This window comes from Phaenicophaeus curvirostris, chromosome 4, assembly GCF_032191515.1.
Source record: "Phaenicophaeus curvirostris isolate KB17595 chromosome 4, BPBGC_Pcur_1.0, whole genome shotgun sequence".
Taxonomy (NCBI): Eukaryota; Metazoa; Chordata; class Aves; order Cuculiformes; family Cuculidae; genus Phaenicophaeus; species Phaenicophaeus curvirostris.
In genome coordinates, this window is record NC_091395.1 from 48,386,124 (window position 1) to 48,637,065 (window position 250,942).

The 250,942-nt window shown below is 38.2% G+C and overlaps 1 protein-coding gene across 4 annotated transcripts; it reads left to right on the forward strand.

Moving 5' to 3' along the window:
• The first annotated feature begins 8,803 nt into the window (after positions 1-8,803).
• On the forward strand, positions 8,804-228,774 carry DLC1 (DLC1 Rho GTPase activating protein). 4 transcript variants are annotated; one of them, XM_069856003.1, is made up of 18 exons: positions 8,804-9,369; positions 24,778-25,945; positions 61,251-61,400; positions 63,625-63,765; positions 102,860-102,893; positions 204,455-204,526; positions 207,412-207,493; positions 214,559-214,622; positions 217,412-218,838; positions 219,954-220,130; positions 222,066-222,225; positions 222,466-222,664; positions 224,753-224,966; positions 225,348-225,462; positions 226,373-226,597; positions 227,296-227,513; positions 227,691-227,864; positions 228,391-228,774. In XM_069856003.1, the coding sequence occupies exons 2-18, from the start codon at positions 24,890-24,892 to the stop codon at positions 228,509-228,511; spliced, it is 4,629 nt and encodes a 1,542-aa protein (XP_069712104.1). In that variant the 5' UTR covers positions 8,804-9,369; positions 24,778-24,889; the 3' UTR covers positions 228,512-228,774. The 4 variants fall into 4 exon arrangements, with proteins under 4 accessions (XP_069712104.1, XP_069712105.1, XP_069712106.1 ...); XM_069856004.1 differs by having other exon boundaries at positions 8,804-9,226; XM_069856005.1 differs by lacking the exons at positions 8,804-9,369; positions 24,778-25,945; positions 61,251-61,400; positions 63,625-63,765; positions 102,860-102,893 and adding an exon at positions 131,697-131,987.
• Positions 228,775-250,942: the final 22,168 nt, after the last annotated feature.

The window sequence follows — 250,942 nt, forward strand, 5'->3', positions numbered from 1 at the left end:
TTGTTGTTTGAACCTATTGGCTAGTCACTGCCAGTTTAGGAATACTAGGCCTGAATGAGATTGAAATCTACTGAGAGTGAATATACTGTAAAAGCTTAAATAATTTTAGGCATCATGAATCTAAGTGTAAGAGACAATGCCATAAGTAATCAGATTTTATCATCTCTTCTGTTCATGGAGCAACTTGCTGTTTGTGTGAAATAGTGAACGAGCTAAATTCTATGCAGAAATTATTAATTTAGCTCTTAATCATCAATATGATTTTCCTCAACAGTTACATATCAGATATTTCACTTCATCTCATGGAGCTATTACTTGCATTTTATTTTCCTTATGGATTCTGGGTGCAAATTAATGTTGAAACCACCATATCTTCCAGTTTTAATTTAAATGTTGAGGAGAGGTTGAGTTTTGTTATTCTTTGTTGTTTGGGGTTTTTTTTAAGTTTTCCAAGAAATATATAGCTCAATATAAAGTGAGATGCATGCATTTTGGTTGTACTGGTATGTAAAGTATGGCTGTGATCTCCCAACCCACTTAGTATTCATGCTGCAGATATGTCTTTGTTCATAAGAAAAGTGATCATACGCCCTGATCCATGAAAAAAGCCTACATTAAGTGATTGCACTGTCCCCACAGAGTTTTATTCCATTCCTGGATGGAAGCCACGTTTGAAAAATCTGCTGCAATTACCATCTGGCAACTAGAATGACTGGAATAAAAACATTTTCACATTTGCATCACTGCTTTCTGTACTTTTGGCTTAATCCAGGCACACTTGTGTTTTGAAATTGCTCTTTGCTGTCTTTATACCAGCTTATCTCAAACTGTACTGTAGGGAGGTACTGAAGTCTAGAGAACAAACAGGCTTTGGTGTCTGTTGTTCTGAGGTTTCAGTATTAGATTGGTATGATCTCAACAATAAGTATGGTACTAACAGGAATTTTATACACAGCTGGGAACCTCTGATCTATAAATAAAAGCAATTCTTGGAACCAAACCTGTGCTGATTTATACAATGGTTGATTTGTGTTTTATCTTTTTGGAAAATGTACAGAGTAATTTTTGGAATACTGCAAACACATTCATAAAATCAAATGTGAAAATGGTCTATGGGGAATTAAATGGCATTTCTAAGACTATTGTATGTGTCATCTGGAATTTCTATATTTATAGGTTTGCCAGAGTTTCATGTTAAAGCAAACTCTAAAATTCTCATTCAAATTCTTCTTCTGTCTATCTTTATGTAAGTTTTTACTTACATAAGTAAGTAAGTTAAAATGTCATTCTCCTCATCTCTGTGTCCCTCAGTCTGTCAAGTGGCTTAGAGGAACTGTAGTCTAGAAAGTCAAAAGATGGTTGTCAATGGATCGTTATAAGCAGGAGACTTGACATATATAATCTAAACAATTTTTTGACACTTTTTGGTTTTAATTTTCTGATTTTAAGCTCTGATACAACATCAATAATGAAATATAACAAGTAGTTTGTCATAGTGTCTCGCTAATAATGATCAACAAGATCTTTGTTTTGTTGTCAAATTTGTATTTAGTTATCATGTAAATGTTCTGTAAGGGTTTACAGATTACTTCTCTCATAAGTAGGCAAGTAGTAACTGGATAATCAAAAAATGGCCTTAGTAAAATATATTACAATTACAGTCTTGGTACTCAGTGTCTGATATTTCATTCAGAGTCACATAGCTGGAAACAGCTAGAAAAATGTTCAATATTTTCAGCAATTATTCATTGACAATTATGGGATTAAGAGATGAAATTGTGCATAAAAGTGATAATCCATCAATTCTTTCTGGAAATATCCATGTGGTTGCAATAGGCATATAATGCATGTGGAAAACTTTGCCTAAGGTATGGTTAACATCATCATCAGACCATACTACAAATGGTAGGAGCATAAGAATTTTATGCCTTTATACTGAGTAAGAAAAACAGGTGCTTTTACTTTTGTGTGCATAATCCATTCTTTTGCAAGCGATCTTCAGGTTGATGAAGAGTTCAATTTTCTTATTCATTCTCTTCAGACATACTCATGGTAGTAATTTTGCTAATGTACATTTTTGTCTCTAGGAAATGAATAGCACTGTTGAAATACACCTGACTGAACTGGATTTAACCTAATGATGCATAAGCCATTCAACTGAGCATTTCCTGTATTTGTTAAATTCTTCTGGTACTCCAGTAATTTTTAATTCCTAGAAAGAAGTCCAGTGGCATAGTTTCTTACTGCAAACACTCCCAGAAATTATGCAGAGGATTCTGTGTTTCTCCATTCAGCCATTGCACACCTACATGTTATTACAGTGACAGTTACAAGCTTCTGGATGTTATTGAATGCTCTTATGCATCCAACAACAGAAAGTTGGTTTAGGAAGTGGATCACCTCCCTGTCATCCATGTGTATAGCTTCTAGGAGGATCAGTTCCATGATCTTCCCAGGCACAGAGGTGAGGCTGAAAGGTTGGTAGTTCCCAGGGTCATCCTTTCTACCCATTTTAAAAATGGGTACGATGTTGCCTTCCTTCCAGTCACCAGGGACTGCCCCTCCTTGCCCTAATAATTAAAAATATAATTAACAGTAAATATAAACACAGTGGCACAACAAAAACAACAAAACAGTAGAGGAAAAAAGAAAATGGCCTCTGGTTGTACCAGGGGAGTTTTAGAGTGTTTATTAGGAGAAATTTCTTCACTGAAAGGTTTGCCAAGCACTGAAACAGGCTGCCCAGGCAGTGATCCCCGGAGGGATTTAAAAGACCTGTAAGTGTGGCACTCAGGGACACGGTTGTGTTGGCATGGGGCATGGTGGAGTTGGCAGTGTTAGGTGTATGGTTGGTCTCAATAATTTTAAAGGTCTTTTCCAACTTAAATTGTTCTATGGCTCTACGTCTAATAAGGTCCCACGTATGGTATGCAGAACAAACACGTCCACTGAGAGACTGTGTTGTTCCATAGATCTGAAAGCAATTAGGAAGGATGAATCTAAATAGCTTTCTGGAACAAATGGATCAGATCCTCAACTGCTGTAAGCTGAAGTATCTCCCTTGAGTTTAGTGCAGTTATTTTGATCCTTTCACAAGAACAGTAACAGGAACAAAACGTGACTTTTCAAGAAAATGTATTTCAGTGTCCTTCCAAGAACATTCATATAAATGAGGTTTAAGCAGAACTTTGTCTTCACTGAGAACTGAAGACCGTTGAAGAATCTGACTATATATTATCTACTCCTATCCAATATTTAATGGCTCTATCCTTAATATTTACCATACATAATCATGTACCCTGCTTTATCAGTGTCTGTCAGCTCTATGGAAATAAAATGTGCCACCATGTGATAATTTTTAACTCATCTTGTAATCACAACAGCCTTTTACAGTACTTTAAAACAGAGGGCAGTTACTTAAACCTTCATGCTTTACTTTTGCTTGAAATTGGTGTTCTTTAAACAAATTTCGTCTTCAGAGGCCTTGGTTTAAATATTAATAATTGCTTGAAAGACATCCTTAGAATAGAAGATACAGAGCCTTCACAACAGGGAATGTAAGATATAGTTCAGCAATACACAGCTTTCTGAGTTTCTTGCCAAGTTATGACAGATACACTGACTGATTACCAAAAGGTAGAAGCAGGGCCAAAATCTTCATAGCATGTTCCAGTGAGACTGGAACTACTTATTCTTCAATTAACTCTTGAAACTGAAGTTTAACATCATTCTGTAACAGTATCAACCAAATAGCTTTCCTGTGTCTTGCTGAACTGTCACTGACTGTGACAGTATTTATTTTCATAGGGACAGGAGCAATTGTGCTCTTGCAGGTTTTGTCATTAGTTTGCCAATACAAGAAAAGGTATGTTCATCAGCCAGCACATCCTCTAACAGTTACCCTTGAGAGCTAATTTGGGGAAAGTCTCATCACCCTTGAGACTTCGAATTGCACACTCGTTGTTTCTGAAATGCATCCCGCTACTAAAAAAGAGTAGACTGAAAGGATTTCATATGAAAATTAATGGAGAAAGATTTTTAAAATACAGACTCCAAAATTCCTAGCAATATTTGAAGCTTGTAAAAGAGTGAGATTTGTTTGGAACAATGGCTAACAATACATGTCAGGGAACACGTAAGCAACCCTGACAAATACACTTTAAATAGCCTGATATATTTAAATCAAAATCCTTCTTTTAATCATTCAAACCTGAATTTGGATGATCAAAAAATCCTGAACAGCAAATTGAGCAAGCAGTGCTAAAAATAGGTTATTTGCATAAAGATTATAATCTACCCATTTTGGAAGTAATTTCATTCATTTGATTGATGTTATTCCTCATTTGGCATATTATTTTGGTGCTTGTGCCTGCTTCAGAAGTGGATTTGGATTTCTCCTGTGGAAAAATGAGGATCTTTGAACAAAAATACCAAAATGGCACCAACTTTATTCTTTCCACTTGACGATTTATATATTATCATTTCTAACTTGTCCCTGAGAATAGGAAGATATAGAAGCATGTGCAAGATTAAAGGCATTTGTACAACAATCTAAATATTTCTGTCTAAATATTGAGGTTTATGTTCTTTGACAATTAGTATTCAATATTCCAAATTGCAGGTATGTACAAGTGAACAATTTATTTTAAATAGATTTTATCACATACCTTTTTAAAAAAATGATACATTATCTCTTATAGTGATGCACACAGATATTGTTGCTTCACCTAGTGAGCTTAAGTCCTGAGGAGTGTCTGTCTGAAGGCCGATGAGGATGTTTCTCAAATATTTCAAATTATATTCTGTTCATAATGCAAAGAGTTTTGCATATAAATGTAGTCTTATCATATACAAATGAGTGTCATTTTGCTGAAATAACCATTTGTAAATTCATTAGAACTGGGATATTGTAAAGAGGTTTTTTCAAAATTCCTCATAGAATGCATTTACAGTGTAGTGCAGTATGTGCTGGGACCTAGCAAGGATACAGGAGACATGGTTATGTCCCTCAACAGAACAAATATATGAAATCTAGGTTTCTCTCATACCTGATTACTTCCCCCAGCCTCTGTTATGATAGCCTATGTACGCCTGATGAAAGCTTCTGTTTCCCTTTCTTTTCCTTGCTCCCTCTTGCATTTTACCCACAATGATTTCATCAAATACAAAACTTATTAATGAAATGTCTTGGCATAAGCAAAATTATACCTTTGATAGAATATGAAATGGAAAAGTATGAAATACTTCATAACATCAGATAAGTCTAATGTGAAGCAAAAGCAAATATTGAAACTTTGAAAATAATTAAAAAATAAAGAAGTCTGCCTCTGTCTTGCTGTATTTTCAGTAGTTTCCTATTCTATTAAAACAAAATAGATTTTTTTTTCTTATATTTCAGTCACTGGGGAAAATATCTGAGGTTTAACTCTACTCTTCAGGAAAAAAGAGGAAGATGTCAGCAAAAGCTTTCTTTTTTTTTATGAAGCAGTGGCAACTTCTATTGCTCAAGACAAATGAAAGTAAGACACCAGGTGGTCTTCATTTCTTTTTTTCTCTTTTTCAATTAAGGAGTCTGAATTTTGCGTGTAATAAGCCATGGCCATATTGTGCATTAATGATTTTTGACAAACCACTGCATGATTCAGAGAAACTGATTTATGCAGGGAGTTGGCTGAGCAAGAACTGAGTTATGGAAGAGACCTACCACCATGTGTCATTTTAAGTCTAGAAAAAACACTCACATCTTCAGACAAATAAAGACTGGCTGAAAATGTCCATTTCTGGACTACACTAATATCTGTGTACAGCTGAAACCAAAATTGTTTGAATATTCTGATTTTTCTTATTTTTTGAATTGTTTTGGCAGTTCATTTAAATAGCATATTATTAGTTTCTCTTTCCATAGTAAGTCACAGAGTGTACTTAACTTCTACTAGTATGACAAAATATATTTTATATTTGTGGATGAATAACATTATATATATGATTCTTTTCTACATTGTTCTCTCTTTATAATTATTTTAGAAAAAAATTGTCGTTATAGTAATAGAATATTACTATGATTTTTCTAACAGAACCTAAACAGAAACAAGAGCAGTCTGAATTTATATGGCCTAGCTTTGAGCTATACTTTTCTGAGCTACAGAGGTACCAACAAAGACAACCATCTTTGTGATTGACTGAAGCTCAGAAATAGCAAGAAGCTACATTCTGATGTCTTCATATCGCTAGTCTGACTACAATTGAAGTGCATTTTGTCACCGTATACAAAGTGCAGCAGTAGTATTAACTTGTCTTACTAGTAAATTGTCTTGTTTCTCATTACTCCTCCATTTCTCTAATTTTTTTTTTGTTCTATTTATTGTCCAAGACCCAACATAATTATTAAGATTTTCAGACTTAGATGTTCTGATTCTGTGAGTTCTTTCTTTTCTTTTTTTCACCATAAAATATTGCTACATGGGTTTTTTTTGTTGCTGTTACCATTATAAAGTTTTTCTAAAACAGCTTAGAACATGGATTCAAAGTCTGATTTTCTCCTCATTTCTGAAGATGTGATAGCAGGGAAAGATATTTAGAAGACAGTCTGTCCCCAATTTTCTGAGGCAGATAGGAAATAGACATTGTTTATTATGTCCTTTTTTAATTTTTTTTTAATCTCAAAATTGTTCAATTTATTCAACTGCATAATTGCAAATAGAATGTGCCCCTTCACCCCTTGTAATTTATTCACTGAATTCCAAACTGGAAATCTTTCAGGAAGATAGTATAAATCACAAATTACAGTAAAGTTATGCACTCAGATCTCAGGCTAGCCAAATACAGTTAAAAATAATTTTGAAAAGTTATTTACCTCTGGGGCTGCATTTCTGACTCGTCAGAGTTTACCACCACATATGCCATTTCCTGTCATGGGCTTCAAAGACCTCTGGCTTTGAAGATGCAGACGCTAGGCGGATAAGTCATTCCACATAACGTTGTCTACCTCCACTATCCATTTACATGAAAGCTACTGGGAAAAATTTCAAACCCACTTCCATTCAGGCCTGCATAATTTTGCAACTAACTTTTAAAGTTAATGCTGTAATTTTAAGGGTGAAAAATGCATAGATAAAATTACATGTATGACAAAGATCACATTCAGCAAATTTAGCTGACTTTAGCACAAAGTTCCACATGCTGAGAAACTAAAGCTTGACAAATTAGCTCCAGATATGACCATATTAGTGGGAGATGGAGACAGCCCTAGAGGGCTGGCTTTTCTTTGACTAAAAAATGCCTTTGAGAAGACTCACTTGAGCTAATGAAGGCATTATATAAACAGTTAAAAGGCAGTTGCTGGAGTCTGGTAGAAAGCTCATGTATCAGTAATTATTAAAGTTTCCTGTCTCCTTTTAGAACAAGTATCTTGTCCCAGTTTTGGCAGGCCTACAGCATGGACACTCTCTGGTCATTAAATAACCAGGCACTATTTTGCGTAGTATAGCATATGCAGTGTCTTAACTCTGCATCTCTATAGCTCCCTCTGAAGGCTGGAGATTCTAATTAATATCCTGATCAGTTCCAGTAAAAACATTTACTCAGGGCAATAATAAATAAAGAGGGTTTACAGTGGCTGAAGGGTTCATTAGAACATAAATGATGTATGGCTGACCCATCTGGGAAGAGGATTAAACTTAGCAACACTTCTTTCTTTCTCTCTTTCTTTTTTTCTTTCTTTCTTTCTTTCTTAGAGAAAAAAAGGGTTGGCTTCACCCTGTTGTTTGGAAATCATACACTGCCATTGAAATTATGATTCACATTGAATTAAATGAAATAAAAATTCGGTAATTTATTTCACCTAAAAATTATACCAGTGATGAAAGATTTTTACCTGTGTTTATTAGTAGAATTTGTTACGTGAATAGTTAATATTTATTATTAATAGATAGAATAATTAAAGCAATACTAGTCGTTTCCATTAGCTTACCCCTAAACTTCTACAGAGCTGTCTGTCTGGTTTTAATCAAAACCAAATGGTAATCCAAGTTCTCAGGCTGGAACAGCTAAGAGGAAGTCATTCAGAGGAGGCAGAAGAAAGCAGAAAAGATAAACAGATGATATTTGCTAAATCTGTATAGAGCAAAGGATGTAGATGCTGTGGGTTACTCTGGAGATGTGATTCAGGCACCCTGTCAAACTGGAATGAAGTAGTTACAAGTGTTTTATGTCAGCAAAATACTAATATGATCAAGATGGAGTCTGTCCTTTTGCTTTTGCAGAGCTGGATTTGTGTGGCTCCGGGGGATTCACGGAAGAGGTAAAGCAGCATATAACATTGCCTGCAATACGACTGTTTAAACTATAGCATTCATTTGCTCAGACCCAGCTTAATCTCTTGGGTAGGAATACAGTTTTAGCATATGCGTGTAAATGATATCTGTCTAACTGTGTAACTGCATGTATTTGCTAATAAGAATAGCACTAGACCCTTTGTCAATGTGATGCATTAGCTGAGTTTAGACCATCTTGTTCTCTTCCTGTTTCTTACTACCTGGTGCTAAAGACCAAACATTTCAGCGATGTTCTCCTGTTGTTTGTGCGAAGACAACAGTTATTCAGAACAGGAGAGATGTAGAAAATATTTTTTCAACCAAATAAAAAGCCAACCAAGAGGGAGGAGTTTGAAAATAGTTTAACATTATGTAACTGTAGCACAGATCTTCCCATGTGACAGAAAGAGCCCAGCAGCATATTGAGCTGAATGTCTTGAAATGCTCGATCTTGTCATTTTTTTTTCATTCCCCCACCTCTGTGCGCTGTCTCCCTTTCCCTCTCCCTGGCGCAGGCAGGCTCGCTGCCTCTCTCTCCCTCTCCCTCTCTCTCAAAGGCAGGAAATACTTTTCAGGCAATCTGGGCCTGGTTGTTGAGGCCCCTCTCACAAAACATCAGTCTGAATTTAGTAGACAGAAGTCACTGGGAAAAGCTTGACAGGCTCGTGCTTAGCAAAGGCTCCCTCCAGCTGCAGAGGGTGTTTTTGTTAGAATCATACACAGAGCAAAACTGCTTAGAATAGAGCAATGATCTCAGTAGCGAAATCTGAACTTTTGTGCTAGCAGCAGCTAACTGGGACTGGGCTCTTTTGTTTGTTTGTTTGCTTCTCCGTTGTGGATTATTTTTTTTTTCTCTTTTACTGACCAAAGATTTTAGGGAAGTCATGTCTGAATTCCAGATTCTCTTCATCTAGGTAAGCCTGTCTCGGAATCTTTCTATACTTTAAACTATCAGAAAAAATAATAAAAAGAGAAAGAAAAGAAAGATCAGTAAAGAAAGAAGCAGTATCCAGCACTGAAGCTTTCTGCACTCAGGATCTCAGCGTTAAAACTGGAGGTAAAAAAAAAAAAAATTGATAATCATTAAAAATGTATGTTTAGTTGTTGACTGTGGCAATTCTGTTTATCAGAATGTGCTAGATATAAAATTTAAAGAAATCTTCTTGTGTATTTTTCTTTATCTTTTACAAATAGATTTGATGTGCTGAACTATGTTTATTTGCATTCATATATAAATAGAGTTGCGTGGTCTTGCATGCATATATTTTAATGGACATTAAATAGGAAAGCTAGACATGTGAATGATTTCTTTCTTCACCTCATTTGCCAACAGGGAGGGCATTTAGGGCTATATTTTTTCCCTCTCCCCCCCCTTCCCTTCCCTCCTCTCCAGCAGTAATGATGATGAGGAGTGCTTTAGGTAGACATATCTGTTATACCCCTGCTGAGCTTGGTGTCTAGCCGTTTCTCAGTCCTATATGAAATTTATGGTAGAGATGGCAATAGTCTTAAATGTCTACACTCTACATATGAATTCGAAGGTTTATTTCTTGGCATTATTTAAATTAGGTTATTTTTAGTAAAATTAGGTTATTTTTAGTAACTTGTGAGTGGATACACATTTTGGGCGTGCTGTGCTAAAATTTATAAGACTGATTATAATTTTCAGTGAAGATATATGAATTTACTCTGTCTTTTCCTTAACCTAGTAAACATTTAATTATTAAAATAACAAGAATCGGCTGCTAAGGAGTTTAGGGAGAAATTCGGGATGTCATCTTTAACTGATGTGTAAATGGAGCTGCTGCTATTTTACATAAAGGCATGATTTAGTTATTAATTATGGATATCAGAAGCATTTTTCATGGTGATCTACATAAATCCCTTTGTCTTCCTGAAAATATAAAAGAAAAGTTGTTACTTATATGTAATATGATTCTTTCCTTCTTATGAGCACCTTTAAGACTCCATATAGTTATTGCCCAGATTCATAACTAAACAGGAGAAAACTGTTCATGTATTTCAAGAATTTTTTAACTGTTTTTACTGAATATTTTTTCAAAATGATTGGTGCGTAATGAAATGACTATGTGGCCTGAAAGGACATGAAGGACCAGTAAATATTTCAGAATGGGATCAAATATCTCTTCTGCAACAGGCTGAGAATTGTATACTTTACTGCCATTTGGGTGGAAGAAAGTTGTTTATGGTGGTCAGAATTGGCTTTGGGTTGTGAAGGGCATGGGTCTGAAGGGGAGACAAAACAGCTGGTAGGCAGCAAGGTGCCCCTGGGTATATACTGGGGCGAATTTTAAAGTCACAGTCACTCATTTGCCTATGGACAGCCTTCTGCAGTTTGGTGCCCTGAGCTGGAAAAGCTGTAGTAGGTAGGTGGTGGGGCTGAGAAGTTGAGAGGAATCTGAACGGCTGAGTCTCTGCGTCACTTCCATGAAATTTGTGCTGGAACTTTGATGTCTCAAGGGATTTAGTGTTAGTGGCTTTTACTGCACTGTGTTCCCATACTTGCTTCTGCAAGTATGCATGTGCATAATTAGTATTAGCAAGCCTCTAATTAAATAAAAGAGAAAATACTACAAAATAAAAATAATTATTCCATATCAAGGAGTGCCTTCTTCTGCAGCAGTCTTCTGGATTTTAAAAGATATAATGACCTCATCTAACCTCAACTGCAGGTGACAAAAATACTTGACCACTATGACAGTGGATCTATAGGGTAGACAACAGAATAGAATTTAGAAACTATTTTCCCATTTAATACTGAAGTTTCTCTTAGACCATAGAAAATGTTACAAAGATATCAGCCCTCATTTCTGATTTAGAAGTTTTAATTAAGAGCCGCGATGACAAGTCATTCTTGTTATTCAAATCCTGGTTCTACTTAGTCTAAATTCTCTGTTATCCTGTTTTTCTTGTTTAAGATATAGTTGTTCAAGGAAAAAGTATTCATAGAAAGCTTATTGCGTAAAAAAAAAACCTATTTTATAAATACATAGCAATAATAAACATGGAAAATTAGAAACATACAATCTAGCACTGAGTATCTAAAGTTCTGGACCTTGCTCTTTTCCTTCAGAAATGTTAATGTTCTTAATTTGAAACAAGAAAATAGCCAAAATAGTTATATCAGGTGACTTCTTTGAACAGTTAAACACATGAATTCATGTCTGACACCTTGAGGAAAATTAATGCAACTGGTTAAATTCATTTCATAGTAATTATTCAAATAGCTTTCCTTGACCATAAATTTATGCCTTTGTAAAATTATTTTCTTTTGGACTGTGTACCTGTTGAGCTCTATGTTAAATTCCATACTCCTAGCACTTGAAAAAATAAGTTTGAATACTTGGGCTTAATCCATTAAGAACTTTGCAACAGAAAGCAAAATGTAATTCCTCCCAAAAGAAAAGGAAAAGTGAGGATATAGAGAGCAGCCCTGCAGAGAAGGATTTAGGGGTGCAGGTTAATGAGAAGCTCGACATGAGCCAGCAATGTGCGCTCACAGCCCAGAAGCCAACCATGCCTGGGCTGCATCAAAAGAAGCATAGCCAGCAGGTCGAGGGAAGTGATTCTGCACCTCTGTTCCTTTCTTGTGAGACCTCATCTGGAGTATTGTGTCCAGTTCTGGAATCCTCAACATAAGAACTATTGGAACGGATCCAGAGGAGGGCTGCAAATATGATCAGGGGGCTGGAGCACCTGCTGTAGGAGGACAGGATGAGGGAGTTGGACTTGTTCAGCCTGGAGAAGGCTCCATGGTGATCTTATAGTAACCTTCCTGTACTTGAAGGGGCTACAAGAAAGCTGGGGAGGGACTGTTTACATAGGCTTGTAGTGATAGGACTAGGGGCAAGGGATATAAACTGGAGAGGGGCAGTTTTAGACTAGACATTAGGAAGAATTTCTTCACTATGAGAGTGGTGAGGCACTGGCACAGATTGCCCAGGGAAGTTGTGGCTGCCCCATCCCTGGAGGTGTTCAAGGCCAGGCTGGATGGGGCCTTGGGCAGCCTCATCTAGTGGGAGGTGTCCCTGCCCATGGCAGGGGGAGTGGTACTAGATGATCTTTAGGGTCCCTTCTAACCCAAACTATTCTATGATTCTGTGATTCTATGATTCTATGATATCAGGTTGGGTAGGCAGGTTTTTAACAAGCTAGATATAGTCATTCTATTTAAAAGAATTATAGTAATTCTTTTAAAATGCTGAGCTTAAAAACATTTTTTAAATTTTACCTTAGATGGTGAAACCACCTAAAGATGTGGAAAGATGTCCATTTTGGCTTTTTCATTAGTCTCAAAAGTTGAAATGTTAAGCTGAATTTGATATAATATTTTTCTATTGTTATTAACATGATTTTTATTGCTGAATTGTTTATGTTGAAATTAGAAATATTTCTTGTTTTATCTTTGGTATATTGTACATCAGTTACTGAATACAAATACAGTGGTTTGCCTTAGGCTGCATGTATCTATGTGAAAACCAAAGTCATACAATTTACTGTTTTATTTCTAGCCTTAATTTTCCTCTAGGTTATTCTTTTTCTTACTCTGATTCATGATATTCCCTTTTTTTTTTTCCATTTTGTTATACCTTGTGTCAAAATCCAGTAGATTTAGATTAAATGCCATTGAACTTTAGAAAGTTTGTAAACTACTTCCAGTTCACTAGTGGTTGAATCACTCTTTGTTTCACTTTGAACACAGTGGTGTTCAAGGTAGATGTCATATCCTATCAGCAGGAGTTTTGTGCATTCTGTTGCACTACACCTCAGTCATGACAAACACTCTTCAATGCTAGCATAAATATATGTTCTAACTTGAACACCACTGTACTTGTGTAAAGTTTGCCTCGTGGTCCAAAATTTAAGTTTGCTAAAAGAGGAGTCAGTGGTGAAATATGAAAAGAAAATATCATAAGACTGAGAAGTATGAAAAATCTACTTGCAAAGTGCCGTTCTGTTAAAGGAGATAAGAGAAATGGAAGAGACAAGATGAATCAGTAAAAAATTTGCCTAGTCAAAGCAGTTTGGGTTACATTATTACAGTTGTATAACTGCAGCTTATTAAAGAGCATCCAACAGCCTTTATTTTGTATTATTAGCATCTTTGCTAAGACCATCACAAAATATGAAGCTCCTTTCTTCTCATCATGAGTTTTCTCCTGCAAGACACAGACATGTAATAGGCAAGGAAGACTTGCTTTGGATTCTTTGGTTCAGTCTGGAGCATTTAACTCTCCACATCTGAGTGTTCCTGAGAGGTTCAGCACAGTGGAAGTTGTGCTCTTAGATTCATTACACACTTATTTTGTCCACAGCCGAAGGGCAGATAACACTTTTCAGTTTGTTTGAATCATTTTTCTTAGGATAATGCTGTTTTATCAGAGAGAGGTAGCAGCTGTCAGTAATAATATTATAAAATAACAAGGTTTTGATGAAAGGATGGTTTCAAAGGGTTGCACCCTCCACAGCAGAAGACGCTTTTGGAGTATTCTGTGTGCAGAGACAGATCTACATTTTAGTTCCACTAAATACCTATGTGCAAGAGGCGTCAATGCCTTCCTGGCAACTTCCAAGCCTTGAGTCACTGTCAGCTTATTTGGATGTATAGCTAAAGATTTTAAAAAGCTTTTGCATGCCGTGTAGCAGGTATAAGAAATAAACCCAAAATAGTTTTCTAGAAGAGGGAAGATAGTTGCATGATCTCAGGAATCATCTGCTTTCTTTTTTCCTGTAGTCTTTTATTCAGAAACAGTAATTTCCAGGGTTTAGTCTGCTTTTCCAGGCAGGCTACAGATGCTGAATGAGAGAGTTTCTTCATAAAATCAGGAGATCAGCTGATGAGTTTGGAATTGAGGTGTCTCTGGAAAATACTGTGGAGAAGGTCTATTGGCCGTGACTATAGCAGCCATGTTCACATTATGACTATTATAGAGGCAGAGAGAAAGAGGATAAAGAGGTAAGATACCAACACACTGTATACAAGTCCATTGAAAGATGAGCTTCCTGAATTCTGAAGTAAGAATATTGTACTGTAAAACAGTCAATTGCAAGGTTTTGTTCTGATGCAAACCTTTTTTCCTTCCTATTTCACCAGTCTGGGAAGTAAACTAAATTTTTACCCTCCCTTCCATGGGAGGATGTGAAGCTAATTGGGTGCATTTCTAAAAATCTGTTTCATTCTAAAAATATTTGTTTAGTTTGCTTTCATTACTTTTTTACATCAAAATAGGATTCCAGCTGACACTATTATTAGTTCATTGCCACCAAAAGTCACAGCCATCTCAATAGTCATTCTCTCTGGACTGTGGCTGATAAAGTATTTGTCTTTATTGATGGGACAAAATAATCTTCAGTTCTTTATATAGAAAGTATATGCATAATAATGTCAAAAATACTTTTTAGTCCTGTCTACAACAGAAATGAAATCATGCGCTCTGCTATTCAGTAAGTGGACTAGTTACCAAACGTCATTGGCCATAGTGCCTCAGATTTCATAGCTCATGAATATAACAAGCACTAACAACTTTTCTTTACATGGAAGCACTATATTAGAAACTTAAGTCTAAAAGGCATCAATACAATCTGGTTAATTTACACTGTTTTCAAAAGGACCTCACGTAGCTAGAAAAGTTTTACTAGAGTTGACTAGAAAGGGGAGAAAAAAAAAAGAAGAGAGATTTGAGCAAAACCTATCCTAATTTAGGACTAAAAATAATATGCACAGTTATCTGGGTTGCCATGCCATATAGGATGGCCTTTTATCATTTCATGTCTTCTTTTCAAGTAAGACCAGTAGAATCGCAGATCATAACTTCTAGATGTCAGGGCTTTGATTTTCTTCTAAAAGATCTATGCTAGAAATACTTTTTGGCTTAAAACCTCTTCTCTTTCTAAAGGGCAATTATAAATTTGATGGTTGTTCTCTTAAATGATGCTGTGGTGAAGGTGATGGATTGTCATAACAGCTAATAATAATTTAGTGCTTATTGATTAATAATTATAATATTAATCATTACAAGAATTTAATGCTGATCATTAGTATTTTTAAATGCCATTAACAAAATTACAGTACAGTAGTATAATTATACTTCATATATTTGAAAAATAATATTTTCTGATTTTTTGACTATTCATCAATGCTAAATAATACAAAGTACAAGAAGTAGGGTAATTTAATTGACTTTTAAATTAGTTTCTCTTTGGTAATTAAATCAGACGTAAATAATATAGATCTTAAGTAAGCATGGATAATTGTGGATCATTCTGGATCATGTCATTTCCCTCTCTCATCCTTGAGGAAGAAGCTCAGCTGATCTGAGGCTCAGCACTGCAAATGGACCAAACACGCATATAGCCAAGCTAAGAACCACTGTAATCACATCAGATGCAAGTACAAGCCCTTCTTTGTATGATGATGGGCGCTGGTAATGCAGCTACTTTTTGAGGAATAGAAAGCAGAGCAACTCCATGCTGGTTTTATGATTTTCTAGCAATAAAATCATGCATATTGACTAAGTTTGGGCTCATATCTTAGGAACCAGTAATATTTTCAGAAAACAACTGAGAATGTTTCTCAGTGAACCACTTGCCAACTTAACTTTTACATAATAGTTTGGAGCATCTACTGTATTGAAATCTTATAATACTGCTGGATAGTATAATTTTTGTAACATGTTAAATGCCTTTTAAAGAAAGGGTGTTAACAACCTTAACAGTATTAGTCATTTTCACTGACAGTAAACTATAATGAGCATATCTAACATGGCAGAATCTATAAAGGAGAAAAGGAAATAGCTTGCTAGAAGGATAATGAAATTGACCCCTACAGAAAAGAGGAAATGCATATTAAATTACAAGAATGAATTCAGGTACTCGGCTCACTTAACTTTCTGCGTGGCTTTACTTCTATCAGAAATCACCATCTTTTTGCAGTGTATAATTTATATTTACTATACATTACAGTATAGTATTTCTTTATATGTATAACCAAAAAAAAAGTTCTTATTTCTGTTTTAATATTTCTGCTTTCTATTTCTACTTTTATTCTCTGTAAATTCCTGTAGTATGAGGCACAATGAATAAATGTTCTCAATTGTTGATTTTTAAATGGCTGTAAATCCTCTCTTTCCCAGACAGGAAATCTTAGCCTGTATCATTGCTCCTCAGATAGAGACTATACAGTGCTTTTAATTCACTTTATTGGGTTTACTATGCCTTTTCCTGATACATCTCTCTTTCTGAGATGAAATGACTATAACTATATGTAGATTCAGTTTATAGCAAAATGAGAACGTAGAAAACATCATTATGAAACTGTATGTCTAGTCTTTCTTTTGCCTACTGTGCTACATAGCTTCTAATTTTTACTTAGTGTGAAATGCAATTCCAGATTACCGGCCACAGTGATTCTTAGTTTTAGGTTTTTTCCTGATTGTTAGCAGATACCATAAAGGCTTTTATTACACACTTAGAGTTAGAATTCTTTTCTTACAACTGCATACCATCGTATTGATTGACAGGGAATTTCATATGCAATTTTATCTCCTAGCCGTCCACTGCATTTTGGTCACTCTGTATCATCAAAAAATGTTATTTCACAGAATCACATAATCACAGAATCACTAGGTTGGAAAAGACGCAAAGGATCATCGAGTCCAACCGCTCCTCATAAGATTTGTTCTCCAGCCCCTTCACCAGCTTTGTTGCTCTTCTCTGGACACACTCCAGGGCCTCAACATCCTTCTTTTAGCAAGGGGCCCAGAACTGAACACAGTATTTGAGGCGCAGTCTCACCATTGCCGAGTACAGAGGGAGAATAACCTCCCAGGACCTGCTTTTCTCCTTCTGAATAATCTAAAAAGCACAGGTTCTAATATCTGTCTTTTCAAATTTTTTAATAATCACCCTCTTAATTGAAAAAAAAAATCATATATTCTCACTTTTGGCTTTCTGTTTCTTTTTATTTTCAAAAAAAAGAAAGAAGTAATTAGATTTGCAGCCGATTTGCTGCGTATGGACATCAGACTGGGAAGTGTATCTTTAACGACCAAGTGATCTTGATTTGACTTGATTTTATTTTAAAAGCAGCTTTTGATGCATCTCCCTATTGCTTGCAGCACCCCAAAGCTGAGCACGCAGAGTAATTCCTTTAGCCTTCTCATTGTGTCAAGATACCACCTACAAGGCTTAGTAAGGATTTGTGGTAAAAAAATCCATCATCCACTTTGCCATGATCAGAGCAAATATTGGAAAAAGAGTCTCTTTTTCACACTAGAAAGGCTGTAGTTCCTCCATCTGCTTCAAGTCCTGGCCGGGACCCCTTCTGGTTCTGTGCATCTCCCTCCTCAAGTAAAACCCAACTCTGACTCCAAAGGCATTTGCTATTGACTTGGAAGAACATGGCTTTTCCAGCTTGATCAGATTTCACCTCCTCTGCCTTGCAGGCATCATAATTGTCCCTTTTTTTTTCCCACAAATAGAGTAACTTTGGGTACCTTTCAGAGTTGCAAGTTCAGTAATTTCTCATTTGAGTATTGTTATTCAGTTATACCACTTGGTTCCTGATCAGTTTGTTTTCTTGTCCTGAAACTTCTATTAATTGACATTTCAATATGAGCCAGTTCCATAGACTTATCTGAGGGTTGTTATCTGTTGCAATTTTTTTGTTCAATCTACCACTGGCTAGCAATTAATAGTGCATTGAAACAGTCTATTTTTAAAATCCAAAAAGTAGGGAAGTAGGGTTTGTGCCAGTAGGAACTCTTGTATGTTGCACTTAGTTCTTATTTCTGTAATAAATACTGATACCTGAGCCACTCTGTTCAATGGAGTGCATCTTTCTGGTGTGTATTGAAGACACAATGCAATATCTTTCCAATATTATTGTTTGAGAGTGTTTCACAAGGGTTTTTTTGGGTTTTTTTTTTAATATTAGCTATTATTTTAAAGCATCTCACTAGAAAGTAAGGACCAAGAATAATTCCAGAAAGCACTTTTTGTTATGGTTTGTGTTAGAATGTCACACTCTCATGTTGCATAGAAATGTTTAATTTAAAAAAAAACCCACATTATTTTCTGTAAAATAAAATGGTCATATTTGTACGTAGCTGTTATTCATTCTCTTTCTTTTAGAAAACTTTTAGGACTGGCACTTGTTGTATTACAGTATTACCAAACACTTAGCCTATGGCTTTTAGTAATCCTAAATAATATAATGTATCATTCAGTTCTTATCCACCTAAGACTGTATTATAAATATATTCAGAATCTCTCCCTATCTGTCTGGCTTTATATAACTAGAGTATTAAGTCTCTGAAAAATATCCATTTGGATAGCTATAGCCAAGTCAAAATGTTAGCAAAATTTGTATTAATTATCTCACATGTGACAGCAGCTTCTTTTAAGAGGCGACCTATGATCCTAAATGCTATTTATCCAACTTGGCTGCTAGTATTACTTTCTCTGAATAAAAATCCATCAACAAACAAAGTGCAAGGAAAGAGAGGGGATAGGATTTTTATAGCTTTTGTCTTGAAAGAAATGAAGCAGAAGAGAAAAAATTAGATGAGCATGTCTAGTAATCTGTGCTGTCTCTATAGTTATGTGGATTACATTGATCTCAGTCCTGTAGAAATAATTTTTAAAGCAGAACCAATGTCCTTGTATCAATCAGTTTTAATATACCTGTTTACCTTAGCATAGACAGGACTTCCTTTGCTTTTTTTTAAAAACAGCATTATCAGATGTGTAATACATACTTTCACAGAAGCCCTAAGTCTTTGGTTGTAGCCAACGGCACTTGAGCTATGGATATCAGTAAAGTATTAATTAATTGGCACCGTTCACTGTTACACAAAGACTTTACTTCTATTTCTGTCCACTAATTCATGATTGCAAACAGACAGGAAGAGATCATCTCAAAGGATAGGACAACTACCATGTGAAAAGACTCTATTGAGCTATGTCTGGTTTTATCTGTACAAAAACCAGCAAAAGCTATATTACTGGCCTGTGTTCACATTTGTAAATGTATCACATGTACACATATGCAACCTTACCATTAAAATATATATGGAAGATTGCCAGTGATTTTTTACTTGATTTAAAAGTACAGTGCCTTTTCTGATTTTTAGAATGAAGTTGTATGCATTTTCAAATTAGTTATTTGTTCAAAGAGTTCATATTATATTCATGATTATCTTTTATATATAAGAGAAATTAGGGAAATTCCATCTGATAATCTATATTGATACCCTACAACAAATAATCCTTATATTTCTGATCTAGGACATCAGGGTTTATCATGGTCTTTACCTATGCACTATAAAGGCTGTTTATATAGAAACTGCAGACTAGGTGAACTCCACTTAAGTGAAATCCAAAGAGCTGTATATATACAGGAAATAAGAGAAGGAAGGACTGTAAATTCGAAAACAGGAGATATTTTAAAATAACTAGTTGAGTGAAGACCTACAGGCTTATGCTTTATCTCAAATTTTTATTTGTAAACAACATTCTGTCTCAGTGCTTTGTATGGAGTTACTGAAAGAGCCGAATGTAAGCCAGACCAGGAAGATGTGATATGAGTTTATAGGAAACAGACACAGTTCACTCAGAATTCCTTAAACAGAGCTCGCTGACTGGGGTCACAGACCAATGAAGATAAAATAATGATAACAAAATAAATATTTCTGCTTGGTCTCCACTGCTTACATATGCCTGCTATGTAAAAAATGTAATGAATTGAGTCTTTCATCTCTGTGTAAACTCATAAGGTAACACTTTGCCTTAGTTTTTTATATAAAAGATTTACATCCCATGAAAAGCATTAGCAAAAACTGAATTCTGTTGGCAGGACAGTAGGGGCTGTACTGCCTGGGGCACCTTTCTGAAATTCTCCTGCCACTTATACTTAAGTGAACTCTCCCATGTTCTTTGCAACATTCTCCCTTTGAAAGCTTTTCTATTTATTGTAACATGGATGTCATGTGTGGTGCAATGAATGGTCACTGTGGTGGATCTGGTGGGGGCAGCAGGGATGTCACACCTGGGTCAGTGGCTGTCCTCACCTTGGCCAGCCAGGAATGCCACTAAGCTGTCCTCCTGCATGACAGTGTCTTATTTATGACTGCTTTTGCCATAGCCCTTTCTTCCTAATGATGTAGGGTTCATTGCCTCATCTCATGTGGTGGCTGCTGCTGCTGAATTGTTCTAGGTTTCAATCCTTGCCATTTTCTTACACTCTGGGAAAACCAAAATGAGCTCCACTCCTGTGTCCTGGAAGGATGAGGGAGGAGATGGAGTGCCAGAGAGCTCTTAGTTGTGTGTCTCTGTCTCTTGTAACTGGGAGGTTTTTGTGTCATGTCATGTGTCCTAGAAGTGGAGCTGGGTCTCTGACAGGACTGTGTAGTTACAGGTGCAGACATTCGAGTAAATCTCCTTCCTTCCCTTTCCATTCTCACTCTAGCTCCAACTCCTAGGTCTTCCTGCTACAGCCTGTGCAGCCTTCTCAGGATTTCAGTCATAGGTATCACAGCTGCTTTGTTTAAAGATATTTCTCGTAGGATGCCACATTTCCTTCAAGAGGGAAGAAAGAGAAGGTAAAATGTGTTTTGAAAACTGTGCAGCACAGCCAAATCTAAATGGAATTTCATGAGATAAAGGAAGGATCTTCTCTGTCTGATTTTCAAAAGCCTGCTGGAAATAATTTAATTTGAGCTTCTCATAAAAAAATTACAGGAATCCTCCTTGAAGGAAAATGTTAGACAATCGAATTATAAGAGAGTGTACCAGTTCATCTTATACATCACTTTACTCTGTGTTTTATCAGTTGCAAAGTAAATATCCATTCTGTGAGACTCGATACAAAACTTCCAAAACCCAAAAAAAGCATAAAGCTTGTCCCTTTTTTTTTCATTTCCATTATAACTTACATTACAATATCCTTTTAAAATGATGTCTTGTTTTGTAAACACAAATTTGTAAATACTGTGAATTATCACAGAGGTTGCTTGAAGGGGATTCTGTTGTAGCATCATTGCCCACTTCTCGCTTCCATTTAGTTTCGTCAGGAAATGTCTACAGAGTCGGTATTGCTTAAATTCCTTAAGTCACACCCAGAATCAAAATTTTTGGGGGGCAGAAGCCTTTGTCATTCATATTTTGTTATAGACCTTATTCTTCAAAAGTTAATCTTATTAAGCAGTACCAAACTTAATGTTATTGCAAATTAAAGCAAAATATGAATCTGAAGTATGGGAGCAGCTGAGTGGACTATACTAGCTTTGACCAGTAGACAAAAGTCTCTTTCACTCTACAAAACATTTCAACAGACTGCTAGAAGTTCATCTGCCTGTCTGTAAAAATATGGGAAAAAAACATCTATAAAGGTTTCTAGTTGTAGGATTGTAAAGATGGAAAGGTAAAAAGAGGGATGCTTCTTCCCTTGGTGAACAGTACAAATGGACTTCAGAGGGACATTTCTCAGAGGACAACATATGCTACATGTCGAGAAAAAAGTCAGCAGCAACAGCAGAAAAGCAGTGATCAAGGCAGGAACACTTTCTTTTGCAAAGTGGCAGTGCACTTCACTTTCTGGCAGAGAAACAAGCATGGTTATGAATCTCATTCAGTGGTCTGGAGTGGTGAATCCTTGAAAGTACAACTCATGCGCCTGCATGTGAGTGCAAAGGAAATAGGTTATCCTGAATACAGGGGTAGAAGAGAGAAAGAAGTTCCTTGTTTTCCTGTAACTGTCAAGAAATTATAGAAAGAAAATAATTTCTAAGCTGGATTATGTCAGGTAATGGTGACTTTGAGAAGTGGAGGGAGAGTGGAATATAAGTAAGCTTCCCAAAAACTATAGGCTTCTCCAGTGTCATGTAAAGAGGAGATTTCAGGGACTGGTCACTGAGGCTGCCTGGGCAGGTGCATATGTAAGGTAAATTTTTCACACTTGGTGCCAATGTAAGCTCATATTTTAGAGAACAATGAAAATGCCCTTGCCATGTATTTATTTGTCTTGTATTTCAAGGGAAGTATTTTGATATTTTCCTGTTTAATCATTTTTCCTGCAGTCTGAGGCAGCCAAAACTAGTGATAGCACAAGTAAAACAGAAGGTTCCTAAAGTAAAATTTATTTGGTTTTCATCCCCCATGAAATACAGCTCTCCACATCCAAAAAATGAAAAACAGTAAGGTTGTGTTCTCCCTTTTCTGCACATGTGTGACTCCATTTAGCAGCAGCAAGATTGACACACACCCATTAACTCCTTGAATGCCTGCCTTCTGCACGTTAAGAGCAACCTAAATCTTAGAAAGGTGGATACGTGTGTATGATAAGGAAGGTGGATTTTCTAGCTTTTTACACTTAATATTACAGGTGCATTTTCTTGATTTTTGTCACGGCTGTAGCAACCATGTTTAATGTTTTGTAAAGTAGATGGAGCTATTGTTCTGGTACGGGTAGACAGAGAAAAGGTACAATGGAGCTGCAGACAGGTGCAACTCACAGCAGTGCTAATGGAGGGCAGAAGAAATCATAGAGCCTCTTTTAGTAAACCTGCCGCTCTTCACAGATCAGAAAGGAACACAGTAGTGCTGGAAAACTAATTCGGTTACTTCTGAAGAGCTGTAGGGTCCATCAGGAAAAGGTGCAGCTGAAGTCAAAAGTATTGTCATTGCTATCTGCACACTGTGGTAATTTTGGACTGCAGACACTTAGAAATAGTACAAGAATAAAAATATGCAATAAAAGCAGGATAAGAATGCAAATGCACAACAAATTTATACTATAATTTGATGTTACATTTTAATTTTTAGGGTTTTTTCTCATGTTCAACCAGGAAAGAAAAGAGATCCTTAAAGTTCTATTAACTTCTTACTACCAAATTTTGCTTCTGAAAGCAGATAATTTTTTTTGGCCTGACTTTTTGTGTTATTTTCCATTTTCCTCAGCCTCCCACACACTAATGACTTGTGCATGGAATTCTCTTACCGTATGAATATATTTTCTTTTTAAGCACAGTCCCACAGAGGTGGAAAATATGAATGTGAAATGAAGCTTGAGATCCTCAAAGAAGGTTAAAGATCTAGGAGCATGTACAACTCTGTCTTGAAGGCCAGTTTGTCAAGACATAATTTACAGAGGTTCAGTTGCATAGGCATAATTCTGCATTTCTTTCCAGATTCCTTCACCTTCAGGCATGTGATTTATCAAGGCAGCTTTGTGGCCTGGTGGCCAAACAGAATTTGCCTTACTGAACTGAAATGACCCAGAACAAACTCAGTACTTAATCTTCTTTATTGATGAAATTAATAAGCAGATCCATGCTAAGTGCTGACAGTTCTTATGTAGGGAGTGAAAAGTAGAAGAGTCTACTCCTTAAGCCTCTAATATTTTACAGGCCAAAAGTTTTGGTTTGTGATTTGACAAAGAACTTATTAATTTTATTTTATAATGCATAAATTAATATGAGGTATTTCCTTTGTGTTAAATCATATATGCAATATCATAAGATTAATGCATCTCAAAAGCCATTGTCCAGAAGGCCCAGTGCAGCTGTCAGTGAAAAATACCTACCTAGATAATCAAGCAGTGATAGTGTCTCACCCAACAGTCCAGGTGAGACTGGCTGACCACACTGGCTCATAAGCTACCCTTCTGGAGACCCCCATCCTAAATAAGGATATCCTCCCTACATTAGTAAATCCCAAATATATTCATCAAGGGTTTTTTTCAAGTTTCATAATGAATTTGATGTAAGGAACAATCCAAAAGCTTAAATTAGTTTTCCCAGGTTTGGTTTGGTTTTTTATTACCCCTCAACAGCTGATTCCCCCTGCAGTTTCATGTAATACTTGTAACTGGAAGTCCTGAAGAAAGTGAAACAAAAACAATAAAATTGAGAGCCACTGAATGGGCCAAAGAAACTCATAAGACAAGTGGTTTACAGCTTTGATAAATTCAGGATAACCCTCAAGTGCTGCTCTACCTCTGAGAAACAGCCGAAATTCTGCAGTGCATGGGTATCTATGGATGAAGAATATATACAAAATAACTTTGTGTGTGAAGCAATCTTAAGACATAATGCCATTTATACCTGTGGAAATTAATATCTTACAACAGACAAAATGGAGAGGCACTTGTCAAATTTTGGCTGTGGAGCTACTCGCCTGTCCATAGGACTGTTTATACTATTTCTGTTTACTTGATATAGAGAGTAATCAGAAAAAAAAGTTATACTGAATTACAAGTGCTGCCAAGTTGCTGAAAAGTATTAAAACTTTAAACAAAAAAAGCCTTCAAAATTTGTGTCCTTGAGGTCCTGCAGTCTTATCTTGCTTTTATACATTTGTTTATACATTTGTTTAAACTGTTCCTTCCCTTTCTTACTTTTTCATTTGAAGTTGATTCAATAACCCAGTCTTTTTTTATTTCTTGCAGATGTTAAAATGATGAAACTCTCTTTCCCTCTGGAGCAGTGCACAGCAGCCATGACATCTCCTCTGGTCCTCTGTAGAACATACGTTGCAGCCTGCTGCTGAACTGTTATGACATGTCTCTAGCAATCAGAAAGAAAAGCTGGGAAGAGCATGTGACCCAGTGGATGGGATTGGCTTTGGAGTCTGCAGAGTATAATACAGCATGTCGTCATGGACTTGTAGCTGATAACTTGCAGACAAGCATGGAAAATGATGAGGTTTTAAGTGTGGACCAGAAAGAAAAATGTGCTTCATTTCCAGAGTTCTGTTATAGTGGAGAGCTGATTGGCTTCCCTGCAAAGCAGCTGGGAAATGTTTCAAAAGAGGTGGATGAAAACGATAACCATGAGGATGAGGAGCATTTTCTGGAGGCCAGCACAGAAACTCTTGTCCATGTGTCCGATGACAATGAGGACTACTCAGCACTCAGCCTGGATAGCGCTAATTGCCCCATCACTCCTGTAGGAATGAAATCAAGAGATGAAGAAAAGAATTTAAATGGAGCAGGTGTTTTAACACAGACATTACCAGTACCAGAGGATAACAAGGCAACTGAAGCATCTGGAATAACAGGCAATATAAGTAAAATAACTGGATGTGACACAATTCCTAAAGAGGAGGTGGAAGAAGACAACAACATTTGTGGCAATATTGACCAAAACATGGAGCTTTGTAATTATGAAGGGTTAAATGAAGTAATAGATACAGAGAAAGAGCATCTTTCTAATTCTCCAAATGTGAAAGAAATTATTATGCCTGCAAAACAGATGCTTCATACTGCTGTAATTGCACAACAACGCCGTAAATCTGATGCTTTTAAAGATGGGCTTGGAAAGTCTGAGTGTAATGTGATAGAGAGTGGGATTTATTCTGAATTATGCACCAGTGGTGATAGACAACTATGTTCAGCAGTGGAATCCAGCGAGTGCCTTATGCAATCTTCTTGCTCTCTCATCCCAATAGAGGGAAATGATGTGGATGAAAGTGGTTCCACAGAACTGCAAGTGGCCCCTGAAAACAAATGTCTTTCAAATATCAGTTCAGCAGAAGACATTCAGTGCTTACATATAAGGAATAATTTGACCACACAAGAATATTCAGACAGTGAAGTGAAACTGCGCAAAAGAAAGGTAGGATGCTCATAAACAGCAGAGATTTTTTTCTAGTGTTTTCCCCCAGTCTCTTATGAGGGCAATTCCATGACTAACTGATTTGAGATAGACTGTACTTTTCAGCCTTATTTCAACAGCTTGTCAGAAATATTTTCAAACAATTTTGCGGAAAATGTGTCTATACCAAAACTGACATCCAGGAGCTTTTTTTGAGGTCTGAAAATGGCTGAGCTGTGAATTTGGAAGGTGCTTTATGTTCATTTTACTTTATATAAACATTTAATATCATTTATGTATTTTGTTCAGGACTAAATGACTAAGTATCTTCTATGGGTTTAGTTTTATTTTTGTTTTTCTGCTGCTTTGAGGTATCACTAACCCTCTTAGGAAACAGATTCTGTCCAGCAGCATGGAAGCCCTATATAAAAAAAAGAAAATAGGGAAAAACATCAACAAAAAGGGAAGAAGCGTAACAAAACTTTAAAAGGGAAAAAAGAAGTGGAGACATTTTGCAGTAGCTCTTTGTTTTTCAGCTCAACCCCACAAGCATATGTTCTTACAAAAAAAACTATTGCTGAGCTTCAAACAATGTTTTGCAATTTTAAAGCAACCAGAGAGTTTCACTGCCTACACAGGGTAAAGAAAAGTATCATAATAAAACTTTAATGGTCAGATTCCATAGCAGTAAAACTCCCATTGGCTTTCATGTTCTGGCTGTGGCACTACAGAATTCGTCTTAAAGTCTGGCTTTCCCAGCTATGCTGCTTATTCTTGCTAATAACCAATTTGTAATTGTTTAGCTGTCTCCACCTTTTCTCATTTCACACCATCCATTCTTTTGTCTGGTTTCTATTAACTGAGCCAGGCTTCTTCTATCAGGTGTAGTGCCTCAGTAGCCATCTCACTAAAGCACAAAATCACATATAAAAATTACTGTATGCCAATAAAGCATCCTGAGCTGCTGACTACTGCTTCCTTGTGTAAACTCTTTGGCAGTATTAACAGTCAATGAATATAGTTAGAAACTGTAAGTTACTTTTGCAAAAGGGTTCAGAAGCCCTCAGATCCAGTTGGTAATCCATGCAATCACAGTTAACACCGATCTTGCAGTAGCTACAGCTCTGAATTACAAGTAAGAAACAGAAACCTGGCTAGTAGTACCAGAAATGTTAAACTTACAAATTTGTAGAAAATAGTTTAAGTTTAAGCAAAAAAGTTACACAAATTAACATCATATTTGAAAACTAATTGACTATTACAACTATATGCTCAACTGCTCTGCTGTAGTATCTTGGTTTTTTTACTAAACTAACTGATAATATTGATGTATATATTTCATGTTGTTAGCATGCTGTTAGATTCATTTTTATAATGTAATTTCAAAGTCTTATAATTATTACTTGAAAATACAGATAAAACTTCTTTTTATTATGTACAGATACAATCACTGTGTTTTGGCTCTGCCCACATTAGCTTTTGGTGTACCGTGCTATATTTTCAAACAAATTCAATATTACTATGTAAGTCCTTGTATTTTGTTTTGAAGTCACATATTTGTTTTAAATGTACACTCACAAGAATTATATTTGAGGATATATTTGAGATTTATATGTGTACTATTAAATATTTTAAAAGCATAATATAAAAATTCCAATGAGACTAATTGTAAGAAAAACTTAGAAAAGATGTAAACACAGAAAGGGGCAAAGCAAGGGCTGCTTCAAGGAAGGCTGAGAGTTACACAGCTGCAACAACTGCAGAGCTGTGTGCTCTTTCAAAGGGGATGGAGTCTGTAGAACTGACAGAGTGACCTCGTACCGAATTGGTTAAAGAAGTCTTTACCAACAACTCTAAAATAATTTGGCAAAAGGGAAAATATATGATCTACTGTTGCTTCCAGTATTCTTTATTGCTAAGTTCACAGGACACACCTACAGATGTGCATGCAGAATTTTATCACTTATATCTAAGCACACACTATTTTACAAAAGCTTATCTGTTCTGGTAATAATCTGTAATGAAAAATGTGCCTGTGTTTACAAACTTTCCCTGAAAGCCACTTTTAAATTTTAACAAAACATTAGAAAAATAACAGATATGAAACTGAGTCCATCCATAAAATTCAAGTAATTGCTTTGCAGTGACAGAAAGACTTAAGGGATTGTGAATGGTACATAAGATATTTTCTCTCAAGGTTGGTAGTTCAAACAGTGCAGCTAAGGCTTAAAACACACCAATGTCTGATTAATGCTTTGTGTCAATCATAGTTGCATATAAATATGTGCTCATGGATGTCAGAATACAGGAAGAAGCACCTTAAGATGAATTGCTAAAGATACTTGGGTACTCAAACCTTGAGGTGGAAACTTGGGGGATAATAGAAAGGTGCTGAAGGTCAGGTACTTCCATGACAGCTAAGATCTTAGGACCTTTAAGGAGACATCATTCTGCTCTTGCTGGTACTAAATTCTACTCAAAACCTGTTCCGTGTTAACGTATTTTAAACTGCTTTTAATTGTAGCAAAAGAGCATGATCTTACAATGTATCCTTAGATCTTTTGCCTTCAAACTGAAGTTGTGGTAAAATAGTGTGGTTCTGTTGTGCTGGCTCTGCAGGTGAATGCAGGTTGAGGGCTTAAGGGCTTAAAGTTTAGTGTCTTTGACAGGTACTAACTCCATTTCAGTAAATTGCTTTAGTCATGATGGATGTACTGGTGCTGAAAATACTTTTTACAAACTGGTCCAGCAGTTACAGCTTCTTTGCCCCTTCAAGTCAACAGGGTTCAGATGGGTGATACATAGCACCCTCTGTGCCTTTGTTTTCTCAGAAAGACTTCCTAAGGCTCAGAAACAGGAAGTGCCTGAATTTCATTGTGAGAGGTTCAGGATATTAGGTCTAATTGAAAAATCCCACAGTAATTAAGCTATCTGTTGACTGCTAATCAATTCAGTTCACCCACAGCATGAAGCTGATAGTTATTAATGATTCAGAGTAGCAAAAGCACAAATGGATTAATCAGATATAGCTACACAAACTAGTCCCTCCTGTATGCTTTCTGGGGTTGAATAAAGTTTAGCTTTTAAAACAGTCACTTGGGACTTACACATTCTGAGTTTCCAAAGATTATTCCAGTCTTTCAAATTAATGAGCAAGCTCTAATGCTTTTAACTTTGGGTATCACATGTACATTCACATGCATGTTCACATACATAATGCAATGGATCTTCTTGAGAAAAACATTATACAAAAGCGGAACAGTATTGACTATTCATTCTTAAGGGCATACCAACAAAAAGAGAAAATTTAGTTATTGTACACTGATTCTAAAATGGAAAAAAATGGCCACTACCTTGTAAAGAATCTTGCAATTTTTTGCATGTGTCCCATGTTTGCTCTAAGTTGCTCATCTCATCTGGCTTCCAGATATCCAGCAAAATCCCTGATGGGTGTTATTAAATAGGTGCCCAAAAGCACCAGAACTCATTAACTGAAATTGTTTTTCAACATAAAAAAGCTACTTCATTCAAATTCAGTATCAAGCATAGAAATGATATTGAGGTTCAACAAGGTTCAACAAGGCCAAGTGCAAGGTCCTACACCTGGGTTGGGGCAATCCCCATTTTCAGTACACAGTGGGGGATGATGTGATTGGGAGCTGCCCTGCAGAGAAGGACTTAGGGGTGCTGGTTGATAAGAAGCTCGACATGAGCCGGCAATGCGTTCTTGCAGCCCAGAAGGTCAACCGTATCCTGAGCTGCATCAAAAGAAGTGTGGCCAGCAGGTTGAGGGAGGTGATTCTTCCCCTCTGTTCCTATCTCGTGAGACCTCATCTGGAGTATTGTGTCCAGTTCTGGAATCCTCAGTGCAAGAAAGATATCGAGCTGTTGGAACAGGTCCAGAGGAGGGCTACAAGGATGATCCGAGGGCTGGAGCACCTTCCATATGAGGACAGGCTGAGAGAGTTGGGGCTGTTCAGCCTGGAGAAGGTTCCAAGGAGATCTTATAGTGACTTTCCAGTACCTGAAAGGGGCCTACAAGAAAGCTGGGGAGGGACTTCTCATAGGTAATCTTAGACTGCATTTCAGTCACATTTTTTATGCATCACTGGAAAAGGACACATGTTTCGGTACATGAATTCCTTGTCTCTACATTATGAGACCTTCATTTTTAATACTTGCAGTCCCTACAAGGCTAAAGAGTATAATAGTCATGGCTATTTGCTAATGCTCACTATTACAGGTAATACTTTAATCCAGATTTCTAGATTAAATGCTGTGTGGTTTGCAAACGATGCTTAAGGACACAACTAATATCAGCATGACAGTAGCAGCCAGTGTTAATAAGACGCTAATTATTTTAAGAAAAAGATCATTAGAAGGTTGGCAGTAAGTGTAGAAGGCTATATGGGGTGACACAGGTCTTTGTAAGAAAGACCTTCACTCACACAGAAGCTGCGAGCTTTTAAAGTGTGGTTTTGTGCTTTTTGTGCTGTTGCAAGAAGATTTGTTTTATTATTTCATCAATTATAATTATACTAATTTGAGAAAACAAACATCCATCTTTGCTAATTGAGTGTTATGCTTGTCCATGAGATGTGAAGGCTGACTCTCTTCTATTACAATTCTGTTTTACAAGGCTAAAATTATGCTTTTTATGGTGAGTTAGAAAGTTAGGTTTTTCCAGGAGCTTCTCCTTGTATCACTGTGTAAACTGACTGTACAGGAAGCTTATGTAGCCTTGCCTGCTGGCTTAGTCCTCCCAGTAAGGTACCTGGGAAAGGCAGCAGGAAATCTTCCCAAAAAATCATAACAGCCATCTATTTTATTGAAATTACTTCCATACAGTTTGTTCCCTGCCCTCTCTACTATTCACATTGCATGATCCCCTTCAACTAAGCATTCAATTATCAGTATTAGATTATTCAAAAAGTAAAATGAGCTTGTTGTGAACAGTAGTATCCTGCTTTTTAATTCTTTTTCTTATTTAATGGACATTAAAATACCAGGAGCCAAGTTTCCAGACTTGTCACATGTCTTTCTGTAGTTTCAACCTCCCCTTACCTCAAATTTGTCTTTGATGAATGGTGATAATTTAATTCTTCATTCCTTTTTTTGGTACCAATTTTTAAGTTACCATTTAAGACTCTCAATGTGTACTATTTTAATAATAGAAGGTGGTTTAGTAGCCATAGTGATCCAGTCTAAACTGGATAAATAAATAATTTATTAATATATAATGATAGGCATATTCAGGCTTGGTAATGATGCAACATGTTACATGTTACTCATTAGTGTTGCATTGTAACAGCTCAGCGTAGGAACGACAAGAATCTACCTTATTCTGAGATTCAATGTGCAAACATGTATTAGCCGTAGGAAAATGATAGCTCTAAAAGTTGATGATTTTCAATGTCAGTTATCTTTAATTGCACCTTTGAAAAAAAAGATTTATAAATGCATTAATTTCCCATAGTTTATGTTTGCCTATTTAGTTATGTTATGGAGATAATCATCTTGCAAATAATATATCCAACAACTAGGAAAAAATCTGCATTCTCAGATTATAATGATCTTTAAAAATTCTGAAAATGTAGATAAAATTAAATGTTGTTTGGATGGTGGTAGGAGATCAAGGCTTCACTGCTTCAGTGTGGTTATGGGAGACCAAGGCTTCACTGCTTAAATCTAGGCATTAAAAAAGCATCAATGTCTGGCTATCAGTGGAACTACTGTGTTCTTAGAGTATATTGAAGTGCCTTGCTGAACTTGGGCGTTATAATAATTTGTAACCTTAAAGACTACAGAAGCTAGTTCCAATAAAAGCACTATCACAGAAAAATGAGTTTCAAAATATATGATTCTCCAACTTTATTTCCTGTGCAATTGAGAGCTGCGCTTGTATCAGAACAGCTTTGTTTTCATATAGAGATGACTAATATAATCTTGGCACATTGGGAATGGTTTTTTCTCAGTTTTGTGACAATGGCAAATGAAAATATTGGAACTCTGATAATGCCTTTTTAAAGATCATCATTCAAACAGTGGAAATCTATTTCATCGTGTATGTAATTTGGATTTGGTTTTGTTCTGGTATTGCATCTCCAGTCATTTTCAAACTTAGTTTCTAAAGCTTTTAGGACAGAGCATGGATCTATTTTTCCAGACTCGTAATGTGAATATGAATACCATCAAAAATTTATGAGAGATCTTAAGTCAAAGCAGCTTTTTGAAAAGTTAGTTGCTACCCATATGTCTCAGGGATACAGTCAGTAGTATTAGTACAGTGGGCAAGTATTATTAAGATCCACATTAGCTTCACCATGAGGAATTTGCTGCATTTGCACATTGCTATCAAATGGTCATAGTTTTGAAGGCATTGGGAAGAATCTGGCAAGAGCCGCAAATAGAGAAATGAAAATACTATGATTTCTTTAAAAAAACTGAAACCTTGGCTGTCATGAACATTTGTTTCTCTTTTCTGAATTGAAACATTGCTTCCTAAATTTACCATTTAATAATGAAGATCTAGTTCCAAAATACAATAGACTAAAACAGTTGGATCGAATTTGTTTTTTAATTATGCATATTATCTATGGCAATTAGCAGAAAGTGATGGTCATAAAATACTGCTATTATTGAGGTTAGATGACTATGAATTTCCTCTGTTGGACTCACAAAAATATGTATGATAAATATTATCTCCATCTGTGTAGCTAAAGAACGCTTTCTCACAGACTTCCTTTCTCACAGACTTCCTTTGTGTTTGGACTGAAGTATGATGTATTTCAAACAAACTGAAATGTATTTAAAACAAGCTCAGAACAGGATGGGATGATTGCCAGGCCATTACAGTATAACCTTTATGCAAATTTTACTTTGACACATTTTTGTGACAGTGTTCAGCAATAAATTTTAAAGGGTGCCAGCGTTGTCTAGACTGCAAACCAAGAGACTGTTGCGCATCAAGTTATGCATTAGTTGGAGTTCAGCTACCTAAAATGGTCATGAATGTATTTGTATTTATAAACGGCTCATACTCACACATTAACGCTTCACCATAGTGATGCTACACACTTCCAGGAACCAATGTAGTGTTTTAGTTTCATGCAGTTTATACTCCAAAATTTCTAATTTTGTCCGGGTTTGCAATTATTGCTGGAAGAAAACTTCTAAAACATCGTTTTGTTTGTTTTTAAAATGAATCTTTAAAAAATTCCAGTTGCTGAGGGCTGATCATTTTCTGTTTGTAGTCTCTAAATTCTGTGTTGTGGGTCATGTTAGATGGATCAATGACCACTTCCTAAAATGACACAAGATTGTTATTCACACCACATATTTGAGGGAAGTTGTCTGGGAAGAAATGAGTGGGCATAGTACACAAAACCCAAATATAAAACTTTAGAAAATGGGAATTGGAAGAACAACTCTTGGGCAAACCCTTCTGGATTACAGGACGTCACTATTGACCACACAATTTCTGACTAGTTAAATTAAAAAATTCTGAAGGACACTTCACTTGGCACTTTCATGAGCAGAACGTTCACTTTGAATTACCAGTCAAGTGAAAACAGAGAGATCGGAGAGGCACAAAGAGGTACAACTACGATCAAAAACCAGTAAACACAGTATTAACTGCAAAATTGAGTATTAAAGCACTCCTGCCTATATTAAAGAACCTTTGAAGACACGGCTGTGACAGGGCAGCATTTTCAGAACAACCCCATACTGCAGACATGACCTGTGTTAAAAGCAAAAGCTTTTCTGTCAGCAGTGATGTGTCTGAGGAGGATGCTCAGAAGAGCAGCCCACCCTGGCCAGCTCTGGAGTTCAGGCTTTACAGAAGTGGCATTATTGAAAAAGGACATCAAGGACTATTTCATAGAACATCATAGAATGGTATGAGTTGGAAGGGACCTTAAAGATCATCTAATTCCACCCTTCCTGATGTAAACAGGGACACCTCCCACTAGACCAGGCTGCTCAAGGCCCCATCCAACCTAGACTTGAACACTTCCGGGGAGGGAGTACCCACAACTTCCCTGGGAAACATGTTCCACTGCCTCACCACGCTCATCGTGAAGAATTTACTCCCAATGTTTAATCTAAATCTTCCCCTCCCCAGTTTATATCTATTTCCCCTAGTCCTATCAGTACGTGCCTCTGTAAAAAGTCCCTCCCCAGCTTTCTTGTACTGCCCCTTGTACTTTCAGGTACTGGAAAGTCACTATATGGTCTCCTTGGAGCCTTCTCTTCTCCAGGCTGAACAAGCCCAACTCTTTCAGCCTGTCCTCATATGGGAGGTACTCCAGCCCTCTGATCATCTTTGTAGACATACTCTGGACCTGCTCCAACAGTTCTATACCCTTCTTATGTTGAGGATTCCAGAACTGGACACAATGCTACAGCTGAGCAGAATAGAGGTGCAAAATCACCTCCCTTGACCTGCTGACCATGCTTCTTTTGATTCAGCCCAGGATATGGTTGGCCTTCTGGGCTGCGAGTGTGCATTGCCAGCTCATGTTGGGCTTCTCATCAGCCAGCATCCCCAATTCCTTCTCCACAGGGCAGCTCTCAATCACATCATCCGCCATCCTATGTTGAAACCACAGAGTGCCAAAACCCAGGTGTAGGACCTTGCACTCATCCTTGTTGAACCTCATGACATTCACACAGGCACACTTCTCTAGCTTGTCCAAATCCCTCTGTACAACATCTCATCCTTCTGGTGTGGCAACTGCACCACTCAGTTTGGTGTTATCTGCAAACTTGCTGAGGGTGCACTTAATCTTGCTGTCTATATCATGATGAAGGCATTAAACAGCACTGTTCCCAGTATGGACCTCTGAGGGACACCACTTGTCGTGGATCACCAGCTGGACATCGAGACATTGACCATTATCCTCTGACTATGACCATCCAACCTGTTTCTTATCCAGTGTACCATCCACCCATCAAATCCATATCTCTCTAATTTAGAGAGAAGGATGTTGTGCGGGACCACGTTAAAGGCTTTGCAGAAGTCCAGATAGATTATATCCACTGGTTTTCCAGTGTCCACTGCTGTGGTCACCTGATCATAGAAAGCTACTAGGCTGGTCATAGAGGATTGTCCTTAGTGAAGCCGTGCTGGCTGCCACTAATCACTTCCATTGCCTCCATGTGCTTTCGCATAACTTCTAGGAGGATCTGTTCCATGATCTTCCCAGGCAGAAGTGAGGCTGACAGGTCAGTAGTTCTCACAGTCATCTTTTCTACCGTTTTTAAAAATGGGGACAATGTTACCCCTCTTCCAGTTACCAGGGACTTCTCCTGACTGCCTTGACTTTTCAAATATCAAGGAGAGTGGCTTGGCAACCACATCTGCCAATTCCTTTGGGACTCTGGGATGTATCTCATCAGGTCCCATAGACTTAGATATGTTCAGGTTCCCCAGGTGGTCACAAACCTGATCCTCTCCTACAGTGGGAGGGGCTTTACCCCCTGGTTCCCATCTTTTTGTCCTATGATCCAGGAGGGATGAGGAGAGCAGTTGTCAGTGCACAGAGTCAAAAAAGTTTTTTTAGTACCTCAGACTTCTCCTTGTCTGTTGATATGAGGTCACCATTTTCATCCATCAGTGGGGGTACACTTTCTTTAACCTTCGTTTTCTGGTTGACATACCTATAGAAGCCCTTCTTGTTAGTCTTTACTTCCCTTGCCAAGTTCAGCTCCAGCTGCGCCTTGGCCTTCCTGGCCCCATCCCTACATAATCAGGCAGCATCCCTATACTCTTCCCAAGTCCCTGCTTAAGCTGCCTGTGCAGTTCCCTCTTGCTCTTCAGTTTGACCAGCAGGTCTTGACCCAGCCACATTGGTATCATTACTTCCCTGCCTGATTTCCTGCATCTGGAGACTGAGTGCTTTTGCACTTAATGGAAAACATCCTTAAATATTTGCCAGTGATGTTCCGCTCCCTTGTCCCTGAGGACCATTTCACAGGGAGTCCGATTGACTAACTCCTTGAAGAGCTGTAAGTCTGCTTTCCTGGAATTTAGGGTCCTGGCTATACTCCTCGCCTGTCCCATATCCCTTTGGACCTTGAACTCCACCAATGCGTGATCACTCCAGCCCAGGCTACCTCTTATCTTGATGTCACTGATAAGCTCACTTGTATTGGTGATCATCAGGTCCAGTGTTGCACCCTCTTGGGTGGTGATGTCTATTAGGTGGGTGAAGAAATTATTTTCAATGCACTCCAGGACCAAGTCCCCTGGATAGCCTACAGCTTGCCGTGCTACTTTTCCAGCATATGTCAGGGTGGTTGAAGTCCCCCAGCAGGATGAGAGCTTGTGAGCATGAAGCCTCCTGTAGCTGGAGGAAGAAGGCTTCATGGGTAGGCTCTCCTTGATCCGGTGGCCTGTAGTATACACTAGCCACAAGGTTCCTTTTGCTGCCTTGGTCTTTTATTCTGACCCACAAGCTTTCAACTTGTTTGTGGCTACTCTTCAAAGACAGCTCTTCACACTCTATCCATTTCCTGATATAGAGGGCAACGCCTCCACCCCTCCTTTCCACTCTGTCCCTTCTGAACACCCTCTAGCCATCGATAAACACACTGCAGTCATGGGATTCATCCCACCAAGTCTCAGTGATGGCAACCAGATCATAGCTTTCTAGTAGCATAACTCCTTGTTTGTTGCCCAAGCTCAGTGTGTTTGTATAGAGGCACTTCAGCTGGCTGTTGGCTGCATCGCCTTCTTAGTGGAAGAGCCCTTACTTCCCTTAAGATGTCCTGCAGATGTTTCCTTTCTGGCACCTACTACCTCAGGAGCCTCTCACTCATCTGCAGGACTTCAACTGTGCTGCAGCATCCCCAGCATGCCCCAGGGCAGCAGGTGGAGGGCCCATAAAAGCACTCCATCCCTCCAACCATTCTGTGTCCTCCCAACATTTGTCATAGGTGAGCCTGATATTATTCCTTTCCCCTTCACATCTAGTTTAAAGACTTATCAACAGGCGCTGCAAGCTCCTGAGCAAAGACCCTCCTCCCACTTTGAGAAAGGTGGCTCCCGGCTGATACCTGTAATCCTGGTGCTGTGTAGGCCACCCCATTGTCAAAAAACCCAAAGTTGACACCAGCCATGGAGCCATGTATTAATAGACTAGACCTGTCTGATCCTTACAATGTCACACCCCGTAACTGGAAGGAAGGAGGAAAAAATCACCTAGGCCCCATATTTCCTCACTAGCCATCCCGAGGCTCTAAAATCTCTTTTGATCACCCTTGAACTACGTACTGCAGCTTTGTCACCTCCCCCATGCAGTAACAGCAGTAACGGGTACTAGTCTGAGAACCTTACCAGACTGGACTGTTTCCTAGCAATATCCCTCATCTGGGCTCCTGGGACGCAGCAGACTTCCCTGTAAGTAGGATCTGCTCGACAGATTGGACCCTCTATTTGGCTGTTGTAGTACAGTGGTGAGTAAGTCCAGAAGTATCTGACCAATTCCCATGCAGTACTTGAAAGCAAACAAGCAAAGAGAACTCATCCATGGTCTGAACTGCAGCAGGGTGGTAGCCATCTGCAAAGTGTTTTCCACAGGGACTTTTTTTGTTTGTGGTTGTTTGTTTTGAGGGGTTTTTTTTTGCTTCCTGGTAGTATATATGACTGAAACACCTAAAAATGTGTTGCTCATGCTTATGTCCTTTAACTGCTCTCTCTTAATGACAAGATAGGTTTGTAAATACAAGGGTGTCTATGCCACAGATAGGGTGTATTGAATATGGCTTTACAAAATGAAACAATACCATTTCTGCTGCCAAAAACTGTTTCAAGCTTCAGAGGATATGGCCTAAAATGGTTATGAATTCAGATTTAGAGGGATATGCTTCCTCCTGTGAAAAAAATCAAGGCAGCAATACAACTTTTCTCTGTATGTACTCATGAGTGCCTGTGTGACCAGGAGTAAATGTATGGCAAATGTAAACCACATTCTTTCTCTCCTTTATAACTCTGTTACAGTTGATGTCTAATGCTTTTACAATAATGAAGAACTTGGCTTATGTACACAGTGTTAATGAAAAATTAGCTCACTGTAACATGAGGATGTCCTTCAGTGATGTGCCATATTACAACAATAACGCTCATATCTTAAGTTTCACATTGGTTTTGCAGTTTCACTTTACATAAGAGAACAGCAAATGCAATATGTAAAATATATATACTAAATGGAAGTTTATTTATCCTCTCTTATAAGATGTCTCCTTCCTAAACATTTTTGCACACAGCAGATTCAATGAAACAAGGGTTTCTGTTGAGATATCCTGAATGTCTTACTCATTTGGATAGTTTAATATAAAATGTGTCACCTAATCAACCATTCAAAAAACTATAGGGAGGTGAGTCTGTACTTAAACGACATGTTTTACTCTCTTGGGTGGTATCATGAGCCTTCTTAAAAAAGGTAGTTTGTATGCGCTAGTAATCATTGACATGAGATTCATGACTGTTTAATATGAGAGAATGAAATACTCAAAAACCTTCAGTAATGCTGAAGCTCATGGCTGCATAGAATTTTAGTTTAGAAATATTTTAAAAGCTGACATCTTCACTGCATTGAAAATGAAAAAGCATAGCCACAAGCAAGAATGTGGCTATGTAAACTAAACTACTTTCCTACATCCAGAATTTCTGAAACACACAGCATTTTTCTTCTGTTAAATACCAAGGTGCGTTTATCTCACACAGATTTAGTAGTGACTGTATGTGTATGTACATCACACTTCATTGCGTCTGCTGAATTTGTTCCAGCAGCATAAACTCACCTGTTTACAAATTTTCTCTACTGCTTAACAGATGATGACAAGATGATGTGGTAGCACTGACCCGTTTAGGCTTTACATTCATGTTGGAAGTAAAACAGCCAGAGGCTGAATAAGAGAAGAAACAGGACAAAAAGTACAGGTATATTGAGAGGCCATCTTATAGGTGGGATAAAACTGGAAAACAAATAATTGAAAATTAACTGATTTTCCATGTATAGGAAATTTCATTCAGCTCTTAGCTGCACAAAGCTTTCTCACCTCAGAAAAATGACTCCCAGTTGATTACCTTGTCTGTTTTCAGACCTTCCTTAATACTACTGGTAACAGTCAAAGCTGATTTGGGGAGTTCTTCCATATCTGTACCTTGATGAATATTGTTGTGGGTAAATATTCTGCAGGACTTGTAATTTAGCACATTTCACAAAATTTTATTAAACCTTTAGAAAAGTTATATTGTAATTCTTACTGTAGGTTCTTTTTCAAAATATGTTTTAAAGTAATTGGTTGTGGTTTTGCAGATTGAAGTCTATGAATAATTATGACTGTGGGGCAATAAACATTAATCAGATTCAGAAGAAATACATACATTCCTGAATGTTGTTCTCTTGGGAATAGTAACAGAAGCTTTAGATTAGAATGCCAATTATTTTTGGTTTAAGTCATCCACACTCTTTCCCTGACAAATAAATATTCTTCATCCTCTCCATAGTATTCTACTTAGTCTGTTACAATAATGATTCTTCCTCTTCACTTTCGACTTTTCAGAAATGCTTTGATTTTTTTCCCTCACTTCATGTACTAAGCTCAGTGTGGCATAATTAAATTGTTAGCCTTTTGGAGCTTATGCATATATAAAGGAAAGATCACTCAGTGACATGAGAATATTGCTTATTTTTCTCCTTGCAAGCATCATGATTCCACAGGGTCTGATTTCAGGCTCAAGGCAGCAGCCAAGCAGACCCATGCAGTCACATGAGCAGATCAGGGAAAGAATATGAAATTGTTGGAGAAAAGAGTGAGCAACTTCCATGACTGTGATTCCACTTTAGTATGAGGAAGAGAGTTGTCTCACTCTCAAGAGCAAGTTTTATAGCAGTAATCATAGTTCCTAGTCTCCTTGCTCAGCATTCACTTCTACAGCTGTGTAAAATCTCTACTCAAATACACTTATGAGACTATCTAAAAAAACCCTAACTATTCAGTGTCTTTTTCACAGCTTCCATAGCAGGTATAGTCTGCAGTGACTTGATCTCTGATTGTGGGCTTTCTCTCTCAGTTCTTTCCATTACACTTAGTTCATAGAGGACAAGCTGTCTTACAAAGCATAATGACAATTTAAATGTCAGCACTGTTCATAATTCATGGTCATCTTAAGGTTTAAACAGAAATATTTTTTTCCTAGCTGCTGTGTTCAGAGGGAATATTTACCAGCAGCAAAATATAATTTTGGAGCTTTGATCTTTTCTTTGAAGCATCTTTCAAAGTGTAAAGAAAACTTGTCTACACTAAGAACGACTTAAGAGGATATTTCTGGAGTTAGACCAGGATTCTGAAGGTGAAAGGACACTTCTCCAGCTCTCTCAACGAGTCCCTGGGAAACTTAAAAATAAGTCTTGCTGAAAAAAAACATTTGGCACTTGTTATTTGAGAAAATTTCTTTATTCCAGGAACTGCCTCATGTAACAGAAATTTATTTACCATCTGTGTAGACTCTAAAAATTTTTCCATCTTACCAGATACACAGCTGAAATAGAAACAGATTTTCCATTCCTATGCTTTCCACCAACCTTTACTTTAAGAGAGTGCTATTGTAAAAACTTACAAAATTTTTGTGTTCTCCAAAGGGGGGTAGCTCAACTGTAGCCTGTCGAACTCTGAAGTTCTATTTGTGACCTCTAATGGTGTCATCTTACTGTTGCTAAAGCACCTCACTTGGGTGAGGGAAAGCAGGATTTCGCAGACCCAGTATTTTAAAATATATGCTTGTTTTAATTATTCTTACAATTGTTTTAATTACTGTGACAGTACTGACTTTTAGTCAAAAAATAGTCACTTGAGAAATTATTTGCTTTATCTTTCACAACAGATGTACTTCCTCAATTTCATAGCTCTGCAGCTGCAAGGAGAGAAAAGTCTTGGGGTTTTTTTTGTTTTTTTTTTTTTGAAAAAAGAAAAAAATGAAGTAACTGGTCCTTTAAATGTGAAAACACCTGTCTGTCTGTAATCCTGTGTATCACTACTGAGGATTGGTATGAATACACAGGCTGGAAACCAACACAAGTAATTCCTGGGACAGAGAAAACAGTTCAGGAAGAGACGTCAGGATATATAAACTTAACATTTTTTTGCAGTTCCTGCTTGGGGTTTTTCTTTCAGATTTTCTGTAGTTAGTTTGACTTTTGCTTTTATGCACATATAAGAATCCTCAAGAATCATGGGGGCTGATTCTTCTTTGATGCTTAAATGTATTTTGATCCCATCTACCAAAATAATACTCCTGTCAATAACAAGTTTGGTGTAAAAGGCCAGCGTCAAAAGCATTCTCTTTGAAATTGAGGAGTCTGATTTGCTTAAAGAATAAAAAATAAACTGCTATTCTTATTAATATTGCAATTTTTCCTGCCTTAGCTTATTTAACTGTCTTCATTATATTTGGTTGAAGGGCCTTATCCTTTATAAGCCTCTCTTCCTTTCATAATCTGGAGTATTTGAACTATTAAAATTGTATGACATGTGACAGTGTTTTAACTGCAAGTATTACTGAACCCTTTAATCTGGTAATTTTGATCTCTATTTTATATTGCATTCTGTCTATTTTTGGACTTTTGTATAACTTCTCTATTTGTGTATGGCAAGGTAAGTTATTTCATATTTGAGAGAAAACATGTAATTGTGAACAGAAGTGAATTTTAAGCCATTCCATTTTCTTTCTCATTGCTGCTAAATCATCTGCAATCCATGAATGAGGAAATAAAAATTATATTCTCAAAATGCAACTGTATGTGTTATTCAATAGTGAAAATTTTAATATATGAGTTGCAGTTCCCAAAGAAGCAAAAGTTTTTCTCGTTGTTTTCTGTTAGGTTTGTGCTAGTGCATTAAGGCCTATATGCGCTGTAGTATTTTTAGTTTGGGTCAGGAGCATGCTTTCGAAGCAAGTTTGCAGATTGATATGAAATAAATCATGACAAGTGACATGATGAAAGATGTGAGACAGTGAGATTCAGTGTGGATTGCCTGGTTTAATAGCTCCATAGCTGATTTGATAGATGTTAATGCAGTGTTTCACAAAGAAAAACTGGTTTTAGGATTGCAAAGAGCCAGGGAAAGTTTTTCAGATATTAGGAAGCAAAAATGGATCTCAGAGGGTAGCAGATGTATGTCTGCATAGTGCGAGTGGTATGAATTGAAAGCCTAGTTATCAAATGTAGTCACATCAATGTGAAGACGTCTAATTCTGCCCTCTGCCTTGACTAAACTGGCTGCATTATATGTAATTGTTATGACTGGACAAAGTTAACTACCAAGAAATCCTCCGAAGACAGTTTTTTAAGAGGTTCATACAGTATAGCTTCGGTTTAGTTGAATTTGATAAATATTGCCTGGTAGAAGAATAAAGCCCCTGAACAAACTATGCAGTCTCTTGATATTCTTAGAGTTTTTGTTTCAGCTGTCTGAAATATATCAGATGCAATGTAAAACCAGTGAAGAATATTTTCCCCTGTTATTGTGCTTTCTTATTCTCTCACTAATTCCCAGTAATCTTGTGGTAATGTGGTCATTCTGTTGGCCAGCTGTTCAGCTCTCCATCAATGCATCCTCCTGATGTGCGTTTCTAAGTGTTTTACAAGTCAGTGTCCCATTCCAGTTCAACATAAAACTTCTTTTAAAACAAAACAATATACCACTGGGCATATAGACAGGGAGCATAGTAATGCATAATCAATATCAGCCTGGATAAGTGATGGATGAGGAAATAACACATATTACACATTATAAGCACTAAAACACTCTTAATGTGTGTTTGAATAGAAGTAGAGAGAGGGTACGTCTTGTATACTAGGAATTTTTTATGTCTGATGCAATTAGCTTTCTTTAGCTTTTCTTAATTAATTCCTGTAGTAGAAGGGAACTTTTTGATTCTGTTTTGTAGGCCCTTGATATTAGGACTCTATAGTAAAGCCAATAATATCCCCCATGATTGTCATTAGTATTAGCTTCAGTCTTTGGAAATAACAGCTAACAAAGGAAAGATTTGCCTGTACAGAGGGAATAGAAAGTGTCTGAGCAGATTTAAACAGAAATAGCTGATTTGTTCCCTCTTAGAACACATTTTTCTCCTAAAACACCAAATGTTAAGGGAGGTGAAAATAGGGGTGTTTTTACCTCTAGTATTACCCCAGATTCTACAAGACAAAAGAGAAACACAGAAGCTAGAAGTCATTGCTCTCTCCTGGTCATCCCAAGGCAGTTTTGGGTGGGCTTTTATAAAATCAAAAAAGAAAAGATAATTTTTCTCTGCATTTTAAGCCTCCTCCTTTGTTTACTGTGAAGCCAAATGTTTGACTTGTATACAGTACTTGAATTCAGTTTGAAATGTAATTCTGTACCAACTGGGAAAAAAATATGTTGTACTTATGGTTGTGTAATAGCAAGTATGGTTTATAGTGGGTATTTTGGATTTGGGCCATCTATCTAATTTGGAAGCTCTCTCTTATTTAGCACCTACCAAGATTTACACCCAGGCCACAATTCCAGCAAGCACAGCAAATCTGAACTGTGACTTAACCCAGTAATGCACAAGGAGGCTCAGTGTTGAGAAGAATTTACAGCATCTACTTCATTACATTATTGGTCATACTCTTTGTGACCCATTACTCCATGACAAATAGCGAGATATTTCTTCTCTACCATGACCAAAGCATAAAATATTCTACCTTTCTCTGGGAGTCCCCATATTGTATGCGTATATATTATGTGGCAGTGTTTTCGATCATTTTTGGCAGTGCGTGGAACAGTTGCTTTCTGATTATATAATTTCAAATTTTCTGTAGGGAAATAAGATAAGCATTCATTTGTTCTAATGCAGTCTGTCCTGTAGGAAAAAAAAAAAATCTCCATTAGTACATTATTTGTGTTTTAAAAGGCAGCATGAAATATTCTAGAAATGAACATGGTAGAAGATTTCTGTTAAAAAGGGTATATGATATTTATCATAGTCTCCAGTAAACAGCCTACATTTTTGAGGTTTTTTTTTTTTTAAATTTAACTGAAACTTAGAAGACTGGTAAAAAAATAACATCAATGCAAGCACAAATAAATTGAAATACAAAACTAATCTTATTTATTCTCAAAGGCAGAGCTGGTCTTAGGATTTTGGAGTTTCTTGAATCCCAATCCTTCATTAAATCTCGATGGGATAAAATGCAACCAAAATAAGCGTTTTAGTGTTATGCTTTTTTTTCAATAGCAAGTAGAATCCTGTTGACTATGTAACTTTAAAAGGACTATCCCTGTTGAAATAATAGAATGTACATAAACTAGAAGAAAGACAAATAGAAAAATAATTTCGCTGTTTGCTGGAGATTTTTGTGAGCTTAAGACAATTAATTGACATTTGGTCAAAAGAAATTTTTAACTACCAGTGAAACCTGTTAATAAATAACCCTTTAATTGTGCTTTTCAATTTAAGGTTTACTATTGAATAAAATAGGAGTACATCAGGTAAGATCAGGATGTATGACCTTTTAAAACTGTTCCGATTACCTCTGCTTCTGCCAGATGTGTAAAGAGAGTTGTTCTGGCAGAACCTGGAACCTTATGCATTTCCTTGTTTTCCCTTAGTGTTATAAAAGATGCTTTCTAAGTAGCGATGAAGATATTTCTGCTGAGTTATATGTAACATCAAATTACCTTCCTCAACTGAAACGGTGAAACCGTGCGTGGATGGTTACGTAGGGAGGCAACAGCAACACAAGACTAGATGTACTGATGAGGAGGATGCAGGCAGAAAAATTACAAATCTGAAAGAGCACCCATTTATCATTTGCTGCTGTACCCTCTGTATTGATGAGTTGCACCGAATAATCCTATTCTTTGTCACTTAGTGGATTAATTGCTCTATGTGACAATTGCTCTATAATCTTTTTCTAAGCAATAAAAGGGTTTCATGATTACATGAAAATGTAGTGATAAAGGACAGAGAAAAATTTATAAAGAAGAAATGGGTCTCCAGTGTTAACATTACACTTAAATGAACTACTTCATGTGAGCCAAGACTCCTACAATTAGGCAGTCCTTGCTAAATTACACTGCAGTGGAATTTACTAACCAGAAAGATAATGCTTGTTCCTTGAAAGAAAAACTCCAAAGATTTGATAATTAGCTCTCAGAGGAGTCCATTGGTTATTATACAGCTGCTGAAAAAACAGTAGGGACCTTATTTATTGACCTAGCCATCTGATAAATCAGAAAGAGATCAGTGTCATGGAATCTTTTTGAACAGACCACCTCCTGACACTGGGAAAGATCCAGATGAGGTCAAAACCCTCAGCTTCCTGTCTCAGAGGAAAAAGAGAAAAAAAGTCTGATAGAGGTAAAGCTACACAGAGCTGCTTTGGAAATATCTGGAGATGAAGGGAGGTGGGGGAAGAATGTTAAAATAAATGTTTAAAATAAAAATCTTCTTGTTAAATGTAGCAAGACAGTATATGTGTTCAATAAATTTCAAGAAAACTTTAATTTACATTTTTCCATTTTGATTACACTGTCAGAACTGAGCCTGAAACATGAGAGCCAGTAATGAAAGATCCCCCAATAGACACAGTCAGAGCAAATATAGTCATTACCCTACTTACTAAAACATTAAACACACTTCCAAATGTTGCCACTTCAGGAATGGATCAGAGAAGCAGGGTTGAAGACAGTGAAAGTTAGACCAGTGACCAGCACTATTGCTTAGGTCAATTTCTGCTTTAGCCTTGAGAAAAACATTTATCTTGCCTATTATAATTATTATGCTTTTGTTTAAACCAAAATAAAAATTAAGTTTGCACATTTCTATCTCAGCTGGGCTGGCTCCACACTTTCCAGCTGGACTGGTTTCTTTTCCAGGTGACTCATTCCCCTTTGCAATTATGCAATAGATATGTCACTGAGAAGTATCTGCTTATACAGAAAAGAAGTTTAATGAATCATGAAGCAGTAATGCAGTAACAATAGCAAAAAGTGAAAAAAAAACCCAACACAGAATGGAGTAGAAATACTTGTATCAAAATCTGCCCTAAATGGAAGCATTTATATATTTTTTAGCCTTATTTTCCTTTTTCATAAAATAAGGTTTTGGTGATAACAAGCTGAAATGCCTCTCTTCATTTTAAACTTGATCCTTTACTTTTTAGGATAAATCTGACTAGTTCTATGCTAATCTACACTTCAGAAATGTGAATATTAGAAGAACCTCCCTGTGCAACATAGTGACTTTTCGTAATGGAATATTTCTTGAATAGGTCTTTCTTTCAAACATATATATTTTTAATCCCACACCCCATATTTAAGAGTGTTGACTTGCTTTCATATAAATACAGTTTAAGCAGTATGACCTTATAGTTGGAAATGCAACTAGAAAATTACTAAAGCCCAGCCTATTTACCCTTGTAAATGCACATTAAATCAATAAACTGAACAGTGTGTTTAGTACTGTACATTTTAGAGCATGTTATCATTGGGAATAGAAAGTCTACTGATTGTATCTTTGAAAGTTATATGAAAAAGTAGGGCAACACTGTTTCTATACCTATTATTTCTAGGTGTTTCAGTAAAATGAATAATAGCCATCATTGCCAGTTAATGAGTAAATGTGATGAGGAGCTAAAGGAATGGATACATTCTCGATTTGAACTTTATTAATATCTTCAAAACAATAGTTTGTCTTCTGTATAATGCAATAGTAACATTACTGTCTTGAAAATTTCCCTATATTCCTGTAGTAACCATACAGCTGTATGGTTATTTAACCTTCATAAATATAGAAATAACAGGATGTTTTTCTATACTGTTGAAAAACCTTTTAGTTGTATGTTTTCCTGATGTTAAAAGAAACAAACACTGTCACCACATCTTGTGCCACAAACAGTAAACTTCTTTAAATATCAGCATAACTTTTGCATGAAATATGTCTGCTGAGAGAAACAATTGCTTGAGAAGGGAGAATGAGACTTTTGGAATAGTTAAATACAGAGCAGCTGGCACAGATTAGCCTATGTCCTCATACAATCAAAATGTTTCTATTAGAGAACTTGAGATAACTAGCTTCAGAGCATTAAAGTGTACTCCAGTATCATTTTTTTCCCCATTTAATCAAGCATTATCTCACAAGATATGACTGTGTTACCCCAGTAGAATTACCAGCCCTACACTATTATATATATCTATGTATTTAATATCAGGTTATTGCACTTGATTTTTGTCTATGGTGTATGCCGAATTTCATTGGTTTTAATACAAGACACATCATGACAAAGTCAGCTCAGGGAAAGAGAGAAACATTGCATGAAAACTCTGGCTACTGATTCACAAGGGAGGCCAAGCGAATGAAATTACAGTCTCAGAAATGCACAGTGGAAATACATGCCTGGGGAAAGAACCTCACTCTGCCTACACTCAGTGCTAAGGAAAGTTATAGTGAATTTATAGTCACCATCAGCTGGCCTTCTCAAGGAAAAACAGCTCTAAGAACATTCATGGCACCTTGTAGTGAGTGATGCTGGACCAGATTGCTCAATTTGAGAGAACTAGATGACCACAGGTGAAATCTGAGGGCTTTTGAAGTAACTGAGAATTTCCTAGCAGTAAAATAAGGATTTCATCAAATCAATTTGCATCGTCTGCTAAGTATGTCATCCAGAGGAACCATACCCAGGAGAGGACTTTTTATTCTGAGAGTGTCTTTTCCTCTTGTCCAGGGCTCAGCTATCTGTTTTGAAGGCATGATTCTGACTCCATATACGCTAGGTTCCTCTGCTGCCACAGATATTTATGCTTAGGAAGATAAGTATCTCTAACAATGCAATTAAGTTCAGTAGGACTTCCCCTCAGAAAAGGCTGAGCTTTTGTGCAGTTTCTGAAGAGAGATGAACAGAGAGGTGAAAGGAACAATTATGGAGAAGAGCAACAGAAAAAGATACTGGTAAAAAGGTCTTATAGTTTCCTCAAGCTGCTGTATGGAGACTTCAGAGAGACAAAAAGCACATGCAAATGAATAAGATTACAACTAGAAGTTATTTTGTACAGGACTGTGCAAGCATCAAAATTTCGTCTAAAATTGATTTTAAAGCAAGTGTTGCAAAAATGGGAGACGTATCCGCACTGGGTACAAACTGTGCATTTTAATACCAAATGGAAGGAAGAGTAATAAGGAGGAGCAATGCTGAACCACTGAAAGCTAGTTTTCAAGACTCCTGCCAGTCTTGTATCTTTAGATGCATTTCAGTGCATCTTTAATACAGCTAACCTCACAATACATGAGACAAACGAAAACAGTATTAACTCTGTTTTAAGGATGTGAAAATGTGCTTGTACATCTTAAGAGACTGAAAAACTCAAAATGATCAGATACTTCCATACAAATATAAGTGTAAAACAAGATGTAGCATTTGAGATTTACAGATTTACATGACTACAATATTTTGCTTAAAAGAATCATAGGAAGAGTAGTATACACTAATCCAGCTAAACTGGAATATGCACATATATAGATGGGAAATGTTAATGCATACAGTCTGTGTCCTACCCTGTGGTAGCTCTTTATTATTTGTTGGTAACTGTTTACCAGCACTCACAGGACCTTGACATGTTCTTTCTTTCAATTCTACAAATAAATTTTGTATATATATCTGATCCTGACACTGTTCCTGCTCTTAGTAGCTAGATTCTACTAATCTTAATTTAATTCATCAAGCCGTATTTAGTCTCATTGATTTCAGTAACACTAATTGTGAAGAAATGGCAAGCAAATTGTTTTATTCTGTTAACTTGAAGGACCGAACTACTGAAAATGCAGCTCAAACAAAAGTTGAGGATTTGTGAAAATCAAGTCAGGTTAATTGCCAGACTTTCAAATCTAACTTCACAGTTACAGGAAAAAAATAATCATTCTTTCGTTCTGCAATTCCTTCTACCTTAATCTTATAAGGCTAATTAAGGTATCGGATTCTTGACTTAAATAACTAAGGATCCAGGACAAAAAATCCTTAACATTATTGGTAAGCCCAAGAATTGCAATAGTTTCATCACTTCCACTTTGCATCTTAGCTATTGAATGGTAATACCAAATAGGCCCACTGACCTGCTCTAACTGATAAAAAAAAACCCATAATAATATTAGTTCTTGGAGCTTATTTCTGGATTTCAAAGGCATGGCAGGAGTGCTTGTCACAATGCTCATTAACAGCAGAGAAAATATATTTACATCTTTTAATTGAATCAGTTTTAGCATTTACTATAATCTACCTAATACTTACGTAGTTGTACATTACAGTGTCTTTTGCATTATTTGAATAAGTAATTTGAATAATAATAAGTAATACTGCAATCTGTGCCTCTCACTGGCCTAGCTTGTATCTTACTCCTTCTCACTGCTTTATTCACTGATTTTCCATTCAGGATTTACTCAGCTGAGGTTTAACTCAGACGTTAACTATCAGACCACAGGAGGTATGACTCATTCAGTAGGTCCATCTTGCACACTAGACCTGGCAAGAATTTTCTTCCTCTGCCCACATTACCCATGAAAAGTCCAGTTGACTCATCTGCGGACAGTGCTGACCAGCCTCTCCTGCTCTGTCTCCATATTTCCCTGGGTCCTGCAATTGCCAGAGACTGGAAGCTCTTCCTAGGTCACCATTTTACTTTCTCCTTGGATCTGGAGACTTTAAAGCCACCTTTGATTTTAGGCTTAGTGCTATTAGCCAACTATTCTCATTGCCTAGATTATAATCTGAATGTGATTTATTCATCTGATTGTTTTAGTTTGCTTCCACTGTTTTATTATAATTTCTTTAAATATCCTCTGCATCCTTGCATTGATATTCAGTTGAACTGGAAGAGTCTTATTAGGATGCGATATTAATCAGATGTCAAAATAGAATTCTCTGGCTACTGAAATATTGACTTCCAGCAATAAATACTGATCCAGGTAGGGAAAAATATAAAATAATTAAATTCATATTATAATTAAATCATTAAAATAATTCCAAATTGTTTTGTAAGAGAGTTTAGAATGGAATTCAAGTTTGTTGAGAACTAGTTAAAATATCTGATTGAATCTCCTCTTTGAGATAACTCTTGAACTCAAACTTCGTATTTGGTAAAGGCACAGTCAGAACTAACCTTAATATCTATATCCATTTCCCCCCTTTAACATATGTATAAATTGTGTTTATATATATATGTATATCCTGCAGTGCCATGGTCATGTTTATGATATAAATATCTTGAGTGTTAGTCAAAACCGAGACTTGTAACCAACCTTACCTCCTAATTCAAATTGCCAGGCTCCTGCTTTTTGGACAAATAGGCTGACACAGACTGAACAAATTCATTCAATTAGAACAGCATGTCTTTTCAGAGAGACAGGCACTTCCTCCCTTCTGTTCCTGGGAGGCAGCAGCTGTAAAGGGAAGTTGTTATTCATCAGCTCCACAAAATGGAAAGGAGGTGTGCAGGCACATAGACATGCTATAGAGTGAGATGTGAGGCAGGAGCTCACCTGTCACCTGTGAGCAGAGCAGAGCACGACACTTTTCCTTCCCTCCAGTCATGACTGTCAGAGGTGAGCACTAATGCTGTTACCTGCTGCAGACTAGCTGAAACTCTCTGAAACAAAAAGAAAAATGCTGTGGCTATAGTCCAATCTCAGATGGCTCCAAGTCCAGCTAGTGTATTGCTAGTTAGCTTTTCCCTGGAAGTAGGGGCTCAGGTTTCAGTCAGGCTGTCATTTACTGCTTATTTACTCCTTGTTACTGTCTTGATTGACAAGATAAACACAGCCAGTGTTTTTTAGAGAAATGTGTTAAGAATTCAGGTATGATATGCAATAATCTGTCATATCAATATTTGTAATGCGTTTTATTTCCTTTACTATGTTTCCCTCACTTTGGTATATCTATACAAGATGTTTTCAGACTTTTAAGAAAGACTTCTAAGAAAGACTTCAGGATTTTTGAGCACCTCATTCATTCTGAGACTTTCACGATTCTTTCATTGTAAAAGAAAACCTTGAAGTAGAAAAATAAGCATTGGGCAAGAATAAAATCTAAGTATGTTTATTTTGTCTAATACCTGAGTACACGATATGGGATAACACATTTTTGCTGTTACTGACAGGAGAAGAGAAAATCCTCAGACACCCTGGTGTAGGCCACATCGCAGCATGCCAATGGAATGCTATTGGTGCTGATTTTTCGCTTTAGTTGAAAAAATTATGGGTGCTCTTAAAAAGGATAGACAGTACTATTCAGTTTCTAAGCTATTTGACTCTACTTTCTAAAGAGGATTAGTTACCATAGAACGCAATGTAATTACTTTGCTGGCAGGAGTGGCTCCAGGGTATGACTGGCAAACACACCTTTTATGTGTGTGGCCATATACAAAAGCAGCAACACCCATCCAATAGCAGTGCAAGTACTAAGTGGAATATAATCATAGAATCATAGAATCATAGAATCAATAGGTTGGAAAAGACCCACAGGATCATCAAGTCCAACCATTCCTATCAATCACTAAACCATGTCCCTCAACACCTCATCCACCCATCCTTTAAACACCTCCAGGGTAATAAAGAGGTAAAGAGGTAAACCATTGAGCAAAATGTTTACCTGCATTCATTAATAGTACCAACACTTTCTACCCAATCTTACTTTCCTAGAATTTCTGTAGATAACAGTTTAAATAGTTCCCTCCTAGTAACTGAAAAATTAAGGACAGCCTTTAGCAACTGATTAGAAGGGACCTCTGGAACAATCTGTTGAAGCAGGGCCAGCTCTCAGGTCAGATAAGTTGGTCAGGGCTTTATCCAGTTGGGACCTGGAAACTTCCAAGAATGGAGCCTGCACAACTTCTCTGAGTGACCTGCTTCTGGGGTGGTCTGGACTGTCTGGGGTCACTGTCCTGATCCTTTCTTTTTTCAGTGTAAGTCTTTTGACCCTCTTCTTACCCCTGTTCACCTTTACAAAAATGTTGTCCCCATCCTCTTCAGTTCCAGAGGATGAGGCCTTGCAGCAGAAGGTGTGAGTTTGTGCCAACCAGTATTCATGGGCGTACATGGAGGAGTGGAGCAGCAGGTAGCAGCAGTGCAGAAGAGTTGTGCCAACAGCTGTGGAGTGATTGCTGCCTGTCAGCCTCATAAGCTGCAAGAAAAGTTTGGCTGTGCATGAATTGTTTCTGACGATCAATCCTCTCACCTCCTTGTTGTTATCTTGCTGACTTACAGCTACTTACTGCCTGCAGGTCACAGCCAGTGGATTTCACCTCACAAAATTCTGGGAAGTGAAATGGCTTCAATTGACATTTATTTGCTCTCAGAGCAGAAAACTGTCCTGAGCATCCTGTGCTTTTCTGTTCCTACTGATGGACTTTTTACATCAGTTTCATCTGTAGAGAAGGCAGAGAGTTTTGCAAGTTCCTTGGAGTCCAGGAAGGACTCAAGGAGAAATATGAGAATGGCATGAGATGGAAAAAAACAGTCCCTGTTATTGTAGTGTGAAGGAAAGGAATGAGTCTGAACAAGAGACTAGGTGGGAACATAATACCAACTCCAAGGGAAAATAAATTGGAGACCCAAAATTGACAAAAATAAAAGTTAATGAGTTCAAGCTAAAGAAAGTTATTGATTCCACATTAGAATTAGATTTTTAGTGTCAAGAAAGGTAGCACTGGAATAAAATATTCTTTGCTTGGGGCAGATTTGGAGTTTTGTAAGGGGAGATGGAGAACTATCCATCAAATATGACAATCGTGCCATTGAGAGAGAGACAGATTACATCACATTTCAAGACCTGTCCCAGTTGTATTTTTTATGCTTCTATGACATTCTATTGTTAGCTCAATAATAGTGTAAAAAAATGTGTAATGTTTCATTTTGTGTAGTATCTAAAACAGTTACTGTTGCTGGTTTCCAATTAAAATGCTCAGTAGACTTGGGAAGCTGAACTTACTGTTGAAAAAGCAGTAAATAATTAAAAACAAGTATACAGAATATATTCAATTAAATGTTTATGGAAAATTGCTTCAGTTGTGGTGCAACTTGGGGCATACTTCTAAGGATTTAGGATGGAAATGCTAAAGGAAAATGAGTATTTAAAGTGAATGACAGAAAAGTCTAAGCAATAAACTTTTTTAGGCGAGAATGAATCCAAGGCTTCAAAAGGGTAGGTGCAGAAGACTGAGGCTTTCAGAGTAACTTTGTCTTTTGGAAGTGCACTACGTGTGTTATGTCCTTTGATGTGAATGGATAGTCAACCCTAAGGGCTAGATTACAGGCCAGTGTGTGTGTGTCTGAGCAAACACTCAATGTACTGTGCACAGATCCATCCCATTAAGCAACACTTAATAGCTAGCATAATTCCGATGTGCATAAACATATTTCAAAGGCATACATGAAATAGCTGAATATATTATAAAGAAAAGAAGAATTCCTTGTCTGAACCACAGACTTCCATGAAATTCCAGTCAACCACTTACCACATGGTTACATACTTATCTTTGATGAATTTCAGACGACAATATTCAGAAGACAGATGCTGTTAAGGGGTGTCGGAGGTAAACAAGGGGGTTTGGTAGTTTTTATTCAAACTGGGCTGTTATCAGCTCTTTAGAAGGCATTTTGTAATTGCTGAAGAATTTCAAAGAAACTGACATGACTGCATCATCTTGGCTATTTAATCCAGCAAATATTTCAGTTGTAAAATATGTTGTGTGCCATATAGAGTTATCCAGCTTCCTTTGATTCTGTAATTTCTCAAAACCCCTGATTGCTATTTATTACTGCTTGCATAGAATTCAAGGTGAAAGACGCTGTGTTCTATGAAGACTTTTCAGGCTATCTAGAATTTTCCTTCATGTGGCTGAAAAGGAATGGCTGTTCCATTGTTCAGCATTTCCACTCCCCATGTATTTGACCTCAATCCCAATTTGGGAAGCTTGATTTGCCTATGACTAGGTTTCCATATTGTTAAGCTAAGAAGCCTGATGTAAGCACCTGATTTTGAAATCCTTTTCTTGAAACAGTTTTTGCTGAGACAAGTTCTGAAAATTCAAGGGTCTTGTGTCTTAACCCAAACTTGGACTCTAACTTTGTTTCAGTCTTATTTGCTAATACAAATTTTATCCTCATTCGAGATCAAGACTTTTACCACCACCTTCTCAGTCTCTAATAACAGTTGTTATAAATATCAGTGTGCTGTGGCTGTTGATGAAAAACTATCCTTAGTTTAAACATTACTATGCAGAAGTAATTTAATAAGAAAGTAATTGTCACCAGGACAATCCAATTTTCACATGGGAAAGAATGAGTTCTTTTCCAAGGAGGGATTTAAAATCATTTCACTGAATGTAAAATAATTAGCAATGGATTTTCTCATGCTATCATGTTCTCCTACAAACTTGTGACAAGAAAAAAATATCTTTGGCATTTCATCAGCTGCATAGATTGGCAGAGCTAAAGAAGGATACATGGGTGAATTAAGGGGCAGGGGACAGCAGCTGACTGCTGTTTTCTTGACAATATGCCTCTCTTTCAGACCCTTATCAATAAAGTCACACACATGCAGAGTCCCTTAAGTTCTTTGCAGTGGTGCCCTAAAGAAAAACGTTTGAGAAGCCCCAGGCCCTACAATGTCTGTGAAATCAGCATAATCTTGTTTTTAAAAACACGGTTACCAACATAAATCCAGGCTCTTGCAAAAAAACAAGAAAAATCCATACAGCTTTTTGTCCTGCCTTTGTTTAGTCTTTCTTGGACAGCACTGGCATTTGCATGGTTGCACAGAGAATCAGACTAGGGAGCTGACCCTGCTCAGCACTACTGCTTTCCCAAGGACAGTGTTCAGCTGGATCCCCACTGGGTCACTACTGGAGTCTAGTGTTAGCACAAGGGGTGGTGAGGAGTGGCTTGGGAGAGTACACAAACAGCAACTTGTAGCAGAACTGTAGATTTTGGGAAAATTAAGTAACCACGAAGCATTGACCTGTATCAGATTATCAGATATCAGGTTATCAGATATCTATTTTTTAAAACAATGTTAAGGGGAGAACTATAAACAGAACAACATACAAAGTTCCTAAAGAACTGATTTCTGATCACACTAGAATCTTGAAGTACTAAACTGTTAATAATATCATGTAGGGTGAAAGTATATTCCTAATCATTGACTACTGTAAGGCTTAGTAGTGGATATACTTCACAGTAGTGAACATCCATTACAGTTCGCCTCAGCGTTCAAAGAAATCTTTGCAAAAAAGCAATGAGCAGTCTACACAATCCATGAAAATCCATAGCAAATCCATCGTAAAAATGCTCAACTCGTTGCTAAAGGCAAAATCAAGTGCACTCATATAGCTAGTGATCAGTCTTCAGATAGTAAAGGTGAAGAAACTATGCAGAATACTTGGATTTACAGCAGAGCATCACTCTTTCGGTAGTGTGGTGGGGGAAACTGGGAGGCAAGGAAGTAGATCTTTGAGCTTTGGGATTTTCAAATAATATTTGACCACAACATTTTCAGAACACTGTCCTTAATGGTGGAAAGAGACACTGGTCTCCCACTTCAAGATACTGTTCTTTGAGATATTTATGCCATAAATACCATTAAAGTTACAACAATTTGAGGGAGGTTTACATTAATTAGATCCTGCAGTAAAAAGGGCATTCAATTTTACAAATGTTTTTCTCTGTACGCAAGTAACTAAATCAATCATGTCAAGCAATTCACGCACAAACACAAGTAGCATTTTGAGAATCTGTTTCAGTGGTTTTTTGCAATGAGCATTCTGCAGCTGAAAGGAAGTGTTATTTTGGAGTCTAGTTTCAAATTCAGTCTTATTAGAAAAGAGTTTAAATTCTCAGCTTCCCTCATCTACTAGACATTAAATGTCTGTACAAACAAAACATGACTGCTATAAATTCTGAAAGTTTTCAACAACTTTTATCATCCATTGGTACATCTGCCTCAACAGTAAGCCTAAGAAAATCTTTAAACAATTCTCTCAAGCCACTTGCATGGCTTTAAAAATCTTCAAATAGTTCATTTTTTTTCTGATTAAATGAACCAGAAGTAACAGCAAAATGTTTAAGAGAGATGTCCAAATAGCTTTGCATAGGAAGGTGATCTACACAGAGACAGAATATTAACAATGCCAGGAAGATAGATATATTGCCAAACTTCTGTGGAGTTACTCTTCTACATTTGCAGAAAATAATTCCACTTTTTCATTTTTGGGTTTGTTTTTTTTCTGTACCACAGAAGTGTTCTGTTTGGATTAGCATTAATGTTTCCCACTCTGCTAGCCACCGCCTTATCATTTGCACCTTAGTAGTACTTATTTGTTCCTTCATTTTTCTACAGGCTTTATTGTCTGATCTGCAGTGTGCTGCACTTTAGTGCTGCTGAATAGAACAGCAAAAACAAGCCAAATTATGTTTTCCGTTTTACCCATCTTGGTAATAGGACTGTAACTGCATCTTGTTATATCACATGTAAAGCACTCCACATTACATTGCCTCACTTATTTCAACTTGCATTCTTGATTTAACTCTTAATTTAATAGGTGGGCATTTTAATCTTCTAAGGTAGTCATTTCTGTTTCTCATTTGGAAGAAACAGAGGCTGGTTTATGGACAGTGGTTTATGGGTTTTGATTCTTACATGACGCTGTGATACTTTCCTCACTGTGCAAACAAGGTAGATCTATTCTGCAGTAGAGCAGAATAACTAGTGACTCATTTAAAGTAGGACTTATGCATGTAGTTTCACACTTCTTGTGGCTTGATCCTCTGTTTCCTTTGAGAAACAGGGTTTTTTGGATCCCCTGAGATTCACCATGGTTGGTATATACCTGTCTATATCACGTACCTTTCTGTATGAGAACTTGAACTCTTCTCTCCACATCAAACCTCCCACCTCATTCTTTCCACCATCAGCTCTGAAGGTCCGTATCTTCTTTGCTGCCTCTTTACAGAGGTCTCAAAAATCTAGTCATATTTCAGGGTACAGGACAAGAAGATACTCTGATGAATGCAGACTGCCTCAGCTTTCCTCAATTCCCTTTCTTTTCTAGTGGCCTCCCCAGACACGAGAGGGATTGGAAACCGTGTTTGGCAGACAAGTCTGGTGAATCTCTCATGTAAATTGCTAACTTGAGCAAAACTGGTAAACAGAATGATAAATGTGGATTCTTTTCTCTCTAGCTAGATATCTAAATAAATTAACAGGTTCTCAGAAGCCATAAACACTGGGCTGACTTCAGTAAGTTGCAGGCTACTACAAATCGTTCCTACATTTTGTAATTTAATACATAAAAATTCTCAGGCATCTCTTGGTAGCAAGCCAAATCAGTCTTTTTATTATTATTATTATTAATCTATTTGGGTAAACTTGTAATATTTACTTCTGCATTTGAAAAGAATGCTAAATTTAAATCTATCATCAATATACAAATCCTCTTTGCTGAACAAATCAGAGTGCATACGTGCATGTGTTTGTGTGTATGCGACTTGTAAATACATAGAAATATAAGTAAACCTATAGGACTCAAAAAGAGTAATACAAAACCAAAGTAAAAGGCAGAAGCAGTTAAATATTTATGTTTTTACCAAAAAAAACCCAGATGAATGATAATTTGTATGTCTTCAGACTAAGCTTTCATGGCAAAATTTACAGTGTTAAATAACCAGATAAACCTGCTCTTTCCTAAGAGGACTTCTTATAATTTTTGTATAACAGCACATTTCTTCCATAATGCCGCTTAGCTTTGCGTAAACCATTCACTGGCAAAGAAAAGCGAATATAGGAAATTTTCTGCAACGAGTTAAGTTAACTGATCTTGAAGCACTCAGTGGACACTCTCAGAAACACAATAAAAGCCCAGCAGATTTATTAAGGTATTACTACCAAGTAAGTGGATTGTGTTGTGTTTTTTTTTAATTGGGCGGGCTTTTTTTTAATTTATTAGTTCATAATAATATTGATTAACAGATACATTATCTAAAAAGTTTGAGTTGACAGTGCAACCTGCATTCTTAAAACTCTTCATTTACTAGGGTAGCATGATAAACATTTAAGACAAGTGCTTCTATATCTCACTTGGGAGAAGTTAGAGTGTACAATGGTTTGTGGGTTTTATTATACTCTCTCATCTGCCTTAAGCTTGATTCAAAGACTGTTGCAATTGTGGGAAGAGTCCCAATAATTTCAGGAGGCTGCTCACTACTACAATCTTCAGGTATTGTGGGATAGATTGTTACTAATACTCTTTATACAGGTAGTAGCCATTAAATGGTTTCTATGTTTTCAATGGTAAACTGGAGGACAAAGTAGGTTTTACATTCACTCTTCTTCCTCCATCTTCATTGTGCTGCCTTCAGTCCAGTGTAAAACTGGAAGTGTTTGTTTTGCTTTCTATTTGTAAACAATTCTTTACTTGCAGGTTTGAAATGCATTAGATAATTCCTTCATAAATGCAGTAGAGGATGACAGCAGGTTGCATTCTCTATGTTATCACAGAATCATTGAGGTTGGAAGACATATTTTGAGATTATCTAGTCCGAGCAGAATCTAAACAGGTTGTCCAGAACCATGACAAGTTAGATTTTTAATGTCTCCATGATGGAGACTCCACAAATCCAAAATCGACTAGTGTTGTATTCTTTGACTAGTTTCTTTTATTTCAGAGTAGGTTAAAATCATCATAATATTCTGATAATATGGGTATGTCGCAACCTTAAAAAAAGAAAAGGAATTTATTAGGTAACATCAATATCTAAAAATAGATTAATCTTATAATTATATTTATTTAGTTTGTTGTATTGAATTTCCAACTCAAGACTAGCCTTTTATGTATTAAAGTTTTGGATAATATTTAGGCTTTCAGATACACAACTTAATAGTGCCCCAGCCAAAGCGAAAGTGATTATTGTGTTTTTCAATGAATTGTGAAAATATAAACTATAGTTAAAATTTTAAAACTTCTCATGACAGGGTTTATGTCAACAGCAGTCAGAACCACAAACCATTGCTAGGATTTCTGAACAGAACATCTAAATTCCATACTCGTGTTATTCCTTTCTGAAAGAGGTGTTTGCCTGCAAAGCCAGCCCATTGTGTCAAGCCTGAACAACACTTCTAGCAATACTTTACGTTTTCATTTTAGCAGAATCTTCTCCTGTATTTTCAGTCTGCTACAAACAGAGTAAGTTTATAATCTTTTGGCAGAGTACGTCAAACAATTTGGTTTGGGAAGATTTCTTTTTTTTTCTCCTTCATGTGAAATGCCTGTTATCTCTCTAGTACGAAAAAAAACCAACCCACAAAACAAACTAAAAATCCTCATCCATCTCCTTTTCTTGTGGTGTGGCAATTAACTCCTGGGGTTTAAGTCAAGTGTAAATTTTACACTTAGATTAGCCTTTCCAGTGCTATATTTCCAAGGACAACAAATAGAAATAAATACATGTAGGGTACTGTATAGGAAACTAGTTTTGGTAGCAGCACTGGCTCCTTCTTGATGAGTAAACTGGCAACCATCTCACCCACCATGGTAAACGTTGCCTCATGCCACAAAGGAGATGGTGTCCTTTGTTGGCAGACCCTTATTTGCTCCATGGGGCTCTCTCCACTCATGCAGATTAGATGAAATAACTGTTCTGACATTTGCAAACTTCAGATGACAATAGAACACAAGTTAAAATGAAGATGTTTGGAGATCATGTGGGACTTTGTGTTTTCAGCTTGAAAGAAAGTGAAACTTAATCCATTTCACTGCTTGCTGTTGTTTTGAGGTAATATTCTCTTAGGGTCATTCTAAATTCAGTTCAGGGTCATTAGGAGGTCCTGCAAATTCATCAGTTTTTCCAGCAAACCAATCCAAAATATCAGGTTGTAACAAAAAATGAAATGCACTGTTTTCCTGGCTTTGACCTATGCTATAAGTGTTGCTCATAACTTTGCTACGGACTGACAGATTTGTATTTCTGCTTTACTAAGATTTAGTTAACTAACCTTTGGTCACCTCTGTCTTCACATAAAGACTATGTAGACCATATTTTATGTGTCTATTCTGTTAATGCTGTTCTTTAATTCTGTCAGGGATAATCTAATCAATGTTTTACAATGTCTTTGAAGCAGACTATAAAGAACTCACTAACTGAATTCTAACTAAAGAAGTCATTGTGTAGCCTGAAAAAGAGTATCAAAAAGGCTGATTTGAGCATTAATGAACTAATTACATCATCTTTGTTTCTGTTTCTTGAGAAGGATTTATAAAAATATTATTTTAAATGAGTTAATGGAAATTCCTATTTTCTAACTTCCTCTTATTGAAATCCTTAGAGGAACTGGGGAGGTGGAGAGGCTGGGGTGGTGGGGAGAAAGCTGTCATAGTCCTGAATTTTGAGGCAAGCTTGTTGGCTAAATTTTGTGTTAACTTTAAATAAAGGAGAAAGAGAGGGAGAGACTCCTTGACAGCATTATTTAGCCCACCTAATTGATGAAGATCTTGCTTTGAGTCACACTTTTGAGAATCTTCTCTGTCTCTATTTGCTACAAAGAAAGTATAGGAAAATAGACCACATAAAGTTGGTATTTGAGTTTGTGATATGAGTACCCCTTACCCCTCTCTTTCCTGTCAGAGGATCTACGATATTATGTTTACTATAGTATTAACGTAACTCATGTATATCAAGAATTTCTAACCAAGACAGAAATCTCTGCCAAGAAGAATTGACAAAAAAGAATTATGTTAAAGAGTTCCACAAGGAAAAGGAGTTGTGATTATCCTCAACTGGAAAATGCTTTCTTTGAACTTCCTTCTCTCTCATTTTTAATTATACATTAACCTTCATCATTTTTATATGTACAATCAAATTAACTAACTTGGGGTGTCTCTTTGGGGGAGTATTTAGAATCATTGGTTCTTTAAATAGTACGTGCATCATTGGCTCTTTAAATAGTACGTGCATTAAGGAAAGGGTAAAGATGCAATTCTACTAAATAGCTGTAGGGTTTTTTTTAAATTAATTGCTATAATGGATGCATTTAAGTATCAGTATAAAATGTTTTCCCGGTAGTTATTCAATGCTCAGTTAATTGATCAAACAAAACAGTATTTTTCCTAAAAAAGGAGATTTTTGTGCTCATTATCCAATGTACTTTCATGCTAAATTAAGAAACAGAGTATTCTTAATTTGAACTTATTCTTTCCAAGTAATGCTGTTTCAGATTTAGCAATTGTATGTTGTTTTCCTTAGGAAATAACAGGAGATCGGGATCGATCACGACTGGATTCAATGTTGCTGTTAATTATGAAATTGGACCAGCTTGATCAGGATATTGAGAATGCTCTCAGTGCAGGATCTTCCCCATCCAGCACCCCAACATACAAAAGGAGGCATATACCTGTAAGTCAGTTTACTTAATCTTTCTTTTTACTCTAAATATAATCTTGTTTCACTAAACCTATTTTTTTCTTTCAGTCCTCACATTTATCAGCCAAAGCTCTTTATGTAAAGAATTTGTCTTATATTTTTATTTTTGTGTATGTGTGTATTTATGTATGTATTAGCATCTATTATTTCCTTTTGGCATCATTACATAAATAAGAGCTTCAGAGCTCCCAGATGAAAGAAAGCGAGAGCAACAAGATCACAAAATATCTGGCGCTCTGTCACTTACTGTAAATGCAGAGTCAGCACAGAGTCAGAATCACACCAGCCTGAAAGCATTTATAAATGAGTCATTTGGCATTAAATAGTTAGAACTGAAAGTACAAGCTACAGGTCTTCATTTTCTGCTAGTGGGAGGTTCCATGAAAGTTTTGGGCGAGGCACATGCATGAAATCCTCTGTCATTCAAATTAAGATTCTGGACAGAACTGTGCACTTTAATTATTTAAATGTCTTTTATTTCAGTGTGAGAATCCCTTGCTGAGACTAGCCTGAAGGGAGACTAGCCAGGTCACAAACATGATTGATGTAGGTTTTTCTCCTGAAAAACATTTACACGTGTAACTGAAGAACATGAAATGACTGATCCAAGGTGTTCTCAGGCAGGCTTCCTGTTAATTTTAACCACATGTGCTGCAGCTGACAAATACTGACCCAAGATCTCTAGGCTAATACGCGTGTTGTTTGGTTTTGTTAGTGGTATTTTCTTTTAAATAATGGGGCGGGGGGATGGATCCTATTAAAGACAGAGTTCATTATTGCTACATAGGCGAGTGGTCTATAGGTGAGAAAAGCTTTTCTTAAATTTCATTGGGTTTATTCAGCTTAAGATTTTATACTATGTTATTCTTAAAGGACATAACATAATCATACTTTTAATATTTATTTTTCTCCTGGATATCAAAGTTCTTACAGTATCTCCCTGAGCACTGATGGAGAGGAAAGCTGAAATACAATGCTCACATCTGTTCAGCAATAAAGGAAGTCTAGGCAGTCTGTATGAGTGTGCCTGTGTGATAATCAGAGGTGGTAACTGTTTCCACAGTGCAAAGCAGTCCTCCAGACAGACAGCTTGTATAAAATATAATACATATACCTTTTATATGCACCGATTTTCTAGGAATTGCACAGAATGCACAGATTTCTAGGAATCTGACTGAAATTCATAGTCCTGCCTAAAGTGCAGCTTTGCTTCTGATTTCCAGCACTTCAGTAAACAGCACACTTACATACTTGGCATAGAGGCACCTGTCTAACTAGCAGCTTCAGTTTGGCAGGCCAGAGACTTAACTGGAATTAATGAATCAAAGGGTTCCCGTTTATTTCCAGTTCAGGAGAAGAACACCTGAGATACACCTGCCCCATATTTCACCTATTCTAGGAACTTGGTATTAGGAAGCTGAGGCCTTGTCTGTGCATGTGTTGGCTGGGATTAATAGTTCAGGTTTTCTTCTGTGTTCTGTGTACCTTTATGCACGTAGGCATCACCTCAGCTAATAATCCTGACAGTATATTACTGATTCTCCACATAGCTATCACTTTGCCAGATATGTGTCACAATTTATCTGCAAGCGGTATAATCCCCTGCCCTCAGTCTATGCAGTAAATCAAGCATACACTATATTTTTACTTCCTCAAAAATCAAACATACTATATATCTTCTTTTTACTATCTAAAAAGGAATGTTATCAGTGTCATTAAACATAAGGCCATTTTAACCAGAAAAAGCATTTGGCTGATAAGTGTCGGCTGATTAAAAAAACTAGGGAGCTGTACCTCCAAAATGTATAAACTGATGGGTGGTGATGTCATTTCAGTCGTGTAATGGTCTACAGATGTTTGCTGACCTTGCAACACTGCCGGAGACAGAAGGTGGGAGCACACAGGAAATACTGAACATCAGCGAAAATGTCAGACTTCTGCAACCCCAATCTGATTTTTCTTACTTTGCATCCTAACATTTAGAGAAATTATAGCTTTGATGTTAGTGGTGATTTACAATTTCAGAAGAGCAGCTAGTGCAAACCACCCCATTGAAAAAAGACAGAATAAGGAAAATTACTCATACAGATAATTAAGCATGTATATTTGAGTAAGCTTATCTAAATACTTCCATTATTTAAAATAACAAGGTTTTTATTTCATATTATAAAGAGATTTGCAAAATTTTTATTTACAGGATGTTGAATCTGGTTCTGAAGGTGGAGTAGATGTTGCTTCAGTAAGTCACTCACAAACAAACTTGTCTCCCAACATCCATGCTCCTGACCTAGCATCTCCCTGTTCAGTAGCCAGCTCTGGAGCTAAACCAAAGGCTGGGGTGAGTGCAAAGATTACTTTTTCTTATCATTCATGATATCAGGTTGGAAGTGAAATTAGAATATTTTATATTATTCACTACATGGATTGTACACTATATGTGTGTGACACTGAAAAAAAAATACTAATAAAGCAGGTTGTCTCAAGGTGCTATTTAAGTGGTAAACAACCCTAGAAGTTTCACATTTAGAAACACAACATTATCAGTTGATGATATTTACATGTTATATACATAATTTACATTGTAATAAGCTGAGGTTTTATGCAAGAAAATAAATTGAAGGTAAGAACTCCTCAAGTGGTATCCTTTAGAATCTCATGGAAGATGAATCCAGAGAAAAAGACTGCTGAATCATGTAGCCTGATTTATGATGCCCAAATCCAGTCATCCTAGTCCTCTTGAGAGACTGAAATGTTGTGTACTATGAGCAGAGGTATTATCCTACTGACGGGAGAATGCCATTCTAAGGACAAATTTGGCAAGCAGTTTCAAACACTGAGGATTAGAGGGAAGCCTCTGAGCAGGCAGGCCCTTTCCTTCAAGTGCCAGTGCACACAGGTCTGAGAGCTCAGATATGGCAAGGAGACTCTTGTATCCATTCACAGGCAGATACACCCATCAGGTGCATGGTCCTTTCTTTTGCCATTGTCCATCTACTGAAAAATCCTTCTTCACAATGCTCCAGCCATCAGCATGTGCAAAAAAGCTTGGATGTCCTAGAAACTTCTGACATACTTTCTGTTCCCTCTTGTACTTACTGTTTCCACTTCCTCAGGAAGCAGAGAATTCTAGGCTCTTCTAAACTTCACCCAGGCTGAAAAGTCTTAACACAACTCTTGCTCCATCTGTTAATGAATTTAACCACTGCTGCTGACTGGGCCACCAGAAAATCTGGGTAAAATATTAAAATATAAAGTATGGTTGACATAAAAATATATCTTCATAATAACTTTTTAAAAAGTAAAATATAGGACAACTGTCACTGCAATGCAATAATAGCAAATTAACTAATGCTTTGGATTGAGGCAGTAAGAAAAGTTCTAATAAACATTTACATTTAGGGTTGTTCACTCGTATAAAAATAAATTCACTTGCAATTTATCATTGATGCATAACTATAGCAAATAGAGAACCCTGCACTCTGTCATTGCATACAGTGCAACACAAATTCTCTAATAAGTACATTTGTTATGCTGGAAGGTGCTACCCCATTCTAGCAGATCCTGAGAAGTGCACAGACCCTCTAAGGTATTAAACAACATTTTTTAATTTAGGTTTCTGTATTGGTATTTGGAAAACTCTTAACACCTGGCTTTGCAGAAGTAAGGGTCATATCCTTTGGATTTAGATATTTTTCATCAAGTCACTTTTAATAAGTATTTATTTTACTTTTGCTTTGATAAATATATCATACTGAACATAAGTGCCAATATTGCTTTATTGTACAGTTTTTAATGTATATGATTTTGGAGAGATCCTTTCTTTTTTTTATTTTGTGGGGTAAATGTAAATATTAAAAAAATCTCTGCTGATATGTTGGTTGTAAAGCTACAATCTAGAGTCACCTTTTGTAAACTTTCGTGATAAGTGAAGATAAATTTCCTCCAAACTCAACTCTTTCCTAGAGGTTGCATGCTGCAATTTACCAAACTCTGCAGTACAATTTGGGGATGGTCTCTTTTTAGTATGTTCAGACAAAGAAAATATTTTCATTTTTATCATAGTAAATTTGATAAGTACAAAATAGTGGATCATTTTTGTTCAAGTGTAGATCTCCTGCAAACTGGGAAGAACAAGATCTTAAAATTTCATAAATTCACTTATGGATAATCAAATCCATTCTTTTCAGTGTAAATGTGTGCATATAGTAAACATATATATAAGCACACTTGTGTGCATATGCACACAGAGTAATCCTTACTGAATACAGGCATGACAAGGAAGAACGTAATTGTCCCAAGAGCATTATGGAAAGGTATTTCTATAGAAAGGCTTTTCTGTGATTCTGCAGGTTGCAGCATGAAAGCCTTTGATATGCAGCTGTATGTGGTATTTTGGGCTTGTGAGAAGTGCACCGTTGAGCAATCATCATCCTAAATTTAGGAATCTGCCACCATTGTATTTCATGATGAGGGTAAAACAGCATAATGTGATCAACAGAGTGACTTAAAATGTATGTTTGACAAGGTATGTAAATTGACTGTTCTTGTGAAATAAGGATCCATGTGATGGAACAGATCTATTTCCCACATTATTTAGGATTAGATAGTAAGAAATGTTTTTGGCATCTTAATGTTACTTATATTTATGTTCATGCTTCTACAATTAGCACACCTCTATGTTTTGGGGTTTTATTTAACAGTCTCTAAACTAGACAATTATTTTTGAATATTAACGCTCCAAATACATACTCTTGGCAAGAATTAATCACATGAGAATTGAAATCAGCTTAAAAAGATATGAAATCAACAGCCTTTTGCCTCCATGGTCATGAGAAACACTGGAAAATGGGAGTGTCTGGTCTGGATTTAGAGAGCAAGGAAAGTAAATATCCTATATTTCATTGCCTTCTACAAACTAACACAACACATCTGGATACTTATAAAATAGTTCAACAAAAAGACCAGAATTTATTTATTTTAAATTTAGCTTGATTACTATAAGAACAATATGTAGCTACAGAGTTTAAAATGTATTTTACTAAGAAAAGATAAGTTGCAATAGGCTGCTTAAGTGCCCAGTTAAAAGTTAACTGCTTAAGGAAAGCTTGAATCAATTATCATTGTCCTTTTTTTCCCAAATATAAAAAAATTGGCTAAAGTTGCCAATAGCAATTAAGACTTAAAAATTGTGGCCAAATTTTTGTCCTTGAACATCTGCTCTGCAAAGCCTATTTTCTATTCAGGTGAAAAAAAACAGCCATGATTATTTTCCACTGCTTTTCTTGGCAGTCCAGCCTTAATCGCACTGTGCAGAGGTGATCAGAAATCTATTATCACCAGAATAGCTGGTATCTAGGAAAAGATTGTTTTTCAGATTAGCTGTAATGGTTCATTTAAAATGTATTCAATTTCAAGAAGAGATTTTAGGTACCAGTTATGCCTGCAAGTACAAAATTATCCAGTCTAGTTATGCACTAGAAAAGGATTCAGGTGCAGCTACCAATTTCAGTGAAGCTCTGCATGAGCTCAGGAGTCCACTTTCACAAATCTTGTTACTGGATTGGACAAAAGGTTGTATTATTTAGATTACAGTTTTGCAATCTGTTCATTTGTTTGTATTAAAATTAAGCCTTTCACACATGATTTTGATTAATATCATATTTTAAAATGGCAGCTACTTAGAAAAAGCCAGATCATTCTATGAAGAATAATCGATAGATTTGTAGATTAAGAAATGACGTTCAAGTTTCATACTGCTTTACTACGCTGTTTTTTAACTTATGAAATGAAGCTAAAATTTATGGTAAGTGCAAGGAAACCTTGATTTCAGAATTAAGTATTCATGGAGAATTATCAGGGCAGCTGTTTGAAATGTTTGTGCTTCCCATTGTATGATGTTTTATTGTAAAATGAATTAACTATGAGGTGTGCAAACACACACAGAATATTTCAATGAATTTGTGCAAATGGATTTTTCACAGAGGGTTGTGCCACTTGAAAGTTTTTGGTCTTACTGAAATATAGCTTCTTTATATTTACTTATTTATTAAAATATTCATATCAATTTTCTAACTTATGTTGATATTATGATGTTCCTTGAATTCTTAGTTTACTCATCCAGGCAAAACCGGAAATCATTCTGGGAAGCATTAAGCATCTTACTGCGCAACATTTGTTGAAAATAATGCTTATTTAAAACTTAAGAATTTTTATGAATAGAAGATGAAAAAAGACTTCAGGATCTTACAATGTTGTTAGTATCGCCTTTTATACCTACATTTTTCAAAAACAGGGTAAGACCAAAGTATATAAAAATTCACAGTGCAATATATGGTTTGACATTTTATATAGCTGCAGTATGACCCAGGAAAATACATATATTAGGCTGTCCAGTTTATGTTTTCATGCTTTGATCCCAACACAATATTGGGACTCTGAACTAAACCCCCAGCAAGTAAAATGCTAAGCATGAAGACTTAGGAGTCTTCAAGACGTTAAGTTGTACATCTACATTTCTGTTTCTTCTTACAACCCATTTGTAGCAGCTATGCTTATATACATTTTTTTTCTCATGTTTTCCTACTTTTTGTAGAGTTGCACACACTGTCTTCAACACCATATATCTGGTTATGTACAGTAACTGGTTTTTATAAATGAAAGCAAAAGTCTGTGACTTCTTCAGCAGTAACAGTATTAATTGTGCTATTTCTAATGTTAAGTACATTTTTTTCATTGTGTGCTACCATCTGCTGTCCACTCTCCTAAATGAAGGGAACTAGGCAGGTGACTTCAGGCACTTACACCCCATCAGGCAGTTGTGCCAATTAAAACATTTCATAATCTAAATACAGACCTAAAAATACTACTCATCTTGTAGAGATGAATTCCAAATATTTGTAAGATATGATAGACTAAAGGTTGACATTTTTCTGTGGGAAAGAAGTTTTAATGGAAATTATAGCAGATGGGGATACTTTTAGAAATGTTAAACAATTTCCACTTAGTCCTAAATAGAATAGATTTTACAATAGTGGAGGGAAAAAAATCAGCTCTTAATGGATTTAAGATGTTTGGAAGATTTTTAGATTAACCCCTTGAACTGTAAGTTTCAAATTAGGAATTCTGCATTTTATATTCACACATGCAATAATTTATTTGTACATTAAGTGTTGGTATTCATAAAAATCATACCCCATTTTCAGCTAGCTGCAGAATTGCTAACCCAACATATCACATCTGCATGATTACCACCATAGGGGGCACATGGGTTCAAGCGCATTAAGTCTCTAGTTCCTCTTGAGATGTTGCTTGATGCTTCAAGTGAACCCATCTAGGAGGAAAAAAACTGAACATTGCACAGCCTCTCTGGCAGAGAGTCTTTCTTTGTTTTGCAAAATCTATAGTGGTTTTCATTTTCCTCATTTTATTCAAGACTCTTGTGTCTGAAAGTAGAAAACAACAACTTCTCTGTGAGTAAAATTCACATTAAGCTGATAATCATATCTGAAGCTGCAAATATACAAGAAGTTCATTAGAAAACTGTGAGCAAGGTATTTAAAGGTACCATGGGTTACAGTCTCATGTGTTATGATTACGTCTGCCTGTAACTGGCTAGGAGGTTAAAATTCTTCAAGAACAGTTCAGACCTGTGAACACATCTTGCATCTTTTCTGCATGAGCTAAAAATGCTGAGAGAATTCTCATTTCTGGTCACTTACTGGTGGTAGGAATCTGAAAACTACAGTCCGGGCTTTCTGACATCCTTTTGCATTTGGGTCTGGGCAAGATGGTTCCAAAACCCTCAGAAAGGAGTGATGACCCATGCTTTACACTACTGTTTCTTCACTGCAAGTCAGATTTACTGGTACATGAAATCAAGCCTGTTAGGTTCTTGTACAGCAGTATCGCATTTGTTAATACTGCCATATCTATGTTTGACATATGGAAACTGAAATCTGTAACTGAAGAAATTTTACTGTATTGCTCTCAGGACCAATATCCATCTGCGTAGCTTGCATTAAATACTTATGGCTTAAGAGCACAAAATCATTTATGTTATTGTTAAATGATCATGAGCAGATGCAGAGAAAGAGAGCTTTCCAGATTTTCTAACAAAACTTATGAACATCAGCAACGAAGCTGGTGAAGGGGCTGGAGAACAGGCCTTATGAGGAATGGCTGAGAGAACTGGGGTTGTTTAGCCTGGAGAAGAGGAGGCTGAGGGGAGACCTCATTGCTCTCTACAACTACCTGAAAGGACGTTGTAGAGAGGAGGGTGATGGCCTCTTCTCCCAAGTGACAGGGGACAGGACAAGAGGGAATGGCCTCAAGCTCTGCCACGGGAGATTTAGGCTGGACATTAGGAAAAAAATTTTCACAGAAAGGGTCACTGGGCACTGGAACAAGCTACCTAGGGAGGTGGTTGAGTCACCTTGCCTGGAGGTGTTTAAGGCACGGGTGGACAAGGTGCTAGGGGGCATGGTTTAGTGTTTGATAGGAATGGTTGGACTCGATGATCCGGTGGGTCTCTTCCAACCTGGTAATTCTATGATTCTATGATTCTATGATATGATATTATAAAATTTAAAATTTCAGCCTGATTTTAGTTTGTTTCTTTAAACTTTGTTATGTGATCATTTAAATGCATTTTTTACAGGAGTAAGTCTGTTTAAATCAATAAGATTGTACATATCAGAATTGTCAAATGCATGGATACGTGGATATGGTTTTTTGTAGAATAAGGATCTTGTGTTAGAACTAAAAGGTTTAATGATCAGAATTAATTACTACTAGGACCCAAAATACTTTTTCCCAATCCCATATGCCTGGTATCTTAAAAATATATGTGCAGAAAAAACCACAAATGACCTTTCTCAAGCATCAGGAAGTTTCCCTCATGTCTAGTATGTATTCAAAGAGCTGACTCATTCTCCATTTATTACTAAGTAATGGTTATGTAGAACACAGGGCAGCCTGAGTTTGCATCCAGGTTCATGATATAACTGAGTCATATGCCCTCCAGTTCCAAACAAAAGTGTGATTCCTAGAAGCATTGCTAGTGTCCCATCTTACAAAAATTAACAGTAAGTTCTACACATCAATTATTTTTCTGGCACAATCTATCAGTAAGATAATATTGTAACTTCAGCCCTGCCAAGTACCCTGGTCTAAAAAAATGTGTCAAGCTTCTGCATAAAAATGTTGATAGGCTGAATTTCAGTGACAAAGAAGTCTGGGATACCTGAATATCATAAGAGCTTGAATGTGAAGTACAAGAGTTCAGGCTGATATTCTAAATTATTATGAAATGGGGGAGGGAAAGATATTTTTTATTTAGTTTATAGACATGTTCTTGGAAACCATACAATAATAACACATGAATTACTCAGAATGTTTCTTTTGAATTTCAGTACGTTTTCAAAACAGATTACTATGGTATCCAAAACAATATCACCCCACCAACTTATGTTACTGTGTGTGACTTACTGCAATGCATTCCATGATTTCTTAAGGAAGAGCTGATGTTCATTCTAGGTAGACATTAGTAAAAAGTTTCAGGAAGAATTATGTTATACGAATATTACTTTTTCAGCAGATGTGCCGCTGCTTTTTTAATGAAGAATGTACCTTTAGATACAAAGTTAAATTAATAACATGGCTTAAGTAGTGCAAAAACTTATAGACTCCTATTCTGAATAACTTATTTCAGTCCTTGCTATTTGAGAACTGGTATTAAAGATGATTCATGTGGTAGATTTACTGACTCAGGTTTGGGGAAAATGACTGTTTTATATAATGCATGACAAAAGGATTGTTATACATAAATAAATGAGTTTTAACTAGTTGTGAGTCTATTTTTCAGTCAATATTTAGAAATGACACATTGTGACTTTAATATCCACATGTTTTTACTGAAAAAAAGAAATGCAAGTATATATTTATAAATCACCTATTGACCAGTGTGTTGTTTTTCCTTGTGTTTATTTTGTGACGGGGAAAGGTATGCAAACTACAATTTGCTAGTTATTATCACTGAGGATAAAAAGTTAGTTTATCCATTATCCCTGGGTAAATAACATGTTTAATTATTTACACCCTTTACGATCAAATAGAGGTCTCTAATGATGTCACTCTTACTGCCAGTGATTTCTGGTTATGCACATACTGTCTCATTTGCTAGCACCTTCCAGGTGAACATTGGAAATAAATTAATTATTTCTTCTAAATGCTATTTGTAACCATTAAATTAAAGGGTTAGATTAGGTATTATGATGATGGAAACAATGGATGGACATTGTCAGTGTGAATAATTAATACAGAAATGGGAAGTCTTCTTCAGAAGAGCTGAAATTCCCTTAGCTGGAGACAAAGAGACTAAAGAACTTTCAAAATATAGCAAATAGAAAATTTTAGATGAGCTCGTGTTGACACTGTCTTGAATATTCTATTTTATCAAGTGTAGGTCAATTTAGCTGACTAGCAATGTTGAGGACAGGGATTCAACCTGCTTTATTAGATATAAGCCTGTGAAGGAAGCAAGCACCTTGTGTAAACTTCAGTGTGCTTATGCTTTAAAAAAAAAAAAAAATTTAAAGCTTTTCTAAAAATGTTGTTCTTCATAAGTAAATATTTCTCTCATTAAATCAGTAAGAGAAGACTCAGTTTCACTAACCATTCAGAAATGGTAGGTTTGATGGGTATCAATGTACCTTTTAACTTAATTCTGATATGAAGCTGGTTGATTCTGAATTTCTGAGATTTTGCAGGGCTTTGCTTTCTATGGTAATATATTCTGGATGTCAGACACTATTTGAAATGGTTCCATTTGTTCTCCAGTTTTATTGCCTGATAAGTTTAGTGCAAGTCTCCCTTCTGTGCTCTTCCATATGGACTGAATTGAATTCTTACCAAGTTTCCCGTATTTTTCTTTAGGTTTCTTAAATATGTTTAGCTGTTTGTCAGTATGAAATTTTAACTCTTTCAACACCTGCCAAGAAAAGCTTATGACATTTATGTCATTAAGTGTTTTCTTTAAAAAAAAACTTTGAAAATTTTCTCTATCAGCATGTAATCCATGTAGAGCACCTTTGTGTCAAAGAAATAGAATCCCATAATCCAACTCAGAACTGTTGTTGTTGCATGCATGAGCAAAGATGGATCAAATTTTTAAGTTGCTGTCAATTAAAAGTCCGAGTGGAAAATAGATGAAAAATGTGTAAACTCTCTCTTAAAGTAAACAGCATAAATAATTTATTTTCCCTGAAGAAAAACAAAGGTCACTAAGTCATTTTATTAACTGATTTGTTGTTGTTATTGTTTATATTGCTGTAATGCAGAGGTGTGTGTATATATATATTAACTGGGTTGCATTAGTTTTGTTATGAGCCAACATTTGCAAAAGAGATCACAGGAGGACATGATGATTGGTGTAGGTGAGGTACATAGGGAGTAATCACTCATTACTTAAAGACAAAAGACAATTTTTTTAAAGGTTATATCTGTGGAATTTATTGATATTTTAGAAGATAAAAGTAAATTGGTCTCAAAAAGTGCCTGTTCATTTTTTGAGAAGAAATTTATAACACATCAAAACAGCAGATGCCTGTTATTATAGAGTCATAGAACAGTTTTTGCTGGAAGGGAACCTGAAATGAGCAGGGATATCTTCAACTAGATCAGGTTGCTCAGAGCCCTGTCCAACCTGACCTTGAATGTTTCCAGGGATGGGACATGCACTGACTCTCTGGGCAACCTGTTCCAGCGTTTCACTACTCATTGTAAAAAATTTCTTCCTTATATAGAACCATAGAATTCTTTAGGTTGGAAACCTCTAAGATCATCAAGTCCAACTGTAAACCTGACACTGCCAAATCCACCATTAAACCATATCCCTACACAACAGATCTACAAATCTTTCAAATATCTCCAGGGGTGGTCACTCAACCACTTCCCTGAGAAGCCTGTTACAATGCTTGATAACCATTTCAATGAATAATTTTTTCCTAATACCCACTCTAAACATCCTCTGGAGCAACTGGATGCCATTTCATCGCGTCTTATTGCTTGTTACTTGAGAGAAGTGTCCAATATCCATATCGCTGCAACCTCCTTTCTCATAGTTGTAGAGCACAGAAAGGTCTCCACTCAGACTCCTTTTCTTCAGGCAGAACAGCCCCAGTTCTCTTAGCCACTCCTGGTAAGACTTGTGTTCTAGACTCTTAACCAGGTTCAGTGCCCTCCTCCTGGACACACTCCAGCAGCTCAATGTCCTTCTTGTACTGAGGGACCCATAACTGAACACAGTATTCAAGATACAACCTCACCAGTGCTGAGTACAGGGAACAATTTCTTCCCTACTCTGGTGGGTCACACCATTTCTGACACAAGCCAGGATGCCGTGGGTCTTCTTGGCCACCTGGGCACACTGCTTGCTCATATTCATCCAGCTCAACCAACACACCCATGTCCCTTTCTACTAGGCAGCTTTCCAGTTGCAAGATCTAGTCTAAATTGCTATGTAGACTAGATATAGCTATTATATTATTTAGACTAGATATATCTGTTATGTTACTTAGACTAGATATAATATGTTATCATTACAGACTTAATGTCAGTCATGATGAAATCCTATTGAAGGAGTTGCAGCTGCAGTGTGCTGAACTCTTCTTTTGGGTCTATTTTTTGCAGTATGTGCATGCACTATAAATGCCATCGTGATTGCAATGTTTTCGTACACATCCTCTAATCTACTACAGGTCTCAGGGAGAGAAAAACAGTCTAGATTAATCCAATACAACCATAGACATGTTATGAACCATAGACAGCCAGATTTGGAAGCCCTTATTTGGGCTCTTTATCTTACATCGAAGATATTTCTCTTTCTTTTTTATTGAGCTTTACCTCAGTGCAACTTGTCATAGTGACACATGCTTTCTCTGTTTAATGCCTCATAGAGTATTTCAGAGCAAGTAATAAATGCCAAACATTACTGGGAAACTCTGTTGAAATGAAGGAATTTGAAATCTGTTAAAATGGTACTGAGATGCATTACATCAGTTATTACATCTCTACATCTCACCATTTTTAGACTTCTGTGTCTTTGAAAATAAATAATTGGGAGATATGGTGGGAGATAAATTTCACCACATGCAGAAGACTAGCATAAGGATTTTTAATGATGTAAGTCCTTAAAATACTGTTGAAAATCTTCTTACTCTGTTGAAATGAGCAGAATATATTCTGTGTAAAAGCCTATAATAAACACAATGGAAACAGAAATATTCACAGATTTGTGACTGTTTCCATTCTGTTCAGTAATAACAAGATATCTCAAAAGCTTCATAACAATGGAAAGAGGGTTCCAGAAAAGATCAGTTCATGCCCTTTCTGGGCAATATGAATGAGTGGAAAGGGGGACTTGATGCAGAAAGCTAGGCTGCCGATTTTCTGTGAACTAGGGCTAAGGGGCTTTAAAGCTGTGAAAAAACTTGAACTTTTTGCTAGTAGACCGATAGGTGACAAAAGGCTGCAATTCTATTCAGTCCAACAGTGTTGCACAAGACTTTCAGCTAGAATAAACTGTTATTAGATGCTGAATTGTTGGTTAACTTGTAATTTGCCAAGGGCAACTTCAGTTTTGGTTTTGCACAGCTCCATGAAGAAATCCATTGTTGCTATTACATCTTGCTAGGAATTAGATCACTGGGAGAGAAGCAGTCAAACTAAATAGCACAGACTGAAGATTGTTTTGTGACTGAGAGCCACAAGACCCTTCCCTTATCCTTCAGCAAATCAAGAGAAGAGAGAGCTCAGGGGAGTTTGAAAATGAAGAAAATTGTCCCATATGAGGACAGGCTGAGAAAGTTGGGGTTGTTCAGCCTAGAGAAGAGAAGGCTCCACGAAGGCCTTGCAGTAGCCTTCCAGTGGCAGTCTACGGAAAAGGCGGTGCCTACAGAAAAGGTGGGGAGGGGCTTTTTCTCAGGGAGTGCAGTGATAGGATGAGGGGGAATAGTTTAAGATGAGAGGAGATTTAGATTAGATATTAGGTAGAAATTTTTTACTGTGAGGGTGGGGATGCAGTGGAACAAGTTGTCCAGAGAAGTCATGGATGCCTCATCTTTGCAGATGTTCAAGGCCAGGCTGGATGAGGCTTTGAGCAACCTAATCTAGTGGAAGGTATCCCTGCCCATGACACAGGAGTTGGAACTACATGATCTTTAAGGTCCCATTGACTCAAACCATTCTATGATTCTATAATCTCAGGACTTCATTTGTAAGGTAATGCTGGTTTAAGGGTTTCTCCTCCTTTGTATAATATTCATACAATGATCAAATTCAGGCCACTCACCTGTCCTATGAAATTGTTGTCCTGCAGGGTAGGTGAGATGCACTATGGCTGCAGGTATAGAAATCACATCTGAGATGCTTGAAAACTACCGAGAAAGCTACTGCTTTGAGCATTCACTGTGCTAACCTCCAAAGTGATTATAACTATTGGTGGCCATTTAAACTGATATTAAAATTGTACAGACAAGTCTGCAATTGTCCTATTTATTGTAAAGTATTGTTACGTACTGTAAAACTGTTTTCAACTAATCTCCTACTATTCACATCCAAAAATTTGATGTTTGATAGGACTTTGGTCTACACTGAGATTATAAGAAATGTGAATGCCTTTTGGCAGAATTGTGTATATAGAACCAGGAAGGAGCAGACTAATTTTAAAATTATGCTTTACTTGAATTTAGATGTGCTCCTGAATCTTTAAAGTGGTCTTTTTTCTGTTTCTTCTTTTTTTCCTATTTTTTCATCTTTCTCCTTTTATCATTATTTTTTTAATCCTCTTTTTCTTCTACTTTATTAGACTTTTCCATCTTCTTGATTTTTATTCTGGATTTTCTTCTTGCATTACAGTCAGGACAGCTAACACCAAATTGTACCCGCCCTGCTCCAAACTACATTTTGTCTTCCCCACAGTCCGTGGCTGTCTTTCACCAGATCAGTCCCAGCAAGATCACTGGCATGGTTGTGCAGCCACAGCTTTGCCTATGCCTGTAAGCATTTGAATTCCTTCTCCTCTTATATACAGCTGGATAACATGTCTACCTGGGACTTGAGCAAGGTAGAAGAAATATTGGCTTTTAAACCAAACATAGATATCAGGTGTTTTCCATGCCATGGGCTGAAGACCACTATCTTTTGGGAATAAGTATATCACTGATAATTATTGCTTATGCTCTCAGTCTTGTTAGCACTGAATTCAACCTCTATCAATTCATGTCTCTACTTGCAGCTGTGGTTTAATTGTGCTATCAGCTAAGCAGTTTTTAAGGGGGTTGCCATATCTAAAATAATGTTCATTTAGCTGAAGAGGGAGTATGCAACACCTCAAGAAAAAAAAACATATTAAAGAGGAAAGAAACAATGTGATGTGTAAATATTCCTTTTGATGAGAATTTCTTATCTTTTACCTAAGAAAGAATTTCAGGCTTGAGTCCAGGATAAGTAAAAGAAAACAAAATGAGGGGACAAAGATGGAATTTGAGTTAGAAAAGTAGTGACAACAGTTTAATCTCTCTTCCAGCAGATGGAGAGCACAGGAAAGTAGAAGCGTGCATATGATGAAGGTTAAAAAACCTTGCAACAGCTTCTTGAAAGGAGTGAAAGATGAAAAAAGAAAAAAATGGGGGGGGGTAAGTGATTGCAAAGTACGAGGAAACTGGAAAAAACTGTGCACTAACTTTTAAAGTGGGAATTACGAGACCTAAATTAACAGTTTGATCAAATCAGCTTGTTAGCAGCGAAGAAATACGTAGATTATCTTCTTTCATGCCTTGTATGAGATATTCTTTACTCCTGGAACATGGTTTGAAAATGTGGCATAAATAGTTTGCATTATTGGAATGGAAGAAATCCATGTCTGCCTTTTCAAGCACTTTTCCAGACACAGACATGCTGTGAGTGACATCATGGAAAACATTTTCTTCTTATCCTTTACATGCGCCTCTCTCATAAGGAATTCTCCTGCTCTTGCACTGTTTCTCCCTGTCTCTCACTCTCTGATATGTCTCACTTTGTGATTTGTTTCTCTTTTATCTTCCCTATTCTTTGGGGGGGTTGTTTGTTTGTTTGTTTGTTTGTGTTTTTTGAGTTTGGTTTGCTTTTTGGAGTTGGGTTGTTTTTATACTGGGGGGGGGCATCTTCAAAGCTAGCGTAGGACTAAGGGAAATGATTAGCTCTCTGTTTAACTGTTTAACTGTGTTGAAAGAGCTTGGTTTGGGTTTTTTTAATGCAGAAAATTTCTCTCAGTGAGACATGCCACACATTCTGATCTCTTCCCTTCAGGCAGTTACACAGTATTAAATTTGGGGCTGGAAATGGCATGCATCTGGAAATATAGAAATGAAACAGTGTTTCATTTTCTGCACTCCACTATACAATGAAGGTGTTGTAAATTGTTTATTGAATGGTATGGACTTCTAGTTCATTGAGCTTTCTATAAATAGAAACAGCCTGTTGCCACTTCTAATTTTCTTAAGATTAACTGCCATACTTTGAAACTTTCTGTGTTCTAACATAAAGATTAGCAAAGCTTTCAGTTTGTCTGTTTTTTTCCCTAAAATATAGCTGGTGCTCTGAAGTTTTGTCCTATTTATCTCCCCTTACCAAACCATGGTATTTCTTTATGGTATTTCTGTACTGTCTCTATTTGAAAAGAAAAATAAAATTCAACAAGTAAAATAGTGCTGGGGGTATTCCCAGTATTCTACAATCCAATAAATAATGAAATGGGGTTATTTCATATTAAATAATGCTGCATGAATTACATAGAGATTAATAGTTAATGTACTGCCATGCAGAATACAGAAAAACAAACAGGATACTGCTCGAGATGGAAAGCGGGGAGATCCACCAGTCTTACAAAGTCATTCTGAAGTTTTGGGCTACCACTCTGAGAAGACAACATTGTCTGTAACTGGTTTGCATTAGACTGGGAGGTTTATTCTTCCATAGTAGTTTGTTAGGTGAAGAAAAACCCACATGACAGCTAGCCATTGAGGAATTGTAGGCCATTGTGACTGAAAACTGCGATGTGAAAACAAAGTAGGGTTTCATTTCAGAGTAAGGAGAGGAGTAGAGGCAGAATTCATCTTTCAATAACCCATGACCCTCCAGAATGCTAGCACTATTTACAAAGCTGTAACTCTCAGTCTAGTATATTTTATATTGCAGTAGTATAGCCTTAAGAGTGTTCAACACAGCTCACAGGTATTGACGAGTAAATGCAAGATTAGATAAATGTGGGGTTAAATATACTATTTCTTTAAAATGTGATGAGCTTCAAAGCTCCTCAAATGACTGTCCAGGATACATCGCCTTGAAAAATCAATTTCTGCAATTGTCATGTGTATGTAGAAAAAGTGGAGCTAAGTATAGACCTTTCGGCTGAACAGTAGTATGTTTACTTTCACAAGAAACTCGCATGGTTGATATGTTGAATGAACAAAATATTCAGCAATTTAGTATCTCATTGGAGAACTAGTGGGATGAGAAACATAAGGCAGATAGCAAAAATGTTGCAAAAAGCAGTGCAGCTAGTTTTATATCTAGCTTACAAATGACTAAAACTGAGGTATGTTGGCTCATTGTGGAGCTTTGCTACAGAGTGACATAAAATTTTCCCAATTCTTCTTTTGCTGTTTTGCCAATAAAAAAAAAACCAGTTCAAAAAAGATCCAGTTTTGCTGTTGCAAATACTGAGGGATTTTTTGACATGCTTAGGGATTTCAGGGTGGTTTGAGACCTCTCTTTTCTTAAGAGAAGCAAAAAATTTTTACCTTACCTACTCCAGGTGGGGTCACAGGAGAGTGGAGTAAAGAGGGAGAGTCACCTCCCTCAACCTGCTAACCCCACTTCTTTCAATGCAGACCAGGATACGGTTGACTTTCTGGGCTGTAAGTGCACATTGTCAGTTCCCGTCCAGCTTGTCATTCACCAGTATCTCTAAGTCGTTCTCAGCAGGGCTGCTCTTGATTCTTCATTCTGTATTTTGCTTCACATTGCCCCAACCCAGGTGCATCACACTGCACTTGGCTTTGTGGAACTTCATGAGGTTCACCTCTACAGACTATCAAAGTCCCTCTGGATGGCAACCCTTCCCTCTAGCATGTCAACTGTACCACACAGCTTAGTGTCATGGACTTGTCATCTTCCTGAGGGTACACTCGATCCCACTGTCCATTTCACTGACCAACGTGTTAAATTTTTGCCTTGTACTCAAGATTCACAGCAAAATTTTCAGGAGTCTAGTTGACTTCATATTAAAAGTTCTCTTTTGTAGGCAACTTGCACATTTCAGAGTCAATTAATTTAGATTTATAAATACTTTTGAAAGTAGGCAGCTCATCTTTATTTCCTCTTTTTCTTTTCATGTTCCAAAGATATTGACATTTTTCTGAAGTAGTTTTTCCCTTCATCCATTTGAAAATGACTAACACTACTAGATTCAAAGCAGAGTTTTCTCAGTTATGGCCTGAAGTTTGTGTACATGTAGAATGCAGGTAGTTTTTCCAAACAAAGCAGTACTATAGAGAATCTCTGATAATATTTCCCTGCCTCACATGATATTTATAGATGTATCTTCTCTTTTCCTTTTTTTTTGCTTTTGTGACTCCTTTGACACACCTATTGGAAAATCTTTAGCTGACAGATGAGATTATTTGCCAAAGGAATTTTGAAGACTGAGAACATTTGAAGAAGGAGACCTCAAGTCACTGAGACAGACTCGATCTGTCTTGTAACTTTATTCAGAATTTCACAATCCTTGCTAAACTGCAAGATAAGGGCCAAAGGCAACAAACCAGCAGGAGCCAACTCAGAATGTGCCAAAGTTCATAGAACAGTTGCTTCAGGCTGGAGTTTGTTGACCCCTAATCACTTGGGGTCATCAGTGGTTCTGCTGCAGGGCCCTACAGAACGTGAGTCCGATCAAATCTCCCACTGCTGTTGTCCAGGCTACCAGGCAGAGTGAAAGATGGGACACACAAATTCCAAGGCAGCATTTTGGGGGTGTCTGCCTGTCAGTATACTGTTTTGGACTACCACCGTTGTGTAATGCATGTGTTTTCTAATTCTAAACTTCCTTAATCTCTTGCAAATGGTGTAGGTGGAGTTAACCACAGGACAGGCAGAAGATCCCTTCCAGTTAACATACCTTTTAAACTTTCAGTGCTGTGTTTTGGCATTAACTGATGTTAGTGTAAGCACGTACTTACAGTTTAAGTTTTAAATAGTTTTTTGTTAAGTCACAGTGATAATATTGCCAAGAAATGCCCTTTTCCTGTTAAATCTGTTTGACTATTAGTACCACCTTTAATGCCAGTATTGCAGTGAGTATGCTAGACTGCTGTAAAGTAGTAGTGTGAAAGGCTGCTGTAAGGAAATAAATGGCATTTCAGACCCTAATCTTGCAACAAATACAACATATAAGCATGCACTGATAAAAGCATGCCTCAGTCTTGTGATCCATGATTTGTGCAGAAAAGTAGCTACTAAGGAATATTAACTAATTTAACAATGATGCCATTCATGGTACAATAATATCTTTAATGCATATTATTATGGGCTCTATCATATATTTGACAGACCACAAGTTTCAACAAAAGGCAGCTTTATGGCAACTACAGATCTTAAGAAACATGACGAGGCATTTGAGTGTAGTCCAACCAGTACATAAAACATTTTAAAATATTTTGAAAAATCATTCATGGTCTTCAAAAGCTCCAGAACTGTCAGTGGTTTTCATAATCCTCTCATATATGCAAGAAGCAAAAGAGAGAGGAAGTGTAAGGACGTATTAGTCTCTGGAGCACCTGTGTGCTACAGGGGTTAAGTGTTTGGGAATCTTCAGAACTGTATGATCTTCTTTGAGAGGAAACTAGAAGTGAGAGAAAAGGAAAGGATAATGACAATGACAGTACGTGTTTCACTGTAAGTGAAAGGACGAAACAATTCATGAAGAAAATATTTTGGTCATTGTGATTACTTTTAGATATATCAAGAAATGGAAATAAGCATATTTTTGGAAAGAATCTGTGAGCATTACTGTAATTTTTAAAGAACAAATGTTCTAGATCAAAAGATGTTCTATATTCTGTATATGTTTAGTATTATGAGATTCTAAACGCTTCAGAAAAGTACTCATAGGGCAATATTTACAATTGCAGGTAAAGCTGGAATATGGGAAACTGGATTCCTTCACATTTTTTGTTATAAGGACCTCTCCTATATACATCAGCAAAGCTGTCTCATTGGCTGTTCCTAATTGGCTGTTCTGTAGTGCACTCTTTTGCTAGGGTATCTGAAAAAGTTTGATATCAGTTAAGAGCCCAGTGTTCCCAGACTGCTTAAAACATTATTTATATGACACAAATGATCATTTTCCTTCTACTCCCACATAGTCTGCATGAGGGTTCTTGCTTTATACTGATTACATTCCTTCTGGTGTATGGGTAATTCCTCTGCCCTGTTTGTACAAGATCTTGCACAATGAGATTGTGGTCCAAGTCTGTGGCTTTTGAGTGCTTCAGTAATACAAATAATGTTGTCACCACTTAAAAATAGGTTTGTGAATTGTAAGCATGTCTGATCCCAATGAGAATGAAAGAAAAAATACTAGCAGGCTACCAACAAGACAAATTTTTTTTCTTAAACTGCTGCCAACGTGCTGTTTAATTTCTGTAACAGTCCTACTTCAAGAAGTTTACAGTCTAAAGACTAAAGTAAGACAGGTAACACCAGGATACAGATAAAAATAATTACAGAATTATTAGTGAGTAAAACATTTTCTAAAATTTTTTTTTGTTATCTGCTCTTCAGACAGCAATGGGCTAGGGACAACATTTGAAATGTGGAAGGATGCTTGTGGGTCTTTGAGGAAATAATAGGTCAGAGAAATTAATGATTGGCTGTATTTGGGGTTGAAAACTTATTCTATATCAATAGAGAAAGACATGAATAAGACAGTGGACGAGACATCTATTCATGTTTGTCATCCATGAAAGAAGACATACAAGGAGAAAGAAACAAATCAACAAGGTCAAAATGTCTGTCAGAGTAAAGATCAGAAACAGGGAAGGAAAGATAAAGGTACTGATTTGTACCACGGCAAGTAAAATATGAAGATAAGGACCAACAATTCCCATCTGAAACTGGTGGGCCTTGACTATTTCTGCAAATAAGGTGAAGATAAACCCAGTTCCAGACAGCAAATACAATGAGTAATTTGTGGTATGAAATATGGAAATTGCATAGTAAAATCATCATTTTCGGAATACATGCAATACGTAGATATGATAGGAAAGTTTAAATGAAGAATTAAGCAGGAAGTTTAAATATAAAACTATTTTTTTGATAAAAAAATGGACTGAGGAGGTTTTCCTCTTTAAAGATTCTCTATCCCCTACCTATTAAGTAGTGTGGGGTTTATCACTAATCTGGGTAAATAAATCGTATTTTTATCTTCTTCAAAAATCATACAACGTCATCTACTAGCAGATAATATTTAAGATTTTCTGGAAAAAAAAAGACATCTTTTTGCATTTCTTGCTGTCATATGGTCTGACAGTACTGTTAGCTAATTCTACCCAAAACCCACCATCAGTATCAGCTTCCAAAATGAGAAAGAGGTTCAGTTCTTCCAACCTGTAAATCACCATCCCATGTGAATCCAGGTGGAATATGTAATCTTCTCCACAAAATGCATGGGAAATTCTTCCCTAATTCCCACTGAGTTCTCTGTGGTCATCTGAAGTTCCCACAGAAGTACTACTAGCTATTAAATGTCTCCTCATTGTTTTCACTGAGGTTCTAGTAGCTGAGCTCTTGAAAATAGTAAATATGCTATTACTATGATTTTGTTTCATGGACTGTTTACATGCATGTACAAAGTTCCCACTGTTGCAAGCATTAGTGCATGTCAGCTATGAAGTTCAGTAGTGGGAGCTCTGGTGTTTACCAAGCATTTCTGTCCACTGCTGTCTAAAACAGATCTGCTCTGACTGTCAGATTCTGGATACGCTGGATCTCATTCTCACTCAGCTGAGCAAGTATTTTCCAAAACAATGCTGTCCTTCCATTAAAAGTGGATGAGAAAAATTATACCAGTTCTGTCTGTGATTCTTCCAAGACTTGGCCCAATTAGCTCTTCATCAAAACTACTGATCCCACTGTATTAGAGAGCTGTTTCTTCACCTACAGGATTAATTCATCCAAATAAAAGAGTCTAGTGGAGCATTTCACTCTAGTATTCCTACTCTACTGCCTGTTTTATTTTGGAATAAATTTATTTTAAAAGATTTGGTCTTTTCATTTACAGGTTTTAGGTAAGTTGTGCATCACAAAATATAACACAGATTTAACTTCTACATGTAATTAATAAAATATTAAGTTACTTTGAGAAAATTATTTTCAAGCATTACAGTACTGAGTTGTATAACAGATACTTTGGTTTTCATAGGTTTTCATCATGTTAGAAGACATTTTAAGCAAAAGTTCATCATTCTTTTATACATGGCTCCTCTAACTAAACACTACACGAAAAGTAAATTTATTAGCTCCTTCTTATCTACACTTGTTACTTGGGGAGGACTGGAGAATAATTGTTTTCTGACTTCTTTCTTTAGCTGACAGCAGGACGCAGGCTTTGCTTATTGTTGGATTTGTGAGCTAGGTGACAGAAGGCTCTTTGCATTAGAAGGCTCAGTGGTTCCACATTCCCCATGAGATACGTGACACAGGCATGTCGTGATTCTTATTTAAAGGGATGCATTCTGTTGGTTCCCAGCTACCAACTCTGTCAAATTCTATTTCAACAGCAGTTTGTAAAACTGGCTGGTCAAGTAAAGCATCTAATGAAGGTGGGATTGCATTGGCCAAAGCAACATCAATTGCACTAGCATCTGACATCAGAAAAGATTGGGAAAAAAAAAGACAGACTTTAGTGACCTAAGACACAATTTAGTGCTTGCCAAATTCAAGGAAGACTTTCCATTGATTTCTTTTAAGTTTAATTACCAAAATCACTGTGGTGGAGCTGTAACAGTGTTTGGGCTTTTACATGGGGTCATGCTTTGTGCTTACTCCTCGAAACGTTCGTTTATCCACAGGTAACCCAAATTAAATAAATACTCACACGTGGAATTGCGGTTAATTTTGTCACTTCAAGAGAACTGAATAATTTTATAGTATATTACATCTTCAGTTCCTGGCATGCATTGAGGAATCAGCCCAAAGTATAATGAGTGGTCTTCCTGGACTATGTGGTCTTCCTGGACTTCAGCAAAGCCTTTGACACAGTTTCTCACAGCGTTCTGCTTGAGAAACTGTCAGCCTCTGGCCTGGACAGCCGCACACTCTCCTGGGTGGAAAACTGGTTGGATGGCCGGGCCCAGAGAGTGGTGGCAAATGGTATGAAATCCAGCTGGAGGCCAGTGACAAGTGGGGTTCCCCAGGGCTCAGTGCTGGGTCCAGCCCTGTTCAATGTCTTCATCAATGATCTGGATGAAGGCATCGAGTGCACCCTTAGCAAGTTTGCGGACGACACTAAGCTGGGTGGAAATGTCGATCTGCTGGAGGGTCGGGAGGCTCTGCAAAGGGATCTGAACAGGCTGGACCGCTGGGCAGAGTCCAATGGCATGAGGTTTAACAAGGCCAAATGCCGGGTCCTGCACTTGGGGCACAACAACCCTGTGCAGTGCTACAGACTAGGAGAAGTCTGTCTAGAAAGCTGCCTGGAGGAGAGGGACCTGGGGGTGTTGGTTGACAACCGACTGAATATGAGCCAGCAGTGTGCCCAGGTGGCCAAGAAGGCCAATGGCATCTTGGCTTGTATCAGAAACAGCGTGACCAGCAGGTCCAGGGAGGTTATCCTCCCTCTGTACTCGGCACTGGTGAGACCGCTCCTCGAATCCTGTGTTCAGTTCTGGGCCCCTCACCATAAGAAGGATGTTGAGGCTCTGGAGAGAGTCCAGAGAAGAGCAACAAAGCTGGTGAAAGGGCTGGAGAACAGGCCTTATGCGGAACGGCTGAGAGAGCTGGGGTTGTTTAGCCTGGAGAAGAGGAGGTTGAGGGGAGACCTCATTGCTCTCTACAACTACCTGAAAGGACGTTGTGGAGAGGAGGGTGCTGGCCTCTTCTCCCAAGTGACAGGGGACAGGACAAGAGGGAATGGCCTCAAGCTCCGCCAGGGGAGGTTTAGGCTAGACGTTAGGAAAAAATTCTTTACAGAAAGGGTCATTGGGCACTGGAACAGGCTGCCCAGGGAGGTGGTTGAGTCACCTTCCCTGGAGGTGTTTAAGGCACGGGTGGATGAGGTGCTGAGGGATATGGTTTAGTGTTTGATGGGAACGGTTGGACTCGATGATCCGGTGGGTCTCTTCCAACCTGGTTATTCTGTGATTCTGTGATTCTGTGATTCTGTGATTCTGTGAGTGGTTTGATAACAGTGTGTAGGTATGTGGAAGAGATACCTAAGAGTGGATGACTTTTAAGTCTTGCCAGCAAAGGCGTAAGGAGATTCATTTGCTACAGAATGCAATTAAAGTTCAACCTTGCAATAACATTCACTTTTATAGTAAAAGGGTTGATGCAGCTCATTAGAAAATGTCACCAATTTGAACTATTTTAAGGTTTTATAACAAATTAGGTTTATGTCTTTTTAACAAGGTTGGATGCATCCTTCCTGCTTGTCTTTCAAAAGGTGTGACATGGTTGCAGAGGTCTCTCTTGTTCCAATAGTTTCCATGCACAATAATTTCTTTCCTAGATTATGGGAAAATCAAGAATTGCCCCAAATCAGTTTCCCTGGAACTTTCTTGTTTATTTTTTCAGCAAAATAAGAACAAAAAATAAAACATCACACTTGATTTCATCACCTCTAGTCATCAGAACAGGATGATTACTCCTAGCTGTTCAGGTGTATTCAGAGGACAAGGGACCAGTATTTTTCTCTGAAGCATTCATTACATCTGCAGATAGGATAGAAAGCAGAAAGAACCAGCGATGTCACGGAGAATCTCTTCTCTCCTGTTTAACATCTGCTCTCTACTAAACCAGTCTTCAAGGGGACCCTCCAGACACAACTGGCAGGAATATTGATTTTTTTGTTTAATCTTTGTCATAATGTCCTAAACAAAATACATATTTTGTTTTTGTTTTTATCTGGGTTATTTAGGTTAATTTACTGAACTAATTTGCTGCCAAACACTTATGGCCTACAGTCTGAATCCTGAACATGCTAGTCTCCTGAAGACTGCTTATTTAAACTGGATGATAAATAATTGCCTACAAGGCACAGAGTTCCAACTAGCTGCTTTGTTCTGCTTTGTTTCATGCAGTTTCTGTGATATTGGATCCACACTCATAAAAGCTTAAAATATTCAGGTCAAAATTGCAACCTGTCTTATAAAAAAACTGACACAACCAAGAAATGAAAATGTAGGAGAAAAGATAACCATGTTATTGAAATTCTTTAACTCCTACAATATTTAAATACATAAAACAATTTGCAAAAGAAATAGGAATAACAGCAATTAATACATTTCAATACTTTGTACCAAGGAATTTACTGCAGTGTATTTGTTCATATGCCAGGTTTGGTCCTATGTATACACTAACAAGTTTTTGGTTTTCTCTAGAACTAGACAAATGGATGCTTCTAGTGCCAATATTTCAGGACTGCACTGGGTTACTGTGTCAGACAGGAATACTCAGGTTTCATAAGACATATACCAATCAGGAGAGCAGATGCCAGTACATATGGTATTTTGTGTGTTGTTTATCAAACTGAAAGTTTGGATTATTAGTTCTGTTCAAATGTATCTTTGAAGCCATGTGCACTTGTAAGTGCTGTCACATTCTCACAAACATAGAATGACTTTCCTTAGACCTCTTGGAAACCCATGAAAATTCCTTGTTACTACTTATGGTAACACCATCTCCTTCAGCTGCTACTATTTGTTTTCTTGATGTCCATGGAAAGTACTTCAAGAAAATCTGTCATCTATTTGTAGCATCTGTAAGGGTATGCTTTCAGCCAACATGTTTTTCCTGCTTGGATTTCGTTTGAATTTGTGCCTTTCTTTGATGCCTTCACAAGAAATTCTTACACTTAGTAGTTCTTTAAACTAAACTCAGTACACATAACAGGAACTATTTCAGCTTCCACCAAGCTCCCTGTGTTTCAGTGTCCCAATGGTCTGTTATTCTGAGGACTCCTTGAAATCTCACTGACTGTAGTTTTCACACAATTTCATCTTTTCCTCAGACGGAGTGTAGAGCTTCTCTTCCATGTCTAGACATGCTTGGCATTATCCTCTCAGCCATTCTATGATTCCATCCTGCATTTATAAGATGCATCCAGGTGCCATAAGGAACTGAGAACAAATGAGTTCTGTCCTTATTCTAAAAAATGTAAGAGACGAACTGGTTTTGAACTTGATACCCTACCTAGATTTGATGGTTTTGAACAATGCCAGACCAGCCAGTTTTCAACCCATCTGCTCTTCTGCTCATACTTTCTCAGCTTCCAAATGAGACTAATCTGGGAGACAGTGTAGGAAGTCTTATTAAAGTTAAGGCATGTTATATTCACTGCTCTCTTCTTGTCCACATAACCAGTGATTATATCTTGGAAGGCAAATCAAGGTGGTCAAGGATGATTTGCTCTTAGTAAACCGATGTTGATTGCTCTGGATTGCCTTCCTGTCACTCATGTCTTTGGATACCAAGGAGTGCTCCATGATCATTCTCTTGAGTAAGGTGAACTGACAAGCTTAGGAATCATAGCCTTTTTTCTTCTTTTGAAGATGCATGTGAGTCTTTCTCCAGCCATCAGGGACAACCATAGTTGTCATGATTTTTCACAGATGTTAGTTGGCCCTGCAGTCACATCAGCCATCTCTTTCAGCATACTTGTGTAGACTTCATTTAGCTCCGCATTCTGGAATACATACAGGTTCTCTAAATAGTCTGTAGCCTCTTGGGTCCTTATGTCTTGCTATTTCTGTTTATAAACCATGTTAAGACCTGATGTAATGAGGTAGTATTTGCCTATGAAAAGTGAATCAGAATAGTCTAGATTTTGAGTAGACTAGAAGTACAAAATGATGGAGAAATGAGCATAAAAAAGGCAGACTGAAAAATCTTGATCTAATTTATCTGCAGGTTGGCTTATTTCTTTCTCTCACTCTCTTTTATACTAAATACTGAAGGTTTTTTATCTTTCAGCTATCACCACATTAATTCTTAAATTGAAACACAGACAAAGATAAAACAGAACTTTCCTTCTATGCTTCTATCTTGACAGGCTTAACAAGGTTTTGCAGCTTGCTTTGTACACAGACTATTCCTTTTTCATGAAGTTCAACATGCAAACACTGAGTTTGGAAAGTCTGAAATACATGGGTGGTCAAGGGTACTACATTCTCCTTTCCAATGAGAAACAGGCACTGGTAGAAAGATTGGTACAGTGGTGCTGTTTTATTTGTTTGTTGGCTGTTTTATTTTCATTGAGCCATATTTCTGCTTGCTTTGCTGCCAAAACACAAGAAAGAAATCCTTTTTTGAAAGAAAGCCATCTACCCTCCCTGTGGCAACTCTGTAGTTAAAATTTATGTACAAAACTAGGAGCTAATATGTATGGTTTTCAAATTTTGTATTTATCCTACTAACATAATTCTTTTAAAAAAACCTTTTTCATATTAAATACAGCTACTTTGTCAGAAATCTACTCTGCCAGTCTGCAGACTCTCTGCTTTCAGAAAAACATCTACTTTCTCATTATGGTGAAAAGGGATTTGTGGCTTTCTAGAGTTCTTTGCATCATCATTAATGGTCAGGGATATTTTTAAATGCTTATGAAACATTGGTTCTGGAAGAACTGAACGTGAACATAAGATTCATTCAAAAGGAGTTTTGCAGAAAATATTTTGTACTTGTAATGGTCCCCCTTAACTAAAAGATGAAATATTGCAAATTTTCCTCTGGGGACTGCTATTGGCATGAAAGCCAAGAGTGTATTTGGACTTTTGTGTGCTGCTTCCCTCCGGAAAGTTTTGAAAGATTAGAAGCTGTGAACTCATTTTTGTAATCTGCCACACAAAGTTTGGGAAAATTGAAACAATTCAGAAAGAAACTGTACTGTTAGGGTATGATGAATTGCAGAAAATCACAGAATCATAGAATCCCTAGGCTGGAAAAGACCTTTGAGATCATCAAATACAACTGTACCTGTTTACTACTAAATCATATCCCTAAGCACTTCATCTACCCTCCTTTTAAATACCTCCAGGGATAGTGGTTCAGTCACCTCCCTAGGCAGCCTGTTCCAGTGCTTGATAAGCCTTTCAGTGAAGAAACCATTCTTAATGTCCAATCTGAACCTCCCCTGGTGCAGCTTGAGGCCATTCTGTCTTGTCCTATCACCAATCACTTTGGCAAAGAGACCAGCACCCACCTCTCTACAATGTCCTTTCAGGCAGTTGTACACAGTGATAAGGTCTCCCCTCAGCCTCCTCTTCTTTAGTTTCAACAACCCCAACTCCCTCGGCCGCTCTCATAAGATTTGTTCTCCAGACCCTTCACCAGCTTCAATGACGTTCTCTGGACAGGCTCCAGGACCACAATGTCTTTCTTGTACTGAGGGGACCAAAACTGAACATAGTATTCAAGGTGTGGCCTCACCAGTGCTGAGTATAGGGGCAAAATCACTTTCCCTGGTCCTACTGGCCCTGCTGTTTCTAATACAAGCCAAGAAGCTATTGGCCTTCTTGGCCACCTGGGCACACTGCTGTCTAATGTTCCATCAACTGTCAACCCACAACTCCAGGTCCTTCTCCACCAGGCAGGTTTCTAAGCCACTCTTCCCCAAGCCTGTAGCACTCTACAGGGCCTATTGTGTCCCGAGTGTAGGACTCTGCACTTGGCCTTGTCAAACCTTGTCAAACTTGTCATCCTGTTGGCCTCAGCCCATCGGTCCAGCCTGTTCAGATCCCTTTGCAGAGCCTCCCTACCCTCAAACAGATCAACACTTCGTCCTAGCTTAGTGTCATCCACAAACTTACTAAGGGTACCTTCAATCCCCTTATCCAGGTCAATGATAAAGACATTGAACAGAACTGGACCCAGGACTGAGCCCTGGGGTTCACCACTTGTGACCGGCCTCCAACAGGATTTAACTCTATTTACCAACACACTTTGGGCCCAGACATCCAGCCAGTTTTTAACGCAGCAGAGGGTGCACCTGTCCAGGCCAGTGGAAGCCAGTTTCTCAAGTAGAATACAGTGAGAAGTGGTGTGAAAGCCTTTACTGAAGTCCAAGAACAGTACATCTACAGCTTTCCCCTCATCCATTAAGTGGGTCACCTTGTCATAGAAAGCAGTCAGGTTAGTTTGGCAGGATCTGCCTTTCATAAACCTGTGCTGACTGGGCCTGATCACCCAGTTGTCTTGCATCTGCTGTGTGATAACACTCAAGATGACCTGCTCCACGATCTTCTCTGGCACAGATGTCAAACCAACAGGCCTCTAATTTCCTGGATCCTCCCTCCGGCCCTTATTGTATATGGATGTAACATCTGTCAGCCTCCAATCAAGTGGAAAAGCATCCAGCCTTCTTGGGCTCCTTTGCCCTTAAGGACTGCCTCCCATGGAACTTTATCAACCAGCCTTCTGAACAGTCCAAACTCTGCCCTCCAGAAGTCCAAGTGGCAATTCTGCTGACCCCCCTCCTTACTTCTCCTAGAACAGAGAATTCTATCATCGCGTGATTGCTTTGCCCCAGGCATCCTCCAACCATCACATCTCCCACAAGGCCTTCTCTGTTCACAAACAGCAGGTCCAGCTGCGCACACCTTCCCTTTTCGGCTCACTCACCAGTTGTGCCAGGAAGTTGTCTTCCACACACTCCAGAAACTTCCCAGACTGTTTCCTCTCTGCTGTATTATACTTCAGGCAGGCATTTGACAAGTTGAAGCCTCCCATAAGGACAAGGGCTAGCAATCACAAAACTTCTCCGAGTTGTCTGTAGAATAACTCGTCAGTCCCTTCTTCCTAGCTGGGTGGTCTATAGCAGACTCCCACCACAATATCTGCCTTGTTAGGGGCTCCACTGATTTTTACCCATAAGAACTCAACCCTGTCATTACCATCATCAAGGTCTAGGGTCTCAAAACACTAAGAGAGTGGGCTACGCCATTGCCTCTCCTTCCTCACCTATCAGGCCTGAAGTGTTTATAGTCAGCAATAGGAACACTCCAGCTATGCAAATCATCCCATCACATTTCCATGATGGAAATTATATCATAGACTTCTTGCCTTACAATTAATTCTAGTTTCTCTCGTTTATTGCCCATGCTGCATGCATTGGCGTAGATGCACTTCAGCTGGGCTATTGAACCTACTACACTCCTAAGGGAAATGGTCTCAGTTCCTAAGTTAATACTCACTGAATTTTCGAATTCATCAGTAATCTTTACATCTGAGCTGCCATTTGAAGTGCCATGCCCCACTTCCTCTGAGGTGGCAGAGCAAAGGCCCTCACCAGCACACCATTCCCCAGACACTGGAATGCCATTCCCAGGGTTTTTTCTGCCAAGTCTGGTTTTGTCCCTCTCCCGCTTCACATCTAGTTTAAAGCTCTGTTGATGAACCCATCCTTGGACAGCATGCCTGGTGCTGTGTAGGCCAACCTATGATCAAAGAACCCAAAATTTTGCTCCTCACACCAGGTTCAGAGCTAGGTATTTGTATCTTGGCTCTTCCTATTCCTCCCCTCATCATTCCCTGTAGTTGGAATGGCCAATGAGAACACTACCTATGTCCCCAATCCCTTCACCATACGTCCCAAGGCCCTGAAGTCCCTTTTAATCACCCTCAGATTTCCTATTTGGATTTTGTTACTATCTACTTGAAAAATAAGTAAAGGATAATAATCTGTTGGACTGACCAGGATTGGAAATTTTCTTTCCACATCTCTAACTGAGACCCCAGGTATTCAACAGAATTAGACTCACTTACTGCTCTCAGAATCTGCAATGCATCTGTCTGCAAGCCTAAGTGAGATTTCCATGGGAATAGTGTGGGAACACAGATGTCAATGAGATACTTCTTTGCTTAGTGCCAGCAGAAACCAAAAATAAAATTCAAAACAAAATAAATAAAGTGATCCTGTAAAAGAAAAACAATTTTATAACTTCTGAAAAGGGAAGGATCTTCAAAGGCTTGTCTTCATATTAAATGTAGCAATTAATAAAAAGTTTGGTATAAATCCTGGCTTTTAATAGTGGATTTTATTATCTTTTATGCGTATCCATATAAGTACACACAGAACTGTGTCTTTAACAAGGAAATGAACACAGCGGAGACAGGAAGATTATGAGTCAGGCAGTGCCTACTTGAGGCCTTGCTTACTGGAGTAATTGGCAAAGTTCCTACTGACTTAAGCAAAATTGTGCTCTGTATCAGTAATGGTTTTTTTTCATTAATTAGAAATATATCGTCTCTGGAAAATCATAAAGTTTAGAACTTACGTTAGATAAATGAATAGCAATTTTGAATATTTCCAGTTTTAAGTGTCCCATGGAAGCAGCTTACAAAACAAAGGTTTTTCAGACAAAGCATATCCTTCACCAGCTATGGTTACACATTGTTTGAATAGAAAAATTATTATACGTGTTAATGAAGACAAAGACTACAGTGTCATTTTTATAATGCAAAAGCTGTGTTCATATTAACACCCACTCATTCAAGCAATCAAAATCTTAGGAAAGAAGGAATAAAACATGGATATTCTTACTGGAAAATATTTTCATATCAGAATGCAAGCTACAGAAGTACATATCATGCTAGATGACTTACAGTAAAAAAACTTAGCAATTGTAAGATAAATGTGGGTCTACGTTGAAAAGTTAAGATTGATGTGTTATATCTTAATCTTGTAACATACCACACTCTCACAAAACAATCAGAATACTTTGCACAATTTTTTTTCTAAGCTCTTGAAAGCCCCCAAACATCTCATTTAATAGGAAAGCATTTATTTACATTTGAAACATGAGAAAAAATATATGTTTATAATATTTAAATGGGCTCAAAAGTTGCCCAACTAGTATTATGGTTCTAAAATCAGACCATCACTATCCCCAGAGATCTTATTCTAAGAAAAGAAATTAACTAGCCTGTCATCTTAAACATGCAGTAAGCTCATCCAAACTTTAACCTGCAGCATTTATGACTACTCCATTTACTGAGAATGGAACTGAGAGTTCCCTCCAGTTAATTGAGAAACACCTCTCCTTCATCCCAAACTTTTAAAATATGTCAGCCACATGAGCAAAACTTCACTGATATATGTTTATTTCTATTGGTTTCAGGGTTTTTATGACATCAAAATCCTAGCTTGACAGTGATTGAGAGCAGCTCTGTGGAGAAGGACTTGGAGGTGCTGATTAATGAGAAGCTCAACATGAGCTGGCAACGTGTGCTTACAGCACAGAAGGCCAGTTGCCTCCAGGCCAGCCAGTAGATCGAGGGAAGTTATTCTCCCTCTTAACTCCAGTCTGAGACCTCACCTGGAGTGCTGTGTCCAGTTCTGGAGTCCCCAGCATAAGAAGGTTATGGAACCATTGGTGTGGGTACAGAGTAGGGCCATGAAGGTGATCAGGGGTCTGGAGCATCTCCCGTACGAGAACAAGCTGAGAGAGTTGGGTTTGTTCAGCCTTGAGAAGAGAAGGTTTCAGGGAGATCTTATAGCAACCTTCCAGTACCTGAAGGGGGCATACAAGAAATCTGGGGAGGGACTTTTTACAAGGGCATGTAGAAATAGGACAGGGGAATAATGTCTTTAAACTGAAATAAGGCAGATATAGATTAGATGTTAGGAAGAAATTCTTCACAATGAGGGTGGTGAGGTACTGGAACAGGTTGACCAAGGAAGCTGTGGATGCCTCCTCCTTCGAATTTTTCAAGGCCTGGTTGGATGGGGCCCTGAGCAGCCTGATCTAGTGGGAGGCATCCTTGCCCATGGCAGAGGAGTTGGAACTGGATGATCTTTAAGGTCTCTTCCAACCCAAACCCTTCTATGACAGAGAGTACCTGGGAATAAAATGAGATTGCTGCACAGGGATGGAAGATATTTAGTATGTGTGTTGACTGTGCCAGTGTCTGTGCATGTAGGTAACATCATATGAAATGCTAGCACAGGTAGCACCAAGTTGAGCAAGGAATTGGTCTCATATCAGAGACCTGGAGTGATGCTCTTACTGATAATATTTCCAGCTAAGGAAACTATATAGCGGGTGAAATATGTATTTCTCTCATTTATTACATTTACCACAGGATTCAAGTTTTTGTCTATATAAGCAAAGAAAATTAGATACTCAGCTTGACCAGAGTTAGCTGTTAAAGTAGGAATAGTTATAATTGAGGGAGGAAGGGTGTCTAAAAAAAAAATAGGAGGGCTTTGGTTACAAGCATTTTAGCATAAAATTGCTGTGTAAATGAATATTTTGTTTATCTGAAGATGTTCTTCAATGGCTTTGGGTATTTTTTACAACTTCTGTTGTTATATTCGGATTAAAAAGTCTGCCTTGCATCATTTCCTCAGCCCCTTCAGGAGATAAAGCCCCTGTTTCTTTTCCCATGATAAAGAACTATATCATTTTTACTTGTTACACATTTTTTTTTGTCCTTTTCCTAATGGAAAAAGGGGAGTTATTTTCATATAAGCAATACCTTTCCTAGTTAAAAAAAAAATTATTTTGAAAGAAACAGTTTTGGATTATAGTTCTTTACCCAAGAGTTGTCTTTTTGTTTTACTGCCTCCATCTGTAACCCACAACCTTGAAAACTACTTGAAGTTTAACATGCTGCATATGCAGAGAGCACTCCAAAGAATTCATTTCACTTCAGCTCTCTTTCTCTTGGATGACATAGAGAAATACTGACACAATAGTGGTGGCTGGTGATTTTTAAGCTCACACTCACTACACTTGGATGTTGGAGCATGAACGTACTGAGTTTCCAAGAATATGGTCAAATAAGTGAACAAGATACAGATAGCATGTTTTAGTATTTGTTGCCCTTCTTTCTTCCTCCTCCTCCTCCCCAAGACAAAGCCATTGTCTTGTTGTGTGCTTCTACTCCTTGCCATTTGTCTTCTCCTTGCAAAAGCAAATACCATAGTTTATGTTAATCTATTTTGCTTTATGTTATAGTAAGCCAAGAAGAAATACAGAAATTATCACATCTAGGTGGCTTGGTGATAACTTGCTGAAATGCATTAATTTGGAACTTTCTCTTTCACACTCACCACTGCCACCTTCCAAATTTAGAAGCATTTTTTTCCACAAGAAAACACCCTACTGACTCTCCCAAAGCTATCACTGATTCTGTCTGGCATCCTACCAGCATAACAGTGATTATCATCACTATTATGTGATTCTTCAGCTTCCTGAGCAAAGACCTATGATGTTTTGCAGAAAGGAAAAGATTTCATCATCAAAGAGGAGATGAAGCTTTTGTAGTAATTTCTTCTTCTATGCCTGAATAAAACTCAAGATCAAGAGCTTCCCTGGTGATCTGCTTTCAGTCCTTTCCCACCTGGTCCAACAAATGTAATATTACAGTGACTGAATTCCCTTGAGACTGCGATCATTAAGATTTGTGCCGAAACATGCACACCATGTTTTAAAAATCAGCCTGCCGCTAACACTGGGAAAAGTAGCCATCTGGAGTTACCTGCAGAGATTTAAGACAGTAAATTGACACAGGACCAGAGCGTTAGTAGGTCTCTATAGTTGCTGTCCTCCCAGCAGGTGTCTATAAGTTGCTGCAGTGCTTTACACCTGATTTTCAGAACATAAAGCTGAACATGATGATGTTCTTGACCAGCATAAATACCAATCATTCATGCATAACATTCATGAAATTAAGATATGATTTTATTGCTGTTAACCTTAGTGAGATCTGAATGCAGGAGACTAGTGTTAGTGGAATTCATAACAATCTACCATTGGATTTTGCCTTCAGATTTAGGCTGGCCTCAAGGAAAGATCATTAGAATCAGGTTGCTCATTTACATATCTGATGATTTGTATCACTTACCTTTTCTCAGTTAGCTCTTGAACGTGCAGGTTCTGCATTATGATGGACTCTGGCATTTGCAGCCATGAGATGAACTTCCTGATTTTCATGTCTACACCCTTCAAAATTATTAAGTTACTTGCTTTTCTTGTTATGAAGAGCAAAGAGCTCCTTTGGATTTTTTGAGGTGGCTGGGGAAACACAGGAGTGGTACAATTATTTTCTTTTTAATTTCCCCTTTTACTCTAACAAGTACTCAAAGGTATTTGGTAATTTATAGTCATCATGTAACAATTTTACTTTCTATCATCAAATGATTGAAATATTTTTTTATTTACATGAAATATGGACTTATTAATTCTGTTATATATGAAGAGATGAGAAAAGGCTGAAATCACCTGGGATTCCTGTCAGCCATGTAGAAGCATTCCCCGGATTTAAGGATTTTAAGCAAAAACACATTTGTAGACATTACATGATGTTGAAACAAAAGGGAAACGTGAGACTTTAATTATCTTTTACTGCTACCTTACGGAGATGGGTACCCTCTGGTTCACAAGTAGTTCAGCTTTGGCAATGTTTCATGGTTTATTGATGTGTTTGCTATTGTAAAAGGTTTTATAAGGTAAACATTAGCAAAACAAATGACTTCTGAGCTTGGTAAAAGCTCCCTATGTGTAAATGAACCCTAATAGAATCTCTGGTGATTGATGAAAAGCATGAGCACTCTTGCAGCTGCTCCAGTTCGAAAGGTAGTGTGTCACATCTCAGCTTTGGTGTTAACATTCTAGCCATGTTTTCTTTAAGGACGAAGTATATCTGTTTGGTGGAACTGGAGGAAGCACAAGTTTTGTTATTACTAGAAGATGTATAAATGTTCCTTAATATTAAACTAAAATTTAACTTACCTCTCTTTCAAGTACTGTATGTCCACTGCAGTAATGAAAGAGCAGTTCAAATGGAAACACATTTTCTTACCTGTGGAACTCCTGGGAATTATCAAAACCAAGTTTGTTTTACATGTTTGGTTTTATTCCAAATTATGTCTTGTTATGCAAATAAACTGAGGTCTAACAAATGGTCATTTTAAAAAATCATAATTGTGTTTCACAAAATGTGTGATGGTTACTCTCAGGGTATTTAGAAACTTGCAGCTGCTACTCTGAAGGCTTTAGCATCCCTAAAGAGAAAGAACTTAATGCTATACAATGGCCAAATTTTACTTAATGGCCTGAACAAGCTGCAGACAACTTGTTGTCTTATCTGTCATATAAGCCAGCTGTATGTGGTCTTGACAGATTTCAGAGCATTGGGAGCTTACCCTCATCTATGGACAGTCTATAATAACACTAAACAGCACAAACCAGCTATCCTACATCTTTGTTTTGCACTTCCAGTCCAGCAAGAGTCACACTCTGCCAGCTGAACGATGAAGAGCAGAAAGTTCCCAGACCACCCCAAGCGCAGGCTTTTGGCAAGTGCCTCGTGGAAGGAGAACTGCCAGCCATCCAGCACTAACTAGAAGGAGGTCTCTTTGCATGACCTCCGTGGCATAAAGAGGCTCAAGTAAACAGAAATATCTAGCCAGAAAACAAAGTAGTGGAGAAGAGGCATACAATTGACAGGAGGAGAACATATGCCAGCAGGCATACAGATTTGTGCTTCCGCTAGAACTGAATTTATAATGTTGTCATAAAATTAGCCACAGACCTCTGAATGAGACAATAATTTCTTTTTAAAATTGAGTTAATTGGCGCAGCTTTATTGTTGGGTGGATTTTAATTGCCTTCTACTCTAATTACTCTTCTAGTAATTGCAATCTTTAGTAAAATAAAGGAACACTCAGAAGAAAGACCTTGATAAATTTCCCTTCTAAGGCTGGTCTAGCCTGAAAGTTTATGAGTTTCTCTTTCCTTATCTAGATTAAAAAAAAAATCAAAATTCTAAAATTTATGGAGAACTGAATACTTCCTTTTAAAACTTACAAGTTTAATATATAATGTTTTGTAAATAATTCTGAATGATAAAAGAACAATTCTTCAGGTTTTCTCTACATTACTGCCATGATTTCAGTTAAATACGAATACCAAAAAAATTATTAAATTTATTGCAAAGGGTTTATGCATGTTTACTCTCTTAATCTGATTTATCAACACTAAAGCTTTCATTTTAAAAAATAGGAATTTTTCAGTAGAGATACATATTCAATATTCTGTTCTAATAGGAATATAAATGAGGAAGTTCCTGGTTATGGGCTGCAGTATTTCACTACAAACGAGCTGACTGATAATGGCTTTTTTTTCCTTCTGTATAATAACTGAGTTAGTTTTACCTACTACTAATCAAAAATAATTAAAAAAAAACAATCAAATCATGCTTTCCAAATAAAATAAAATATCTGTTTAAGGACTCCAGGTGATACGGAACAAACACTATTTGAGAAATTATATAATGCTTACAAATTCTTTTCTGTCTGAGCACTGTTGATCTCAGTTTTCAGGTACAAGATTGCCCTTGTTTCCTGGAAAATAAAGTTCTCTGTCATTCAGTTTATTAGTTCTTCCTCAGTAATCGTATATCATGTTGATGTTACCTCCTTCTTTTCTTATCCAAGTCTCACTAGATTATTCTTTAGAGGATTTAAGTTTTTATATGTTTTGATCATTTGAATAGAAAGAAGAAACATTTTGATCTACATTGCTTTTTCTGGTCTTAAAATCAATGATCTTATTTAGAAACTAAAAAAACATTCATCCTTACAAATGTTATATTTTACGGAGTTTGGTCTCTTTTCTGCTCCTAATGTGACATAAAACTTCCAGGTTTTCAGAATAGGAATATGGATTTGGTCTTGAAACAAATAATTTCAGTGAAAAACGTAATTCTTACTAAAACTATTTTGCATAAAAGAAGTATCCACTGAGGTGAGAATTTAGAGCTGAAGGAATAAGAGGTAATTACAATAAAAGCACTTTCAAAAATAAGACAGATGTATAACAACTTGATCTCAGCAACAGTTACCCACTCACAATTACTATGAAGGCTGAGTTTTCTCTTTCTAGTCAAATCCCACTATGATAATGTTTGTCCTGGATTTTTTATTTCACACTGGGCAGTAGAAGGTATCTCAACAGGCAGAATTTTGGACAGATGCTTGCAAATCTGGCTGTGTCAACTCATTGTCAAGGAAATTTCCCAGCACGACTATTCAAACATATACCTGAAAAAAGATTGGAGACCTGACAGCCTTCTGTGATGAAAGGACTTTGTAAAATATCTATCATGGCTGGATGGCAGCAACGAAAATGTGATTCATGTAATGCCAAGGGCACTTCATAATCTGTAATCCAAAAAAACCACCCTAGAATTAAACATGTATTTAATGGCTGTAACACAAAGATGCTATATCTTGTTTGCAAAATTGGAATATAGACTCACTCTACTTGGTTTATCAGATACTACAAAAATAAATAGATGTCATTTGATCCTTATTGCAAAAATTGCATGTTACATGCTTCTCCACAGTAACTTTGCCAGTCTATACAAAATTTTGCCACCTGTTGTAGTCCTTTGCAGACAAGTCAGCTGTGATAGAGCTGTTCATGCTTCTGTGAGTGCAAGAAAACAAAAAGATAGTTAGTTTAATATTATGATGGCTTTGTCTACAGGTTCTAAATCAGTATTAAAAAACGGAAGCTTTGCACTAGAGTTAAGGGCAGACCGAGCTGTGTTCAGGTCAAACTGGATGTGCCCCAGCTTTTTTAGAGTGGCAGTCTTGCAGTTCAGCATATTCTCACTGCTTCTCCCAAATGGTCTTTGCAGATAATGCCTCCACCTTTCAACACCAAGCCTCCACACATGTGCGCCGACTATACCACTTCTAATCTACAGAGCTACAGTGCTAATTTTTTAGCACAGCTCAGAGATGAAATATGTACATTTTGATGGTGGAATAGGAGAAAGCCAGTTTGAGGAGCAGGCAGGGATTCTTTCTTTCCTCTTTTCGTAGTGAAGAATTGTAGATGCCCAAAATGAATGCAGGCTGTTTAAAATTATGGACTTTTTTACAGACTTACTTCTCTTTCCTGTTAAAATAGTCTTAAAATATCAGAAAAATAGATATTTTGGCATTGGTCAAACAAAAATATTCATTTGTGCAAAAAGTTTATTTTAAGTTTTGATTTAGCATCATTTTCCACCATTTTCTTTCTTGCTGGAAGACAGCTTATCCACCTGACCTCTAATGAAATACAAAGGAAGTGGTTACTTAACCCAGTATTACCAGTAATCATTTCTATCTGAGCAAGACAACTGCAACTTAAAAGAAAAATGTCCAATATTGTATTTTACATGCATTTTACAGTCATATTGGGAGACATATTTACAAAGAATATGTTGCAATACAGCAATGATGTGTACAGAAATTTTCAAGATGACATTTCAAATAGGATTTTGATATTGTCTAATTAAAAAGAAAATCCTAGTATATTTCAGCTATAATCTGATAGGCAACTCATACCACTTTACCTATCTATGTTTGCTTTTTTTTATATTTTTCCCTTTGTTGGTGCTGTGAAGAGCATATACTATTAAAAATATAGAGAGACTTTGGGGGGTATTTGTTGAAAGAGGTGTAAAAAGGGGCTTGTGCCTGCTGTTTTTAAAACACGTGGGACATGTTCATGTGGAAATTGTTTGACCAATTCTTTACTTTTGTCAGGAGAGTGAGAAATAAAGTGAAGTTACAGTGAACCCATCTGGCCAAGCAGGAAAATCCGGTTTAATTGCTCCATTGCCAGAAATGTTAAATCACTTCCTGAGAATGCAATTCATTTCAAACATGTGGAACTCATTGGAAGAAGGTCTCCAGTGAGTTTAAATCTGTACTGAAGATGAGAGCATTTCTCATAAGTAACAATCATGCTTTCCCACTGGGTAGCATGTAGCGGTATGTGTAGCTGTATTAACAGAAAACTAAATCAATAGTAGGGCTTCAAGAAACAACAGAACTTTCTTACAGAATTTTTAGCTCCTTTTCTATCTCAATTTGGCAGAACCACACTCAGTTTAGAAAACAGACATATCTGAAACTATCCTCTAAGTTGTCGTTGTACTTTGCAGATAAAGAGTAATAGTTTTTTGGAGGGTATTTTTCGTTTGGTTTGATTTTTTTTAATCAGTGGGGTGAGTTTGGTTTTTTGAAACTTGATATTTACTATATATTTTTATAACATAGGAAAATTTACAGGTTTTCTGTAAAATAAACAAATCTAAACCAATCATATTTATTTGTATTTGTAAAGAATTAATGAGTGGGACTTGCTTGTTTATATATGCTATTTTAAAGAAAACATCTTTCATAACTCTTTATCAGTTACCAGAATTTTTATCAGAATTTTTATCAGAAGTTATCAGTATGCTACAGTATCATGTTCTCAGCCTTACATTCATGTCAATTGCAGTCTTTACATTGAGAATAATATTGATACTCTTTGGAAAAAAAATATACTTCCCATTCTGTTCTAAAGAAAATATTTTACATTCATTTATTTGATGATTCTAAATGGGCTTTTTTAGAGATAATTTCTTTTATCCTTTTTCTTACTTGAGTCCATATGGATTTAAGAAAATATTTGTTCTTGGAAAATACTATACTTTTTTATTTCTCAATTAGTCAATAAGACCAAACCAGAGAAAATTAGTTCTTCTAATTTTAAAAGCACGAGAAGGAAATGGAACCAAGCTTTGCTGAAAAAGTGGGCTAAGTCTTATATCAGAGAGAAAACTGAGGCAATAAAAAGAGTTCTCTGTGTTGACATGATGCACTACAAAGTAGTGAAAAACTATGGTGATAGGTAGCCACAATGAGGCCTCTATCTTAATTATTCTAAGAATCAATGGTGGAACTCTAGAATTCAGCAGAAAAAAAAATTGGCACTTTAGTCTCATCTTCAGCCACGTAGTTTTTTTCTTCAGTCCTTCAGACCTATTTAGTAATTTCCCTGTGGAATTTTGTGGGCATGTATTCTAGGATGATTTCAAAATGTGATCATTGGGATATCCTGTTAACTCCATCTCCTCCCTTTTCTCTCAATCCTTGTTTTTTGACAGTAATTAGTTTCATAAGAGATTGTAAACTACTCAAATGGGAATTATATATTTCTCTCCAGATTGCTTAACACAGTGAGACCTTACTGCTTTCCAGACTTCTGGTCACTCACAAAATCTATGTTAAGATTTTGTAATGTTTCCTTAATATTCTTATTTTTTAATAAAGGTAATTTTTTTTTTAGGCTATGCCAGTTATTTCGGAGAAGGAAAAGGCTGGTGAGTAAATATTTGCTTATTTTCTCATTTCCTTGTATTTGTTTTGTGGGATACAGTGTTACTTAATTAAGTAACAAAAGAGGAGCTTCAACCATGGGGTTTTGAATGTGTAGGGTTACAGATCTGACAAGTCTGTGTAAAAGTTATTCATTGTGAACTGAATAGTATATTTTCTCTTTCTGAAAAGCAGTCCGGCTTTCTGTGTGATACTAATAAAGATGTTTGAAACTATCCTCCACAGTAACCAGCTGAATTGCAGCTGCCCCTTACATGTCAGTCTTCCTCTACTTACTCACTTGTTACTTAGTGTTAAAATCTATTTTTATTAATTTGATGTCTTTATTTACAAATATGGGTGTCAATGGGTTTGTCCAAGTCTGTGGAATGCAATGACTTAGTGCGAACTCTACTGCTGGTGTTTAAGAATGGCAGGAAATTTCAGTTATATCATCTGGAGTATTTTAGTTCTTCTTTTGATATTGAGGGGTTGTTTTACTATTCTGTTTGATACATTCCCTGAACACTATACATACTTTGGTGTTGGTATGTGAAATATACTAGTGACTGCCTGCTAGACACTGTCAAATGGGTGTATTGTTTTGGTAAACCCTAGGGAACACCTCTCAGCACTGTAGCTCCCTGGAATCTCTCTGGTTTCTTCATAATATATTTTAACTAGTAGTTTGCTACTGTATTTCAAATATCACTTGCAAAGTACCTCAAAAATATTCAAATGCCACCTGGCATTCTGATTTATGTCTAATTTTAGTTGGTAACATTTTCTTGATGTATCCTGGTTTGTATCACATCTTTACTTTTGGAATGGGTTGAAATAAAAAAATAATTTTTTTGAGAAAAAAGACACAGCGTTAACCAGTCCTGTAAAATCTGTTGAGTAGTTTGGTCAGGAGGTTGCTATTTTAGCTGTTGAAGTTCATAAATAATTCCCAAACTCTAACCCATATTTAATAATCATTTTCTTTATAGATGTTGCAGGTGGTATTATTTGGTATTTCTTTTTCTGAGAAAGCTTATATTTGGCTACATCCTTCAGATTATGTCCAAACATGTGAACTGATTGTAACTGGCCCTGCTATTAGCAGCTAATTTCAAATTCTTTGTCAAGCAACCATGCAGTATTTTAAGATCTGTACATCATTAGCAATTATGTACCATATAAGACTAAAAGTTATCTGAAATGAAAAGTCTTCAGGGCACAACTATGTAGTTACCCCAGCTTTATACCAGAGGAACAGAGTTGCAACAAGTATTTGTCATATCTAGAGTCTTGTGAAATCAGAAATTAAGTTCTATGTTTGCTTCTTCAGTGTCAAAACTACCTATCACATTCTTGTTGGTGATAGTATGAAATAAATTTATTTTTGACATACACTTCATAACACATACATATACATATGAATCTGTCTTTCTCTTCCTTCTTCCTGCGCAGACTTCAGTGCTATGTTTTTTTGTGGACAGCATTATACTTATTACCACAGATATTAGGTGGAACTTCTTGCCATGTGGAGTCAGTTTACTAACATTTTCATGTACATGAGCAAAAGCTAGGTTGTGAATGGAATTGTGCTTGCCTTTTAATCAGTTCTGGCTTCTGTGCCAGTATTTGCAGCAAAACAACTCACAAGATTAAGAAGTTTTTTGGGAAATATTAAGTATGCATAGGAAGATGGTGATTTAAATCAGGCATATTGACTGAAGGCACTTGGTTCTAGCGTTAGTTAGTGCTATTTTTTACAAATGTGATTGGATCTTGATTCAGAAATTCATATCTTATATTTTGCAATTTAACTAGCCTTTGTTTGATCATTGCTGCAGCTGAACAGATAAATTGCATAGCATAAGACTCATGAATGATGAACCCATAACTAAAGTGTGAAATCCTTCAAAAAAGAATACAGCATATTTTCATGTCTGCTGTAAGAGAATAAAACAAATACTAATTCTGATATTTGCTTGTAAATAGCAACAATCTAACTCCTTCTATTTTATATTACTACACAGAGACTAAAACGTCTTACAAAATATTACATAGCAAAAAGAAGTTCTTTCTTTTATGCAGACAGTGATAACACAGTAGGTAAAGTGATTGGATAGCACTGGATTAAAATTAAAATTGGATTAACAATCACTCAAATTGTCCAGCCAAACATCTTTTATTATTTTGAGAATTTGAAGTAATAATTTCTTGTAGCTCCCTCTTTCCTACTTAATCGTATTTGGTTTCATCTGGGAATGGAATGAGAAATGCAAGGAAGTAGAAAGGCTGATATTTCAATGTTTCTGGTCCAGAAATTCTATATACATCAATAAAAACCCATTCTGGCAAGGCTTATATTCTGTAGACTCCAGATATTTTGATACTTTCAAACGTTTTTCCTGTCAGCAACCAATCATTTAGAACCTTTCTACAGTGGGAAGTGCAACACAACCTGCAATTGCAGGCAGAGTCCTTTTGGCAAAAATCTATAAATGATCAGTGTATCGAGCAGAACATCAGTCACCCCTATCTGTATACACTGTTATTTCACATTATGTGAATTTAAGGCATTGCAAATTATTTTCTGTGGCATCTGCTATTTCTGAATAATGCATTTTTAAGAAGTCTCAATGCTGTTGACATTTCTGTCAATGGAGAAAAAAAGAAATCTTGAACATTTTTAATGCAGAAGTCAAGATTAAGCAACGTACATAGTCATGGAAATTGATAGCTCAAGCCAAGTGCTGACTCAGGCCTGGGATTATCAGCACCTAAATTAAGATTATTTTATGTATTGCCATGCCTTGATTTACCTTCTTGCACATTGTGATTTTTGTTCTCAAATTCTGTTCACAAACTATGAAGAAATTTGAGGGATGGAGTGTTCATCTCACCTGTCAATAACAAAGGTATCTGTATCAGAGTTAGTGGTGTTTTCTTCACTTACAGTATAAAAATAGTCAAAGTGAAGCTTTGGCATTTGGTTTACTCTTGTGAATCACACAGGAGATTTCATGAATGATACTGGTTAACCTTCCACTAACTGTAGAGTCAAGGTAGCTTCTAACATAGGTATCAATATTCAGTACGATGAATCGACTGTGAGGGTCCTAATTCAGGGCTATCTTTGGTTTCTGGAGCACTGTTCCCCAAAACAAAGGTGAAATTACTGTAAGGCAATTTTAGAAGTATTGCCTAAGTCTGTTTACAGACCTACTTCATGATATCCAAATTTACCCTCAAATATTTGTAGAGAATAGTGAACTCTTGCTAGTGACTTAGCAATATTGCTACAATAGAGCCAGCAAGAGCAATACAGTGAATATCCACATCTGGTCAGGGACTAGCACAGCTTATTTCTCTTGAGGTGATGAAAATATGTGCTCTCACATAAACAGGGCAGAAGGTTTAGTCTAGCCCTAAATAAATATTAACACCACGGGTCCATAATGTTCAGCATTGTAATAAATATTTTTTTCCTGGGCATAAAACAACTGCCATGTGGTATTTTAATGAACACACATTTAGGAGAGTTGTTGCTCTAAAAATAAAATATGGTTTAAGTCATTGAGAACTACATTTTAGTTCTTAAGTGCAAACTTGGATCAGTTAAAAAACACAGAATCATAGAATCATGGAATCATTGATTAGTTTGGGTTGGAAGGGACCTTAAAGATCATCTAGTACCAACCCCCACTGCCATGGGCAGGGACACAACCCTCTAGTTCAGGCTGTTCAAGGCCCCATCCAACCTGGCCTTGAATCATGTCTGAACATGAGCCAGCAGTGTGCCCAGGTGGCCAAGAAGGCTAATGGCATCCTGGCTTGTATCAGAAATGGCGTGACCAGCAGGTCCAGGGAGGTTATTCTCCCTCTGTACTTGTCACTGGTGAAACAGCTCCTTGAATCCTGTGTTCAGTTCTGGGCCCCTCACCATAAGAAGGATGTTGAGGCTCTGGAGCGAGTCCAGAGAAGAGCAATGAAGCTGGTGAAGGGGCTGGAGAGCAAGTCTTATGAGGAGCGGCTGAGGGAGCTGGGGTTGTTTAGCCTGGAGAAGAGGAGACTGAGGGGAGACCTTGCTGCTCTCTACAACTACCTGAAAGGAGGTTGTAGAGAGGAGGGAGCTGGCCTCTTCTCCCAGGTGACAGGGAACAGGACAAGAGGGAATGGCCTCAAGCTCTGCCAGGGGAGGTTTAGGCTGGACACCGGAAAAAATTTTTCACAGAAAGGGTCATTGGGCACTGGAACAGGCTGCCCAGGGAGGCGATTGAGTCACCTTCCCTGGAGGTATTTTAAAAATGGGTGGATGATGCGCTCAGGGACATGGTTTAGTGGCTGATAGGAATGGTTGGACTAGATAATGCTGGAGGTCTTTTCCAGCCTAGTGATTCTGTGGTTCTGTGACTTCCAGGAAGGGGGTGTCTACAACTTCCCTGGGCAACCCATTCCAGTGCCTCACCACCTTCATTGTGAAGAATTTCTTCGTAATGTCTAATCTATATCTATCTTCTTTCAATCTAAAGCCCTTATCCCCTGTCCTATTTCTACATGCCCTTGTAAAAAGTCCCTCCCCAGATTTCTTGTGTGACCCCTTCAGGTACTGGAAGACCACTATAATGTCTCTCTGAAACCTTCTCTTCTTAAGGCTGAACAAACTAAACTCTCTCAGCTTGTCCTCATACGGAAGGTGCGCCAGCCCTTTGATCACCTTCATGGCCCTACTCTATACCTATTCCAATGGTTCCATATCTTTCTTATACTGGGGACTCCAGAACTGGACACAGTACTCCAGGTGGGGTCTCACAAGAACAGAACACAGGGTCAGAATCACCTCCCTCAACCTACTGGCCATGCTTCTTTTGATGCAGCCCAGGGTATGGTTGGCTTTCTGTGCTGCAAGCATGCATTGCCAGCTCATGTTGAGCTTCTCATCAATCAGCATCCCCAAGTCCTTCTCTGCAGGGCTGCTCTCAGTCACATCATCCCCCATCCTGTAATGAAACCACAGATTGCCCCAACCCAGGTGTAGGATCTTGCACTTGGCGTTGTTGAACCTCATGAGGTTCACACAGGCCCAATTTCCCAGCTTGTCCAGGTCCCTCTGGATGATACCTCATCCTTCTGGTGTGACAACTGCTCTTTCTATAAGCAGTACCCACAGGATGCTCTGTTTTCACAAAGTCACTAAAGGTTCATCCATACAGAATTTATTTTGAATCTAGAGGGAACATGAAGAAATTAATCTGACTGGCTACAGGCTATCAGTTTCCACATAAACTGGAGAGAAATACAAGTTAATTGACACAGTTACTGGTCTTCTGGCTGCTTTGTGGCATCTCTAGCTAGAATTCTAGAATAAAGTGGGCAAAATGAATTATTAATTGTTCCTTTTTGTAGGTATAGTATCTAGGTTTAGCAGAACACTCTTCTTAGTGTCTTTGTGAGACCTTAATATGAAGTACCGGTTCCTAGCTATTTGAAGAAGGACACAAATACTGAGGTCCTATGCCTGAACAGGAAAACAGGTAGGTTTTGGAAGGTTAAAACAAATTCCATGAGGTCATTTCACAGTAATAAAGCATATCTGAAGTATCTGAGAACTAACAGAACCTCTTCTGCATTCTGAAATATTTAGCCTTCTTCATTTTTCTTGTTCTACCTGTACTATTATAGGTCGTACATGTGGACCCACTTTTTTGCTTGTTTAGAAAAATTTTTAAAATCAATATGTGCCATTATTATCTTCAAAAACATTTAATTTTGTTCATGTCTTTAATATAGTCAGTATTATCCAGTCTGGATGGATCCTGTCCAGCCTCTGTAGGCTACCTGCCCCACTGCTGTAGTATCTGCATGGAGGAGACTGTTTTCCTTACACCCAGCCTGATCCTTTCTGGTTTCATTTTATGCCTGTTGTCTCTTGTCATCCTCACATGCACAATATGAACAGCTGAGCTCTGTCTTCTTGTTGCCTTCCCATGAGGTCCTGGGAAGCTGCTGGTAGGACCCCAAAAGCCATCTCTTCAAGCTGAACAAGTTCTGTGGCCTCAGCTCACAGGCTAGGTGATCCAGACCCTGAGCAAGCTGGTGGCCCTCCCCTGGACTTGATTTTTCTTATATTTTTTCTTGTTCTTTCTTATATTGAGAGGAGCTGGAAACTAGACTCACTTTTGCAGATGTGGTCTAACAAGCGCTGAATAGAGGGGGAAAATACCTTCCCTCCATCTACAGGCAATACTTTTATTGATACATCCCAGGATGCTGCCAGGACACACTGCTGGCTCATACTCAGCCTACTGTCTGCCAAGACCCCAGGGCCTTTTCCACAGAGCCATTCTCCAGCCAATTTTTTTATCATTTATTTAAATCCCAACAGTGTTAAATTTTAACAGTGTTATATCCCAACTTGCAAACAAAAATGTCATGGGAAACAATGTTTCATGACTGAGGTCTTTGCTATTGAAACAGAAAATGCAACAGACTGCTTATGAATTTGTTACTTTCAGCAAATTCAACCTATTATTACATTATAACCAGTTATAATGTTCTCACATTTTAGAACACCACCATAGAGAGTGTAAGCTGGTACTCAGTATATTCTGTCTAGTAGCCTATATTTAATCTTTTATTGCATTGGGCACCAGATATATTCTAAAAAAGGTAGTTTCTCACCAAAAATAGCTTTTGAATGAAAGCAAATAGGAAGAAGTTGTTCTGCCTTTCCTTTTTTTGGCTATAGTAAGACTAACTGAGAATGGTGATAACCAGTTAATCAAGTTAATTTTAGCATAATTTTGTTTGGACTGAGTTCATGGTAAAGACCTGTTTGAGTCAGATGAAATACAAACTAGCTCACAGTACCTCATTGGTACTGACATGTAACCACTAGGCCATGGTTTCCAACGTAGCGATGCAACTATTGATTTAGAAATCAGGTCATGGGCTTTCTTTTTCAGTGAGCAGAATTCGGGTCAGTTTCTGAAAAGCAAGGATGTCCAGTGCCAAATTTTAAAATTAAATTTTGGCCACATTTTCAGAGGTATTTATGTACCTGAAGACGAAAAACAAGGTCTCTCTTGTAACACCCGCTAATTGTACGCTGATTCCCAGTAAAGGTTACCGCTGGGCAGTAAAATCTGCACATGAGACATAACTTTGAAGGTATGTAGTCATTTCTGAAAAATTTAATAATCTCTTCATTACTTATTTGGGTTCCTAGACAACATTCGAAACATCTGTGAGATCATATTATGTTCCTGTGTTTGAATTTGAAATTAGGACTTGGACTGCTTAGTTGCTTCAGAGTTGGAGAAGATGAACTGAAGAGCTGAATAATTTTAAATAATCTTTAATATGAAGAGCTTAAAGCAATTAAGAAAGTGTGACAAGATAACTTTTCTCTTTTCCATCTGTTAAAACAGAAGAGGAAAAAATGGTTTCAGTCTCAGATGACTAGGGACGTGGGCCTCCACCAGGCCAGCACAGGGCTTTGTTGTTTATGTATTTTAGTTACTTACATGCACATTTTAAACTCCTGTCTTATTAGAATAAAAAGCTCGTTTTCTCAAATCCTTAAGGGGTAAAAAAAAACCAAGCCTTTGATGTTTGATGAGAAGACATGCTTATTTACATTCCTCAAGGGACATTCTCAAAACTTAGGTGAGAGACACCCAAACCCACACTTTCGATTAGGTGCACCTGGAGGCAATGTGCCTTCCTGTTGTGGAACCATCCTTGACAGCACAGTGGTAGGACTGTACATAACTGCAGCACCACAGGTTGCTCAGAGTGGATTTTTTTCCTTATTAGAGTTGTTGTTTGTGCTCCAAATTCCTTCTGATATAGCAAGTGATGCTTGAGAGAGTTGCTATATCTGCTTTTAGTATGTTCAGCCTAAACAGGTAAATCTTTTATTGCCTACAAACTTAAAGATGCTAATCTTATCTGACAAAAGGTGTTTCTCACTATTTTGAAGATTTTAAATACCTTGTGATATCTAGTAGTCAAGTTTAGCCATTGTCTCAAATCTCCTCTGCAAATACTCTTGTAAAGTCAGATTGCTTTTGCACACATGAGGAAGTGGCAATCAAATCAAGTGCTTATTCTCTAACAAATGGTAGAAGCCACTGGTCTTTAAAATGCATCAGTGTACAGTCCTTTTATGCAAAGCTAGTCAGTTGCCACACGCAAATGTTTTATTACCATCTTCAATCCACCTTTGTCTTGATTTTGGCTGTTACTGGATGTCCTCTTATGACATTTTAGAAAAGAATCAGATAACTGCATGAACTTGTTACTTAGTTCATAAGTATTGCAAATAAAGAAAGAACTGAAACAAATCAAGTTTATTGATAGACACAACTGCCATGTGGCCTATAAACTATAAATCTGCAAGGAGTTATTCCTTGAGGTAGTCATTCCAGTTACTAAGCTTGTAAGAAGTTCTTTGCTAAAAACAAGTCTAAAATGATTTCTCTGAAACTGTCTCTGAGTAACAGCCTCTTCAGTTCAATTGGTAGAAATTACCATATAGCTCAATCAATGCTGCTGCTGTGCTTTGGCCTAAAAGAAGAGGATATACTTGGTAACCAGTTTCAGAATGCTAGCCAGATATATGACATCTCAGTAGCTGCCTATAGGTAGAATTAAAAGGCAAAGAGAAAGTAATCAGGAATTTCAATACATATCCAAATACAGGCTTGAAACTAGAAAATAGCAGTTGAAATACCTATTAAAAGGCAAGGATAAAATAAAATAAAATAAAATAAAATAAAATAAAATAAAATAAAATAAAATAAAATAAAATAAAATAAAATAAAATAAAGTAAACCACTGTTTCCTCCTTGCAGGTTGCCTAACTTACAGTGTTATCATGGAATCAGTGTTTGCCTATGTTGCAAGGAAGAAGAAAGAAAGATTGACACTTTTGTCAAGAATTTGTTATCTATCAATTGACTTATGTAGAGCACTGTTTACAGAATGAAGCCTATGCCTATACTAAAAAGATTTTGTTCTTGTAGTTACCATGGGAGGTTCTCAAAGCAGTGATGAAACTCCAGAATATTCAGAGAGTGTCATGGACTCTTTTTGGTGGTATAGCCCATGCTTACTCTTTGAGTGGAACAATATATTTTGTCTCAGCATAAGTGCATCTTCAGCAGGGCTCTGTTTCTCATTCATAACTGATATACCCACCCTGACAAGTCCTTAAAGTGTATATCACATTAATCAATTTTATCAAGTATGATTTCATCATTATTAAGGCATTTATGGCTGGAAAATGATTGGAAAGTTGAAACAGACTCGTGGTAATAATCTCTATTTTTCCTAAAATTTCTTTCACCCTTCTAGGGGATGATCTCTGACTTGTGCTTTTCGTAAAAATCACCCTTACAGCTTAAGTCTGACTCTAGTTTTAAAGCACGGATCCAGACTAGCATTTATAGGAAAAATTGTCTTCTAGCAGCCATTCAAATAACTGTTGCAGGATCAGACAATAATAACGGGTCAAATAGAAGGCCGTGTTACAAAAGTTAGTAGGATTTACTGCTAGCTTGGAAGCGCCACTGGCTATTTTGGTCAGGGATTTAATACCCGCCATTCCTTCCAACAGTAAAAGTTTTTTCACCTCATCTCTGCTTTTGTTTTCCAGTTCAGAGGTTGTCCATGTTTGATTGCTCTGTGTTGATAACCATTTGACATTTTGTGCAACTGCTTACCTGTTCCTGTAAGAGAATGAGAGATCAAATAAAGGTTCAAAAATTCAACACAAACAAGGGGAGACATTTCTCCACAATATCTAGAACTGACCTATGAGGCTCCTTGCCTCAGTATATTGCAGATGCAAGTTTTCCACAAGTTTACAAAAAACCTAGACAAACAAATGACAGAGAAATTGATTTGATTAACATAACACTTCCCTCAATTAAATTAATGACAGTCTTACCACTGTTTTTTCATACGATTTACCCAAATCACAACCTTCAAAACTTGCTCAAGGTGACAAATTATTATCACAATATTTCCAGTGGATAAGTCTCTGTGCAAATATTAATTTGTAATGTGTCAGAACTGGTATTTTGTAGTAAAAATGTAACAAATATTCAGCCCTACTATGTACACTGAATATATTTTTATTACATGAGTGTTTCTTATGTTTTGTAAGACAAGTGCATTTCCTCCAAATAACAGTACCAACTACCCACCATCAAATTAAGAATACTATGTAACTTGTACAGCAACAGTGGAAGTCCTCTACGACTCAGGAATATCTCTAGCAATAATTAGAGGGATTGCAAAATTTGCAGAAATCAATCAATGGTCAGAATACAATTAAGTCAAGGCAATTCTTCAGCTGAGTAAAGAGAAAAAAAAAATACGAGCATATCTCATAAGAGTATAAAAACACATAACAGAAGACCAGACTAGAAACTGTAAAGGGATTTATATACGTTACAGTTGTAACCAACAATTGGCATCATGTTGCTTTTAATGAGGAATGGGACACTGAAAAACTAGCCAAGAACGATTCCAATCTAAGAAGTTGCTACGTATATTAACTTTTGCAGTACATTTCAAAGGCATTTCCAAAGAGGCAATGTATGCCACATTAGACAAACTAAGAGGAATAAGAAACAGACATCTGTTCATAAAACAAATCTAGATAAAAATCTTCAACAAAGTAAATTGCATTTAGTTATATTAAAAGACTGAGAGATAAGAAATGAGCCACACTTTTTTTTTCCCCTCAGAGTCATCCTTATACCTTAAGTAAGCTAAGTTAACTCTACTGATCCATAAAAAGAATTCCACATCTGGAAAATCTTTGCAACATCTGTGTTGAGGTTTCATGTTTTTTGGTGCTTTGTTCACCAGTTCCCATGACTCTAGCTTAAACCTCTCTGTTATTGTCTTAAGTGCATTCCTGTTCAACTGAAGAGTTGGTGATAATTTCATTTCCTGAGATCTGATATTTAAACTTCCTTACCTGTTTTCCTTAAAGAAAACAAAACAAAACATTAAAAATAAAGCAACACACACAAAAAAAAAAGACAAAGTAAGTGCCCTTGTAGTATTCTGCAGTATGAACGATCTTTTTAATCAACTGAAGTGAGGTGGAGAATTGTAATTGTCAAAGATAACAGACAAATAAATGTGTTGTTATTGTAGACTTCCAGCTCTGTTTAGCAATCAGTGGCAAGCAGGAGACTACTAGGTGTGACACACTCGAGCACCAAACCCCTCTGTCTGCCGTGTGCCGTGCAGTAGCAACGCTGCTTAAAATCTGAATTGTATTGGCCAAACCAATACAGTGCAGGCAACCACAAGAGTTAGCTCCTATATTACCTTATGCTTTTTTTCCTATATAGTGCTACACAATTGCTTACAGGTGCTCTTTCCCTCTCCATTTAGAAATCAAGGAGATAGATTTAGAAATCCATATGAGAAAATAAACCACCACAACCAAAGTACTTTTCAGAACAGGAAATGCCGCTCTTAAAAGAGCTCTGAGCTGAATCACACAGGTTTGTTTCATTTGTAGTCAGAGGAAGGTATAGGTGAAGTGATAATCAAATTTGGAGTGCATGCATCCAGCAGCCAGTCACCAAGGAAAGAAGGGCACCTCATTCAAGAATTGAGTCATAAAGCAGCATCTGTACAAGTAAACAAGACGGTAACGGTACCTCGGCTCAAATACTGATGTGCGGCTACCTCTCTTGTTTAATTATCATCATGCTCCCTGCTATATTTTAACTCATGGCATCAGGCACTTTTCTAGATAAGACTCCTGAACATCTTGGGAGATATGGGATCACGGACTGTTTGAAAACCACACAAATTTTGGAGCACAGTTTTGTCATAGGTTTAGAATATCCTTTCTTCATATCCTCCTCCTTTATAATTTTTAAAGCATTTCAGTTTCCAGTAGTTTAAGGGATTACACAGCCTCTAGTAAGAGATGTTCTGGTAATTGTTTTAAACAATCTGATTTGCTGAATATAATTGCTTACTCCTGAACTTTTTCATTATTGGAGCAAGAAAAAGTTGTAAATCATAGTATGAATTTAGATGCACTGTAATTTAATTCATGGAGTGTTAATGGACTTGGGGTTATATCAATTAAAGATTAAGTTTCTTGAGCAAGAAAAGGCTAATTCATTTCCGTATTCACAAAAAAAAAAAAAATCCCTACATTGAATTGGTGAACAGGTGTCACCAAGCCAAAATTTACAGATGCCAAATTTTAAATCAAGGTTTATTCTTGTAAAGCATCAAGTAGATTAAGATAGGAAAACCAAAGAGCCATAACTCTGCTCTACAGTGATGTTATAGAATAGATACACCACTGTGACTAAACTGTAAGCAAATTTGTAATATCTAGTTATAGTTAGCTGATTTTGAGTCTAAACAACATCCTGGAATGAAACTTCTTTAGTCAGTAGCACCGACAAGGACTCACAACCCATGTGCACATTTCTCTGTTAGCATATGTGCCAGCCATTATCGTATACTGTTTCTTGTAAAGCATATGTCTTAGCTCAGTATGATTTTATCCCTTATCTTCCTTTCCTCTATCCTTTTAAGGCATTATTTCATTGTTCTTTTAAAGTGCTCATTCAACATGTAAGCAGGTGTGCTTGATTAATCATCTAGTATTTCATAAGGAAACACTACCTAATTGCAGAACAAAGCAGGCTATCAATGGGAATTAGATACTTTCACAGTGATTTTAGCATGTCTATGTTACATTTTTCATCTCTAGGCATTACAGCAGCCAGCTGTAGTATGTTCAGCCACCTGTATGAAATCTACCTACCTGAAATGTGGAGAGAGGGATGTGAATCCCTAGAAGTTGTAGTAATTGTTTAGCGTAAATCTCAATGTGGATTTCTGTTCAAACACATGCTGTCAATTTCTAAACATGATTTATAGCCTGGTTTACAGTTCAGGCAATAATTCCTGGTTTTCATTATGCATGAATCTGCTATGTCTGCAAAATACATATATCCTTCTTCGTGTATTCTGCGGGTCAGCTTGTGATTCACCTTTGCACAGACAGATTCAAAGTTGTAATTGCCTGAAAGAGAGCTTTGTGTTGAACATGAGTCACAGTGTTGGTTCCCCAACTGTATTTCACTGCCTTCAACGTTCAGGAATTCAAGCATTTGCTGTAAACTGGACACTGAAATGATTCACATTAAGTCTATCTATTTTTTAACTTATGTTGGTTTACTGAGTTGTCTTTCAGAAAGCTGTTCAAACAGTTGCCCCAATATCGGACACAGACAAAAAGGCTATGAAGAAAAAAGTATTTCCTGCAGCATCTTTCTGCTGCTAGTGTCGTAGGAAATAAATGCCTTAAAGAGGCTGCACTTGATGTAGACAAGCATAGAGAATTTGGCATAGCAAATGTCCTTTAATGCTAAGATGATGTAATTCTAACTGACCTAGAATTACGACTTGAAGGAGCCACATAGCCATTCAAAAGCTACTACAACAGTCTCTGATATTGAACAGCAACTATGGGCTCCCTTCAGAGATCTGAGACTGTTATAGGCTGTCCGTTTGCAGACTAAACATCCCCTACTTCTACCCTCAAACGCGTTTGCTGCGTTGGTGTAGTCATGAGGTACATATATGAGCTACATAGCCATACTAATCTGGACTCCTCTAGCACAAGACAGGTGACTTACCTGAGTTCTGCTGCCTGTCAGGACTCTCCCTCTTCTACAGTTCCCATTGCTTTAGTCCCCTAATCTGTTCCTGCTGGACTGAATTTTCTGTGGATCATTTAGCATTTCAAAAATTATGTCACCCATTCATAATGGAAGCCATGTCTTTACAGAGACTGTTGATTTATAACCATGGTCTAGTTTTCCTCTTCTTACTAAGGGCTACTGTTCCTAACAGAGATTCCCTCCATTAACATCTTTTATTTCCTTCTAGGAGTATAAAGACCATGTAATCTCTATGCAGAGAATACTCTGCTGGGAATTGTAAAATTACTGTGTGCTTACAGTAACACTAGAAACCATTTTAGAACAAGTTAGCATTTTTTGCCCAACATTAATCCAGCATGTTGCTTCTTGGACAAGGGGGAGCAGAATGGATCTAAGGTCAGCATGTGCTTGCTGCTAACGCAGTGGATTTTGGGAACATATGTAACTCCAGCTGCTCTCCTACATGCAATTCTGTGAGAGCAGCTTTTTTATTGAAATCCATGCAAAGTTCAGTTATTGGTTTCAAACTTCAGTGTCACACTTATCCAAAGTTTTTTGAGCTCCTTTTCTTGGTAGATGCTAGCAAGCAATCCAGGGGATTCCTGGAATGTGTTCATGATAAAACTTCCTTCTCCAAGTGATAGAAGAGCCAATGAGGAGAGGCTCAAGCCACACTGCCCAAGTCCCAAGTCACAGAGGGCAAAGGCAGGGACTGGGAGAGTGAAGAACTGCCAGCTGTAGCAGAGGATCAGGTATGAGACCATCTAAGGAACCTGAAGGTATGCAAGTCTCTGGGACCTGATGAGATGCATTCACGGGTGCTGAGGGAACTGGCAGATAAAGTCACTTTTCATCATATTTGAGAACTCATGGCAGTCCAGTGAAGTTCCCACTGACTGGAAAAGGGGAAACATAACTCTGATATTTAAAAATGGAAATAGGGAAGACCTAGGTAACTACAGATTGGTCAGTCTCACCTCCATGCCCAGCAAGACCATGGAGAACATCCTCCTGGAAACTCTAGAGAGGCACAGAAAATAAGGAGGTAATTGGTCACAGCCAACTTGGCTTCACTAAGGGCAAATAGTGCTTGAAGAATTCAGTGGCCTTCTACAATGGGGGTACAGCATTGGTGGATAAGGGAAGAGTAACCAACGTCATCTACCTGGATTTGTGCAAAGCATTTGACACTGTGCTGCTCAACATCCTTGTCTCTAAATAGAAGAGATACGGGTTTAATGGATGGACCACTCAACGGATAAGGAATTGTCTGGATGGTCACACTCAAAAAGTTGTGGTCAATGGCTCAATGTCCAAGTAGAGACCAGTGACAAATGGTGTTCCACAGTGGTCAGTATTGGGACCAGGGTTTTTTTAACATATTTGTCAGAGATGGACAATGGGATTGAGGGCATCCTCAGCAAGTTGGCCAATGACATCAAACTGTGTGTTGCAGTTTATGCACTGGAGGGAGGGGATGCCATCCAGAGGGACCATGACAGGCTGGAGAGTTTGACCAGTGTGAACCTCATGAAGATTCACAAGGCCAAATGCTAGGTGATGCACCTGGGTTGGGGCAATCCCAATTACAAACACAGGCTGGGCATTGATAGCGGCCATGAGGAGAAGGACTTGGGCATGCTGGTGGATGAGATGCTTATCATGAGTCAACAATGTGTGCTTGCAGCCCATAAAGCCAACTATATCCTGGGTTCCACCAGAAGTGTGACCAGCAAGCTGAGGGAAGTGATTCTCCTCCTCTACTCTGCTTGTAGGAGACACCACCTGGAGTCCTGCATCCAGCTCTGGAGTTCTCAGCACAAGAAGGACATAGATCTATTAAAGCAAGTCCAGAAGAGGCCACAAAGATGATCAGAGGGCTGGAGAACCTCCCATTTGAGGACAGGCTGAGAGAGTTGGAGCTTTTCAGCCTGAAGAAGAGAATATCCTCTTCTGAAGAGCTTCAATGTTTCTCTTTCATTTATTTTCTTATGCATAAAGTGTTAAAGAGCTTCACAGACATGAAAAAATTTCCTGGTTTTCCTTCAAATGTCAACTAAAAATACATTCATTCTGTAGTTGTGCCTTCCAAAATATGCCATTATGAGAAAAGAAGGCTGAGATGATTTAGCCCATGAAAACACATCCAATGGGTGTCTGCTGTTTCTTTTTCTTTCTTTGGCTTGCTATGTATTACAACCAATGATATCTGTGTTTAGCCTGTAAACACAGCGTATGCGAGCAGTAAGACTTAGTACAGCAGATCCCCTATCTAGCTGTGTCTGTTCTTTGTTCATATAACGACTGATGAGTAAGATTAGGTTCTTGGGAAGGACTGACATATAAGTATGTATATAGATGTACTTGTGTGAATGTTCTGCACTTTAAGTATTGTTTAAATTATGTGTGGGTTCATACATGAAACATTTAGGCCTTCAAATGTATTTTTCCTTAAATAACCTTCTCTGTTTTAATCCATGCTTTAGGCTGTATACTGGCTGTATTTTAGAGCAAATAAGGCAGATTGAGAGTGATGTATGCCCTTATAGGTGAATTAGTTTGCCAAAATTTTTACAGAGGAGGTCTGGATCCCTGGTCTTCATAAGGAATTCGTGGAATTCTCCCCATATATGGTACATAGAAAGAAAGGGAAATTACATCCTTATCTGTCAATATAAAATGGTCCATTGATGATGTTTGATTTAGCATCTTTCTTCTCCTGGTATGTTTATCATTTCATGGTCTTTAATTCCCATGTCTTGTGATATTCCATTTCTTTGTCCAGTTTAAGTTGAGAACTGAACTAAAGACTTCAGTGTTCATGACACAAGTTTGTAGAGATTCTGCTCTGGATCAAGCCTGGGAGAGATAAGCGGCTGTGATTTCAGCCACTGTTGCTCTGCAGATGTCATATCAGTCATACTAAAGAATAAACAGAACAAGGGCTGGCACAGCTCTTTTCTATCAATTCTCACTTCCTAGAGATCAGGGTACCATGAGGAAGCAGATGCTAAGTAGAAGTTGTGCAAGCATAAGAATTTGGTAAAGTTGATGAATTTGTGTAGAATAGATGTGAGGCCTACCCTTTTCCAGAAAATTTTACCATAGTGGTCTTTAGTATGGCAGAACCACTATGTTTCAGCCTTTTATTTATGAGGTCTCCAAGCTTCTGCCACTGTTCATCAGGCATAGCACCTAGTCCTGCCGAAATACCCTACATGCCAAGGGTGCCTTGAAGGCATTAATTTAAAAGGGAATTTTGAACATTTGTAAGAGATTTAGACTCATTCCTCCCACTGAATGTCAGTAATCAGAAAATTATCGATAAAAAGGTACTAGAAATGCAAACCTCGTAATTGGGTTTTCCAGAGTCGTACATTATTAATACAGTTTTTTTGAGTGTACCACTCTGGCCTGAGTTTGGGAAAGACAGTTTTTGATGAAGTAGCTTGATGGAGGCTCTTCCACCTCTCATTTCAGTGCTTTGGACGGACTGTGACAGTCGCAGGCATCTTGACATGAATTCTGATATCAGGTTAAGTATTCTATGATAGAAATATCCTAGATAAACTCTTAAGAAAACCTGCCTAGAAGAAAGACTTTCACAGCATGTAACCTCTCAGTAGAGATTTATTGAGTTTAGCATTCAGGATACTCACTAGTGTGCGTGTATATTTGACATTTCTTCCAAGCTCTCCCATTTGCCCTTCTCTGATATTCCCTTCACCTAGTCCTTTTCTAATGTATTTCTGCATGTGACACTGGACTGAAAGAAACACAGAATCCTATTGATAGCTTGTGTATCAGAAGGGCACCTTTCAGTTATAAGACTGAAGCCCTGAGGCGATGAATTTTATGTCTGAACAGCAGGTATTTATTCACAGAGAAGGGATAACAGGTTATCAAGGGGTTACAAAATGTTCTAAGCAAAGCAATCCTACTTTCAGCGTCCATCCTTTCTGGAGAAGGTATGAAATATGATACTGATACGTGCTTCCTCCAGAATTTTGATATATTAAATCTTGCTATTATAAATTTGATCTTGCTAACTTCTATCTTTAAATATATACTATGTTGAGGACTTGTACCATAGCTCATATACACATCCTTCTGTTTCACATTTACACTTTATTATTCTTGCTTGTGTACTCATTTTATCTTGCCCTCACAGAAGTCCCACAGGAAGAAGGAAAAATATGCTCAACCACAATACTCTCTTCAATGTCTGTGTTTTGAAATCTTGTACCACCTTAAACACTTCTACTCTTTTCTTGGTGTGCTCATGCTTTAAATACTTGTAGACTGTTATCATTACTCTCCCCTTGCATTATTAGCTGTCATTTGGCTAAGAAAAACATTTCTTAATCTTTCCTCCTAAATCAAACTGTCCAGCCCCTTAATCATTTATGTTGCTGTTATCTGAATTCCTTCAAAACTTGTTGACATCTTCATGGTACTGGAGAGGCTAAAACTGCATGCTGCATTCAAGAAGGGATTCATTTCTGCCAAATAGAGTATATCTGGTTGTTCTTTATGGAAATACGGAGAATGTAAATAATAGTTGGTTTTGTCTGTTATATAGGTGAGCAAAATACTTCGTATTATGATTAAAACATCAGGAGTAGTAAAGAAGAAGTGCAAGTGCCATATGTTTTCTTACCACAATTCTCTTCCTAGGCAAACATTTGAGATGTATAACTTTTCACTTTTTCTCACTGAAATACTTTATTTGTAATAAATATACCTTTAAAATATAACTTTAACCTATCAGTCTCAGATGTGAGCTTTGCCTTCTTGTTTGTTTGCTTCCTCAACTTCTTTTGGGAGTGTTTTATTCATTTCTTCCAATTACCATACTTTTAGGAGAACTTGCCAGCCAGTAGCTAGTCTCAGGACTGCAAAGTTAGGTTATGTACTGCTGAATCCTACCAGCCTCCCAAAACTGACTGTCTAAAGCTCCCAGTTCTTCCTTAATCAGCCCTCAATATGAGCCTAGTAACTTGAGCCTATGTGAAGATTTTCCACACACTGTAGTGATGCTCCAGAGGGCAGATATGCCATGTCTAAAATCAGATACTAATAGGAACATCAAAGTCCATGCAGAAGCAATTTTCGCTGATGAGCTGTGAATTAAATTAAGTGAAGGTGTGAAGAAATCCAGTTCCTAGAATAGCAACCAGAGTGTCTCATTAAAACCTCATTTAACAGTGTTGCTAAATTCATGGAGTAAATATGAAACATTAATATCTAATAATAACTTCAGCTGGAGATTTCCTTTGTAAATCTTGAAGTTATACTGTGTACATTCATTATTCACAATGGCTTTTTTATGGATAATAGAATGTATCTTTTGGTTGATAATGATGACTGCTTTAATCTTCAGGATAATTACCTTTGACACTCCTCATAAAGGTTTAACTTTCATCTATCATATGTGAATCTTACAAAGGGTGAAGTGAAACTCTAGATTTTCTGTCTCTGAAACATTAAGTATTAGAATTTGTAATCAGCACCTACTGCAAGACTTCAGTTGAAATAATGAACCCCTGAAGAAAGGCATCCTACAAAATATGATGCAACATGACATAGAGTAGCACAGGTTTTTCATTTTTATTAAAAAAAAGGTATTTTAATTGTAGCCAATATCATAAAAAAATCTGTTTGAGGCAAAGAAGACAATTGTTTAAAATTATATTTATTCCATTCCTGTATTTATTCTATTCTGTCAGAGCCTGACATAAGGAAAATTCTCACTATGTAATAACTGAATTTTAGTTGCTGAGGTATATAATTAAAACTACAGTATATTACAGATACACTTTCTCTCTCTTCCCCTTGTACCTCTCTTCCTGTTCCTACCTTTGCGTCACCAAGCTATGTATACAAAGCTCCCTCCTGGCACCAGCACACCTTTCTCATTACTTACTACATTTGGTGATGGACTGATCATTTTCCACCCTTTTGTGAGGTGAAGTACTGGGGTCAGTAAAAGCCCAGGTGAGATGGTTTCTCTTGTTCATGCAGCCTGCTGTACGACCAACAGCAGCTCAGAGCTGTGTTTGCAAAGACTTCTCAAGTTGCACATAACCCAGGTGATAAAATATCTTCTGGTCTGTTGGCCACTAACAGCCAATGCTGCTGAACTTCCACAAAATAGACACTTGTCAATGACTGCAATGAAGGGACTTTCAGAAAGATCAAAAAACAAATATGTCTACAAAAGAGAAAATTCCTATATGAAATCATAACCAAGTGTTTAAGGAAAACTTGTTAGAATTTTCCAACGTCAGGAAAACAACATATCTTTTCATTCATTTTCCTCAAAGAGCTGGATTTATAATAAACACAGAAATAAAGCACCTCAAAGAAGTTATGTCACAGACAACTCCAGGACAAACAGTTAAATCATGGCAGATACCAGAAACTGTAGGAATAAATCCCCAATCTAAATATGCAAATAAGCACTTGCACAAAAATGGAGCAAGGAGAAGTTACTATTCACAAACTGTCCAGCAGTGCCTTAATTAGTGAAATCTGCTGGGGGGCCTGTTCCAACTTATCCAGAAATTTAAATTCACTTTGGATCCTACTTCGTATGTCATTGCTTCCTATGAAAATTCCTTTTTTTTCTCCTGTTTTCTTTGCCACTGCAGCCACAAACCAGTAACGCAGGAGCAAGGGGTCCATCCTGCTTGTCTTTACCATGACAAACAAACCTCCTGTAGAGATTGTGTTTCACAGTGTTGTAATGGCAGCAGCAGTGATGAGAAGGGAGGAAGACAGCTCAGCTTCTTTACATCACTCTACAAAACATATATTACACAGGACAATACTAATGAAGGCAACTTACATGACCCCCTAAACCTCACTAAATCTTCTCTGGAATGAGCTTTTTCCATCTCAACCCACAAGCACTGAGATTTTTTTCTTTGGTGTAAAATTTCTTGCTGCTCTGATCTATCTGTTCAGAATAATCCCAGTCTGTATTCTGAATTATCTTCCTGATCAATCCCTGATTTAGATGAGTCCAGCTCACATAACACTCCCTGTGTCCCATATTCTGCTCATTGCACACAGACACCAGCCACTCACTGCTAGAAAATTTTAAACTCATGTTTTACAAGAAAATTAGTTTTATTCACAGTCAGTGTTCATGCTGGTTGTGGTAGACAAGCTCAAATACTGTTGCTTTAATGTGTTATTTATATTGTGCCATTTTATGTGAGAAATGTCTAAAGCAGAAGTCGTTTAACCCATCTTAATGTGACAGAGCAGCCAGAAACAGGAGAGAGGGAAAGAGAGAGAAGGAGAGGGAAAGAGAGAGAAGGAGGGGGGGGGAAAAATGAGAGAAGGAAAGGAATGAAAATTGCTACTTATGAAAGAAGATTTGCAGAGACAGAGTTTGAGTAGGGAGTAACAATAGGAGGTTGTTTGGGAAGTGTTTGGCTGTTTGGGGTTTTTTTAATGGGATCTGCAATTTTCCATTGTTGCAGTTTTGCTTAGAGGCACATTTGCATTTCCACTGGAAAAAAAGAAGTACCTTAGACCACATATCTTATTGTATGAAATTTTATTGGTCCTGCCCTAATCCCACTGACAGGACCACTCAAGTTGTGATGTATTACTCAGCTGACTAAAAGGTATCTCAATATGGGCCATTTTCATGTCAGGTCACTGTAAAGAGAAAAGAAACAACGCTGTTTAATTCTGTTGTGTTGATGTAGAGTATAACAGATTGCTAATGCTGAAAACTAATCCCAGTTCACAGACTATTGCCATCAACTATTCTATATGAAAGAGATATAACTGAGAGAGTTCTACAGCTCAATATAGGTATTTTGAAGTGTTTGGACACCCCTATAAATTAATACTTCTACAAACTTCTTTAAGCAGGTGCCTCACATATGGCTAAACAGAATGGAGGTTTAACACTTCCTTTCTCATTTGAATTTTAAATTATGGCACCAGTGTTCACTAAATGTCCCTTTTTTCCCTCATTAATATGCAGTATTTTGGAAAACAGTTGGCAAAACAGTAAGGCTAGATTTTCTGATAATGTAAGGATAGTTAATAACCAGTTACTTTAAAAAAAAAACAGATTAAAATGGAACAGTATATAACTGAAATTGGAAGTATATATTCTTTCGTGTAATTGAGTTGCTGCTTATTATTTTCTCTTTATGGCTGTGATTAGAAATGTTTTCTAGTTTCCTGTGTTGGATTATTTATTATTTTTGGAGCACAGAGTGATAGTGAGGCAACAGTTCAGAAACAGCCAGATGAGCTTATACTTTGAAGTGCACAGAACAACAATTAAGCTATGGAGCTATCTGCAAAGCATGGCCATAATCATACACCATGAAGTTTACTAAATATTGTTACTGTTTATTTGGCGTCATGTTTAATCTGAAACTCAAATATGTAATAGAAGACTACACTGTTTACATAAACTCGTAAGCATGTATTTATCACAAAACAAAATGCAATTAAGGTAGATATCTTGACAAGATCTTCTCAGCATTTCATCAAAAGAAGTCTTCAGTGTTTAGGCATAGAGAGCAATAACAGTCATCGTGGCCTGCCTGGACTGATGCTAGGGAAGGCGGATTTTGTGTATTTTCTTTCTGATTACTTAAACAGGCTTGTTCAAAAATACAGGTCAGGTCCATCACATAAAGGTATAAAGCCTGCACAGTTTACAAAAGCAGTGTGCACAGAAGCAATGACTTTCCCCTGGAGATTGTCCTTTGGGCTTCCCCATGCCTCTGCTAACACGAGGAAGCAGATAGTTCAGGGAAAGCAGGCAGTGACTCTTCCAGACCATGGGAGAACCTCAGGAAACTTTCTCCATCTGTCATGTGGTTTCCCATCTCTGCTCCATATTGCATCCATTTAGCTCCCAGGCTGTTCAAAAATTGACTACATAATGTTGACATGTGTCACAGGACAACTTTTTGAGAGCAAAATATGGTGAGACGCACAGTAACATAGGGTTGAGTTGTGCACTCCCGTCAGCAACACCTTTACAACAATGACCATCCAAACACCTGTTATTATCTTATGTGCAGCTGCTGCTGAGATCAGGATGCAGAGCAAATCCAGTCTGGTTTCTGGTGCAGCAATGCTCACTGGCACAAAATGCTTGCAGACCTCTGCCCATGTCAGCAGGGAGGAGTCAAGGGAGCAAAACAGAGAAGAGCAGCCAGCTGTAGGAACCAGAGGTCAGATGATGGAGAAGGATGTAGCTGTTAGGATAGGGATGGGGAAGGAACTGTACAAAGCATGATGGAGCAGTCTTTAAATGGTAGGGAGAAAAAAAAAAAAGCAGCAAATAATAACTTGTAAAGGACTTTGGAAAAGAGAAAAGGAAATGAATAGGTTGAAGAGGAGGGAATATCATGCACAAATCAACTGATAAATCCAGTCTTTGGGCTGGGAAGATTCCTAGCCTGTTCTACACTTTCATCATCCAATAACTAGTATTTATTTTTACTACCTTTTTTCTATACCTCATAGTGACACTGACACAAGAAAGAATTTTAATATTCTCTTTCAGTACCATGTAAGTAGGAGGATGAAAAAAGGTAAGAGAGTATAGCCTTCCTCACTACAGCCCCTACCCTGCTTGCCTTCTGAGTCTGGAGGTCTGGTCTTGCATAACACACTGATTTTGCTCCTAGTGCAAGAAATGAGAAAAATAATGTCCTACTGAGCATTTACTATCAATATGGAACAAAAAAACAAAACTTGTCATGGAAGGATTTTTTCATTAAAGTGTCTCTTTGGAAATAAACAGTGTTACATACCCAACCCCCTTCCTGCCTTGAAAGGAGGGAGGAAATGATGATGACAGAGAGTGACTGCCACTGCAAGGTCAAGTCCTTCCACCTGCAGTCTGCTCCAAGGTCTGCCTCCTGCAGAGGCAAGGGGAAAGCTTAGCACTGGAAAGTAGTGCATGAGATAGATAAATTGCTAGACACATATGTGCTAAATGAAACTTCTGAATATTGTTGCCTTATCTTATTGACAAATAGAGATTTTTAAAAAATGAAATTAAATAAAGATTTGCTTTGTCATATCAATAATTTTGGTGAAATTTGTCAACATTCTATTGAAACTTTTCTGTTTCAAAAAAGTATATTTTATTTGTCTGCCTTTCTGTAGGGATTTCTCTAAATCTTTACAGTCTGCTCTGAAGGATGACTGCTTCTTGTCTAAGGACTGATATGTATCGGATTTCTCAGATACTGCAGATGTTGCAATACTAGATTTCTTTTGGAAAGGAACACATGTCAAAGTCAAAATTCAAAGGGCTCCTTTCCCAGTCTGGTCTCCTAGACAGCACTTGGAGATATCTGTTGAGAGATGAAACAATGACAAAACTCTGTGACATCAAGGATTTTTTATTAGACCTAAAATTTTTATTCCAAGTCACTCTTATGATTTGTGATGCTTTTGGAGAGTTACGGCATTACTTTCTGTTTTTATAACAAGGGGAAAGATGATTACATGTATCAGATCAGGCAGGCTGCAAAGATGGTCTGAATTTCTTATACCATTTCTCACAGCCTGTGTAGAAATTACAGCAATGCTCAAACTGGCAGAACTTTTAAAAAATTATGTGTGTCTATCTGGCTATGCATATTTTGGATGTATACATTCTTCAAGGCTCAAGGGGCCGGAATCACATAGATGAGCTGGAGATAAACATGATAATTTGCACGTTTGTAAACACTTGGAAGGGAAGTTGACACATTTTCAGCAAGCCTGAAGAGAATGAGATTTGCATAGCTGTTTTCCTCCTAGGAGCTGGATGTTGCCAGAACTAAAAATGGGATCACGATTCTCTTCCATTCTAGAGTACTTGATGCATTCTGTCTGCTCTTTGCCTTAAAGAGGAAAAAGGATCTTTAAAGTTATCTTTGCAGACCGAAGTATGGGCAGAACCACTAAGGGACAGAAAACATATATCTGGCAAGCTTAGAACCTCTAGCTTGAACTGCTGTAGAGTGGTAAGTTTATAAAAAATTAGCCTCTGCTTTCTGCTCTTGGCTGGTTTAATTACAATGTGTTTAAGAATGATGAGCGGCACTTTACAAGTAAGTAGATCCAGCCTCAAGAAGAAGATTGGAGAGGCACAGCTTTGCTTATATTAACAAGACCTTTATGAAAATATTTCTGAAAAGAGAAGTGGGAGAAATCAGTGGCTGCAGTGTAGAGGCGGGCTAGGCCTGACTAAAAGGAAGGACCATCCTGGGAGCAGCAGTGGCGGGGCCGATCCTGGCTGGTGGGAGCACTGAGAGGGCAGGGTGCAACCCGGCTCCAAGCTGGCTGGGCAGGCAGGTAGGGATAAGACCCCAGTAAATATTTGCCTCTGGGATTCCACAAAGACTCTTCCCTGGTCATGCATGCTGCTCTGCACGTGTGCACTGCAGCCTCTTTCCTGAGGGTGTACTCTCACCTTTCTCCTGGAACACTGGCTACTGCATTCCTCTCTTGTCAGCAACAGACCCCTCTCCTTCAGATTCCCGTCATATTATTTTTAGTTGAATACAGTCCTTGTTCACCCCTTGAGTTTAACTTTTGAACATATGAATTTATTTGGCAGCGTTTGGGTTTTGTTTGTTTTTTTTTTCATTTCAGTCATTGAACAGCGAATACTGACTGAAATAAAATAATTTTGGAAGATAACTGAAATATTGACTGTACTATGGCTGTGATCATGATGAGTATTATCACGATATAAAACCTGTGCCTGCTGGTGGTCTTCCTTCAAGTTCCCAGATACAGGGAAGCCAAGAGATAGAGCTGCGTCATAAATTTTACCTAGCTGCTGCTTGGGCATTAGGACTTTGCTTATTTTTGCATACATTTTGTTACAGTACATGTATGCAGCTAATTGAATTGTAGGTGTAATAAATGGAAGCCTGCATCGGCCATTTCCCAGCTAAAATCATAGAATCATAGAATCACCACACTGGAAAAGACCCATCGGATCATCGAGTCCAACCATTCCTATCAAACACTAAACCATGACCCTCAGCACCTCGTCCACCCGTCCCTTAAACACCTCCAGGGAAGGTGACTCAACCACCTCCCTGGGCAGCCTGTTCCAGTGCCCAATGACCCTTTCCGTGAAAATTTTTTTCCTAATGTCCAGCCTGAACCTCCCCTGGTGGATCTTGAGGCCATTCCCTCTCATCCTGTCCCCTGTCACTTGGGAACATACTTGTTTTCAGGAGATTTTCTGGTATGTTTTCAAACAGAGCAGCAAAACATTTTGCCATTTTCTTCGCAAATATTTTCTTTGCTGGTCTATATATCTCATCATTAAAACCTTTTTTCCTTTACTGTCATTCCCAGTGCTCCTGTTTATCTCTTTTGTTTAACACCTTTCCTTATAAATTAATCTAATAAATTCATGTTGACTGCTATCAGAGATTCACCAGCTGAGGACTGTACACATGTGCTTTGCACTAGTATCATCCTCTCCCAGTCCAGACTGTATGAGTTTACCAGAGAAACAGAGAAATCCTTTCCATGCAAACAATTTGGAGGTGACTGCAGATGTGTGACTCAGGCAGATGTCTCCCTGCAAACAGCTACAACTCCAAGGGAAGGAGGAATACATCTGAGCTACATGGGCAGGTATCATTTGGACAGTAACATTTCGGCAAGCAGAACTGCATCTGGGAACGTGGGAGGAGCTTTCCTGAGTTGCAGTGTAGGGTTCTCAATGGGAGCATCAGATAATGACACAGCAGACATGGCAACTCAGCAGCTTTCCTCTGAATGCAAGGGTCTTACCCAATAGAGAACTAAGATCAGCTGCTTGTATCACAGCAAATTAGGATTTGCAATAGTCTTTTAAGCGTCTTTTAGGTAAAGTGAGCTACAGACCAAAACTGAGTGCATTGTTCCACAAGGAATGTTATTTAAATAACACAAAAACAGAGACTGAAATACATCTCTTCTCTGATGACTTCTTTAAATGTGATTTTAAAATCATGTTATAATTTCATATTCCATGGCAAATTCATTTTATGACCATAGTGAATGTCACACATTTCGAATTTCTTTCATTGATTGTATATATTTGCTTTTAAATGTTTTCCTCAACAGATGTCTCAGGCTGCATTTTATAAAATTAATGCCCTTTTATTTCCTATCTATATTTCCAGCCTATCTACACCTAATTTTTTTTTCTGTCCCTAGTCCAGCAAGAATTTTCTGACCTTTAATTAAATTCTTTACACAATCTTGCTTAGATTATCCATCAGACAAGCAGACTCCCTTAGCTCTCTTCCTCTGATTTGTTGCAGTTTATCTTAACTTCTCCTTTGCCCTTTGTTGGGTTATTCTGACATTTTCCAGCCCATTTCATTGGACTGGTCTCACTGACTGTTTTAAATATTTTGAGCTGTGTACGTTTGTAACAGAACCCACAATATCTCTTAAAGAACTTGTTTACTGCATCCATTTAAAAATGGACTAGTGTTCTGAGCTGGTCACTAAATGTAACAATGGCAAGTGCCACCTGAACAGGGTGTAGGTGTTTCAAAGTAGATAAATTACCCTCTGGTCATCATGTCAGCATTTGCATGTGCAAGCATTGTCACTTGCTCTAAAATGAAGCTTTGCCAGAATAATTAGAAAAAAAAAACCCTGCATATTTCTGAGTGTGCAATCATATTGAATTTCTCCAGAGAGTTGGCTGCTGCTTCTCCATCCAGCCTCAAAAAGTAGGAGGGGTATAATGAGGAAAGCAATTGCTATACATCCCTCGCTGCTGTTGGTTTTGTTCAAAGGACATTAGTGTTTGCAGATGATCTGTAAAGATGAAAGGCAAAGGCTTAGGTGGAAAATGGGAAGAAATTGTGATCTACATTAAGTAAATGGTTAGCCAGCTCTTCCCTCAGTTAAACTATTGCAAAATCTGTAAATTTATTTTCTTTGTCAGAATGAGATCAACCTATCAAAGAGGAAATGAGGACTAGTGAAAAAGAAGGGAACTGAGAAGGCACTGGGAAAAAGTTAAAATAAATTAAAGAAGTGAGAAGTAAATTATCTACTATAGAACAAAAAGAAAAACTGCTTTGTTCTTAGGAAGGAATTCTAAGTGAGTGAATATCCACAGGCAGAAACTTGCAGTTCTGTAGGTTGATCTGTGTGCGCCAACCTTGTGAGAAGTTAATGGATCAATTCAAATGATAACATAATACTTCTCAAGAAAATAATGGTATCTGATTTTAATGGCTTTAGTTGCTGTAAAAATTAAGGAGTCCACCTTGAATTAACATTAAGACAACTTTATTCAACCGTTGTTGCTTTCCCTGATAGCAAAGGGGATTGAATTTTTAAGCTACAGTCTCCTATCACTTCACACATTCCCATACATAATACTAGCAAGGAAAAAGAGAGTTTCAGCTACCCCTTTATTCCTTCCACAGTCCCTCAGGGAAGCCACAGGACACAATAATCAATTAAAAAGGTCAAAATGAGCAAGGTCAAATGGCTTCATTTACCATGACTATTAATCTTAGTTACATGCATAAACCTTTTACATACGAGACCTTATCTTTCGATTTAGCAAAGATGTGGAGGCCTTGCTCCCTCTCCTTTTTTCTCCTCTCCCCTTTTCCCCTTATTTTTGTTTTTACATCACTTAATTACTTCGTTGGCATAAAGTAATACATACAGAGAATTCAGAATCAGGCCCTATGGCGTGCCACAGATCGAGTGATATGGAAGAAAAATATTGTAATGGAATATAATACCAGAACTGCAGATACTTAAAATTACTTTATCTCTTTTCTATTTCTTACCTTTTTCATGTCAAAATATTAAGGATTACCTGAAATATCAGTCAAGCAGGGAAATATTATCCTAATAAATGAGCATGCAAGCATGTGCTCAGTAAGTTATTTGATTAAACAGGAAGCTAGAATCCTATAGATATCCACAAATAAAGCCCCAAATCTAAATGACTGTATCGTTAGCTCATTTGTAAACTGTTCCAGATGTAAGATTTTGGCAGCTTTCCAGTAGGCTGGCTGCAGTCTGAGCTTCCCTGCATCCGCAGTGAGATCTGCAATGCCTGACTCTTCAAGGAAAAGCTCCACAAAGCTGACGACAAATTATATAAAGTAACAACCTGCCTGCCTGAAGAGAAATTCAGTCATATCCCCAGGCAAAGAATGCTCTTTCTCCTGAGGCCAAGCTACAGCTGTTTGACTCTAGATGTGTGATCGATCTGCATTATGCATCATCCAGTGAAAGCCCCTCTGAGGAGATCATTTAGTGATCATATCAGGGACTCCACTGCTAGAGCCTTGGACGTTATCTGGAAAAACACAAGAGACAGACGACTGGCAGGTGAGAAGGACATTACTTCCCATATTTTAAGCATATTTTAAGGTTCATAGGGACCATAATCAATAATGGTAATTTGTGGTATTATTTGCATAATGTTAATGATGTCACCTCTAAGTATTTCTCCAGCCTTTTGTTTCTGTGTCCTGTTTCTTCGGTGTTATGTCTGAAGTGGGATTGTATGTGCTCCTCTAACTAGATGAAATAAACATCAGTTAAAAGAAAAGGAGCAATGAATTTCGGTCAGCTATTACACTGCAAACTCCTCAGACTGAAGTGTGCTGAACCACTTCATTTTGCTGTTAGGTCAGATCTTGTGCTTTGCTGCTGTGATGTGCTTCAGTGACTTGCGTTATGGGGTGTTTTGCAGCCAAGGAGTGTGTCAGTTGGAATATTTGGGCTGTGCGCTGAGCAATTACTGGTATTTCCTCTGGCAAGGATTCCAGCGCTGTGAGCTCCAAGTGAGTGTCAGGTATGCCAGAGCTAGGCTTCTAAGATGTAAATTACCAACCAAGTATATGGTTACAGTTCACATTTTTATTTTGACTTGCAAAGACTCAAAAATTCAAGGCAAACCTTAATAGAGGGCTGGAGAAAAAGACAATTTAACTCACTTTATTTTCCTCTTCTGTTATTTTCTGTCAGTTAGATTGAGTGCTTCTTATTCACCATGCTTGGGTTGTTTCATTTATTATTGCGGCATTTAGAGGTTCCAGGAAAGGCAGCAGAAATGCACAATGGTTGTGACATGCCAGAGGGATCATTTTGGTTTGTTTGTATACTTACAGTGGGGGTGGTTTATCCTGGTGGGGGGAGGGGAGGAGGGAGAAAAAACGTGAATAAAGATAAAATCAAGGATGAGCTGACTATATTGCTCACTAATGTAAACTGAACTTTTACATCATTTTCATGCACTTATGTTTTGGGGAAATAAGAGCAGCTAAGTGCATAACAGATATTTGTGATGTCACACTGATTCCAAAACTGATTACATTAGATAATCAGGCAGTGAGTGACCACAGCCTATAAAGAAACGTGCTTTGAATTACAGCAACTCATAAAAAAACTTGTTCTGTCCAGTGTGTTAGCAGCTAGATAAATTCTGTGCCTGTTCCCAGAGATGGCAAAGAACAGTGAGGTTCCTGGGCAGAGGACCTTAGCTTTACAACTTTTACAGTAAAGCCTCACGGTCACAGGAGATGGGGACATTACATTTACTTCAGTGCTCAGCAGTTAGTGATAAACATGATAGTGTTGTGAAAGCGCTGGACATGAACCTCTTTTCCATTGCAAACTGAACTGGGAATATAATCCATTTCATTTCTCAAAGATGTATGAGAACACTGGATTCTTCAGTAGCTTTAAGACTTCAGGGAATGGAGCAGCAGTCACAACACAGGTCCTGATGTCTGGGGCATTGCTGAAACTCCACTGGAAGGAACAGCAAGAAGAAAGAAATTCTGAGTAAAAAGGCATAGACATTACACAAATCTATAAAAGGGAAGCCAAGGCAGCTTTTATTTAATCTGTGTGTTGCGTGGTCAGCTGGACACTTGTTTACCCTGGCATTCATTTCCATTCCACCTGCTAGAGTTGTTTATGTGAATGCTTTAAAGTAAGCTTTTTAATTTATAGTTAAATTCAGATGCATCAACAGACTCCAAGTAACTCTGGCCTGTGTCCACATAAGACAGCTACAACCACCTTCTACAAAATTGTTTTCGTCTCATCGGTTCACATAGAAAACCATATAATGAATGTAATATGTACCTTCTGTATGTGACCTACATATGAAAATATGCAGGTTTTATCAGGATATGAAAAGACCTTGATAAATGTGTATATTTAACCTTGTATATGACTGTCAAATATTTAGGGGCATAGACAACTGCTAATTATATTTCTTGAGACTGTCACATTCCTAGAAACGAGGAGTGAACGTGAACCCTTTAGCCTCTTTAGCTGTGCTGATAAGGGTCGGCATGTTTTTATTCTACTTGGCAGATGGTTTGAGCTGTCAGAGTTTCTATCAATACAATGCTTAGATGATAGAGGACCCTTAAAAAAACAGTGACAGTTCCTTTTTCCAGGCTGTGCTGGTAATGTAGACTTCTCAACCTATTAGTATATTTACTACATTAGTATATTTACTATATTAGTATATTGTCAGCCAGAAAGTCAGAAAATCATTAGTCTAAACTCCCAATAAGAAATGCAATACGTAATTAGAGTAAATAACAGGGTGTATTCCTGAAAATACTTCATTAATAATAGAGATTCAGGAAGAGAAGCAGAACAGCAACAAGTTGTGTTGCTGTTCTGTTTGTTCTTCAGGATATCAGCAGTTTAAACTGCTGACTACATAAAAATGGTATACCAGGGTCATGACTCTGAACGAAGAAATCCACTTAGATCAGCAGTTTGTCTTATCAGGGCACACCTTTAAAAAAGTGAATGATATTTGCAAAAGAAAGAAGAAAATGTGAAATATGCATTCTTCATAGCATTAAATACGTAATCAAAAATTTTTTGCCTTTCAAACAACCTGCTAACCAGCAAAGAGAAATAGCAAATCATGCAATATAATCTATATAGTCATTAAGCAGGCAGTACTATCTACGTCCCGTATACATTCTGGGAAAATATTGTGGAAAATGTTTTTTCCACTAGATATGTGGTTTTAATGACACAAAAGAAAGGTTGCATTAGTCTTGGACAAAAAGTATCAAGAGCATTTAAAACACTATTAAAATTGCAGGGAACTGTAGCTAAAGATGCTTTAATTTTGATGGGGGCATAGTAAAGGGATGTAAATTAATACTGACTGCCCTCTCATATCACCTCTGCATGCCATCCTACCCCAGGCACGATGAGTAACATAGAGCAGCATCCTCACATTGCTTTTGGACCCTAACACCATAGCTGAGTTACTACCTGTGCTGTCTTGTCACGTGGCTGAATGGCCTGTGGTTCAGCCAGCTGGGGCCAAGACACTTGTATTACAGTATAGTATTACTATTGTATAAATATGGTATATATTTATAAAATACCTGTGCTGAAGATCAGTGAGTTGTAGCTCAGCAATGTCTTTTCTCCTCTGTTTTAGTAGATGTTTATCGTCATGTCTGGTGATCTTAAAATGTAGAAAATAAATCACTACACACAACAGAAGCATTTTCAAATGCTGAAACATCAAAACTGCCTGGTGGAGATGAGATACAATTTGGGGCAATGGAATGAACAGCAAAGAATGAGAGGACAGAATGAGACTCAAGCTGCCAGGTCCTCTAAATGGGCAATACGAAAGTTTTCCTATTACAGAATTCACAAGAAATAGAAACATTTCCTTGGGATTTCCCAGTTTATTCCCCTTACTGATGTCAGGCCACATCCTCAGCTGGGAATGGAAGAATGTTCTGGCTTCTTCAGCAGGCAGACCTCCTGATAGAGATGAGGATTTTACGCACAAGAGGCACAGCAGCACACACTGAGCTTCACCAGAGCATGCAAGGATCATTCTCAGCTCTGACATGTAAATATCCTCTGAACACTGTAGACAGGTATTTCCTTGCATTTCTACAGTTGTCTATATTGTCTGCAGGATAGACTGTAGATGACCCAATGTAGCATTTATCAGCAATGCATTAAGACCCATTATGTCAACCTTACAGTACTACTAAAAGACCCTGAATTTTTTAGTTTTGCCAGCATTATTTAGAAAAAATGGTGAGACACTGAGTACAACTCAGTACAATTCATGTGTTCCTCTTTTAATTTTTTTTACTTACGAAAAATCTAAATTATCTTCTGAAATACATGGTATTATAGATAAAAAAATAAACCTTCAATGTTATATTGGAGATTACATTATTATTTACCTACTTATCACTGATAATTTTTAATTATGTCATTTTTTTAATTAAAATTCACTAAAACTCCACAATACTTCATTTACCCAAGAATTAAATTATTTTTTTACCTTTTGGCCCTCTAAAAATGAAGAGTGCCTTTGAGGCCTTCATTTTTCTTGGTTTTGTTTTCTGTTAATTGCCAAAGAAATGAAAATTACATCTGTTACAAGCTACTTCTCATTCTGCCTACTTTGCTAGTGTTTGAATCATCTAGAAAGATTATATATGTCCTTGTGAGTTATTGCTAAAGATGTAGCAACAGAGAGAACAGAATACCTTATTTGCCTCAGTCTTTAATAGCAAGGAAAGTTGTTCCCTGTGGGTACATACTGAGGACCTAGAGGAGCAGAACAAAACTCCCATGATCCAAGAGGAGGTGGTTAGAGACTTGCTTGGCCAATGAGACACTCGCAAGTCTATGGGCCTGGACGGGATGCACCCAAGAATACTGAGGGAGCTGGCGGATGTGCTTGCCAGACCCCTTTCCATCGTCTTCCAGCAGTCCTGGATGACTGGGGAAGTTCCACTGGACTGGAAGCTGGCTGATGTTATACTCATCTATAAGAAGGGTCGGAGGGAGGATCCAGGAAACTACAAGTCTGTCAGTCTGACCTCAGTGCCAGGGAAAGGCATGGAGCAGGTGATCTTGAGTGCTATCATAAAGAGTTAACTCCAGCTGGAGGCCAGCTACAAGTGGGGTTCCCCAGGGCTCAGTGCTGGGTCCAGCCCTGTTCAATGTCTTTATCAATGACCTGGATGAAGGCATTAAGAGCACCCTTAGCAAGTTTGCAGATGACACTAAGCTGGGTGGAAGTGTCGATCTACTGGAGGGTAGAGAAGCTCTGCAAAGGGATCTGAACAGGCTGGACCGCTGGGCAGAGTCCAATGGCATGAGGTTTAACAAGGCCAAATGCTGGGTCCTGCACTTGGGGCACAACAACCCTGTGCAGTGCTACAGACTAGGAGAAGTCTGTCTAGAAAGCTGCCTGGAGGAGAGGGACCTGGGGGTGTTGGTTGACAGCCGACTGAACATGAGCCAGCAGTGTGCCCAGGTGGCCAAGAAGGCCAATGACATCTTGGCTTGTATCAGAAATGGCGTGACCAGCAGGTCCAGGGAGGTTATTCTCCCTCTGTACTCGGCACTGGTGAGACCGCTCCTCGAATCCTGTGTTCAGTTCTGGGCCCCTCACCACAAGAAGGATGTTGAGGCTCTGGAGAGAGTCCAGAGAAGAGCAACAAAGCTGGTGAAGGGGCTGGAGAACAAGTCTTATGAGGAGCAGCTGAGGGAACTGGGGTTGTTTAGCCTGGAGAAGAGGAGGCTGAGGGGAGACCTTATTGCTCTCTACAACTACCTGAAAGGAGGTTGTAGAGAAGAGGGAGCTGGCTTCTTCTCCCAAGTGACAGGGGACAGGACAAGAGGGAATGGCCTCAAGCTCCACCAGGAAAGGTTCAGGCTGGACATCAGAAAAAAAATTTTCATGGAAAGGGTCACTGGGCACTGGAACAGGCTGCCCAGGGAGGCGATTGAGTCACCATCCCTGGGTGTATTTAAAAGACGGGTGGATAAGGTGTTCAGTGGCATGGCTTAGTGGTTGGACTCAATGATCTTGGAGGTCTTTTTCAACCTAGTGTTTCTGTGATTCTGTGATTTTGTAACTATGGGACCGCAGAAAAAGTAATACCATCAAACAATTCTTTTCCATTTACATTCCTCTCAGAAGACTATCAGTCAGCTTTTATCAAGTTTTCATATGCTTAACAAAGGCCAGCTCAATTTTGATTCTATTCATAAAATGTTTCATTTCAGGCCCCTTTGAGTAGACCTTTTATTTTTTAATTTATGATGATTAGCTAGAATTACACCACTAGTTAAGGTTTTCTTGCTGCTGGCCACATCGATATTTACGTGACTTGTCTAGGATCACTGGGAGCATCTGCAACACACTATTTGCTCTTGCTAATAGCTAATTTGTTCTCTTTGTTCACTGGATTCATATGTGCTGTATTCTTTTATACTTTCCCCTTAACTCTGACGCCTTAAAACATGCCTTTTTATGGTTTGCAAAATCTGAGTATAGGACTTACTCATTCTTAAACAATTCCCATCTACTGCTTATATTTCCAGCCATATATGTGAAGTAAAAGAAGGAATTTTCATCCTTCAGAATTTTTAAAGCCTCAGGTTAAGGTAGTGTTTTGCATTAAATTTTACTTGTTCCTAAAATCTATACTCATGCAGAAGATAAATTACTGCTTTAAGTGTCTGCTTTGTTCTCATATTGGAGAAACAGATTTACAGTGTGTGTAGGTGAAATAAGGTTTTAGAAAACTGATACATTGCAGAGCCTGAGATCACATGATATATAGCTTCAGATATGTCACTTTTTGGCTGTATCAGCATTTTTAGAAAATAAATGACCCCTGGTCTGGAGACAACCTCCTATAAGTCTGATGTTTTATTCAGGCTATTATATAAATATTAAGAAGAGCCACTTGTAATGAGGTAGAGAATAGTAAGATATTGATTTTTGGTGTACTTGTAATTTTAATTTATCCAAAAGAAACAGGAAAACAGCAAACAGCATTTGTCTGATAACCACAGAACCTATTCATATAATAAAGCAAGTACAGTATATCCAGTGCAAAACAATAACAATTTCTTTTTGGTTGAATGTCTTAAGATCTTTATCATGTTAAATTTTCCTCCCTTTGAGAGTGCTCAAGAGCTTTATTGTCCGCGGAATTACTAAACAAGCTTATAGTATAACCGATTTTTTAAAAGAAAACAACAATTTTATTGATGTGATTTATAATTCTGCACATCTTTCAAATTCAGACTTCAAATACAATCAGAAACAATACATTTCATGCACAGCACATGGTTGTATATTTTTTGAAAATGGTTCCAGCCTTAATTTCCAGTAAGATAGATAGAGTATTATATGCCTTTTTTAGTACTGTTGTTTTTATCATGGAATGTCTGGAATTTATTTAAGGCAAAATCCTGCAGTCAAAATCCTCGTTCAAAATGGTATTTGGAATTAAATGTTTCATTAGATTCTTATTCCATGTTCTGTTTCTCAATTTCTCACTCTCCATGTGAAACTGTAGAGAAATGCCAGAAAGATCGTAGCTGCCTGTAGCATGATTATGGTGTTATTTTCAGCTGCTGAAATGTCTTGTTTCCAACACCCCTGTGCTTCTAACTTGAAGTATGATACCAATAGAGTTTGAAGCACTTGTAGGAAAAAGCAAGTGTGCATACTATGTCACCTTGGATATTTGTAATGGATATATTCATACAGCAGAATTAAATTACAGTGACGGTGGACTGAACAATCAGAAAGTTTTATTTATGACTTTCACGTTTCCCTCCACTATTGAAATTGAAAACATTTATTTCATGGAACTCTACCATCATTTCTGTAATCAGGCTACAACAATGGCACTATTTTGTCCAGCTTTACAATAAGAAGTATGCAGTATGCCAAGCATTTTATAGAAGTTGTTGCTACAATATCCTCATGATTCAAGGTACAACAGCTGGAGGGGATTATGGAAATACACCATTTTTCAGCATTCTGTTTTTCCACAATCATTACAGCCAATTCTAGGACCGCAGCAAAAAGCCAGCAACACCATGTGCTGTCCTGTGCCTGAGATTTTAGGGATGTGTATAAGAGGAATCCAGTCCTGTGACTGTTCAGCCACTAGGAATTTTTAGAAAAAACTTTGCTCTTTTCTTGGGGACTCCAAACTGATCCTTTATGAACATGGGCCAAGGAGGGAGGGAGCACACCCAAAGCAGCCCACAAAACAAGTCTGATAAGAACTAGCAATTGTATCATTCCACAAACAGAAAATCAGCACCTGAACATGGAAAACATCATTGTTACACCAGGCAGCTTTGACATGAGGGAAAGGAAAAAAACTATACACCTGGTAGCCACCTGTTATAAAACCAGCCCCATCATTTATACTTTGGAGCATGCAAGACTTGTATGTGGGTCACGTTGTCAGACAGGGATTAAAATTGAGCGAAAAAGATTAAAATTATGGTCTGCTCTCTCCAGGCCCAGTTTCACAATTTGTTGTTGTGGATATTGTTAAACTCTAGTCTTAAATGATGGATACCACAAGATGAGCATTGTGTCTCTGCTAGAAGTCTCTCCTTATGAAACACAACTGGGAGGTTTCATCTTCTCCTGCTCTTTGAACATTCGTATGCACTTCCCAAAAGTGAGGGCTCCCAGTTCCCAGACCTGGCTCTCCAGGCTATATATTCTTTCAGCACCAAGCAGATATTTTGCACATCTGAAAGACCATTATATATTTGAAACATTCCTAAAAACTGCTGAAAGTGCTGAAGTGCTTTGTGCCTGATTGTTTGGAAGGAGCCTCACTCACAAAATATTTCAACTGCTACATTTCTGCTAACATCTGGACATCTTCCTTACGTCAGAGCTGGATGATGAGATCCAGATGTTGTGACTTACTGATGTTTTCATTAACTTCTTAGCAGTTTTGTCTTTGTTTTGTTTACCAACTGAAACTTCTTAACTCCAGCTCACATATGTGAGTGTTACTGGGGAGAGCAGGGAAAAAAGCTGGAAAGGAGGAGGTCAGCTGGAGAAATGAAATTAGTGTTTGGCCTAGATCCAAAATAACTGATTTCTCTTATTACAATGTGCTGTTCCAGGATATGCAGCCTGTGGGAAGGTCAGATGATAGGAAACTTTTCACTGAGCTGCTATTTTCAGTAAAAATGAGCTATATGATCTGCTAATTATGTTCTAATTTAAAAGTAAACATGTTAAGCTATGAAGACAACAGGAAATAAGGATGTAAGATAACATTAATGGCAACCTCCTGAACTTTGTGTTTACAATCATGCCTAAACCTAATTGCCACACAGAGAATATTTATCACTCTGAGGGAATGCCACTATTACAACAGACACAGGAGGGAGCCCAGTTATATTGTAGGCTACACATTAGAAAGTAGCTGAATATTTCTTTTAAGGAAGATGTTGGCAGTAGATGGAGTACAAATTAAAAAAAAAAAAAAAACAGATCCAAGCAGCTGTATAGTATCTCTGTGGCAATAAATGTTTTATTTGTTTGCTAATTTTATATGATAGAATTCCACTTACAAGAATTTCAACCATTCCCAAAGGCTGATACCTTCAGCTTTTTCCCACCAAAAACAGAATTCCTGCTGGCTGAACAGCTTCCCTTGCAATACACATCCCACTAAGAGGCTGAAGTGGATTTTCAAAAACTAGGTAAACTTGCATTTTGCGTTTTATGTAGAAATGCAGTTAAATTTAGGGAGGGATGGTGAAAGACAGAGAAACATCAAAGCACATTGTTTGATTGATTGACACTATTATTCATTAAATGCTGCAGCACTTCAAGCACCATGTAAAAAAAAAAGAGTTCAAGTAAATCCTGTTTTGAAGAGATTATAGTCTGTGGAACAATCACTGTCAGTGGTAAGAGGGATGACATAAATTCAGAAGCTATATGAATATGGCCATTACATACACAAAACAACATAGCAGTCACTCAGATCATTGCAAGCAGAGAATGAACCACTCCACTGAACGTCCTCTTGCAGTGCCATGTTTACCAGCTTGCAGGGACCCAAGGGGGGCTAGGACTCTATGAAGGAATAGGGAAGAGAAAAAATGGACCAAATTGTCCCAGTGCAGGAAATATCTTACTGTACTAGAAGTTGCTCACGGTTATTGGTATTTCTAGACTGTGAGAAGGTCAATTATCAGTAGTTTCTTTTTGAAGTTATGAATGTATTTGTCTGAGGGTGCTCAATGTGCACATATCTGTGTTAAACTTACACAGAGGCAGCTAATAAAAGTTATAGGAGAGGAACGTTTAGGCAGTTCCTACTTCCAAGGGGTAAATCAAACATACAAAATAGAATGGACAAAATATGATATGGATAGCAGCTACCCAGTCAGTTACTTGAACAGCAGGAAAAAATGCAAGTGTAGCACAAGTGAATAGTGAGATCTAAGGAATTTTCAGTGTCATATATAAAAAAGTTGTGACCAGATGTGCATAGAGGTTGCATGGTACCATTTTGTGACTTCATGCTTCTTCTTAACTCCCTGTCTCTCATATGAAGTGACTTTAGTCGCATCTTTCATTTCCTTGGGAGGCAGTCCTAAAGGGCAAGGAGCCCAAGAGGACTGGATGCTCTTCAAGAAGGAAATCCTGGCTGTGCAAGAGCAGGCCATTCCCATGTGCCGAAAAATGAGCTGGCGGTGAATAAAACCATCTTCAGGTGCTGCCTGAAAATCTCTCATTGTGCAAAACCAGGACAAACTTGATTGTGTTCAGGCTTTATGTTGATGAATTTGTTTAGGTTTCTGTTTTAAGAATTTGCTGAATGAGCATAGTTACAATTCCAGATTTTTAATATAAAAGGCCTGACCACATTCCTCTGCACACCACATATTTTAGAAAACTAAGAACCTAATGTGACTCAAAGTATTGATAAAATCCTGACGTTCAATCTAGTAGCCAAAATTAGAGTTTTTTTCACAGTTGTATGAATGAAGAAGAGGATGTTTCTATGTGATATTTTCAATCTAGCATATATTAGTACATACAGTGCATACATACATAGATACATGTATGACTCGTGATGTTGATCAGCCTTTTGCTTTTCTATAATTAGATGCAGTGAATGGGATAATAACCATTCTGAAGCAAAAATAACACTGTCAAGAATTTTTAAGGGTTCTTTTCTAATTATTCTTCTTTACTTTTAGTTCTAATTTTGAAGTCTGTCCGAAGTACCCTGAGAGCTCTTTATTGGTGAATTGTGAGTTCATCTTTTTGCATCTCAGAGCATATGGAATAGCTGTGGTTCCATTTTTAAGACAAAACCTGCTATTATGATCAACAGCTCTAACCTACGTTCTGAATGCCACAAAATGTCACACAGTAATTTGCACATTATTTGAGAAAGCCATATATGTTATTTTAGTTTGAAGAGTTCAGATATCTACTTCCTGAATTTTCATACTCTAGTAATACCTTCTATAATTTGATTTTGAGTCCTTTTTTCACTGGAAGATAAAATTATCTGTGGCCTTTTAGGACATTCATACAGGCATTCAGATACTTCAAGCAAGAGGGAAAATGACTGCACAAATATCTATCACTGGCATGAGCACAAATAGTATAGAAATACAGACTCTTTGGCTTATTTCCCAGCCATGGCAGCTTTTAAGAGAACTTGAAGCCACTTTTCAATTTGAGTCTGTTCTTTGAAAGTATTTGGTAAAATCTGTTCCATTTTTTATGGGCATATTGTAATCTATGGGTTTTAAGGATTTGGCCTGTAACCCAACAAAGTAAAATATTGTGTATGTTTGCTTGATATCATTTATAAAGAAACCTCCTTTTGTACTTGTTAGAAATGTAGAAGTGTCATGAAGAATATGCACAACTATGTTCCATGGTATTTTAAGTTTACTGAAGCCGATCAGTATATATGTATGATACAATCCTCTCGAGACTTCTTCCTTCGACTGGACAGATATGCAGAACAGTTGAAAGAATGGGCACTCAGTGAAAGTGAACACAAAAATGAGAGATTAGAATAAAATACCTCAATTTGTTGATTGAAGAGTAGGTATTGCTAACTTGAAGTTATCTTGGGAAGTTTTGCAAGTATCTCGTAATAGGCTATTGTATGTGAATCAACAAAGTTAGATGATCTCAAATGGAAATACTTTCTCATTGCAGAGAATTGAAATAGTGTGTGCCTTACTAGGAGCAAGGAATTTTGCTGATGGGAAAACAATAACTTCACTAAGGAAAGAATGTAGTCCAACAGAAGAATATGAACAAGTTGAAGACAGGTATTTTGATGAGCTTTCAAAGATCAGTAAAAAGATAGTCCACGTTTCTCAATCTTTCCGGCTACCATGAGAAGTAAAAATAATTCAGCAAGCCAACACAGAAAAGCTTGTTAGTTTCACTCTTGTACTTAACTGTCATTGTAGCATTTATGGGTGACCCTAATAAAACTAATTCCTCTCCTTATACTGCACTATCTGAATTCCTATGTTGTTCTCACTATCATCCTATCAGATCCATGTCTTTAAGCACAGCAATAACAACAGGCTCTGCTCTTATTCTTTACTCAGACTGCAAAAAGCAAGAATTATGACTACTAAGAAACTTGTTTTACTTCTCTTACAAGTCCATATTCTTCTTCCATATTTTAATTAATAGTATTTATAATACTTCTTTTGCTCCTAATACATATTATGTTTTAATGTCACTGGGGTTAGCCTCCTCAGACAGCCCATTTGAAAGTTGAAACCAGCAGTTTCTGATCCCTGAGCCCACCAATGCTTTTAATAAGATCTACTGAAGCTGTTAGGAATTAAAGGTCATTATAGCTTTGTGTATTTTTGGGCTATTTGGCAAAATTAGCTTGCCATGGTGGCCTGATGGGTAATGATGAGCACATCTGGTTCCATTTCTTTGGCGGTACCACAGCAAGATGTAATTTCAAACATGAGGTTTCAGTATCCACCACCTGGGGAAATCTCCACAGGGATTTCACTCTTCTCTGCCCCCTTTAAGATCATTCAGTCCAGTGCTTCCTTTGTCTTCAGTGCATTATACCATTTAATTCCCATCATTTCAGTTTTCTGCCAGGGGCCAGTTCACATTATTAGGTACAAAATTGTTTGAGACAAGTATATACAACAGCCATGTGTTGTCTGCTATGCCTGGAACAGGTGCTGAGCACCCTCTAACAAATACATCCCTCCCTACAGTGATGGTGCTATAGATGAAGTTTGCTTGAGGACAGGGTTCATAGAAATGAGAAAAACTTTCATACTGTATGATGCACTGGAACAGGCTGCCCAGGGAGGTGGTTGAGTCACCTTCCCTGGAGGTGTTTAAGGCACGGGTGGATGAGGTGCTGAGGGATATGGTTTAGTGTTTGATGGGAACGGTTGGACTCGATGATCCGGTGGGTCTCTTCCAACCTGGTTATTCTGTGATTCTGTGATTCTGTGAAATGTGTTGCAAGAAACAGATCAGAATTAGAACACCAGGGAAATTAATCTTAAAAAAAATTTCAATGAAATAAAAAAATAAAAATGTTAGAAACTTTTATTTTTATGTATTTTATTTCTATAGGACTGTATTTTAAAGACAGCACAGTTAAAATATCGATTCCAGTACCACAATAAGCATAGCAAAAAAAAAATCCACAGATCATCACAACCATATTCGATAACACGGTCTTTAGTTCTTAAAAGTAAATGTAATTACTTTTACTATGAAAACAGTGTCAGATTTAAAATATTACTAAATCTACTATTCTGACTATTTTATGCTTCTCCGTAATTTTGTTATTATTTGTTTTGTTGGTAACAATTCTTGAATTAAAAGAGCTTGAATGAAAATGAGGGGCAGCACAGATTCTTTGCTATATGTACAGGTTCACCAGAATTTCCTTTGATGTAGTCCCATATTGTCAAAGCAGAAAAGATTAGAATACATACCTGCCTTTTTTACCATTAACACTTATGAGAATTCTAATAAAATATTATTCAGAAATACAGGAGGGAAATATAAAAAAAAGGAATAGTTTTGTGGGACCAAATTAATTTATACCAGTTCTGGAAAAATAAGCAGCATTTTATACCCAACAAGTGGGGTCTTTTTATCTTCTTTTTCAATTTTTTCCATATTTCTAAATCACGATGAGACCTGGGAAAGGGGAACACCTTCTCCTGAGTGTTAAGCAACAGAACTAAGTTCTCCACATGGATTTGTTCTTTGTATCTTCTTTCCATTTGTGTGAAAGCTGGCATATAATTAAAGAAAAGGCAAGATCAAAACAAGCATTTGAGTGCACTTGCTCTTGAAGCAGAAAGCAAGAAGAATCATTACTCTTGCAGGAAATCCCAGAAAACTATATTTGCAAGTTTCTGGTTGTAAATTGCCATCAGCCATCTCTTATCATATATAAAAAACCCTCTGCCCCCTTCTGGGGTGTGGTGAAAACATGGTGCTTTAAGCAAAAGGGCATACCAGCACAACTTTTTGAAGAAAGCCAGAACAACAGAAGACTGATAACTCTCTTAGAAAAAGAGGAAATGGGAAAAAAATTCCTGTACCAAGAATGACTGTCATCTGCCTGGCTGAAGCATACTCTCCCATTTGCCTAAAACCTTTCAACAAATTTCTCATGGAGTATTTGTAACCTCTGCAAAAAAAACTACAGTCTCAATGGAATTTTTATCTGTCATCCTGAAAACACTACTTCTGAAAAATAAATATAAAGCAGTATTCTGGAACTAATTTATAACTAGAAAAGATTCATACTCTTCTCAACCCCTTCAATGTTAAATTTATTTACTAGATTAATCTGTTCTACTAAAAGGCCTGATACATTCTACAAAACTACTTATTTTATGAATACAGGATAATTAGTCCTTGGAACTGCTGGATTAGGGTAAACTGGAAATAAGCTTAAAACAGCCTTTTCGTTAGCAAGACACCAATTTCAATCACATTTTCATTTTCTTCAGTATTAAGGAATTATTGGTATGATTCACAGCTTAACTGAGGCTGGAAACACAAAGTGTTCCAATATAATCATACTGGAGACTGCAGAGAAGTCCTACTCCAAAATATTTTTCCCTTTTCTCACAGACTCAGTCTGGGGCATGCCATACAGCATACTGTGGCTAAACTGGATTTTTCATCAAAGAGAGCATCATTGATTTTAATGGACTTGCACTAAATACTCATTTGCAAAGTGATGATAAAATGCTAGAGAAGGCCCAAAATACATGAACCTTGTATCTGGTTCCAAATCAACACAGAAAGTCCTTTCATGTTTTAAACCTTGCGTACTTCTGCTGCCATTCCATCCTCTTACTTACATGCACAGAAATAATAATTCCAACTTTGAAATGCAGCTGTCCAAGGAAAGGTAAAGAAGAAAAATCCACACATGCAGCAGTTTTGTCCTGCTAAAGCTAACATAAGACTGCCCTTTCCAGGAAAGTGTTACTTGTTAACACCATGGTGTTCATGTAGGGCAGCAGGATCTCCTTTCTTAGTAACTTCCCTGCAACATGCACATACAGTAATGTCATGTACAAATAACAATGAAACTCCATACAGATTTAGAAACAGATTGGATGGGGCCTTGGGTAGCCTGATCCAGTGGGATGTCCCTGCCCGTGGCAGAGGGGTTGGAACTAGATGATCTTTGAGGTCCCTTCCCACCCTAACTATTCTATGAGTCTATGATTCTATAATTCTAAATAGGACTCCCCTTGACTTATGCAAATAATTTGTCATTAGATTATTTAGCCATCTGTTCAGATTTGATTAAGTATTTCTAAGTATGCCAGAAATTAGGTTTCTGCAAAAATTATTCTGAAGAATTCTGACTCATTTTGAAGAATTATTTCTTTCTTCTCTCACCTGAGTTCGTTCCTTACAGAGAAGCAAATATCAGCTCATCTAACAATGCATTGCCTCTGTCCTTCTCACTATTCACACTCTTTAAATATCATCAAGCAGTCACACCAACTGTTTACAAAGACATCCCACTTATGGCCGTAAGTGACATGAGTACTTTATAGCTCTGTATTTACAAGATATCAAAGTGGTTTCTTAGAGAGTGGTGCAATTTCCCTCCTGCTCTGAGCAAATGAAATCAGTGAACCTAATAAACTAGAAAAGCCTCATTAATGGAAGCAACTGTCCTTTGTGAGTGAGCAGCAGAAGCCAGCAGATCAAAGGTTCCCCACTTCCTTCAGTAGTGTCTGCACATCTGTTTTTGTTATACTGAATGTGTGGTTAAGCTTGCTAGTTCACAACAACAAAGCTTTTTGCTGTTACTGTTTTTCTAATTTATGCTGACTTCAGTTTTCAACCCATCTTTTTCTAAAAATATTTAACTATTTTAACATTAAGTTATTGGTCTGATTAATATAAGTTGTGTCTAAGTTTAACTAGGTTGTTGAGAGACGGGATGCTCTTCTTCTGTCAGTACTTGACACAAATATAAAGATTAGACATTACTGCATTGGAGTCAACTTTCCTTCAAAATAACAACAAAAGCTGATATATTTTTTTGCAACCATATCCAGCTGCAAGCAAGCCTAAGCCTGGATCTGTTATTATAACAGTAGGTGTGCTGCCACTTTTGAAAACAGGTAGAAATCTTAAAGAATGGTATAATCTTTATGTAGCTTAAGAAAATCCAAACACAATCATCATATCGTAAGATCTTATTTGGTTGGAACAAAATTTGAAAAAAAATATTACTTGGCTAAAATATCATTGATTTCTGGGGTACAGATTCTTAGAGTACCAGTTTAAATACTGAAATGTTTTCAAAATAATGTTCTGTAACAGGAACCTCAAAGACTTTTTTTTCTAATTTTTATCAAAAAGGAAAAATTTACACTATCACATTAAAACACTGCCTACCTGACACCATTCCCATTATTTTCTGTATACATGTCCACAAAAGGTTTTTCAATAGATCATTTGTATGGAATACTGCCCATATTCCATAAGCAGAGACTGTCATGTGGTCATAGGCTGATAATTAGAGAATGTACTAGAAGTTGCTTTATGGACATATGTCTCAGTACTAAAAGTGACCGTATACACATAGTTGAGCAGCCCATCAAAACTGTAAGATACTAATGTGATTGTGATGAAGACTAACTATAAAGAACAGTAAAAAGTAACAAAAATTGAGACAAAAGCTAATCCAGTAATGTACATAGAAAAAGTTTTTTGAAAGGACAACAAGAATCCTTTAACTGTTCCTTCTCCTTCCATCTGGCATGCAGAACTGAGGAAGCTGATCAAATGCAATTAAAATGACACTTATTTTTGCATAGTACTGCACACAGTGTGATTTATAGACAGTGTTCAGTGCCTGATGTTGGTATGACCCAACGTCCATTTGAGCCCAGCTGACTCCTTCTTTCTGCTTTGGCAGATAGGTGATGGTACTTACAGGATAATGAAATACTGCAAACCCCTGAGTCAAGTCTGCTCCAGGATTTTATGATCAAGTTCTGAAGTGTACTTATTTCTGAGAAATTGCAGTAGTCACAAAAAAAAAGGAAAAACACCAGTACTATTTACTTGTCAGAATGCAGGAGGAATCCAAACAATTTGAGAAAAATATATCTCTCATGTCAAGAAACCTTTCTCTTTACTCAGGAAGGAAAAAATAATTTTATTTCTAGTGTTTCTATTTGTAGCCTAACATATTTCTTCAGCTAAAGAGGACAAGCAGTGATTTTAAATAGGTCTCCTTGTTTCCTCTTGTCCTTATCACTCCCCGAAGTGCTCCCCACCCTATCCTTGTTTAAGTGATATCCTTATTCATTCTTATTTATGAAGGTCAGGTCATCCTTACACTTACAAATTCAAAAAAATGAATTGACTTTAGACTAATTGCAGATTAGTACTCTAAGTACAAACTAGAAATAGTATAAAGAAATATAAAAATGTTCAAGGAAAATGCATGCATGAAGAATGTTTATTTGATTGTTCATTTAGCTTTCCTTTGTTCATATATTCACTTGGGGGTTTTTTTGAGAGAAAACTGTACAGTTGTTTGATTAATGCTAACTTTAGATAGCAATGAGAATGTGTATAAAAAACGCTCCCAGATTGTCCTCCCAGAGATGGAAATGACAGCTAAATACTATCCTAATGGAAAACTATAGCGCTTACAAGGTTTGTTCTTCACGATATGAAGTATTGATGGTAACAAGCATATAAACTTAAATTTTTCAAGCAGTATTTCTAACTGCACTTCATTTTACATGCCTGTCTTTTAATGAGTCCAGAAGGGTCTGGACTGTGTGAATCTGAATATAGAATCTAAGGTATTGTCTTTGAAGCACAAAGCTTATTCTACAAATAAATTTGAGCATACTGTCCACGCATAGATCTGCTCACAAACAGTAAATTTGTCAACTGATTTAAGGCAGAATGAAAGTGTAAGAGGGAGTAAACCGGTCAGCTATGTATTGAAAGCACACTTCTAATGATCTATATCACCCTTTAAAATGAGTCATTTCTTTTCAGCTATATCATGAATATTACTTTAAATTTGTATTATTTCTGTAATCTATTTTTTTTCTTTTCAGAACTGATCATTGTTATTTAAACTTAAATGATGGTACTAATGGATATTTAGTCCTTTCAGCAGACTAACAAATAGCAAGATATTATTTTCCAGAGGCTTTTGATGTCATGGTTTTCACTCAATTTAGACTATTAATCCCTTTGACAGATTAGCTGTTATGTCTCCTGCTATTCCAAATAAAAAGAGGCTTCTGTGTTCATGGGTAGCATTGGGGTATAGCCACAAAGTAGCTCCTTCAGGCTCTTGCTGAGGACATCAGCCAAGTATTGAGGATACATTGTCCTTATGGAAAATCAGGATTTGATTGTGTTTCAGGTATTAAGGCACTTACTCTCCCCTCTGTCATACTGATGTCCAGAGTCTCAATACTTGCATTAAATGGGTATGAACAGACAGCACTTTGAAAGTTCAGGCAATGAGAAAATTGTGACAATCACTCACAACCTGCTAAAGCATATGTTGAGAGTTACAGAGAGGGCACGTACGTCAGTGCTTTCAGCTAGGCATTTTAACAGCTCTTGAGAAGCTGTAGGGGACTTTTGAGATGCACAGGGGGCTTATCTGACTTATCTGATCTGTGGGAACTCAAAATTATTGACTGGGTTCGAGACACTATGTATGATCATATGTACTGAATGTATACAAAAATGGTTTTATTCACTGTCTCTTTAACCAGAATTACTTTTCCCAACTAAGAAAATTATTGCCAGTATCTACAACAGAGTGGATATATATTACTGCTAAATCATTTGTTGGCTTGCTCCTTTGCTCTTGTTTGTAAAATAAGGGTGACCAAATAACAACTTTCTGTAACAAAACTGTTTCTTGAATGTCTTTGACAGAAGTATTCACCAAGTTTGTTTGTCCCATATTTTGTGAAAAAGTTACGGTGTTTTTTTCTAGCAAAGGATGAGAGATTAAGCACTGTGTTGGCATTCCTAGCAAGAGCATTTGGTAGTAGCATCTGGCTGTTCTAGTGTTCCAGTTCTCACTCCACCTTTGCTGGGAAATATTATGGGAAGATAGTTTAGTTCAGGAGTTATTCATCAGTGTGATTTAAGTAAACCCAGTGTGATTTAACTAAAAAATCAGTGCAATTTACCTAAAACCCATTCTCTGCAAGGGAACCTTCATATGCCATCCTCTGCTTCTGCATATGCACCAGCCTAGATACTGCCTGTCAGCACTAATTTTAGACACCAAAATTTTCTACTCTTTCTCTAATGAACTCCTTCATTTGAAACCCTGTTGCACTGAAGGAAGTGGGAATTTTGCCAGGACTTCATTCTATCTGCTCTCTGAGACTACCCATGAAAATGCGCTATGTCACATGATGTTTCCAGCACAGTGTTGGGTAGGGTATATCCTGCAGAAAGACATCTCTTGTAAACAAGATTTAGCAATCTTGGAGGGAATTTCCTGCTGTTGGTCAGAATGTTTTGAACACCATTGACCTTGCTGCAGATTTCTATTCTAAGAGTAGCAATTAATCTGTGCCCTAGGATCAGTTGCTTTGATGACAGTAACTGCTGGGGAGGTGGATAAGGAAATCTAGAGACACTTGTTACAGTTGTGAGGCCTGCTGATAACCAACCCAGACTATGCTCTGGCTAGTCTATAGCAATTTAAACACTGTTTAGAAGGAAATGGCTTCACTGAGGAAGGAAGCAACGGAATGCGGAAAACAAACCAAACCAAAATCCAAGTATAGTGTTAACCTAGACCACATCATGTTGGCATCGTACTACCAGTGTTGCACAGCAAAACACAGGATAAGCATGGCTCAGATTACACCAAAAATATATTTCTAAAATGCACTGACATTTGAAGGACTGCCTGTCCTTATTAAGCAGATGAATCTGCTCCAGTTTTTCCTAATTTGCAAAGAATGTCACATTCCTCAGCAAGAAAAAATATTTCATACACTTGAGATTGTAGTCACTGATTCATGGGCAGTTTTTTCTGTACACAAGGAGGAGATCTAGGCACAAAAGCTAAATCATAGGGAGAAAACCAGACTGATTTATTTACTCAGTTTCGCACCTTCTAACTCAAAAACTCTTCTAGCTTTTTAATCTCTCCTCTATAAAAACATATTTATTCAATAATTATGTTTTAAGGGACTTAATTTCTGGAAAGCAATATTTTCTTTGGCCTCTTTGGATGGACTGACTTCACAGTCCCCAAGATATTTGTAACAAAAAGTAATTTCCATCTGTTAAATAATTCGTAGCCTTCACAGGATGAAGCCCCTCCAAAACAGTACCTAATTAGATCATGGAAATTTAAGGTAAACCAAAAACAAACAAAAACTGCATGTTAACCATACTGCATGAAGGGCATTTTCATAGTAGGGCTGATTTCTCCAGACAGTCTCAACACTTCATAGAAAATCTTTCCATTTTCTGTCTTTTTTACTATACAATAAAGAACAGACTATCACTAAATAACCAAGAGCAGATGTAGTCTGAAATTATTAGAATTTTTTAATATTTGCAATGTCTGCATAATGAGGATGAAACATTTAGTAAATTTTCAATATTAACATTTGATATTGAAACTATCGAGTTTATTACATCATTTTCAATATTGAGATTCTTATGTGAAGAATAAAATGAGATTTTTATACAATACCTAACTAAACATTTTCTAATGGCTCTGAAAAACAGAAGGGATGCTCATGGTGTAAATTTATGGAGGTGGTTGATTCACCTTCCCTGGAGGTGTTTAAGGCACGGGTGGACGAGGTGCCAAGGGGCATGGTTTAGTGTTTGATAGGAATGGCTGGACTCGATGATCCGGTGGGTCTCTTCCAACCTGGTGATTCTATGATTCTATGATTCTATTTGGAACTGGAGTCCTAAGTAATGTAAACTAAACTTGGATTTAATACCTTCTTTTTTATTATATTTAATGAATGACTGAATGTAAATGTTTCAGTGCTTCTTCAGTGGAGATTCTTGGTTTCAACAAAAGTGCAATTATTATTATGTCCTTAAATGGCTGTTGGTTTTCAGTGGTAAAATTTGCAATGTCTTCAGAAACCCTCCACCAGCAGTTACGCAACAACATTCCAGCTTTGATTTCATATCATGTGAGGTCTAGTGGAAAGGCTTACTAAAATCATTGGGCATCTTTCCTCTGACCCACAATTTTAAACTAGTGGCAAAGTTACGTCCTAAGCCTACACACCTATGCAGCTTTGGCTGAAACTGAACGAGTATTTTTCACAAGACTGGGTATGGTCCCAGCTGAGGCTTATATCTGAAAATAAAAGTAAATGCTACAAACAAAACATTTTAGACATATCTTGAAATTCATAGGGTATGGGATACAAAATGTAGGGAAAGAGAAATTTAATTTTATATTCTTCCTGAAAACTCATATGTCAAAGATAAGTACAAAAGGCTAAGGATAAAATATTTGATAGATGAGGGAGAACATTCCTTTATTCAACAGCATATATATTGAATTATTCTTATCTCATATATAAGAATATTAGAGAAAATATAGAACAAATTCAAGATCCAAATGAGAACATGTTCTAGAGGACAATGAGAGTGATACAGTGATGAAGGACAGCACAAAAGCAAACTTAGTCTGTTTCATCAGCCTCTTAATATTTCAGCTAAGAGTCAAACATTCAGAAGGTTTAATGTTCTCCAGTTTTGATTAGGGGACTAAGAACCAAGTTTAAATCTGTTTCATGGATGTCTCAGTTGTCAAACAAATTAAAGAAAAAACAAGTCTGAAGAACTGCTTTTGGATGCCATACAGTTTTTCACCTTTGGTCTGCAGAATACCAAGTGACTAATGTGACCAAGCTTTCTACAGCCATAGACAACCTGCTTTAAGGATTGTGCACATCTTCTGTCTAAACAAGTTATTGGAAGCTAGACTTGATATAAAAATTATTGGGCAGGATTTTGGTGTGCATTTTGTAAAAGGTCTGACTACACAATCTGGTAGGTCCCTTTATAAACCCTGACCAGTAATTCTCTTTTTTTGTCTCTCACAGACAACTGCACTGTCCTATTGCAGATACAAGAGGTGATTAATGTGTGATTTGGTGAAAACTAATGTTTAGAAAATCTGATTATTTTCCAGCACTTTTCATATATTTATCTGAACAAAGTTGGGCCTGATCATAGCATATACCGATTGTGCTTTTAGCTGTCATTATGTTGTTTTCTGTAGTTTAGATTGATGTTAATTTAACCCAAAAGAAGTGAGAGTACACTCCTTGAATGTAACTGCATGAAGCAGGCCCCCTTCCTAGCACACTCATTTGATCACATCTGACCCTCCCTGCATCATCAAGGCATTCACGAAACAGGGTACTTTCTTATTCACAAACACTTATACTAAGAATAAGTGTCTTCCTAGGCAACTTAAAGAGATCTTCTTTATGTCCACCAAGGTCAGGCTGCTGAACATTTAACCTATTTTGAAATATCTTCGGCTGCATCAGTGGGACAGAAAAACCAGAAGACACTCACTACGCTGTCTTCTGCCACATTTCCACCCTGATACAGAGCTCTCTGTGATGCTTACACAGCAATCGTCTATCACCTTTCCTTGTGTTTCTGTGTTTCATCACTCAGCTTCCCATAGGTCTTGCTGACACTCCCCAGCACACCTTCTTGCAGTCACTTGCATGTCCGTCAGCAGCTGCCTTCTCACATGTCCCAGACACATAGACCAGCTTGTAAAGTACTAGCAGTGCTGACTTTTTTTAGCCTTTCTGCATTTTAGAAAGAAAGTTAGTAATATAATCAATCGAAGTTTGATCAGACACTCATATGTGCACACAACATTCTCATTGAATTGCACATGGATTAATACTCTATTTAAAGAACACAGGATGCTGTTCCTGTACCAATGTTATGAGGAGGAAAAGGTAAAAATATGAAACCTTGAAAAATTCTTTATGATAGTATTAAAAGACATTGTTTCTGATTTCGGAAGCGTCTAATGTCTAAGGCATTACCGTATATCTCAACATTGATTATTATAATACAAACAGAAGGAATAAGAGATCACGAACTTCAGTCTAATATTTCTTCAATCCTAGAAACAACCCAGAGTTATTTGTCTGTTCTTAGGCCCATCTACTCATCTCACTTTCTTTCAAGAGCTTTTCCTATCACAACTATGGCTGTCTTGCATATTTTCATCCGCACTGGGTGATGTCAATAAAATAACTTTTTATCTTAATATCTGCTTTTATATTCTACAGTCAAGCTATCATAACATCATGTCATATTATTGCCTGTTGAATTGCACTTCAATTCCAGGAAGAATGAGAATATTTTGCCCCAAGGTTTACTAAAAAATTCCGTCATATTGTGCTTTCAAACATAATCCAGCAGACACAGTCTCTCATGGGGCATTTTGTCCTATCTATTTATTATTCTTGTTGCTTTTGTTTTGTTTAACATAAACAGATATTGATTTTCCCTTCAAAATATTTCCTTTAATAAATAGTAATTGTTTCAGTCCACTGGTCAGAACAACCAGTCTTGCTTAATATTTCCTCAGTCTTCTCTTTCTAAAAGATGGTGGGGGTATCTGTGTACGTTCCTAAAGATTAGAAGTTGATATTTCCACCAAACAAACTCTTATGATGAGGCCAGAATTGCCAGCTGAACATGGGACACCAGTGAACATACATTTCGCAGAGGAATGTCACCAACTGGCTGAAATGTAGCCAAGATCTTTCCAAGCCCCATCAGTGGAAGCAGCTGGTATTAAATCGGACTACTTAATCTTGCAAGATGTTGACCTAATCCAAAGAGGCATACTTTTATGTATTACATACCACTGGCTTTTACCTTACCAGCAGACATTTATTTTATTAGATCTACAATTGTTGCTATAAATGCCATAATGGTGGGATTCTTTCTAAGATCTAAGATGTTTTGTTTTGTGATATATTTGAGTATGGCTCTTTTGATAAACCTAGTAGATTACAAAATTACAGGGTTTTGAGACTAACAAACAATTATGCAGTTTAATGACCACTTCTATGGGAGGGTGTAAAAGAAATTAGGGAGACAGGAAAACATAAGCAAATTAATTTAAAATATTAACCAAGAACATTTAAGAAAGCTGAAAGGGAGTAGAATGACATAATCTTGTAAACTACATCCTACTGTATCTGAATGCCGAATTGCAGAAGATATGGGGACAGTTTTTTCAATAGAAAGAGAAGACATGCTAGTCATTCCCAGCTTGGGGAAGGACAGAAGAGGAAGGAGGGTCTTACACCTCTGTGTCCATCAAGGAGTCTTTAATGACAGAAAGAGGAAAGATATATTTCTGAAACCACATAAAATCTAATGCAGTGATAGAAGGATATGTAGATCACCTTGCCAGCTAACAGATATGTTGAAGTGATTACAGAAGATTTTAACTAATAAATATAGTTCAGGGTTTTTTTACTGTCAGTGTTGCAAATTCATATGCTTTTTTGGCTAGTTTTAGCCAGAGGAGCAGGAATAGGAATAAATAGCCCATTATTCACCCCACAGTTGGTGTATTGTGCTTCTTCAGAGTCTCTTGATTTGGAAGATCAGTAACACTGCTAAAATAACTGCCACATCCTTACCATCCCTACCTTTGTGCTGTTGTGTTCACAGTGTGAGGTGCTGAGCTGGAGCAAGAAACCTAGTTAGCTGAAAATCAGTGAAGGTTTTTAGATGTGGAGGTTGATTTGGTATGTTTGTTTGCTTGTTTGCTGTCAAGTTACTTTTCTGTCACAGTGATTCCTGATCCAATTCATTGTGTGACCTTGTGAACTTTTGTGGCCAAACAAAGGCAGGAATGGGAGTACATAGGTGGGCACAGAAAGCAGAGGAAGGAGGCAACATTTTAGTCCCAGGTGTCATTTATATCAGCATTAAATGACCATGAAACCACATCAGTCTTTACACAGGTAAAAAAAAATTCCAGGACACGAGCGCTGCTGAGATGTTACAAAATATGGTCAGAAGTGCTAATGAAGGATCTCCACCCATCCTTAGCCTCACCACTACCCAAAGATCTGCAGCAGCATTTGTTACAATGAAGAATCAGGATATCCTGTACCCCATGTCATCCTCTTCGTTCTTTATATTGTCCATATATATGGACTACTTAGGACATCCATTACACAGGATAAAATCTACACTACAAGGTGATCCACAGTTACACTGCCTTGCAGTTAAAACATTCAAAAGAGATGTTGGTATTTCTGTTGCAAAGATATTCATGATGTTTTTTGTGATGTAATGCAATACATGTGATGTGCTGTCAGGCAGCTGCAAGTCCTGTTGTACGAGCCTAGGAATTTTTTTAGATCATCTATGGTTTAAAATGTTCTTCATCAGATACACAAACTGAATAACTCCTTTCTCTTTGAGACTCCTCATAAGCCATTTTTAAGATAATTTACCAGGCAAAAAAAAATTATGTAAGTGGAATCAAATTATCATACTCATCATACCCCCTCAAAGTGACTATTAATCAGTTGTGTGCTACACAAGCACGCTGTGCTTACATCAGAGAAAATATTACCAGGGTTCTTCCAGTGTACACTAAATAGTACAAGGCTCCACAATTTTAATAAACAGGCACACACAAACACACTTGATATGCCAAGACAAGAGGCCTGGAGAATTTGAGACACAGTGGCAGCACTACATAACAATAGTGCAGTTTGTGTTGCTGGCAGTACTGGCATCCCACTGGCCAGAACTTCAAAAGTGTCCAAAAGGCCAAAGAAATGGCTGCCCATAGAGCACTTTGAAGTGATTATTAACAATGCATCCCATAGCCTGAGGCGTGCTCAAAGTATGTCTGCACATCAGGCTGCGGAATGGAACAGGGTTTGTTTATCAGCCCCTCCACTGAGACCACAGAGGCTCCCTCTAAAACAATTTATTCTCTGCTCCTGCAGCTGAATGCGCCACAGGCATTTTCTGTGGGACAGATTCAGCTAATAAACGATCAGTTCACTAGAAGTGGTAGTAAGTCCTATCTGGAGAATGCTGTGAGCTATCTTCCATGCCAAGGAGCAAAAGGCCAAAAGACAACCTCCTGTGTTTGTGTTCTCCTCCTGGCAACATTGGCTTGAGTTTTAGTGACCAAAAGCCACTTCTCTGAAACTGCTTCCTCCCTGTACATTGTAGGTGGGTGCAGAAGAACTGGGAAAGATCACCCATACTGTCACAAAAGGCAGAGTAAGGAGCTTCCACTAAATACTGTTAAGACTGATGCAAAATATTTTCCTTCTGGAGGCTTCTGTTTTCCTACTAAAATTTGACCATATCACTGCTGTCATGCAAGCCCAAATTGTACCTCCATTATTTGACTGTATGGTCTGTCTGTCTGTTCCTGGGACCCAGACAAAAGGCTTTCTGGGGCATGAATAGCAGCTTTGTTTCCCTCCTCTGAAGAGATCTTAGGGAAATGTAGTTGTGCTCCAAGTCTTGGGGAAAAAAAAAGAAAAAAACAAAAAAGAAAAATTGGCCAGGTTTGTAGCCCTTAAAACCATAACTGACTACTTTGAAATTAGGATGGATATTTTCCCCCAAATTTTCTGCTCTATCTGAAGAAATCATTTCATCTGTGTCACTAGTAAGTAATAGTCAGGCATGAAGTAAGAAAATTACTATAAAGATGATAACCTAGGATCTCACTCAAAGTGAATAAATCTGACTTTAAAGGTCAGCGAAGAAAAGAATGAATCTAGGAATATGGATATATTCCACAGGCTGAAGCATAAAAGACTCATTAATCAAAATCTCTCAGTTTGTATGCATTTTGAATATGTATTCATAACTCTGTTGCCTTATGGACAGATACTGTATTAAGATACTTTTGGCTAAAAGATATAACCAAGCCACAGTGTTGCACTGCAGATTTTAGGAAAAGGGAAATTGATTGTATTTAATTTGCAGAGTATGTCCCTTTGTTCTTTAAGACTTTCTTAAAAACAAGGTTTTTTATTAGCAAGCTGACTTCAACCATTGCCCGTCTAATTCCATATATTTCCAAGAAGAGTGAATAACAAATGATTAAGCTTTTCTCTTTTTTTTTTTAAAAAGGAGAAGTTTGATTAAACAATTATCCTGTTTTCATCTGTGTGACTGAAAAGATTAGCCAAAACAAAATATCACCATTTGATTTTGCTCACTGGTTAGTTACTAGCTAACATTTAGGAGTATAAATTGATTTCAGATGGGAATGTCAGCTGCATGTTCTGGCTAGAAAGGAAGGTCTGACTCAGATGGGTAGAAAAGATTCATTTCTTCCAAGTAGGGGAGTGACAACAAGGTGGAACTCATCCTGTATCCATTGCAGTATTTTGTTCTACCCCCAAATAACTACTAACTCTTCCTAAACAGAGTTATACAGCATTGTGAGGCCTTTCTCCCTACACTGCTCTCTTCATGCCTGGCCTAAAATCAAGCCACACCATGTTTTTCAGGGTTTCCCACAGCCTTGCAGGCTTGTATGATTGTTAACCATCAAAGCAAAGCAGCAGGAGGATGGATTTTGGATGAAGTAGTATAACAGTTCGGGCAGAAATGTCTAGCTTAAGCTAAAACAGAGGACTTTTCTCACTTTGAACCAGGAAACAGTTTTGTTTCTGTTGTAGGCGTTTCTAACCATGCTACTAAACTCTTCATTTCACCCATCAATCACAAGAAGAAAACAGAACTGAGGGCAGCAGTGGCATTACTCACGAGTGCTTTTAAATGAGTAGCCCAGCAGTTACAGTATTAATCCAAGGTGATTAAGACATACATACAGCTTCTTGTACAGCTCCATGTGGATATACCAGTTCAGAACAGCATTGCTCACAACTCTGCACTGCTTCTCAACTGCACTTTGCTTAACTCCTAACCTATTGAGTAGAGCACAAATGGGTGACAATATTTCAGAGCCAACCGGCTCTTACGTGTTTTGTGCAAGTTTTGTCTTTATACGAGTCATGCAGTCTTCAATGGGAAAACCCTAGCTCACTGGTGTTGAGCCTGAAAGCTACGGGTCCTAACTCCTTCTGGTGGGAGAGAGAATGAGTGAGTAAACCGAGATAATCCAGGACGTTAATTTTGATGGTGGGTATGGGTGCAGACAAGGACAGCTGTTTTGCATTCCCATTATGCACTTCAGTATAAAATTGATCAAATATCTCTCCTCAGATGTGGAGGACTAAAACACAGCTAGCCATTCTTTTTCTGAAATCAGTAAAGTCTGAGGAGTTATGACTTGAGTTTACAGGGAATCTGCAGCAGCTGCAGACACTGGATTTTATTTGGCTGTTGGGGTTATATGTAAGGAGCATATACTTCCTTTCGCCTCTGACAGATTATTTGCCTTGGTTTTTTTTCTCTAATGTCCAGAACAGTGTGCTATAGTATGGATGCCTTACCTAGCATGTTAATACTAATACTATTCACTAACCAATAAAATTCCATCTGGAACTGGCAAGAATTTCCTGGTTTATGTCAAGGCTGACTATTTTTCCTTTGAAAATAGGTATCAGGCAAATGACAGGTTGTAACCTCTAGGTTTGATATGTAGCTCAAGTCTCATCCCACACATAGGTCTTTATTAAACCTCTGTTCCTTTGAGTGGCAATTCTTTTATTCTTGGCTCTGATGTAGCTCTAACTGTACTAAATGATTAACAGCACAAGGTTTATGCATAGGAACATAGCGTGTGAATCCCATCAAAGGACTTCCAAATCTCCTTATTTCTCCAGACAAACACTCAAGGACCAAGTTAGCAAAAGATGGTTTTGTATTTCCATTCTGTCCCTTTTACTTTTTTCCAGGTTCTAAGCCACCATAAAATATCTGCTACACACTTCCTGTGTTGCAGGGAGAATAAAAATCAGCCCTGGGCCAAGTCATGTACAGAAGCAATAGAAGAGCATTTTAACCAGGCAGGAATGTTATTTATCTCTAAACCACTTACGCTTAACTGTGCTTTAAAAAAAAAATCCTCTCATTTTTCCAAAACAAACCTCCAAATACAAATGTTCACTCAGTATCCAAACATGAATAAAAGATATTCAAAGAAATTTGGGCGAAAACACTCAGAACCTAAATCCCAAAATCCCTACACAGATTTTATTCAGTCAGAACTCTTGCTTAATTAATTGAGGCTAAGCAATGACTAAAACTTTCAGAATTTAACCATCTCCTTACATAACTGCATTTTTTAACATTAGGCTTTGTAGTCTTAAACTTTCATACAGTATTGCACCAGCGAAGTCACAAACTATAAATGAACTCCCAAAAGCAGTGAAATTCAAGCCAAGAGCTTTTGACTAACTCGAAATTTGCTGCTGCAAGGGGTACGTGTGCCAGATCCTAGTATGTGGGTCACTTTTTTTGCCAGACCATCCAGTGTATGAACAGTATCTCTTATCCTGAGAGGGGCAGAGAATAAATATTTTGAATGTTTTCAGCTTTTTGTGTTTTATGGGCAAATCTGTGACAATGAAAAATTGGAATATGGAATGAATTCTATTTAGATCACAGCTATGAATTTGCTCTTTCTTAATATCTGTGCTGTGAGATCCCATCCTAACAGTTTTGTATGCACATTACAAAATAGACCTATTGATAGAATAGGCACTAATTGGCTGAGGGGTATAGATCAATAAATTGAATTACTGCCAACCCCCATCAAAATAGGGTAAAAGACTGTTTGGAGGGCTTTTTGAACAAACATGCCTAGCGACTGTCCTTGCTTTTACTCTCCTGTCAACAAATACGGAAATCCAAATACTCAAAGCTCTTAATACAAAGCTCTTCATAAATTTTAAAACTGATAGGAAAAACAAAATAAATATGTTTTAAACTACTGTTCTCCTTGTGCATCACAGTAGCACATAGCCCAATATTTGCTAAATATTTCCTTGGAATCATGAATAAAACATATAATTTCTTACTCCTGTGATACAGGAGCATATCACATAATCATATGCTCTGGAAAGTGTGTTCTGTGAATCTGACGAGGCTAAAATTCTCCATAGACCAATTGTAATAGGTAATTTTGGGTTTTGCATCCCATTTTCTATAACTAATTCTGAAGTTAAGCATTAGGAGTGCACTGTAATTAAGCAAGCTAAGAAAAGTTATAGAAGAATTTGTTTAATGTGATCAAAGAACAACTTACACTGTGCATAAAATGGATGAAATTCTGTTTGGCAAACATATTCTTTTAGCAGGTTTTATTTTTTTATGCTTTTCTTTGAATGAACTTGTCCTTTATTGCCTGATCATGCACGAGACAGCTGTTAAGATTAAGAACTTTTAGCCTATGTTTAGATATGCAGGGGTTTTGCTTTTAGCTGCAATGTATCTGTGCTTTGGCTTTCCAATATACAACATGTGATCTTTGTTAAAACCCTGCTGTGAAATGCTGACATACACACAGTATTACTTTTCTTGTCAGGAGTTCATATAGATTTATATGAAGTTTTAAGAAATGCAGACTCAACTTTTATCTTTCATTCAGAAAGAAACACAGCTGTCATCTTGGTGACAAATAGCTTTTAATTTTAAATTTTTGGATGAAAGGAATAGGCATCTTCTCTGACCACACTGTGGCAGAGTAGAACTAACTAATTCCTATAGTTGAGAACCACATATGATATCTGTAGGTAACTGGACATAACATTTTATCAACCGCTTCAGAAAAGAGCTATTTCTAAATTCAGCTTTCCTAGAAACAGACCATGTAGTCTGCTTCCTCCTACAGTGGTGATTAACTGCTGTTCTAAACCTACCTGATATTTCCATTTATGAGCACAAGGAAACAGGAAAGATACCTATTAATGGAAGGGTGTAAGTACAATAGGGAAGAAAAAAAGATTTATGCAAAGTTTGGGAATAATACATAACTGTCTCTGTCAGAAGCAAGTAGCAATCAAATGTTTTCTTCACAAAAAAAGTTCAGGCTGAGATACCATCAGTAGGAACATCTCACTGGATAAATGTTCAAGGGAAGGAATCACTTTCTCAAACCATGGATGGACTGATTGCAGGGCTGGTAAACAGCCTTGCAGAGAAGGGTCTCTGCAGCAGCATACACCCTGCCTACACTGACTGGCATGGTTTCTGTAGTAATCCTCTCAAATCTTACCTTTGCTGTAGGGTTTGCATCTGTAGAATTTCCTTCTTTGTTTCTTCTTTTAAACCCCTACCCATTTAATTTACTGAGACATTGCAGTGGCGAGACAGCCACAACATGGCACTGAGGCACGGAAGTGAAAACCATGTGTGAGCCATCTGCAAGACACTCGCCTTCCTGACATCTGCTACTCACATTCCTGGGTTATTTTGCCAAATCATCTCCTGAGGTCCCTGAGCAAGCTATGCCTTGCGGAAAGAAGGGAGCACTGCTGCTGGACTTCCTCTAGCTGGGAGGTTGGATGAGATATTTCTACACTTCCCACCACAGGGAAACACAGTCTTTGTATCTTGTGTCCTTTTTGTAGCATAAACCCCACTTTGATGTGGTTTCAGGGTAACCATGCTGGGAGTTGTCCCTGGCGGGGTGGTTCTCAGGGGCCCACAGCAAGAGGAGGCAGCTGGGCATCAGCCCTGTGATTATTCATGGAAGAAGCCCATCTTCCCTTGGCAAATCTCTCGATATTGCTATAAGGAAAAGTTGTCTGTCTGCCCATATACTGGTTAACCCTCACCCGTGCTTCAGTCTTTCTCATCAGTGAAGGAAATCAGAGTTTTCCTTGCTCAGAAAATCAATAATTATAAATAAATGTATTTTCTTTTATGATGCTGGCACTTTGTCAGTTCACAGCAGCTGAGATCTGTGCCTACTGCTCAAGACAGACATAAACATTTATACAGTCTATTCACAGACAGGAATTTTAAAATACAAAATGAGTCTGAATATATGTTAAAAATTGGGCCTGAGAGAGGAGTTTTAGGGAGTTTGTCCTGTGTTCGACTGGAAGAGATTGCTCTGTAAAAGTTCTAATTACAATTTTTTGTTCTGTGGTGTTACAGATTTTTCCTGCTCTATAGATAACTGTAATTCTATTAATAAATATAATTTAATTCCATGGCCACTACACCCACATCAGAATGACCATCCAAACAGAAATCTCAATGCAGTGAGAAGAGTTTTCTTCAGTCTTTCTAGAAATGATCTTTGCCACCACCTCCATTTCATGTTCCAAATCAAAGCCTAAACACTGAATTCCCGTAACATAATGCAAATCATTACAGTAATTTGCCTATCTCAGAATAAAAGTAAACTTAGCAAATTATCTATCAGAAGTCAATTAAGCTATCCTACTCTTCTGTGAGGCTAATAAATGAGTAATAATCTGAATAACTGAATGTGGTAAACAAGGCGTATCTAATAGCACTTTTAAAGCTTTCCAACTCTCTAAAATGCCATTTGCCAAGAATTTTATTTTACTTGTGAAGAATTCTACTCGTAATGGAATAGGAGCTTCAAATTGCTGTGCACTTCATGTAATAGATTTTTTTATTAGTTCTAAGAACTGAGTAGAATATCTGTAATGAGAGGAAAATATTGCTCTGAACTTACTGCATCTCTGGCTGTACACTTCTAGGTAAAAAGTCACAGGAAAGGAGTTTGAGCTTTACCCTGTCCAAATTTATCGGCAAAATATACTCAGGTGTAGTTTGAAAGACAGAGACAAATAATGTGTTTAACCTTAGCAGGTGCTTGTTTTTTCCCTAATCTTGACCTGCCACATAGCTGAAAGTGGAAGCCTTTGAAATATTTTTACAAAAATATTTACTTTTTATTAAAATTAGGAATGGAGAAGATTAACAAGACTTTTCCCCTCCCTTTCTTTTTAACCTTGTAAACAGTTTAGTCATGAACCTCTGCAGGTCGGCGTGTTCTCTGGTATTTATCTGATAGTCACAGAACAAACTTCAAATATCTCAAGGGCTCATTTTAATCTGCTGAGCTTAGGACAGCCTTTTTTCTAAAGATGTCTAGTTATTAAACCAATCTTTCAGCAATGAGCTCTGCATCACGTTAGTTTCTATGGGATTTTTTTCATGAGAATTATGCATTATAAAAACAGAGGGGAAACACAAAAAATTGCTCAAAGTTGCAGAATTTGGATGTCCTGGAATCATGTGCTGCTTAAAGTCTGAATGTTAGATACAGTGATTCATCTGATTCTCTTGCTGATTTACTGACTAGCTCTGTAAGCTTTCAATGTTGAACTTGAGGTATAGATATCAGGAAAAGAAGCTAGCACCCAAAACAGCAGTCTTAACCATACAAAATTCTCAGTCTTGCTGTTCATGATACTCAGTGCAGATTTACTACAAAGTCTAGTAAGGACTGAAAGAATGAAAACCTCAAGACTGAAAAAAGCAGTTACCTCAATAAAGAGTAAACTGGAGTTAGTATGAAGGCATTGTGCAAGTGGACAAAGGAGTAGAGGTTTCACTATTGGGGTTTCTTTAAAAGACGAAAAATCTATGGAAGGCAAACTAAAACAGAAATTTGGCACTGTTAAGAGTTCATCTTCATATGTAATAAACATCACAAATTAATAACATATTGAATACCTTTGGATAATTCACTTCTTTTTCATCGCCCCATTGACATCTTAATAAGCCTCTTGGCAGCAGAGTCAACTCCAGTTTGCCCTAGTTTAAGAGAATATATTCCTGTTTCTAGTCATCTATAATATCCTATAAGCTTCACTCATTACAGCAATCTCCCAGCTAGCATGAGCTCCTGATGACAGTGCACAACACGACACATCCATGCTACTCCTATATGTAAAAGTCATATCGTGTCATAGCCAAAACAGCAAGTATTAAAATGACTAGTGGAGAAACAATTAAAGAAAGGGAAGGTTTGATACCTGAGTAGAAGACTGAACTTTGAAGCTGTGGAGGAAAGCTAAGCAACTCCATTCACGTTATTTTACTTAATGTTCTTTTCTTTCTGATTTAACTCCTATTGTTATACGATGGTATAATTATTTGTGAAACAAGAAAAAATGTCACAGAAAACTTGATTTTCAGTTCAGTGTTGAACATGGAGGTAGCCTGGGAAATTATTCACTTGGAAGTGCTGTTAAGTTGGCCCACATTTCTTCTAGAATCCTTGAACTAAGGATTCCTTGCTCCAGCAGTTTGAGAGGAATGCATTTTCTAACACTGTTTTGCTAGTGTTCGTTTTGTTGACGAGGCTGCCGAGTTATGGAAGACAACTTGCACTGCAAGTCAGCCATGGAAATGCTTGTCTTAAACATGTTAAATCATTCCCACAGTCTTGACAAAATCCCAGGACAGCTACTAATCTATATTAAATAAAGGCAGGTGGTCAGGATTTATGTTCAGTTTATTTATTAGCTTATTATGTGGCTTAAAAGTCTGAGATGGAGTTTTAAAAGGTTTTGTCTCAGTTACATAGATTTTAATACTAAATACGTTCTTTTCAACCAATAATAGCAATCATGAAATATTTTCAAGCTTTTTCTATATGCCACATATACAAAATATACTCAAATGAAACTAGTTAGTCTGGTCAAATACAGAAATTAGTGTACTATAGCAGCAACAACAGCATTAAGATTTAATCAGCCAGTCATTTGCTAATGGAAATATTAAGAGTATACTTTTTCAATACAATTTTCCAAAGAAATGTGGCTTATGGAGAATACTCACCCTTCAACTGTCCATCTGTATCCATTCCTCTAACTGTAACTGAATTTGATTATGGGGCAGATATTTCTTGACATAATAGAGGAGGCTCTTGAGCCTTGTAAAAAACACTTTTTAGATGGAAGAGATTCAGATTAGTACCCACAAAGGAAAGCACTGTTGTATGAGTAGAGCAGCAACCTGTCCTGTTGGCTCAGCGTCTAAGCAGTCAGCACACACAGGGTTCACAAGGTGCCAGAATAGGTGCTGTCTATTCACTAGATGGTTATGAGGAGACCTGGGAAAGAACTGAGATAACTGGAAGAGAAGAGAAAGCAGCAGATGTCAAGGAGATGTAGCAGCAGACATGAAATACCTAGTTCTCTAAAAATAGCTATTACCATTTACTAGCAATTAATGTAGTCTAGTTGCTTTTGTTAAAGCAAGGACAAGTCTTCCTTGTGCTTGCATGGAGGTACCTCAGTGCTGGTGCCAAGTTTGACCAGATAGGATTGATTAAACAAGAAAAGAAAATAGCTGTTTGAAAATTAAGTTGCTGAGACTGGTCCTCCCTTAGGTGCTATCCCTTTCTTCTCTCTTTCTGTATTGTAGTCTACATGCACACAATTTATTCACAAGTCTCTTGCTAGACAGTCAGAAGGGCTAAACCAGGAATTTAGCTAAATAAGAACTCTGAGCTGAATAAGGAATCCTGGATCTCTTCCTCAGCCAGTTTGGGTGCAGCATTGATGAGTATTATCCACTCTGAGGTTCATAGCACAGCCCTCACTTCCCTGTTTGTTTATACAATCTACATTCATGCAGGGATATGCTTACATTTAGGGTCAGCACTTGAATGAAAGGTTTCCTGACAGTGCATGAACTGTTCTGCAAGGAGTAATGTAGGTTTGGTGTGTGGTAATGATCCAATAACATAGCAAGGTCTTAGAAAATCTTTGCTCTTAGAAAACAAAGTTTTAAGCAAGACACAATGACAAAATCTTGACACAATCATTAGGAGGGTTACAGCTTTGTATTAAAGATATTTAATATATGAGGATATTAAGCTCACAGTTTACATTCATTTTGTATATCCATTATTTTCTATATTTGAGAAGACAATATTTGGCTCTTACTCTCATACATACCTTCTCTCTCTACATTAGCCTAGTACTCCTTATTGTGACTCCCTAGTGAAAATTATAGCTCATTTTGGCAGGTTATTTACATTCAGAAATGGTTCCTGTTCCAAAGGGTTATCACTGGGCAAGACTATGGAAATGAGAAATAATGAAATGACGATACACTCTCAAAGTCATGTATTATTCTGGGGATGAGATGGAAACAGAAGCCAAGCTCCTGGTGCTCTGTACACTGCTTTCTTTTATTTTCTCCCTCTCTGTCCCTCCTCCCTTTAATTTCTACCTTTTTTTCAATCTCCTATCTAGATTTTTCTCCTCTCCTCACTTTCTCTTCCTCTTTCTCTTCCTCTTATGCTTTGCCTACCATGTAAGAAAGGAAATATCTTTGGCCTCCCTCTGAACAGGACAACTCTTCAGAAATTTTTCAACTCTCCTTGGGTCCTGCATTCTACACAGCTTGCAAAGCCTGAGTTTGCTGGATTAAAGCTTGTCGATGACTGCCTGCATGAGTCACAGCTACTATAGCAACTGAAGTTTCAACATAGCTGGAGACAGCCATATATGCTGACGTGTAACATATTTAAATATTATTGTAGCTAGAATCATCTCTACAGTCCCAAGGATTCCATATTCCTCCTAGTATATTGAAAGTCAAGACTAACCGACGATACATTTTAAGTTTTTCACAGTGCAGTTTTCTGCTTTTTGTATGTCAACACATCAGATGGGTAGTAGTCTTAGAGAATTAGATGTCTTTACCACTTCAGTTGAAATGTTTCTTAGGAAGTAGCATGTCCAATACTGCATCTGAGGAAAACCTGTAGAAGCTGTGGTTTGGTTGTCTAGAAATCTAAAGCAAAGTTGGACTTCAGTTTTTAAAGGAAGAGCATTGTATTATTTTGGATAAGCAGAGGGGTTCTTTCTGCACTTGTGATATCAATTTGCTCTGTATTTTAATAATTCTGTTTTGCAACATTGTATAATAGGTAACATTCATGAAGAGCTCCAAATTCTCTGTTGGCTTCGAAACATGGAAAGCTCCAGCAGCATAGTGGTCTAGTTCCCAGTACAACCACTTCAGTGGGAGGATACAATAGCAGGAAGATGTAGAGGTTACTTGAGCAGTTTCCTTCAGGCATTGGGCAGAGTTTATTTGGCAAACCCTCTTACTGCACAAGGAGAAAGATGAGAAAACTTGGCAACTGTGTGCCAATAAACAAAGAAAAGTATAGTGGCTGCTTCTGCTCATGGTTAGCTGTAGAGGAACAGGGAGTTCAGCATTTCCTAACCACCCTGCAAATGAAATTATCTTTTGGTAACAGCTAGATCAGAGCTGTGGAATGGGCTATGCTTATTTTCACATACGTAATGCTTCCCATTCCTACATAATGCAAACAAAATGTTTTCAGTGGGGATTTCGTTACCTGTGCGTAACTTTGCTGGAATTACTGCACCATACTTTGCACAATCATCCTTCTGTAAAGACTGGCAGCCATATTATTTCAAGTTCAGAAAATTAACATGATTTGATGGACATTTTAATTCTTCTTTGTTGTAGAGTTAAAATAAATTCCACAGTTAAAATTCTCTTTCTGCTTTGTGCATATTAAGAAATCATACCAAAAAACATGAACCTAGCCCTGCAAGCAATTATTCACAGGTTACTTCCTTAAATTTATTGAATTACTTCTAGGAATACATGTTTGCAGAATGCAATCCTACTATAATTGCTGAGAAAATACTGATAATTTAAAAAAAAAATTAAAAGACCATTTCTTGCCAAAAAAACTGAAGAGTTTATTTGTATTTTAGAAGTAACATTTATTATAGTTTTCACAAAAAAAGATTAAAGTTTTAGCTAAAGCAAGCAGTGGCTTTACTTTCTTAGTGCACATCTTTGGGGAAAATTAAAACTTTAGGTCATGAAAAATTCCAATAGTATCCTGTATTAAAAGCATTAAAACCTGAATTAAAGAACATAATTCAGATGGAGTTCTGGTGACTGTGCCAAAGATGACATCGTTGGCTGCTAACTGCATCCAGATTTTTAGAGCAGGTGTGTTGACTCATTCTCTGAGAAGCATGAGGAGAAATGCTGGCCTCACTCCAGCCCCACAACGTGGGGCTAACCCAGCTCCATTGCTACTTTGAGACTAACCACTGCTGTCAGACAGAGCAATCCACATGGAAATTCAAAGTGCTGCTTTAACATGATATTCCAGCGAGATTAACAATACTCTGTCCACAAGTTAGGGGATGATTCGCAGCCATACATTTACATCCCAAGTTTAGTCATTCCACTGCTGATGCAGTTTGTGTGTGTGTTGGGAGGTTTATTGTGATTGCAAAAGCAGCAGCCCCTTGTATGGCCATTTTTCCTGAGAAAGTTGTTGGAAGCTTGGCCTGCAACTCCTAACTGCTTTTGGAAAACACATGTCTTTTCCAACACATTTTGAACATTGCTGCAATTTTTATTGGAGGCTGTCAATGCTTGCCTTAGTATTTAACACAGCCTCTGTTAGGTGGTGCATTGTAAACATCGCAGTATTTGTCACCTTGACTGTAGATTCCCAGTTACCTTTTTTTTCCTCCAAATGATGTGTCTAGGATACTTATAGGAGTATGTTTTAAATTCACTCACTGTATTAAGGATGAGATAGTAAGGATTGACAAGTGGATGAGGTGCTGAGGGGCATGGTTTAGTGACTGATAGGAATGGTTGTACTTGATGATCCTGTGGGTCTTTTCCAACCTAGTGATTCTGTGGTTCTGTGATTTTACTTTACCAATTATTTCTGTTTAATAAATATATACATTCTTTAGCAATTTGAGAAGTGGATTGGTCCAATGCAAGAGAGAGCTCAGCGAATATATCTGCCTCCTGTTCCCTTACTGCTTTCTTTAAATCTCTCACAGAAAGTTTGGAAGAACCCACAGGCGCTGTGGAGATGCCTCAAAGTGAACAGTGAGAAAGGAAAAGAAGTCTTTCTGAAAAATTCTTTTCTTACAGCTCCCATATGATTCCATGCAATAGCTATTAGTGTCACTGCCTTAATTATTTTTAAAAGTAACAATTGCATCTATAAGAAGTGCCAGTGTTTCTGCATATCCAGTGTCATCACAATTAAGTCCTCAGGGGTTCAACGAGCACATCCAGAAGTATGGTGGAAACCACAGAGCTGCTTTCTGGACTAGCTGAAGTTCATGGAATATCTTTATGCCTATTTGGAAAATACAACCAGGAAGTAATGAAAACTCATGTTACAATGTTGTTTACATTTCTCTACTGGCAACAAATGCATTTGTTTGTGTAGTTTGTTGGCAAATGGCAGACTAAAACTGGGAAATTAATCAACATATCTTTCATGTTCACTGATAGCAGTAGCTGACATTTTTCCTGCTAGTATTTTTTTTTTTTTTGCTACTGTCAAAATGCTTGAGGGAGGCTGGGTCTGCTCTACAGTTTCAGTGCAAATATCAAGAATGTCTGTAGAAGTCCGGAGAATGGTGGCAGCCTAAAAAACTAAATTTGCTTTAAATAGAGCTATAGTGGAAACTGTCCTCTGCAATATATTTTTAACTGCTGAATAACCATGATTATTTTATTCAAGGCATATATTTGTTTAGACAATGCTTTCCTACAACATTCTGCATTTTTTGTGAAGCCAAATAATTTTTTTAAAAATAATATTTATTTCCCAGGCTGATTCTACATTATGTTCACTTAAAATGCTGGTTCTCAGTTTCTTCTCCTTTGCTGTCTTTTGCTTCCACAACTCTTTTTCTAAATTTGATGGGGATATTGGAAATGGGAAATCAAGATGTGAAGATGGTGCTTGGTGCGGTTACTGCATGGCAACCCACATTCCAGCTCACAGCTAATTACAGGCAATGACGACGTCTGAGAGCTAGGAAGGAGCTCAGATGTTAAATCTACTTATTTGTGCAGCAAAAACTTTTCCACAAAGTATTATTTTACTACATGGAGCCAAGGGCAGTCTGCAACATCAATGTTAGCAGAAATTTGTTGTTATGCTAATAAGAGGTAGTAAAAGAGGATGTAGCTTTATTAACTTAGCACAGAAAAAGACTATAGACCAAAACATTAATCATAAGCATTCCTCTATTGACCTCCTGAAGGGCCAGACACCACCAGTTAGGCTTATTAATCCTTATGGGAATAATAATATCCCATTTCAACAGTGAGAACCAAACACTTGTCTTGGTTTTAGTTGATGGATGGCCTATCTATTTTTATTTTTTATTTCTTTAAGAGAAATAACATCCTTCTTTTTTGAGAGCAGACAGCATAGTAACAGGCAGAGTCTGAGAATCTCTGCTGGATGGGATCTTTGGTGGTGTACTGAGTACTCCCTCTCATAAATACCAAGTTTTCTTTTTCTGGGCAGTTTCTTTTCATGACATTATTTCCAACATATGGAAAGCTCATTGCTTGATATAATATGGCAAATACTTCCCACTCCTGTATGTTGTATCCAAAAGTGACCTAAACATGGTGAAATAATAGCCCCACATTTAATAATATTGTAAGACTATCAGCCAGCTGCAGTAGATTTTCCAGAGGGTATATGACAACTTGCATATGTGTTTGCAGATGCACTGTTTTCAGCTTCTCTAAGTTATACACATTCATGAACAGATCTTGTCAGAGAAAACACTTATTTTTGCCAATGTATAAAAGGAAGGAGTGGAAGGAGTTCTTAGACTTTCTGGAATAATTTACATGTAAAACTAGGAGAATCAGGCTAGCACAAATATTCAGTAAGTCATTTTCAGCTCACTTTTTCTAGCACCTGTCTGTTTCATAGGCTAAGAGAACAGAACTGTGGAGAAAGGATGCATGCTGAAGCATTCCCCATTGCAGGTTTTCATTAAAATAGTTTCCTTGTTTGCTTTTCTGAAATCTTTTTTCCAGAGAAATATTTTTTTGTTTATTCGTCTGTCCCTGCTAAACGTTTCTGTTTTTCCTACAAAAATAGTGAAACTGAACATAAGTTACAGAATAATATTAAGGTCAAGCTTTTCTATCAGCAAGCTTATCAGGTTCTCTCTTTTTGAGGTGAGTAGAATAATATGAGCTAAAACAATATGAGATAGATCCTCTCCCAAGCCAGTGGGAGATAAAAGCGACTAACTAAATCCTCTACTTCTGGATTTTATTAGGATAATTACTATTATTAGTAAGCCAATGTACATTTTGCTGTAGACCACAACTGCTGTAGCCCACATCACTGTGATAAAGCAAGTAAAATGGCTACAGGAAATTTCTTCTCTTTCCCTGACCTGTTAACATTCAGTTTTTAACTCGTGGCCATCTCTCAGCCTGTGACAGTAGTTGCCCTACACTTAAAAAATCTCCCTTTTAATGTAAATCGTATCTGGAGGTTGAGTGGAATAGTCTGTTCAGGGGTGGACCTGGCACGTCGCCCTGAACAGCAGAATAATAACTGCATGTATTTTATTCATCCTGTCTTTTCCCACTCATATTTATATATGTCCTATGTTGCTACATCCAACTGGCAAACAGACATATTTGCATTGATTTTCATGCATCAGCTCCCACACAAACCCAGCTGTGCACCAGCCCCAAAAGGGAGCCCTTAATTTTGTTCTCTCCTTACAGAAGAGGCAACATTTTAAGAAGTATTTAGTGAGGTGCCATGAAATGACTTCATGGAAGTTGTGTGGCTTCAAATATAACTCTCAGTAAGGGAGAAGATATTCCTCCTACAACCCATGTTTTGGGAGGGTGGTAAGTGAAGGCTGGAGGTACAAATCCAAGGTCTGGGATTAGTAAATCAGTCTGCAGTGCAATGTCCCTCCCTCCTCCCTACACAAGTCTTCTGGCTGAAGTAGAACCCAGAGCTCTTGGCCAGCTGCATGGGTCACAGGATTCTGTGCAATATTATAGGCTCCTGCAAGGACTCTGGGGGGAATTATAGTCTGTCAACAAAATCTACTTGGAAAACAAAGCAGAGTATGAATAAGCCACTTTCCCTCTGACAAAGAAGAAATCCAGAAAGAGAGAAGATTTTTCCAGCAATTGGATTGTGAGAAGGATTAATGGAGACAACTTCAAAGGCAAATATGGCTGGAAGGCAGTGCCCAGAGGGAAGTGGTGCTTATTAAAAGCCAGGATTTGAAGTCCATGATAGATCACGGAGGCGAAGGAGGCAGAATTTGTTGTTTCCTGCATAATCAGAAGGAAAGGATGAAAGGGTTAGCAAAGAAAATCTGGTTTGGATGAACTTATGCTACGGTTTGTTTTGTGGGTGTTTACAGTATACGTAGCAATGACAGCAGAAAACATACAACCCTTGTAACCTCCACACTGGCCTTTTCTTCTGGGTGTCTCCAACATGCGCTCAGTGCAAGTGTCTGTCCCAAGAAAGTGTTGTGCAGGCAACGTGTGTGACTGCTGTCATGGATGCTCCTTATACAAAGTTACCACAGGCAATGCAAGTGTGATAGAAAGACTTTTCCTCTGCTTGTGCTACAGGAAATGCTTTTGACATGCTTCCTCACATCCTTTAAACCATCATCTAAAATTCTCTCTCTTGTTTCCATAATTTCTTTACCCTCTTCTTGTGCCCTACAGAGTTTCTACAGCATTGGCTCTGACTGTTGTATTTATGTGTTAGTACTGCATTAAATGTCTTTTACCCCATGGTGCTTGATGCTTTTGAGCACAAATGCAGGTCTAAAAAAAATTGTTTGCATTTTCACCAAAATTTATGCAATTTGCTTGTTTATTCTCATGAGACTGACCCTGCTAAATATGTAACATTAAAGGAAGTAAAAGCGGTTCTACTTTGAAATCTTACAGAAAAGTCAAATTATACACTGACTCCTTGAACAAATTAACAGCTGCAAAAAAGCAAATGACACAGGCTTTAAAATGTTATGGCTGCAAAATCACGAGGAAATTGTAATTTAATTATGTTTAATTATCTTCCATTAGAAGAAAAAAATCTGCTACACAGCATTTCCTATGTAATTGCCTCAGTAAGGTAATTTTTTTGTGAAAGTGTCAATTCATACACCCGTGCTGAAGAACTGATTTATCTATAGTCAATAAAAGGTACTATACTGCGTATGCAAAGGAGATAAAATCAGTCAAAACTCATGAAACTGTTTTCCTGTCCCACTCTTGCAAAATGGAACAAAACCCATTTTCCTAATACTTGATACCACTGAAGTTGTAACTGAGAAATCTACTTTTGCAGCCTGTGCTCTCCTCAGTTGACAAGAGTAATTAGTATATAACTGCAGGGTTTCTGACACTTTGAAGACTTCTTTAGCCAGACATCAAAAGAAGTCCTTTCTGTTCAGTTGTCTTCCTAAGAAATATTATGATCAAGGTAAAATTAAACTCTGTATATTTCAAACAATCCTTATTTTATTTCCAAAGGAGTCATGGACTCCAGAGTACACATATAGATATAAACAAAAGATGCAGCTCAGAGACATCACATGAAAGCAGCCAAGACAGAGCTTCATCTTGATACATAAGCAGCAGCAGGTGAAAAACTGGGTGGAGAAGGGAAAAGAGAAAAAAAAGAGAAGGAAAAAGAAATTAAATTTTCTATTTATTTCAAACTGAACTGAGACAGTTCTAGAAAATTATAAAATAGGGGTTTTTTCTCTCTTGTTTATCTTATGAGTACCATTTCCCCCACTAGATAACTAGTCTGGTTTTGTAGTCTGAGAAAACTGAGCTCTAGGAATCTGAGCTCTGGATATTCAGTTTAAACTAAATGGACCTACCAACCATTTGGAGATTTATCCATCACTGAATGCCAGAAAATATGAAAGTGATCTATCTTAGAGTACGTTGTGTTCCTGACAGGGAGTTCTGGGGACTCACTGTCTTATTGCATAATATTGGACACTAGCAACTAAACATCTGCTAGCAGAGAATGCAGCTGCTGATAATTGTTGTATTAAAATGACCAAGAAATACATATCCTTGGATACTTAAAATTACTTTGTCAAAATGATATAGAATGGTATAGCTACACTGGTGAGATTATGTCTTGCATCAAGGATTTCAAATGCATAACATAACCACACAGGTGATTACTAGACAAGCAGATTATGTATGTTAGTGATAAGGTAAAAGTAAACTACATGGGATGTTTACCTGAATATATACCATACACCAAATACAAGCTCATACATTAAATGTATTTTATATTTTTTCCTCCTTCTCTAAGGAGGAACCTAGTTTCTTTCATGGCATCCTAGATATAGCCATTATATCTAATGGCACCCTCAAAACACTCGCTTGCATCAGGAGCAATATGCAGCTACCCAGGTGAGCTCTCCACTCTGAGGTTAAGAAGAGGCTCTTCTGGGCCATGGCAGCCCTGGCACTGTGGTAGAAATAGTCAGGTGCATGCTGAGGACAGGAACTTGCAGCAATCTGGGGTCTTGTGCTGGGACAAGGTTGAGCTTTTTCCTCTTGCTAAAATGGTGCAAAAGCAAGGCACAAGCCAGTTGTGTCCTGAAGGGTTACAGGATGCTGTGAGTGGTGTCTAAAAGTGAAACTCAGGTAAGGGGGAAAGACTTGCAGTTTCTTAACAATTTTCTCATCTATTTCAGAACATAGCTATGGAAAATGCCCATATCCTTTCAAGTGCTTCTAACTGTAAAATGAGAGCTTATATATTAAAATGACTTTGAGACAAAATAAGTTCTTTGCAGCTTGCTCTGTGAACCTCAGTTGAAAGCATCACCGTAATGCAAACATATGTGTTTCTTCACACATTATTGTAGGCTCCCAAGTCCAGTAATGGCACAGACAGACATGGCCTTTTTCATCTGCTTTTTACCCTTAAGTTCCTAATGTACAATCAAACACAGAACTATTCCATTTTCTGAACTCAAACTACAACAGTAAACCAAAAAAGCTATTTGGGGATTGATTTTCTTTTCCCTAGGAAAAGTCTAAAATACTTTCATAGGCTTATAGCAGTTTGGCTGTTAATGATCGCTAAGAAATTACTGGCAGTAATTAAAAATAAATGTTTTCCTGTACCACATAAACAGTAATAAAAAACTGCTAGGAAAAACAGTGGTGATGTAGAGACAGTCACCATAATGTGTTTTGACAACTCTCCTCATTAAGAAAATAATTACTTAAACCACTAGATATGTAGGAAAAATATATCTTGCAAGTCTGGCAAATGATGAGCGTGTTCCTTCTAATTTTCATCAATGTTTTCTATGAAGTTTAAGAACCTTCTGAAACATCTGTAATTACAGCTAACCTTCCAAAGGGAGGTATCCAAGACTGTTATTTCTGGGGCCAAAAAGAAACAGATAGTTGGCAGTTGAAGAACACTCGCCCATGAAGTACATTTTGGTCAAAAGTAGGCAATTCCATTTCGACTCCAAGGCTCACATCCCATCCTTAGCTCATCACACATGGGTGTCTCATCACTTGCAGCTGTTTGAAACACCCAAATACCTCAGGCACAGCAGGGAGTGAGGAGATTCCATTGCTTGCTTATCAGTCTGAAGTTGCTTTTTTTGATATCTGTTTCCCACCTTCACAAAATATGACCTGATTTCCAGCATTATTTAAGACTACCCCTTTTAAATCTCTAGTGAGAGATAATCTCTGATTTTCACTGTGGAATCAGCCGCCAGGCAAGGGAAGAAGGCCCACATGGTCTGGGATTCCTTTGTGCCACTCTTTCTCCTCTTCCTTCTTTCTCTTCCTATGCGTTTTTATCTGTAGAAGTCATTCCTTACGATATTCTTTAATTCTTGGCATTAAAAAAAATCAAAGTGGTTATAATGAATTTGATTAATCCTGTCCTTGAATTGTCCAAGGGATCAGAAATTAATAAAATAGAGGGAAGTGTTAGTTAATAAAATAGAATTCAATATTAACTTGGAGCTGCTCCTCTTCCAACTGCAGATACTATCCATCATCCATATCCACCCTTACCATGTTTCAGGAGATCTTTTATGTGCATAGATGTGATGTTTCACACAGTCTGCCTCTTCCTGTTTTCTTCTGGCAGCACTCATCTCAGTCATAAAAGCACACAGCAGCCCTAGCACATGACGTCTCTCCCACTCTGAGCAACTTCATACTTTTGCTGCTGCAAAATAAGCTGTTTCTAAGAAGATGACATGTGCATGCCCAAATGTGATATAAATACCTTTCATCCAGGGCAAGGACTAATGATTGGTGGAGTATATGCAAGAGCTCAGGAAATGCATAGCATGTTCTTCTGATATGGATGGCTTCTGGCCGTCCCATGAACATCCTATTTGTTGTTGCTATGAGGGTTAGAGTAGTACAGACACATTTTTTACACATTTTCCTCCTGGTTTGGTAGGGGGAAAGAAGGAAGTTGTAAACACAACTTATCACTTGCCTGACTTGTATTTTAGACATTTTTCATATTGGCTGCATTTAAAAGTGTTGAGAGGTAACAAATTTTCAGACATTAGAGATGGAGGAGGCCAAGAACATTGTCATTTCCATTCTCCCAACCTTTCAAGACCTTGCTTATTTCCTAGCAACCTATCACGTACCTTGTCCAGAGAATGTTCCTTCCACTTTCTTTGGGAGTTTATTCCACATTTGAGTGGCTGCCATTGTTAGGAAATCAAAGGGAGCTCAAATTGAACCTAACAAAAGCTTTTCTTGGTTCTCAAGATAGTTCATTTGTTTTATTTTTCTTTAATTTCCATGCATCTCTGATTTGCTGATATCTTCCAGAAGCAGAAGTTCCAATTTTACTTCTGAAAAGAATTTTCCTAGTGTACCAAAAGTAGAAGATACAGGAAATTGTATGAGAAATATCCATGTAGCTGTCACCACGATATCCAGGCTGGAAAATGGAGTTGTTTCTCTGAAGAGAGTCTTCTCAGTCTCATGCGTGAAAATGATACTCTAAGTAGTTTTGTGAGTTTTGCAGTTCAGTGTTACAAAGGGTTACATTGACATTTTTATGGTCTGTTTTAATTAACTGAAGCAAAATCTGCTCTTCTGAGTGATTCATTTATCCTATCAACCTTTCTATTTTTGTAAGATTAAATCAGGAAGTTCACATTAAGCTTCCTTTCCTGGAATTCCAGTTGAACATTATTACCCTTTGTTTAGACTGTATCACTTATTCAGCTGATAAGAGTAGACTATATTCCACTGGAGATAAAAAGATTCAGCAGCTTAGGAACATTCTATATTTTCCAGTAAATTACTATACCACCACTTGTCTCAGGAAACTACTAAAAAATTATTGCATCTTTTAGATCTGCAGACGAAGCTGTATACTAATGATGTATACTAAAGCTGTATACAATGATGTGTCTCAGTGAAGCTTTTTTTTTTTGTTTCCTTGACAGCAGGACTCATTTTATAGCTTTGGATCATGTAGTTCTCATCACAATCCCACAGCTTGATTGTCATCTTCGGGACACTAAAAAAGAACTAGGGTGAAAGACTAGATACTGATTCTAAAAGAATAAGAATTTTGAGTAAGGTACATATTTTAAACTCTGAAGTAATTTTTCAGATTTTAAACTTTGAAGTTGTTGCTTGAAATCTTAAAATCAAGGTGCATTCCTAAGGGAGGCATAGCAAAATGCCACAAATACAACTTCAAGAAGGAATCTAAGCTAGATTTGTAGTTTAGGTGGTTGCAATGATCTTTAAAATATGTGAATTAACAGTGATGTAAAAATATACATACAGTCTAATTCTGGACTCTTTTTTGAAGTTACAACTATTTACCATGTATATGTTCATACATGAACAAGTAAGTTTATACATGCTGCCTGCATTCTTTGAATATTACATTTATTTTACTCTAGTGTCCTGGATCATAGTCATGTACATGAAAACTACCTAGACTGACAATTTATTTAACTTCTGAGGTAACTGCAATTAATTTAATTTATTTTCTTGTGGAATTAGGATTTTTAGGTTTGGAGTTGGTGGGAGTTTTTGCCCAAAACAAAGTCTGCCTTTGCAAACAAAGAAAACCACACTAACATCTGAATTTCTTCTTACATTTGCCCCAGAAGCAGGTAATGCTCCAGTTATGCTTCTAACATAGTCCAGCTGAATCCTAAATTCTTCTTTTCTAAGATGTTCTTCGGACCTGGGACCCTAGATTTGTCTTCCAGTATGAATTAGAGTAACAACTCTACTTCTCTCTGCAGCCAGTGGTATCTGACATCATATTTACAGCTTGATAAGTATTCCTCAACTGATCCCTCCTCAAAAAAATAATATATATCATTCTCTATATATTTACACAAAAGAGATGAGCAGATAGAAAATAGACCTTATATCTTTTTTATGCATTTTTATGTTCTCATATACTTGTAAAATATGAAGTGAAATTAAATCTGAAAAAAAAAAAAAAAAACAACACTTTTCACCTTCCCCAAAGCTATAAATATCTAGTTTACTTTTATATTAGGCAAAGTCTCCATAAATAAAAGTGGTCATAAAAAGTTACTTAAGGTGATTGTTTTCAGAGGACAAATAACTCATATTCAGATTAACTTAAAGGGGGCTGAACCTAAAAGGCTTCATAAAATAACTTAATGTCTAACTCAAATTATTGCAAACAAAGATCAAAAGAAGAGCTTATCAAAAGTGGAGACAGCTTATTTCCATCTTGGAACAAAGGACAAAAGACACTGTGTCTTGTCCTTTCCTTTGAGGTTTCTCTGCTCCTTTCCACTCCCTTTCCTGATAGGCTGCAGTGTTCTGACGGCTGATCTGTTGACTGAAACACAATAATCAATTCTGGGGAACATGTCAGCTACTTATTTTTATAACAGGAATAATGGAAATAACATCACATTGTTAACAGAGGTAAAAGTGATTAAAAATACCCTCTTGAGTTTTCCTTTTTAGAACCCATCGTCACAATGCACTGGAATTGATCCAGAACAAACTATGACTGGAGAGAGACAGATACAGGAATGGGATAACGCATCTTTAGACTGTGGAGGAATGCTTGTCTTTTAAAACTGCTGCTATATGAATCAAGAATAACTAATGAACCTTTTAATGCATAAATTTATTTTTTCAGATTACTATTTCAAATCTAGAGCAAACCAGAAGTATTCATTTCTAAATCAGTCTTAAAGAGTATATTTGTTTCTTTAAAGTATATGCATACACAATCTATGTCAAACTACTACAAAGAAAACCAAGAGCCTTTATTTGCTAATTCTGCAAACTGCAGAGCCATATTCACAAGTTTGTGTCATCGCATAGAGTTTGCACAGTAAAGTGTTCTGAAAATGAGTAATTAAGTACTGAAAGAAAAGGACATAACACTTACAAGTAACATCTTTAAAAGATACAATAAAGTTCTGCACGGAGAAAGTTGCATTATATTTGCCTGGCTTAAAAATGTAGTATGAAGTTCGCCAGAATTTTAAACAGGCACAGAAAGCTTCATTCTCAGTTCAACAGAGAAACACTATTGAGCACACCAATGCAAATACCCTTGGTGTGTTTTATTTCCTTATTCAAAAAAAAAAAAATCCCTCTGTTGATTTTGAGGATATCATATCCAGTATAAGCTTCTTGATATAAATATGGCTAAGACAAAGATCATTCAAAAAGAAGAAACCTATTTCAATGTTGCAAATATCAGATAAACAGTGCTTGGTGCACTTCTTTGAGACAAGCCACTCATTCAGTGCCAAGTATTATTAGAAATTCATTTTCTTCGCTGACACATGGACTTTTCATGCAGACAGACCATTATGAAAAGCCTTGCTGTTCTGAGAATTTGTACTTTGATTTTTGGCATTATCAGCTAGATCAGAAATAGTAGGTGCAAGTGGCCAGAGGATAAAGCATCAGCTTTTCATTCTTCAGAAGCTGTTCTTAACGGAATGAGTATAAGAGTTTCAAATGAAGTGTGGTTGAGATCATAAAAAAGGTCTATGAGATAGCCTGAAAATCCATCACCTAAAAATCTAAGGCTATGATCCTGCAAGCATTTATGCACTCAAATTTCAACAAACCCTTCAAACCAAATAGAGTTGCATACATGAATTTGTAGTAACTAGGTTTAAATTTGTTTTTACTCCAAAATAAATAAAACTGTTTCTAATCAAGGAAGGAGAACACGTAAGATGACAAATAATATTTCAACACAAGCAGATCAAACAATCATAATTGTCTAAACTTTCCATTATTCTCTGCACTACATTATAGAGTAGCTATAAAATGGTACATAGGTCTCAAATTTTTTTACATTATGCTCTGTGTGCTCTGATAATTTCCACCCTAACATAATTAATTGCTATATAAAGCAACTATCGTGGAAATTCAGCAGAATACTTAGAGACCATTCTCTTTCCTGTTTCATTTGCTATGCTTGTTCATATCCAAGGGTTCTGAGCACTGGATATCGCCTGGCTCCTTGAAAGCATTAAATTAACTGCTAGATTTGCATTAACTGTACAATTAGAGAGAGTTTGCTTGGTTGTAGTTCATTCAGTCTAGCAGTGATCTCGCCTCTCAGTTTTCCTAGATTATTCTTTGGAGTTTTAGATTCCCAATTTCTCCTAGGAACTAGATATACTATTTCCTTTTGGTTTGTATGCTTTTCCCTTTTCCCTTGTTGGGGAACACTTTCAACAGCTCTGTTGTTCCACCTGCTCTTCACTTTCATTGGCCAAAGGCAGAAGAAATGAGGAAAAGAACTAAGGAAGGCACTTCTACCCCTCACAATTACTATTGGTAGCAGCTAGCTATGAAGAGGCAAAAGAAGAAGAGAGAAATAGAAGGAAAGGGAATTGAAGAAAAGAGGTGAAGAAACTGGCAGGAACTGAAAGAAATACCCAGCATAGTTGCTACAGACAAATTTAGAGAAATTTATTCCAGGCACAGAGCTCTTTACGTGGCTTAGGGGAAAAAAAGATGTTATTAGAAGGTAATGCAGGAAGCTATTTTGCCTTTTAGAAACAGAAGGAGCACTAGATTAGCTAAATCCTTGCCTTGGTGGGTGACGGCTTGCTATCACAGAAACAAAGCTGAGGATGAATTGCCCCTCTCCTCCTTCTGTATGCTAGACAGGAAGTTTGCCGTGTGGCCCAAATCTCGTGATGAAGTCAGCTAACTTTCCGAAATGCAACAGAAATAGTGAAGGAGATAAGCTACTGAACTCTTCAGATACCTGTCTAACACAGAAGTGAATTCCAGGGTTTGAGTTTGATTCAGTTTCATATATTGGCAATCATATAAAAATCTTGTCTTTGATACAAAACCAGAATGTTTCTCAAATGTATGTTTAAAACTTATTACTTTAAAGACAGTCTATGATTTTGGGGTATCTGGCTCATAATTTTTCCACCAGTAGGATTCTTGCACCCCTGGCCAAGTGGGACGTGGCTTCAGTTTCCAAATATTTTCTAAATAATTACTTCATCAGCTGGGAAATTTCATATACTGACCTATTAGAATCTAAGCTTTCAGGATGTTTTTTCTTAGGGCTTTTTCTTAGTGCTGTCACTGATTTACATTAAGGAGCTGAGAGGCAAGCATGTGGTTTCTTAGAGCTTAGGTAATTAAGTTCAGAAAGTCAATATGACATGCATGACAGATTCTAAAGAGCTACTGGTAAATCAGGTGGAAAGTTCTGCATATACACCTTTCAAGTCATTGTTTATACTTCCTGACTATAAATCAGATGCCAGGAGCACTGTTAATCTTGAAGTTTAATAGATTTTCTGTATCTGGAATAAATAAAGATTCTTCAGCAAAGAAAATTGAGACTATTTCTGTACTCTAATGTTGCTCATGAGAAATACAACTCTATTGAGTGATGTAAAGGCTCTTGTTTCAAAGGAAAGAACATTCTGGTTTGAGCTTGAAAGGTGCAGGATGTCCTATCACTGTTAATCACTTTCCCCATTGATCCTAGCACAGATATATCCCTGGATGCCTTGAACTCTCTGAAGTTGTCATCAAAAAAAAGCAGGTTAGGTGAATAGGACGTTTTTCTCCTGTGTTACTTTTAACAAAACAGATCCTTCTCACTTTAGAAGTACCATCTTGGCACCATATCCTATAAATAATACTGTTCATACATTTAACTGGGATCCATGAAGAAATAATTAGGTTCCATATCTATTTAAAACTTATTGTTTTGTACTACCCGTCTCATATGTTAATAAATCTTTGGTAAAACCATCAGAAAAAAAAGACCTAAAGAATCCTATGGCAAATAAGTTTTAAAAACTTCGGAGTTGTATCTGTTCCATGTATGCAATTTGTCAGATCCCCACAGGGTAACTGGACACTTGATGGTGATGTAGTAAAAAGGGGGGTTTTGAGGATGCACTTGTTGCTATACTAACGGTGTTGTACAAAAATGTGAATCATTTGCTGTAGAACAAATAAGCTTGTTATCTGTAAGGTAAATCTGCATTACACTAGAATAAATTGTATCTAACAGAGTTACACCAGTAGCTCCCTAGCTCTTGCACATTACCATGAAACCACAGCCATCAAGAACAAACATCTATACCAGCAGAGAACCTGCTTCGTTGCGGTTTTTTATTTTACGTGCTAGAAAGTGAGTGAAGGGTTTGCTCCATTGCTTTAGTGACAGAACTGTTGTAAAATTTAATATAACAGCCAGTAAACTCAGTTTGTCAGATGTACTGGACAAAGAGAGCATTCTCCAACCACTGCTACCTGTCTTTGCACGTTGAAGTCTGATGAAAAAAAAGAGGTATTTCAGAATATGAGAGGACCCTGGGTTTTGGGGGTTTTTTTTGGTTTTTTTTGGTTTTGTTTTCTTCAGTAAAAATAATCCTCTTTCATGTATTCCCAGTAATAAGGAATAGTAAAAAAATCTCCTTTTTTTTTTAATTTAAAATTTAGATATTTAAAAACTTCTCTGGGCTAAGGCTAGATATAAGAGATCTTCCCTCTCAAGAACAAATTCATTTACTGTGGCTCTTTATAAAATGAGGTGAAGGGAAAAGTAAAACCTCAAAAACAAGCAGAGTAAAAAAGGTAGCCCTTCATAATGTGACAGTGTTGAAATATGAAAGCAAACTAACAGCTTTCCATGTTTCTTTTTCTTGTGGTCATGTAACAGAATATGTCTGTTTTTAAAACATGCAAGCTTCTATTAACCTGTCAGTCAGTTCTAGGTATTGTATCATGTTCACAAATAATATCATGCAGTACTCTCACTCTCTGTAACACGCTGGCATAAAAAACAGAAATGTAGCATAGAGGAGGAGGAAGCTTTTTCCAGCTAAACTTCCCACCCATTTTGAACTTATAATCCTAAATTTTAGAGAAATTAATAAACACCCCAGTCATTCTGTTACTCCTCCTAATCCCCATCAGGCCTCTAATCTGTTCATGAAGGCCAAACAGCCACTTCTTTCTGCCTGACCCTCTCCTTTTGCTATTGCTGGCTCTCATTCAAGTCAGGATCACATTTATCTGGGTAATATACACCTAATAAATCTTCCCCAACTCAGTTTCTTCTTGCGGGCAAAACAGCTAGCTTCTCCCTCCACACCTCTCGTCTTTCCTCAGACATCATTATGGGTGTTGACACTCGAGCAAGTTACTTAGGATGCCCTTAAGTAACTGTCTGCATGTACATATCTACCTCACCACTCTCATCTTTCCTCAGGCATCATTATGGGTGGTGACACTTAAGCAAGTTACTTAAGGTGCCCTTAAGTAACTGCATGTATGCATCTACCTCACCTCCCAGTAAAACATAAGGTAATTGCTGCTGCAAGCTGTTTTTCAGTTGCAATAAGCAAGAGCATGGACTTGCACAATCTAGAATATCAAATTGTCAAACTGGCAGTCCACGAGAGGATTTTTATTAGGAACAGCATCAGCATAATAATCTCATACAACACTTCACACAGTACATCTCAAGGGCTTTCAAAAGAGGCACGTATTATTCTCCCTATTTTATCTAGGGGAAAAAAAAGTATGAGAAAGGGAATGGATAGACCAAGGCTGCCCAATAAGTTTAAAATACTACAGGTATTTTGAGTCTCAATCTGGTGCTTTGTAAAGAACAGGACCAACAAGGATTATGAATCTATGCTGACTTACATCAGGCCTGACTTTGTTCACTGGTCTTACAAAAATGTGTTTTCCTTCTTCCCTGTCTCTTTAGCTTCACGTTACATTACCAATAGCTACTCTACAGGCTGTAGTATTAAGACAGTATCTCCCCTGATGAATGCTGAAGTGAAATTAGCCATCACAGTATATGTGTTGCAGTTGCCATAGTTATCGTGCTTTATTGAGTCATGGGTTTAAAATTATTTCCTGAGTCCTGGAGATTCCCCAAGGCTAAAGCAGCAGCAGACTTTCACATAATGGGTCAACTGGCCCAAGGACCTATTTCCTCCAGAGGAAGTAAGTTTAATGAATATGGAATTGATTTAACTAAAAAAGCCTTGGATCACACAAGGTGGAAGATGGAAGTAAGAAAAACTTGGTTCTTGAAAGGAATTTTTTCTTTGTTCATCATTTTTTTAGTTACTATAATAATAATTAAAAAAAAAAAAAGATCAAAACAAAATGCCACTTTCTTTCCTTCCCTTCTACCCCTTTTAACCCCAGCTGTGCACTCTATGGCTGATATGGTCTGTGGCAGGGAATCATGCTGAAAACTCTAGCATCTCATGTGCATTATTACAACACAGCTGCTTCATAAAACAATTTTTAACGACTGTTTTGATTTGTTTAGGACACCAGTCTTTCAGTTTTCATCTGCTTCAGTGGGCAACTTGTATCTAACCTCTCGTTTTAGTGAATCATAGAATAGTTTTTGTTGGAAGGGACCTTAAAGATCATCCAGATCCAACCCTCCTACAATGGGCAGGGACACTTTCCACTGGATCAGGTTGCTCGAAGCCTCATCCAGGCTAGCCTTGAACACCTCCAGAGATGGGGCATCCACAACTTCTTTGGGCAACCTGTGCCAGTGCCTCACCACCCATATAGTAAAAAATTTCTTCATAATATCTCATCCAAATCTCCCCTCTTTCAGCTTAAAACCATTACGCAGAAAACCATAAGCGCAGAAGAGAAGCAGGGGTGCAAATCTGGCACAGCCAGTGTCTTTCAAATGGCCTACACAGAGAGGAGAAGGGCCAGGGATGACTCCTGGTACCATGGTGCTCTGCTGCCACACAGCCACCAAGGAAGCTACAACAGCTAAGAGTAAAGATGGTGCACGGGCAGAGCCAAACTTCCAAAGGTGAATCACTTTTTAATGTAAAAATACAGCTTTTAATTGAAAGGAAGGCAGATCCATTAACAGTAGAAAATTCTGCAGCCTTTGAAAAATAAATCATCACCAGTAACAGTACCTTAAAATCAATATGGCAAAGATACCCTACAACACCACTAATTTCCATTAACCAGTGCTGGTTAATGTAAGCTGGGAGATTGCTCTCTGTGTTTAAAATGAAATGAAAATACTTATTTTCTCTCTTCCTCCTGTGTCAGTTTATCTGTATTTATACTTTACCAAATTGTAGCTCTTTGTTGAACCACATCATCACTGTAATTTTTATTTCTTCTTCTTTTGTGCTTCCATATAATAGAGCCTTTCTTAAGTACAGCGTGAACCTCATAATTTCATTTTTAGCCTGAAGTGTTGAACCTGTGCTGTTTGCGGGCGTTCAAAAGCAGACAAAAACATAGAGCTCACTAATCCCTCCTTCTAAAATAGTCAGTTATATACACCACAAATAATAAGGCAAAGTTAATTTTCTTTAGTATTTACTGTTAAAAGGAAGAAAAGAAAATAATCTCAGTGTTATCTGAGATCAAATACAAGTAAGAGTTCCCTATATAGGACAAGCTGGTAAAATTTCTAATACTATTTATTGCTAAAGGAAGATTTCTAGAGCAGAGAGCCCATCAGTTACAAACAATAGAGTAGCACCTATGTTTACACAATATAATGACTTTATTTTTTTTTAAAGTACTTTGGAAAGATGCTTTTTTCATTTTGTGACTCTCTAGTTGGTGAAACAATAAATTTCTTTCTCTGAAAGCAAGCTGCTCTTAATTCTGCTTATCTCTAAGAAGTGATAGTGCAAACACTTTTCGTCAAGAGCCCATAACAATTGCAGACTCCTTTAAATAATTGCTTTTCAGTAAAGTCAAGTGCTAGAAAATGCAAAGTTAATTATTTCACTGACAATGGCTGAAACATAAAGTTCCTTTGGACTATGGAAATACTATGTACAAATATCACAGTCAACAAGGAATCCAAGACTAGAGCCAGAGGCCTGGAAACTGCTCTATAATCTATCATGCTGCTGCTAAAAAGACATTAATACTAGCATTTAGAATTACAATCATGTGTCTGATAATCCTGCGTTTGTACCAGCAGGTCAGTTGACTAATTACAGACTGGAAGTTCCCTGTGTACTGCACTATCTAGAAGAAAAAGGATGACAAGGGTACAGTTAACCATTAAGGCATTTGGGTCTGGGAGGGAAAACAGAGGACAATCAAGTCCTTATTATTAGATGCCATCCTGCAAATCACTCCCTCATGCAGTTACAACAGAAAGAGAATTCACCTTTTAAAGTGAATAACTGTGCCTGTTGGGCAATCCTTTACAATTAGTTTACCAGCCAGCAAGAGCTCGTTGATTGCATTAAGGATAACAGTACTCCACAGAAACAATCCTCTTAGGCAGGCTACTTCTAAAAACCTTATGTCTCTGTCAGGCAGCTGCCTGCTAGTTGAATAGCCAGAGAGATAAAGAAATAAAAATATTAAAGGCCAAAGCTCTACTGATTTCACAATGCTCTTTAAAGCTAGATGAATGATTAGGGAGGTTCTAGCCTGCTAAACACCCATGCCTGAGGTGGAATTCTCCTTTGAGCACATTTTACAGTGAATGTGAGACTGGTGCCTTGCTTTTCAGCTCTGAAAATATGCCTGCCCAAGCAGCCCTATAGAATTTGAAGTTAAAATGCAAGCCAGAGAGACTGCATATCTTCAAGGGTTGATAACAAACTAGAATCAAAGCCTTTCTCTTTCAGATTACCAGCAAAAATCTAATCCAAGTCAGCGATAATCCTCTGGCATCTCTTTAGTAATGATCCCAGCAGACAGACTTCTCCATCACAGAAGTCACTGGATCTGACATTGTTGAGGGAATCCATAAAGACTTAAGAAGGATGGAGATTCTTCTTTTATACTGGGACCTGATTAGCTTTGCAAGCAGAACAGAACAGCTAAACTAAAGCACAAACAGTGTTTCCTCTTTGAGATCATCAGAATTTATTTGCTGTTTCACAAAGCGCTAGAGGTGAGAATGACAACCTTTGGTTTAACTACCGAGAGCCACCCATCTTCTGTATCTGGGCCACATTTGTCATGTAATTGCCAATCTATCTCGTCACTCATTCCTTCCTGAATCCGCAAACAAAACTCTAACTTCAAAATCTTGGTTTGCATCTGTCACTCAATCCTCTCCCTTTGGATTTTACTTCACTTCAAACAGATTTCCTCCTCTCTTTCTTAACTTTCTCCAGTTTGTTTTCACACTGCCAAGTCCTCCAAACCCTTCTCATTTCTTTCTGTGGAGTAAACGTCCATTCTTCCCTTCTTCAAAAGCTTCCTGTGCATCCTATACAAAAACTTCCTATACAGAGATGCGGGCATGGTCCAGGAAGCAGTCTGGGTTTAAAAGAATAAACCCTGCTTTTTACCAAGGGTAGCAACTTGACACATGATTCCAGCATTATCTTTGTGACGGAAATGCTTTAGTACCAGCATGCTTTCCTACACGTTCTGGCTATTTCTTTCTTCCTCCCATCCCCCCACCCCCCCCTCCTTTCTTCTGAGGATGCTTATTGGAGAAACAATTTCTGTCTTTTCTTGAATTCAGACTCTGAAATTCCCATACAATTCGCAACTGCATTTTCCATCTCGTTATGACTATTCTGTCTCTTCTTAATCTGCCAAGCACATAAAACTATAGACAATACTGACAGAAAGCCAATTAGACTGGGATTCCCTTGTCTGTTCAGCAGCTGGGGCATAGTGTCTGTGTGTCTTCGCTGTGTTGGAGTTAAGAATTGACTTTTTATGGGCCTGACCTACCTTGTAAACATCTATCCTCGTGCCTTACATGAAGCATTCAAAAGTGCAGGTAAATGTGGCTGTGCCAAAAAAAACTGGAGCAAGTTTAGATACGAAGAGGTAATTGATTAAGTGGGTAATGTATAAAGTCAGGCTTGAAGGTATAATGCAGCTCCATCCTCTTCTGGGCTATTAAAGTAAATTAATAACCTGGAGCTGTGTAGGGGCTTCCAGGAACAACACTATAATAGCCAGCTGGCTGCAGTTTGCAGCTTATAGAAGGGGGATATGTTTATTCTTCAGCAAATTGCCTGCTCAGGCACCACACTATATTTACTCCATATCTGACAGATCATAGTGCAGAAATGACAACTGAATCTTAGAATAATACCAGTGAGTATAAAATATGATGTTGGCCTGGAAGAAATTGAATCAACCATAATCTTTGACGCGACCTAGATGTTTTCAAAATTTCATAGTACTGTTTTCCATGCTGATAGTTTGGCAGCTGCTCAAAAGCAGCTATTTTGAGCCATTTTAAAGCCCAGAATGTAAGCAACAATAAGAAATAAGCATTCAAACAATCTTAAAAAAACATGAAGGCAAGTAAATGGTGTGGGAAGTGACTCCCAGGCACAGAGCTATGAAGCCAGGCTTTGCTTTGCTATTTGCAAGCCATGCATATGACCATCCCATAGTCCCCATAGGGAAAATACTTGTTGGTTTCCATCCAGGTCCACACTGAGACTTTGATCATCTACAGGCATTTTCAACATTTCACAGCACTCTTCAACACACTGCCTGGGGATGGTGGCACCAGTATCCCCTGCCATCCTGCACAGGCGGAAGGCTTATCATCCCCCATGCCTAGGGCTGCTTAGATTCTCCCAACCCTTGCCAATTTATAACACTAAGGAGCAGCGTTGCCTTCCCTGTTAACACTCTTCTACGGGGTCTTGGGCATCCTGATCTAGTGGGACATGTCCTTGCCCATCACAGGGGGTTGGAACTCTTTCCCACTACACAGTACTCTCCTTCTCTCTCCCTTGGCCCCCTGTCACCTGCCTAGTGTACAAGCACCTAGATTTCTGAGCAGGACCAAGTTCCTCCACAGTTTCTCCATTTCTGAAAGTACTGGTGATAACCACAAATTACACTGTAAAAAAATACCAAGCACATGTGACATTTTGGACTTTCCATTAGCAGAAAGTGTTTGGGAAAGCTATTGTCATGGTTACCAAGCTAAGAGACACCTTTCAGGACCTCTTCTTTGCAGGGTCTCACTGAGTGCACCCATTCAGGTGTGTGACCTTCAGCAGTCTACACTACAGTAATATCACTCAGACCAAGATTTGAGTCACCTTTGGGTACCAACTTGAATTAATAGAGGAGGTTTAAGGTTTCCCTTCAATGGCTTTCTTCTGGGAGCCTGTGGCAAAAGTTGATTGAAGCAACTAATAGAGCTTTTTCCAAATACAGCACGTCCTGCTCATTCCTCAAAGGTATGAAACAGTTAGAATAAAGAGGGCTTATTGCTGATGCACTTGCATTATTTAGACTTTTTCATACTGGTAATAGCCTAGCCAGCTCCCACTCTGACAGACCCATCCCAAAGTGCTTATAGACCTCACACTTCTCTGGGCTTTTCAGCTCACCATCTTCATCTTTATAAAAAGCACAGAGATGTGGATTGTGGCTGGTTCCCTGTGTGTCCTTTAATATAGCCTTGAGAGCAATAAAATTGCGGCACAGCAGATGATAAGTACTTTCTTGTCTTTAAGGTTCCTTCCAACCCAAAGTATTCTATGATTCTATATGTTTCCTGGGAAAACGGCACTTAGAGCTTTGCTGACTGTTTTTTTTATAAACATCACTGTCACCTAAAAGGCCACAGGAATAGCTGACAGCCTTTAAAAATCACAAAGGAGAAAAGGGGACATAAGGAGCAAAGGGGACGTAAGGAGCAAACAGGATATAAGTCAGATATAAGGGGATATAGACAAGGTACTCAAGTGACAGGGGACAAGACAAGAAGGAAAGGCCTCAAGCTCTGCCAGGGGAGGTTCAGGCTGGACATCAGGAAAAATTCTTCACGGAAAGGGTCATTGGGCACTGGCAGAGGCTGCCCAGGGAGGTGGTTGAGTCACCTTCCCTGGAGGTGTTTAAGGCACGGGTGGACGAGGTGCTGAGGGGCATGGCTTAGTGATTGATAGGAATGGTTGGACTCGATGATCCTGTGGGTCTTTTCCAACCTGGTGATTCTGCGATTCTGTGATTCTGTGACGTGGTTTAGTGGCAGACAGGAATGGTTGGGCTCGATCTAAGAGGTCTTTTCCAACCTAGCGATTCTCTGAGTCTGTGACCGCTTTTTATAAGCGTCACTGTCACCTAAAAGGCCACAGCAATAGCTGGCAGCCTTTACAAATCACAAAGGAGCGAAGGGGACGTAAGGAGCCAGGGGGATACAAGCCATTACATCGCCTTCCAGCCTCTGCTCGTGCCTTTCCCTCGGTCCCGGCCCAGGGGGCCGAGCCGCCCGTGCTCCTGGGTGGCGCTCAGGTAGCGCGGGGCGGGGCGGGGGCGCGCGGAGGGGCCGGCGCTGCTCCCCGCCCGCTGTCAGTCGGGAGCCGCCGCCGCGCAGGGACGGAGGCAGCGGGCAGGGAGCCCCGCGGAGGCACGGCCCCGGACCATGATCCTCACGCGTAAGCTCGGGTGGGAGAGGTGACGGGAGGGGTGCGAGGCGCGGACGGTGCTCCGGGGGGTCCCTCGTTCGTCGCCCCGGGCCGGGATGGAAGGAGCCCGCGGAGGCAGGAGCTGTGGCTGCGGCTGCCCGCGGTGGCGTCCGCGGGGAAGCGGCGATCGCTTGTGGCTCTGGTCGGGAAGCCCGGGATGGAAGGGTTAACCTCTGCACGGCCGGAGGCGCCGGGATGCGGAGGTGCCGCGGGCGCGGAGCGGCGCGCAGGATGCGAGCTCCGTGTGTGAAGGGCAGCGCCGTCAGCCCTTCCATCTCCTCTTTTGGTGTTTGTTTTTTCTCTTTTTTTTTTCTTTTTTTTTCCTTATTTTCCTCTTTTTCTTTTTTCCCCCTATTTTTCCTCTTTTTCTTTTTTCCCCTTTTTTCCTCTTTTTCCTTTTTTCCTTTTTTCTTCTTTTTTCTTCTTTTTCGTCTTTTCTTTTCCCTCTTTTCCCTCTCTCCCTCTTTTCCCTCTTTTCTCTCTTTCCCTTTTTCCCTGTTTTCCTTTTTTCCTCTTTTTCCTCCTATACTTCTTTTTCTTTTTTCCTCTTTTTCTATTTTTTCCCCCTCTTTGTCTTTCGTTTTCCTATTTTCCCTCTTTTTCTTTTGATTTTCCCTATTTTTCTTCCTTTTCTTTTTTCCTTTTTCCTCCTTTTTTTTTTTTTTTTCCGGGGAGTCCGTGCGAGACAGGAACCGTCGAGTTTCTTTTGAAGTTCTTCGTAATTAGCCCGATGGCCTCCAGGAGCCCAGCGGCTCCCCCCGTGCGGAGGTGGCCAGCCCTGATGTCACTCCCGGAGGCTTTGATCCCAGCGGAGGAGTAGCACCTCCTGCCACTCGGGATCACCCCCTAGCCCTCCACCCTCTTCTCCAGGCAAACAGAAAACCGATGCTGTTTTCCAGTCGGGCAGTTTTACCCTCCCTATCACCCTCCCGGTTTTTGCAAACAGCCACCGATGACTTGGTTCTACAATAACTGTGAAGTTGTTGAGAGATGTGTTGCCATTAGCCTAATGAGCTCTATTGCTAGTCAAGGGTACTTGCAACAACCTTCTTTTTGTTCCCCTGTTCTCTTCAGGAAAATTAGAGTACTGAAGAAATAACAACATTTAATGTATTTAACTAAGTCAGAAGTTTCTGCCTGATGTGTCATAGTACTTAACACATATGAACTGAAAGACTAGGGAGTGTAATTTCATCTTAGTCATCGATTATAGATGCTTTTGCTTTTTTACAGGAGTGTGATCTATTTGAATTGCCCTGCCCTCATCAAGAAATTCCCAGCAGCAAATCAGTAACAATGCTCTGAGTCAAGTTATGTGTTACGTCTGTTTGTAGTGAACTTAAGGAAAATAATAGACAAGCAGATTTCATACGAGCCTCTGAGTATGACTGATTCAGCATCCATCTGGCAACCAGGCTGCTGCTGGATGACAGCATATGGAGTGGTTACTAGTGTGGGTATTATCTGTTGATCCCGCAGCTGTAGCCTTGCTCTCTTGTCTTCCAGGTGTCCTTACTGATGTCCTGTAGGCCTCCTAATCTGCATCTCCAGTAGGAGAAACAACAAAAAGAAGGGCTGAGGTTGCCAGGAAGTGGGATCAAATGGCTCTAGCAAATGGGTTTGGGTTACTACTGCAGTTTGCCTGTGGGATCCTGATTAGGGCTGAGATTCTTTGATTCTGGAATATAATATACTCAAAAGAAGATGTAGGTGTTGTTTTGATAAGATTCCTTTAATCTACAAGTTCATAGAAATCAAAGCATTTGGAGCTACCTTTTGTAACCTCTAGGACTTCCTGGTCTCTTTATTCTCTTTTAAAATAACTTTGTTTGTTCATTGATTTTTTTTTTTTTTATCCAAAGGAAGTGCAGATACATTGTTTTAAACATCAGGGAGCTATTGTTAAATTTAATTTCTAAGAGGCAGTTAAAAGAAAGAATACATTTTGTCACTTTCTTATTTGGATTTTAAATCTTAGTTGTATAGATTCAGTCTAGGATTTTTCATTCATGAGTCAGGGTCTTCCCAGCCAGTTCTGCAGCCACCCTTGCTATGCTAGAGTGAAATACTGCTGCTAGTCATGGAAACTATATTTTGCCTCTGGTGTGGGCAGGAAAAAGGTATTGCAAGTTGTCCTTATGTACTAATCTCAGATGTTTATATTAGGATTCCTAGAAGAGGGAGATGAGAGGTGACTTGGTTTTACTTTTCTGTTTCTTCTGATTCATTATGTCGTAGGCAACAGTTTGTTTGAGGAATGTGAATTTATGAGTTCTGGTTCAGAATAGCTCAGTATGTTATGTTTGGGCTTTTTGAGAGATTCAGACTTTTCTTGTAATTCCCCTCCAAAAGGTGGAGTTTTGCTGTTGGCTTCAACATAAACACAACTGCACCTTTGGCTGGTTAAAAAGAAATGGAGGAAGAGAACTCAGGAGCTTAGCAGGATGGTCCTGTACTGTAAACAAGTGCTTTTCATGCTTAACTATCCTCCTAGCAACAGGAGGAAGGAAATGAGGCTATGCAAAAAGACCCTGACACACTTCAGAAAATGCCTGACCCACCCTAGCATTCATACAGTATAGCCAGAAAACTCGGGGAAATAAAAATAACTTCAGATGTTTCCCTTTCCTTCCTGTGCATATTATAGAAATACAACAATCAAACGGTCTGCAGCTCACAGAAAACCTGCAGGTTTGATCTCCACGAAGTAAAAAGACGATGCTCCTATATAATTAATACATCTTCACTGAGCATCTGCATAAAGTCTTGTCCCCAGTGTTTCAGGGCAAACGAATTACAAAATGCTGTATGCTCTTTGGTGATATAGTAAGAGTAGATATCGAGTAATCTTAGTAATTTCAGCAATTTCAAGCATATTTTTTCTTGTACCTCTGCTATCAGTAACCTACTGGTGTAGGGTATCAAGATTATCTTGCATATTTTTTGATTTCCAAAGTTTTTCTTATCCATAAGGGTGAACTTGGAAGGTCTGACCATTAGATCAGGTACTGTGAAAAGCATTTCAAGTGTGCAATGGCACACAGAATAACTGTAACTGTCTGTAATATCTGGAAACGTAAAATTCATAGCAATATTTACTTTGGGGGGAAAAGAATGTTTGCATCTTCAGTTTTGATTTGGGGAAGCAGGCATTCAGCTGGGATGCTAACCAGCTTTATGCTGGGGTGTTTCACTGCCATTGGTATTTTGTATCTAGTGTTGTTACCATCCATGGAGGTTGCAGTTTGGGGACTGGGTCATCAGTGAGGTAATCACAATACAAAGGTAGTCCTTCCATGTAATTCTTATTATGTGTGCAGATGAGTTTGAGGTTTTGGCTTAAAAGGCTAGAAGTTACTGTATGAATACTAATTTCCTCTGTATGAACTGCTGAGACAGCTCAGATCCCCTGTACCATTATTATTTCTTAGATTGAGCAGGTAACCCAGACTGTGGGTATTTTAAAATGATGTATCTGGCATGCTGGACCCACTTGCATTTGCCTCCTTCTGGAGCAATGAGCCTTTGATTTGAGCTTTGCATACAGTATGCAAGTTCACTAGCTTGCAGGCAGGGTGGGGTGGGAGATTATTAGTGCCGGGTTTGGGAGCATCGATGGTTAATGTTTGCTATTCAGTATGTTCTCAAAGGTCATTCTAATCAAGTCTTTTCCGCAAGAAGAGAAGGTTAAAGCCATCTTCTCTTTCCCAGTCTTTGGAGGAGTATTTGTTTCTCACTCTGGAATCTGTCAACATGACCTCCTTCAGAGGACTTGACTAACTGCTTTCTCTGCCCCAAATAATCCTCCTCCAAGACCACCCTGTGTTAATCAGGCCAGATAAAAAACCCGCGTGCCCAATTACTTCTTAAGGTTTTCTTAAGTCATTTGACATCTTGTTCCTCTTCATCTGTGAACCTTCTTAAAATCAAATGGCAGAAGATCATCTTTAATCTATAAAAGGAATCACTCTTTGGCAGGAAAGCTGCTGTTGGAAGCTTTAGTTTTCTGTTTAGACAAAGTTAGTTTTTAACTTTATATTGCGTTGTTTTCTTAATCTTCACGTATATGCTCAAAATACAAAGAGCATTTAAGAATAAATTATAAATTAGCATTTACAGTCTAAATTATTAGTTGTGATGGGTCTTTAGTGTCCTAAAATATGCTTTCCCAAGGTCTTCTACAAATTAGGAAGCAATACAGCTGATTTTGGGCAGTTAGAAGCATTCTTAATAGTGTGAAAATAAGCATTAATTTCCATCTCTTACAGAGGGTATAAGGAAGGTGCTTGACAGAGACATGGAGAGTATCTTTTATCCCTCTATTCCTGTATAAAATCCTGCAATGGTGCTTTTTTGATGGAATTCTGAGCGGAACAGTTGCTCCAGGTCCTGTTGACAGAGGGGAGGAGCGATTGCCAGCCAGGGCATGCTCTATGGGTGGTGGTTGTACCCTCTCTGCCCTCCTGCTTTGTGCTCTGTTGACAACCTGGGCTGTTCCCCATGGCTGGGATGCAGTTTACAGCACAACTGGACTTAGAGAAAGTAGGAGTCTCATTTTAGTTATATTTTTTTGTAAAAATATTAATAACTGTGACACTAATTGCCTTTATTCCTGCAGAAGAGTATTGTTGTGTCTTAGAGACCCATCAGTCCATTTTGGGAAGAACTTAATTCCTATGAAATTCTTGGAGGCTCCTGTTCATTTCAGCAAGCTTAGTCCCTCAACATTTTAAACATTTTCATCAAATGCTGTTTCTCTTGTTAAGTTTTGAGCTGAAAAGCTTTTGAAGTGATTGCAATATGCTGAAGACTATGAAAAGGAGATTCAAGTTAATTAGATTTTGGTTCACAAAAGCAGTATTGTGTTTCCTGTGCTAGCCAAGAGGATTGGTGAGCAATTAAAGCTGCTATATTATGTAACCTGGTACTGTTAGTAGGGAGGGAAATTACATACACTTAACACGCACCTATGCAGATGTTTTGAAAACCAGTTGTATTTTGTTTTGGTTTTTTAATTTAACTTTTCATGAAGGGGATAAACAAATTTAAAGCCCCATCAGTGGAAGTTAGCCATTTGTTCTTTCCAAAAGCTCTGCTGAAAAAAAACGGTGTTCAAGCTTCCTGATTTTTTTTTCAGAGAAAATATCAATATATGATCTTAAACATCTGTTTCCTTACTTTTTCTTCATCTGTTCCCACACAAATTCCAAACATACTCTGCTTCTTCTCCCAGTGTCCTGTGGTTTATACATAACATCAGCAGCACTGTTACTGTTTTGCTGCAAGGCTCCGTAACGTGAAAAAGCCATTCCCATATTTAACCAAAGCCAGCATAGCCGAGAAATATTTGAGTGACATTCCCCTCTATCACCTCTTTCTACAGTTCTTATGACTAGAAAGCAATATATATATTCGTTGTCGTGTATGGTTTCTTTCAAGAACTCATGGGGTTTTACCCAAAAAATTTTTTGGTAGGCAATAGTTTCTTTAAATTGTGTGTGCATCCATATTGGCTTGAATTGACTGTTTAGGCATGCAGTGTTAAATGGAGGTCACCACATGTATCGTTTCTCTGTGGAAGGTAACTTGAAGCAGAGTGGAACACAGGAGCACATTAAAATAGGCGCCTGCTATTGCAAAATGTAGGTTGTGCTTTAAAGGTGAAAGGAGAAAAGGGACCCTCTCGGGAAGATGTTTAGCTTTTACTTTTTACTGCAAGCTGATCATGCATTCAAAAGCCATCTCTATTACTCTCTTGGACTCAATGGTTCTTTCAAAACTGAGTCCTGCATGGGCTGTTTATGTCAGACTAATAGTTTAGGACAGTTGTATAAGATCAGATTGTTCTCTTAGAAGAAGAAGAGATTCCAAGTGTGTTAGAAATTTGGCCAGGGCTTTTAACGGGATCTTCAAAATTCTTTAGCTTTTAGTGGTTGAATATTTATTGACAAGCTTACCCAGTTTCAGTGTTCGTTTTAAGGGCACTATCCTTATAAAATGCTGTTCTTCATTAATTACATTTTTGTTTTCTTTAGCCCTTGCTGAGTGCTGCTTTCTTGAAAGGTGTGGTGCACTCACTTGGTTAATAATACTGCCTAAGGAATGGTTAACTATGTAGGTTTGAGAAAAAACAGACTTAGGAAATGGAATTTAATTATTTTCAAGCTACAATCGCATATCTTCAAAGTGAAGACCATTGGCGGCCATGGACACATAGCAGGCTAACTCTTAGGAAGTCGTACTGTCCTGGCTTTATAGGGCTGCAGGCATATGACATTACACAGAACTGATTTATCATTTTCTGTGCCTGGTCTGCTCATTTGTAGACAGCTGCTGTAGTGTACTTTTTTTGCTGGTTTGTCTTGGATTTCACATCCCTATTCAAATACCTATAGATGGAGTTGTTGGAATAGTGTGATCAAATCTAGTATTGGGACCACAATTCACATGTCAGGGATGTAATTCAAGAACTCGAAAAAATGATTGCTTGTACTTTGGCAGTGGAATTCTTTCCAGAGAAGAATATTTCTCATATATGTCACAGCTGGTCTTTAAAAAAAAAAAAAAAGATCCCCAACAATCTCAAGCTTCTTAATAGCTCAGGACAATTTTTTGGAGGTGAACGTGAATTTTGTGAACCATCAGAGATTTCAAAAGGACATATGTGGGAATGGGTAATTTCTGATACAGACCGGAAAAGAGGACAGGTTTCTAAGCATGCAAGCCTTTTTGCAGCCCTTAAACTGGAACATCAGTCCTGGATAGGGAAAAATCCTGTTTGTTGCACCATCTGTGCCTTAGAAAACAAGCACGTAATTTATGGAGTTTCATGAGCTGCAGCAAGAAGCAAGCAGATTCATCTGTAGTATTTGTGGTGAGAAATCAGATTCTCTGCATCACATGAGAGAGAATCTGTTCTGCAAGCTAATTCAGGAAGATGATTTTATATTCAATTTTTACTTTTTTTTTCTGAAAAAGTCAAATAGCAAATTTCAATAAGAATGACCTAGTCAAAATTTAAGACCAAAAAGAACACCAAAAAAACCAGTTGTTAGGTATGGCATTGGAGTGGAACTTCAGCAATGAAACTCATTTTTGCTGAAATTTTATTTTAGCAGTGTTGATTTGACTAGTCGTGCTACAGATTTTTACAATCTTAACGGAGCCAAAAGGTGAGATCAGTAGAGGTGTGGAGGTGTTAATATGTCTATAAAGGTGTCTGAGTTGAGGCAAGAGGAAACCATCTGCTTGGAAAACCATTCATATGATGTTTAGCACTTAGGTGAAAATGGAGTCAGGGCATGACTGTACAAAGATATATCTGATTTGAACTTTGTCCTGAAGACCCTGAAGGAGCTGGTGCTTCAGTTACGTGTTACATCACGGAAGCAAAAAGGAACTAAGAGTGGAAGCAAGTGATCTTGCCCTGCTCCTAGCTAGACTGTTATGATTATTTTATGTTCTCTCAAAGGACCTTATTGCAGCATCAAGCTCTGGGGTTTATTTTCTGTAAGAAGGAATGTATAGTCCAACAAGACATCTTTGAGAACTCTCCCTTCTGCAACTGCAGTACCAAACAAAGCGTGAATTGAGATATTTTTGCTGTGAAGTTTTAAATTTGTGGGGCAAAAAAACAGGATTAACCAAAGTTAAACAAAAAGGAAGCTAGACATTTCCATTTTCACTTACCAGTTTGCAGAAGAACTGAATCCTTTTAACCCCCCAGGAAGTGGGTAAATAAGGATTAATGGTCCCAGCCATACACAAAAGGAACCCTTACCCTTGATTTGAGCATCGAGGCCTGCTTTGTGAAATGAACTAACAAATAAAGCTTTTTTCCAATGAAAATTTCCTGTTTCCCCTTTAACACATTTGCCTGCTGTTTGGTTACAGGACACCAAGAATACAGACTTCATTGTACTCCTTTGGGGGGGGGTTGTTTGGGGTTTTGTTTCGTTTTACTTTCTAAGAGAATTTCTTGTGTATCAGGACATATAGAAATAATAGCGTGGTTTCTTTCTTGCCAGCAGTTTTGTCATACAAGAACTTCCTGCTGCTGGGGGAGGGTGCAGGGGACACCTGAAAACTACACATACATTTCTTGCCTGGAATGTATACTGAATTGTAGTTTATTGTGAAGGTTTTAGCTGGCACAGATGCTTGATTCAGAAAGGAAGTGGCACTGCAGGGATGGAGCAGGGAGTGAGATCAGTTTCTTGCCTGCAGCAAGTACTGTCAGCTCAGCTGCCAGGTCTTCATTGGAAAGATGCTCCTGGTGGGAAATTGCTTTGCATATCACAGCAAATTAATTAGGGCTGGAATAGGGCTTTCCTAAAGCAGTGTAGAGTTCCTCTGCAAGCTCCCTCTCCTCCCTGTGACTCTCAGCTGACACCAACCAAGCAGAAGCAGTGCTTGGCAGTGAGTTTGTAGCTCAGGTAATGATCTGTAACCTGGGTCCCTGGGAGACTGAGCAAAGGCTTCCGAGTGCCCCATCCCTTCTAAAACTTTTTTGAAGTAGTGGAAAAATCTAATTTTTTTTGCTCTGTTCTTCTCTCTTTTGTCCCTCATTGTCCCAGTTGCCATTGATCCAGATGACAAGGATATTGCACGTACTCCCATGTCCATGGGGATATGAAACCGTGGCAGCTGGCAAACCAAGAGGCCCAAGGCTGATGTTGCTGAGCTGGAAGAAAAGCTGTTATTTGGAAAGTGTGGGAATGAGCTTTTTCCTTTAGCGTAGTTTAAATTATTTGGCCAGAACCTCAGGTTTAACTAATGTACTTTTTTTTCTCAAAGGCATATTTCTGTTAACATGTGGTAATGAATTACTTAACTATACAAGCTCTCAGCTGTTTAAGTTTGTATCTCTTATGTGAGGAAGCTTGTTCTGTGTTCTCAGCTTTCTGTATAGCCTATTCAGCACACCCTGGGCTGGATTCTCACTCAGGCTATATTTTTATCTGCCTGAATTTCACATATATACACAGGTTTGTCCATACGCTGGCTCCTCGGTAACCAGCAGGGTTGAGATGGGGGAAACTGGGTTGGAAATGATCTTTCCATTCTGGTCACAACACACTGGTACAGTCTAGGGGCAATCCTTGGTTTGGCCAACTGGAGTTGAACAAAAGAAGCTGCTTTTTGAGGCCCTGCCTCTTCTCTGTCACCCATATCCCTGCCACATCCCTTTGTGACACACTTTGTGTGGACTGAGGTGAAATGGAGAGAGCCCTAAGTGCTCTTCAAGATAGGTCTCCAAATCCCTCACCTTTCCAAGGAGCCAGAGGCTAGAGCTCTGGCTTTCCCAAAATGTTTGAGATGTAAATGGGACAAATATTGCTTTTAAGACTTTGGTGCTGTCCTCTACCCAGCCCTAGGTATTTGCCTGGCCTAATCGCTGCGCAGGTGCATGGGTGTTTTATTATCCTCTGCAATTCTTGTGGCCAGCCAGGAATAACTCAGCTATTTCATTGCCTAGATAGACTTCTTGGGGGATTCGCAAAGGTATTTTGAAAGCAAATATGCTCTGAAAATCCCAAAGGCACCTGACACCTGGGTGCCCATAAAATATGACTTTCACATAACTTACGTATGTATTTGCAGGAGAGATACACAAAGCTTCTATAGAGAACCTTAATTTTAAAAAGTCTGCATAGTCATAATTTTCTAGCTCTGGAAATATTATACAGGTCGTACACCTGGGGTGCTCGATAAGGACCTGAGAACAAACATTTAAACACATTTAAGAGCCACTGTAGTAGCAAGGAATCTGACACTTCTTTCAATTACACTGAAAGCATCTACCTGCATTTTTAGGTAAATACACTTTATCAGGGATCATTTTTTTTCAGTTTTAAACCAAGTAAAATTCTCATTCAATCCAGACACTTCTGCAGGATGCAAGATGTAAGTGAGTTAATTTTATTTTAAGTACTCTTAAAAATTAATTGCAGGTTTTTTTTACGTTAGTATTTTCATTGCTTCTGAGATAGTAATATTCTGTTGTTTGTTCATGCTTTAGCAGTGCAAGTTTTAGGTATATTTTAGATTCTTTTTTTTTCCCCCCTTTTTTATTAACTTTCCCATGTATTCCCTCAGGATACTGAAATTAAAATACCACTTTAAGCAAAAATTTACAATCGCTTGCAATTGGAATTGAGGAATGTTTTTTCTTAATGAGTAGCTAAGTCAATATGTCTGTACGTGCTTGTTCTCATGTGGTCCCATAACCCAAAGGTGAAGAAAAATACAAGTCACACAAATGCCTGCTTGTCCTGACTTCAGCAAGAGTGGATTTTTAGATGTTTATTTATCTGGAATGTTGTGCTTTGGCTCACCATAGCCCCTGGGTTTGGGTATGTATCTTAGCAAAGCAGTCTGGCAAAGCATAAATATTTTAACCCTGCTGTAGCTTTTTGGAAAATTAGAGGGGGGTTGCTGTCATTCTGGAGATGCTAAAAGGTGCCTGCTGTTTCATCCGGTTTTGATTCTGTGCCTCTATCTCACTGGGACTATTTCATGATGTGCCAAAATCTTGAGATATTTTGTGTATGTTGTGCTTGGCTCTTTGCTGCTTTATGTGCAGTAACTTGCATTCTGAGCAATTCTGAGCAAAATCATTTGTGAATGGTTTCTGCAGCAGGTAGCAACATTATCCCCACCAAGTAGGTGGCAAAATTGTGTACTGAGTTGTACATAATGAAGCTTTTCTTTTCTGGTCCATCAAGAAGAATGAATATTATCAAAGCCAGATGAACCTTTAAGACTTTCTCATTGCTCACTGTTTGATCAGTTCTAAGCAGGAAGCTAAATTCCCAGTAGTACTTTCTTGAAGTTTTTAGAACGAACTTAATGCAGTCCATTTCCTGAACACTTGCAGAATACCCTAAGTACCTTTTACATGTTCCTAGTTTGAGCTAATAAGATAACATTTTCTTTATTTCTGCTTGTATTAGGTAGCACGTGAATTTATGTGTAATTTATTCATAGACTAATATAGCCCATGTTTAGAATCTTCCCTTTCTTTTGGTGTGAGGTGTATATATATATGTGAATAATATAATTTTGTGGCATGCCGGTTTGGGCAGTGTGAGGAAAAGTTAGCTGAATTTCCTGAAATATACCACATAACTCATAAATGCCTTGGAGACCTCCAGTGAAACTAGGTTTTTGTTGGGTAGTGAATACACGCCTGAGTGAGCTGCAGTACAGTGTGTCAGTTGTTCTTGGGCTTGGGTCTGTCAGTACCATCTACATAATGTTAAAGCACACAGTATGACAAGCTCTTCTAGGAATTTCTGTTAACGTAGTCATGCCAAGTGGGTCACAACATTTGTTGAACAAATACTATTCAAATTGATTGGGGTGCTGCTTTCTCTAGTGTTAACTAAACCTATATAGAATAATCCATAACTCCTGCAGTCTTCATCTGTTTCTCTAACTATTACAGTGATGAGCTGTTGATAAATCATGTATGGATGCTAGTGACTTTCCAGAATCTAAGATATGTTTGATCAAGAGAAGAAAAGCAAACTGGGATAAGCAAAGCTGTGTCTCAGTACGAAGTTGCTGAATATCTTCATGCTTATTTTGTCACAGGAGTAGTAGAATTGGTGAAGAAGAAGTTTTTGCTTTGCAGGTCACTAATCAGAGATTGTTTTGCTTCTGTCCTCTTACAGAAATCGAGGCCAAGGAAGCTTGTGACTGGCTGCGGGCAGCTGGGTTCCCGCAGTATGCACAGCTTTATGAAGGTAGGTGCCTGAGCTTGCAGGTTGATCATACTCTGTCAATTTTCAGACAATAAGATGTAATACCAACAGATAAGGTTCCAGGGGAGGACTGAAGTGCCAGCACGTAAGACATTTTTTAGAGGCTGGGCTGCTTTCTGCTACCCAGCAGATGCAGAGGTGTACCAAACCAAATGAGATTCAGAAACCATGTTGGAGTTTAAATTTGTTCCAGGTTTCTGTTTTAGTCTGAGTCTTCCAAATAACCTCATAGACAAATCATTTGTTAGCTCCGTGGTACGCTCCATGTAGTTAAAACACAAATGAAATAGATTTTTGTAAATGTAATTGTCCACTCCAACGAGACCAGTCCCAGAGAAACACAGAAGCTGTGTCTAGCTCCACTAGCCAGCTTTATTTGTAGAGCAGAGGTGGAAAATCCTGTGATGCATATAGGTATCCGTATGCCTTGTGATTCCCAAGTCCTGTGTGATTTTTCAGGACAGTTTCATTTGGTGTTAAACAAAGGCTCACTATGAAGGGAAAAAAGAATATACAAGTCATTGTTGGTGTAAATGTGTGACAGCTCCTCGAAGAGACAGCTGACTCCTGCACTCACCATATTTGTCCTTCTGTGGGGTGGATTCACTTTGTGTGTCTGCTTTTACAGAGGGTTTTGTTCAAACAAACTATTTTCTTCATTATCTCTCTACCTTTAACCTGCTAGGAGCTTGCTGTTTTGGCATGCAGTTCTTACACTCTGCTGCAGAGCGACATGCAGAAGTTTGTTTTAAAGTGTGATATCCTAAAGGTCCTTTTTATATAAATATGTTATTGTTCAGAATTTTCCCCCCACACTACTTAAAATTACTTGCATTTTAATGAAATTGTTATACACTCTTATCTTATTCTTGGTTTTTATAAAATAAACTCCAGCTTCTGCTTCTAATAATGAGCACAGAAAGTCTATTATTTACAGTGAATAACTGTTGGAAATCACAGCAAATGCTGAGCTGACCTTCTTGAAAAATTATCTTGCTGAGCAATGATTTGCAGCTGTATTGGCAATATGAGACGACAGCACTTTAAAAACAGTGCTTGCCGGAACTTTTCTTCACCTGTTCAGAAACTGAGTTTCCGTTTATTATTTTTCTTCCTCTTTTTTTTTTTTTTCCTTTTATTCCTTTTGTGCCAATGGAGATAGCAAAATTTTCTTGGATACAGAGCTGAGACTGTACTTACAGTCTTTGTTGAAACTGGGGACAAGACTCCCAGCTGAATACGTAGGCTTGCGGGTTTCATGTAATGATGATCTGTAAATCATCTAAGGAATTGCTTGCTTTCAGAAAACATGGCCTACCAATGGTTACCGTTGCCAACCTAAAGACTCTAAACTTATATAAAGTTTCTAATGTAGGAACATGTCGTACGTAACAGCAAAAGGACTGCAGAGGTGAGAGCATGGCCAGCTGTAACTGTCCTTATATGAAAATGATATACCGCTGTCCTTTGCGTGCCCCTGGCAGAAGCAACAAGAACAAAAACAGCAGCAGCATAAATTAAGCATAAAAAAAAGGACTTGTGCAGACTGTCAAGTTCTTCCAAGTCACCTCTCCCATTTAAGTTCTCCCATACGTTTTCTTGTGGGCAGTCTAAGGTCCTAACTTTCTCGGAGGAAAAGCTTACATCAGCACTGGTGAAAAATGCCACTTGAATTTGCTCTACCCCTTCACTTTCACCTTGGGCTTAAAATGATGAAGGGGAGACCTGTGGATCAATTGAGAATAGTACCAGAGTTCTGAGAAGCCACCCATATGGTGTGGTCCCACACAATATGCATTTAAAATGGAAATTTATCTGTAAGCCTTTGTCAGTTGCTTTGCTAAAATGGCAATTTCTGTAGAATAGCTATAATTTCTTGCGTTTCAGAATATGTCATTTTTTTTTGATTCCCAAGGCAAAATCAGGACAAACAGTTCATTTGAGAGATTATCTGTTGGTATAAAAAAAGCTAGAATATTAATTACCTTTCCACAAAATAACACCATTCTCATTCTTTTCATTATTTCCGCTTACTGTTTCCTAGTCTCTGGAGATTAAAATATTTTATAGACAATCACTTCAAACAGGGACGTTGTATGCAAGTGCGACGATATATTAGGAGTGTGTCTGTGTATTGCTGTGTGCTCTGAACACCCAGTGGCTTTGGTGGGAGTTTTGGCCATGCAAGGAATGCTGGATCAGGACCTGTGGGACAGTCAGGAATCTGTGGAGGACAGTAAATAATATATATGTGGTTGCTGCTTCAGAGCTGTAGTAAATTTTCAGCTCTCTGCCGACATCGTTTCCTCCCCCTCATCTCCCAGTCTCCCAGTTGTGTATCTAAATAATCTCTTAAGGAAGGGAGGCAGTATGAGTTCCACGCAGCTTGACTTGCTTTCATTTCAGTCCATATCTCACTAATGTTGTGACAAACTTTTAAATAGCCTGATTAACAGCCAAGGAGATTCTGTTTTTCATTCTTTCCAGAGATTTGGGGTTTACTGACCTTTCTTCTTGAGATATTAGTGCTTTAATGGAGAGTCTATATTTATTTTACATAAGGCTAGCCTGCATTAGTTTCAGCTTTTGATGTTACAAAGGAAGCTCACATTAGCCTCTTTCCCTCTCTTGTTGTTTCATTTCTGCTTTGCTCATTTTTCCCATTTTGCATATGAACTTTCGGTTATAAAAGCTGCGCATCAATAGCTTGTGTATGATCTGGCATTTCAGATGATAATGTGTGTTTCCCTGAGAAGTGCTAAACACTGGCACTTCTTGGTGAGCTCAGCTGGAGGCAGATGGCAGTTTTGAAATAACTCACCACTGGGTATAAGAGAGTTTGACTCTTCATCTGTCTCTTCTTACAGATCTCCTTTTTCCAATTGACATCGCTGTAGTCAAGCGAGAGCATGACTTTCTGGACAGAGATGCTATTGAGGCCTTATGCAGGTAGGTGAGAATAAAATCACAGTATGTTCTGAAAATAAAAGCCTCTTCCTCTGTTTTAGAAAATATAACTTGGGCAAATCGTAACCTCAACTGAACTATGTATCATTAAATTACCATTTGCCTGAGACATCTTTATTACCCGCTATCAGTATGGGGTTTTCATTGTGACAATATATTGGGTTAAGTAATGTTTAGGGATCTTACTCAAACCAAAGCTGGGAGGAAAGTGACAGGAGTCTGTGACAGGTATTTCATAGGCATGTTTTTATTATTCTTAATTCGCTTTCGTTACTAATTCCCAGATTACTTAGGCATGTGAAAGCAGAGCTGCGCTGGCTACAGTACAACAGTAATATCAGTTCGCACATAGGAATTGTTTTTTGGGAGCAGTATTAGCAAAGCCAGGCTGTTGAAGTCCATTATTTTCCTTTCTTGAGTTAATGAGCAACTATGTATACAAAACCAAAACGCTCTATATATAAACCATTGTGCTAACCTCAACGCATTGCCCTGTGTGCACCCTGATCACCAAAGTGAATGCTGGAATGGCTGTGAGGGATAATGTGAGCAAATCTGAGTTTCCCTGCACTGCAAAGGCTGGCCTGCCTGAAGCACATGCTCCCATTACGTATCTTGTATCTTTGTTGTTTATGAGCAAAAAAAAAGACTGCTAGCTCTTGGCTGAATTAGTAAATTAAATCAGCCCATGGAAAGATATAATGAAGTTCAGAATAGATGTGAAGAATGGGTCAGGACCCCACAACCAGCTGCAGGGGCAGGAGAAGAGATGGGTAAAGAAAAAGAGGAAGCAAGACTTGTCAGTGTGTGGGGCAGCATGTTTTTACAGAACTACAGCCTCAGCATTACCAGTTTTATCATAAGAGCAATTGCAATGGCTCCATCTGACAGTTACCCATCCATCAGTTCCCTCCTCAAATATGAGTCCACAATCTTAAATGGCAAAAAAATGCCTTAACTTTTCTTATCTATTACATGAGTGCAGTTTTCTGCCTCTGTCCTCCATTAGGGCAGCTTTCCAAATTGTCTCTGAAATGAATGCTTTTGGATTATGCATGCATGATGTCTGCGACTCTACACGTCAGTAATTGTAATGAATTACAAAACCCTTTTAAGAAAGGCTTTAAGTTTATAGTGTTCTCATGCCATCGCTGCCATACTTGGAAGGGAAAGAGAGGGACTGGAATTTAAAGTTCTTGAGAAATATTTATGAGATATTCAAACTAAGAAAACGCATTTGTTGTCCAGTCATTAGGAAGGGAAAATCCTAATTAATGTTAAATTCACACTCGAGGTGTGCCCTACTTAAATGTAGGGCACCTATTCCACTGATACTAAAATGTGATGCATGTCTGCCTATTTGTGTGCTCTGGAACTTGTGCAGTCATTGAACATAAAGTACAGCAATATGAATAAATGGTGGTTCCCAGAAGCATGGCCTTCCCTTGCCAGGAAAACAAAAGTCAAGACAGCGTATTTTGGACCTAGTGCTCACCTGTGAGAATACTTTTTAACCTGGGATTATTTATTTATATGGAGAAAAAGGCAGCAGGTTATTTATCACTGGTGAAAGTAAGAAAATGCCCTCCATATCTCTTTGAGATTTGCTGCTAGTGTGATCGATAAGAACAGTTAACACTTCTTTGAACACAGAAGACAGTAAAAAGATCTGTACACTAAGAATGGAAGCTTATGTTCTAAGCCTTCTAATAAAGGTGAGCAAACTAAAATGATATGGATATATAGATACTTTGTGAAACTAGGAAGCTTTTAATGAGTCTGCTAATTGAAAAATAACCTCTTTCATCTTCATTTTTTTTCCCCATGTAATATGCATAAGAATACACTGGTCTTACTGTAGCTTAAGACAGAGATTTTAAAGGCTGAACTATATTTCTGAAGTCTGTAGTTTATATATCAGAGTAATCTTTTACCAGATAACATAAGAACCAAAGCTAAAGTTTCTCCAGAAGCATTCAGACCCCACCTTAAAATAAACCAGAAGTAATTCAGTTAATTATCATAGTAATATCTGAATTTTGCCCTTTACCGTTTGTGTTTGGTACAGTATCACAACATTTTCACCTTTAGTTATCTTTTTTCCCACATCTCTGTGTTTAATTTTGTAAAAATCATTAAAGAACGTGGAGAAGGCACATAATTTGGAACGCTTGTTTTCTGCCTGAAGCCTGAGTTTATTTTGACTCCTGCCACAGTCAGTGTGTAAACATTAAAGGGTTTTTTTCTCCAGATTGCTGTTTCTTGACTGAAAATCAGAATAGTTTTGAATTATTTGCATTTTCAGCGCAGAGCTAAATGAACACTGTATGCAGTGGATGGTAGCACTGAGATCTGCTTTTCTGTATAGCAACCAGTGCACTGTCAGCACTTCTAATTATCTTGTTCTAATTAGTGCATGGGAAGAAATAATTTTGAAAAAGACTGTAGAGGTCACAGTGAGGGTTTGTTTTTTTTTAAGTTTGAAGCATTTTAGATTATAGTTTACATCTGAATAGAACTGTAAATTGTTATTTAATAATCTCATTAATGCAAGTAGGAAAACTAATGTAAATTTAAAATCAGCTTGTTACCAAATATTTTGCCAAATTCATTTATAAATGGAAAAATATTGATAGCTACCCAATTAAGGTTCTTCTTGAAAAATGTTAAGTGAAAAGTGGGTTGAGACTTGGATGACAAAGATAGCGTATGTCACTTGGTAACAGTAGAAGATGGATGGTTGAAAAATGTCATTTAGAGATGTTATCGTAAAATGTGGGGTTAAAAATGTAAGAGCAATGACTCTACTTTCATTTGCTAGGATGCTTCATGCAGTGACTGCACAAAGTAATGCTGGCCTTGGTTTTGTAAGACTTTATGTAGATTAATGACTGAGAATTTATTTCCAGAGGATAACTGGCTGCATAATGCGCTGATGACACCAAGTGCTGAAACTTGCTTACCCTAAAGGTTGTTGCTAAGTGCAAAGTACATTGTACACCGTGATGTAAATCCCATTTAACCTCCTTATGCATAGCCAGAAAACTGCCACACTATCTATGTAAGAAATTTCTTAAATCTTTTACCATCAGGATTTCACATCCAAGAAATTGATTGTAATGGATTGGCATGAGCAGCATTCACTGCTTGTATGATTTGGTTTGTTGAGAACTGGCCTCCTTTGCAGGTTAGAACATTCAGATAAACCCCAGGAACTAGTATAGAGGCTTGCCACTGCAATGAGACGAGAAAGCCCTTGTATCATTAATTAGTTACAGGTATAATGGAGTTGGGATTTGCCTTGAGAAAAGGAATTAAGAATTTAAATCCAACAAGAAAATATTTTCAACTTTAAAGCTAAATTTTACAGTTACTCAGATTGAGAATTGTCAATTAAAATGCGTAAAACATTCTGCATTCCTACCAGTTTCCTTAAGTGCATGGGATGAGAATTTTCTCCATTTAATGAAAGTAGAATGAATTACCAGTGGTTATAGCTGGCATAGAACTGACTGTTTTCTAGATTAACAAAGACTTCATGTTATAAATCCATGAGCTGAAGTCAGGTGTTCAAGCTGTAATTTTTGATAGTGAATGCCTTGTTCAGGCAGCCTTTCTTCAAAGAAGTTCAGGCTGAACTAGTCTGGCCATTTCTGAGGAGAAGACTAGGAAAAATGCATCATTTGCTCATTTCTGAGAGAAGCTTCAGTGCTTTGTGTTTCTGGTGTGGCAGGTTCAGATTTCCAGTGCAATTGCTGCTCAGGGCTGATACAGGCCAGTCTCAGCTCAGAGGGGCTGGGACCAAGAAGCAGTTCCAGTTGCATTTGTCACCCTTGGGAAGAAGGGTTTTGCAGAGCTAGGGTGAAGGAGGGTGAGAGCTTGGGTAGGAGTACATGGAGAGCAAAGAAAAATGATGTCATGGAAGTGCAATGCTCCACATGAGCAAGATACCATCTGAATGTGAAGATGTGTAGGGAGAGGGCTGACTCAAAGGCATTTATTTACATGATGGGAAACAACATTATCTCGTCATCCAGTACGTGGCTGGGATAGGCCATTGTAAAAATTGAGACTGAGATAGCCAGATGGTGAAAGTGGCTGGTGCGGCTGTCTGCAGAAATCCTGCCCAGTTCTTCCGTCTCCCATCTTGTCCCCATGAAAGTGTTGCTGAAACCGGTTTGGGTAGCATAAGACAGAGCTAAGAATGAGGCAGACCTGCTGACTGTCAGTAGGAAAATGGTAAGTTGAATCTATATCTGGGAATGGAATTACCAAAGAAGGTCCAGAGCCAGAAGATAAAATTGCAGTTGAATTTTATGAGAAGATCCATAGAAAGTGAATGCGTCCTCATGTGCTTAGAAAGTATTGCAAAACGTATGTGAAGTTTAATGAAAGTTGTATAGGTAATACTCATCCTGGCAAAGCGTAAACTTTGTAAGACTAACTTTGCAGATTCAATAATGTGTTTGAAAGGCAGTTTTGCATATTGTAATGTGTTTTCAGTGTTTTATAGCTCAAGAACTGAGCACTGCTGAACTTGAGCAGAAGTTAAAGCAGGATGTTTGATGTATATAATGAAAGTTGCAGACCTGAGGCAATCACTGCAGAGCATTTAGGTTTTAAAAGGGAAACTGTTTTTGTGATGAAATCATGTTAGGCGTGTAACAGAGCTTTTATTTGCCTTGCTGCTATTGTATGTAACCTCTCTCATTGGGGGTTACCTTATCTTGCATTCGTACTCATTTTTGTGAGGTGTGCACCAAGAAATTTTTTTCTTAAACGTCCTCTGTGGAAACAGAGGTCTTTGCTCTACCCTTTCCCAGTTATTTCAAGATTTTTATTTGAGTAGGAGAGAAGTCTGTGGATGTAATCTTTGTGAAATCAGAGACTGTCTTTATTAGTGGTCAGACAGGCTGGAGCTAGATAAAGCCTGATACAGGGATTCAGTGATAACTTCTCTCCACATAAGTCAAAGGTTGCAACACTGTGAAATTTGTAAGTTATTACACAATATAGAACTGAAATCACTTCAATATTCCCTTGTCTTGTGGTCCAGGAGTTTGAGAGGAGAATGTTTTTATACAGAGAGCAGGAGGCAGCTTTGTTCTGCTGTGTGGCTTTTTAAAAACTAAAATACCAGTTTCGCTGTGTAGCATATAGATGGGACACTCACCCTTCACTCATGTAGTAAATACAATTCCTCTGAAGTTCACTGGACTTGTGCATGTACCCACCAGCAGGAGCTGACAGGACTGAGCCTTCTGCCTTTTAAAGTAAGAGCAAAGACGAAAATAGAGAGATCCTCCTAACTTTCCTAATCTGCCACTGCCCTACTATTTGACATGGCAATTCTTCCTGCTTCTCTCCTTTTCTGCTGTATTGTGGCTGTCTCTGATTGTAGGTCAAACTGTCTTTTTTTTTTTTTTTTTTTTTTTACTTCATGACTGCAGCAAACGCATCAGAAGGAGCTTTTCCATTTTCTTTGATGGCCTCAGGATCAGCCCCTGTGTAAATACCATCTGCAACTAATCCTGTGCATTAAAAGCAAGGGGAAAGAGGAAGCTAGTAATACTTCCTGTGCACACATTTTCTAGATTCAAGTTACAAGTTTCATGAGTCTGAAAACACTCATCTGAATCAACAGGTCAAGTCAGCATTTCTTTTTGTTTTTCAAAGCTGCTGATACAGGCTCTTCTTTACCCTTTGCTCAAATGAATTATGTGAAAACTATACAACTTCCTTCAGAATGTGCTAGGCCTTTTAAAGCTCAGGTTTGCTCCTGTTGAATTTGGCCTGAAGTCTGGCTGAACAAAAGAGGCAGCTTTGCTCCTCTGCCTTCCCCCTGCACACACTACCCTTCATGCAGCTCAGGGAACTGACCTGGGAAAAACTCAGCCCAACAAAATATTTAAAGCTTAGTTTTCAGCTTGGTTAGTCTCCTCATCCAATCCACGGTGCAGCTTCATGAGTGGAAGTATTAACACAAATGACCAAACCATCGCTTCCATGAACATGCGGCTCCAGCTTTTCTGCCTTCTGCAATGCGTCCAGCCTGTTCCTGCCATTTGCCTTGCCATAACACTAGCATTTCTCTAACCGCGCTTTACCAGTGTGGATTTAAGCTGAACCATATATGTCCCTGGAGCAGTTTCTGGGGAGGCAAGGGCTAGGACAAGGGCAGGAGGACACCACAGCAGCCTGCGTTTAGCTGTGCTCAGGACTGCAAATTCAGCTTCTGGGAGAGAGGGGAGAAGAAAGATAACTTTTTTTTTTGAGGGGTACCTGCTAGATCATTAGCTTACCAGGGAGCAGAAGGATGCTTGCATACATTCATACACTACTTCAAGATATGCACGCAGACTGCTATCATATTTCACAGGGAGGCTGGTTAACTATTGTTGCTGCAGCAATTTATTTTTGTTTAAATTTTAGCCCTTCAGAAAAACATTTTTATGTATAAAAGAAACTTTCAGTTTTGGAATGAAAAATCAGGCTGTGTTTTGTTTCATTTTTTGAACTGGTGCCTTGTCTTGTCTCAGGACTGTATTGAAAATAATAGACGCCTAATAAGTGTAAAACAAGTTTGCTCCTGTGAGGGTTTAGCTTATAAAATACTATTTTAAGCCAGTGTGCTTTTTTCACAGAGGCATATGTACACAGTGTTAAATGAGAAGCCTTTTCCCTTATTTTCATTTTGTTAAGATTGATTGTTTCAGAGTTTGAGTATTTGCTATTTGAATAAATGTAATTATTACAATTCATTGGATATAATGTACTTCTCAACTTAGTCTAAGTTTTCCTTCACTTCTCTTTACTTTGATTCAGGTAATTGTGACAAATAGTCATCCCTCCCCCCTCTGAAGTTAGAATACAGCCAAATGTAATGGGTTAATGGTTAAGTATAATTAGGGCTCTAATTGAAACTCTGCTTGTGGCTATTTGTATGCAAAGCAATTTGGGAACAGCCTTCACAAAAGCTTTTGAACTGGAATAGCCTGTGTCAAAACACTGGAGTGTTCTCTTAACACGGTTTCCTTTACTTTGCAGGCGCTTGAATACTTTAAACAAATGTGCAGTGATGAAGCTAGAAATCAGCCCCCACAGGAAAAGGGTAAGTTCCCTTAATATTTTCTGTTACAGCATTGTACATTAATCAAACCAAAAAAAACCCAAAAAAACGTCTAGCAGATTGCTTAGCTGCAGTCTAGAATAACACCTGAGTAGAACCTGGCAAGGACACTCAGTCAAAACTCTGCTTACATTTCATTTTGTGCTCTCATTGAGTGGCAACTGCAGAGCTTGGCCTCAGGGAAAGGTTATTTGTCTAGCTAAAACTTCCCTGGATGCTGCTCCCAGTGTGAAAGGCACTGGGCTGCTTTGCCTGCCAGTGAGGTTGTCTTATTGAAGCATATTACCTGCACTCAGGCAGGATTGTAAAGAGCAGACTTGACAGAAGGGGACCTGAGTAGCTGACCTGAATGTTCATCTTCACAGTTCTGGTTCTTTGCTGTCACATTAGAATTGTATTGCTTGATTATAGTGTAGACAGAATCAGTGAGACCATGCCTGGCCTGCAAAGGAGGGAGGTAATCCTTTGTAGGACTGGGCAAGTTGTTTCCTTGCTTTTTAGTTACAGTGCTCAAAATTAAAGCAATAGATATACAGAATACATCAGTACCTTTTTGGAAAGTTTGCATATTTCCAGGGAGCTCAGCAGGAATTAAAAGCGTTCCCGGTATCTTCAGGACCCCAGTGGGGCATGGTGAAAAATAAGAGAGTATCTACTGTAATTTTAGTAAGGTAGTACCAACAGTACTAGTAAGGTACCACTCAAGAGCTGTCTTAAAATTTTGTGTGTGTCCTAGGAGGGATCAGTAGTTGATATCATCCCGTGGGATGTGACAACTGTAGATAAAGATGGCTAAGCTAAGGCAATGCAATGCTGCCCTACCCTTAACAAGAATGCATACAAATGTCTGAGGTTGTTTACCATGAATTAATCCCCTCTTTCCCTATCTGTTTGTGGTATGTTGGAAAGAGCATCCAAGCTCCTGAAGATAACACTCTGAAACAGCTTATATAGGAACACTTTAAAAGTAGGAATAGACAGCTGGATTGCCATTTATGACTACCAGAAGATTTCTCTCCTTGTTCCTGAACCTTGTTAACACTGGAATGATCAGTATTGCTGTCAGAGGTCAGACCAGACCCATCTTCAGGTCCACACCCCAGGTCTTCCAGAGTCTAGATGTTACCTTTTGTTTCAGTCCTTCCTTATTTTCATTCACCACCCATGTTCTGGAAGATGGATTTGGATCCTATTCCCTTTTGTTGCTGACTTCATTAAAATCAATACTTAGCCTTTAAAGCTTTTTGACACTAGGGAAAAATTATGTGACAGAAACATATGTTCCCTTATGTTTGCATTGACCTCTTTGCATATGAAGATCTTTTTACTGCTCCTTTTTTCCGGTAAAACCATATTCACAACTGAACTACCATTATTACCTATTGGTTTCAAGTGACTTTTTTCCTCCTGAAACTTTTAAATAACCAAACTAGTCCTCTTAGTTTGTCATCTGTGACATGGACAGAAGTAGTTGGTAGTACCTGGGACACAAAGAAAATGATGCTTGCTCTGTGTCCCTTGTGTGTTTGGTCATAAAAAATAAATATGGTGTTTCACTTGTTTTGCTGAGCTGGTGCTATTAGAAAAACAAGAAAAAAAATAGGAGAGGATCTGTGACTTAAGTGTGCATAAATAAAATACTTAAAATACAAATAATTTACTTTTTTTTAAGAGAATAAGTGTTTGTGTTTCTGGTACACAAACAGTTACCACTGGGGGCATGCATGTGAGTTTGGTTTTAAATTAAAGCAGTCTAAACAAATGAAGTGAAACTCATGGTGGCAACTGAACTGCAAAGGTTATTTTATGGTTTTATAGTGTCACATTAAAATACCTCCATTGGTTTTATTCTCCTAACATGAAAATTTCCAGGTATTTGGAAGACCAGATATGTCAGGATCATTCCCTTTCAGTATTTAGCTGAAAAGATTGTAGGCGTAATTGATGTATGTGTAATTGTACCCTCAAGCATTACACGTATGTCAAACATCATCAGTGGAGATGTTATTTACAATTTACCTACGTGCTATAATGTCAGTAAGCTCCTGCTGCTCACTATCTATGAGTGTTAAAGTTTGCCTGGAGCGAGACTGAAGTAGAAACTTCACAGGACATTCTTAAAATGTTAGCTGCTAGCCTGTGGGAGGGAGAGTGGACCAGTTAGGAGCTGGGAAGCATCACACTCTTGCAGTGCAAGTTTCTTCTGCTCTCTCATTAGTCACAGCTAGGAGACTGTTCAGACTTCCCAAATGGGTAAGGAATTAAGCTGCTACAGTTCAGACTGTGTGAGAAACATCTTGTAATTGCAAAGAGGAGTATAAACACAGAGTCACTATCAACAGAGTGCAACTTTGGAGAAAATCCAGAGGAACCCCAACCCCTGTCTCTGGTTTAAAATTTTATGCATGCCAGGAATTTCCATTGATCTGAGGGCTGTCCTCTGTGACCAATTAATTAGAAGTCTATGGACACTAGGGGTTTTAGAAAAGAGCAATTTAAAGCAGATTGTATTGTTTGTTTCTTTTTACAAAACATATATCTTTTGTATTTTAAAGCTGTCAAAATATATTGCCTGTCTCATGTTATCTTTTCCTGTGATGGTCTTTATGGCCTAATCTTCCTCTCCCTGAAGCAAAAGACTGTTTTCACTTTAAATTCAGTGAGAACAAGGTCGCGCTAAAGCTGTTTATCGGGCATTGTATTTAAATGCAACCGCCTTTACTGTTTAGGCAGTTTGCAAGCAGTACTTTCAGGGTTCTTCTTCCTTGCAGAGTGAAGATTCAGATGAAGATGAACCTTGTGCAATAAGTGGCAAATGGACTTTTCAGAGGGACAGCAAGAGGTGGTCAAGGCTTGAAGAGTTTGATGTATTCCCTCCAAAACCAGACTTGAATACCCCCTCCCCAGAAGCTCCTCACCTTACTAATGCAGCAAGCCGTGAGAGTGTGTTAACAGACCTCAGTGAACACCAGGAGGTGGCTTCCGTTCTGAGCATCAGCAGCACCAGCAGCCACCATCCAGCCCTTCAGAGTGAGGCATCTAACACCAGGACAAACTCAGTTGTGAGCATTTGTTCATCAAGCAATTTCATAGCAAATGATGACTCATTCAGCAGCCTGCCCTCGCCCAGGGAGCTGAACAGCTTCAGCTTCAACACGAAAGCCAATGAGAAGAACACCAAGTCTAAAACAAAAAGCTTGCTCAAGAGAATGGAGAGCCTGAAAATCAAGAGCTCTCACCATGGCAAGAGCAAAGCTCCTTCAAAGCTTGGCCTTATTATTAGTGGCCCCATCCTGCAGGAGGGCATAAATGAAGATAAACTGAAACAACTTAACTGTGTGGAAATTTCTGCCCTCAATGGTAATCATATCAGCCTCCCCATGGTACGAAAGAGGAGCGTCTCCAATTCCACCCAGACCAGCAGCAGCAGTAGTCAGTCTGAGACAAGCAGTGCTGTCAGCACACCCAGTCCTGTCACACGAACACGCAGCCTCAGTGCATACAATAAAAGGGTGGGCATGTATCTAGAAGGCTTTGATCCCTTCAACCAGTCAACGTTCAGTGATGTAATGGAGCAGAACTTCAAGAACCAGGGAAACTTTGCAGAAGACACAGTTTTTTTTATCCCCGAAGATCATAAGCCTGGCACTTTTCCCAAAGCACTCTCCAATGGTAACTTCTCCCCGATAGAAAGCAACACCTCTGTGAACTGGAGAACAGGGAGTTTCCATGGACATGGCCATCTCACCCTCCAGAGAGAAAACAGCGGTGACAGCTCCAAAGAGCTGGATATGGGGAAAAGGCGCAACTCCTCTAGCTCAGTGAGCAGCCGCCTCAGCATTTATGACAACGTGCCAGGCTCTATCCTGTATTCCAGTACGAGCGACCTGGCTGACTTAGAAAATGAAGACATATTTCCAGAACTAGATGACATCCTGTACCATGTCAAAGGGATGCAGAGAATAGTAAACCAGTGGTCAGAGAAGTTCTCTGATGAGGGGGACTCTGACTCAGCGCTTGACTCCGTCTCCCCATGTCCTTCCTCTCCAAAGCAGATCCACCTCGATGTAGATAACGATCGAACAACACCAAGTGACCTTGACAGTACAGGGAATTCACTGAATGAAACAGAAGAGCCCTCAGGGATGCAAGACAGGAGGGACTCTGGGGTGGGCGCATCTCTGACGCGGTCCAGCAGGTGAGATCATAAGCGCTGGGACTTGGGGTGGCCCTGGTGAGGTTCCCTCTGCACAGGTGGCTATTTAGTAGCTGCAGCACACTCAATTAAGGTTTAACAGAAGTTGTGGTCATTCATGCACATGCATGGGTTCCTGTCACCTCCCAGAACAATTATAGATGAGGGAATTATGTGTGCAAGACTTTTAGACAAGTGGTTCCCACACCGTATGGTTGTATGTTCAGCCTGAGTTGTCATTGAAAAACAGCCCTCTTGACAAGACAGCATTAGGAGCAGTACTAGGGGAAGGTGATTCTTCAGACTGAAATGGTGTGTGGGAGGCAGAGGAACCTCAAGCAGGATTATTCACTTCTTAGGTTGGCTGGGAGGATTAATGTAAGTGTGGTCCGGTTTGTGTCAGTGTGTAGTAAAAGCCTTGACTTTTAGGCTGTTACAAAAAATTGCACTTTTCAGTAGCAGGCTGTTTCTTAATAGCATGTTAGGGCATCAAATCTGAGGGGAAAATGAGATTTATTTACTTTCTTTACTTGATTGCTGTAGCACAGTGGGGAACTAGGGGAGCTCAGTGGCCTCCCAGTTTCTGTTGGGAGATTTACCATGGGATGGATGACTATATTTTTTAACTCCTTCTAGATTTGTTTCCAGTTTCTCTTCAAAACTGGCAAAAATCATTTAGGACCTGATTTCTGCTGTCATTTAGTCAGCTACAGCTGTCTGTATAAACTTAGTGGGACTCGCAGAAGTGCTTAGTTACCACTTGATGTGTTCTAAATATGCGGGCCATTTTTTCTTAATGGAATTTTTTGATTATCACTGCCTTAATACTGAAAGGGCTTCTGAAAAAGGGTTTTGGAACCCTTGGAGGATATCTGGTAGGGCAAGATCATGTAGTCAACCATGAGCTGTGGATCAGCATGTTCCCATCTGAAGGACCCACGTGTGCCTCATTGCACCAAGTAAGGTAGAGATACTGCCAGCTGATTCTTGTGAAGTCTCAGAAGAGAGCAGCTGCCTAGTCAAGGGAGCCTAGCAGTACATTTGCAGTAATTCCTGCATGTATTTTGCAGGGACATTTCAGTGATCAGTCCTTGCTCTGTCCCCCATTTTCTCTGCAGGCACAGGCTGAGGTGGCACAGCTTCCAGAGCTCCCACCGACCCAGCCTCAGCTCAGCGTCACTGCAGATCAACTGCCAGTCTGTCACGCAGATGAACCTGCTGCAGAAGTACTCTCTCCTGAAGCTGACTGCTCTCCTGGAGAAGTATACGCCTTCCAACAAGCATGGTTTCAGCTGGTAAGGGCATAGAGCTGTGTGTAGATGAGCCACCTACATAAGAACGACCAGTTGCTTGTCCCAGGCAACTCTTGGAAAGATGTAATGAATCCCTCATTTTCCATATTCGCACTTCATCCTCCAGCCTGTGCTGACAATGATTTATGGATGGTTTCCCTAGACAGGGTGAAAATCACTAACCCTTTATGTAAGTGTAATCTTACTCGTCTTGAGAAGTATGTTTACAACGGGATATGGTAGGGAGTGAAAGCAATGAAATGGGGGCCAGCTTTCTGAGCAGAGAGATGTACATCACCCATAGCAAAAGAAGGACTGGTTTTATATTGAGGCAGTTAACTAGCAGTGGCATGAACCTCAGTAGATCTCAGTAGATGCTGGCTTTTCTTCAGTTATTCTTAAATATTTGCACTAGTTTCTCTGTATAATTATGTCACTAAATAACATAAGTTTCTTTTAGTTCTAGTTTCTGATTAGCCAAAAACCAACTCCCCTCTTTAAGGCAAATTAAATCCACCACTGTAAATCCAGTTAATTTGCAAAAAGATCATGGCAGGGGTGGTGGTGAAGAAAGATTGGGAGATCAATAGATTTTTTTTTGTAGTCAGCAATTTCTGCTGTGGCCAGGTGTTTGTGACCCAGTTGAATGTCTTTTGTCAGAATGAAACAGAAAACTCTTTTATTATTGTATCTGCAGTACAGCCCATGTAACTTTCAGGACGCAAAAGGCACAATAAAATTTTTCTACTCCTTACCATAGGCCAGCCTCCTCCCTTCCCCAGGAGTCATGGAGAGTTTTTAGCTTCAGCATCAAAGTACCTCGTGTTCAAAGGCTGTTATTATGTCAGCCTTTCTAAATACAGAAGTTGTTTGTTCTGAAAGACAGAAATAAGTATTGACCAGTTACCCCTGCATGCTTCAGATTCTCGGTGGAGTTCGCAATGTGTTTTTTTACATTCCATTGGCATGTTTTTTGACAAAGCAAGTATTATTCATACATATATCAATAATGCCCTAAACTACTGTGTGGCAATACAAATTGGTTCTGTTTTACTAGGTAACAGATTAGTCAGCTGTACATCTAATGTGCTGTTTGTATAGCTGTACTATATATTGAAATGTTAAATAGGTCTCCCTGTTTCCCAGTGCTACTGTGTTTTTTAGTATTGCACTGGACATCAGCTTTTTTCCATGTTTAGGAAAATGATCTCAATATTTTCACATTTTAGTGGCTTTTTTTTTTCCTTCATGAAACCAATACTCTTGGGGACTTAAGAGTAAATCATTTCTTTGTATTTAGCAACTTTTTCCTTGGAGTCATAAGCAGATGGAAAGGCCTCTCATTGAAACTGGAGTGGGAGGTGGGGGGTAATAACAGTGACTGGATGACAAGGAGGGGGGATCCCTCAAAGGGGTTGTTTATAGAGCTGAAGTTTTTAGCTGACAAACTCAAATGTATTACATCAGTTCCCTGCTGTTATGCACACTGGTGGGTGGTGGACCCAGTTTGAGAACTTCGCAGAACAAGTAGTTGACATACAAAAGCTCATTGTTCAAATGCCCATCTTTCCTGAAACCTAAAGAAGCAGTGTTATAAGGGGTCACTGACCGCAGGATTTATTTTGATTCTTTCGCAATTCAATCTGGCCCCTGCAGTTTTACCCTGTATCTTTTGTCCTACTAATATTGATGGAGTAGCACCACATTAATACTTATAGGCAGCATACTGCCCTGAATGTCAAGCCTTTCTCTTAGAGAAACTGTTTTCTATGCTCTCTCCCTTCCCAGCCCTGAAAGAATTAGCTAATTTATACTGTCGCTGTTTTCATATTACTAAAGTATTTCACTTCTTTCAACTTTTTTTAATTACTGGAAATACATAAGATAAATGGTCAACAGAGGTTTAATTTAATTTTGTCGTTCCCTTTGCTTAAATAGGGCAGTGCCAAAATTTATGAAGAGGATAAAGGTGCCAGATTATAAAGACCGAAACGTGTTTGGAGTACCACTGCAAGTCAACGTCCAGCGTACAGGGCAACCTCTTCCACAGAGCATTCAGCAAGCCATGCGGTACCTCCGCAACCACTGCCTGGATCAGGTGAGTTTTGTTGTAGTCTCATCCACATGCATGCAGCACCCAAAACTCAGCCTTCCATTAATTTTTATTGTTCCTGGGTCGAACTGAAAAAGTACAGTCAAAGCAGAATGAAGTAGATGATTAATGCAAGGAAAGCTTTCCATGAAATTAGAACACATACATAAGAAGCTAAGGAGCATGCTTAGATTTCAAATTTGCTGGACTTATTGCAAATGTATTTACCTTTTCATATATATTTAGGTTGGACTGTTTAGGAAATCTGGAGTCAAATCAAGAATTCAGGCTTTGCGTCAAATGAATGAGAATTCAACAGACAGTGTGAGCTACGAAGGCCAGTCTGCTTACGATGTAGCAGACATGTTAAAGCAATTCTTCCGTGATCTCCCTGAGCCTCTAATGACCAACAAACTCTCTGAGACCTTCTTACAGATATACCAATGTAAGTACTCAGATTTCTGTGGCTAGTCAGCAAATGGTCATTTGTGCAGTAAGGGTAGAACGTTCTAATATTGCTCCTCTGGGCACTTCACTTTGTGTATGTTAGTCTTTGCCCTTCTCTTGTAGCCATTATAGTTCAGGCTGCCTCATAAGGAACTGATTTTTTACATTCCAGTTGTATAACAATTAATAGCACAAATTCTTTTCATTTCATCTTTCTCTGTAGCTTGGGAACAAATATAAATCCTCCATCACACACTATAAAGCTTCCTCTATTCTCTGAGCACAACAGATACTACGACTTTAAAATAAGCCATGCCTGATGTGGGTAGGTAGAGTTGCTGTGCAAACTAGGCAAACAGAGTTTGGGTCTTTCAAGGGGATTCAAATACAATAAATTACTGAGGGGTTTTTTGCAAGAGCAAGGCTGCCAAAAAAAATCTCTTTTCTTATTGTTCATATTCTCCTATCATTCGCCACAACTTTTGAAAACAACCTTTTAAGTTGAAAGCTTTTCTGTTACTGACTTTAGCTATTTTACTGATAGGTACCATAAACAGAAAATGCTTAGAATAAATCACATTAAAAATGGAGATATTGATGCACTTGAAAAGATATAATTAATCTTTCTGAGGTAACAGGTTCAACTCCACGAAAGGAGACATTCTCTTTTGTGAGCTGGATAAGTTGAGTTCAGTATAGATGGTAATTGGGTTCTGAATCTTTCCAACACGTTGTCTTTCAAATGTTTTCTTCAACATTGCTTCACTGGAAATACTCTCACTTTATAAAATTGTCAAAGATGAATTAATGTTTGATGACTAGAACTCCAAAGCTTTTTGAAATATTCACGGGGATCCAAACTGATTGATGCACTATGGGCACCTTGCTGATCCTGTGGTTTCTCTCCCTAATACCATCCCAACTCTCTCTCCATGTATTGTTCCCATGGTAGCGCAGCTACAACAGAACTTAGTGCAAAACCACCTTCTTGGAGTCCTTGCTGTATTTTGTGCTTTCCTTATGATGATAGTTATAAAAATATTATAGGAACTTCCTTCAGAGGCAAAGGGCCTTAAAGCAGCTGTAAATTTTGCTTCCCTGCAAAGGACAAAAATTTTCCTTTGCTTTGGTGTTATGTACCAGGCTGCGCATTGGAATTGTCAGCATGTGGGTTAAATGTGCTTTGAACTGACTGAGGGAATAGTGTGAAAACCAGTGGGTTTTTTGCTTTCTGATTTTCACCTGCTAGCCTTATGAGGTTACTGAAGCCCAAAGCAAATACCTATTAAATATCTGGTTAGCACCATGTGTAGTATGAGACATGGCATGACGGTGGTGTGGTGCTAAAGATGAAATAAATGCTCCAGGATTCTAATGTTGTCTTCAGAGGTGGCTTGTTGGAAATCCCTTTATAAGAAGCAGATCTGGTCTGGATTATTTCATTTTTTTGTTCCCTTCAAGTTTAGAGGAGAGGGCCTTGTATAAAGACACATGTCAAATTTTTCCAGTGACTGTTTGTTTTTAGTAACCAAGGAGCCATTTAATGGTATGGGGCTTCACAGCGTTGACTTTCTTTTTCCACTGCGTGACTTTGAATGGTCTGCTTAGTAAAGCAACCCTCTGTGTTTGGTAAATCACTTTCTGGATATTTTATGACATCATTGTTGAAAAGGTTTGCTAGCCAATTTAGCTAATTAATTCATCTATTCTAAAATCATTCGTGTTTTGAATTTCTTTGAAAGCCAAAGAATTTTTAAATTGGCTGGACTTCACTGCCTGACTCCAGGCTTCTGTCATTTTAGTGCATCTGCAGGAGCATGTAGCTGTTGAAACTAAATCTAAAATTAACTTTGGCCTAGGCACAACTTCTTGCTTGCATTTCTTGTGAGGCAGGAAATAGCTGAGGGTAGTAAAACTGCTGGGTTAAAAAAAAATTCCTTTGTGTTTCCCATGAATGGTATGCATCCTGAAGGAAATCACTTCAAACCCAAATCAAGTATTTGAAGCTGGAGTTTGCTTTGGGACGTATTCATGCTGTGTGTGTGGAAATCAATGAGCTGATGAGAGAATTACTAATATTATGCAGATGTGCCAAAGGATCAGCGTCTCCAGGCCATCAAGGCTGCCATTATGCTCTTACCCGATGAGAACAGGGAGGTCCTCCAGATTCTCCTCTATTTCCTGAGTGATGTCACAGCTGCAGTGAAGGAAAACCAGATGACACCAACAAACCTGGCTGTCTGCTTAGCACCTTCCCTCTTCCATTTAAACACTCTGAAAAGAGAGAATTCTTCCCCAAGGTATGTTTCTGGGGAGCAGGGCTCTTTGCTGCTGGTCCTGTACCACAGCTAGCAGCGATGTGCAACAGGCATGGTCTAGCATTGACCCTACTACACCTCAGATGTCACCAGGTGTAGAACAGTTATGGAATCCTACCTTTTCTTAGAGATTAATTAAAATGTAAGCATGTTCATCAAAAGGAAGAAGTGGGTGGCGGTCCAAAGGAATATTTAGAGAGAGTACTGAGAGAAGTCAGTAACATGCCTGGATTTGTTCCCAGGCAGCACTGCTCTAAATAGTCAGCAGTTTGGGGGATCCTGCTGTTTTCTTATGAAGCATTTGAATTGCTTTGCATTAAATAACTGTATTTCTGTGTATGTGGACTCTGTTTCCTTTTGAAGAGTGATGCAAAGAAAACCAAGCCTGGGAAAACCGGATCAGAAAGACCTAAATGAAAACCTGGCTGCAACCCAAGGGCTAGCTCATATGATTGCTGAATGCAAGAAGCTTTTTCAGGTAAGACATCTATATGCAAACCTGATGGGTAGAATGTTGACCAACAAGGCTTAGATCTACTGTATAATGGAGAGCTAGGAATTGTGTCTTTATTGTAATAGAGTTTAATACATGATAAATACCTTTTTAAAAAACTTTCCATCCTGATCTGAGTGCATACATGAATTGGAAGTGGTGCCAGAAGAAGAGAGAGTTGTTTAGTTGGCACTGGCACTTAAAAGTCATGAGGCAGTTGTGGAGTGAGACATTTTTATTATATCTAAGCTGCATTTGAGATATGTTTTCAAGCTTTTATTGTGCAGCCATGAGGGTCTGTGAACCTCAGCTCTAATTACAAAGCAAGAAGCTATTTCCAGGAATTTCAGTGTTTGTTTTATACTGAAATTCCCAAGAGTTAGCAAGACTAGTCCACAAAAGTGACCTGGAACAGGATACTGTCAGACCATAGGTAGAAGGGTCTTTAGGGACTAAAGAATGCTCCCTCTAGGGCTCAGGATGAAGAACCAGACAAGTCTCAAATTCTGGTTGTCCTCAGCGTCGTCAAATCTTTTCAGAGCCCACCACTGAAGACATGGCAGTCTCTTTTCTTGTGGTTGACAACTGCCCCTCCTTCATTGAGTCTGCAGGATAAACTGTGCAGTGGGAATGGATCTGAGTTGTGTAGCAAAGAGGGATACTCCACAGAGAAAAATAAGACACCCCGTAAATGAGAGACTAATTCAAATTAAATCAAAGTCACAAATTTTAATTTTGCCATCTCTTCACATTGAGTCATTGATCTGACACATATGTGTCTCACCATTTCCATAATTAGTATGTCCATCTTTCTGTGGCTATCAAGCTGCTAGTCTAACTCTGTGATTTGGGGAGAGAGCTGCAAGAGGATGTTTTCACCCTTGTCGCCCCTCAGATACCCGAAGAAATGAGCAGGGGCCGCAACTCATACACAGAGCAGGACCTGCGTCCTCTCAGCCTTGAGGAGCTCCGGGGCGGCAGCAGCACCACCACCGAGCCCTCTGACTACCACTGCTACCTCCAGGACTGCGTGGACGACTTGCTCAAAGAGATGAAGGAGAAGTTTAAAGGCTGGGTCAGCTGCTCCACCTCAGAGCAAGCAGAGCTAGCCTACAAGAAGGTGTGTACCCTGTCACTCATGCCATAATACTGATTTTTAGCTTGTCTTCTCTAGTACCAGCAGGCTTTTTGACACAGGATATTACAGACGGTTCAGTGCACACTTTTACTTTGTAGATAGTTCTAAGAAAAAAAGCCTTAATCTTTTGACATAGTTGCACCTAAAACCAACATGTCTTTCAGCAGTAGTCAGCCAGCATGCACTGATCTGTGTCCTTGTGTTTATCCAGGCCAGGAGTATTCACTGTATTGCATTTACGTGCCTTCACTTAATGTGTGCAGAGTCTCAACAGACTGACTGAAGCATCTAAGCACTGTCACCATACAGGCAGTAGGAAAGAATTTTCTTGGCCCTTATCTTGCACAGCTGCAAGCTAGCACAGAGAAAAGTGTTTCAATGAGATTTAAGATATGTAAAAAAAGAAAGACTTGGAGAATTAGGATATTTTTCTGTAGCATCATAATTTAATAGCGGCCCATATTGGAGAAGATAACTACAGCCTAAAAATTATTTGGAAGTCAGCATGCAGATGCCTTTAGCTCTCAGGAAAACAACCTTAGTCTGAGCTTACAAGCTTAGTGCAATATATACATATATGTGCGTGTATTTAATTTGCTATATTTAGCCAACAGTCAAATAGGAAAGAAAAGGAAGTGTAAGAAGAGTAAAACTGACAATTCTGTGCTGATTTTCTGCAGGTATGTGAAGGTCCCCCACTCCGGTTATGGAAAACTACCATTGAAATCCCAGCTATGCCAGAGGATGTTTTAAATCGTTTGCTTAAAGAGCAACATCTTTGGGATGAAGATCTTATAGATTCAAAAGTAATTGAACCTTTGGATAGCCAGACAGATATATACCAGTATGTCCAGAACAGCATGGCACCTCAGCCAGCCAGAGACTTCGTAGTCCTAAGGTAAGACTTTTATAAGTGGTGATGTTGATATCCTACACATATGGCAATCTCACATACAATTTCTGTAGAATGTAAGTTATATAGGTAAATATCTGCTTGTGTACGATTTGAAATCTTATTAGATGTTTGAATTACTTTTTGTCAAAGATAAGGCTTTTCTCTTCTTTTATTTCTTAGAACATGGAGAACAAACTTCCCCAAAGGAGCTTGTGTGCTTTTAGCAACCTCAGTGGATCATGACCGTGCTTCAGTGGCTGGTGTCAGAGTTAACGTGCTCCTGTCTAGGTATCTGATTGAGCCCTGCGGGTCAGGAAAGTCAAAACTTACCTACATGTGCAGAATTGATTTAAGGTATGAATTTCCATGTTGTCCTTTACCGGTGGTAACTTTTCTTGTATAGTTTCCATATAGTCATCACAAAGTTTAGACAGTTCATCAGGCTTTAGCGTGGCTGGTAGTATGTACTTCTCAAAGACACGCACAGAGGTCTCTGAAATGTTACAGAAAATTGGCTTCAGTGCACATCTAGCAGCCGGTATGGTTTGTTGCTTTAGAAGCCCCCAGTATGTGCTCCACCATACCTATCGGTACATGATCCCACCCCTTCCCCTGACAGATGTATTTGGATGCAAGGACTTGTTAGTTTTAATGTTAAGTTAGTAAAGAAGATCTCAAAACTTCTCATAACTTTTCCTCATGGCAGCAAACTTGTTTTTGAGGAGCTGTATATCAATGAGGCTAAACTGAGCAATAAGCAGTAAAAAGAAGATTTCCTAGTCAGGTATTTAACCAGGTAGATATGTATTTAATTCTGCCAAGAAAATGCATGCACAGTTACTGGTATCCATTTCATTGTTACTTTTTCTCCACACATCAGGGGCCACATGCCAGATTGGTACACCAAGTCCTTTGGACACTTGTGTGCATCTGAAGTTGTTAAGATACGAGACTCTTTCAGTCATCAGAGTCTGGAAAACAAGGAAGTAAAATCCAGGTGACTACTGAAGAGGAACATCTGTGTGCTCCACCCCTCAGCAACGTAGACATCACTTAAAACAGGCTCGTCCACTGCAGACCAGGCTAGTGTACTATCTGCAAATCACGTTATGAAGGGGTGACAGCATGAGAACTTGACTGTGAGCATTACTATAGGACTGTGGCCATACCATACACTTTAAAGCTGCTTCCTGTCTGTGTAAGGTCTATAGTGTAGGCCTCGACTGGAATACATAGGAGGACTGTGCAAAAAAAAAAATAAAAATTCTACTATTAGATGGTTTGAATTGCTTCTGAGAAGCAAAATTCTTTAAATGCAAAATATATTATGAAATATGGTGAAAGCTCATCATTCCCATGTGAAATACTTAGCATTATGTACATACCCATGTCATTTTATTTGTAGTGTGTTGAGGGACTGGTGTATCCACTGGAATAGTTGGTACTCTTCTATGTGTTCTCACTGAGATAAGCAGAGAAAGGTTTGCACAGAGAATGAAGTGTGAGTGAGTGTGTTAATGGTTGAAAGGATAGAAGAAGTCGAACTTGAAATGTGTCTGGTACACTGATAGGCCACCAGAATGGATGCTGGATACAGTTCAACCTAGAATGGGACTCCCCTGTGGACCAGGAGTAGCCATCCTTCCCATGTGCCTGTTCTGCATTTTCCTCAGCTCTAACCTTGTTAAAAACCCTAAGCAGATGTTACAAGAGGCTTGCTCCAATTACTGTCCACTCCTTATCTAAATCATCTTTTAGGAGTGATTAGCAGTTCTATAGCAATTTTAAGTAAATATACTTAAGCAACGCAGCAGCTTAGAAATGAAATGTCTATGCAACGGTGAAGAGAGCCAGTAGTGTAAATTGTTAATTTGCCAAAACATATTTGTTGCTTTTACTCCTGCCTGCATTAACTATAAGGGTTTTAATGAGCAGTGAGCTTTTATATATTTTACTATATTCTGACTGCTCAAGAAGAAAAAGTCAACACTGGAGTTGTGGTGCCAGGAGGTGGCGGGACTCCTGTAGCAGCATGTGGGGTGAGGTGGCTAGGAAGAGTCACATGAGTTCTCTTCCTTTCTTTTCTTCCTTTGCCTGTTTCTCTAAAAGCTGCACGTTATCACAAACAGAACTTGGATGTGAGTAATTGGGAGGGTTTTACTTGGGGGCAGAGAGAAAGGTGGGGTTTTGTCTTGGGTGTTTTGTTGGGTTTTAAACTCGTTGCGATATTCCCACCTCCTTGAGCATCAGCTTGTATGAACTGTAGGAAGTCTTGAGGTCCTCTGGTAAGATGTCTTTCTGTAGGTTTTACTGTAAAGGTAAAGATTTGCTTTTGAGGTGCAGTATTAAGTGATAAATGTATTTTGTGGCTAGGGTATGAATGTGTTGCAAGATGGAATTTTGACTGAGACTTTTTTACCATTGTCAGTATTATTTTAAGCTTTTTGATGAAGAATTTTTTTATTATGGCAAATAATGTAGTACTTCCAGTAACAATGTTCCTCCTGAGTAGGAAAAACTTGTATATTCTTCTACATCAAACACTATTGAATTTGTAAAATTGTATGTTGTACATATACCATTCTATTGTAAACATGTATACTTGCCCACAGTGTACTGTCAAACATAGATAAAGCATGATAAAGATTATTTAAAATATACTTGTATTTATACCTCAGATATTCTTTTTGGGTTTTTGTACCTCAAGTATGTTTTCTATTGTAAATGTGCTTTACATGACCATGACCTACGTGAGAGAAAGGAAGATGTTCTAACTTGCTAGAAATGTCTGTACAGAATATACTCAATAAGTGCACTATTAAATGTTTAAAATTGGAGAAGCATAATGGGTTTTATGTTATTCTGTATCCTTCTTTCCACTCTTGTGCCCAGAGGAAGAGACATTTTTATTACCAATAGTCTATATACTACTACACCAATAGTCTTTATATACTGCTACCAACAGTATAGCAACCTCTGTTCTCTCCCGGGCTTATAGCATTGTTAGAGGCACGTACCAAAGCAATTTCAAAATTATTGCAAGACAAGCTTTCGTGGTAGCAGGCAGCTGGACAGAAATACTTCCCAGGCAATAGCAAGAAGAAACCTCTATTTTGTTGCTGTCTTATGGAAAAGTACTCTTTGAATTTAACAGGGAGCAAAACAAACTCCTAGTTGATAGGCAGGTGTATGCAATGCTGGAAAATAATTCACGGCTTTCCTATTTTCTACAGAGAGAAAGAGGACATGATGAGTTATGGAGTCATGGGTTTGTTTTAAAAAAAGAAAGTGTGAAAAGTAATTGGAGAAAGTTAAAGCATGCAGAGCAGTGAAGTGAAGCCAAAGAGAAGGCCAGGAGGATATACAAACAACTGACTAAAGTGAAAAGCAAAGCCAAAGACAGCTGTTAATTCAAGCAACCTCTAAAAGTTTTTCAAGTCTTAGCCAACAGAAATATAATTTCAGCATCTGAAAGAGTATTATGATTTGTGATGCTCATCTGACAGAGTAGCTGGAAGGAGGCCTGCTGCAACACGATCGTATTCTTTCTCCACCTGAGCATCCTAAAGTCCTGGTACCTATTGCCTCCCACTGTGTTCCCCAGGGAGCTGTGATGGATGCTCCTTCACAGTCTGGCAAAAGCACACCTCTTGCTGTCATTGTCCTAGTTGTGACACACCAAAGAGTCTTTAGAGAACCTGAACAAGAAGAGACAGTCATTTGTTTGGCTCTTATAGGATCTTCTCTCTTCACAAGTCAATGCTAAACATAAAACAACTGCACAACTTAAAAGAAAATCAGCAGTTTTGCTCACAGTGTTGGGGCCTTGGAACAAGCAGAATTAGAGGTAATTTATTTTTCCCTGTGATGATAGTTGTTTGTATCTGTAAGCACATTAATGCATGACGGACTCCTCAGGCACTTCAAGGATTTACTGTGCATTTTATTTAAAGTGCATTTAGGTTACTTTCAAATCAACACTTTCCTAAGTATTTCTAAAACACAAGTTGATTTTGACTCTTCCAAATACCCTCAGGCTCCTGAATGTTTGTTTTCTTGGCACCTTCATTTCCAGGTGTCTGTGTTGTAGTTGGACAATAGAAACCAAGTTTCCACATCTGTGTTTCTTGTCAGGTGTCACTCACGGGGGCTCTGGCTCTCGCACAGTCTCAATGCTGGCAGGTTGCTGGTACAGCTAACTGTGTACACGGCCTACTTTGGTGCAGCACAGGTCTGGTCTGCTGTGTGCATCAGTAATCCTGAATTTCAGTACTGCTTTCTAACAAATCCAAGTGGAAAAAGTCACATGTTACTGCCATTCCTTAATGCACTCCACAATTATATATTTATAAAGCTGTAAATAACCAGTGGCCTTCATCTTAAAGGTCAGAAGGCAATGTTACTAACATACAGGGACAGTCTGGGAAAGCAAGACTTCAAAGTGATGCAAAGCATCATACAAGACCTTGGAAAGAGCACAAACCAATACAGCCACAACAGTCTGTGCCAGAAGGAAGTTCATAAAAAAAAAGAACAGTACCCATGACTCTGGCTGCATAGCAAAAGGTAGATATTTCCACTAAAGGCATATGAGTGTTAAATGTTATACACAGATATTCTGCTAAGTGCTGGAAGCGGTGTCCTACAACCATAAGGAATGAAATCAAGATACTATTTTGATAGCGCAATGAATTTAATTTGCAGTGACAAAATGCTAATTCCTTTGACCATATTATACCATAACTTATCAATACAGCCCTTGATTGCATCAATTATACAAGGAAATATTAAAACTTCCTGAAAAATTACTTTTGGCTGTTTCTCACCTGTCAGCACAGAGCTATATGATTTCTTTAGCAAGAAAGGGTATCAGTGTCTAAAATGATGACTACTGTAGTACTGAAGGTGAAATATATTTCTTATTATTGATGCTAATATGCAACATTTCTATCCATGCTTCTCTTGCATGCATGCTTTTTTTGCATTGAACAGTGTTCCAGGCATGGCTTGCTCACTTTCCCCTTTTCTCTGCACCATCCTACTGTATTTTCCTGTATTGCCTGAGGCATCCAGAATGCTTGCGAGAAATGAACTTCCACGGACTGTAAAGATGAGAAAGAATTTTAAAAAGGAAACAAAAATCCATCAAAAGAGATTAAGGCACTGAAGGGATACATTTATACAGAACAAGTCAATACTCATAATCTGGCCACTAGACAAGAGGGATGTAGTGAATGTCTACTAGCACTGGAAGGTCATAAAAACACAGAAGAAGAGTTCAAACTAGCTGAGTGGGTGTATAAGTTGGGATAAAAATTTGTTAATGGAAAATTTGAGGCAGAAGGAAAGGAAAAAGCATTTTCCACACAGCAAGAGGTCTTTGAGGCTGTGGGACAATCTCTCCCTGAGAAGCAGCAAGAGCGTAAGTCATGTAAAATTGTGCAGGCTAAAGCATGGAATCGTTCTGGCACTAGCTTCAATAAATCAGGACGAAGCCCTAAAAGAGATCCTCTTTTTAATATTTGACATGATTACAGGATTTACAGGCCACCAGTTTTCACCTGGAAGCATCAGGTAGCACTACCTTGCTGAGTAGGGAACAATAAGATGTTAAAAATAAAGTTGCAGCTAGGTGATTTAATTATTTTGGAAGCTGCTAATGAGCAAGTCTTTCTTTGAGAATTACACTGGAGGTTGTGGAGTGCAGTTTGCTTGTCTTTTGTAGAAGTAGACGTTAATTTAAATAAAAAGATGGAGTGCCCCTGTGCTATGGGTGAGGCCAAGGGCATGAAGATCAGCATGGGGAGGCTACCTGACAACTGGGAGAGCCTTTTTGCTTTTCTAAAGTGTACTCAAAACCCAGAAAGACCTCTAATTGATATGCAGAATTTCCCCATTGTAGCAGGAATCTAATCCATTATTCCATTAACTTAATCTTTTTTTGTTACTAGAAATAGAAGAAAAAAGCCCTACAGCAAGTGTGTTGCATATGCTCCTCCAGGTACCAGTCTTCTACTAGTCACTTCATTAGCTCAAGTTGTAAAAGGGCAATGAGGTGGATCTGAACATTGCAGTTGCTCCTGGCTCAAGCTGACAGTTATTAAGGCTTTATAACACTAAAAATGGAAAAGTATCTTAGGAACAAAGATTTTAGCAAGTAGTTCTATTCAAAAAATCAAATATTCAAAAGGTAAAAGTGTTAGAAGTGTCAGTGCAGTTATATACGTGTTCCAGGGAGCAAAATTAAAAAGCGTTTTCCATTATTTGGTGAGATAAGTGTGTTTCGAGTATAAAGACAGGACAGCATAGCACAGATGGCTCTTGTTTGAGGGAGCTCATGCCTCATTTGTTAGAGAAGCGAGAAGTTTTAGCAAATTAAATGGGAATTTCAAGAAAGAGTGGCTTCAATTAAATCACTTGAGTGTTACTTCAGAGAACTGACATTTTTTTAAATAAGCCAGCTGGTAGCAGATCACATTTATAACTCAGGGTAAGATGGTGTGCAAGGTGTGGGTAATAGAGGAAGAGTTCTTCTAAAAGGAAGGAGAAGATTCAGTTGGCCAAACTGTTCTGGCATGTTTAGTAACACAGCAGTCTGAAATACCTATTCAAAACAAACAGGTCATCTGATGAGAATTCTTTGTTTCAAAAACAGCTGAAAGAAAATAAATTTTTGTCAACACATTGTAACCTGGTTAAACATGTAATGTTCAGCTAGGCTATAATTCAAGTTTACAGAAACACTGACTGTATGGTTAGCAAGGTTTCTGTAGGCCACTTTTTTTTACTCCTATGTTGAGGAAGGTTGTAAAATAGAGCGCAGTTTAAGTAGTCCATTTAAACATTTGAAAAGGAATGCAAAGACACCAAAATTTTTGTTTTAATTCAATCATTTAGTCTCCAACAGTCTGTATTCTTAATTTATCCAAATACCTGCCAGCACCATAGTAGCACAACAGAATATCTGAAGAGCACACATGGGGTTTTTCACTGATCTATAGGAATGCGCTTTTTTTTTGGTTGGAACATTAAAAGGGTTTAGGGAATTTTGCAATCTTTGCCTTTAACATTTCTAAAATGTATAGTCCTTACTACTGATGCCCACAGCTGTATCATTGAAGCCTTTATCACCTAATGTCTTTTGTCAACTAGGTCTTCTAAAGCATATAACAGGTAATAAAGCATTCAGTAATGATAATACAAGCAATAATCCAAATTTATTTTTAATATCCCACCTCAGTGACATGTCTACAAAGCTAGAACCACATTAAAATCAGTAGTCATGTAAAAGCAAGAAAATGGCAAAACATTACTATCCGTGAACAATTTCATTCAACAGCAGATGACAATGAATATTGCCTTGTGGTGTATAGAAAAGCAGCTTTGGAAGCCTTGCTAGACCTTCTTATAAAAAAAAGGGAGGTCCATTAAGGCAATGTGTCTGGAAAACAGCACCTGCCTTCCCTCTGTATAGACACTATACTCCGTTACCAAAGACTGGGAGAAGCACATACAGAGTACTGGAACTGCAAAATTCTGGTGCTGCATCCTGTGAATCTTCTGCAACAGGGAGGCATACACTTCCCATTGTGGGGAAAAGTAGACAAAATCAGAGATTCTCTATCTTACATGGTAAGAACTAACAGTGGTTCTCCTATAGGCATCCCATCTCTGTGCCGTACTCCTGGTCATACAGCATAGAAAAACATATCCCTAATAAGGTGGGGCCAGCATTCAACTAAAGTGGAAACAAACCACATTTAGAAGGGGTCATAACGACTCATGAATTCCAGGACTGTAACAGTGCATTCAGCATCAGTAACACTACACAGCACTTCATCTGCAAGCTCTATAATTTGGCTTTGGACACTTCTAAAAACATATTAAATTGTTTTAGGAGGCCTTTTAAGAGTGACCTTGAGCAACTAGAAAAGTAGAGATTTTTCTAGCTAGTGCTCCAACCACAGTCAGAAAGAAAAAAAAAAAAAAATCCAACCCATTTTAAATGCCTGTGTGCAAAAAATAGCATGAAATAGCATACAACCTTCTAGGTAAAGCACCCCCACTGTGGTGTCGGTTGCAAATGAGATCAAGCAGAATAGTTATCAAACTAGGTTCAATTCATCAGACTTATTGGGCTGGGGGAGGATGAAAGGCTATGCCCCAAGCATCCTGCTGGATAAGGCAAGATCAATGAGGGAATGAATGACCCATCAAGAGCGGTGATGGAGTTCAGGGGCCCCGCTGTTGCAGAGTACAGAGGTTTTAGCAGGCCAGTCATGGCTAACAGACTGTTAGGCATGTATTTGATAAAAACCTAAGCAACTGGAAGACCTTGGGGAGTTTTAAGTGTCTAGTTGTAGACTTGGATAGAAACATATCCACAGCTTATGGCTAGAAACAGCCCAGAAACACCACTTCAAAATTGTACCAAATTATTTGAAGAAAGGAGGCAAAACAAGCTAATTTCTGGCACTATCAGCTCTGTTACAGAAGTAAATGTTTTCAGTACATCATTAGCATTTATAATTCACTACTAGTCTTCAGAGGTGGGATTTATGCACAGCTTGTAGACAAATATATTTACAGAAGTTCCTGCTGCTTTTCTCATGCTTTAATTTCTGCACTAGCCACTTGGGTTTACCTCTGGACGTATTTTTCATAAGAGCCTACAGGAAGTTTCCTGTGCTGTTTTCTGAACAGTCTTGTAATGGTTACTGTCAGAGAGAGGATGTTCGTTTAAACTGATCAGCAGCATTATCTGGGACATGACATGATACTTACTGTCCTGATTTTAATGCACCACGCAGAAAGGCAAGCCCAATGTGCTTTTCTTTTTTTAATTCTTCATAAACTGCTACATTTTTTTTACTGTTTAAACACTGTACCTTACTGATTTAGAAATTTTCTGTGAAGCTTTATACAACTTTTTTTTTAAAGCTTCTTTCCTGTGCCTCCTCTTCCTCTTTTGTTAAATCGCTAAAGCAGTTTCCAGAGCCAGCCTCTCTGTGCAGTAGTTTGCTGAGTCCTGATGAAAGAGCTGCTGCCAAATTTTATAAAGAATGTTCCCCGGGGCACTGAGGGGAGGGAAGTGTTCTTCATGGCCTCTGTTTTCTTCTCATATTGTTTAACAAACAAGCAAACTGCCCTGCAGTCCCTCGGACCCCTATTTAGACATATCCCTTTCAGGCAGCCACACAAATGAACTAGGAAGGAAGTGCTGTCACAGTCCTTAGAAAAGATAGAGGGAAATAAATGCAAACATTGTGTGTTTAAACAAACAAGCTCGCTCTGCTCTGGCCTTGTCTTCTGCCTAATTCTTACAGGAATCAGTCCCAGAAGTAGTAGCTGGGCAAGAGTACTTCTCAGGTTCTACAGGATTCAGTTCCTGACCTGTTCCATCCCCACTGTCCTGCCACTTTTTGCCCTGGCCTCAGATAACAAATCATAGAATCATAGAATCATAGAATAACCAGGCTGGAAGAGACCCACCAGATCATCGAGTCCAACCATTCCTATCAAACACTAAACCATGCCCCTTAGCACCTCGTCCACCCGTGCCTTAAACACCTCCAGGGAAGGTGACTCAACCACCTCCCTGGGCAGCCTGTGCCAGTGCCCAATGACCCTTTCTGTGAAGAATTTTTTCCTAATGTCCAGCCTAAACCTCCCCTGGTGGAGCTTGAGGCCAAATGAATAATCCAAAGACTTTTGGCACAAATGGGAATTTAACCCAGACTATTCAAATGGCCTAAGCCTGTCCTTCAGTCTGGTTTCCTATGTGGATCTTGTGCCCCATGTGCCTCGGTTTCCCCAGTTAGATTTCTCCAGTACTTCAAGGGAGAGAGAAATATGATTTTTGTGCTTTGGTAATTATGAATTGAAAGTGCAAGTTGTGGAAGCTGAAACAGAAACACCATGCTGAGAACAAGTTTTCTTTCGAGCTGCTTCTTGCTGATACACAACTCCAAAGGATTTCTAAATCAAATTACTTTTGATACTCAAGAGATGAAACAGGTGTGCTATTAACCCTATTTTGTAGTAAGGACTTAGAGCATAAAGGATTTTGGAACTAGAAATGCAACAAGAATATTCAAAAAACTATCTTAATGTTGCGTGCTAATCACAGTAACATGTTTTGACATATCAGAGCTGATAAACCTGGTTTAAAGAATGTTTAGATAAACTGGAAAAAAAAAGAAAATATACTAATCTAAAAGATTATGATGATGATTTTTAAAGCATTTCTGTGGTAATGCCCATTCATAGTAGTCCCATCTTGCTGAAACCACTGATATTTACGTTAAAGGGGTTACTGAATTTGAGGTCAACACTGGTTGACAAAGCTGTGGCATTACTGCAGGACCATGACCTAGCAGATGCACTGCAACACCCACACACCCCTTGGGCTGCTGCAGGTGCACTCTGCTCACCAGGCTCTTCTCAATGCTCCAAGCCTCAGGGCCACTTTTGATCAGCCATCAGCTTTAGCCTGACTGAAAGACAAGAAATCGAGTTTCAAACAAAATGCGGGACTGACTGCAAACGTGAAGTATTATTTTCATTCTACATTCGTGGTCTTTGGCTGACACAGATTTCTAGACTTTGTTTAAAATTTGCTAGAGGAGTGCACAGGAGAACAACGCAAACATTTGCAAAGGATTTGTCAAGAGCGTTGCTTTGCCCTTGCTCATAGCTCTTTGTCAATAGTGCTGTGCAGAGCAGACAGAAAACAGAGCTGGATCTGGTCGTCATCATGCACGAACTGTGATATGTGCATATTTGTGCCTGAGGAACTACCTATCATCGTGATGAATGACATTGCATTTAGGTATCTCCTTAAAGAGATAAGACCCTTTAAAGTTTTGTTATCAGTTGTGCACAGATTTGTACCATTAAACAAAAAAATTGGATTAATATTTTTATACTAATCAAATTAATGTTTTATACCCATTATCATGTTCCAGGGGGCCATAAACTGGGATAAATATATATATATATGTATATATTATTTGCTGTCATTTCAAGCCATGAAATAGAGAATAACCTACAAGATGCTCTTTTTTCCTAGGATGCTGCTCCCTAGGTCTCACCACTGTAAAAATACTCTTTTCTTTCTTTACCTTAATTGTTCAATCAAGCATACTGATGTGATTTAAAGATGCACACTTCATTTCCCAGAAGCACCAAAAATATAACAAATGCTTCCCAATCACAGATAAGGTGTTCTGGTTGCTCTCTGTAAAACATCGCAGGAGCAGGCAGCCGAAGCTGAGCAGCAATAGCCTCGGAAAACATTTGTTGCTGTTGCAGCTGTGCTGTTTTCTGTATTGCCACTTTCTGTTCTGCAAACATCCTGTCAGAGCCTGAAAACTCTCTTTTTACAGCAGTTCTCCACTGCTTGTGTGTTTTGTCTGGTTGCGATGGTTTCTCCATCCCAGCAGAGCCAGCACTGCAGTCAAGTCAGGCTCGGTCCTTGCGATCTCATTTCCTCTTCTCTTTGCCTGCCTTGATCTGATGCAAAACATTTCACAGGCATACGCAAACTTTCACAGGCTAGGTGGCCTATTTTGCTTATAGATTGCATCGTGTTCAGCAATGCTTGGAGGGAAGGGGCCTGTCATCACCCTCTTGGAGAGCTTGAGTTCTGAACAACCAGCCTATCCCCTAAAATGCACGAGTTTATCCAAGAGAAGGGATTGTCCAGAAGTTTCCCTGGCTGGGACAAGACGAGAGCTTGATTAGAACTTGATCAGAAATTATAAATAAGCTCTGCTAGTTATTTTCAAGTACGAAGAACAAGTTACTAAACAAGGCACCCACATTCACAGGATCAAAACGTGCTTGCCTGGTCTAAGATATTTGTTGATTTTTGTCCCAGAACAAGACACCTTTAGCTTCTGATGTGCCCTGTGTCACACCTCAGCTGCTTCTGATGAACTGAGATGCACACTGGCAATAAAATGGCTAAGCACACTCTTCTATCATCCTGGAAAAGGAGCCATTGTAACTTGAGTCCAAGTCTGGTGTCTCAGAGAAAACAGGGGCTTCTCAGTGTATTGCTGCTGATGGCAAGCATTGGACCCAGTCACTTTAAATCAGGAGGGAGATCAAACTGTGACAGCACAGCCTCTCTGCAGAGCTGCTTTCTGCTGATACAACAATGTCCTACACATACGAACACGTACCTGCTGAGGAGTCAGCTACTGTTCAATATGGTATTTATGAGCCTAGTCAAAATGAATCTGGCTTTCAGACATCTTTTTGGCTGTCACGTTTCTTATGATGTAGCTATGATAGGAGGAAAGGTACCTACTTTCTTTCTCAGCAAGCATGAATAAGCTTAGGGCTACTGCACCATGGATGGAGATGATCTCCTTTGTGGCACCTCATTCCAAATTGATTCATCTTGTGATTTTGGTAGTCACCAATCAATTTCCTCAAGGTCATGGAGTGGCCTTAGAAGAATAGTCACCTCATCAGGTATTTTCAACAGCTATATTTAACGCTTTTCTGTGCATGTTCTAATACTGCAGCATCTTGGGATTCAATCCTATTGCCTGTAAAACGAGGAGAGAAAAATGGGAGATGCCATTCAGTGCCAGCAGCATTCCTCTGGGGAAATACTCTTACATTAAGTTTAACTTGCTTTCTGCCAGAGCCTCACTCACAGCAATATTTCTAACTTTAATTGGACTGATAGCTTAGCACTCCAGTTCCACGTTTTGCCCTACTTGCTCTCTTCTGATGTAGGGAACATACCTGCAAGTTGGGCAGGTGCCTGGCTCCAGCTAAAAGCAGATCTACCACTACCAGGTCCCTCCTCCTACTTTGCAGTGGCGGTGGGGGTGGTGATTCTGGGCAGCTTTGCTTGGGTTTGACTTCTAAAAAGGCTTATTACTTAAAACCAGCCACATACAATTAAAAAGGAACATAGCTGTTATTTCATCTTTCCCTAAAGCCAAACACTTTGCCTTAACAGGCCAACTGTCCTCTGGCTGTTAGCTCTGGAACAGGTGGGAGGCTCATCGAGACATACAGAATACCAGTGGAGGAAGCAGTTCATTAAAAGATATATCAGACTCTCCCTTAGCCATTTTTCCTCATCACTGCTCCACAGAGAATAAGAAAGATGCCTCCTGTGAGAGTAAATTGCAACACCTATAAATTAATCCCAGTCCAGATAAACCTGCTGAGCTAGCTCAGAGCGTATTTATAGCCGAGACACAGCTTCCTCAGATAATTACAGTCTCCAAATCAGTGCAGTTGTTCAAAAAAATCTGAGAAAAGCGGTTTCTTACTCCTTCTTTTTAAGCGTAGCAAGTTCCTTTCACCACAGAATTGCAAGTATGAAATTCACTCTCAAATGCAGCCAGCTGGCTGAAATAATATCTTGTTTATGTGATTGCAATGCCATATCCAGGAACCCTGACCATCACTAACTACACAGTAATATTCACATGATAAAAATATGGTGGCATTAATAACTTGTGCTGGCATGTTGTCCCAGTTGTCAAGGCTTTCCATAAATGCAGAACTTGATCTATAGATTTATTTCAGAGTCTTTTTATATCTTATTATGGCTCCAGGTAGATCATAGTCTGTACAGACACAGTAATTAGGGATCAGTAATTCTGTTCAGTGGCCAATATTCCCATCAGTGAGAGGCATATTATGGGTTTTCAGCTGCTCAGCATTTCAGAACCTCATTGGAATTCAGCTATTAGAAAGCTGTGCTGTACAAGGACAGAGCACCAGCCTCAAAGGAAAACAGCCAGCAAGTATTTTCATTTCAGCATCTTGGCAGGAGAAAATGGTTGCCCCTAGACCTCTAAACGAAACGGTTTTACCTACATAGCTCCACAGACACACATGTAAGTCATAGCTCCCATCTGCTAAACCAGGGACAGGTGTTAGGAGCTAGCACTTCCCTCACACCTCCATTTCAAACAAGTATTCAGCCACTTTGTTTCTTGGGAATAAGCTGGATACACACAGAAAAACAAAGGAGGGTTCTTAAATTTCAGAAGTACACGTAATAGAAATAGTAAATAAATAAAACATCATAAATAACATTTTTGTGGAATGATTTTACAGAGGTGAAGATGTCAACAGCAAAACAAGACTGCAACAGATCCTGAATTTTATTCCCATATTTCACAGCCAGGGTTTCTGTCAACTGGGAAGAAAATACAGCTGAGCTAGACATCATGGAAGCTTGTGATTAGCAGGAAGAGAGCATAGTGTAATTGCAGCACCCATTCCAGCACTGAAGACATCAGTCTTGAGTAGAATTGCAATTCTGACACAACCAGTAATTTTGCTGGGCTTTGATTCCTGTAGTCTTGTTGCAGGTCAAGTCCACCATGGGCACTCCTGGCTCATCTTGGGAGCACTGGCTCCTTCTTCCAGTCCTGCATTGTCACAAACCAATACCCCTATATAAATAAGATCTAAGAACCTTCTGACTGAAAAAAATGTATGGACTTGATTTGAAACATGTCAGACTAATGGAAGAAAAGTATATGACTTGAAGACAAGGTTCAGAAGAGCTAAACAACAGTTAAACAACTAAATAACCAAGGGACACAGGGCAAGGTAGTGCTGAACTAGAGCCTCCAGCTCATACAGAAGAGTCTCCTCTAAGACAAATGTGACGTTCAGGTTCCAACCCTCCCATATTCACCACACCAGGAAAAACAACCTTCTATTGGCTTGCATCTTACTGGAAGGTTGGCAGAGGCCAGTTCCTGATGACCTCCAAAACACAGTCTTTGCTAGATAAATGGCTTTAAAAATTGCTAGTGCAGATGTGCTATTAACAACAGTACCTGAATATGTTCCTTAGCAATCAAAGAAAAACACCTTCCAAATCAGTATTTTTCTGGGAAGAGTATTCCCCTGTCTGATCCAGTGGGGAAATTCACTCTTTACTATAGAACCATGGGCTAAAATAGACAATTTTAACAATCTTTACCAACCCCCTGAGACTACATTATAAGACTCTTGGTGTTGAGGGTTAAAAGCACCCTGTAAAGATTGAAGCTGCTCTTACTCTCATTTTACAAGCAAGGAAAGTGAGCTGAAGATAAAGTGATAGAATCATAGAATAGATTCATAGAACTGCTTGGGTTAGAAGGGACCTTAAATGTCACCTAGTTAGTCACAACCCCAGCGCGAGCAGGGACATCTTCAACTTGATCAAGTTGCTCAGAGCCCTGCCTAACCTGAACTTGAATGTTTCCAGGTATGATGTTTCTACTACCTCTCTGGGCAGCCTGTTTCTGTGTTTCACCACCCTCATTGTAGAAAATGTCTTCCTTATATCTAGACTAAATCTACCCTCTTTTAGATTAAAACCATTACCCCTTGTCCTATTGCAACAGTCCCCACAAAACAAAAAAAAAAGTCCCCATCTTACTTATGAGGCTGCTTTAAGTAGTGAAAGGCTGCAATAAGGTCTCCTCCTTCACCTGTGAGGACAGGTGAAGAGAGTTGCTGAAGGACAGCACATAGCCATTGCATTCCTGGCCCCCACGTCCTCCTGCAAAGCTTTACTGCTGCTTCCAGGACCTTCTTGGATCCAGTGCAACCCTGCCTCCAACCCTTCTGCCAGCCCCATCTCTGACAGGCAAGAACAAAGTGGTGTTTATTTTTCTTACAATTACTCCTCCTCTGGCACAATTGGTTCACTCTGTAAAATGAGCTAGGGTTGCAGGTGTATCAGAGGGAAGAAGAGTGAACCTAGAAGCCTGAAGGATTTTTGCAGCTGCCACCAGCTCTTTCCATTTTGGTTGTACTTGGTGATCTGATGGGTCTTTTCCAACCTGCTGATTCTAGGATTCTAGGATTTTGTGCATCCTGCAAAGCTGCAGAAACAGACCCATAAAAATACTCTGTTCTTTCTCCATCATACATAGCCAGCGCCCCAAACCAATGTTTAAACAAGGAAGAAGAGCAACAACAAATATCATGACTTAATTTTTAGATTGAGGAAGGGGTTATGTTAAAATATATCTTAATAATTCTTCTACCAGATTATTTTAATGGCATTCCCATCACTAGGAGAAATCTGACAGCTAGATGAAGGGGAGAGTTGCGCTGTGGTGAAAAGAGGCAGCCCAATACACAGGACTAGTGACCTAACAAATACTACACATTCTGCTGGAGTAAAAGAACTCCATGCATTACAGAAGAAGTTGCTGGCAGGAAGCAAAAATCTCTCTACCTGAGGAGCGAAGCCAGGGATCACAAAGACAAGACTGATGCCAACACCAATGTAGAAAAAAGAGGATGTATAATAAAATAACACATTGGTGGCCCCATTTGGGCCTCTACTTTGCCAGATTACATAGCGCAGCAGCCACAGACCAAAAGCAAAAGGCCAAACAGCTTTCTGGGCAGCCTGGGGAGCCAATCCCTCTCCCCTGCCGACTTTATGGGCATTGCTCACCAGTTCCTCCAGTGAGGGCTTCATTTTGCTAGAGCACAATTAGCCTTTAACCCTCTGCACTGTGAACGTGGGGTATAAACTGAATATCACAAAGCTGCTGCTCTCCTTTAACAGGTACCTCTGACTTTTGTATCATGGCCTTGATCAGATTTTCTCATATTGTTATTCCTAGGTAACCTCCCAGTCTTTACTGAGCTGGGGAGGAGGAGGACCCTGCAGGTCTCAGAAGTTTTACAGGTTTTATAAGAGCTTCAGGGATTAACAGTCTTGATTTACACATGCTAATGAATCTACCTGGGCACAGTAGGCAAGGAAGGGAGCTATAGCCCAGGTGAATGTAACCTGTTCAGATCTGCTGCACATGTGAAACATTACTAGAAACTGTGTATCCAGGACAGACTCACACAAGAGATGGGCTATTTGTTTTTTTTTCATGAAGCCAGGCTAAAAATGCTCTTTTTGTTTTTTTCCCACTTGTGCTTTCTGTAGCATCCTCTGGCTCACTTTTTCCATTTGGCAAGTTTCGGTCTTCACCATCATTTTTCTTACCTTTCCTGCAGACTTTTTGGGTGCTGCTGGAAGCTCCAGCCTGGCCAAGTCTGAGGCAAGGAGTGGTCAGTCATCTCCAGTTGCCATTACAGCCAGTGATGCAGGACCAAGGCTACCATTAGGAACAATCATGTCTGACTGCCCTTTTATAATTCCTATTGACACAGTCCTCACTCTGCGTTTGTCTTCTCTTCTCCCTTTGACAATAATTTATGTTTCTGCACTCTTCTTGCACTCTCAAGATTTTTACCAAAGATCTTTCCATGCCTTGCTTCATGAAGCATGCCTGGGGGGGGTTAGTGAAATAGCAGCTCAAAGGCTCAGTGCCTTGGATCTTCCTTGAAAAGTGTGGATAATGTTTTCTGTTGCAAGAAGAGGTATCTGAGGCACCCTCCCCTTGAAAGGGCCAAATCCTGCTGCTGCTGGCTCAGGACTGACATGAAATAACCAAATAATGTCTCTATAGGCAAGGCCAGCCTTTCCCTTCTCGTGCTTTGTGATTTTCCCAGAACTGCTTACTCGTGGATCAGCTGTATCAGGCTTGGAGTTAATGATTTTTTTCTTGACTGCCATTACATGGAAAATGTAAAGCAAATGAGAAAACATGAAGATAAAATTAAAATTAAAATGTCATCCATTTGGTCTTACTTTTTCAACACATTTCAGTTTGATACTCAGAGAAAATACCTATTTTTAGAGCACCTCTCCATCTGCATTTTGCTCTTGATTCCCTTCTGCATATAGATCCTATTTAGCCAAAGAAATAGATTGACTGACACCTAGTGGAAAACTGAAGCTGCTCTTTCTCTTATCCTGCTGCATAACACATGCTTGGCAGTATTTAAACCGACTTTGTACATATGGCCATCATTGTGGAAAACAATAATATTACCAGATTGCCTTCGTTTTATCTCTGTTCTATTAGTGTATACAAATATTCCATATAATCACTGACAGGACAATCATCAACAATTCATTTTGTGTGTATACAGGTTCTTTTATTACTGAAGGAATCTGATGTTAGACCAGAGTACATCCCTTCCTCACACTGAGCATATCAGTGACACAAAGCTCTGAAAGCCTCCATGGTGCTAATAAATAGTCATAAATTTATTCTCGAAACTAACAGTCTGCTAGAGTTTTTTCTACTAAACAAAAACTATTGATTCCTTTATTAATGACTTATACATAGATGTTTAAGAACCAAAAAGTCTTTTTTGCCTAAATTTTTATTTCTAAAAATGTTAAAGTTCATCATACGGTATCATTTAGTCTGCCTAATGATAAGAATGAGAAGAGGATTTTACTTTGTCATTAAGAATTGTAGATGCTTCAGTCTCTTGTCTCAGTGGCCTCCTAATGTTCAGCATCTGGGAAGGGATTTTGCAATGCAAAACAAATGCCAAACGTAGCTTAGCTGACTGCAGAGTTCCCACAGACTGATGGAGGTACCACCACCCATATGTGCTTGTGACTAATAGATGTGATTGGTGCAATGCTGTGCTTTACAAGCCTTGCTGAGAAATCCCTTTACAAGGTCCAGCTGGAGAAGAATTAAACAGAGGGGATTCTCCTGCAGACAAAACCTCTAAATACAATTCCCTGGTAGTGAGAGGCTTTTCTATTAACTTCCCTAGGACAGCACATCTGTTCTCCCAGTATCTCTGCCTGCACATTCCAAAATAAATTATCTATCTAAACTGTAAGACCACACCTCAGAAATTTTGTATTACTCTGCCTTGCTCCTCTGTCTCAACAGAGCAGGATGTGGGTATTTAGGGGTAATCTTGTATGCAATTTTTGATGAAGACTAGATCATATGGTAAGTAGCTGAGAATACCCTGGGAGTGTTCAAGGCCAGGCTGGATGGGGCCTTGAGCAGCCTGGTCTAGTGGGAGGTGTCTCCATCCATGGCAGGGGGGTTGGAACTGGATGATCTCCAAGGTCCCTTCCAACTCAAACCATTCTGACTCTATGATTCTACTACCAGCAGTGCCATTCACACCCAAATCCCAGAGATCTGAACGTTAGGTTTGATAATGATGATTTAAGTGGAACCAATGCAAAAAATCACACAACTTCATCTGAATAGTCACCTTAATATATAAGTAGGTCCTGAAATGTTATTTATAGGCCAACTTAATTTAAGGCATTGATATGCAAAAGTAAATTTTCCTACATAAAATCCCATACTAATAACCCTATAAAAGCTTCTGTACTCCAACCACACAGTGATCTATGTTTTACTTCTAATTTTGCTTATCAAAATAATTAAATAATCACTGAGTCAAATCTTAAAAAATTAATAGTTACTTAAATGACCATTAAATTCTTCTGACTATTTTTATTCCTACAAAAGAATGTAAGGGCCTTAGATCACAGCTGTAGATCCAATGTTTGTATTCTGTCTTTCGTAACATTTAGCTGCTTTCAGTTGGCCTTTAGCAGGATATGGGAAAGTTGTATTTTTCTGCAGGGTTTTTTTTCAGTTTGGCTCATTTAGCATCTCTCATTTTCCTCTATCCCTACTTTTGGTCTCTGGGAACAGCAGAAACCACAAAATGTTTTTGATTATCCACTTAATCCCCTCTGGCAGCATAGTGTTTTTAGTCTAGACATCAGTGAAACTACATTTATTTGTTAAGCTTTTAGCCTTCAATTAAAAAAAAAAAAAGTTGAGAAACTTCCTGTATTTCCTTGTATAGACGCTTGGCCAGTTTATATGAGAAAAGCACTGCCTTATATTTAATGTTCTTTTTTTTTTCCTTTCCCTTAATATTTTTTAACTACTTCATTTAATATTTCTTTCTTAATTGTGGCATTCTCCAGCACCATTAGGAATCACAGAATCATTTAGGTTGGAAAAGACCTTTAAGATCATCAAGTCCAACCATAAACCTAACATTGTGAAGCCCACTGCTAAGTTATGTCCCCAAGTGCCGCATCCACATGGCTTTTACATACCCCCAGGGATGGTGACTCAGTATTTCTAGTTATTGCTTTTCCAGCCTCTCTGTCTTCCATAACTGAAGCCTTCCAACTAATTCATTGAAACATTTGCACTTGTTCTGAGGGGAATTTGGCACATGAATGCAGGAGATTGATATGACATCATTAGCAATGACCTTGGCCTTGGCAGCAAAATGTGACTTCATGTTATTCTTTTCACACACCCAACCAATCCAGGAATTGCCATCTCTGGTACATACAAACTTCAGTATGAATGGATCAAACCAGCTGAAACAAAACCCAGATTGCGTACTAGTATTTCCTTTATTATTTTACCTTTCTCTATAATCCCCTTGCATTCAAGAAAGAATATGAGTTTTCATATATTAAAGGCTGCAGCTATGATTTTCATACTGTCAACTCAATGTAACCAATGTAGCTTTTGATGAACTAACATCTTCTCCAAGAACACCCCTCAACAAGTATGCAGCTCAGATATGGAACATGCCGGTGGTTGAACATTTTTGTCATTCATCATTTGTTCCTCAGGATGTGAGGAGAGGACCATGAGTGTCTTGGAGTTAGCTGCACCATTCCCCAGGAGTGACATCTCTCAGGTGATGCCAGTAGGCCAGGTTTAGAAGTTTGGGGATATGCTACTGTCTCCCCCTTGTTTGACCCTCCTTCCATTCCATGGTTTCACATAGGCCTTCTATAGCCTGTTCCTTATATACTTCCTCTAGTACTTCTTCATCTGCCAAAAATCCATTTCTGTGTTATCAATCCTGAAATATCCATATTTATTATCAAGCAGCTATCACTGCACATGACTGTTTCTTTATTTCAATTTCAATGTAAGAATGTCGAAACTGTTTATGTAGATGCTGTACTAAATCTTTTTTTTAATTTATCCACTTAAATACATGTTTTTTTAATACTCTGTCTCCAGTGAATTCTCATTTATTCTTCTTTATTCTCAATAAGCAAGAGCCTAATAAGTTACCAGAGGGATGTGATCCAGCACAGATTGAAGGGCTTATGTTGGTGTCCTGCTCAGAAACACTAATGGTTTGTTTAGTATTTCATAGATACGTCAATTATGAATTCTGTTCATATTGGAAAGGCTTCTTTGCACAGCACTAAATCACTTCACATTTCCTGTAAAGTCTTTATGTGAATTGAAAGTCAAAGATGAATCTGAGGACATGCAGGGTTGCATATAGACATTTCCCCAAAAACTCCTGCATCCCAATAGCAGGCACACTCTCTGCAGCACAAGTGCCATTAGGCACTTGATCTAAACTCTAGAAAAGTCAGTGGATGTAACTCAAAGCAAATTCAGCTACAGAATCACATCTTTTTTGCACTGGTAAGTTTGAAAATTTCCTTTTACTCCATAATTTGGTATCTCTAGCTGAGTCTTAAGTATTTTTCCTGGTAGCTAAGCACACAGGTGCAAAGTCTTGTTACTTTGAATATCCAGCTCAAGGAGCAGGTGAAAACATGTTACAGCCCCAGTCTGTTCTTCATGCTTGAATTTTTTTTTATTGTTTTATTTTTATTTTATTTCTTTTTTATTATTTTTATTTTTATCTTTATTTCCTCGTGAATCCCAGGTAGACGCTGGAAAGAGAAAGGGAATTGGGTGTGCCAGAGTATCACTCTTCAAGGGACTGTGGAAACACTCCTGAGTAACTGTGGTGAAACATTTGTTCCACTATTAAACTGACTGGTCAACTATGTATTTAAGCATAAAGTAAACCGCCCAGGGATATTTGTTTCTTCTCTGGATCAAAGAAAGGAAAATTGCAGGGTAAACAGGCTTTTCTGAGAACACCCAATACAAAGACCAGGGAAGTCAATGGGAGACCTTGAATCAGATTTTGATGTAATTACTCCCAGAATCAAACTTTGCAGGCTTGTGCAGTTTTCTGTTACTCTCTTAATGTGCTTCCCCTAGTACCCTTCCCTTCTTACTAACTGCCTCCTTCCAAAAGTGCCCCGTCTGGCAGCTCATTCATAATGATGGCTTAGTCCTTTCTTCTTTGTTATCAGATGGTTTGGTTACCTTTCAGAAATTGCACCAAGCACTAGCTACCATTGTATCATAATATAAGTAAAACATTTAATATACTCAGAAGGAAAAAAAAAAAACAAACCCAAATTAAATAGCTTGAATCAAATATATATATATGCGTATTTATTTGTATCTATTAATTATTTATGAGTTAAGAGTAACTTTTTTAACCATCCAGTGGCCAATGTTGGAATAGCCAGTCTTCATAAAATGGAGAGGGCCAGATCCCAAGAGGCAGTGAGTGCTCTTGACTGTTATTGATGTTGATAGTAGCTGCTCAGTACAGGCAATGACCTTCATCAGGCTATGTCACTGAATAAAACATCAATTTAAAGCAGCCTGGAGATGCTGGGTGTGACTTGCTCTCTATTACTTTTGTGACTGTCTCACCTCTGATGTCCTCTCAGACACAGTGGAAAGCAGCTTTGGCCAGTAAGCCAGAAAATAGTCTGCTTTCCATCTTTTTAAGTAGAAAGGTTTAACCTTGTGTTGAATGTCCATGCTTTCTCTGCACATTTGTTTTGTCCAAATGGCTAATTCTTCCTTTCACAGGAAACATTTTCTTTTACCTCATCCAAATGTTAAGAACTTAGTCTGACTGTCCTCTTAGTCCTATGGTAAGGAAGCAGAACCTATGAAGGATCGATTTATTCTCAGTAATTAGGATATGTAGCATAGACTCTATACAGATGCAGAAGAGGGGTACAGAAAAGAACATGATGCTGCCTCACCAAAAAGCCTCCCATGAATAAATTTTATTTTTATCCCATGGAAGAGGAAACATCAGCTTTCTATCTGACTGCACATACAAATTTCCTTGTTAGCACATTGCAAAAAGGTGGTATTTGCAGCCATAGGGTGAACATCTGCTTGCTTACGCTCCCCTTCTCTGTCTTTGTCTCCTTAACTCACAACAGTTTCAAAATGACTAAGAGACACAGAGCAATCTTCTCTGCATTCAGGAGAGAGAATGTTAAATGCTGTACAAACAGTAACAAGTGACTGCTGCAAAGTCAACCTACTTTATCACAACAGAAGAGGGCAATCTAACACCATCTCATTGTTCCCCCATCCCCTGTCCCATTCACACACCCCTTATCAAAGTAGAGTATATCATCTTGTCAACAAGGCTAAAAGGGATGAAGAATTTATAACCAAGAATCATTTCAAAACTACGAGCACCACTCATAATATCCCTATTTACTTTATTCTCCCATATTTCCATTTCAGTTTGAATATGATTACAACTGCTAAAGCACCTTCTGCTAGGATTCTTTTTGTTGTTTTTCTCACTTCAGGGCTGTTGTTCGTTGTTTGGTTTGGTTTTTTTAAATGCTATTGGTTTGGTTCTGTTTAAGATAATTTTTCTCTGTTGGGCACCGGGAGAAGCAGCTGGCACAGCTG

Bases quoted from the DNA above. Each gene is read 5' to 3' on its own strand.
- DLC1 (XM_069856003.1), top strand. From the start codon at position 24,890: ATGTCTCTAGCAATCAGAAAGAAAAGCTGGGAAGAGCATGTGACCCAG. The intron at 102,894-204,454 runs GTGAGTAAATAT...GTCCTCTTACAG, and splicing joins TTCGGAGAAGGAAAAGGCTG to AAATCGAGGCCAAGGAAGCT. The intron at 220,131-222,065 runs GTAAGGGCATAG...TTGCTTAAATAG, and splicing joins AACAAGCATGGTTTCAGCTG to GGCAGTGCCAAAATTTATGA.